At 36.2% G+C, this 245,769-nt stretch overlaps 7 protein-coding genes and 1 long non-coding RNA gene across 15 annotated transcripts; 4 read left to right on the top strand and 4 right to left on the bottom strand.

The window, feature by feature from the left end:
• Window positions 1-9,035: 9,035 nt before the first annotated feature.
• LOC128860080 (phosphatidylinositol 4-phosphate 3-kinase C2 domain-containing subunit beta) lies at window positions 9,036-63,409 on the bottom strand. Of its 4 annotated transcripts, XR_008454216.1 has the most exons (19): window positions 62,738-63,409; window positions 52,804-54,171; window positions 52,689-52,744; window positions 35,898-36,041; window positions 35,190-35,798; window positions 35,022-35,110; window positions 32,850-33,093; window positions 32,321-32,710; window positions 31,043-32,253; window positions 30,585-30,830; window positions 30,233-30,518; window positions 29,941-30,091; window positions 29,482-29,874; window positions 29,209-29,409; window positions 16,493-16,689; window positions 13,581-13,669; window positions 12,840-12,989; window positions 10,353-11,826; window positions 9,036-10,319 (listed from the first exon to the last, which is right to left on the bottom strand). XR_008454216.1 is itself a non-coding variant. In XM_054097327.1 (18 exons), the coding sequence occupies exons 2-18, from the start codon at window positions 54,132-54,134 to the stop codon at window positions 11,647-11,649; spliced, it is 5,967 nt and encodes a 1,988-aa protein (XP_053953302.1). In that variant the 5' UTR covers window positions 54,135-54,171; window positions 62,738-63,409; the 3' UTR covers window positions 9,036-11,646. The 4 variants fall into 4 exon arrangements, 3 of the variants coding, with proteins under 3 accessions (XP_053953302.1, XP_053953303.1, XP_053953305.1); XM_054097327.1 differs by having other exon boundaries at window positions 9,036-11,826; XM_054097328.1 differs by having other exon boundaries at window positions 9,036-11,826; window positions 52,804-54,168.
• On the top strand, window positions 17,127-25,913 carry LOC128860082 (uncharacterized). The gene is made up of 4 exons (XM_054097335.1): window positions 17,127-17,902; window positions 18,010-18,209; window positions 21,982-22,066; window positions 23,245-25,913. The coding sequence occupies exons 1-4, from the start codon at window positions 17,857-17,859 to the stop codon at window positions 25,656-25,658; spliced, it is 2,745 nt and encodes a 914-aa protein (XP_053953310.1). The 5' UTR covers window positions 17,127-17,856; the 3' UTR covers window positions 25,659-25,913.
• Window positions 63,410-66,089: 2,680 nt separating the features above from the next.
• Window positions 66,090-123,792, bottom strand: LOC128860081 (uncharacterized). 4 transcript variants are annotated; one of them, XM_054097331.1, is made up of 7 exons: window positions 123,555-123,792; window positions 122,420-123,452; window positions 75,922-76,851; window positions 70,144-70,373; window positions 69,846-70,082; window positions 69,037-69,777; window positions 66,090-67,741 (listed from the first exon to the last, which is right to left on the bottom strand). In XM_054097331.1, exons 2-7 carry the CDS (start codon window positions 122,691-122,693, stop codon window positions 66,914-66,916), a joined length of 3,240 nt encoding a protein of 1,079 aa, XP_053953306.1. In that variant the 5' UTR covers window positions 122,694-123,452; window positions 123,555-123,792; the 3' UTR covers window positions 66,090-66,913. The 4 variants fall into 4 exon arrangements, with proteins under 4 accessions (XP_053953306.1, XP_053953308.1, XP_053953307.1 ...); XM_054097333.1 differs by having other exon boundaries at window positions 123,587-123,792; XM_054097332.1 differs by having other exon boundaries at window positions 123,591-123,792.
• A 41-nt stretch (window positions 123,793-123,833) lies between these two features.
• LOC128860084 (uncharacterized) lies at window positions 123,834-124,914 on the top strand. The gene is made up of 3 exons (XR_008454217.1): window positions 123,834-123,918; window positions 123,985-124,150; window positions 124,225-124,914. It is a non-coding gene; the product is annotated as an uncharacterized LOC128860084 (long non-coding RNA).
• Window positions 124,915-125,042: 128 nt separating this feature from the next.
• LOC128860083 (NADH dehydrogenase [ubiquinone] 1 alpha subcomplex subunit 9, mitochondrial) lies at window positions 125,043-127,125 on the bottom strand. The gene is made up of 4 exons (XM_054097336.1): window positions 126,960-127,125; window positions 126,394-126,832; window positions 125,956-126,321; window positions 125,043-125,893 (listed from the first exon to the last, which is right to left on the bottom strand). Exons 1-4 carry the CDS (start codon window positions 126,997-126,999, stop codon window positions 125,500-125,502), a joined length of 1,239 nt encoding a protein of 412 aa, XP_053953311.1. The 5' UTR covers window positions 127,000-127,125; the 3' UTR covers window positions 125,043-125,499.
• Window positions 127,126-128,874: 1,749 nt separating this feature from the next.
• Window positions 128,875-146,008, top strand: LOC128860079 (mediator of RNA polymerase II transcription subunit 1-like). 2 transcript variants are annotated; one of them, XM_054097326.1, is made up of 6 exons: window positions 128,875-129,171; window positions 132,134-133,314; window positions 133,461-133,593; window positions 133,660-135,596; window positions 141,523-142,894; window positions 142,960-146,008. In XM_054097326.1, the coding sequence occupies exons 1-6, from the start codon at window positions 129,132-129,134 to the stop codon at window positions 142,962-142,964; spliced, it is 4,668 nt and encodes a 1,555-aa protein (XP_053953301.1). In that variant the 5' UTR covers window positions 128,875-129,131; the 3' UTR covers window positions 142,965-146,008. The 2 variants fall into 2 exon arrangements, with proteins under 2 accessions (XP_053953301.1, XP_053953300.1); XM_054097325.1 differs by having other exon boundaries at window positions 141,523-146,008.
• A 19,152-nt stretch (window positions 146,009-165,160) lies between these two features.
• Window positions 165,161-165,939, top strand: LOC128860076 (uncharacterized). Its single transcript, XM_054097323.1, has 2 exons — window positions 165,161-165,432; window positions 165,504-165,939. The coding sequence occupies exons 1-2, from the start codon at window positions 165,297-165,299 to the stop codon at window positions 165,650-165,652; spliced, it is 285 nt and encodes a 94-aa protein (XP_053953298.1). The 5' UTR covers window positions 165,161-165,296; the 3' UTR covers window positions 165,653-165,939.
• A 3,301-nt stretch (window positions 165,940-169,240) lies between these two features.
• On the bottom strand, window positions 169,241-170,416 carry LOC128860075 (D-3-phosphoglycerate dehydrogenase). Its single transcript, XM_054097322.1, has one exon. The coding sequence runs from the start codon at window positions 170,277-170,279 to the stop codon at window positions 169,281-169,283; it is 999 nt and encodes a 332-aa protein (XP_053953297.1). The 5' UTR covers window positions 170,280-170,416; the 3' UTR covers window positions 169,241-169,280.
• Window positions 170,417-245,769: the final 75,353 nt, after the last annotated feature.

Below are 245,769 nucleotides of genomic sequence, written 5' to 3'. Positions count from 1 at the left end.
AAATTAATCATCCAATTTTGTTTTTGAATAACTTTACTTTGTACTGAATAATAAAAATGATTTTAACTGATGGAAATCTTTATTTTGACTTTTACACGCTCCATTGCTTGTCTGTTTGTATGCTGCAGCTGTCTATTTCACAAGTGTCAAATATGATTGACCTACTTTACAATTTGCAAAAATTATAAACCTTCCGATAGGATGATTAATTTTGTGCCACCTTGTGCTACATTCACTACGTCATCACGCATATGCAACTACTTTTACTGCCGTTCCATTGAGCTCTGGAATATAATTCAGTGCCACTACCCACAGGAGCGCAGTTTAAAGAAATCCACTTGAATTCGATTTTTTAATTATTGTACATTTATTTATTAATTTTTATGTGTGTTAATTAAGAATTATAATAGGACTATGAATAAGTTCGTGCGGTTTTTTTTCGAAATTTGAAACTTTATTGACGTAAAATGGTTACAAATTTAATATTCAAAATATTGTCCATCGCTTACTACTACTTTTTCCCATCTTTCTGGCAATTCACGGATTCCCTTTGTGAAAAATTCGGTCGGTTTTGCCGCAATCCACGAATCGATCCATTTTTTGACTTCATCGTAATTACGGAAGTGCTGGTCAGCCAGGCCATGTTGCATCGATCGGAAGAGATAGTAATCGGATGGCGCAAGGTCTGGACTATACGGCGGGTGGGGTAGGACATCCCATTTGAGCGTTTCTAAGTATGTTTTGACCACTTGTGCAACATGTGGCCGAGCATTGTCATGTTGCAAAATAACTTTGTCGTGTCTATCGGCGTATTGCGGCCGTTTTTCTCGCAGTGCTCGGCTCAAACGCATCAATTGTCGTCGGTAGACATCCCCCGTAATCGTTTCATTCGGTTTCAGTAGCTCATAATACACAACACCCAGCTGGTCCCACCAGATACACAGCATAACCTTCAGGCCATGAATATTCTGCGCCGACGTCGATGTTGAAGCATGGCCAGGGTATCCATACGTTGCCCGACGTTTTGGATTGTCGTAATGGACCCACTTTTCATCGCCAGTCACAATTCGATGCAAAAAACCCTTTCTTTTGTGCCGTTGAAGCAGTTGTTCGCATGCCATAAAACGGCGTTCAACGTCTCTTGGCTTCAATTCATACGGCACCCAATGGCCTACCTTTCGGATCATTCCCATGGCTTTTAAACGTTTGGAAATGGTTGATTGATCAACTCCCAAAGTTTTTGCAACCTCTTCTTGCGTTTGAGCCGGATCTTGATCGAGCAATTCCTCCAATTCGGTATCCATGAACTTTGGCGGCGCACCCTCGCGTTCTTCGTCTTCCAAGCCAAAATCACCACTTTTAAAGCGTGCAAACCACTTCTGGCATGTTCGCTCAGATAGAGCATGCTCACCATAAACTTCCACCAAGATACGATGACTTTCGGCTGCTTTTTTCTTCATATTAAAATAATGAAGAAGAATTCCCCGCAAAAACACATTATTTGGCACGAAATTCGACATTTTCAAGTGTGGTAAAAATATTGTTGTTTACGCTTCAAATAAAAAACTTATACTGACGTTTGTGCCTTACGACAGTAGCTCTCCAATGAATGTGGATCGATGGAATAATAATCAAGTTACGCCATCTGTTGTAAAACCGCACGAACTTATTCATAGTCCTATTATATAAATACTTTAGCGTTGCATAATCAAAATTTCCATCTACGTCTACTCAGAATAAAATAGTTTTAAATCCTATTTTGCTTGCAATATTTGCTTTCCAACATCCACACATAATTTAAAACTACAATAATTACATGAAAATGGTTCTGGCTCATCACACCTTTCGATTTCTTTGAACTTTCTTTTCATTGTATTTTCGATCATTTAAAATTTTAAAAATTCTCCATACTCTCATCACACTCGCCCTTTTTCTTCCTCCATTACCACCGGCTGTTACATTTCTTAGTTATTTATTTGTAAATAGTTTTATTTTGCTGCAGACTTTTACATTACAAATTTATTACAGTTTCTTAGAATATGTTTGTTAGCTTAAAAATAATTTAACTTAAACATCAAATGTGCATCGCGTTGCGAAAAATACATACTCATATATGCGCATGTGTGTGAATGCGTGTGTTTGATTCAAATGTCGAATGCAGGACTTTTTAAAATAACACACCCTTATTAAATTTTTTTTATTTTTTTGATAAATTATGCACAAATACAGCATATAAAGCAATAATTAATATCCTCATACTTTTTAAAATATTCATTTGTTTTCTTCACCGGATTCCAATCGCTTTATTCGCAAACAAAATGAACAAATTCTTTTGAAAAACTTGTCCGCTGAGCCGTCACAATGAAAATACAAATCGGAATGCAGAACTGACTTCATTATATATTTTCTTGAAGTACCAAGTTAGGCTAAGTTGTGCTACTTTGAAAGGCAAATTATTTCTCTATCAGACAGCTTTAATTGAAATGCCTCTTTTTTTTAGAAATTTCGGGGCTCTTATAAAAGTCATACGGTGCTCCTACAGCTACTATTTTTTGTTTACGGTCCATTTTTTCTTCTACATTTTCAACAAAGTAAGCTTTACTAACCGAGCCAATAAATAATTCCTAACTTTAAGGGACCCTTTAAGTCTTTTCATTTCTGGATTGCCTGGCGCAGATAAATTTGCTATTTCGATACTAACACCATTTGCACCTACTGTTTCGCTTTTTGAGAGAATGAGCAATGCTTTTTAGCTTCTCGTAATACCTTCTCTATTAATCCCCTACAGAACAGAACTTTCTCACAGATATGTAAGTCGCTTTGGCTGCGATAGATCGGACTATTCACTGAGCTGGACCACAAGATTGTTCTGCTTTGAAATTCAAGTAATGGTACCACCTCTCATCTCCAGTGGCAATCCGCTGTAGAAAGCTTTTTCTTACTTCTCTGAAACAGCATTTCACAAGCGATTTTTCGATTTTCTCACTGTTTTTCGGTTAATAGCTGTGGAGTCCAATTACCTTTACATAACCAATGAATACTATAGTGCTATTGCTTCTTCTTCTCTTAATTGGCGCTATAACCGCTTACACGATTTTGGCCGAGTTTAGCAAAGCGCGCCAGTCGTTTCTTTCTCGTGCTAACCGGCGCCAGTTGGACACACCAAGTGAAGCCAAGTCCTTCTCCACCTGATCTTTCCAACGCAGAGGAGGCCGCCCTCTTCCTCTGCTACCACCAGCTGGTACCGCATCGAATACTTTCAAAGCCGGAGCGTTTGTATCCATTCGGACGACATGACCCAGCCAACGTAGCCGCTGGATCTTTATTCGCTACGCTATGTCTATGTCGTCGTAAAGCTCATACAGCTCATCGTTCCATCGCCTGCAATATTCGCCGTTGCCAACGTGCAAAGGTCCAAAAATCTTACGCAGAATCTTTCTCTCGAACACTCCAAGCGTCGCTTCATCGGATGTTGTCATTGTCCAAGCTTCTGCGCCATACGTTAGGACGGGCATGATGAGAGTCTTGTAGAGTGATAGTTTTGTTCGTCGAGAGAGGACTTTACTGCTCAGTTGCCTACTTAGTCCAAAGTAGCACTTGTTGGCAAGAGAGATTCTACGTTGGATTTCAAGGCTGACATTGTTATCGGTGTTAATGCTGGTTCCTAAATAGACGAAGTCTTTTACAACCTCGAAATTATAACTGTCTACAGTGACGTGGGTGCCGATACGCGAGTGCGCCGACTGTTTTTTTGAAGACAGGAGGTACTTCGTTTTGTCCTCGTTCACCACCAGACCCATTCGCTTTGCCTCTTTGTTCAGTTTGGAGAAGACAGAACTAACAGCGCGGTTGTTAGGGCCGATGATGTCAATATCATCGGCATACGCCAGCAATTGTACGCTCTTATAAAAAATTGTGCCTGAGCGATTAAGTTCTGCGGCTCGTACGATGCTCTCCAACATCAGGTTAAAGAAGTCACACGACAGTGAGTCACCCTGTCTGAAACCTCGTTTGGTATCAAACGGCTCGGAGAGGTCCTTCCCAATTCTGACGGCGCTGCTGGTGTTGAGCAACGTCATCTTACATAGCCGTATTAGTTTTGCGGGGATACCAAATTCAGACATCGCGGCATACAGGTAACTCCTTTCCGTACTGTCGAATGCAGCTTTGAAGTCGACGAAAAGATGGTGTGTGTCGATTCTCCTTTCATGGGTCTTTTCCAAGATTTGGCGTATTGAGAATATTTGGTCGATGGTAGACTTTCCAGGTCTGAAGCCACACTGATAAGGTCCAATCAGTTGGTTGACGGTGGGCTTCAGCCTTTCACACAATACGCTCGCTAGAACCTTATAGGCGATATTTAGAAGACTAATCCCGCGGTAATTGGCACAAATTGCAGGATCGCCTTTCTTATGGATTGGGCAGAGCACACTTAAATTCCAATCGGCAGGCATGCTTTCATCCGACCATATTTTGCATAGGAGCTGATGCATGCACCTTACCAGCTCCTCGCCGCCATGTTTGAATAGCTCAGCCGGCAGTCCGTCGGCGCCCGCGGCTTTGTTGTTCTTTAGCCGCGTTATCGCTATTCTCACCTCGTCATGATCGGGTAGCGGAACGACAATTCCGTCGTCAACGATTGGGGTATCGGGATCTTCACTTTCTCGGTGACATGCGCAGCTGTCACTGTTTAATAAGTTCGAGAAGTGTTCCCTCCATAATTTAAGATTGCTCTGTACGTCAGTCACCAGTTCGCCGTCTTTGTTCTTACAGGAAAACGCCCCGGTCTTAAAACCTTCTGTAAGCCGCCGAACTTTCTGGTAGAATTTGCGGGCGTTGTTCCTGTTGTCCAGCATCTCAAGCTCTTCGCACTCACGTATTTCGTCCTCTCGTTTCTTCTTTCGGATAATACGTCTCTCTTCCTTTTTCAGCTCTTTGTAGCGATCCCACATGGCTCGCGTTGCGCCCGATCGCAGCGTGGCTCTATAGGCGGCATCCTTTCTTTCTGCGGCAGCGTGACATTCCTCGTCGTACCAACTGTTTTTTCGGGCTCGCCGGAATCCGATTTCTTCTTCGGCGGCGGTACGTAGAGAACGAGAAATGTTGCTCCATTGTTCGTGGATGCCGGTTTGTTGGGCAGTACTCTCTGAGAGCAGGAGTGAGAGTCGAGTGGCGAATCTTCTGGCTGTCTGTTGTGATTGCAGCTTTTCGATGTCGAACATTCTTTGCGTAGGTAGATGTACGTTTTTTGCTGCACAGAGGTGTGTGCGCAGTTTGGCTGCAACAAGGTAGTGATCCGAGTCGATGTTGGGTCCTCGGATCGTACGTACATCTAATACACTAGAAGCGTGTCTTCCATCTATCACAACATGATCGCTCTGGTTTCGTGTTTTTCGATCAGGAGACAGCCAGGTGGCTTGGTGAATCTTCTTATGCTGGAATCTGGTGCTGCAGACTACCATGTTTCGGGCCCCGGCGAAGTCGATCAGCCTCTGTCCGTTACCGGATGTTTCGTTGTGCAGGCTGAATTTTCCGACTGTGGGACCAAAAATTCCCTCCTTGCCCACCCTGGCGTTGAAGTCGCCAAGCACGATTTTTATGTCGTGGCGGGGGCAGCGCTCATAGGAGCGTTCCAGGCGCTCATAGAAAGAATCTTTGGTCGCATCGTCCTTCTCTTCCGTCGGGGCGTGGGCGCAAATTAGCGATATGTTAAAAAATCGCGCTTTGATGCGGATTGTTGCGAGACGCTCGTCCACCGGAGTGAACGACAGTACTTGGCGACGAAGTCTCTCTCCCACAACAAATCCGACACCGAATTTGCGCTCCTTTACATGGCAGCTGTAGTAGACGTCGCAAGGTCCTATGGTTTTCTTACCTTGCCCCGTCCATCGCATCTCTTAGATGGCAGTGATGTCAGCCTTTACTCTCACGAGGACATCAACCAGCTACCTGCTACCTTTCGTAAATACTCCATATAGGTACATACATATCGCTAATTTTCTGGCGGAATGTCATAACTCAAAAATTCGGAAAGAACGGCTTAAAAGTTTTCAGTTTCTCACTAATTAATAGTAAAAACACATTTTCATCTACTGTTAATAGATGTCGCCATAATTTTTTTTTTTTGGTGGAGCTGGTGGCCATTTCTATACAAAATTTATTTGACTAATGACGTTTTTGCAGTAAACGAGCGATATGGCCATAAGTAGCTTTAACCAAGTACGGCTTAATTTTCAGTACATTTAAATTAAGGACACCTTTGTATTTATTCCTACTATGAAATTCTCACACGAAACACGGAATTATTCTGCTATACAAATATTGTAAATATTTCCCTGTTAATTTTTAAATTTTTGGTTTAAAAATTTTATGTTAGTTTTACTTTTTTATTATTTACTTTAATTTTATATGTATTTATTTTATTTTATTCTTATTCTAATTTATTTCATTACTTATTTAGTTTTTTATATTAGTTATTTTATTATGTTTCATTTAAAAAAAATATTTTCATTTCATCTGTTTTGTGATTTACTTAAATCAATTCTATCTTGTTTTTATGTTTTTTTTAAATTTATTTTTTTATTTTTTTTTTTTATTTTTTTTTTATTTATTTTTTTTTTAATTTATTTTTTTTATTTATCTTTTTTTTATTTAATTTTTTTTTTATTTATTTTTCTTTTAATTAATTTTTTATATAATATAATTTAATTTATTTTTCTATAATTTATTGCTTTTTTACAATTTTTTTACTTTTTTAATTCATTTTTATTTTACTTTTTATTCTTTTTCCAATTTATTTTATTTTTTCCTATAATTTATGACGAATTTTGTTTTATTTTCCATTTATTTTTATTTCATCTTAATTCTGTGCGTTCTATTCTCAAATTTTATTTTTTATTTTCTTAACTTCATTTCATTCATTTTTTTAATTCAATTAATTCAACTTATTTTGTTTTGTTTTTTTATATTTGTTTTATGTTTTTAATTAAGGTTTTTTTATAATTTAGTTTATTTTATAATTTCTTAATAATTTCTTTATAATTTTTATTTTAAATTTTGTATTTTATTTTATATTTTTAATTTTTCCATTTCATTTTATTGTTTAGTAATTTTTTAGAATTTTGTTTTTTTATTCATTTTATTTTATATAAATCTATTGTACTATATTTTCTATTAATATTCTTTATTTTTTTAATTCCATTTTAGTTTTTTATTTTACCTAATTCAATTTAATTTTTATTTTTAAATATTTATTTATTTTAATTAATTTTTTCATATTCTAATTTATTTCTTAACTTATTTTCTTTTTTGTTATTTTATTATGTTTTATTAAAAAAAAACTTTATTTTCATTTTTCATTTCATTTCATTTTTTTTAATTCACTTAAATCAATTTTATCTTGTTTTACTTTTTATGCTTGTTTTATGTTTTGTTTTTATAATTTATTTTATTTCTTTTTTATAATTTAATTTAAGTTTTTCTATAACATTTTTTTTTTTAATTTTTTCTAAAGATTTTTTTTAAATTTGTTTTTACAATTTATTTTTTATTATACAATTTATTTTATATTTTCTTTAAATTTGTAGTTTTTTTATTTAATTGTGTGTTTATTCTTAAGTTTTTTATTTTTAACTCATTTCATTTTCATGTTCCACTTAATTCAACTTTATTTTGTTTTGTTTTTTTATATTTGTTTTATGTTTTAAATTAAGATTTTTTTATAATTTAATTTAATTTATTTTATTTTGTTTTAATTTATTTTGTTTTATTTTAAATTTTGTATTTTATTTTATTTTCTTAAATTTTTTTATTTCATTTTATTGTTGAATAATTTATTTAATTTTTTTTAGAATTTATTTTGGTTTTTTATAATTAATTTTATTTTATATTATATTAATTTACTTCGGTTTACTTTCAATTTTTTAATTATGGTAATTATTATTTCTTTACTTAATTTATTTCAGTTATATTTTTTATGTTTACTTTTTTCAAAATTTTTTATATGCAGGTATTTTATTTTCATCTTATTCTACTTTATTTCATTACTTATTTATTTTTCTTTATTTGATTTTAATTTAGTTTGTATCATTTTCGGTTTTAATTTTTAAATTATGTTGTATTATGTTTTTGTTATTTAATTTAATTCTATTCTATTTATTTATTTAATTTTTTTATAATTTACTTTGTTTTATTTTAAATTTTTTATTAATTTTTTTTTAATTTGTTTTGTTTTATTTTACATATATATTCTTAAATTTTTAACTCAATTTCATTTTTTAAATTTATTTTTGTAGGCAGGTATCTCATATTATTCTTATTCTACTTTATTTTTTTTATTATTTATCATTATTTCTTTATTTTATTTTATTTTATTATTATTATTTTATTTTAACTTATTCTATTATATTATATTCTCGTTTATTTAAATTTAATTTTCTATTAATTATATTCAATTTTTTTTAATTATATTTAATTATTATTTTTATTTAATTTTTATTAATTAATATTTAATTTATTAATTTTAGTTTATTAGATTTATTTTAGTTCTTTAGATTTTATTTTATTTTTTATTAAATATCCTTAATTTTTTTAAATTAAATTTTTATTATTATTATTATTTTTATTTAATTTAGTTTATTAATATTTTATTTTTTTGTATTATATGTTAAATTTTATTTTTGATTTTATATATTTTTATCTTATAATTGTTCACTTTATTGTATCCTTTTTTTTTGTTGCCGTATGAAATTATTTTATTTAAAGCTTTTATCGCATTTTTTTTTATTATATTTTTCTTTGCAATTTTTTAATGTTTTTATAGTCGTAGCAGCGTAGAAGACCTTATGACTACCCCAATGCTTTTATGCATAATTGGCATTTTTTGTCTTTACTCCTCACAGTTCGCATTATTCCTTATCCTTCGACTTAAGCTCATTTCAATTTCTTATATTTCAATTTTAAAGGAAATACAAATGCATTAGAGTGCGAATAGGATTGGTTTCGGTATGTCATTTTTGTTTTCGTTTTTGTTATTGTATTGTATTATTTGGTTTTTAATATTTTGATTTTATTTAGTTTTTCGTTTCTACTTTTTACAATATTTTTAAGCTAAAAAAAATGCAATTTGTGTGTATTCAAAAGCAATTATAATAATTATTATAGATTTTCGCTTAGCTTACAAATTAAAATAGATTTCTAACAAATAGCGCAAAAACGCATTTATCGCAAATAAATAATTATCAAAAATATTAACAATACAGAGCATTTTTTTTATCCATACATGAACGTAATAATTAAAAGAACAACAATGATCGGTTAAGTAGGTGAGACAAATTGTGCAACAAAATCATGAAAATAAATTTAAGTGTGAAACAGAAAAACTTCAGAATTATGACAGCACTTAATCCCGAATAAATCTACATAAATACATAAATAAGTTTATAGCATAATTTTTTCGTATACATTTTTAGTTAGCATAAATTTCAAAGATTTCACCGATGACACTGATTACAAAAATATTTCGCGATGCACGAGTCAATGATAGGGCATTTAAGCTTAATTGAGTAATAGACTAAGTGTATTAGCAACAGTGGAATATGGAATGAAATAGTTAGTTAAAAAAAATAAGTAATCAAGTATCCCCATAAATTTGAGTGTATTTTCAAAAATTGTATATAAATTGCAAGAAGATAAAACAGAAATTTGAATACACATATACGTTTCTGTACTGTTTTGGGACTTTGTCAAGGCACATTGAAGAAGTAGTGGCAAATAGAGCAAATTCCGATTGTCAAAATATATAAACAAAGACTGGCAATTTAGAATGATTTAAACTAAGGCGCATTTATTAAAGGTGGTGGCCAAAAACAAAGTTTTGTACGTTTGGTTGTCGCGGCAAAGTATTGGAAAAGTAGAAAAGAAAAAATGTATTCGCCTTGTTTCATTCTGTGCTGGTAGCCACATGGACACAGCGAAAGAAAAAAACAAATCAGCTGATTTACCAACACCACCTTTAATAGATTCGCCTTGATTTAAACCAAATTTAACAATTACGAGACCACATAAATAGAAAAACATGTCAAACCTGCTACTACCAACTCAATGCGCCTTGGGTATAGCACTCAAATTTTAGCAGAAAGTATGACAAGCGAGCGCAAGAATATATTTCAATTAGTGCAACTTTTGGGGCAAACTACTGTGGTATGGGGGTACGGTACACTAGACAGGGCTAGTTTACTGCGGCGGCAGCACTTGGTCGGGAAAACCCCGAGTTATTCTGGTAACGTAGAACCGGCTGCCATGGGAATGGGAGGGGCAAACTCCTTTCGAAACCCGCTTGTATACTATTCAACACAAATTGATGTTTTTTTTAATAAATTTTAAAACTTTCAGAAATTACAACAAGGCAGTTCTACAAGAAAGAACAGAAAAAGGACATAATTTCTTAGGTATTATTTTAGAACGAGTTTAAATCCTTTGAAAAAATATCTTACTGCGTTCCTTTTTTTAATTTCTGTTAAATTGTTAAATGCCCCTTTTCTACCATAAAACACAACATGAAACTAAATTTCTGTTTTAAATTTCAAATGAAAATATTTTGATAATATCTTCTTCAATCTGTTACAAAATAAAGCGTAATTTTTTCTACTATTAATCGGTGATTTCTTGTAAATTTGTTGTTTTTGTATATACTTGCATGCCTGATATACTTTGCGATTTGCAAAACTGGCGTCTGCAATGTGTGCCAACATAAAAATGCAGAAATCAAAATCAAAAGCAACTGTTAATATTTAATAAGCAACAAAAGACTGCTGCCGCAGGTATTTAATAGCACTGAGATGCTGAAATTCGCTCACCAATAGTCGCGCAAGTTGCACAAGTGAAGTGCCTAAAAGTAGGCTGTGTTTGCAGTACGGCAGTTCAAATATGATTTCTATGTTTTTTGTTTTGCAATTCCGTGCAGTAGTTTTTAGGCGCTATATTGAATCATATGGTAAGTTTTTGAAATATATTCAACACTGAAAATTTCAGCATCTCATTGCTGGTGATTAAGATGATGAAGTGGTTTATATCTAATATTTTCCATTTTTTGCTTACGTTTTTAATTTTTTTCATTATTCTTAATTTTTTCTTTTGCTTTTAATGTATATGTATGCATAATTGGAATGTCCATTTCATAAGTGCAATCACGCAGAGAGAAAGTTATAGAACGGGACTACCGCTTAGACATATTATATTTGTGAGTAAAATGGTTTATAAAAATATATGCATCATTGTGAGTCCAGTGCTCTCAGAACTTGGTTCCTGGCCTACTGGCTGTGTCAGCTGCTTGCGGTATACTTTGTATGTAAATGTGGGCATGTTTGCTTGTAAACATTTCTTGTATATTCATGCAATTGTTTAACCCCTTAACGGGCATCCCTGTAGTGGTATCTATTTATGTATGTATGTGCGGAAGAAATACTGTTGCTTTGCAAGTAGTTTTCGTAAACCTCGTTGCGTCGAACCTTTTGTAATTGTTTTTATGGCAAACTAGTTGCCGACTACTTTACGTTCATCGAACCAAGAACAAATGCAAATTTATTTTTCACTTAATATGTGCCATTATTTCTGGTGTGTTTCGAACACAAACTCAATTTATGGTATTCAATTCCGTGGCATGGGTCCAAGTCGAAACCAGTCGATTAGTTCTTTGCGTAAATCATATTTACTCAGATCGATTTGAAAACCGCCCAGCAGTTCATTCTCTTGCAAAGTGTCATGTGACCAGACAGTGACGTGCAATGTACGAATTTGTATATGTTCCATTGGCATGCGATACTCAAGCTAAATGGAGGAGAGGAAAAAAATTATATATTAATATAAATAACAGCAGGAGAAAAAACATACATAATTTTAATTAATTTTATTTTTATGCTTATTTAAAAAAAAATTTTTTTTCAAGTTTATTTTTTTTTTATTATTTATTTCTTGTTTTTAAGTTTACTTAACTTCTTTATAATTTATTTTTGTATGTATATTTTATTTATTCTTATTCTATTTTATTTAATTATTTATTTATTTTATTTCATTTTATTGTGTTTTATTTTGATTTTTTTTTTCCTTTTTTAAATATATTTTATTTTATTTTTTCAGGTTTTTTTTCAAGTTTATTTTTATTTTTTATATTTATTTTTTTTCAGGTTTGTTTTGTTTTTTTTAATTTTTTTTTTTTAATTTTTTTCAAGGTTATTTTTTTTTTTTAAATTTACCTTATTTCTTTACAATTAATTTTTATATGTTTTGTATATCCTTATTCTACTTTATTTAATTATTTATGTATTTTATTTCAGTTTATTTGGTTTTATAGTATTTTGAATTTTTTTATTTTTTCAAATTTATTTTCTTTTTTCATTTTTTTTTTTTAAGATAATGTTATTTTTTTATTTTTATTTTTGAGTTTATTTAATTTTTTTATATTTATTTAATTTTTTTTTTTTGTTATTTTATGTTTATTTTTTTTTTTTTTTTTTTTGTTATTTTTATGTTAATTTTTTTTTCAAGTTTATTTTATTTTTATTTTTATTTTTTTTTCTATTTTGTTTTTAAGTTTATCTTATTTCTTTACAATTAATTTGTATATGTTTTTATTCTACTTTATTTAATTATTTATTTATTTTATTTCAGCTTATTTTATTTTATTTTGAATTTTCTTATTTTTTAACTATGTTTTATTAAAAAGTTTGTATTTTTTCTATATTAATTTTGCACCCCCTTGTACAATACTAAAAAAAATAAAGAGCCAATTATAAATGACAAAATATGTTCTGGAAATTATTATTCATTTAACTTCTTCTTACCGTTTCCATAAAGCTCGGTACACACGTCTTCCGCACCACCTTCGTCTTACGTTTCGTCACTTTGGTTGCGTCCGGTTTGAGGTAGCATTTGACGTAGGTGTTTGGTTCTTGGCCACCTTGCAGCATGGGCAAGCCCTTCGCGTGATGAATCTGTAAGCGAATTTGTGCGGCATTGGTAAATAAGTATTAAAGCTTAAAAAAATTTAAGTTAAGCTAAAAAAATTGTAGTTAAAAAAATACTAAATATATGGTTTTTATTGAAGGCACCAAAGACTGTCCACCAAAAAAAGTTGGTTTTAAAAAGTAAGACACTCAAACTGTGGTTAATTTTGACACAAAAATTAAATACTTCCCTCTTGCGAAAAATTAACATTTTTAAAATATTTAATAAAAAAATGTTAACTCTTGAAAGTATTTGGCCGCCGAACAAGAACTTTGAAGTCACGATGTTCACATTATTTGGCCATTATTATATTTATTATTAGAGCCTCTTTCCACCAAGAATTCAACTACAATTCAAAGCTCTGTTAAGCTTCAGAAACATCAAGCTTTTCCATTGATTTAGCTAAGGATTTTGATCGGTGCTTGTCTGTTAACCTTTCTCGACGACATAACGAGAACAGTCAATAAAGTTAAAAAGTTTTTAAAGTGTAGATAACTTTCAACAGGAAGTTGAGAAAACGTCTATTAGGGTTTTAAAATTTCTAGCTATAATATTTTTTAATTCTTTTATTTACTTACCATCACCGTTAATACACCGCGGCGATATTGTAAAGAGATTTTAATCTGTCCAACTTCGTAGGGATTTTCCCGCGTTGGTTGCTTTACTTCTGGAAATGAAAAACATTAGATGAATTATTACAAGTTAAGAAGATGTTGAGTGATTCATATTCAGAAAACAAAGATCTGTGCAAGATCAGTTGGAGAAGCGAACAGGAATACGATAATTTATGGGGGCCATAGTAGGGATAAAGTCGCTGAGATCGAGCGGAAAAAACTTGCAGCATTACCGGAGCGTATCAACGACTGTCGTGAAAAGTCCTTGTTACTCCCGTATTTCGTGGTACACCATCTAAGCCCAGTAACAAACCAGCACAACTTCCGCAAAGTGCACAGCACCCCCACACATCTTAAGGTTAGACAATTGTGATCAAAACCCAAATCAGCACGTGAGAGGACGGCCCTTGTAGCGCTAGTCTGATGCGACAGCCTACGAAATAACTGAATAACCCACACTTAACAGTAACGTTCAAATATCACTCAAAAGCGTGAATAATTAAACAACGGGTGACGTTGAAATATCCTCTCCACTATTGACTACAATGCATATCGAAATTCCGCCATCCACCAGAGGACGGATTTCATATACTGGTGAATGCTCGATAATGACTTGTGTTCAAAGGTAGACAATTATCTTCCTCACTGCCAGCCAGGAGCCTCACACTCTCTCCTACGAAATCAAGAGTCACCTTATTTCGAAAATGGGCAAGGCAAATCAAATTGGCGCTAGATATACAGGTCGATGTTACACGAATACCGACTGTATTTAGCGGAAATGGTGACAACGCAATGGATACAATCGCAGTCGTAATTAAAGCAATTACTCTAAAGTTCGCAAATCGCTTGAGGTCGGGGCACAGAACCATTGTTGGCGATCGGTCGGTCGGCGGCAGCTTCAATTTAGTGTCCAGAGACTACATAGTCGAATGCAGAGGATGAAACTGCAGGCCACCTGTTTGGACTAAAGGATGGCTTCTGATGTCGCCCGAAGATCACCTCTAGAGCAGTTCCTTTACGCTCCCAGACAAAAAGTATAATAAAATGCTTAGCAAGCAGTTTATATTGGCCCCCAAGCAAAATCCTTTGTAAACTGAGCACATCAGAAGCCATCTTTTTAATATATAAGGCATCGTTCAACTATTCGGACGCCAATCGCTAGATCAGACAAATCATTAACTGAGCAATAATGAAATTCATCGAGACCCAAAAATCTTTTTTAACAACGAATTGTCTAACTACCCGAGCACGTCCAAGGTAAACCTGGTTGTACCAAATCATAGCCGACCTCAAAAAGGCAACGAGTTAGGAGCTGTAGATCTATTTCTATGAACCGCACAGACTAGAAGATGATTGTGGATGAAGCTAACTCACCCTGAGCTGTAATCGCTTCTTGATGATAACGATAAACTCATGCCCTTGGTCGGAGCTGAACATCATCACAGACGAAAAGCTCTAGTTGTCTCAGTTTACATTGGGTTGTTACCGCAGTGGTCTGCAAAGCAAAAATCTGCTGTGAGCTGAGCCAGCGCTTTGACACATCAGAAGCCACCTGTTTGGACCAAAGGACATATTTCAACAATACCGCCGCTAATCGCTAGACCAGACAAGTCATCAACCAAGCAATAACAAAGCTTAGCTTGTTCCATGAACGCTCTTGGTCGGACATCAACCATCATCCATCACAGTCGAAGAGCTCTAGTTGTCTCGTGAAGCCCGCATAACTTTCGCATTTACGTTCCGGATATTGCAGCAGGCCGAAGTCGTGCTTATCCGGTAAACCCCAGCTTACCAAATATATGTCCAACATGTGAAGAAATTTCTGTACTTACAAGACAACTAATTCGAATGTCTACTTAAAACAAATCATCTCATATTCCACCCCATTTGGTACGATCACATTATGAAGACCTGGTAAGTCCGTTAGGACAACAACCAATTTCCAAAGAATGAGGCTGAATCTAAAATAGGTGGATTTATTTATTTAATTGTCGCATACATTCCTTTTTCAAGGCATTCTAGCTTCTTCTTCAATTTAAAGTGTGCCCTTTGATGTTATCCTAAAAAGAAACACAGCGCTAAACTTGTATGCCAGCTTTGAACGACAGATGGCTTTTATGAGACGCTTTTTCACGACAGAAATGAGTTTGTATGTGTGATTAAGCAAAAAAATCCGCCAGTTACAGCGGCAGTGATTACTGTCGACAATTTCGTGAGCTTCGAGTACCAGGTTGCCAGTAAAATATATTTACTCCATAACTGACGACCGCCGTAGCCCAATGGGTTGGTGCGAGACTACCATTCGTGAGCGCGAAGGTTCTAATCCCAGTGCATGAACATCAAATAATAGAAAAAGTTTTTTCTAATAGCGATCGTCCCTCGGCAAGCAAATCGCCGGGTGTATTTCTGCCTTGAAAGAACTCCTGATAAAAACCATTTGCCGTTCGGAGTCGGCTTTTAACTATTGGTCTCTCCATTTGTGGAACAACATCAAGACGCACACTACAAATAGGAGTAGCTCGACTAAACACCTAACAGAAGTTTACGCGCGAATTATTTATTAATTTTTTTATTTTACTAGAAGGCTTATTAAATGAAGCAAATTTATAGAATGCAAACTTAAATGAATTTCTAGTTATTCAAGGTGCATACTCATATATCCAGCCAATCATATTTTATCACAAATATCTAAATATTGGCTTTTCTATCAAAACTTAGTAACAAAAGTTTACGAAAGCGAAAAAAAAACAATCGTGTGAGGGACAGCACAAAGGCCTCGGATAACTAGTCAAAGCAGCAGTTTTTTTATTATTACTACTCCCAGATTTGTATTTTTACCCTTCCGCGTGCTTATCAGAATTTGTACAATAGCTTACCTCGAACTTTCGACACCGTCAACTTAGCCTCCTGCTGATCGCGCAACAAGGGATGGAAAAACGTATACACCAAATCCGAGTGAGCGATCTCATCAGCTGAATTGAAGAGTGAGATAAGAAAGCGTTGAATTTGTGGGAGACGACGCTCTGCGACCGATTTGACGTTGGAACGGCCCACATGCATGCCGCTGGGTAAACTGAAAACGAAAAGAGAAGATAAAACAGAGTCCCATGTAGATAAAAAGCGTAAAGAAATCAATTACCTAACTGGAAGTAAATTTAATAACTGGGCAATAAAGATGGTGGAGCAACACAAAAGTGTGTGCAAATAAAAATGAAAAGAAACAAAAGAAAAAGCAAAACTAATAACAAAAGCAAAATCAATTCAAATTTATCGCGCAAATAAAACTGATAAAAAAAATTGAAGCCGAAAACATTCAATTAACCACATAGAGCGCCAAACCAAGCGACACATCATAAAAGAACGCACCAACAAACAGCAGAGAATTATTAGCGGAGAGCCTAAAAGGTGTAGCCGATAAGCTAAGCTGAGAGTGCGAGTGCGGGTACGGGAAGGTGGTGCAAATAATATGCTGAAGAATTTTTCGACGGCTGATGTTGGTAATACGTAACTGGTATGAGGGCCATAAATGTTAAATTGGCTAAAATACGACGCTAATTTATGGAATTGAAAATGAAATCATTTTCGGAGTAAAAACCGCACAAACAAAGTCAGCGCTTGAGAGCAGAAGAAATGCGAGCGAGAGCATGGAGTAGGGCAGAAAACAAAAGCTAATGTTTTATTAACTGTTTTAATAACAAATGTCGTTGTGGTAAGAGTAAAAACAATAGACACTAAATAGTTGTTGTTGTTGTCAAACAGAAGTTAACAACCAACCAACCAACTCCGAAGCTTTTGTCATTCAATTTCATAAACGCGTCCGATGCAGACACGACCAACCGCAGGTAGTAGCGCAAACGTGAAATAAAAAATATGAAAAAAATAGTAACTAAATAAAAACAAATAAAAAACAAAAAACAAAAGAAATAAGCACTTGAAGCATGAACAAATTATAATTGATTTTTTAGATACCTCGGCGCGGCACGAAAAACGTGAAAAGTGATAAGAAACGTAAACTTCAGTATCAGTTTATTGCTGATATTTTCAATAAATGTGGTATAGAAATAAAAGCAATTGGAAAACACAAATTTACTACATTCGACAACGCAAAATATATCGAAAAAAATACTTAAACGAGTGTCAAAAATGTTCTAAACGAAAATTCAAAAACCAATTTGGATATTTTTTAGTAGCAGAAATATAAAATAAAAATAAAAAATTAATTAATTTTTTGCGAAAAATTATGGCTAAATTGAACAGTGTAGCGGCAGTTGGCGCTGGCGGCACAGGTAGGCTAAAATGTCTACATACGCACAAATGGAACTAATTAATTTCAACTCTTTTCTCCAATCCAACCCACTTTCGCCCACCCACACACACACACACCAACATGCAGGTGACGGCCTCTTTGCCATGCTGGCATCGGTTGGTGTACTGCTTTGCATGATTTCCACGTTGATAGGCATCAAGATTTGGTGGTTTAAGCATCGGCTAACATTCGATCACAACACCACGAACAATGGTGCGGCAGGCCGTGCCACGCCTACAGTACCATTGCGAACGCGCAGCAGTCGGGACAAACGCATGTCACAACAGGTAAAAACGACGATGCTGTGGTTGCCAATAGCCAATAGGAAATGTGCAAAGGCACACTTAGTAGATGGAGCATAAGCGAGCATAAGCCCAAGTGAGTCCTCCGATCTTCATCTGAAACCCCCAGAAGTGAAGAGTAGAATTTCTACGCTGGTGTTTAAGATTAGAGCGTAATTCCCGTGTAGTTTGGCTCAACCACTTTTGCATAATTTTCCTAGGCAGCCTTCCATCTATTTCATATAACTGTTTTCAAGTTATAAGTGTTGCCATTGAGTTGCTATGAAAAGACTACAAAACCCATTGTGGTGAAAAAAATTCTAGTGTTAACAAGTGGTTCCTATTCGCTGCAGCTATTAGAAGAGCATGTACAATAACAAATCCTTGCTTTTTTTACTCGCACTCGTTCGAAGAATTGTCGAAGTGTCAAGTCCTAGAGTATCAAATTTTTTTGGTTTCCGAAAACGCAAAACGCTTTTAAACTACATTTTCGTAGAAAGCAATTTTTCAGACCAATCTGAAATTTTTTTTTCTTTTTTGGTTTGCTTCGCAATAACCACAAAGCCAAGGCGAATCTATTAAAGGTGGTGTTGGTAAATCAGCTGATTTGTTTTTTTTTCTTTCGCCGTGTCCACGTGGCTGTCAGCCCAGAATGAAACAAGGCGAATTCATTATTTGTTTTCTAGTTTCCCAATACTTTGCTTTGACAATCAAACGTACAGAACATTGTTGTAGGTCTAGTGCAACCACCTTTAATGAATGCGCCTGGCACAAAGCCATAAATCCATTTTTTTTCTTCTTCCTCTTTAGAAATCCGAAGTGTTCTGCGAAAACAATTCAACACCTTCTCTCTCAACAACACTCAGAATACGCTCAATATTTTATTGTGCAACATTAGAACTCCCCGCAAATCACAAACTTAACTTTCAACTATTGGATAATGGTCAACTGCAAATACTTATAGATAAAAAGTAAAGTCTGTTTAGTGAAAAATGGTCTCAGCTGTGTTTTTATTTTCGCATTAGGACTTGCGCTATATGGCGCTCAGTAACGGATGTTAAAAAAACTATGAAATAGCGTACATGTTTGCTTATTTTTAACTAAGTTCGGGTATACGCTTTAACAGGATCATCCAGTCGACCCAGTTTAGAGCCACTTTTTCCAGTCTAACCAGCCTTATCCCGTTCATAACACACTGAAAGTTCGCTGTCAAGTCGTCAATCTCTTTTGAGTGAACCCTCCTCTTGGACGGACAAAAGCTGACTGACAGTGACTGCCAGAGCTACCCTCTTGTGAGAGGTTATTTCTAAATATATGTAACCGTACCATAGACGAGGTTACCTTTACTAGGGCTATCCGGTCCACTGGCATCGAAAATTAAAATCTCTAGGAGAGGTAGTTTCTTGTGTTGAGGCTGGATAATAAACCGACTTGCGAGAGTGTAGTCTGAAGACAGGCCTTAAGTGTTAGTCATTGGATATATACGGATAGAAGATGATCTCTATTGACAAAACTGTGACTAACTTAATGGGGTGGGCCTTTAAGCTTTCTAAGGCTATTTTTGTGCTACCATAGCTGAAATTTGTAGTTTTGCCGAAAGCAACATTAGACACTTTACACCTGATCGAAGTATAAACAGAGACTGAAGAACGAGAAAGTCAACGAAATATAAATCCCCGAATATTTTCTGAATAGAAAGTTTACAGAATATGAAATAACCCTTAACCTCAAAGATAATAAAAAACGTGATCGTCATATTAGAATAAGCGCATTTTTCCTTGAGCAGTTGATCAGGTTGTTAGGGGATAAAGGTTTCTTGAGCCAATTATGGTCCACTTTTGGATAGGTAGACCCCGAGTCGGCAGCGCAAACTTTTCCCGGAGAACTTTGACTTATAGTGTAAAGATGAGAAGAAGGTTCCTTGACCTAACTATGGTCCGCTCTGGGATAGGTAGACCCCGAGTCGGCAGCACAAGCTTTTTCCCGAGAACATTGACTTGTAGTGTAAAGAGGGGATGAAGCGTTCTTGAGCCAACTAAGGTCCACTCTTGGATAGGTAGATCCCGAGTCGGCAGCGCAAGCTTTCTTCCCGGGAGCTGTGACTTATAGTGTAAAGAATTGATGGAGGTTTCTTGAGCCAACTATGATCTGCTCTTGGATATGTAGACCCCGAGTCGGCAACGCAAGCTTTTCCCCCGAGAACTTTGACTTGTAGGATGGATTGGGATGATCGAGGGCGCTTCTCTGGCTTACTTAAGTATCGAACATTGTCCAATCAGAACTTTAACATGCATAGTTGTGAAGTTCTTCTAGCCATGGATGGATTAGAGGTGATCGAGGGCGCCTCTCAGGCTTTTTAAGTCGCAACTCTCGTTAATGAGGGATATCTAAACTGAACACTGTCCCATCGGAGAATGGGTAGAGGTTTCCACTTTTCAGCTGGCCTGTTTTCAGACATCTTAGCTCCCACTAATGGAATCCAAAATAAGGGATTTCTTTTTCCCCAAAGTAATACTCGATGACTTAAGGTACTCTACACTCGAAAATATTAGATCAAAAAACAAGAAGAGTTCGCTAAGAACTGGTCTGCGGAGATCTAATTTAAATAGCAAAATTGCGGAAAAGAGAATTTTTTCAAGGACTTTGTTTAGGTAGATTAGATTAGATTTGTGGGGTGTTGGACAAGTCAAAGCACTCAGTCAGGGAGAGCATTGTACTACACCCGGATAGATTACAGTGGAAGTTAGGTAGACTAATTTACATATATCCAAAGTGTATTTATTTAGTGACTAAGTTCGGTTTTCTAGGTTAAGTTCGCGTCACTCTACAAAAAAGCCTATCCAAAAAATTAACAAAAACCAAACGAATTTATTTGTACTGAATATAGAACATTTCCAACAACCCACTTAAACTAATAGGCACTGATTGGCTGCCTAATCATTAGTCGGTAATTTTTTACGATTGCAGAACAGCAATACCCATCATAAAGTTTAGGCCGATAACCGACAACTACAAAACGTAAGAAATCGTAATAAAAATAATCAAATATTCGCATATAAATGGGCAAATAGGTTAGTCAAAAACATTGAGGAAGACAATAACTATGTACATATGTGCCTATGGTATGTGTAGGAGTTTGTAAACGTTATTGCTTTTTCAGTCGTGTGACGCATAACTTCGTGCGTCCATAATCACCTTCAACTTGGTGCCTGCCACATTACAGATAAAGAGAGCAACTAAAGCTAAAACAGACTTTTCTGCATGTTTTCCTTTCTTTTCCCCCTTGGATTAGACGTTACTAAATAGTTATGCCTTTTATTTACTTGTTCTATATTTATAAACTGCCACCGGTGCCGGTCTAAATTGTCTGCAATCCAAACAAACGCGCGATGAGAAATTTGCACTTTGATTTTCCTACCACAGCGAACAACATGATTGCATATGTGCATATATATTGTAGGTACATATATGTTGTAGGTACATATATGTTGTAGTTGCAATTAGACCTGAATAGGCAGGCACACATACACCTATATCCCTGTGCCATTAGATGCACTATCTTGAAAAACAAAGGAAATCTACCCATTTTGTTGATTAGTTTTGCTTATCAGTGGCAGCGGCGCATCGCAAGCTTTTCGCAGTTCTTTTTTCGGTTTCTTCATATACAAACATTGATTTGCATTACTCAGATGTGCGGAATATTTTTTTTCGAAGGCAATTTGTTATTATTCGTTTTTTTTCAATTAATTTTCATACTTTTTCGCTTTTACTTAATTAGATCCGTGAACCCGTTGAGATACATGGCGTTTTCCGGCGGCGACAAGAAAATGACTTGGATATCGTGCCAACAAAGCAATTGCCGCGTAAGTAATTTAATTTTTTTTTATTTGTTGTAATTTTATTTTTTACTCTTTGCTATTGTATTTAATTTTAATTATAATAATTTATTCAATTTTTTTATATTATAAAATTTTTATTTTGTGTTATTTTAGTTCTCTTGATTTTACTTCATTTTAGTTTTTAATTTAGTTTATTTATTTTTTATCTGATTTTATTCTACTTTTTATTTTACTTTGTTTTAGTTTAATTCAATTTAATTTAATTTTAATTATTTTTTTATATTATTACAATTTTTTATATATAGTTATTTTTGTATATTATCATTTTATCTTATATTATTTTTTAATTTATTTTGATTAAAATTAGTTCTATTTTACTTTAAATTTATTTTATTATATTATTTAACTTAATTTATTCAATTTTTTATTTATTTTATTTTATCTCATTTAATTTTATTTTATTTTATCTCATTTTATTTTATATTTTGTCTTACTTTATTTTAATTTTATTTTATTTAAAATTAATTCTATTTTTAATTATTATATGTATTTTTTAGTTAATTTTTTATTTATTAACTTTTTATATTATTACTATTGTTGTATAGCATTATTTTATCACATTTTATTTTTTTTTTTTTAATTTTATTTAATGCAAAATTAGTTCATTTTATTATATTTTTAAGTATAATTTATTTAATATTTTTATTTAATTTTTTACTTTAATTTAATTTAATTTATTTTATTTTTATTTCCATTATTTTATTTTATTTTTTTTTTTTGGAATTATTTTTATCTTATTTTATTTCTTTTACTTTTATTTTATTTGAATTTAATTCTTTTTTAAATTATTTTATTCTTTATATTAAATATTACTTTTTTTGATTATTATTATTGTTGTATTTTAATATTTTATCCTATTTTATTTAATTTAAAATTAATTGCATTTTATTTTATTTTTTAATTATTTTTTTATATTTTTTAATTTCATTTATTTAATTGTTTGTTTATTTTATTTCTTTTAATTTTATTTTATTTTGTTGCATATAATTTCTTGTTATTTCGTTTCATTTTATTTTTCTCTTTTTTTTTGTGTGTTTCCCTCCGTTACTCTCACATTCCACTCACATTCCGCTAACTCACTCTTATATATACATATATATAGTACATATACTTTTATTAAATTTCCTCTCCTCTCTTTCCAGCCGTTCGCATTCGGAAGCTCTCTCAAAGCACGCCCTCTCTTTTCCCGCTTCCACCTCCACGCCGACAAGAAAACGTCCGCAGCGCCCTCTTCGAAAAATTTCAACCGCCAACACGTGAACCACCACGCCCTCCACCCGAATCATCACCACCACTCACACCAGCCATTAGTCTAGTCGAAGAAATGCCTACATTCGATGAGCTCGAACAAAAATATCGACAAATGGAGTTGAAGGAAGAAAAAGCAACCGAATTAAAGGCGGATTCACATGAGAACATACTACGTGTAAAAGAACCACCACCACAGCGTTTAAATCGAAATTCTTATAACGAAAGCAAATTGGTGGGCATGCACAAGTTCGTTAAATCTAGACCACCAGCTACAGAAACAGAGAGCTTCCAACAAAAAATTAATGAACGTCGAGCGACGGGCTATCTGCGACCTAACGAAGGGGATATAAATGCTACATTAGCAGGTTCAGAATCGTCACTGCACGAAGTAAATGTAAAGCGCCCGACAAGCATGGAAGAGTTCGGTGAACGTCGTCCGACCGGTTACATCAAGTACGAGGAAATCGATGTGCATGGTTTGGAAGATTTTCGCGAAAAATGGGAAAGATTGCAAACAAGTTTGGGTGCAGAAAGAACAATAACATATCAAAACAGTGAGCGTATGGAATACGAAAAGTCTCACGGCCACATTTATGACCATATAAATCGAGCGAGTGACCGCGATTCATATAAAGTTGCACCTATAACTGAGCCAACACCTTTAGCAGAAGAGAGTTGCAAACTGGGCAGGGAGGAGCGTCTAAATTGGGGGAAAGATGAAAGTGTGGAAGACAAACGCGGCACACCAGAATCGCTAGGAAGCATCGACTTTACCAGCGACGAAGAGTATGCAGACGAGCTGGATGGTGTTAAACGAAAAAAGATATTCAAATCCACGTCAGTGGCTAACTACAGTTTCAATAGCTATCAAGCAGTGGAAAATGTGCGACCGCAGCCGCTAGAAGAACCGTCGGTTCAACAAGGCACATTAAAGTTTGGAAACACTCTGTTAGAGGAGACAGGAGTGACAAACGATGCCGCAAAAGAAAATCCAATTTTGCGACGACAGGCAGGCCATATGCGCGCAGTACAGCCCGAGCAAGTATGGGATGAGCTGGAGGCTAATATAAAACAGGACGAACATGAAAAACATCTGTGGCTTGAGATTGAAAAGGATCTCGATTTGAATCGAGATCTCGTTAGCAACATTGAGGAGGAATTCGACAAGATACGACACTCATACGAAGAAAATGAGGCAGCCTTCCTGGAGAATAGCGGCGGCTTACGACGTGTGCCCAAGAAGGTGTTGATAACGACACCCGAACCAGATGGTTTTGGCAAAAGCATCGATGAAGATTGGGAGAGCTTTGAGAATTTGGTCGAAGAAAAACCTAAAATATTAACGGAAGCTAGCAAAAACGTTGTACAATTCAATTTATCCGACTTAGAGGATGCGTACGATAAGGAATCGACACTGCGCATAGAGCGTCGACCAACTAGTTTCATACACAATAGAGTTCAGTTTAAACGCGAGCTATCCAATATCGAAGATGCAGATGAACCCACATCGCCGCTCAGCAATGCAAGTTGCATTGAATTAGTGGAAAAGGATCAGGAGTGCTACGCTACACCGACCTACGAGAAAGAGCATCGCCCAACAGGCTATGCGCACCTAGAAATAACCGACTTAGATGACGATTACGTGCGTGAGCATAACAAAAATAATATTTTCGAGCCTGTCGAGGAGCCGCTAACTGTGAAAATTCAGCCACGTGCGCGTCCTAGACCGCGGCAAAAAGTCACATTCGATTTCAGCAATACAGAATACTTCCAAGCGTCCAACGGAGAGGAGGACACCGAGGATGATGAGGAGACAGATGAGCGGGAAGCAGCAGCAGATTTTTCAAAAACTACATGGCCGGATAACGATTTAGCTGAAGAAGATGTTGCGTCTCAGACTATACCTAAGCCAATGCAACGTGTAACTAAAATCCATTATGCAGCTGAGTTGTATAACGACGAAAGCAGCGCTACAGAAGAGCAAATACGCTTAGCACCCTCACCTACGCTCTCGCCTGCGCCAGTGACGCTACTCTTCGGCACACAAACTTCGTCCGACACAGCAGAGGTGAATATGAATAATAGTTGGGCGACGACACCACCAAAATCAATGTCGCCAACACTTCTGAATAAGGATGAACATCCAAAACCGGCTTACCGCAATACAGTCACAAAAACATCGATGGTGAAAAGTTTAACTGTAGTGGAAAATCAGCAGTATACGAGTATGAATAGTTTTAAGCCGCTCGCTACTGCACGTAAACAATACTTTGAAGAGAGTAATTACAATTCAACAGAGGCATGAGGGAAAGCTAATAAAATGAAAGAGTGATACGAGCTAATAAGAGAACAAAAGAGAGCTTTGAAAAAGGATGAAAAGTCTAATCCAAATGGAGGCTAGAAGTAAAGTTGCAAAAGTATTAAATATAGCTCAACCAAAGTTAGTCTTCTTTTAAGTATGATGTGCCAGAAATATACACCTAAAGACATTCAAACATAACAAATAAAATAAAGATTAAATATAGAATAAAAATAAAATTCAAAAAAATACAAGTGAAAACAGTTTCGTTTTGCACACCACAGCCGAGGGTAATATTTTATTCGGTTTTTCGAACTTTACCTAATCTCTTTTTCAACTTTAAATAATCTTTCTTACTTCAGAGTAAAAATAATGCTAATCGTGTATTTAGGCACGCACCCTGTTTTGTTTTTTAAAACCTTTAACTCGGTAAGGGCAGTTGAGTTTACGCAAAAGGAATGAGCCAGATTTATATTCAGCCAAGAACTGTTAATCAAGCAGCCTTTCCCGAATGAGTGTAAGCAATATTTGGCAACGCCAACAGGGCTCACTAAAAGCTTCTAAATATTGCAATAACCAAGGAGCGAAAAGGTACCAGCAATCGTCAAGGTAAATAAGCTGCGAACTTCTTTGAATAGGTGGTCGCTTGCGACCCTCTTTGGAACGGATTGGAGCTAAAGCTTTCAGTTAAAGAAATGAATAAAACGGAGAGTGAGGTACGGTGCACTAGACAGCACGGATTCCGCCGAGTGCACAGTACCACCACGGCACTCACCGCCATGAATACTCAGATTAACCGCGGGCTTAACCGAAACCGCCCCTGCGAGAGGACTGTTCTAGTAGGTTTGGACTTAACTTGGGTGTCGACACTGTCAGCCACTCCACGCTGCTAGATGATATTATACAATTGACCATGCCGTCGGGACTGAAAAGGTGGTCCGCAAACAATTTGAGTGGTCGGCATTCGTCAGTCATCTTTCGAGACGAAAACTCAAAACAGAGGAGGATAAAGCAAGGTCTTCCGCAGGGTGGTGTTCTTTCAGCCATGCTAACTTCTATGTATCGAAGTTCCCCCAAATAGATTTCCAGGTCTCCTAAGCTGGCGATTGTTTGATAATGACGTCGGACAATGACAACGCCAACCGGCTTGTGTTCCCAAGAATCAACAATTTCCCGCCACTAAATCCACGGTGACCTTCTTATCACCTGGACGAAAGAGGTCAAACTATAGCTAAAGGTTAAAGTCGATGACTCACCAATACCGACAGTAAACAACTCCCAATATTGGAGGTCACCATTGATTGTTTACTCTCCTTTTCTGCGCATACAACCACAATTGCTACTTAGGTTCAAAACCGCAACAAGGTCCCCAAATCGCTTGCCGGTAGTACTTGGAACAAAGACAAAGAATTATTGTTCACGACTTTTAAAGCAATTGGCCGGCCGGTTATAAACCACGCTGCGCCTGTCTGGTCGCCTGGAACCAGTGATGCGCAGGGGATAAAGCTACAAACTTGTCGAAATACTGCTATCAGGACAACCATGGGATGTCTGCTGAGTCGCAAGCAGTTTCTTCTTGCGTGCTATCACAGGTGTCACCCCTGCAGACATCTGCTTGAGTCTAAGCCACCTTCCAAGCACGTCAAGACACATCTCTTTAAATACACTGACCAGATCCAGGAGAAACACAATTACAATTATTGGACCAGACCGCATACGGACAAACACTAAACGATCATCTTCGGGACACCCTTGTCACCTTTAAAACTCCCGACCCATGCCGAATGGCGTTATCGGAGTCCAATCACCACCTATTACAGATGAAGAGAGCTCGAGCTGCTTTGCGAGACCCGAGTAACTTTGACCCAATTGCGTACTGGATGATATAGCAGGTTAAACTCCTACTTATTCAGAATCGATTCCGACATACCCAATATATGGTCAGCATGAGAAGGAACACTGCACGACACTGACCACCTATTCACATGTCCTATCAAACCTACTCCCTCAACGCCCCTCTCCTTTTGGACCCAACCTGTCGAAACGGCTCATTTTCTAGGTCTGCAGTTAGATGAGTTAGACGAAGACGATCGGTAACTACATCGCACTGACAGAGTTTAGTAAACTGCTATAGCCACAACAGCAACAACAAGACTCAACAACTTTGGAACGCGGTGAAGCTGATGTTTTCTACAGAGCTCAAAGACGTTTGGATAATTTTATATAGAAAGCTCGAATGAAACATCTCGGATCAGTACAAGCAAGCAAACAAATGAAAGAAACTCGATCAAAAACGGTCTAAGTCGCTAATACATCTTGATCCTTGCTCCAGCAGCTTGTTTATCGGCATAATTAAAGGATTCTATCTGATGGGCTGCAGTGAAGAGAAGTAGGGAAGGTAAAAAGCACGAGCTCGCACTTCAGTGGCAACGCAGCTGGCTAACCAGCTGAACCAGTGGCTCCCACGCCACCTCAACCTAACATAGTCTAGGTGGCCATTCGCGTTCTACGTCGGGGGTATGTCGAGCAAGTATGGGAAATGTTTATGCTGTTACAACAACAACAACGACATAGCCTATTGTTTGAACAGTTAAACACATTTTTTTTTTAATGAAGTCAATGGCAAATCTTTGGAAGCATATCTGCCGCGAAAAAGGCAAAGCAACCACGTCAGTTGTTTCTACTTTACCGAAACAACCTATGTAGATTTATATCGGGCTAGCGTTCTCACTTCAGCAATCCTAGTCGCAGCCTGCATTGTAGAGTATTCTGTCAGCAGTAATTTTTTAGATACCTTATGATCAAAAAGTACCGGGAAGGTGATGTTGACTGTTTTCTTCGATTGCCGAGGCGTAGTGCACCATGAGTACCTTCCATCGGGCCAGACAGTCAGTAAGTAATATTATTTATCCGTTTTAAAGCATTTGAGAGATGCTGTACGTCGCAAACGGCCGGAAAAGTGGGCAAACAATTCTTGGATTTGTGCATTTTGATAACGCGCCATTGGATTATTTTACCAAACACCAAGTAAATACCATCGTGCAAGCACCGTATTCACCTGATATGGCCCTGTGCGACTTCTTTTTGTTTACCAAGTTGAAGTTACCACTTCGTGGAAGGAGATTTCAGTCGATAGGGCAGATCAAAGAAATTGCGGCGGAGGAGCTGAAGGCCATTTCCTCGTCGGTCTACCAGGACTGCATGGACGACTGGGTTAAACGTTGGCAGATGTGTGTTGCTTCAGACGGGTCATATTTTGAAGGAGGTAAAATAAATTTGGCAGAAATTTAACTCTGTTTAGTTTTATTTAAACATTTCCGGTACTTTCTGATCATAGGGTATATTTTTATAGATTTAGTGCTACTTGGTTAATGCCACAATGGTATTTCAACCATTTGACCTACACTTTTATGATAACAAAATAGTATTTCTCGGTCCTACTATCAGCACAGACATGAATCCAAATTGGATATTTCATAAATTCACCGTGAAGGAAACTTTCCTTTTAAACAATAAATAATTTACATACCTTAAACGACTACTTACGACTACTTACCTATGCAATTTCGCCAACGGAAAATGCAAACACAATTTTTGATGGAATTCCGTAAATTCCTTATATGAGCGGAATAAATGCGTTGGATCGGTCTGCCCATGACGCGTCACTTGTAAAATGTATGTATAATACTTTTCCATATCATAATGCTTCTGGCAACGCACTACCATTACACTTTTCAAGCGGCCATCCTGCTGCATGCTGTAAAGCAAGCAAACCAAAAAAACTTTCCGTAAACACTTTGAAACAATCATCCAAAACGCATTTACTTACGTATATTTGCGCGGCACAAAGGACAACAGCTCACCACTGCCCTCATCATTGCTAAAACGCATTTGTGCCAAATTGTGCAAGAAGAAATTGAATTGTGTGAACCAACTCTTCAGCGAGAATTGTATCATCTTGGCAAATGAAGCAGCAGCCTCTGGATTCGATTGCTCTGGCAGCAGAGCGCCACGCACATAAGTCACTGCATCCGCTGTAACGCCCGGTATGCCGGCAGTGGCCATGAGTGCAAGCATATGTAAAATGAGATCACCGTGTTTGCGTATAATATTGAAAGCGCGACAACACAAGTCGACGAAATAATGGAAATCTGTAGAGGGTTTATCGCCGCCATTAATCACATATGCCATATCGGACGTGAGCACGAAGGGTGTGCGATCTCTGTGTGCGGAAGAGTGATGGAGAGTTAAGTATAGAAAAGTAATTAAAAATAAAAAAAAGTGATACCTTTTGAAATTGCCAAACATTTGCGCATCACCAAGAAATTTGCCAAAATCGATATGAAATAGATGACCCGAAGTCTTCAGCATAATATTGTCATTGTGACGATCACAGATGCCGAGTATATAAGTCGCAACGCTGTAGCCGGCGCATGAAACTGTAATTGTAGAATAAGAATTGAGAAAATGGTAGAAAAAAAGTTGTTGTCTTTGTTGAAAACGAGCTTCTTTTTTTTGTGATCTATTAAAATAGCCTAGCACACATACTTTCCTAATTTCATTTCTCCTTCAAAGCTCACCTGTAAAATTCTTCACCGCGCGCTGATACTCCAACTGACTAGGATTCTGTTTGGCCAACCATTCAGCAATCGGACGATCCTTAAAGGATCCCGTCAAGCCATATTCGACTTGTATTTTACGCAACGTCTCCGCATCGGACACCAATTCAATCATGCCCTTCTTAAAGCCGGTAGGTACACAATTAAAGGTAACCATTTTCAGATCCAGACCTTCTGCCAGCCACATTTTGTTCATAACGCGTATGAGTTGAATGGTGAGCATATCCTGTTGCAAATCGTCACCCGACTGCAAGCGAGAAGATTTGTGAGTATTCATTTTTTGTTTTGTTTTTGCTTTTCACTCGATACGTACCTTAAATATCGCCGGCAACACCTCGCCATCTGAACCGATGTAGGAGATTTTTAGTGGCAGCGTATTTGAATTGAAATAACTACAACTGCGCACATTTACGCCGGTCACTTCCAGTTCGAGGCCCAAAGGCAATGATGTGGGTTTATCACCCAACTGCTGATGTACTGTGTCCATGCCGAAGCAGAGAGTTTTCTGGCGCAGCGATTCCTTAGCCTCCTTCACGGACTCCGCTAGCCGAGCAAGACTCTGTGAACAAAAATTTGTTTTTAGATTGCATTTAAATTTTTAAAGAACTCTACTTCGTCCGCCCTCTAGCGCTATATCTCTACTCTACTTTCTCTTTCTACTACATTCGCTCTCTCTCTCTCTATCTCTCTCTCTCACACACTATCTATTTCTTTTTCGTTCGCGTTCTATCATTCACTCTCTCTTTCTCTTTAACTCTCTCCACCTCTTACCTTGCACATCATATTCTGACTGAGAAAACGCGCCAGCAGCCGCTCACCACAGATCGCCAACAGCGCACGTAACATCATCTTGTTGCGCCTATAGTAGCGCGCTTGTGTTATCAGCGACTCATCAATTTCATTTGCTACCGACGAGGCATCAATCGAATTTTGCGGGTCATCGCCAGGTAAACTGTGCACCAGCAGCCAATACATGTGATGCGCAATGCGCGGCGATTCCAAACACTTGCAGAGTAGGAAGCGTGCCATTGCCGATGCTTCGTAGGTGTCATGTTTGAGCGCTTGCAGCAATTGTGGCAGATAATCGACCAGTTGATCATTGGGTAGCTGCGAAATCCACTCGGCCGCCTTCTCGCGCACCTTAGCATCTGGATAACGTGGCAGCAGCAATTCCAGTGCTTGCAACGGTGAAAGCGGCGCCCATGAATGCAGCAGCGAGTGCAGATCCATCAGACTAGCATAGTCCCAGCTGTGCGCCGCGTGTAGCACTTTCGGCAATGCATATGGGAAACTCTGCAAATACAGACGCTTTTCCCAAAATACTTCACGCTTATCCTTTGCACCCGAATAACCCTGCTCAGCGGTATCGAGCAGCTCTTGCTGCAAATTTGTATCCAACGAATTGAAATCGTAACGCGGTGCTTGCGGCGGCTGTTCTAACGGTTCGGGGAACAGTATGCGTCCACCATAAGGTGGCACTTCTATACTTAATACCGGACAGATATCCGGTTGAGGATGACAGCCACGTGCAGGTGCGGGTCCCAAGAACTTGTCTGTCGTTGGCGGCCACATTGAGAGCAAATATGAGCCGCAAATCATTTCGCGCTTCTGATCAAACAACTGTATGGCGCACCAGCCCAATTCGGTGGCCACATGCCGACGTTCACCATTGGCATCTGTATTCTGCTCATTCTCCGCCGTTTGCGTGCCATAGAGCACAAATATCAGACGCGATTCGCGTGGCAGCGTACAAATGGGATTTTTTTCGAATGTAAGCCATGAGGAGAAATTTAGGCGTGGAAACAATCCACCACTCATATCGTTCGAACATTTGGTAACTATTGGATCGGATACAAAGCGTGTGCCATAATTGATTTGCACGCCCAGCGAGTAGTCGTCGTAACGCCAAGTGGGCGGTGGCCGATGCAGGCAATTAATGCTAACAACAATCGGTTTGAGTACACACGAAACCGGTATTGGCGCTGTAAAACGAACATAAAAATGCAAAAATAAAGTAATCTTTGTGCAGTTAATTTGGTGCCTACTCACTTGTCGAATAATCCACTGATTTCACAGAGAATCCCACACGGAATACATTTGAATATAGTTCGATCAACTCCTGCACGGCATCACGCAGCTGACTGCATTTCAATTTTATCTGATCTAGCTTGGATCGTGGCACCATTCGTACTTCTGCATAGTCACCGCGTTCGCTGACTATCTCCGGATTACTTTCCGTGGTGTGTGCGGCATACTTCACTTGACTTTCTTCGCATATGCGCTTGAGATCGGTAATGCAAGCAGAGATTTCAAGCGTATCTATCGAGCCGAGGAGCGCGCAAATGGCTTTAGCCGCCTGTACAACGCCCGAGCATGAAAGTATGGAGCGTGAATTCGGATCGGCAGATTCTAACTTATCAATCTCTGTTTCGAGCGTTTCTGTGGGGGAGCAAAAATTTTAGGTTAGTTTAGTTAAAATGGGTGGTGAGATACGATATGCATATCAGTAATTTTTAATTTCCTCCTGAACATTTATCAAACTTCTGCTTTTCCGGCCAATCCCTATCCTCATACATACCTATTAGTATCATCATATTATCATAGTTAATGGTGGTAGCCATTTCGTTTGGTAGTACATCTTCGGCACGCAACTCGGCGTCACGCATATCATCAGATTGTGTACGTGCAATCACTTGCATACTCTCCTCGGACTTAACGCATAAGCCCAATTGCACATCTTGCTCCAACTTGAGACTGTTATGCACACATTCAAGCTGGCTGAGTTTGGAGGTGGGTGATAGCCATTCAGAGACACCGATGGGCTAGAAAGAGCGAGAAAAATGTTAATACATACATGCTATTTTTATATATAGATAGATATATTTTCTACGAGGTTCGGTCTTTTGTGCCCTCTTCTCATCACATCACCTCATCCACACCCAGTTCTTTTATTAAACTCAATATAGAGCTGGATTGGATTGAGCGTATGTGCCTCTTTTCTGGCGGCAGTTGGTCAAGATATCTCAACCTTCACGGCGGTATAGCGCTACATTTAAGGAGAAGGTGCATTGGAGTCTCCTGAAATTGGTGGCAGAAACGACAGGAATCAGTGGACCATATCCCGATCAAGTGCAGATGACTACGCAGTCTGCAGTGGCTTGTGGGACTGCCCGTGAGCAGTTTCAGTTTATTCTTGGGAAAGGTTATGAGTATTTTAAAACTCTTTTGGTTGTACCCTCCCAATAAGGATTTTGCCTGGTGTTGCCATATAGCCCTAGCTCTCCACTCCTAAGCTTCTCCTAGATGGTGTGTTGTCCCATAGCAAGGACGTACTCGGCTCATATTATTGGCGAGGCCGCAGCCCTTTTCGACAATGCGTCCGCCACTTCGTTCCCAGTTATACTTCTGTGTCCGGGGGCCTAAAATAGCTGGATACGATTGTGCATTCCCAGTAGATTCAGTTTCTCGATACACTCAAGGACCAGTGAGAACTTAATCTCACAGGCTTGCTGGCAATGCGCTCATTCCAAAAATTTTCCATCTAACTTTATCTCTGCACACTTGGCAGATGCTTAGAAAACTAGCCAACGGCACAAAACGCTTGGTTCTGGGGTCATATATTCCAACGGCTATACTTTCTGGAGTCTTGGAGCCATCTGTGTATCTGTGCAGGGTACACTCCTGGAGTTTCTTTTCAAATGCAGATCAACTCCAATTTAACTTATCGTCCAGTTCAATTCTGAACTTCTTTTCGAATTTGATGACTTTAGTGATATCATCTCTTGGTAGCTGGGTAAGTGGAAGATGCAGCCGCTCGACAGATACAGATATTTAGCTTCCTGAGACCCAAGCCCAAAGCATATAACCCATATGTACTCTTACTACTTTTTAAAGCTGGGTTGGGGCGTGACTACCAATCGGTAGTCCCCGGATTCGAAATCTGCTGTGAGCACAAAACACCAAAATGATAGAAAATGTTTTCTAATAGCGGTCGCCCTTCGACAGGCATTGGGAAACCTCTGCAATGAAAAATCTCCTCATAAAACCCATCTGCCCTTCGGAGGTGGCATGAAACTCTAGGTCATCACATCGGGACGCACACCACATATTGTAGGAGAATGTAAATGTCGTCGACGCAGCAGTATTTAGTCGCCCCAAACAGTTCCCGTTGGCAGTCCATTTCCCCATCATTGAAATGGACGGCCCCATAGTTTTATGCTGCCCTCGAACGGCGGATGTTAGGTTAGGTTAGTCAAGTTGCTTGTCTAAGGCAAAACACTCGGTGGCCCTAAGGCACTTTGTTATGCCTGTATTTGATTTCCATCCCATAACTAAGTTGCTTAAATCACTTGGATCTTTTTAAGACGGTAACTAGTCTCTCAGGTGAGACATTTTGCCAAATTTCCCAGGACTTCAAAGAAATAATCGCCAAGATATTTGGCACGGCTTCTTTAAAGTGCAGGACATTCACAGAGGAGGATTTGTACCGACTCAATTTCTGCTTCACCTCCACAGCTCCTGCAGAAGTCATTGTAAGGTACACCCATTTTACCTGCAGATGTTTGTAAGATTTATTTTCGTAGCAGAAATGTAATCGGAGGTTTGTGATTGCCTGCCGAGGTACGAAAAAACTTGCTTCGAATTCGTTACCAACCCAATCAAAATCACGTGCAAACCGATCAGACACAGCCACCGTCCAATTGTCATAATATATACATATTTTTTACCAGTATTTGAATCATCCCCTTACCTTCACAACATAATCATTGGGCGTGCCCTTTATTTGGCCCTCTAGCGAACAAAATGCTTGATCAATGACCAATTCCACAGCCGTATTAACTGAAAGAAGGTTTTGAAGAAATTTTTTAGATATATATATCATAGATATACAACAAAAAAACGAATACTGAGCACTCACTATCACATGTAAACACCACCGGCATGCCGTAACCCTTCACTTGCCCCTGCGTGCGCGCCATCTCCGTATGTGGCATCAATGCCTTCAATGTGGGATGCACCAAAATCTTAATACTCGTCTCTAGCGGATAATGATAATTGAATTCCGAAGCAATGACATGCCCCGGATTGGTTTGTGCGTCATTATACAAATAACGCATACGCAATTCTTTAACCATAAAAAAGAATTCCAACAACTCCGGATCGACGGTGCGTTGCTCGGTAACCACTTCATACAGCCGCGTGCCAAAGGTTTTTCGACGATCCAGCGTTGCACTCGGACGCACGGCTGAGCTAGGAGTGGAATAGAAGCCACCAGCACCAGCGCCGGCACCAACTTGACTGCTACTTTCGAAATTATTATCCTGCTTAAGTGTAGGATAGAGGCCGGACAGAAAAGGTGGCGAACGTGAGCCACTATTGCGTGGTGGCAGCGGCGGTGGGGGCGAACGTGAACCGCTGGGCAATTGATCATCGAGCTGATAGTGCGTTGAGTTGGCAGTGGCGATTGGATCTGTGGCGAGTGCTTCATCGCGGCTGAGATAGTCCGTGCGCCAACCAATAGAGGAGACTGTGGAGGAAAATAAGGTGCGAAATGTATTTATTTTTATTTAAATTAATATGAAAAATATCTCTATTAGTATTATAAACGTTTTTTTTTTTTACTTACCATTTGGACTCACGGCACTTTTTTCCAACTTATTCACAGCCTCGTAAACTGGATCTGAGTACTGCGTGCCACCACCACTGTAGAGATAATCGAATGGGTCATATTCCGCATAGTAAGAGGTGCAATCCGAGCCATCATCGCAACCTGTAAGCAGTGAATGCATCGTTTAATTTTCGCACAAATTCGACACTAACTTGTTTTAGAGGAAATTTTCACTTTCGCAACAAAGAAAAAGAATCAAAACTGCGGCGAATCACATTGGCGTAAATTAATTATAATAAAAAGCCACCAACGGTTTAACAAATCATTTTGTACAACTAGTATTGTTTTTGTAAAGACGAAAAACCAGCTGAGCGTTATAAAAAAAATCAAATATAAAATAGCTTTTGCGCTTGGCCGGGAGACAGCAGCGACAACCACACAGACGGCGACGGCGACGGCGACGACGACGACAATGATGGCAATCACGTCAACGACCGGCCAAAGCCGCTCGAAAACAATAACAAATATGTATTTGAAAATACATATTTTAATAATAGAGTGTAGGAAATGCAACCAAAACGAGCGAATATGCCGCGCCGATAAACAAAACGTGTGAAACTGTTTACAACGCTGCCGCTGACCCATTTTTACATTCACCTAAAATTACAACTACACAACAACAGAACATTTTCACATTTCAGCTGTGCGCAATAACTCGATCGTCATTTGGCGACTGCGAGCGATTCTAAAACCAAATGTGTGACTTCGAAGGAATTTTCACGAAATGACGATTTCGATTGAGTTGCAAAAAAATAGAAGCAATAGAAGTGCCGCTAAAGACGACGATTTTTGGAAGAGAAGTACGCAATTCAAATTACTGAGGCAAGAACAATAAAAAAATACATACATGAAATATTAAAGAATTTAAAAACCTGTATAAAAAGTAAGAAAAAAGAAGCAAAAAGTTCATAGAAGAATCAAGGAATAATAAAAAATCGAATTAAGCAAAAAAACAAAATATGAATAAAATAAATAACAAGGAGATGAAAGAAAAAATAAAAAAACAGAGTTTAATTTAAAATAAAAAAAACAAAAAAATCAACAGGAACTATAGATTACAATAATTATAAAAAAAACTGAAAATGAATAAAACAATTAAAGAAAAGGGAGCAAAGAATATTAAAAAAGCTAGGAAAAAATAAAATATATAACAAATTATATAAAAATAATAATAAATGTATTAAATAAAGAAAAAATTAAATAAACAAGTACGTCGTGCATACGAGGGTTACTCAATAACTACAGGTGTTAGTAAGGAAAACGCTAATTTTTGAATATTTTTACGAAATTTTTCTTGGCACCGACAAAACTAAATTTTAAAATAAACAACACGACATACGAGGGTTGCTCCATACGTACTCGCTTTAGAAATGAAACGCTAATTTTTGAAATTTTTCGGACGAAATTTTCTTTGGCACCGACGAAACAAAATCTTAAAACACACAAAACGGCATACGAGGGTTGATCAATAAGTACCTCGCGTTAGTAATGAAAACGCTAGTTTTTGAAATTTTTCGGACGAAATTTTCTTTGGCACCGACAAAACAAACTCTTAAAATACACAAACGAACACACGAGGGTTGGTCAATAAGTACTCTAATTTGTAGTGAAAACGCTAGTTTTTGCATTTTTTTCACTGTCATTTTCTTTGGCGCTGATACAAAATATATTTATGATGTATTAAAAATTAAATAGATGGTAATTAAAGCTTAAAATATAAGTAAAACTTGAAATTTTTAATACAAAAAACCAAAGAAAGTAGTCATTTAGAATGAATAAAAATAATAATGAAAGAAAAATAAAAGTAATAATGGAAATAATAAAAATAATAATAATGTTGAAAAAAATAAAACCAACAATGAAAACTAAACAAAAAATAATGATTAAAAATAGATAAAAATATATAAAAAATAAAATAAAAAAATGCAAAGGAAAAAAAAAAATGATGAAAAACCATAACGGAAAATAAACAAAAAATGACGATTAAAAATAGATAAATATAATAATAAAGAAAAACTATGTTTTTTTTATTTCAAATTTATATTTGGTTTTTTTTATATTAAATTGTTTTATTTTTTACTTTTATTTTGAATTTATTTAAATTTCATACAATTTCAATTACATTTTTACTAATACTTTAATACTTTATAAATTTATATTTTATTTTTTAAATTTCATAAAAATTTCATTAAAATAAGAAAACAAAAATAAATTGAAAATGAAAACAAAAATTTTAATTTTAAATTTTAAATAAAAGAATATATAAATTTAAAATAAGATACCAAATATAAATTTAAGATACAGAAAATAAAAAAAATAAATTTAAAATAATATAAAAAATATATAAATTTAAAATAAAAAAATACATAAACTTAAAATAAAATAAAAAATATAGAGAATTAAAATAAAAGAATATATAAATTTAAAATAGAAAAATATAAATAAAAAATAAAATAAAAAATATATCAATTAAAAAAAATTAAAAAATTTCAAATAAATTTCAAATAAAAAAAAAACTTATATAAATTTACAATAAAAAATATATAAATTAAAAACAAAATATATAAATTTAAAATAAACAAACATATAAATTAAAATTAAAAATAACAAAACAAACACAAACACAAATTTAAAATAAAACAATATATATATAAATAAATTACAAATTAAGATATAAAAAACAAACTAAAATTTATGAAAAGATGAATATATAAATTAAAGCCGAATTGAAATTATAGAAATAAATAACAAAATAAAAAAATTTTCTACGTAATCCAAATTACGGGCGAAACAAAGAAAATGAAGAAATAAAAATAAATTAAATTAATAAAACTAATATAATTAAAAACACTAAAAAAGAATTACAAAATAATGATAAAAAAATTTAAAATAAATCAAACACTACAGAGAAAAAAAAATAAAGATACGAGTATAAAAAAAAATCTGAAATAAATTGAAAATATAAAAAAAATTCAAATAAATCAAATATAATACAGAAAAGTAAAAAAAAGCAGCCCAAAGTACCACAGCCGATGGAATTGACCACGGCAGTTCTATGCTGATACACCGATCTGTTAGAAAAGTTTTTTTTTTTAGCCAAATGGCGTCATCTATTCTTTAGTTTCTTACAGAATCGGTTCAACAATTAGTTTCGGTTCAGTGCTATCCGAAGATCGATTACGGTAGTTAATGTCATCTCCCCTTAGCAACGTCACCCGTTGTCAAGTATGGGAACTTATTGATCGACCCTTGTAGCACGTATTAGAAAAATCTGAGCGAAATTTATAGCCATTTGCCTCAAAACACCAAAACAAAACCAATAAATCGGGCAGGCGCAAAAAACACTTTTAGTAAAATGTATAGTAAGCCAAATTTTAACTCAAAACGTAATACAGGGTGCTCCAAATGCAAGTATACTTCCAAATCTGCGAATGATTTGGCACTGACAGCTATTTACCTGCTCCAAATTTTCGCTAACATTCAGGAGGATATCTACGGAGAATTTAATTAATCGTTTTTATGATGAGCAACAATAGAAAAGCGGTAGAGTTCCAAAGAATGGCTTGGCATTAGATAACACAATCAATCACAATATCTCAATATTTAAAGCAATAGCCTGATGAGAAATTTGCACAAAGATCTCAGATTTTATCTTTAATGTACATTTACCTCAGCAATTGAAGGCAGTTTGTGTCTTAGAGCAGCTCGAATAGGACGACGAATTTTCTCAATTCTCTAAAAAAAAACAGATTTTTACCTCGAAGGCAACAAATTGATGCTAATTCTGGAGTGGTAACATATTTGGCTATTTTACGCTGATGCTGGTAGAAACATCATTACGGTCAACGACGAGCACTAGAGCCGAAATTATTGACTGTTTGTGTAATGGAATTGAAGTCAACGGCCCAGCCCGTATTTGATTTCATCAGAATGCCACACAGCCCAGGAAGCAAACGATTTTTAGGCGCTAATTTAGTTGCCATTTTATCAGCCGTATTGACGATGTCAACTGACCGCCTGAGAATAGTGATTTCGAAGGCCCATGACTTATTTGTGGGACGTCGTAAAAAATCGAAAGTAATCCAGACACGATACACACTATGCAGACGCATGTCTTCGAAACCAATCATAAGATAGAGCCAGAAACCATCAAGGCAGGGATGGGGGTGTTGAAAATAACGGCCAGATAATCTTTGTTAATTTTACATTAAAATGTATTTTTAAAAATTATCTTAACTTTTCACCACCCTTTATATGCCCATTCAACATACATACAGACACATATAAACTTGTGTAAAACAGCACACACTTGACGCCCGTTAATTATAGCATACCAGTGCTAATCGTATAATCGAACGGTGAGCAAGTTGGTCAGCTGCCCACAAAATGGGCATTGGCTTATGTAGTAGATTATAAAGAGGCCACTAAAATCGCTGACTAAAAGATAATACGCGCAACAAGACAAATTGACAGGAACAACTTGAATGGCATTAAAACGCGACAATTGGCGAAAAGGTGTTGGTGTATTTTTTTTTGTTGTTGTGAAAATAAAATTTAAAAATACGAATATATGGAAGTTCGTACGCTTAAGAGTCAGTCAAAAAACATTGCAAAAGAAATAAGCGACGTATACTTTTAGGCAGAAAGACGAAACTCAAAAAAATTGGTTGACAAAATGTTTTTTAATCATATTTATTTTATTTTAGCAGGTGTGTCGAGAAGGGTCTGATGAATTCTCCCAGCATTTATAAAAAAATTATTAGCACGTACACTTCTTTCAGGTTTTTGGCTGAGTTCCTCCTCCTATTTGTGTCGTGCGTCTTGATGTTGTTCTACTAATGGAGTAATCTACAGTTTTAAGCCGACTCCGAACGGACTGCCGAGGAGCGACCGCTTTGGAAAAATACTTTTTTCTATTATTTGACGTTCATGCACAGAAATTCGAACCTACGTACTCCCGAATGGTAGTCACACACTAACCCATTCGGCTAAGGCGGCTGGCACTTCTACTTAAAGGAAGGCTGCAGATCTGAAATGTCGTGTTTTTCTAGCCGGGGTCTGCACACAGAGGTCATTTACATGACAACAAAACTCAGCAATCGAACTATTAAGATCCCTACAACTTCCAGCGCAACGGTAACTTATGGTGTAGAGCCACAAGATGTTGCAGTATGCTCTGGAAAACGAAAGCAGACCACATTCAGACCCGACAGACACCCGGCATGTCTTAGACAAGCGCATGCACCGAGAGCCAATTAACATCTACCGAAATTAACGCCCAGTGAATACTGCAATCCGGGGCACTCGCGTATCGGTACCCACGTTACTGTTGACAGTTATGATTTCGAGGTTGTAAGAGACTTCGTTTAGCTAGGAACCAGCATTAACACCGACAATAATGTCAGCCTTGAAATCCAACGGAGAATGCCTCTGGCCAACAAGTGCTCCTCTGGACTAAGTAGGCAATTAAGTAGTAAAGTAATCTCTCGACGAACAAAACTAACGCACTACAAGGCACTCATCATGCCCTTCCTAACGTATGCCGCAAAAGCTTGGACGTTGATAACATCCGATGAAGCGACGCTTGGAGTGTTTGAGAGAAAGATTCTGCGCAAGATTTCTGGACCTTTGAACGGCGAATATCGCAGGCAAGGGAACGATGAGCTGTATGAGCTTCACAACGGCATAGACATAGCGCAGCGAAAAAAGATCCAGCGGCTACGATGGCTGGGTAATGTTGTCCGAATGGATATAAACGCTCCGGCTCTGAAAGCATTCGATGCGGTACCAGCTGGTGGTAGCAGAGGAAAAGGAAGGACTTCTCTGCGTTGAAAAGATCAAGTTGGGATGGACTTGGCTTCACTTGGTGTGTCCAACTAGCGCCGGTTAGCACGAGAAAAACGTTTCCACGACAGTCAGTTCTACGTCACCGAAACGTCCCGGATTTATATCCGGCCAAGGATTGTCACTCGGCCAAATCGCGTAAGCGGTTATCGGTCAATTAAGAAGAAGAAAAAGATCAACCTCAACCTGATGCTGTTAAAAATATTTGAAATTAATCGTGTAACAAAGACACACTAGGCCCTGCATCCGGACATACCCAACATATGTTTAGCAAGTTCAAAAAGCTCTACACCTCTCCAACCACCGTTTGGTGGTCCTTACAGCTCTTCTTACAGCCCTTTAAACCAACTCATAGGATACACTTTGCAAGATAAAGTTTTGCTGTTAAGAAGACGGCAAAAGAAAAATAATCGAAAATAAAATAGTTTTCTGGTAATTTTTTGATTAACCACCAAACTTTTTCAGAAAAAGGCAGATACAACCGTATAGAAGAGCAAAAGTTTTTTTTTTATTTTCGAGAACATTTCGGTGACTTCATTGTTTCGCCACCAATACCGCCACAATGTCCTCTTATTGAAGAACGGCGGTGCTGATATGGTGAGTGCTAATGCGACAGGTCAGGTTCCACTTTTATGCTGTGCTTGTGTTCCACTCTGAGAAAGCGGCGGAAAGAAGCAGTAAGGGTTCGCGGCACTACCTGGACTGCAAATAAACCGAACGACGAATCAGGAAACCTCCAATTCTTCTATGTCCATGCCAATGAAACAATTCCTGCTCGACGAACCACCTACATAGTAGTAGACGGAGTTATGAGAACGAATGAATTAGCTGTGCCAGAACTACGTTTGGATTGATCACCAAAAGTGGCTAAGCTTTAGGCATCCGACTGACCCACAGAAAAATGCTGCTGCACCTTCTTAAAATTACTACCATAAGTAGAGATGGTCAAACGTTCAAACGGGCGAGATAGCAGGTAAACTGTCTAGCTTTCGCTGTGCCTTGTACAAATTAAACATAGGACGGCGAGGAATTAAAAGTGATGACAAACAGCGAACTTATTAGTAATCGTTATAGGCTAATTTACAATTTTGAGGTGCTCTGCTAAAGGGTGATCAGACTGGAGGTACTTTTTCCAATAGAATTATTTTGACAGATCACGAGTGATTACTGTCAAACTAAATATATAACTTTTTTCAGTATTCATTGACATTTAATCATGGAAAGACTTACGCCTCAACAACGTTTGCAAATCGTAAAATTGTATTACGAAAATCGATGATCGGTGAAAAGATCAACGCTCGCTCAGGCCAACTTATGACGTACAGCGAAGAGACCCATTTTCGACTTAATGGCTAAGACAATAAGCAAAATTGTCGTATTTGGGCTGAAGAGCAACCCGAAGCCATTCAAGAACAGCCCATACATCCAACAAACGTTTGTTGCGGCCTATGGGCCGAGGCTGGCACCTATGTAACAGTGAATGGCTAACGCTATCGCGCCATGATTAACGACTTTTTGATGCCGGAAATTGAAACCCGTGATCTCCACAACATCTGTTTCCAACAAGATGGCATCACTTGCCACACAGCTCGAGAAACAATGGATTTACTGCGTCGTCGTTTCGAAGAGTAATTTATCTCTCATCACGGACCAGTGAATTGGCGACTAAGATCGTGTGATATCACACACTTGGACTTTTATATGCTTTGTGGATAAACCAGCTTCGATTGAGGCATTGGTAGCCAACATTACTAAAGTTATTCATGAGATACCGACCGAAATCCTCCAGCGACCCATTCAAAATTGGTGTTTACGATTGGACGAATTACGTCGCAGTTGCGGACAACATTTGAAAGGAATTATCTTTAAAAAATAAATGTCACGAATGCCAATCAATTTGAATTTTCGATGTTTTATTGAATTTAAAATCCGATACCTCTAAATTGATCACCCTTTACTTGTGAAGCATTGCAACTTTAATTGCCGTTTAATTGGGACACCCTCTATAGTAATGTACTTTACAACATTCATTCGGCGGTTTATCATTTTCATTATCAGTTGTCGATTGCAGTTGCAAGAAAGGCGATTTCTAGTAAAGCCGAACCCATCATAAATTTTCGATAGGAGGCCGTATACTATGCACAAACCTTAAATCCACATATACGACTACAAAAAGATGTATACACAGACCAGGTTCAATAAATGATAAAAAAAATTAATAAATTATAATGAAGCTTATCACCAAATGGGCAAGTGAAATGAACGAAAAGAAAGGAATAATGTGGAGAAAAAATAAAAAAATTATGTAGTAAAAAATTTATTTCAAAACAATACGAATAATAATCAAAATAAATTTAAAAAAAATCATTAAAACAAAATGCAAATAAAAAAAAGAAAAAAACAAAAACAAAAAACCAATAAAACATGAAAAATGTACCGAATGAGACGCAGCTAAGAGCTATGAAACTTACGAAATATTCTTCTCTTCTACTAAGTTGTATGCACAAAAGTTCTTCAATGGAACCAGTATTGAAAATTTAATTTACATACCTACACGGACACACACACACAGTGTACACAATGTGAAATGAAACAACAATTTTTCGGTATATTTTTTAGTATAATTTCGAACGCTGCGCTCACCTATACCCGCGTACGCTCGCTCTACCACAAACTACAGACTGCACGTGTCAGTAGTGGTTGCAGTGGGGGCGTGTGGATACAGACGTTGCAGCGCTCTAAATTCATGTATTTTTATTAACAAATTCGCATTGAAGAAATTGAAATAATCAATCACATTATTTTTTCATGTGCTAATAAATTACAATATTTTGCAGTTGAAAAAATGTATAATTTTATTTGATAACTTTTTTCTTGGAATCGACTAACAGTACCATTTTTTATTAAATCAACAAAGTTTTTGGTTAAATTTAACTTATTTTGTTCTTGGAAGTATGCAAAAATCAAGCGCAAAGTACAATGTATAGCAATGAATTAAATTCTTTTAATTTTTGGTTTTTTTTTTTGGTTACTTAGCTTTGTGGAAATTTTTGCTTTTTAAATAAAACGCAAAACTTTTATTATGATTTGAATGAGTTGCATATATATAATTGTGGTTTTCATTTCATATTTGTGACGAAGAAAATGATTAATACTTGTATAACTATGTGTAAACAGAGTGTCATGAAATCGTATGCTATGATAGGGGTATTCACGAAAAGCAGCTATATTGCGAGTGTTTTTTAATGTAAAATTAAACAAAATATTTGCAGAGTTGCAAGAAGAAGTGATTGTAGACGAGTATATGAGCGCGGTAATCTTTCATTCGAAAATGTGGATATAATGGTGTATTCCCACCGAGCCAATAGAGTGGGAAAATTGACTGTGAACCATAAAAAATGGTTTAATGGAATGAATTAAATCTGGTTTATTTGTAATAATTTCCATTTACTTTTGAATATACAAAAATATGTTAAAGGTTTTTGTTTGAAAAACATCAGAGAATTAAAGAAACTTGATATGAGTCCCGCAAGCTAAGAAGAAGACTATGTTGAAAAAGAACTAATTTTTTGTTTCTCATTTGAGGGTGGTATTTATCCTGGTAAATCGAAAAATAAAGTATTTTTTATATTTATTTATTTTTTTAATTATTTAATTTTTTTTTTTATTTTACCTTTTTTATTTTTTTTTTTTTATTTTAAGTTTTTGTTATTTTATTTGTCCTTATTTTATTTTTTATTTTCAATTTTTTTTTATTTCATTTTTTATTAGGAATAGGGTCAATTTTTCCAATTTTTTTGTTTCTCACTTTTTTCAATTTTTTTGTTTCTATCATAGAATCGAAAAAAAGTATTTTTTTATATTTATTTACTTTTTTATATTTATTTATTTTTTTATATTTAATTATTTTTTTATATTTATTAATTTTTTTAATTTTTTATTTTTTTTTAATTTCACCTTTTTTTGTTTTATTTTTCTTAATTTTATTTTTATTTTTTTCATTTTTGATTTTATTTCATTTTTTATTAGGAAACTCGTCAATTTGAACTATAATACTAATTCTTTTACTAATAAGAATACCAATTATGAAATAATATCTACACAAATTTATTTAATGGCATTAAATAAATTTGATTTATTAGTAATAATTTCAATTTACTTTTTAACATTTAAAAAACACATTAAAGCTTTTTTTTTGTTTGAAGAACGTCAAAGAATTAAAGAATCTTAATATGAGTGCCTCAAGCTGAGAAAAAGACTATGTTGAGAAATAAATAACATGGTCCTCGTAATTCAAAAAAATCGATTTTATATTATTTTTTTTTTGTCATTTTTTATTTTTATAGTTTTTTTTAATCTTTTTATTATTTAATTTTTTTCATTTTTTTATTATTCTTTTTTTTTATTACTATTATTATTTTATTATTCTTTTTCCCCCATATTTTAATATTATTTTTTTATTTGTAATTTTTTTCATTTTTTATTATTTAATTTTTTTTCATTTTGTTTATTATTCTTTTTTATTATTATTATTTTATTATTATTATTTTAGTATTATTATTTTATTATTATTATTTTATTATTATTATTTTATTATTATTAATTTATTTTATTTTATTTTTTTAATATTTTAATATTATTTGTTTGTTTGTCATTTTTTTCATTTTTTATTATTTCATTTTTTTCATTTTGTTTATTATTCTTTTTTATTATTGTTATTTTACTATAATTATTATTTTATTATAATATTATTATTTTTTTTTTATATTTTAATATTGTTTTTTTGTTTGTTATTTTTTTTCATTTTTTATAATTATTATTGGTTTTTAATTATCATCAGTTATGTAAAGCAATATTTTTGATTCTTTCTGAAAAAAATAAAACTTCTAGGAATGGAGATTTTGAATTCCTCGCCACGAGATATTTTTCAAGCCAAGCATATCACTATAAAAATCACAATATCGATGTAAGTAGGCAGCAAAGGAATTTAACTCTGGAAGGGCGGGATCGCGACCCAATATGTAGTGTCACGCCTGACTTTATTAAAAATACAAAAACGTGATTTAAGAGTCAGTTGGTAGGTAATTAAATGCCATAAAGAATAGGACTTCCTAAATTTGTAAAAACAAAATTTTAAACTTTCGAATTTTTCCTAAATAAGAATATTTCAATTTAAAATAATTCCTTCACTTGCATTCTGGTACTCTACAAATCCTTAAGAATGAAAGAGTGTCTGTATTTGGGACGTGCTTGTAGAATTTTTTATCAGCTCGCGTGCTCTGAAGTCCGCGGCATTTTTTATTTTAGTTACCTAATGCCGGTTCTATCAACTTCTATGGCAAATATCATTAAACATTTATAAATTATAGAACCTCTACATGTATCCATAAACAGATAATGAATTCGCATTCAAAATTTGCGCATGTGTTTAGTTTAATTTAAAAAAGAAACGCGCATTTGAAAGACCCTGTGATATTTTAAATTTTTCGTAACTGATACACCTTTTTTTTTAACTTAATATGAAGTTTGCGCCAATTGAGAAGAATATGAAGTTTTATATGAAATTTTATGTGGAATTTTTTTTTTATTTTAATTCATTCATGCAGTGATTTATTCAAAAAAATATTCTTCCCTGCATTTCTTTTATTTATTATTTTATTTATTTTTATTTAAACGCAAGTGTTAAACGTGAATACCCTTTTCTACGCAAAATAAGCAGCGCTCGAAATGCCAGCATTTCCCACAGATGAAATAATGCAGCACGCCAAAAACAAAGCATCTCTATGCTATTTATTAATAAATATTTGCTTAATTTCATATTGCATCTTTTATGCGCACTGATTCAGTTGCTGAACAATTTTCGACGCTTGAAATGGGAAATTTTAGAAGTTCTGCAGAAATTATTGATTCTTAAAGAATTTCGTGCACACTTTTTTGTTTTTGGCAATCATTTTACATAATAAATACAATATTTCATTTCAATTTTATTTCAATAAATAACTAATTACTCTTAGCTGCATATTTAAAACTTTTTATAAAAATTTACAACACGAAAACCTCTGAGAAGACACAACACAGCCTGTACAGCTCAAATTGAGTTTTCTAGAACTATGTACTCGTATATAGAAGATTCAGTTAAATTAACAGTGCTATTAAATATAACGGGGTTTCCAATAAGGGTGTCGTATCTTTGAACTCTCGCTTCGGCCAGTTTCAAAGTTCTGTTCGTCAGTGTTTTTTTATTTTATTTATTTTTTTTTTTTTTGTATTCATTTTCAGAAAATTTTAAATATTTAAAAATCATCATGGATCTTTAAAAGGGCCAACAGCATTTTTTAAACTCTTAACTTTATTTTGCAAACAAAAATTACGCCCACTCGCTGCATAAGTAAAAGTTTCAAAATGGAAAAAAATATTTTCCTGAATAAGGGGTCACCCCATAAAAAAAAATACGAATGCTAAAATTTTTGGAAAAATGAGTTTACTTTTAAGTAATTATATTTATCTTTGAAAACGAACTCACAAAAAATAATTTGGAATATCATTGTAATCTTACAAAAATTAGGTCCAACAAAGATTTCAAAAGCTTAAAAGTTATATATGAGCTGATGCTATTACAATAAATAATGAATTTTTTGGTGTAAAACATTTTATGTTGATTATCGCCATGAAGATATAACCCTGTTCGGTGACTAGAGAAAAAAAATTCCCTAAATTTGGTATAACGCAAGAAAGAACTTTATAACATTAAGAAGGAGTCGATTTTCCCAAGGTATTAGTTCCCATTTGGCCACGGTCAATTCCAATAATAAAAAAAATGTATATAAGGGGATTACTTTTTATATATTGCGCCTTTGCAACATCATGCGTGATGAGCTGTAATTCGATATTTTGATCGAAAAGTTTGGTATTTTTGGCATAAATTTTCAGTGAGCTTAAAAATTCATCTCGCCCAAAAAATGGAATTAACTCGTGAAAATTTTCATGCGATAATTTATTACGATTTTCGACATTGATTATCGAGATAGAAGTGAATTGATTAACTTGCTTAGCCGCTGTGAAACGCTGGTACAACGAGTTCCAACACTGTTAAACAGTTAAAGAAACTCAGCAGCGAATCTTGCATCTAAGCTGAGCTGAAAACAAATCGATAATCGAAAGTATGGATGTAAAACCTGGTCATGTCGCAACTGTACCACTAGAGAAACTTAACTTGAACAGAAGTGTTCAGGTAATTAAGGAAAATCAATCGCCGCAGATTCGTCGGCGGATCTTCCTTCACCAAGCCAATGCGAACGCTCACGTAAAAGAGTTTTTGAGCATTCAAAAAATCGAATTAATGGTTCTTCTGCCTTGCAACCCTGATTTGGCTCCTACTGATTTCTTTTTGTTCCCGAGCAACAAAAATAAAATGCGAGGTCAACATTTTTCAACGCTAGAAGCTGTTGAAGCATTCAAGCAACTTGTTTTGGTGGTATCCACTCCTGATCGGCAAAAGTGCTTTGAAAATTGTTTTAAATAAATGCCGAAATGTATTGACTTCCAAGAGGAGAATATTTTAAAAATCAATAAAGCCATTTTCATTATTATTTTACTGTTTTAAATGTGGCGATATAAATTTTAAATTATTATTTTTGTTCTGCTTGAATATTTCATAAAAAATGTGCACTCCGCCCGAATGTAGCCTTCTTTTTTTTTATATTTTTTTTTTCAGTTCAAAGATGCGACATATTATTATACTTTTTGCAAAACCCTGTATATTTTATGATAAATATTACAACAGCGACGAAAAACACAAAATCCAGGTGCGAACGAACTGTTGGGTGTCTTTTTATTTTCATTTATTATAGCATTTTGCTGAAATTTAATTTCATTTAATTTTACTCGGTAATATAATTATTTTCAATTAGTTTTGTAAATTTTTCGACTATTTCTGTCTTGCTATTTTCATTATTTAATGTTTTTTGTTTTCTTCTCTTTTTTTGGCTCTTGCACCTTTCAGCTTATATTTACGTGCTTGTTAAACTTCCTCGTTTTCCTTTTATTTGTATTTTGATTATTAACTTTTTTTATATATAATTTTTTCTTATTAGTCGTTTTAAGTATGTGTATGTGTGGTAGTAGAAAAGCGTTTTGCTTGCAACAAAATGTGTTGGTTACTTTTTCCATACTGGAAGATAGAGAAATAAATAAAAAATATACAACAATATTTTAATGAAATCAAAATTCTTTCATTTATACAAAAAGAGCTAAGTAATTTACAGAGACGACTGAAATACATACAAAAATGTTAATACAAATGTGCAGGTGAGTGAATGGAGGAGACGAATTGTGAGGAAATGAGGCATGCAATGAAAAAAGGTAAATGAAATGGAAAGGCTAATACTAAGATAAAAACAAATATATGTCAGAATGCAGCTAGGGAGTAATGGCTATAAATTGTTTCAATAAATTTCGCTAGCAAATTTGGTTATAGGCGTACAACTTCAGGTCAAAGAAGGAGAAATGTGATGGAAGTAAATACTCGAGTAAATTTGAAAAGCATTTTCACTATAAATTTTTGAACGTCAATGGTGAAATGACATGCAAATATATCTTTAAGTTTTTTCTAACATTAAAAAAAAAAAATTAAAAAAATAAAAATAAATAAATAAAAATAAAAAAAGAATTGAAATTAATCACAAATTGTAAGGTATAAGAGAACAGTGCCTTCTCGATAATCGCGACTCTCGATTATAACAAAAACTTTAATTTCGTATACTATGCTAAATTGTGTCATAACAACCTAGAAATTGCGAATTTGTGTTTTTTTAATCCTACAAAAGTGTTACGGCGAAGAGACCGTAGCGGTATGAGTTGGTGCATGACTACCACTCGGTAGTATCCCGGTTCGAAACCCACTGTGGGCACGCATGAAGCACCAAATAATAACGGTCGCTCCTCGGCAAACAATGGCAAGCCGCCGAGTGTATTTCTGCCATAAAAAAAACTTCTTATAAAAAACTATCTGCCATTCGTAGGCCGCATAAATCCTAAGCATGTAACACATGGGCTGAAAAGTGCCGGGCCTAACACATAGATGGCACTAGTTTTATTGCATTCACCTTTTTTTCAGTTAGTACTAACCTTAAAAAGATAGCTGTTAAAATTTCATGATATTCTATTGATTAGTTCGTGAGTTATGGTGCTAAGAGTGACGCTACTTTTGTTTTTTCAAAACAATGAATCAAAAAGAATTTCTTTTTTTAGTTTTACACTGCTTCTTGATGGGGAAAAGTACCGTTCAAGCGAAGCAATGGCTTGAAAAGTGTTATGGGGACTCCATTCTATCAGAAGCAATAATAAAACGATGGTTTGCTAACTTCAAACATGGTCGTAGAGACATAGTGAACGTTCAAAGAGGCCGTAACACCAGCAAATATCGAAAAAATTCACAAAATCGTTGACATCGTAAAGATATCAAAAGGCTTTATATTGCATGAGCATTTGACTATGAGAAAGCCCTGTTCAAAGTGAGTGCCGCGTTTGCTCACTTTCAAAACAACGCACCGTGTCACAAGTCAATTAAAACAATGGCAAAACTACATGAATTGAACTTCGAATTGCTCCCACAACATCCACCGTATTCGCCAAATTTGGCTCCCAGCGACTACTGGCTGCTCGAAGATCTAATAAAACAATGTTCGCCGGGAAGAAATTTCAGTAGAATGAAGAGATTATCGCTGAAACTGAGGTCTATTTTGAGGCAAAAGATAAATCGTTCTACAAAAGTGGCACTGAAATGGAATGATTGCGTTGTTCTTCATGAATAAAGCTAATTTTGGTAAAAAAAATGTGTTTTCTTTGTTAAGCTCGGGACTTTTCAGCCCATGTGTTAGGTACCTCCACTTGTAGAACAACAGCAAGACGCACAACACAAGTTGGAGAAGCTCGGCCAAACATCTAAAGTATTTTGAATCAAGTAGACTAAAACTTAACTGTGATTTTCAGGGATTTTAATGGTATTTGATAGCTTCAATTGCACATCTCCTAAAGAATCAGCTCTTATTAATGAATTTAGGAAACAGATTCATGAAAACTGCATGGAAACCGAGCAAAATAGATATTAAATAGGATTATCTACAAAAGGAAGTGAAAAATTGCATAGAATGAAGCGAAGGGGTGTGACAATATGATTATTTTTATAAGAATTTTGTTTTCTTTTTTTATATGTCGCATACACTTCTCAGATCTTTAACAAAAATTTATTTATAACAACAAAAAACGACATTTTCCCTAGGCCTTTAAAATAGGCATGAAAAGTCAACTTATCATCTTCAAAATCTTTAAAATATTTTCCTCAAATGTCCTTTCTCGAAATAAATATGAATCTGAAGAAGCAAAATTTGCACTAACCCATTAAGCCTTCAAAAATGGGCGAGTCATAAAAAAAAAAGTGCAAACCTCACCATAGCCAATTTTTTGTATGGCATACATTAACATTTCCGCTGAAAACTTTCAGCCTCAACAGGCATTGGTTAACAAAAAATACTTTCTCAAAATATTCGATTGTAAGTTACTAACAAAAAGTTGGACAAAAACAACATAAACAACTTTACGGAGGGAGTTTATTGAAAAACACGCTACTTTCTTGGAATAGAGGATTGCAAGAATCAGCACCAATACAATACTTAAAAAATGTTTTCCAAACTATCATAATAATTTTCAAGCCTTACAATGATGAGCAAATAATTAACGCCAAGCCAAATTGAAATTCATACGCAGGAACGCATTTCAAACAACAACTATTGGAATTTAAATGATCGCCAATTTTTACTAAATCATCATAAATTCAAAGTCAAAGTAGCAGCTAAAGTTTGCACAACTTTGGGGTTTAGACGCAGACAACAGCAATGCAATGCTTACCTGCTTCATCCGCATTGAGCAAAGGATCGAATGCCTCCAGTACACTCACGCGCGAACTGCAAAAAAAGCAAAAAATTAAAGTGTTTTTTTCCAAATACATTTAAAGCCAACATACTCATCCTCCTGACTAAGATCGATCAAGTCGTTGCCAGTGCGTTGCGATTTGCGCACAGGTGGTGTTGGACGACGCGCGCCAGCCGCAGCGGCACCGATGAAACCGCTACTACCACCACCCCCAGCACCTTTGTTATTACTGTCATTCGGTGTTATAGCTGCCGCAGCAGACTGCGACTTGGTCAGCGGCATTGGCGCCGCTGCTATTGAAACATTGCTCCCTGTGGACGATATATGTGGTGATGCTGCTGCTGCCGACGCGGCACCATAATAAGGCGCAACACTTGGTGGCATGCCACCATATTGAAAACCATAATGGGAAACCGTTGATGGAAATTGTGGAGGTATATAAGCGGCCGCTGCAGCAGCTGTCGGTGGTGCGCTCTGTGTATAGTTGCTGGCATGCGTTGGTGCAACAAAGCCACCGCCCACTGACGGTACGAAGCCCATGCGCTGTGCAGGATAAACGACGCCCGGTGGCATTATGGCCGCCATAAGTTGATGCTGTTGCTGATGTTGTTGATAATACTGCTGCTGTTGTTGTTGCTGCTGGAGTGGCATATTGTAAAGTTTTTGCAACTCTTCGCTTGTTAGCGGCACTTTCTGTTGCTGCGCTGTTGGCAACGGCGTAAAAGGCACTAACTGCATACAATTGCCGCCGGCGCCACCAGCTGCACCCGCTGCCGCTGCCGCAGCGTATAAAGCAGTATTGTGTGTGGGCGTGGCCTGCGGAGGCGGTGGACCACGAAAGCCAGCTGCCGCTTGCATCGAAGTCATTGGCGTCGCAGCCACAGGACCGAATGGCACTAGTGCCGTTTGTTGACTCGACGTCTGCAATTTTTGCAAATCTTCTATTAATTTTTCAAAAGTATTGGGTTGTGCCTCTTTTGCTGTGGGGCTTGAAAAGGAAATGAGATCACTTTCGGGCAGCGTGGCCGGTGGTGTTTTGGAACGTTCACGTGACGCCGCCGTCACAGCGGCTACATTCAACGACACATTGTTGTTGGCCTCCGAGTGACGCCGATGCGGTGGCATTGGCGGTTGTGCTGTGGTTTCGCTTGAATTGCCGCGTGATTGCTGGTAACGCGTACGCAACTGGGCATAGAAAGCCACCGCGGATTCGGTCGATTGCTGGCGCTGATTTAGGGAATGTGAATGTTGCAACGATGGTGATTGCGATTGAGCGCGTTCATTGTAATAGTGGGCGGCAGTGCCATACTTCTTGACGCGTCGATAATCATCAAGTGCTTGTTGCTCCAAGCTTAAAGCAGTCGCTTTTGCCAAATCATCTTGGAATTGTTTATCATAATCGATTTCCGATTGATTGGACATTTTTGCTCTCTAATACTCTAAGGCGTGACAATATCTGCTGGAATGAAACAAGAAGCAAGTAAAATGCATTGCAACCGAGCCCAAATAAATGCTAAATATGTATGTACATGTTAATAAAAAGTTTGACCATTTACAAAAGTGGCCCAACAACAGCAAACGCGCGTTTAAGGTAGATTAACTATTTTTTGTCGGATTTTATTTTTTATATTGGGGTTTGTATTTTTTGTACTTTTTTTCTAATTTTTTTTTTTGTAATTTTTTTGTTGTATTTTTTTTTGTTCGTGTTTTATTTTTTTGTATTTTTTCTCTTTTTTGTACTCGCAATTTAATTGCAAATTAATGTCCAATTCAATTCTTTGCAACACTTTTGTTTGCCAAATAATTTCGAATGTACACTTGAACTCGGTGATTCTCGCACTAAACATTCAACGTAGGGAGAGTTCAAATGGGACCCCTCTAAAAGCTAACAGAAACAAAGAGCAGCAAAACCTACGGTCCCATTTAATCAGCACAATGGTTTCTGATAATATTTACTGTTATTTATTGTTGTTTTTATCTAAATGAAACACACAAACACAAATACCTGCGATAATACTCGTGAACTGCATGGCAAAATAAAATATGTTGCAATGCGTTATCTGATAAAAGTGATTAGGCGAACTATGAAATGTTAATTATCATCGTTAGCAGATACCGTCATGAGTGCTGGTGACCAAAAGATAGCAGTTTTCGAGGCTCTGTGCTCAAGTTCATACACAGGGCACAAGCGAAAGTATTCTTTACAGGCTGTTTAGGAAAATAAGTATGTACAATTTGTACCTCTGCAACCAGAATACTTTGTATAGAAAAATTACGTTCATTATTCCTAAATGATAAACAATTTGGAGAAAAATTAGGAAGGAAGCTAAGGCTCCCACCGAATTGTAGTGCTATGCCTGATGATGATGATTTCCCCTTCTCTCAGTCATCTTGTACATGAATCAGTAAAACCATGTAAAGAATGATTTTTATATTTAATGAATACGAAGTTAATATGAAGTTTTTATATTCTTTTCGTATTACGAATGTTGTTTTTCTTAATACTTAAAGTAGGGGAATTTTTTTATTTATTTATGTATGTATTCATTCATTCATCAATTAAAATAAAACTCAAAAAAATTTCAAATACTATTATACCTATATGGTAAACAATATGGTGAAATAACACACGGGCTGAAAAGTCCCGGAACTAACAAAGAAAAAACTTTTTTTTTTGTCCAAAATTTGCTTTATTCATCAACGTAACTTTCATCAAGAACAACGCAATCGATCTAGGGCCACTCTAACATTTCAGTGCCACTTTTGTAGAAAGATTTATCTTTTGCCTCTTCATTGTACTGAAATATCTTACCGGCGAATATTTTTTTCAGGTCTGCGAACAGCCAGTAGTCGGTGGGAGCCAAATCTGGCGAATACGGTCGATTTGGGAGCAATTCGAAGTTCAATTCATGTAGTTTTGCCATTGTTTTAATTGACTTGTAACCCGATGCATTGTCTTGAAAGTGAGCAAACGCGGCACTCACTTTCTCATAGTCAAATGCTCATGCAATATAAAGCCATCCGGTTCTTTTGATATCTTTACGATATGAGTTAACTCACGCAACTTCACTTTCCGATTATTTAAAACGATTTTGTGGATTTTTTCGATGTTTACTGGTGTTACCGTCTCTGTGGACGTCCACTGCGTTGTGCAGCATCAGGGTCTCTACGACCATATTTGAAGTCAGCAAATCATTATTTTGTTGTTGTTTCTGATGGAGCGGAGTCACCAAAACACTTTTCAAGCCATTGCTTCACTCGAACGGTGTTTTTTCGCATCAAGAAGCAGTGTAAAATTAAAATACGAAATTCTTTTTGATCCATTTTTTTGAAAATAACTCACGAACTAATGGCTGGCATATCATGAAATTTGAACAGCTGTCTTTTTAAGGTTAGTACTAACTGAAAAAGTGGTGAATGCAATAATACTAATTCCTTCTATGTGTTAGGTCCGGGACTTTTTAGCCCATGTGTTATATTAGTTACAATTCAAAAAGTGTATCTCCATATTAATTTTTGACATAAAAGTCATATTTTCCTTCATTATTTACAATGTCTCCCCAACGTTTAGGCTAATTTTGAATTCCCTGCTCAAAAAATTGTTTGTCCTTGGAGCCAAAATACGCTTCGATATCCCTTTTTATAATATAGCTTCTTTTGAAGAGTAGTTCTTGTTACTCATATGGGATTGAAGTCCACGAAAATGGTGATAATCACAAGGTGCAATATCCGGGGAGTATGGTGGATGCGGCATTAGCTCCCATCCGAGATCGTTCAGCTTGCCTAATGTTTGAGGTTGCGTTGTTGTGGTGAAACAAAACTTTGCGTCTGTTCACTAAAGACGGCCGATTTTTGTTAAGTGCCTCATTCAGATTTGATAGCTGATGGAAATAATAATCAGCAATTATCGTCTGGTTTGGTTCCAGAAGTTCATAGTAAACAATGCCGGCCATATCCCACCAAATAGACAGGAGAATCTTGCGGTGAAGGCCCTCTCTAGGGGTCGGTTCTGGTGTTTCATCTTTATCTAACCATTGGCGTTTGCGAACAGGATTATCGTAAAGGACCCATTTTTCATCACCAGTAACGATACGGTTCAAAAAAATTTAATTTTCAAGCCGTTGCAGCAGCTTAGAACACACATTCACTGTCTGCTGCAGGTTGGCGACGGAAAATCTATGCGGAACCCATTTTCCCAGCTTTGAAACCTTTCTCAACTGAACCAGGTGCCTGTGAACTGTTCCAAGCGATGAATTTAACCTCTGAGCTATCATATCGACTGTCAAATTTGGCTCAGCTTCCACGAGTTCGAGCAAGGCGTCGGAGTTAAAGACTTCAGAACGACCAGCGCGCGGGGCATCCTCCACGTCGCAGTTACCACTTCGGAATTTTGAAATCCTCTTTTGCGCAGTCCTTACACTCACGGCAGCAGTTGTTGTTTTATAAAAAAAAAATACAAAATATGCCTCTTATATGCGTTCGAAGATTCCATTTTATTTTTTAACAACACGTTCTTCTATCCGCGATTAAAATCACTTGTGGAATGCACAATATATCAAAGAAAATATAAATAGTTCCGTTATATTCAGCGAATAATTTTTTGTATGCAAGAATCGTACAAAAGTGAAATTATGGGTAAAATACGCACGAACTTATGGACTGGCCTGATACTAAAACTTGCAAAAAATCAGAACCGATTAAATTTTGCACTATTTCTAGAAGTTATTTTTAATTTTTTTTCGAATCAATTACTTTTTTACAAGTAACAAATTAATGCAAAGACATAATTTTGATTTTGGATCACTTTTACTTTCAACACAAAGCTATTGTGTTCTATTGTCATACCCATAACTTCCTCTCTATTTTTATGCATCACACGTATAGTATAACTTCGCATAAATTAAAGATAGGCTCAAGACTTCAACACAAGGTGGATTCGCTTAGCAGCTGATTTGTTCAAGGATGATAGCTTACCAGGCTTGCTATTTAGCTATGGTGAAAAATAAAACTGTGAGGGGAACTTTGGCTGCCACGTCACTTGGGGATTCGGCAGCCGAATTCTGCACGATCATTTCACATGTATTCACACACTCGTCCAATCAACCGGATAGCAACAAAGCAGCAGGGGTGAAGGTTGTGTTGATTTGTTTTCACATATCACTAACGCAATCTTATTGGCAGCCGAAATCTGCATGATAATTTCACACATATTCACGCACTCGTTCAATCAGTCGTTGTTCAGACGGCAAAGAAGTGTCATTGGTTGATTTTTTTCGAATATCACCAAACAATCTCAGTTTTTCTGTAAACGCACCTCAAGTGACGTTAGCCTAGTCACTGACTCTGTGAAAAGAAAAAGGCGGCTTGAAACTGAAAGTCTCTCCACTAGCGGAATAACAACAAGACGCACACCACAAATAGGAGGGGAAGCTCGGCCAAACACCCAAAAAAGGATGTTTAGATCTAAAGCCCCTTTTTTATGCCTTTACTGGTCGCGTTTGACAGCTGGGATTTTTTGAAAGGTACATTTGACAGAGCACAGTAATTATTTGACGGCAGTAGGATCATCTTTATTATCTGATAAAATTTTAAACAAAAACTTATCATGTAAAAATAGAATGACTCTGGTTTATATGCCCGCCCAAAGGATACCTTTTCAGTTTTGGCGTTAAAAAAATTTTATGCACATCAACCATAAATATAAACATACATATTTTTAAGTATGTATATGAATAAGTGTTTTAAACTCCACTAAGTAAAACCCAGTAATGTAGCCAATAAAAACTAAAAACATACAATCACTTCAAAAATTACGATTACTTAAATGGGGGCTGGATTCATAAGTCTTTTTTACATTGCATCATATCCTCTGTGTTATATATGCCGTACCAACTGGATAAGCAACGTTGCATTTAAAAAATATTATTATCGCTTTAGCACGCTTTGAAATTGTGGAATAATTCATAAAGCAAGCCTAAGCTGCAAGAGCTGATAAGCCACAAACTGGATAAGTGTCAAAACTAAACGGGTTTCGAAAAACACAACCCGTATACAAGTTGGGCGCTGTGATAAGAGTTTGTAAAAAATAAGAACAAAATTGCGAATATGAAGAATGCAAAATACAAGCGAACGATTTTCGTATACTGAAAAGGTACATTTTAAATACCCAAGGAAAATTTTAGAAGTACACCAGCTTTTAATACTTCCCGGACAAAACTGATGTTACCTGTCATGTCCGATCGACTGTCGCAAACCCTTCTGTCATTAAGCAGAGGGGAGTGCAGACGGCTGGTTGGACTGGTGACGGGCCACTTTCTGTGGGCAAAGCACATGGAAAGGTTGGGCATCTCAGACAGTGTACTCTGCCCAGCTTGTGAAGAGGAGGATGAGACGGCGGACCACTTCCTGTGTGTCTGCCCCGCCTTCGCCCGAATCAGGTTTGAGGTCTTTGGCACTGATGTGTTAAGAAGCGACCATCTTGGCTCCTTGGCACCACAAGATCTACTCAGATTTCTTCGGAGATCGGGTAGATTTAAAGAAAATCAAAAGGGAATCCAAGTGTAGTACAATGGACTCAATTAATGTCTGAGTGCTGCACTTGCTAGTTGTCCCGACAAAAAAAAAAAACAAAAAAAAAAAAAACAAAAAAAAAATACTTCCCGGTATTGGTTGAAACAACTCAGTGATTGAAATCAATACTAGACCCTCAGATCGTTTAAGCTTTCCCTCTCAATCACCAAAATTTCGACACCATTGCAGACGTCGCAAGATACACCGGTCTTCTTATCTTTTCACTCTCAACTCATCTCTTAGGTGATGGTCTTGTCAGCTTAAAATACATATGCATAAGGAATGAAAATATACTTTTTTCGACAGACCTTTTCACTAGTGCTTTTCAATCGTAATACAAATAAATAAATAAATAATTGGTACACTTCTGTTAGGTGTTCGACAGAGCTCCTCCTCCTATTTGTAACGTGCATCTGGATGTTTCTGCATAAATGGAATATTACTATTTACTATATTACCAGTAAAAAAATAATTAAATAAATGGTAGCCGACCACTAAAGGTCAGTTGAAAAAGCTCTTACATATGAAGTTTAGGTTGTCGCGATTAACGAGATGCAACTGTATTTCGTTCTCCTCAATCAATTTCTCTCGATTTCCATTTACTTAAGAATCGAATCCAATTAATGGTATTGAATTGAAAAGAATTAAGTTGAAAGTACTATTCGTCTATTTTTAGGCAAAACAACATTGACGCTAAGCAGACAACGTGCCGTCAGAAAGAATACATCAATGAACGGCAATGGCGCAATGTGGAAAGAAAAGAAATCTAATGAAGCAAAAACATAAAAACATAAAAATACATTTTTATTCACAATGATCAATGTGGTGGTGAAGATGGGTTCATTTGAAGGCCTCGCTTGCATTTGTAAACAAAACAAAGTCAATAAAATACAATAAAAAATTTGCAAAAACAACAAAGGCAAAAAACCGCATATGATTGTTCTTTTCTTTTTTGTTTGTTTTTACTTCCAACAGATTTGTTGAATGAAATACCAACGTTGGATGATACGAATCGTTTTTTATTGGTATTGTTGTTACAGCTGATAACGCGCTGCTGCTACTGCTGTTTCACAATTTACATTAACAAGTTCCCTGTCTCAATACAAAAATGCAAGATTGACCGACAAGTCCAACAGGGTTTTTTGAATAATTTGTTTTTTTGTAGTCATAGGATAGCTTTAGTAATAATAATAATTAACAAAAAAAAAACGGATATAGGGTATTTCTACCTGAAACACATATGGCCCATGAGCGTAGAGGGACATTTTTGCTTCTGCACGTTCATGAAACACATGTGGTTCATATACCCCCTGACGCACATATGGCTCAGGAACGTATCAGTGCTTATCAAGCGCACGTTTACTGAACCATATGTGGCTCAGCGGACAGGAAACGTGTTAACCCTGGAGATTTTGAACACAAAGTCAACGAAAACTTGTCAAAGCATATATGTTTTGCGCGAGCCCATTGACGGGACTAAGATATAAAAACTACATTTTTTTGCTTTTAAATAAATGTGTAATATTTCAGGAATATTGTGGCAAAATTTCAACTTGATCGGAACAAAATAGAAGAAGTTACGAGTATTTGAACATCCATAAAAAAATACTTAAAACAGATACACAAAAAAAATATTCAAGACACTAAAGCCAACAAAATGAGATAATTTTCTCCAGACTTCGTATTTAATAAACTATCCTATATAAAAGCTGGCTATGGACTGTCGCAAAAATATTCGCTCAAATTTCCTCCACCAACCTAAGCATAGATTTTTCTTAGAGTTGTTAAAATGCTTTCATTTTCCATACATTTATTTATTATTATTGTTTATTTTCGGTTTCTAGTAACTTTATTTACTATAGAGTATAAGAACGCCCTTTCAAAAAACAAAAATAATAATAAATAAATAAAATTATATATTCTTATTAAAAACAAATATTTAAATACTTCCGCCAATTGATAACTTCAGTCAATTTATGTTTAAAAAGAAGAGTTTGCTTGGGATGGCTTTTCATTGCTACCACGACAAATTTGCTTATAATATGTAAGTGCATGGATTGAATTTAAAAATTATAACACACAAATGTAGTCACAATATCAGCCTTTTAATTTATAGTACTTTTTATAAATTACCATTCAGAATTAATAGCAATATTTAACGTTAAGAATGCTTAATTTTTGCACTAGCTTGAAAAAATTCCCTATTACAGACGCTTATTTTACTTAAATACAAACACAGAAAGGTAACAATATTCACTTATAAACACTCCTTATTAATTCAAGTTGTGATTTAAAGCTATTTTTTCTCAATAATGCTACGAATTTTATAAAAAATCTATTATTACAACTGTTCTTCTAAACGCTTGTAATACCGTGCAAAATAAATGTGCGAAGGAACGATAGTGAGAAAAGAATAAAGCGAAACCGAAAAACCCCATCAACCAACAATGAGCTTCGATAGAACTTTTGTAGTTTTTAAAAGAGTTAAATTAACCTTTGGCCTTCGATAAATCATTATTTTCAAAAATAGTGAAAATGTGGACTAAAAAATCGTGATATTTCAGGAAATAAAAATTTTATAAATAGTGAAAATTTGGAATAAACTTTTTAATTTTAAATATATATTTTCAGATATACTGAAAATTTGGAATACAAATCGGGCGATTTTTATAAAAATAGTAAATTTTTCGGGGCGGAGCCACGCCTTCTCCCTGTCCTCCTCCGCCCACCACCGCAATATATCGTGGTAGTAATGGAAAGTTTAGCAGTTTGCTGGTCAATGTTAGAAGCTTGATTAAAAATTACCAGGCAAAAAACAGACACATTTCTAATATAGGTCTGCTGCCCACTTAGTTTTGTTCAACTCAAAAACCACGTCCCAAAAGCGTCACATCCAAATTACAGTGCGAAAATTGTAAACCATGCTTAGCAAAATATGCAATAAAAGATAAAAGTAGAGAGCTCAACTGGCATACAATATTTCCAAACCATACCACTGCTTTTGGCAGTTAGAAATGTGTATTAATAGAATAGTAACATACATGTTTATGGTATGTACATATGCAGAAGCGTTAGAGCAAGGCATGTGTCTACCTCTACATACAAGCTAGCTATAGTAATGTTGGCCAACACACCGCATACAACACCTTAGTGGAACTAATTGCGCCTACTTATATCTGCAGTATAGCAACACCAGCTCGGTGGCATGACGATAGGTGCGTGTCACTTTAGACAGACACTCAGCCATTTGCGGTACGGCGTCATCATCACTAGTTCGTATTAAGAAAGTACGATTATAGCACCCGTTTACGACTTTGCATGTCTCCGGTTACCACTTATTTAATAGAAATTGCAAAGGCACCAATGCAAGCATGCAGGTAAGAGCCAACATTGAGCTACACCATTTTACAACTACAAATTTGACAAACTTCTTTGCCGGTTCGACATTAACTTACTTAATTTTTGGGAATGAACACGATTGCGGCTTCGCACATATAGGTATAAGTATGTATATGTACTCGAATATTTTGCAAGAAGATAGTTTATTTTCTCCAGTTGAATTCTCCAGAGCAGCCCTCGTTTGGTATAGATTGTTTTGCGGCACTGCGGTGGCGTATGTTGTTTGGTGCGGACTATAAGCTATTCGACTATTTCTGTTTGGTGTGATGGAATATTGCAGTCTTTTGTTTCACAATCGCTTAGCCAAATATGCAGTATTTAGTTTTCACAGCCCTGAGGGACTACACTTCACGTTTGCTGCTATGGAGATATTTGCCTTTTTGCTGTGCTGTTATATTTTCTTTTTTTCAACTTTTCTTTCGATTATCACCTATTCATGCACTACTAGCTCTGCGTTTCGTTGCTTTGTTAGGCATACCGTGTTTTTGCTTTTTTTTTATTTTTACAATGGGGAAAATGTAAAGATATTGAAGCTTTACTTATGGATAATATTAATTATTTCAAATTTGTCACTACTTCCAAGTTTTTTCGTGTCGTAGAGCACACGGGGGTATGCCCAATTTGGTCACCAAAAAGTGGGGACCATATAAAAATTATAATGAAAAAAATTTCAACAACTATGGGGCAGAGATATAAAATAATCTACTCGCCACCAACTGAAGTTTCCAACTGAATGTAGGGAAATTTTTATGTGCAACTGTCAGAGAAAGAAAATTACACTGACAGCTATCGGCCATTTCATTCCACACTTTTCTTTAAAAAAAAACTTTCTCCTCCTATCAGAGTTGCCAAGCATCTTGCACGTTGACCTAACTGCGTAAATACACCATTCTATTATTATTAGAGAGATGGAAAATAATGAAAAAAACTTGGTTATATTTTTGCGAGCAAAGAAAATTTCATTTGTTTAATTGTGCCAATTGTAATAAAACATTTGGAAATTTCACGACCTCGATTTGGGTATTTCCGACCTCGGTACATAAATGTAACTCACTGGTTGAATGGAATGATGATTTAAAAAAAAACACAAATAGTATGTATTATTTATAATGACTACATAAAAAATAGCAACTACTATCCATTCATTACAAGTGCGAAATATGGTTGTGTTTGAGCCCCATATTATTTTCCACCAAGGCGAATTGAGTACTGTACTTTCTGAGAATTGTACTTTCTCTGTCATTCGTGACTTTGCATATGCAGCCTTGATACTCCATGAAGCTCAGTTGATAATCTGCAGCACTATTGGAAAAGTTATTTTGACAATTTTTAAGAAAATTGACAAGAAAATTTTCAATGAGAATGTAAATAAAAAGCACGGCAACAACAAAGCTCTTAAGGGGTTCCGGTGGTCTAGAGCTCGAAAATTTAGGGTATTTTCAGGAATTTTGTTTATAATAAAAAAAAATTCAAATTGATTTTTAAATTTTTTAAGATGTTTATTTAACTTAAATAAGAAAATGAAAAACAAAAAGAAAAAGTTTTTTAATGTTAACATTTTTAAAAATGGCGCTGAAGTTGACCCTCCCGAAAAATTGGGCCTGGGCGGTGTTGTCCATTTTGGCTCTTCTATTTATCTGAAACACAAAAACCAAAAAAATTATTAATTAGTAGGACTGTAGCTATGTCCCGTACTAGAATAATAAAAAAAAAAAACAGAAAATTTGACACTCTAAAAATAAGGTTTTTTCTCAGTTTTTTTATTTAAAAAAATACGAAATAATTGGAATAATAATATGATTCTAGTATGGGCGAAAGCCATTGATGTTGTGAATAACATATTAAAATTTCAGATGATTCGGTTGAGTAATTTTTTTTTTGACAACTCCAGGCTTAAAAAAGGAATTTTGAAATAATTGACTTTAAAGTTTTGAGAGTGGATATTTTCCATGCCGCCGCGTAACGTATCTGACCCTATCTGCTAAAATGGCTATAGAATCGAAAATTCTTCCTTCTTCCAAAAATTTGACAGTATATTCTACTTTCGAAATATCAAAAAAAAAAAAAACGATTTGTTGAAAATTCTAGACCACCGAGATCCATTAACTTTACATTCAAAATTCCAAATATAAGAAAAGAAGCAAATCATCTGCTCTAGCGAAGTCAAAGCGAATTGAATACTTTTTCTATCATTCTTGTAGCGAAGCCACCTCGTATAAATTCACCTTGTACCGTTTTTGTCCCAAACATGTACATATGTATGTATATTGCATCATGGTCAGAAGGAATGGATTTCTTTTTGAAGTCTAACTCATCTTCAAAGCGCGTTTGCCAACTGGCCAATATCATGATTCCAGTCAAGCTAAAAACAATGCAACTTTTTTGGACTGTAAAAATCAGTTATTCTAAACTTTAACGTGCTTTTCATTCTTCACCTCATTTGCGCAGTGAAATTTTTGGAAATGTGTTTGTTTTGCTGGTTATAATCAACAAATCGTGAATATTTTGTTGATGGAACATCCTATATTGACAAAATTGTCAAAAATTTCGCTTAAATGGCGCAATTATTGACGCTCGAACACACCTCAATACTACGAGAACCGTTCGCGAATCCCTAATAAAAATACGTTCACATATGCAGTGATTAGCAATAAATGTACAAAAATTGATCTACCCGTTTACATATGCAAGATTAGCTGCTAAATTAACAATCAGCTGTCAAGAGGGTTTTGAAAGGTTTTTCTTCAGAGAAATTGTTGGTGGTGGAATATTTTCCATGTGACTGTCAGCGCAGAATGAAACAATGCGAATTCATTATTTGTTTTCTTCTTTGCCAATACTTCGCTTTGACAGTCAAACGTACAGAAAATTGTTGTTGGTCTAGTGCCACCACCTTTAATGAATGCGCCTTGGTTTCTCCTTAAATTTATAATAACAATTATCGATAACACAGGACTGTACACCAACAACTATATTTTCGTTTCTGCGACAGTCGTTTCTACCTTAACGGGACGACCCGGATTTACTATATACCCGGCCAAGGACGGTCACTCCAGCAGCACTCCTCGTACAAGTATAGGGAATGTTTTGCTGCTGCAATAACAACAACAACAACAACAGCAACAAAAAGTATATTTATAATCTGAAATTATTTTATAATATGAGATTATTTTATAAAAAAATGTATAAATTTTAAAATAAATAAAAAATTTTAAAATAATCTCAGATTTCATGAAAGAAATTTTGTATGTATAGGTAATCTTTCCAAAATCGCGTAAGCGTTTATCACGCCAATTAAGAAGTAGAATCTCCCTTTTTAATTACGGATTGGCGGTTAAGCATGAAAAAGTAGATAATCAATTTATGTGTGCGCCTCTTACAATAATTGTATATTTAATCCAAAACGCATTTGATTTCACATAAAACCGGTAACATTTCATTTTATTGAATTTATTTTGATTTTCATTTCAATTTTTTACACAAAGATTGTTGCTGGGCATATATTATATAAGAATTTACATAGTTAATTTGCTCATTTCCTACGATTCTAATCAATAATCATCGAATGCCTTGCATTTCTACTTTTATGGAATTTTCAAAAATGTTTATAATAATTAATAATTAATAATAATAATAATAATAATAACTTGGTGAAACTAAATACTTCATTTATGAATACGATTTTATTTTCTTTCGAAATTTAGTATATAATTGATTACTTAAACGTATGTATGTATTTACGTAACTACATTTTTATGTATATCAATTAAGTAATTAATGCTAACTGGGTGAAATACAATATTTATAAAGGTAAGGAGGGAAGAAAGTGATAACAATTTTGCTTAGCTATTAAGAATCGCAGACCTTTTAAAACTTCCACTATAGTAGCAGTTTTTGTAATAGTTACATCATACTCGTAAACAAATTTATATGTAATAATATTAATAAAAATTGGCAAAACATGCGCTTTACGTATTAAGCATACAATTAGTTAAGTACTATTGAGCCTTTATTGAAAATGCAATGAGCGCTTTAATTATGAAAGGGATTGAATGTGATGCTCTTTCGGTCGGTGGTGGTGGTGGTGTTGGTGAAAATGTTAATTGTGATGCTAAGTGTGCTATGGCTTGACGCAAAAGCGCCAATGTGTTATGTGTAATTTTAATTATAATCTTAATTCTTGCTTTCATCGCTGCTGCTGACTTAGTTATTTTCCTGCATTTATGTCGCCACTATTCGACAGTGGAGTCGGCCGCTCCTGGCGCCGTTTTTGAGATCAATATTTCTGTTTTATCACTTTTATTATCATCAACCGTTCCTTCGACTATACGATCGCCAACCGCATAGTCAGCATCCCTAGCTTTATCACCTACATCCAAAGCGGCCTTCTTTATGATTTCCGTTGACACCGATATCATATCCTTTACTAATTGAGGAACATTCTCATCATCCGACGGACTTGAATTAATATCGCGCTCGAATTCAGTCACTTCATTATCTATGGAAAACTCCTCCAAGTCACAATTGAGCGGGCGCCAATCATTCAACTCCGTCGTATTCAACTGGTTTGGCAAAGGTTCGCCGGTTATATCGCTAAGACGCATGCGCAAGCGTTGAGAGATATCATTCAGTTCCTCTAATTTAGCACTGACGGCTTTATGAATTGCGCTACCAAATCTTTTAACTGGGTCCTCGGTGGCACCGTCCGAAGGGTCTTGTGCGCTTTCATCACCACTATCCGCCGCCTTTAATTGTAATTCACTTTTTTGCATTTGGGTTTGCTGAAATACTAAGTGAGCAAGGTACTTAGCGTACCAGCCATCTATTGGCTTGGCATGCAACTGTAACTGTCCATTTATACGTCCATTAAAATCTATCACATTGAAGATGCCACCAATGTATAGGCCATGCAAAAAAGTGCTCAAGTCTAAGGCGATAAAACCGATGATGGCATCATCAATGGGTTTGGGCACCAAAGTTGTGGTGGAAGTTGAGCTACTGGTAGTGCCAGGCGGTACATTTGCCTTCTTCCAAAGCTTGAGAATGAAATTTTGCTTCGGCTGCAATGAGGTAAAAGAAAGTGTTTCAGTAGAAGATGCAGAAGAATGAGGTAAAATGAGCAAAATAGAATAAAATAAAAGAAAACGAAATAAAAATAGTGTATACTGAAATAGGTATACAAAATTCATTATAAAAACAATATTAATAAAAAAAATATTAATAAAAAAAATATTAATAAAAAAAATATTAATGGAAAAAAATTAATAAAAAACAAATATTAATAAAAATATTAAATAATAAAAAACAATATTAATAAAAAAAATATTAATACAAAAAACAAATTTATAAAAAAAATATATAGGTATATATTAATAAAAAAAAAAATTTATAAAAAAAATTATCAATTATCAATTATCAATTGGCGCGTACACCTTTCGTTGGGTGTTTGGCCAGGCTCTTTCTCCAAATTGTGGGCGCGTCTCGATGCTCTTGCACAAATGGTGTTTTATGCCTCTGAATGGTATATGATTTTATCAGAAGCTTTCTCATGGCAGAAATACACTCGGCGTTTTGCCTTTACCTGCCGATAAGCAATCGCTCTTAGGAAACTACTTTTTTCACCATTTGGTGTTTCATGCTCACTCTGGGTTTCGAACTCGGGCTGGGTTTCGAACTCCAGCATAACCCAATCGGATACGGCGAAATAAAATTTATAATATATAAAATGAAATAAAAATTAAAAAAAAAAAAATAAAATAAAAACAAAAATTGAAATAAAAAAAATTATAATTAAAAAAAAAAAATAAAAAAATAAAAAAAAAATAAATAAAAATTAAAAAAAAAAAATTTTTTTTAATTAAAAAGAAAAATAAATAAAAATCAAAAAATTAAAAAAAATACATAAATAAAAATTAAAAAAACAAAAATAATAAATTAAAAAAATTAAATAAACAATAACAAAAAAAAGTTAAAAATTAAAAAAAATGTTGCACAAGTGGAGGGACCAACAGTTTTAAGCCGACTCTGAACGGCGAACAATTTTTATAAGCTTTGTTATGGCAGAAATACATGCAGAGGTGTGCCACTGCCTGCTGAGGGGCAACCACTATAGAAAAAACCTTTTCATTTTCCTGTTTCATGCACCGAGATTTGAACCTACGCACTCCCGAATGGTAGTCCCGCACCAACTCATTCGGCTACGGCGATCGCAGTTAATTATACCCAATTAGTAATATTTTCGAAACGATAAAATTAGATAAAATAAAAACAATCAAATGGAAATAAAAAGTATAACGAAATTTCAACTTAAATCTATAGAGTGCAACTCAAATTATCGCAAAAACTCTTTTCATACATTTTCCAAATATTCTGCGCCCACTGTGATCAAAAAGCGCTCCGACCAATTCGGATGCGTGGAACGCTCCGCAACCTCTGTGGCGTAGACATTTCCTTCGTGCGACTTATAGGGTCCACCACCGCCCAAACACGCATCCGCTTGAAATGTAACATACGTAGATGGTGCTTCGCCTGGCGGAAAACGTTTCGATGCCGAACGCTTGGCGCTATGCTTTCCACCCTTACCCTTAGCGGCAGGATTCAAAGCCAATGCAGCCGCACACCGAATGAACAGCTCAAATTGGAAGGTGCGTTCTGGCAAACGTATCACGGGTTGAGTAGCCCCACACTCATTTGAATCTCTTGCCGGCGGAGCAGCTGTTGTTGTCGTTGTTGTCGGCTGAGTTGGAGCTGGTGATACTACTGTTCGTGCTGGCAAAGGCGGCGGCTGAACTTTTTGCAATGCCTTCTGCAACATTTCCATCAATTCTACAGTAGGCCGAATACTTTTTGGTTTGACTGTTGGCGGTCGCACAATATTTTCAAGCGGCATGCGAAGATTTGGATAGAGTGGATCGTGTAGAGTGTTCATGGCAACACAATTAAACATGTCGGCATGTAGAGGCCGAAAGCCACGATCCTGTTTAAGATAATTGATCTGGTCTTCGCTACCAATAGCCAACAGACACTTAATTTCACCAATCTTCTCACCACTCTGGCCTATTATCGGTGACCAGGCATCAACGGAGATGACGGGAAGCTAAGGAAGTTAAAAAAAAATATATGATTATTTGTTTATACTCCAAAAAGCAATGCGTTGTTGAATACCTTCTCTGTAACCAATCGGTTTACCATAATTTCATTGCTGAATGCTATATAAAATTGATGCAACGGTAATAGCACCACGCCTACTGGAGCCAGCGGTTCACTCGATTGTAATGGTCCTCGCGGATTTCCATTGCCATCTACGGTTTCTGGACCCAAGGGACGATCCCAAATTTGTAGCTTCAATTGCTTACCTTTAACGCAACTCAGAAACTGCTCATCCCGGACTACGGCAAATTGCTAGAAATAGTTGCGAGAATGTGCTTTAGGATGGAAAATCGAAAAAAAGGTCGAAACTCACCTCTTGATAGTAGAATTGTTGCACGGCCATAGACTTGGCTGTGGCTTGCTCTGCTTTCCAAAAGCGATCGCACACAAGATGATACTCACGATTTGCGCACATTTGCAATTGACGAACCTCACATGCGCACACGAGGCCTGTTAGGAGGCGTACCCTCATCGTTTCCTTATCGAAGATGCTGTCTGTATCTACTTTAGGGGTATTACTATCTTTGGTGTTGGTTTCATTTGCTAGAAATAAGAGAGGATGCGACGTACATTAGATGGAATTGGTGACAGGGAAATGTTATGGGGATTTCGATATAATATATTGGAATATCAAGAGCCAGAAATAATGATCGACTCGGCCGCAGGCGGTATTTTTTTCTTTTTTTGTCGCTTTGAAGCAACCAATGTTCTTAAAGAATGAATTTGAAATCCCAGAAGTTTAACGAGATTTTAGCAGAGGCACGAAAAATACAAAAAATAATTACATTTCAGAAAACAGTGAGCTATTGCGGATATATTTATACTTAAATTGAGTTTCGATCACTAAATATTTACGCGAATATTTCCAAACTTACTACCTTTATTGGTCTGTGCCACTAAGATAGTTCATCCTTTGAAGTACCGAAAAAATTGCAGCTTCAGTAGAAAACAAACGAAAACTATCGATTCCAAGTTATTCATGCCCATGGCAGTTTTACGTTACTCGGGTTTTGCCCTACAAAGGGCTGCCACCCCAGTAAACTAGCCCTGTCTAGTGAACCGTATTCCAAGTCCTTCATAGGAATTGGGAATCCCGCAGACCTCGTGAGCGCATTTGAAGCACCGAAACTTCGCCCCTTTGGGGTCAACATCAGTTATTTTCGTATTATATCCCTGTTGAAGACCTGTTTACCAGCCGGTAACAGAAGTGGAAGAAGAAACTGTCGTATCAGATAATCCGTGGCAGACTTTGAGATGGTCGCGGTGTGTGTGCGTGTGAGTGTGTGAAGAGGACAACCAGCTTAGGCTTCGCCAGAAACACTAATTCGAGAGAGGTTCTACGTTACCGGAACGAACCGGATTTGCTTGCAAAATGCTGCGTCGAAATTTAATTTGTACAAGAACATCTCGTCGCAAGCTGAATAATGCTGGATTAACCGCACGGCATTCTGCTAAAAAACCGATATACACATATACAATTGATTGAAGAAAAATAATTTTTCTAGACAAGTCAAAATTTAACCTTTTAGGTTCAGGAACCCGCTGAACGCTCTGGCGGGTTGTTCGATTTACCGTTAGACAAGGTGATGGTCACATGGTTTGGGGATGTTTCTCCTACTATGGCATTAGGCAACTAACCCTTATACATGGAACAGTTAACACGTTTCTTTTTTCCACTGACTGCTTAACTAAAGTTGGATAACTTCAATTGATTCCAATTGTCCTCATTCCAAAATGGCAATTTGTTTCTTTACATTTATTACCCTTATTAAGCTCACAGTTATGCGAGGAAGTTACCGTTTTTTTTCAATGGAATTTTTTGCGTTCTATTTTATTTATGCGTATTCCAGTTTTGAAGTGGACACAAAAATAGCACATTTTAACTTGTGCAGCGGAGACTAAAACTTTAATATTGTTTCAGCCATTTTTAGTATAATTTTTTGTTTCTTAAATAAAATGTTTAAGTAATTACTAAAAATGGAACGTGGAAAACATTGAACGCCAGAGAAAAGAGCTCTTATATACCGTATGAGTCAAAATGGGAAAAGCTATGCAGAAATAGCTTAAATTATGATATGTTCTCGGAAAGTGGTTTATAATGCTCTTAATTTAGTTAAGAAAGATTCATCCCATTTAAGCAAAAAAACAGAAAGAAACCCAAAGCCGCGAAGAACTGATGTTAATGTGGATGGTGCTATAATACGCAAGAGCAAAGCAGATCCTTTTAAGGCAGTAGTCTGCTTTACAGGCTTCAAAAAATCGATTTTTTTGTTTTGTTTTAAATCTCTTCCAAAACTATCCAAGAATATGTCTTTAAAATTCCAGAGGCCAATTCGACATATTTTCGAAGCTAGAGCAGTTTTGGTGGCCGAGCGTCGAGCAGGTGCGAATACTCAGGCAGACTTTAAAGCGCGTTTTCTCGAGTTTTCATTTTCACAAGTGTTAGAAAACGGTGCCGGCGATAGCAAAAAGAATATATGTCCGATCGAAAAAAACCAAAGTGATCTAGCTTCAGTATTAAATTATCTTCTATTTGAACTAAAAAAGTTGGACAAAAGTATTATTTAAACTACTTGTTTTGCAACTTAAAGTCAATTTTTTTTCTTAAAAAAGTGAATTTTTTTTTCAAACTTCGAAAAAATTTGGAATTTTATAACTTCTTCGGTATTTTTTTAGTTCATAAAGAAAAGAAACTTATAAAAATTAAAAAAAAATTTGGTTCGACTGTTTCAGATGCATCGCACGACCTCCATCACCGGCACCGATTTACAAGTGCAGACTCCAGGCGCTCCAGAAAAATACTTACAACTTTAAAAAATTTCAATATTTTTTAAAAATAAATATTGTTTTTTAAACCTTAAATATAGTACACTATCGTCTTAAAATTCCGTTTACCGCAATCATTTCCTTCCCTTTCAAAAAAAATTGCTAAAAAAACGCTTTTTTTCGGCTTCTAAAGCAGACTACTGCCTTAAGTCGACCCGGCAAATAATACTTGAAATAAACCAAGAATCTGGCCTACAGGTGTCCAGAAAGCTTGTATGAAGGCGACTTAACGAAGCCCAGCTGTTTGGCCGCATAAGCAGCAAAAAAACCACTCCTTTCAAAAAGACATATCAAAAACCGACTTGCCTTTGCAAAATCTATTCAGTTTTGGAAAAACGTACTTTGGACCGGCGAAACTAAAATAAATAGGATGAGACCAGATGGGAAAACTATTGTACGTCGTCCAAAAAATCAAGCGCTAAATCCTAGGTTCACAAAAAAGACGATTAAACACGGCGGCGGAAGCATCATGGTTTGGGGAGCTTTTTCCTGGCATGGTGTTGGGCCGATTGTTCGCGTGGTTGGTAAAATGAATAACTTCAGTATCTGGATATACTCCAGAATAAAATGGAGCCATTTGTGTTTGAGTTTATGCCATTAAATTGGATATTTATGCAGGCCAATGATCCAAAGAATACTGCAAAGACAGTGAAGCAATGGCTCAGAAGAGAATCAATATACTGGTTGGGCCGGCGCAAAGCCCTGATCTCAATCCAATAGAAAATTTGTGGAATGAGGTTGAGGTCAAAATAGCACAACAGAAATTTTAAAAATGTTGATGATTTCTGGGCCGCAGTTGAGGAGGCTTGGTACTCGATTCCAAAGGAAAGATTCAACAAGCTTGTAGAAAGCATGGAGCGATGACCTGAAGAAGTAATCAAAAATGGTGGATATAGTACAAAATACTAATCTGGTAAACCAATATTATTACTTAACTATCTGATTTGTTTACTATTTTTGCTTTTATTTGGAATTTTTTAGGATGTGCTATTTATGTGCTCAGGAGGTTTCGTGAGTTATCAACGTTCTCGTAAAACAAATCAAAACTGAAAATTTTTTTGACCATTTTTTTGTTTTAAAGTGGAAGTAAATAAGTTTTTTTATTTTTTATGTTGCTTTTTCCCAAATAAAAAATAATTATTTAAAAACATATTCAATTATTTGCTTTCAAAGTCTAAATGTGCTATTTATATGATAATGGCTGTATATCCGGCCAAGAACTGGCATTTCAGCAGCATTCCTCAAACATTTATGAGGAATGTTTATGCTGTACTAACAGCAAATTTTTTGTAATGTACATTATGTTGCAGCAACTTTTGAATCCCTAGATAGATAATTCTTTATGAGATTTGCACTTCGACCTTATGGCCTTTTGTGCCCTCTACCTCATCCAGACCCAATTCCTTTATTAAACTCAGCATTGAGCTGGGATGGATTGAGCCTTTGGACTTCCTCTTTAACAGACCTTTATTCGGTTTGGAGCGAATTCGACAGAATCAGCGGTTGAGCTGGCGAAATAGGAGATGTGTTCAAAAAAAAAAACTGAAATTGTGGACGAATGTGTAAAGGCATGTGAAATGATCGTGCGGAATTCGGCAGCCGAAACCCGCCACCATAGTTAAAGAGCAAACAAGGCGAATTTATTACAGCTGGTGGCCCAGTTGATTTTTTCGCCGTAGATATGAATAACGTCAAAATTATTTGTTTTGTTTACATCTGTGTGTTTACTTTAACATTTGTGTACATTGATAATTTATAATTGGTGATTTAAATAATGTCTTAAGTGAAATATTACAAAAAAAGACATGAAAAAGTGTGTTTTGGGCTTAAAAAAAGTTAAGCGGGATAAAAGACCCTTTTGGCGTTCTTGGAGACGAGCATGCTGATTTTGACCTGATGGAATTCAAAAAGCAAAAACAAATTGCACTTGTTTTATCTATATGCGGATGTCATCACCTTTAATAAATTTGCCTCGCAGCAATTCTTGTAAATCTATCATCCCTGATTTAAAGTTTCTCTTCTGTCAAGTTTAGATGGAATACCCTTTACATATGGCTTTAATGCACACTGATTATTAGCACCGGGTACAGAATTGTATATTCTCAAGCTATGACGTCACAGCAAGTTTGGAAGACGCAATTTTATATTATCTCATTCTTGTATTATTAGGCAAAGCTTAGCGCTGAGGCTCTTAAATAGTTTCATAAGCGTACGCCACGCCACTCAACAATTTGCTCAACCTAATGGGCAATCAATTTAGAGCAGAGCGCGTGAATGAGTCCAAAGCACGTGTTGTCAAATTTATTAATTAAACTTTTTCTGAACTTCACATGCGTTAGGCGATTTAAATAAATAAAATGGCAAATAATAGAAGAAATTCCTTCATTTCTTTATCACTCTTCAATTGACGCAAGACCGGCGAATACAAAAAAATAATGTTTTATAATTCTCCTAAGGTATTATACCATCTGTTGGGATTTTCGGTTCAACGGCTATCAAAATTATATGTATAATCATTTTTTAACAAACCCAGAATAGATAAGCCCACGTCAGTCGAGTCTACACTTCAACGATGCCCTCCCCGCCAGTCGGTTTTAGGTTACCGGAGCGACCAGGATTTATATCCGGCCAAAGATTGTCACTTCAGCAGCATTCCCCGTATATGTAAGGGGAATATTTTTGCTGCTACAACAACACCAATAGAAGACCACGCCAGTCGAGTCTACACTTCAACGTTGCCATCACCGCCAGTCGGTTTTAAGTTACCGGAATGACCCGGATTTAAATCTGGACAAGGGATGTCTCTTTAAAGCATAAGAAAGCAGCAATAATAAATAATTAAATACAATAAAAAAAATTTCTTGGTTTTCGTTTTTTTCTTCTTCTTTGTTTTCTACTATATTCAAGATATTTAATGTGTATAAAACAGTTAGCCAATCTAGGAATAGTACAAATAATAATTTGCTTTCTTTAGAAAATTCATCACCATTAGCATAACTAATAATACCAAATTCAAATTCAAATTCTACATCACTTGCAAAATCATGACGATAATGAATTGCAGGAATGGTATTTTTGAATTTTTTAAATAATGTTAAACTACTAGAAAAATGTGGGGTATATACACTCCTTTGAATATACCCATTTTGATGGTCGTTTGATTCACCAACGAGTGGCAGATTCGCGCACACGCGCACACACAGTGTTCTTAGTCATTGAATGTCGGTATCTTTCAAGAACAGCAAACGCTCGAGTTGATATTCACCTTTAGTATTCGAAGAGGTTGATGCGGTTTCAGCTGCCGCAGCTGACGATTGTGACACATTGGTGGTATTTACGTCAGTGCCGGCACCACCACCAGCGGTTTTTGTATTTTCATGTTGCTTATCACCGCCTGGGTGCTGCTTAATTGCTATTGCCTCACAGGTCATGCTTGTAGAGTTGTTGTTGGTGTCAGCTGATGCGCACAAGAGTAGATTAATTTTTAAATAGATATATGCCAATGGTACGCCACGTCTCTGAATGGTTATGCGCTTGCATTGTTCCAACAGTGCCGCATCGTACAGTTCGCGCAATTCGAAAACACCCATGCCAAGCATTTCATTCAAGCAAGTACCCGGTTCGCGCCACCACACTGCAAAGTGTATGCGGCCAAAGTTTGGCATATCTACAATGGTGTTGTTATTGTTGTTGTTGTTGCCATTCATGCAATCAAGTTCATCAATTAATGGCGTCAAGTTGACATCGCGCTGCGCTTCCTGACCGAAACGCGTACACTGAGTTAGACTATGGAACTTCTCCGATTCGAATTGCATAATGTGGAACATTTCGTAGCGCGGCACATGCTTGATCAACTCATGCGATAGCTGACATTCAACGGTGAATATGGGCCGTGTCTCATTCTGCAGCAATTCCATGCGTTTAGTGCCTTCTGGTTCTAGTGTGAGCGCTTCCAATTGCAGTTTTACGCTCTTGATGCGCCTAAATAGCTGCAGCTCTTCGCGCGTGATATTCTCAACTGTTTCTTCTACAGGATCTTCGAATTCTTCCAAAGCAAATTCATCGGTGTAGTCATTTATATCAATTTGCGAATTCAACTCCAGCTCCTGCTCCGATTGCTTTCGTTGCTTTGGTTGCAGCTTTGTCTCACCGGCCAAGTAGGCGACCAGCTTAGCGTCGAGTTTACGCATTGCCTCTGTAAGGAAGAGAAGAAAAAAACGATTAATTAATTTTTTTAATTAAACTTTTTTTTTTGAAAATAATTTTTTTAAGTTATTAAGAAATTTATATATATATATATTAAGAAAAGAATAGCAAATTTATGTATATAAAGTTATTGTCGAGAAAAATTTATTTTCGTACCCATATTAAGTTTTAAAAAATTTGGTTATTTTAGAAGTCACTAGAACCAGCAAAAATTATTTTTTGTTTGATTTTTAGTCAGCAAAGCGTTTGCTTGTAGATTTGTGTGTGTGCGTGTGTGCGCAACTTAGGCGATCACTACGAGTACTGATTTGGCCGCAATCGTTGAATAGAATGAAACATTTTCCGGTCGATCAGGCTATTTAAACCAAATAGTTCTCATTTTGCGAGCGCACTGCTTTTTTCCGCTTTTAGCGTTATCGACAAATAAATTCCAATAGATTTGATTATGAAACGAGAGGTAAGAAAGTGACTCAGAGTGCTAAATAAAATTGAGAGAGAGGGAGAGAGAGCGTGCAATATGCTCCTCAGTGGGACAAAGTGAAGCAAAATATCAAAGAAATAAAAACGAAAATCTTTGATTTCAACTTTTTCAAAATTTTTAATTAAACCTCAATCAGTTATTTGAACTTTTTAAAGCCGAAAAAGTAAAAATTTCCATTACTCTTTTATTAAGGACCAACTTCTCAATATACCTTAAAATGTATGTACACATACATATATAGGGGTTTTCAGTAAGAGCGCTTCAACTTTTGAACTTTTTTGAATAAAACACAAACGGTTTGACTTTTTTAACTAATTTTTTTTTATTATCGAGTTTGAACATATACATTTAATAATGAAATTCGATTTCTTTTGCATGACCACCGCGTGCACGTTTTACGAAGTCCAATCGTTGAACCCAATTTTCGACCACTCTTTTGCATACATCGGCCGAAATTCCAGCAATTTCGCGTTCAATATTGGCTCTGAGCTCACAAATCGTCGCCGGCTTGTTACTGTAGACCAATGACTTCACATAACCCCAGAACGGGACGGCTTGTTAAATGGCCGTAATGCTCTAAAAGTAGCAGCAACAGAACGATTATTTTCATAAAAAATTTGCACGATTTGCAATCGTTGCTCAAGTGTGTAGCGTTCCATGATGAAATGTATACTAATGAAGTTTACAAATGACAAGCGCACCTATTGAATATCCCTATAATAGATTGGGGGAAAAAGAAATCAGACTACTAACATGCCGGTCAACTTCGATTATTTCTGTGATTTTATCGACATTATCAAAATTTCCTTTAACATCGAAATTGCCTGAACGGAATCCACCAAACCAAAGTTGCGAGTAATTAGCTGTCACAATATCGGCACCATAAACACCAATCACAATTCCACTGGTCTGACTTGCATTTTCGCCCTTATCAAAGAAAAACTGTAAAATGTACCGAATTTTCTCTTTGACGACTTTCATTGTTAACCCCCTGTAACTTGTAACTGAATGAAGCTAACAAAAAACAAAAAAAATTTAGTGCGAAATGTCACATTGGAAACGAGCATAAACTTTAAATTGTTTGATCGATACTTTACGAGATATCGATCACTGTAGTAGAGAAAATATTGAAGATCTTTTCTCCCAAACATGTGGGAAAAAAATCAATAATAATTTAGACGGCAAGCAGAAACAATTAAGGTGGCGACAAGCCATGGCGAAATACTTACAAATTAAATGATAATGGACGGCCTTTCGTAGAATACCCAAGCACTTCTTAGCCCGCATCTTTGTAGTTAACCTTCAGCACTTAAGGAACACTTTTTTCGCAGCGGAAATCGACCCAAAGTAGGTACTCTTTATTTCCATTATGCATTAGCAAAAGTAAGTAAAGAGTAAAGCGTAGGAGGAGACGTGAGACAGTCGATTCGGATACAGTTGTTGTAGGCACGCAGTTGCCGGACTCAATGACACGCAGGACTCACTTACAGGCAGTTGTTGGCGAGGAACTATCCAGTGCAAGACTTATGTAACAATGTAGTGATCGGACTCAGAGAAGTTATTGTGAGACGTTTAATTGGAGAAAACGCACCCAAATTTCATAATTTATAAAATATATATGTATATATATATTTTCTCGTAGTTCCTAGGTGGAACATAGGCTCACAAGTGCACCAAAGTTCCAATAAAGCAGTTGTACCCCTTTTAAAGTTTTACAAAAATATAAGAAAAAATTAAACTCTAAGAGGAACAAGATTACCAGAAGCAGTACAAATTTTTGGCATAAACTTACTCTTTAGTTGTCAGCACCTCTAGAAGAGAACTATAGAGGGACGACGATGATGTAATTCAGTTATATGTAAAGCTTTCTTTCGAGTATGTAGAGTTGGTAAAGTAAAGAAATTTCTTGTCAAACTTAATAGCAACATTTTACGTGAACCACAACATTCAATTGAGGCTAAACTTAGTTTCAAAATGTGAAAAACTTACACATAGACATTAGGATCCCGAAATGTGGTGCTCAGGTAAAGAATGCGCTTACGAAAGGGGCGGACAAGAACGTACTAACTTGACATTTCTTCTGTCGGGCGCTTGATTAATTTCTCAACAATAATACCAGTTTTGAGAAGTTTGAAGAAGAATAATGAAACTAGGTTTTATACGGTTGTAAATATAAAAAAGATTGAACTCCAACGTTTCGTTACGGCAGCTGTCATAGTCGAATGAGTTGGTGCGTGACTGCCATTTGGGAGTACGTAGGTTTAAATCCCCGTGCATGAAACACCAAAATGACAGAAAAAGTTTTTTTTTCTATTAGCGGTCGCTCCTCGGCATTTCTGACATGAAAAAGCTCCTCATAGGAAACCATACCCCGTTCGGAGTCGACTTAAAACTGTAGGTCCCCCTTTTTGTGGAACAATAGCAAGACGCTCACCACAAATAGGAGGAGGAGCTCGGCCGAAGCCCAAAAAGGGTGCAATTATTTATGTATTTTTTAAACTAAGTTTTTCAATAACAAAAGTGCCAAGGATGATCGAAAACAAAGTTGGGTCATTCGAAGCAAAATTGTGAGGGTATTATATTATTTGGCTCTTACGTAAAGCAAAATTGTACTCGTTCATTTCACACGCATCCTTATAATCTTCTAATCAATCGTTTTTCAAACGGCAACAAAGTAGCATGATTTTTTTTTTTTGTATATGACCAACACTATCTCAGTTTTTGCTGACCTCTGTCATAAACAAACTAGCGTCATAAAGTCTGTTACGTCAGCAAACCAACTTATTCCTTCAAATTCGCCAAGAGCCTAAGAACGATTTGATGTTGGCTACACCTTTATATTATGTACATTGCGCCAGAAGATCTCTCTTACCGAAACGTTTTGCTTAAAAATAATAAATAATTAATTCAATTTTATTTTTAATTATTTATTTATTATTTTTTATTCTTTGAGTTGCCTTAAAAATTACTACGACCATAAATTGAAAATCCGGTTTTTTAAAACTTTTTTTTTCAGTTCATAATTGTTATCAAAAAGCCCCATTGTTGAAGAGGAAAATAGAGCGCACAGATTATGTCTCTATGTCTCTCTACACATGAGAACAAACAATATACTCAATGAGTATTTGTAAAATTAAACAGAATCGCTGCTGAAATTACTAACCTACACTCTCACGTGTAGTATATTTATTGAAAATTATATAAATTACAAAATAATTTTATAAATGTTTTTATAACTCTTGATAACAGAATTATTTTCTTTTTAATTAAATATAAGGCAAGGAGAGAGACCTAGTACCATAAGTATAGTATTCAATGTGACAAGGGTGCTTGAAGAGGCAATGAACTGTCGTACATACACCAGTATGTACATACATACACACCTATATTTACTAATGCATATTATATACACTACCGCTTTGCTATTTTATGCGACACTGTATTTGGTTCATAAACAGAAAAAAAAATCTTACCCGCCTGCTTGGTCTTCTCAGCTGGGTCGTAGTGGCACGAAAGACTGTAACGAACTTTCGATTTTTTTTGCCTTCATTTTGGAAGGTTGTAGCACACAGCTGACTGCACTAAACATAAAACTGTCATAGAACTTTATTCGAAGCGTAATGTCACCTCTACACAGGTGTAGCCCAATACAATACCAGTATGCACATCGTGGATATGGCTCACTCAAGACGACTAATATACAAAATAGGGGATCGAGTTGATCCTTTCGATCAACTGTGATGTTTTTTATGATTTACATTTAGTACTTCCATTAAATTTTAGTTAAAATTTAGAATTTTATCAAAAAAAATTATTAATATAGGGTGTTTTTTAGAGTTTTGGTTTTAGGTTTGGCAACACTGCTTCTAGTGAAATAGATTAGAATTGCGTTTAACTATGGTAAAAAAGAAATTTGTGAGGATAAATTTAGCTGGCACGTCACTTGGGGATTGGGCAGCCGTATTCTGCACGATCATTTCATATGAATTCACACACTCGGCCAATTCGTCGCTGCTCAGATAGCAACGAAGCAGCACGAGTGAAGGTTGTGTTAATTTGTTTTCGTATATCACTAACACAATCTTATTGCCAGCCGAAATCTACACGATCATTTCACACATATTCACACACTCGGCCAATCAGGCGTTGAACAGACGGCAACGAAGAATCATTGGTTAATTTTTTTCGTATATCACCAATCCAATTTCAGTTTTTTTGTAAACACACCTCAAGTGACGTCAGCCCATCAGTTGAGTCGTATCATCGTATCGCCCAGAGCCGAACAACGGTCTGTTAAAGAGATCACCTTTGAAATCTTTTCACCATGAATTTCAGGAAAAACGTGGACCAACTTACGAAGCTTACCGTGGGTACAATGTGTTTAATGACCAGCATCCTTTCCTTCATACAACATTCAGTTCTACGTTATCGGAATGACCAAGAACTGTCACTCCAGCAGGATTCACCTTACAAATTTGGGGAGTTTTTATGCTGCTACAACAACAGTAACTAGGATCCGTTTTGGCTAATGACTAAATAAACAAGCGACAATTCCATTACTTAGTATGGTTTGCATGCCGGCAGTATCTCTGGTGCATATTCCTATTTTCTTATTCCTCTATTTTATAGAACTGCAGATGAAGCTAGTGTTTACGTCAATGTTGAGCGCTATAGCTACAACAACATTTTTTTGACACTGTTTCATTCTCATTGATGCATTTTTATTTTCTGAACTTAACACCAACTTTTAAAGAATTGTCAAAATTGAAAATTCCAATCGATCGGCGTCTTCGTTCGCCATTGAACCCCCCAAGTTCATTGGTCCCATCATCATGACGGGCAATGGAAGCTAATATAACCCCAAAATATCAAGAGAATATAAAAAAAACTCGCAAGACAGTATAGAACAAAATTAAGTACATTTTCTTATCATCAAACTCCCAGGGAAGAATATGAGTAATTAAATCGGTTTATGTGGAAGCCACAAAACTTATTTGGCAGAACATACATTCATACATACACAATTATGTATAGTACAGTTTTGTCTCCGGGTTGCTTATCGCCTATATAATCGTCTATACAAAAGCGGGATAGGTCTAGTGCACATTTCCCGATTAAGAGTGCACGCTTCCGATTTAGCAACTTTTGCAATTAGCAAATAAAAGCAAGTTAAAATTTTTGAAATTATCATGAATTACTAATAACCTATATTACATAATTAGGGGGTTCACAGGTTATCAAACAAATTATAATAATTTGTAATAGTTTAAAAAAATGTTGTTCCCTTGCACAGAAAAAGGAATTCAAAAAATATGACTCTGAGTGATTCGAGCCCGAAGCATTATATTTGCTGATTTATTTTTACTTTAATTGTGCTTGTGTGCTGTGTAGTGCAATAATGCCTTATGGAGGTATAGGTTTAGGAGCTGATTTCTTACAGCCAAATTAGTGGGTGTTCCCCATTAGGCAAATTGAAATTGTTTAAGACTTTGTTTTATGACTTTCAACTTTATGAGACTATTTGAATCCCCTAATTGACTCATAAAGTTATAAGTCACGAATTGTGACAACAAACGAGTAGGGGCTAAAAAATTATTCGACAATTTGTAAATTTTTTTTCCACTAAATTAATTTGGTTCAAAATTTAAACTTCAGTAAATATATATTTATTTATGTATATACTAACACATGAATAAAAAAATTTCGTTCAATTTAATGCCTTTTTTCACCCATTTTTGAATTGCAATCGGGTAAACGTAATAGACAAATCAGAGTTAACTTCAAAGTGCGACCCCGCACTACTGATAGGGTTAGAATTTAAGAATTATTTTTCGGATTAAATATGCCGCATACATACATACGAATGTTTTATGTATACAGTTGGGAACAGTCTTCCGGTATTATAATTTTTGGCATTGAAAATAGAGATTCGAATTGATAACTGCGAAATGTTTTTAATTATACAGTGACGTTGATCACACAATGGGACCCCGCGATTTGCTTATCTTTGATCCACTATATACTATAAATTCATTTCACTTTAGCTACCTTATTTATGGGACCACAAAACCAATAATGGTGCATACATTATGTCTTCATCCATAGAAATAGAGCGGGGAATTCTACGTTGGTTAAGCAGCAGAAGGAGTGAAAGAGTGCAAGCAGATTTTTCTCCACCTCCATCTGTTTCAAGAACGATTTAACGGGTGTAATATTTGGAAAGACAATCCAGTAAATCTTCTGGTTTAGTATAGCTCAAAGTTGGCTGGTAATGTTGACGGATAAATACGAGGTGTGTTCAAAAAGTATCGCGAATTTTGAATTTTCGCAGGTTACGTATATTTGAATTTAAATTTTTTTGTGGCGCTATGTTGGTACTCATGTCTTTCACTCATGCCGACGAGTTCAGCCATTTTGAATGGTCAGTTAAATGTTGACAGCTGCTTTGCTTGCACGTGTTTCGGCTGGTCTTCGATTTTTACCTATTCATAAAGATGGATTAAGAACATGTGTCAAATTTGACTGTGTCATACGCAGAAGCTACTTTGGACCAAAGCAACGTTTATCGGGGGTAGAAAATGTTCTCAGAACGCCGAGAAGATGTAAACGACGAAAAGCGTGCCAGACGGCCGAGCACTTCAACAACAGATTCAAAAAATTGATGAAGTGAAGAAAATGGTATTGGCCAATCGTCAAATCACCGTTAGAGAAGCTGCTGAGGACCTAGACATATCGATTGGCTCGTGCCATTCGATTTTTTTCAATGATTTGGGCATGAGACGGGTCGCCGCAAAATTCGTACCAAAACTCCTCAATTTCGACCAAAAGCAGCATCGCATGAACATTGCTAATAAGATGTTAGACCCTGTCCGCGACGATCCAAATTTGCTCCAGAGGATTATAACTGGTGACGAATCGTGGGTTTATGGTTATGACGTGGAAATCAAATCTCAATCATCGCAATGGAAGCTGCCGCACGAACCAAAACCGGAAAAAACGCGCCCACTTCGGTCGAATGTAAAAGTTTTGCTTACCGTTTTCTTCGATTGCAGGGGCGTTGTGCACCATGAGTTCTTGTCACAGGGTAAAACGGTCAATAAGGAATATTACATGCAAGTTATGCGCAATTTGCGCGAAGCAATCCGCCAGCAACGCCCGGATTTGCGGAAGAACAAAAATTGGTGCGCGACTTTTTGGTCAAAAACAACACACTAATGATGCCACAGCCACCGTATTCCCCAGATCTGGCCCCCTGACACTTTTTCTTGTTCCCGAAATTGAAGAGGCCGATGAAAGGACGACGAGATAAAGACGGCATCGAAGGAGGAGCTGAATAAGATAAAAAAAAGATTTTTGGAATAGCTGAGTTGGCACAAGTGCATAATAACTCATGGGGATTACTTTGAAGGGGGCAAAATAGATATTAATGAATATATAAATAATTTTTGAAAAAAAAAAACACAAAATTCGCGATACTTTTTGAACACACCTCGTATACTGAGCGGAGCTACCCCCAAAGCTTAAATTTCTTATGGACCACTACCGAGGTAGACCATATTAAAGAAGCTGATGTATACGCCATACCCTTTATGAGGGGTTCTAAGCTCGCTAGCGTTGAGTCCGATATTAGTAGAAAAATGTCTAGACACTACGAAGCATTTGGATGCAAACATCTAACTGAATCTAATAAAAAATATCGTTGTTGCTGTTGTAGTACCGCAAACATTTACCACACATATACGGGGAATTCTGCTGAAGGGACAGTTTCTGTCCGGATATAAATCCAGGTCGTTCCGGTTAAGTAGAACCCACTCTGTGGGTTGCTGTTGTTGTAACAGTTTACCCAACTGCCATGGGTCGTTGTTGTTGTTGTATCAGTATCAGTATACTTAACTCTGTCAGCGCAATTTTGTTGTGGGCCGTTGTTGTGAATAGTAAACTTTTAGTGGGTAGTAAGAACTTACCTTTTGACTACTTGAGTACTTACAAATTCGTAGGTTATTTCTTTTCTCGGTATTTTATGATCTTGGCGTATGAGTTAAGTGCCCTTAGACTCCAAAAGACCATGAGGTCGAAGTATATTTGATCCTTTTATTCCTATATGGAAGATGGAACAAATTGTTTCCACTGATCCCGATTTTGCGCAGTAATTTAATTTCGTTCCATGTCGAGGTGCAAACTTCATAAAGAATCTAATCTAAATCTAAGTCAAGTCTATTCACGCCATTACGGATCGATGGTCCAAAAGCATTTAAATTCATCTTAGGAGTAAGCCTCATCTACCAAAATTATACTCCGCGATGCAGTAATGGGATTAAATGGAGTACAGTGCTCTAGCAACTGAGATAAATGCTGATATAATGCCACTGCAGAAGAGATACGGGACTCGGCCAATATTCGATCAAAATCCCCATCATTGACGAGATGTAGCTGTGTTAGATCAAGAAGCTTTCGTGGACGCCTTTGATCCACCCGTGGCTAGAAAGACCACAGGCAACTACAGGAATCACCCGAATTTCGGTAATACCTCAAATACAGCTAGTTTTATTTAGTTTGAACATCGACCCGCCCATATTGGAAAACCCTCTATTATAGCATCATTACATCTTAATCGTAACTGAATCTTGCTGTGGCACGTGAATCTATTATCATCATGAAAAACAACTGTTTCGTATGAATAAGTTTCAGACTTTGGCCTTATCAGCTTTAGACTCGGCGCGTTACACATTAACATGAATACATAAATGTACATACATAAATATGTAATATTATATTTTAGAAATAGCATAGCTCCATTTGCGGAACGCGTGGCAACAAAGAATGTACAGTTTTTCAAAAACTACATATGAGTTCAAAAGCTTATCAATTGGGAAAGTGCAAATTGGTTTACAGATTCATGATAACGTAATAGATGTGCCTAGTGCGCTAAATATTGTAAGTGCCACATATTTAACCTTAAATTTTAAATGTTACATGGACTCATACTATGCAGTATGTATGTATATACATCCATTATATTGGTCCCTGAAGATTCGAGTGATGACATCAAAAGTCGAATAAAAAAAGCTGTGACGGCATTTGGCTCTCTGCAAGCAATTTGGAACGCAATGTTTGATGCGACGCACAAAACTGCTAATTTTTCACTCCAACGTAAAATTGCCTTTAATTCAACCATTAAATGATTGTAAAACGTGGAATGCGACGTCAGCTGACACAAGCTCATAACAAGTTTTTGTAAACAGATGCCTTCGAAAACGTTTCAAAATATTCTGCCCAAATATTTTCTCGACAATACTATTAGAGATCTGAAAGAGAAAATTGGAATGGATTGGCCATGTTCTACGCAGAGGAAACGATGACTTAATTTACTGGAACCAACAAAGAAGCCGCAGACGTTGAAGGACTGCGAATACCTGGAGTTGACTTCTGAGTCAGAAACCCGCGCCATGCAGCTTAGCTGGAATGAAGTTAAGAGACTGGCACAAAGCAGACCCGAATGGAAGAAATTCGTTGCGGTCCTATGTTCCAAACTGGAACTCTAGGAATTTATGATGATGATGATATACACATAGTAGAAAAAGTCTGCGTCCACCTATGCAAATATTCTTTGCATTAGAAAAAGTTCAAAACAATAAATATTTGAGAAATTTTTTTAATGAGTTTTATTAAGTTCACTTAAACGTAACTATCACACATATTTCGCTACCAATAACAAAATCAAATTTAAAATGAGATCACATAAAATTAAAAAGGCCATTCAAACTAAACGGAAAAAGTTTGCGTTCACTTCAATAATAATAAAATAAAAGGCTTAAGATCATAGAAATGTTTTAAAATTAATAGCTAGTTGGATATCCCCGGCTTTTTATGACTTCTAGGAGGCGTCTTTTCATTGATCCAACTAGGTTGGCTGTTATTTCTGGACTTATGGGTACCCATTCCCCTTTAAGCGCGTTCTTAAGCATTTCCTTGCTAGTTATTGTACGCTCTCGTATTTTTTTTTCTAGAACGTCCCATAAGTGCTCAATGGGGTTAAGGTCAGGTGATTGTGGGGGTGTGCGAAGTTGTTTTGGAACATTATACAACAACCACAACCTAACAATCTCTGCTGTGTGTTTCGGGTCGTTGTCCTGTTGGAAAACAAATCTTTCACCGAGTCCCAGTTTGATTGCACTTTCTCACAAATTCGTTTTTAAAATATCGAGATAATCATGTCTGTTCATTATCGACTCAAAAAACTGCATATTTCCAACGCCCGAACTAGCCATACACCCCCATATCATGGCACCTCCTCCCCCATGCTTTACCGTAGGTACCAGATTTTGCTTTCCAAGTGCCGTTCCGTTTTTCCTCCAAATAATTTTACGATTTTTATCCCGAAAATGCAAAACTTGCCCTCATCTGAAAAAATCACACTGTTCCAAAACTCAGGTGGCTTGTTTACGTATTCCTTGGCGAAAGCCATCCGCTTAAGTCGATTTACTCGCGATATGAAGGGTTTTTTTCGGGCCACTCTGCCGTGAAATCCGATTCTTTTTCGAATTTTTCTTACTGTATCTGGATGTACTTTCTTTTGGTATTTTACTTCTATGTCTTTTGAAATTCGGCTTGCTGTTAGTCGTGGATTAGAATTCACAAGAATAGTTATGTTGCGTTCTTCTCTTTCCGTCAGTTTTTTTGGACGCCCAGAACGAGGCTTAGACTCCAAACAATTCGTTTGCTTGAAGTTGTTTATCACTCTTTGGACCGAGGAGTATTGCCTCCCAGCAATTTTCGCGATTTCCCGATAGCTCATACTATTTTGCCACAAGCTTACAATGATTTTCCTTTCACCAATATCTATTTATTTTCGCCTTTGGTCCATAGTAACAAAAAATGTATTTCTAATATCAATTTTTCCCTCTTTAGATTTGTTCTTAACCGCGTCAACTACATGAATGATTTAAAATTTAATTTAACGTAATTGCCATGCAAATAATCGTCACTATTCGAAATGAACGCACACTTTTTCTGCTTAGCCTATTTAAGTAACTGTACTACAATCCCGTTATCTGAACACGACGCAGCTCAAACTCCAAAAATTTTGTTCATAACCTCTATGAATAATTTTCTTTGAAATAAGTGAAAAGAAATAACTGAGAGTTTTAAGATAAACACGTTAAATTATTTTAATACTTTATAACAGTGGGTGAACGCAGACTTTTTCTACCATGTGTATATACATCATATATATACAACAGCTTACCCCCCATCTACACCTTCTGTGTCTCAACATCTGGCAAATATCTGTTTGGACTTTGTCTCATTTTCCTATGTTTTTCAAAGCAAAGCAGATCCCTGTATTCGAGCATGAAATTGGCGCGGTAAAATGAAAATTGAGTTACCAAAATACGAAATGACAGCTGCTGTTACGCCAGTGTTGGCGAGAAATTCGGCAAAACAGGTATGTCAGTGACAGTGACTTTGTTATTGTTCTTGTTGTAGGAGGATAAACAATTCCCATATACATAATTACGGGAACGCTGCTGGAGTGACAATGCTTGGCCGGATATACATAAATGCGGGTCGATCCGGTAACGTACAACCGACTGCCGTGGGAATGTCGCGCCTCTACGTGCATTTCTGTTTTAACAGAGCACTGTCCATATAAGGTGTAAATGTGCGGTTAGGATATTTCAACAGCTCTTTAAAAACTATGTGGCTGTCAAACTATGACTACCTGGTCTACCCTAGACAACATCTGTGGTAATCTTGTAACACAAAATCAAGATAGGTACGGTATCTATGGCAGCAGTTGCTGAGTTTTATCTGTTCAAAAATTGTTTTTACAGGCAACTTTATTTTTCTATGCTCGCCTACACGCGACTGTGTAAAGTATGAGTGAGCATCAAGGCGAATTGAGTACCATAGGTGGCGCCTTCCCAAAACAGTTACTTTATTTTTTGCGATTTTGACAAAACAAGCAAAAGAAGAAGAAATTACAAGTTTGTGAAAATTCAGTAAATGGCTTGAAAATATTGAGATTTGTGGGATTTAAACCAATGAAAACGAAGTGCCGTGTGCAAAGTTCAGTTTCTTTGGCAAAGAAGTCTGGGTGTATGCGTATAATCTCTTGTGTTTGGTTGTTTCCATTGCTTTCGTCTTCTCTTCTTCTTCACACAAAAGTACTTCCCCTTCCTTTTGTTTGTTTATCCATGGGCTCTTACGACACAGCGAATTCGGAAGGCGTATCCATGTACTCTATCATCTTTGAGTAAGCATAGAAGATCGCATCAAGACGAATCCACACGATTGCGAATTGCTGTTGGAATGTCAAGTGTCTTCCTTCTTTGTTGTCGTCTTATTCGCTTGTTTATATTCTCATTGAAATTTTGACATTACAACAAGAAAACTGCAAAAACAAAGGAATCAAAAATGACGTGTTGCTCTATAGAAATTGTCGTCAAAAAATCACAGCCAGTGCCGAAGGCAATGAAAGAATTTTGAGTATATTAGTAAAAAAGTATAAATGTGTTGCTATTGTCTATGCAAAACAGAGTTCCATGTAAACGCCCAGTAACAATAAAAATCTAGATTTGTATTGCCCGTCTGTACTTTCTGCCCGTATACTTCCAGTTCCTGGAAATTTTTCAGTTATATTTTCAATGTAGCGCCGCAAAAACGCATAAGAAATGCATTTAACATAACAAAAACGAGCGCTGCCCAAATAGCAGCTAATGCCATAGCTGCGGAGCAACAACGGTAGCTGAAGCACACATTAATAATTTAGCTCGAAGTGCTTCGGCCGACTCCAAGTTTTTTGTTACTATTCCAACGATGATGAAAAGTATTCAGAAGGTGTGCCCAACATCAGACTGTTAACCGGCTCACAGCGAATTTGAAGGAATCAGCTGATTTTCTGACGTAACAAAAGATGTGACAGCGGTTTGTTTACGGTTTTAAAACTAAGATTGTGTTGGTGATATAAGAAAAAAGTGAACGCAGCACTTGCCTTTGTTACTTCGTTGTCGTCTGAACAACGACTGATTGGAAGAACGTGGAAAAAGGTGTGAAATGAACGGGCCCAATCTGGCTGACAAAACCCCTGTAACATAACTGCCAAAGTTCCTCTCACAATTTTGCTTCGGATGGACACACCTTGTAATCTTCTATCATCCTTGGCCACGAAGCAGTTGATGCAAACACTGCTACAAAAAATTATCTCTTCATGAATTATGAAATGTGGTCGACGTAATTGATAAGCTTTTGAACTCATCCGTATTTTATAAGAAATTCTACATTCTTGATTAATCTAACATTTGTTGCCATGCTAACGTTCATACGAGGGTGAGTTAAAGAGTTTCCGGTTATATAAAGTAAAAAACATTATTTGGTACTAGTGAGACTTTAGGCTCATTTGACCGTTTTTTTACTAACGATTTTTGTGTTTTTTTGCATATTTACAATAAAAAGGTTGACACTTCCGTAATTTTGTGTCCAAATTTCAAGCAAATCAGAGGCAGTTATAGAACTTTGACTGAGAGAATTTAGCCAGGGCAGTTTGGAACTAGTGAGGCTTTAGGCTCATTGCACCAATTTTTTTTAATGATTTTTGTGTTTTTTTTTTCATATTTAAAAAGGTTAAAGCTTCCACGTTGTTCTTCTTGTAATGCTCAATTGACCGGAACAACGACGAGTTCAGATATAAATATTTATAATTTTACCACACAACTTCCACGTTGTATACTCAGTGTGAATAGTTTGCTGAGCACTTCTTCCAGTATGGGCGGCTAGTACTGAACCCTGTTCTTCAAAACGGCCGATCAAACTCTTAAGCACGATGAAAAAAAATTTGCGATAATTTGACCTCATAACAATTAATCGATGCGAAGAATAGAAAAAACGATAATTTCAAAGCGTGTTCTTGTATTTATTATACATCAGCTGCCTAGTTCGCAAGTGTCAACAATTTTTAACGTACAACGCTATTTTCAAAAATTTTAAATCTTTCCATATGGTGATTAATTTTGCGCCCTTTTACTTAGGGACTAACACTAAGTTTTGAAATTTTAATCTAGCATTCCTTAGTCAGCATTTACTCGGTAGATGCTTTCATTCATTTTGCTTGCTCTAGGATATTAATTGTAATATATTTTTCCGGCAATTGTCCCTTCAACTAACAGAAGCGCGCAACCAACTCATACCGATTTGTCACCACGGCAATAAATCGTTGAATCGCAAATTTGTGGCCGTCTACTATTTTTGCCTATTTCTCATGTTTTTCATTGTGCGAATTTTCACATTTATACCTGCACATATATGTACATACATATGAATGTATGATATGTAGGTACATAGTTACATACTAAATAAACTATAGCTGAGAAAAACTATACTCATCCAATTAAAAAAGGTAAAAGAATTCAACTAAAATTAGATTGACAAATAATTAATATTGCACTTTTGTATGCCTGTACAATACACACACACAAAACATACACATATCCATAGATATGTGTAGATGTAAATAAAGTTTGTATTTCATGTGTATGCCCCTATCCCCAGCAGATGCTCGACACGGATGCCAAAAATCAAGGTCTCGTACATAATTTATTCAATGTCAACGATGATAGCCGACTCATACATACATAGATATAATATAATACAAAAACAAAGAATACATGCATTACACGCCTAGAAACATCAAATCATAACATATGAATAATGGAGGATTTGCACATTGAAACTACCACAAAGAGATAACTCGAGCAATGTCGAACAGACGCCACAAAAACAAATTGAGATGCATTAGGAACCCTGTAGGAAAAGCCTGAACTAATATGTTTTCATCAACTACGAACCATTTCAGTACTCGTATTGAGATTAACGACAAGTGTTCTTATAATATGTTCACATATGCATTAATCACCTATAACTAATCTACCCGTTCACATATGGCAGATTACCTGCAAAATCTACAATCAGCTGTCAATACTGCTTTGAGAGGTTTTTCTTCATAGAAATTATTTTGGTGGAATATTTCGGTGTTTTTGGTTTCTTTAATTGTTATTAATGATATGAAGAAAATACAAGGAGAAGGAATATCTAATTTAACTGCGCAATTAATTGGCTGCTAATAACAAACAGTTGGAGGAAATCCGTATGCGACGTTTACTGAGGTTGCAAAAAATTATGACACCAATACGCATAGGAAATTCTATATTACATTTTATAATGAGTAAAAGGAGGACACACGCTTTTTTCTGTAAAATGAATCCCTAATTAATAATATTTAACAAACATTTTATTAGAATTATGTTTAAAGACCTGTTTTCTCTGCCGGCATCCAATCATTTAGTTTTTATTTTGATGGTTCTCCTTACATTCGTAATAATAATTATCGATAACGCAGAAAACACAGGGTTGTATGTCAATAAGTATCGTTATTATCTGGGATTATTTTATAATCTCAGATTTGGGGAAATTTTGTATGGCAAATCGCGCTTTTTATTCACGGACTTTCAAATACATAAAACCTTTAAAATTGAACACCCCATAAAATTTAACAAAATAAATGTATATAAAATGTTCATATTTTCATTGTTTATCTTGAGAGTTGGCTAATTTTTCGATTTTAAAAATTGATAGATTTTTGATTTTCGTTCATACCTATTCCTACAGCAAAGGCAACCGTAAGAAAATTACAATTATGAAATTTTTCTCTTGAAATAGCTTTTTTTGTAAGTACAAAGTACTACGAAAACAAATTGGCACACTCTGTCACTTATTTTTTTTTTTGTATTTTTATTTATGGTAATAATTTGTTCACATGGGATTCATGACACGAACCACACACCACACCTTAAAGTTTTAATGAAATTTAAAATGTCAAAAGTGAAAAAATTAGCAACTGGCTAAATTCGGCTGCCTTGTCAGAACTTTACCCACACGAATTCACACAAGGATGATAGATTTCAAGATTTGCTTGATAGCTATGGTGAAAAAGAAAATTTAGGACAACTTTGGCTGCCACGTCATTCGAGATATGTTCGACAAAATTTAGCTTCCGTTAGTTATATACGAAAACATAATTCGGCAAACAAATAATGCTCATGCCATAAGATTCGTATATCACTAGCACAAGCTAAATTTTGTTGAACACATCCCAAGTGACGTCAGCCGATTCTGTCAAATTCGCTCAGCGCCGAATAACGGTATAGAGCACCTCTAAAAATATTTTCACCATGGTTGGCCTAAGCTATGTAAAATGATGTCAGGTGTGGTTAAAAACGAAATTGAGCGAGTACACTTCGGCTTCCACGTCGCTGGGTTCTCGGCAGCAGAATTTTGCTACTCAAGGAGTCTTACGGGCACCAATCTCTGTCCAGTGGCCAGGTAAAACGGTGGCACAAGTCGTTTAAGGAAGGCCGGGAGGACGTCGAAGACGAACAGCGCTCTGGACTCTCAAGGCAGCGTCCACAATGAGTTTGTACCTCCAGGAAGCACTGTAAACGCGGCATTTTACAAAGAAGTGCTCCATCGGCTGAAAAACCGCGACGCCCGGGTTCGGCCCGACCTCGTCAACAATTGGACCCTTCATCACGACAATGCGCCGGCGCACACCGCCTTCCTCTGCACCTCTGCATTGGCTAAGATGGGGGTTCCGGTGCTTCCCCACCCTCCTTGCAGCCCAGACCTGTCCCCTCCGGACTACTTCTTGGTTTCGCGCCTCAAAGGCGTTTCGACTCCATCGAGGCGATCCAAAAAACTGTGACAGCTGAATTGAACGCGATTCCGGCGGATGAGTTTAAAAAATGTTTCCTGCAGTGGAAGGACCGCTACCAACAGTGTATTGCCGCTCAAGGTTCTATTTTGAAGTATATTAGTTGTATAAGCCAAAAGGTTTAGTAAAACTGCTTAAAAAAATAAAAAATAGTTTAAAAAAACTAAAAAACACGCTTTTATTGCTAATCGTCATAGTCAACTAGCTCAGAACAAAATTATAACAAAAATTAAGATACAAATATAATAATTCAAATTAGAGTTAAAAGCGTGGGATGCATTTTGCTTCACTTTCATAACCTTCTGTACATAGGTAGTTGCCAATAGAATAATTTTAATATTTACTATATCAAGCATCCCACGCTTTTAACTCTAATTTGAATTACTCTATTTGTATCTTAATTTTTGTTATAATTCTGTTCTGAGGTAGTTGACTATGACTGATCGTTCGATTTGCTATTACTTCATTATAGGTCTCTTTGTCATTAAAATTTATTTTCTACTTTTTACTTCGATTAGCAATAAAAGCGTGTTTTTTAGTTTTTTTAAACTATTTTTTATTTTCTACTTTTTAGTTCGATTAGCAAAAAAGCGTGTTTTTTAGTTTCTTTAAACTATTTTTTGTTTATTATGAATGAAAATTATTGTTATCATTGCAGTCAGTGAATAAATGATTCGATATATTCGTGTTATATTTAATTCCTTTCTTATCGACTGTGAGTCTAAAGCTATGCAGTTATCGGCCGTGATAAAGAAGTAATCGGGATGAAGAACTTATTTCGTGGAGGGAGCCTGAGAAACTGATTTACAAGAATAAAAAAAGATTTTTCATTTTACAACCAAATTCACCTTACTTTTTGCCCACAGGTAAAAAAAAAGAAAATATTAATCCTGGCAATCTTAATAAGGATAATGGAAAACTTTTATCAAATTATTGCATTGTCATCGGTCCTTGATAGGTGTGCAAAATTTCAAGTCGATCAGATTCTTAGAAGCCAGTGAAAATTAAGCTCAAAGATTCCGTTACATACATACATACATACATACAACCCGACCTAATAAAAGTGTGTTAAAAATAAGGCTCATTACTTTTCAATCAAACTCTGTAGCCAACACAATCTCAGTTTTTTTCACAAACTCACCGCTGTCATAACCCAGGTCACGTCAACCAATCCGCTGATTCTTTCAAATTTGCTTTTCTTTTCCTTACATTTTATTAGCACAATTTTTTTGTTGCTCATGTATACATATATAATATGTACAGTGGCACAGTAAAGTCTACATACCCCATTGAAAAGCGAGGTTTGGAGATTTCTGTGAACGTTGTAGCATTAGAATATATTCCAAACAAATCCAATCTAACAACAAACAATAAATTTTAACAAAAAAATTTTAATCCAAAAATATTTATTAACAAAAACAAACAAAATTCATTTTCCAAACACAGAAATGTCTGCATATTTTGTAAAAAGAATGCGTTTCACTTAAAAGGAAATAAAAAGACAACAGAATTAATACTTGGTGGGTCCGCCACGACTTTCTAGAACAGCATTTAATCTATTTTGCATGGAATTTACCAATACTTGTGTGTAATTATTCGAAATTAAATTCCACTCTTCAAGTAAAGCATTTTTGAGGTCCTGTTTATTTTTAATTGTCCTTTTCCTAATGCGACGATCCAATTCATCCCATAAATTCTCTATGGGGTTCAAATCCGGTGACTGGGGTGGGGAATGAAGTTGATGGGGCACATTATATAGTAGTCATTCTTTGACAACACCAGCGGTATGTTTTGGGTCGTTATCTTGCTGAAAGTACCAACCCGCCATAAGACCCAGTTTACTCGCGGATTGCTTCAAATTATCTTTGAGAATGTCCAAATATACCATGCGATCCATATTAATATCAATAAATAAATAAATATCAATTATCCACCCCAGCCGCTGACATGCAGCCCCAAACCATTATGTAGCCACCACCGTGCTTCACCGTAGGAAGCAAGTTTTTGGGCAATAATTCATTATTTCGACACCATACTTTTTGTTTGCCATCATAGCCAAACAAGTTGAACTTGCTTTCGTCACTAAATAAAACATTAGCCCAAAAATCTTCGTATGCATCAATATATTTCTTAGCAAATTCGACACGTTTCTCCATATTTATTTTGCTGATGAATGGCCTTTTCGAGGCACACGGTTGTGGATTCCATTGCTTCTCAATAAATGTCTCACCGTTTCTGGATGCACTGAAGCAATATCCTGATTTTTCAGGGTTTTTGCAATTTCTATTGCTGTTATTCTTGGATTTTCTTGCACGTCTAACAATATTTTTCGCTTAGCACGAGTCAGTTTAGGTGGGCGACCACTTCTTGGTTGTTTTGTGATTATATTTCCGAATAATTGTTTGAATGCTTGATTTTGGATGTCCGACCAGTTCTCCAATCTCTCTTAAAGATTTTTTTCCTTATAATATTTCACAATTAGCTCACGTACTTTAACACAGATTTCTTTACCCATTTTGGTTAAATTAACACAGCTACAATATTAATATCGAAGAACTAAACTTCTTTCTAACTAACGGTATCTAGTAAAGACGCCTGAAGTGATTGGTAGCACTGTTTGAGTACAGAACTGCATTTTGTGTACTCCACTAGAAAGCCGTATGCAGACTTTTCTGTGTTTGGAAAATGAATTTTGTTTGTTTTTGTTAATAAATATTTTTGGATTACAAATTTTTTGTTAAAATTTATTGTTTGTTGTTAGATTGGATTTGTTTGGAATATATTCTAATGGTACAATGTTCACAGAAATCTCCAAACCTCGCTTTTCAATGGGGTATGTAGACTTTACTGTGCCACTGTATGTATTTTATTTTACACTGCGGTATTGTTGATTGTAACAGTTACATATTTATTAGATAAGTATTTCAATAAAATGGGGAATCACATCAAAGTCGTAGAAATTTCCGCTTATTGCAGACTGAATTTGATTTTCATAGTTTCTGTAGAAAGCAGATGTATTTATAAGATTTTTGCGTCAACAGCGAAATTCACCATGGCGCACGCAATATGGCGGATAAAAACCCTCATCCTTTTTTGAGGGGAAATTTTTAGTAAATGACATATTTTTTTAATACTTGGTTTGTTGAAATTTTTAGGGTTCCTGCACTCAAATCTGTCTTCGTATATAGACCGAGTGGACAACTTGAGTAATTTTTTTGGGTTTTTTATTTCTTGTTTTTTCTTTATTTTTAATATTTTTTTGGACATTTTTCCCTAGATTTCTAAGACTTAGTGAGTGCTCATCATCTTACCGTTCCTCGGTGTCATGTGAGTCATAATAATTGCTGTCAATGTAGGGTATTTAAATAAGCAAACATACAAACATTCACATTTACATACATACATGTGTAAATAAATATTTAAACCCTGCTCAAACCATATTTTGATATTTATTTCTCTTTACTTGTGTTACACAAACCGCCACAAACATTTGTTTTGTTTTTGTATCCTATGGGACAATAAAGCAACAAAAAGCACACACAAATATTTGCTTTGGCAGTTTTATTATACAGGGTGGCTGATGAAAGCCGCTACCAAAAAAAAATTGAATAACTTTTTTTCTTTTTAAGTTATCTGTTCCATTTTTGTTTTAATTTGCAGATTGATCTTTAAAATTTATTAAAATGGATAACTGGGACACGCAAACAAGAATTTGGATAGTCCGCCGCTAGTCCGCTGGAGTCCGTAGTTTTGGTACAGAGAGAGTACAGGCGGATGTTTGGCGGCGATCCCCCGAGCAGATGGACCATAATGAGACTGGTGAATAATTTTGCTGAGCAAGGAACAGTCGCAAGAAGGCCTTATCATCGAAACCCACCAGTTCGGACGGAGGAAACGATCGCTGCTGTAGCTGCAGCTATACAAAGCAATCCAAGGGTTTCAACAAGAAGCTTATCTGCTCAACTTGGTGTCAGCCGACAGTCTTTGCAAACAATAATGCACAAAGATTTAGACTTATTTCCCTACAAAATTCAAATGGTTAACAAACTGAATGCAACAGACTTGCCGATTCGCTTGGAATTTTGCCAGAAGATCCTGCAAATGGTGGAAGAAGACCAAAACATGTTAAACTGCCTTTTCATGTCTGATGAGGCCCATTTCGATTTAAACGGCAATGTGAACAAACAAAATTGTCGAATATGGAGTACTTCTATCCCACAGATACTCCACGAGACGGAATTGCATCCTCTTCGCGTGACAGTGTGGTGTGCGGTTTCTTCACGCTGTATTGTCGGGCCTTATTTTTTTGAAGAAAATGGTCACACCGTTACGGTTACTGGAGACCGTTATTTGAAAATGCTGAAAGAATTTTTCTATCCAGAACTACGCCGAAAGAGAATTCCTTTCAACTCTGTGTGGTTTCAACAAGATGGGGCAACGTCTCACATAGCCCAGACTGATATGACAGAGTTGCGACGAAAATTTCCCAATAAACTGATTTCAAGAAACTCCGAATTTCGTTGGCCCCCCAGGTCGCCTGACCTTACTGCACCTGACTTTTTCTTGTGGGGTTTATGTAAACAAGAAGTTTATAAATCAAAGCCAACAAATTTGGATGAACTAAAACAATCCATTCGGGCAACAATTGCGGCTATTCCTGTCGCAACTCTCAAAGCAGCAATGAACAACTTTTTACTAAGATGCCGCACTTGTGTCAACGAGCATGGGGGGCATTTAAATTCAATTATTTTTAAAACTAGTTAAGCTACATTTAATAAAATTTAATGACCTTCAACGTGAAAAAAAAAATAAATGAATTCCATACACTAAAAAAAAAGTTATTTGAGTTTCTTAATGTAGCAAAATTCATCAGCCACCCTGTATTTGTGCATATGTAATCGTATTGAGTAGGCAAACAAACGCCGCAATGGAAATTTTTAAATTTTTTTCTAAGTGTGAACTATCAAAGCCGAAGGTAAAGAAATAAAACAAAACAAAAACCGTATACCCAATATGAGAGAATACGAAAGTAAAAGGAATAAAGATAAGAAGCAACGCCTAGGCTAAGAAGGTTAAGAAATAGAGTGGGAAAAACCGCATAGATGTTTTATGCTAGAAATAAATTTGGGTACGACTTTTGGCTCATTTTTTTTTAAATACAACTACGGCCAACTAATTGTCAACGACGTTTAAGTAATATTTTACGAATAATTATCACTCCACTTCCAATTAATTTTGTTTTAAATTAAAAACAATTCCGTCAGTTTGACAGAATCAGCTGATTTGTTGACATAATAATTGCTTGGCAGATTTGACATTTTGTGAAAACAACCAAACACAACCAACAAAAAAAATAATAATAACAATGCTAAATCAAAATATGTTTATAGGCTAAGTAGAATTTAATTAATATTTACCAACTGGTTAATATTAACAACGGAAATATAATAGTTATTGTTAAAACAAGTTTCTATACAACTGCGTTGCTGATTAGTTGACCAAAACTGTACATACATATTTGTTCTTGTAAGCCACACACATAAACATAAAACATAGCAGCATACAAACATGTTTTTGGTGAGCAACAATTTGTACATATTCGCACAATAGTTTTTAGTATCTTTTGTTTTGTATTCTACTGAATAATGATGAATAAATTTTTAAATTATTTTATGAATTATTTAAATAGTTTAGCAGATGGGTGATCACGAACTTGATGTGTCGACGATTGTATTTAATTAGCTTAAGAATTTCTACCTAAAACAAATAGAAAATATAGCACGGGAAATATATTGCAAAATGTACATATACACACACATATACATATATACGTGCATACAGTTGCGAACATTCAAATTCGGACGAGTAGATACTTAAAAATAATGAGAAAATCGGGGTACTTATGAAGAAAATTGGTTCATTAGTTATGTAAATGAATAATTTGAGGGAAATTCATACAACAAAATGGATTTTGAGCTGGTGAACTCATTAGGGGAACATTCATAGAAAACTCTGTTCACAATCGAGATGTCGTTCTAAACCCCATCAGACCTGAATTATTGTTAACGGATAATAAAATTATTTTTTAATTATTAGTAAGAAGGACATGATAAAAACAAATGTGTGAAAAATCATACATATTTACATATTAAGTTTTATGAATTTTCCGGCATGTGCACAATTATGCACATTAGGTCCCAAGTGTTGACAAAGTAATATAAAAATATTATAAGGCTTTAAACATTATGTGCATAATTCTGCACATGAGGTCCGAAGGGGTTAAGAAGACCCTTCAGAGAAATGTAATAGAAAAATGGTTAAGACCGGAGGTGCAGCATGGTTTGAACTGATTTTCTTACCAAAAAATTGTTATTTTTTTAATACTTCTAATACTTTTCTTTATACCCTTAGTTAAAGTGCACTTTTTTGATGGAAATTCCTTGAGTATTGGGCAAGGCGTAAAAATCTGTGCATATTTCTAATTATATTACATTTTTCGTATTATACAAATTAAATTACATTTTTCATCGCAAGTCATTTCACAAGTGCCTAATTATAAATATATCCCAGAGTAAACATAATACGAGTGAGCAATTCACTGACAATGTCACATATCTTATGTCATAAGCCTTGCGTTGTTATCGATAGGGGAAATATCCGACCAGCGTAAACTGTTATGCTCTCTGATATCTCTCCTAATATCGCGCGGTAAAACAGTTAACAACATCCAAACCGAATCTATACACCATCTTTAGAGCAACAACGGCATTTTCATATAGTAGTTGTATTTTGTTTGTGCAATTTAGTGTTTTGAATGTCAAATTTCATTGAGAATGTAAACAAACAAGTAAAGCAACAACAAAGAAGCAGGTCACTTTGGCAATCGAAATACAAAATCGCAAAATCAGCTGCTCTAGTATCTCCACCTTGAATGAACTCGCCTTGCTGTACTTACAATGAAAGGGTACGCTGACTGCTATAGGGACTGCTGAGAGCAATCTGTATGGACGACCACAGAGAGCGACGTTCCCACGACAGTTCAGCAGCATTCCCCATACATGTATGGGGAAAGTTTACATTGCTAAAACAACGACAACCAGGGGAGCGAAGTGAGTAGGTGGTGGATCATCACTGTTCTTATCGAAACTAATTAGAATTAAGTTGCAATAGATTAATAAAAGCCTACTAATAGATTCTCATTTAACTGATTGTATAATTAAATAAATTAAATTAAATTTATTATTTAACGTGCACTCGCATTTGACTGACTTACTGCACAAATATATATGTAGATATGAATGTGTGTAAGTACTATTTGTATATGTAACTTTTAAATCGAATGTCACTCTATAGGGCAGCTGGTCTCGCAATTTAAAACAAACAATCAGATTATTTACAATATTAATGCACACGAATGCATATGTATGTATGTGTGCAGCTCAATTCATGCAGACTGCATAAGAATGTAGGAATGTGTTACATGACGCACAAAAAACAAATCCAATTAATGATAAAATTCGAGCTATATGTATGTATGTATGGACATATGTATGCATACATATATGTTTGTATAGCAATAAATTTATAAATCGGAGCGAACGAATGTTAGAAGGGAACGGCAAAAAATGTTTTCCCAGAGAAAAAGGGTATGGTATAAAAGTAATAGATAATAAAATTTATATTATTAGCATTAACATTAAACGCCTCCTACGACAGGTGTGAATTGCGTGCAGTTCTCTTGCGCATAAGATTCAATGTGATTATCACGGGTACTTGTCGGATGGCCAAAAAAGGCCATTTCCCCAATGAAAGCCACACCATGCTAGTTGCCCGTAGGTTGTTGTTGTTGTTAAGCTCGCTTAAAAAATACCATCGCGATCAACTGACGATGAGTCACAAAACAAAAATATGTTCAAATAATTACGTTTTTCTGTTTAAGACATAGTTTTGCTCTGCTAAATTTTGTTTGGGAAAAGTAGAGCGAAACGTGTTAATTGTCTGCCACTTAACGTCATTTGTAGTTCACAAATTGTTCGTTGTTTTTGCTGTTGTTTTCATAGCATATTATATTGCCCACAACTATTTGAGAATGCTGTTGGGGTGGCTTACTTTGGTTGGTTATCAACCCGTTTGCCCCCTTCAACAACTCTCCAACATTACTTACATTGTCATCCGTTGTAAATGCAGCTTACGGTCCAAAACAAAAAAGGAATCTCATTCGAAATATTTTGTCATAGCTGGGCATGTTTCTTATTTGACATATGCCCCATACAACGGAAATGTGGCGTTCAGAACAGCATTTAAAATAAATACAGTGGCTCACAGCTTATTTCGTGTGCCCGTTTATCAAAATAAAAAAGTTTAATATTTTTGTATAAACTTTATTTAGAAAAAAAACTTAAACGTACATTCAGAGATAAATTATTTCTTGTTACAAACATACATAAATAAACTTAAATTATTTCTTCTTAAGTAATATATTTACAGCAAAATCAAAATTATAAGTAAATCCACGTCACACCTTATTTCGTGTGCTTAACCAAACTAGAAAAAACATGATTTTTTTTTAATTTATTATGTTTTTACTAATCTAATATTTTGTAGGGTAGCCTTTTTGTTTTAATACAGCTTTTAACCGGGATTGCATGGAGCTAACAAGTTTTCCAGTGTATTCAGGAGATATTTTCTCCCACTCCTCTTGCAATGCTGTTTTTAGAACTTGTTTGTTGCTTATGTTATGTTTTCTAATTTTTTGATCCAGAATATTCCTTAAATTCTCAATTACATTGAGATCAGGTGATTGTGCTGGCGTTTTTACCACATGAGGGCAATTCCATATAAGCCACCGGTGCACTAATTCCGACTTATGCTTCGGATCATTGTCCTGATAGAACCTGAACCTGTCCCGAATGCCTAATTTTTCAGCACTTTGTAGTAAATTATTTTTTAATAAATTCAAATAAACTGTTTTATCCATAATTTCGTCGATAAAAACCAAGTTTCCGACACCAGCAGTTGACATGCAGCCCCAAACCACTACATGGCCCCACCGTGTTTTACTGTATCACGCAGATTCTTCGGGTACAGCTCCGCGTTGGGCTTACGCCAAACGAAAGACTTTCCATCGGAACCAAAGAGGTTGAATTTGCTTTCGTCGGCGAAAATAACGTCATTCCAAAATGTTTGGTCTTTATTAACATGGTTTTCGGCAAACTCCACCCTTAATCTTCTGTTACGCTCATTAACAAACGGTTTGTTTCGAGCTGCACGACCATGGAAATCAGCTTTGCCCAGAATTCTTCTTATTGTTTCAGGATTACATGACTTATCAAATACTTTTTCAACCTCTTTTGTCAAAGCTGGCGCACTAATTCGTGGGTCTTTTTTAATTTTTCTTAATATCCACCTTTCATCAGCTTCTGTAAAAATTTCGTTTGGAGCTTGGCGGCCTTTGTCAACCACTCTTTTTTCACGAGAAAAGCGTTGAATAATGTACTGTACTGTGGAAGTACTTAAATTTACAATTTCAGCAATTTTTTTCTGAAATCTTGTAACACAAAATCAAGATAGGTACGGTATCTATGGCAGCAGTTGCTGAGTTTTATCTGTTCAAAAATTGTTTTTACAGGCAACTTTATTTTTCTATGCTCGCCTACACGCGACTGTGTAAAGTATGAGTGAGCATCAAGGCGAATTGAGTACCATAGGTGGCGCCTTCCCAAAACAGTTACTTTATTTTTTGCGATTTTGACAAAACAAGCAAAAGAAGAAGAAATTACAAGTTTGTGAAAATTCAGTAAATGGCTTGAAAATATTGAGATTTGTGGGATTTAAACCAATGAAAACGAAGTGCCGTGTGCAAAGTTCAGTTTCTTTGGCAAAGAAGTCTGGGTGTATGCGTATAATCTCTTGTGTTTGGTTGTTTCCATTGCTTTCGTCTTCTCTTCTTCTTCACACAAAAGTACTTCCCCTTCCTTTTGTTTGTTTATCCATGGGCTCTTACGACACAGCGAATTCGGAAGGCGTATCCATGTACTCTATCATCTTTGAGTAAGCATAGAAGATCGCATCAAGACGAATCCACACGATTGCGAATTGCTGTTGGAATGTCAAGTGTCTTCCTTCTTTGTTGTCGTCTTATTCGCTTGTTTATATTCTCATTGAAATTTTGACATTACAACAAGAAAACTGCAAAAACAAAGGAATCAAAAATGACGTGTTGCTCTATAGAAACTGTCGTCAAAAAATCACAGCCAGTGCCGAAGGCAATGAAAGAATTTTGAGTATATTAGTAAAAAAGTATAAATGTGTTGCTATTGTCTATGCAAAACAGAGTTCCATGTAAACGCCCAGTAACAATAAAAATCTAGATTTGTATTGCCCGTCTGTACTTTCTGCCCGTATACTTCCAGTTCCTGGAAATTTTTCAGTTATATTTTCAATGTAGCGCCGCAAAAACGCATAAGAAATGCATTTAACATAACAAAAACGAGCGCTGCCCAAATAGCAGCTAATGCCATAGCTGCGGAGCAACAACGGTAGCTGAAGCACACATTAATAATTTAGCTCGAAGTGCTTCGGCCGACTCCAAGTTTTTTGTTACTATTCCAACGATGATGAAAAGTATTCAGAAGGTGTGCCCAACATCAGACTGTTAACCGGCTCACAGCGAATTTGAAGGAATCAGCTGATTTTCTGACGTAACAAAAGATGTGACAGCGGTTTGTTTACGGTTTTAAAACTAAGATTGTGTTGGTGATATAAGAAAAAAGTGAACGCAGCACTTGCCTTTGTTACTTCGTTGTCGTCTGAACAACGACTGATTGGAAGAACGTGGAAAAAGGTGTGAAATGAACGGGCCCAATCTGGCTGACAAAACCCCTGTAACATAACTGCCAAAGTTCCTCTCACAATTTTGCTTCGGATGGACACACCTTGTAATCTTCTATCATCCTTGGCCACGAAGCAGTTGATGCAAACACTGCTACAAAAAATTATCTCTTCATGAATTATGAAATGTGGTCGACGTAATTGATAAGCTTTTGAACTCATCCGTATTTTATAAGAAATTCTACATTCTTGATTAATCTAACATTTGTTGCCATGCTAACGTTCATACGAGGGTGAGTTAAAGAGTTTCCGGTTATATAAAGTAAAAAACATTATTTGGTACTAGTGAGACTTTAGGCTCATTTGACCGTTTTTTTACTAACGATTTTTGTGTTTTTTTGCATATTTACAATAAAAAGGTTGACACTTCCGTAATTTTGTGTCCAAATTTCAAGCAAATCAGAGGCAGTTATAGAACTTTGACTGAGAGAATTTAGCCAGGGCAGTTTGGAACTAGTGAGGCTTTAGGCTCATTGCACCAATTTTTTTTAATGATTTTTGTGTTTTTTTTTTCATATTTAAAAAGGTTAAAGCTTCCACGTTGTTCTTCTTGTAATGCTCAATTGACCGGAACAACGACGAGTTCAGATATAAATATTTATAATTTTACCACACAACTTCCACGTTGTATACTCAGTGTGAATAGTTTGCTGAGCACTTCTTCCAGTATGGGCGGCTAGTACTGAACCCTGTTCTTCAAAACGGCCGATCAAACTCTTAAGCACGATGAAAAAAAATTTGCGATAATTTGACCTCATAACAATTAATCGATGCGAAGAATAGAAAAAACGATAATTTCAAAGCGTGTTCTTGTATTTATTATACATCAGCTGCCTAGTTCGCAAGTGTCAACAATTTTTAACGTACAACGCTATTTTCAAAAATTTTAAATCTTTCCATATGGTGATTAATTTTGCGCCCTTTTACTTAGGGACTAACACTAAGTTTTGAAATTTTAATCTAGCATTCCTTAGTCAGCATTTACTCGGTAGATGCTTTCATTCATTTTGCTTGCTCTAGGATATTAATTGTAATATATTTTTCCGGCAATTGTCCCTTCAACTAACAGAAGCGCGCAACCAACTCATACCGATTTGTCACCACGGCAATAAATCGTTGAATCGCAAATTTGTGGCCGTCTACTATTTTTGCCTATTTCTCATGTTTTTCATTGTGCGAATTTTCACATTTATACCTGCACATATATGTACATACATATGAATGTATGATATGTAGGTACATAGTTACATACTAAATAAACTATAGCTGAGAAAAACTATACTCATCCAATTAAAAAAGGTAAAAGAATTCAACTAAAATTAGATTGACAAATAATTAATATTGCACTTTTGTATGCCTGTACAATACACACACACAAAACATACACATATCCATAGATATGTGTAGATGTAAATAAAGTTTGTATTTCATGTGTATGCCCCTATCCCCAGCAGATGCTCGACACGGATGCCAAAAATCAAGGTCTCGTACATAATTTATTCAATGTCAACGATGATAGCCGACTCATACATACATAGATATAATATAATACAAAAACAAAGAATACATGCATTACACGCCTAGAAACATCAAATCATAACATATGAATAATGGAGGATTTGCACATTGAAACTACCACAAAGAGATAACTCGAGCAATGTCGAACAGACGCCACAAAAACAAATTGAGATGCATTAGGAACCCTGTAGGAAAAGCCTGAACTAATATGTTTTCATCAACTACGAACCATTTCAGTACTCGTATTGAGATTAACGACAAGTGTTCTTATAATATGTTCACATATGCATTAATCACCTATAACTAATCTACCCGTTCACATATGGCAGATTACCTGCAAAATCTACAATCAGCTGTCAATACTGCTTTGAGAGGTTTTTCTTCATAGAAATTATTTTGGTGGAATATTTCGGTGTTTTTGGTTTCTTTAATTGTTATTAATGATATGAAGAAAATACAAGGAGAAGGAATATCTAATTTAACTGCGCAATTAATTGGCTGCTAATAACAAACAGTTGGAGGAAATCCGTATGCGACGTTTACTGAGGTTGCAAAAAATTATGACACCAATACGCATAGGAAATTCTATATTACATTTTATAATGAGTAAAAGGAGGACACACGCTTTTTTCTGTAAAATGAATCCCTAATTAATAATATTTAACAAACATTTTATTAGAATTATGTTTAAAGACCTGTTTTCTCTGCCGGCATCCAATCATTTAGTTTTTATTTTGATGGTTCTCCTTACATTCGTAATAATAATTATCGATAACGCAGAAAACACAGGGTTGTATGTCAATAAGTATCGTTATTATCTGGGATTATTTTATAATCTCAGATTTGGGGAAATTTTGTATGGCAAATCGCGCTTTTTATTCACGGACTTTCAAATACATAAAACCTTTAAAATTGAACACCCCATAAAATTTAACAAAATAAATGTATATAAAATGTTCATATTTTCATTGTTTATCTTGAGAGTTGGCTAATTTTTCGATTTTAAAAATTGATAGATTTTTGATTTTCGTTCATACCTATTCCTACAGCAAAGGCAACCGTAAGAAAATTACAATTATGAAATTTTTCTCTTGAAATAGCTTTTTTTGTAAGTACAAAGTACTACGAAAACAAATTGGCACACTCTGTCACTTATTTTTTTTTTTGTATTTTTATTTATGGTAATAATTTGTTCACATGGGATTCATGACACGAACCACACACCACACCTTAAAGTTTTAATGAAATTTAAAATGTCAAAAGTGAAAAAATTAGCAACTGGCTAAATTCGGCTGCCTTGTCAGAACTTTACCCACACGAATTCACACAAGGATGATAGATTTCAAGATTTGCTTGATAGCTATGGTGAAAAAGAAAATTTAGGACAACTTTGGCTGCCACGTCATTCGAGATATGTTCGACAAAATTTAGCTTCCGTTAGTTATATACGAAAACATAATTCGGCAAACAAATAATGCTCATGCCATAAGATTCGTATATCACTAGCACAAGCTAAATTTTGTTGAACACATCCCAAGTGACGTCAGCCGATTCTGTCAAATTCGCTCAGCGCCGAATAACGGTATAGAGCACCTCTAAAAATATTTTCACCATGGTTGGCCTAAGCTATGTAAAATGATGTCAGGTGTGGTTAAAAACGAAATTGAGCGAGTACACTTCGGCTTCCACGTCGCTGGGTTCTCGGCAGCAGAATTTTGCTACTCAAGGAGTCTTACGGGCACCAATCTCTGTCCAGTGGCCAGGTAAAACGGTGGCACAAGTCGTTTAAGGAAGGCCGGGAGGACGTCGAAGACGAACAGCGCTCTGGACTCTCAAGGCAGCGTCCACAATGAGTTTGTACCTCCAGGAAGCACTGTAAACGCGGCATTTTACAAAGAAGTGCTCCATCGGCTGAAAAACCGCGACGCCCGGGTTCGGCCCGACCTCGTCAACAATTGGACCCTTCATCACGACAATGCGCCGGCGCACACCGCCTTCCTCTGCACCTCTGCATTGGCTAAGATGGGGGTTCCGGTGCTTCCCCACCCTCCTTGCAGCCCAGACCTGTCCCCTCCGGACTACTTCTTGGTTTCGCGCCTCAAAGGCGTTTCGACTCCATCGAGGCGATCCAAAAAACTGTGACAGCTGAATTGAACGCGATTCCGGCGGATGAGTTTAAAAAATGTTTCCTGCAGTGGAAGGACCGCTACCAACAGTGTATTGCCGCTCAAGGTTCTATTTTGAAGTATATTAGTTGTATAAGCCAAAAGGTTTAGTAAAACTGCTTAAAAAAATAAAAAATAGTTTAAAAAAACTAAAAAACACGCTTTTATTGCTAATCGTCATAGTCAACTAGCTCAGAACAAAATTATAACAAAAATTAAGATACAAATATAATAATTCAAATTAGAGTTAAAAGCGTGGGATGCATTTTGCTTCACTTTCATAACCTTCTGTACATAGGTAGTTGCCAATAGAATAATTTTAATATTTACTATATCAAGCATCCCACGCTTTTAACTCTAATTTGAATTACTCTATTTGTATCTTAATTTTTGTTATAATTCTGTTCTGAGGTAGTTGACTATGACTGATCGTTCGATTTGCTATTACTTCATTATAGGTCTCTTTGTCATTAAAATTTATTTTCTACTTTTTACTTCGATTAGCAATAAAAGCGTGTTTTTTAGTTTTTTTAAACTATTTTTTATTTTCTACTTTTTAGTTCGATTAGCAAAAAAGCGTGTTTTTTAGTTTCTTTAAACTATTTTTTGTTTATTATGAATGAAAATTATTGTTATCATTGCAGTCAGTGAATAAATGATTCGATATATTCGTGTTATATTTAATTCCTTTCTTATCGACTGTGAGTCTAAAGCTATGCAGTTATCGGCCGTGATAAAGAAGTAATCGGGATGAAGAACTTATTTCGTGGAGGGAGCCTGAGAAACTGATTTACAAGAATAAAAAAAGATTTTTCATTTTACAACCAAATTCACCTTACTTTTTGCCCACAGGTAAAAAAAAAGAAAATATTAATCCTGGCAATCTTAATAAGGATAATGGAAAACTTTTATCAAATTATTGCATTGTCATCGGTCCTTGATAGGTGTGCAAAATTTCAAGTCGATCAGATTCTTAGAAGCCAGTGAAAATTAAGCTCAAAGATTCCGTTACATACATACATACATACATACAACCCGACCTAATAAAAGTGTGTTAAAAATAAGGCTCATTACTTTTCAATCAAACTCTGTAGCCAACACAATCTCAGTTTTTTTCACAAACTCACCGCTGTCATAACCCAGGTCACGTCAACCAATCCGCTGATTCTTTCAAATTTGCTTTTCTTTTCCTTACATTTTATTAGCACAATTTTTTTGTTGCTCATGTATACATATATAATATGTACAGTGGCACAGTAAAGTCTACATACCCCATTGAAAAGCGAGGTTTGGAGATTTCTGTGAACGTTGTAGCATTAGAATATATTCCAAACAAATCCAATCTAACAACAAACAATAAATTTTAACAAAAAAATTTTAATCCAAAAATATTTATTAACAAAAACAAACAAAATTCATTTTCCAAACACAGAAATGTCTGCATATTTTGTAAAAAGAATGCGTTTCACTTAAAAGGAAATAAAAAGACAACAGAATTAATACTTGGTGGGTCCGCCACGACTTTCTAGAACAGCATTTAATCTATTTTGCATGGAATTTACCAATACTTGTGTGTAATTATTCGAAATTAAATTCCACTCTTCAAGTAAAGCATTTTTGAGGTCCTGTTTATTTTTAATTGTCCTTTTCCTAATGCGACGATCCAATTCATCCCATAAATTCTCTATGGGGTTCAAATCCGGTGACTGGGGTGGGGAATGAAGTTGATGGGGCACATTATATAGTAGTCATTCTTTGACAACACCAGCGGTATGTTTTGGGTCGTTATCTTGCTGAAAGTACCAACCCGCCATAAGACCCAGTTTACTCGCGGATTGCTTCAAATTATCTTTGAGAATGTCCAAATATACCATGCGATCCATATTAATATCAATAAATAAATAAATATCAATTATCCACCCCAGCCGCTGACATGCAGCCCCAAACCATTATGTAGCCACCACCGTGCTTCACCGTAGGAAGCAAGTTTTTGGGCAATAATTCATTATTTCGACACCATACTTTTTGTTTGCCATCATAGCCAAACAAGTTGAACTTGCTTTCGTCACTAAATAAAACATTAGCCCAAAAATCTTCGTATGCATCAATATATTTCTTAGCAAATTCGACACGTTTCTCCATATTTATTTTGCTGATGAATGGCCTTTTCGAGGCACACGGTTGTGGATTCCATTGCTTCTCAATAAATGTCTCACCGTTTCTGGATGCACTGAAGCAATATCCTGATTTTTCAGGGTTTTTGCAATTTCTATTGCTGTTATTCTTGGATTTTCTTGCACGTCTAACAATATTTTTCGCTTAGCACGAGTCAGTTTAGGTGGGCGACCACTTCTTGGTTGTTTTGTGATTATATTTCCGAATAATTGTTTGAATGCTTGATTTTGGATGTCCGACCAGTTCTCCAATCTCTCTTAAAGATTTTTTTCCTTATAATATTTCACAATTAGCTCACGTACTTTAACACAGATTTCTTTACCCATTTTGGTTAAATTAACACAGCTACAATATTAATATCGAAGAACTAAACTTCTTTCTAACTAACGGTATCTAGTAAAGACGCCTGAAGTGATTGGTAGCACTGTTTGAGTACAGAACTGCATTTTGTGTACTCCACTAGAAAGCCGTATGCAGACTTTTCTGTGTTTGGAAAATGAATTTTGTTTGTTTTTGTTAATAAATATTTTTGGATTACAAATTTTTTGTTAAAATTTATTGTTTGTTGTTAGATTGGATTTGTTTGGAATATATTCTAATGGTACAATGTTCACAGAAATCTCCAAACCTCGCTTTTCAATGGGGTATGTAGACTTTACTGTGCCACTGTATGTATTTTATTTTACACTGCGGTATTGTTGATTGTAACAGTTACATATTTATTAGATAAGTATTTCAATAAAATGGGGAATCACATCAAAGTCGTAGAAATTTCCGCTTATTGCAGACTGAATTTGATTTTCATAGTTTCTGTAGAAAGCAGATGTATTTATAAGATTTTTGCGTCAACAGCGAAATTCACCATGGCGCACGCAATATGGCGGATAAAAACCCTCATCCTTTTTTGAGGGGAAATTTTTAGTAAATGACATATTTTTTTAATACTTGGTTTGTTGAAATTTTTAGGGTTCCTGCACTCAAATCTGTCTTCGTATATAGACCGAGTGGACAACTTGAGTAATTTTTTTGGGTTTTTTATTTCTTGTTTTTTCTTTATTTTTAATATTTTTTTGGACATTTTTCCCTAGATTTCTAAGACTTAGTGAGTGCTCATCATCTTACCGTTCCTCGGTGTCATGTGAGTCATAATAATTGCTGTCAATGTAGGGTATTTAAATAAGCAAACATACAAACATTCACATTTACATACATACATGTGTAAATAAATATTTAAACCCTGCTCAAACCATATTTTGATATTTATTTCTCTTTACTTGTGTTACACAAACCGCCACAAACATTTGTTTTGTTTTTGTATCCTATGGGACAATAAAGCAACAAAAAGCACACACAAATATTTGCTTTGGCAGTTTTATTATACAGGGTGGCTGATGAAAGCCGCTACCAAAAAAAAATTGAATAACTTTTTTTCTTTTTAAGTTATCTGTTCCATTTTTGTTTTAATTTGCAGATTGATCTTTAAAATTTATTAAAATGGATAACTGGGACACGCAAACAAGAATTTGGATAGTCCGCCGCTAGTCCGCTGGAGTCCGTAGTTTTGGTACAGAGAGAGTACAGGCGGATGTTTGGCGGCGATCCCCCGAGCAGATGGACCATAATGAGACTGGTGAATAATTTTGCTGAGCAAGGAACAGTCGCAAGAAGGCCTTATCATCGAAACCCACCAGTTCGGACGGAGGAAACGATCGCTGCTGTAGCTGCAGCTATACAAAGCAATCCAAGGGTTTCAACAAGAAGCTTATCTGCTCAACTTGGTGTCAGCCGACAGTCTTTGCAAACAATAATGCACAAAGATTTAGACTTATTTCCCTACAAAATTCAAATGGTTAACAAACTGAATGCAACAGACTTGCCGATTCGCTTGGAATTTTGCCAGAAGATCCTGCAAATGGTGGAAGAAGACCAAAACATGTTAAACTGCCTTTTCATGTCTGATGAGGCCCATTTCGATTTAAACGGCAATGTGAACAAACAAAATTGTCGAATATGGAGTACTTCTATCCCACAGATACTCCACGAGACGGAATTGCATCCTCTTCGCGTGACAGTGTGGTGTGCGGTTTCTTCACGCTGTATTGTCGGGCCTTATTTTTTTGAAGAAAATGGTCACACCGTTACGGTTACTGGAGACCGTTATTTGAAAATGCTGAAAGAATTTTTCTATCCAGAACTACGCCGAAAGAGAATTCCTTTCAACTCTGTGTGGTTTCAACAAGATGGGGCAACGTCTCACATAGCCCAGACTGATATGACAGAGTTGCGACGAAAATTTCCCAATAAACTGATTTCAAGAAACTCCGAATTTCGTTGGCCCCCCAGGTCGCCTGACCTTACTGCACCTGACTTTTTCTTGTGGGGTTTATGTAAACAAGAAGTTTATAAATCAAAGCCAACAAATTTGGATGAACTAAAACAATCCATTCGGGCAACAATTGCGGCTATTCCTGTCGCAACTCTCAAAGCAGCAATGAACAACTTTTTACTAAGATGCCGCACTTGTGTCAACGAGCATGGGGGGCATTTAAATTCAATTATTTTTAAAACTAGTTAAGCTACATTTAATAAAATTTAATGACCTTCAACGTGAAAAAAAAAATAAATGAATTCCATACACTAAAAAAAAAGTTATTTGAGTTTCTTAATGTAGCAAAATTCATCAGCCACCCTGTATTTGTGCATATGTAATCGTATTGAGTAGGCAAACAAACGCCGCAATGGAAATTTTTAAATTTTTTTCTAAGTGTGAACTATCAAAGCCGAAGGTAAAGAAATAAAACAAAACAAAAACCGTATACCCAATATGAGAGAATACGAAAGTAAAAGGAATAAAGATAAGAAGCAACGCCTAGGCTAAGAAGGTTAAGAAATAGAGTGGGAAAAACCGCATAGATGTTTTATGCTAGAAATAAATTTGGGTACGACTTTTGGCTCATTTTTTTTTAAATACAACTACGGCCAACTAATTGTCAACGACGTTTAAGTAATATTTTACGAATAATTATCACTCCACTTCCAATTAATTTTGTTTTAAATTAAAAACAATTCCGTCAGTTTGACAGAATCAGCTGATTTGTTGACATAATAATTGCTTGGCAGATTTGACATTTTGTGAAAACAACCAAACACAACCAACAAAAAAAATAATAATAACAATGCTAAATCAAAATATGTTTATAGGCTAAGTAGAATTTAATTAATATTTACCAACTGGTTAATATTAACAACGGAAATATAATAGTTATTGTTAAAACAAGTTTCTATACAACTGCGTTGCTGATTAGTTGACCAAAACTGTACATACATATTTGTTCTTGTAAGCCACACACATAAACATAAAACATAGCAGCATACAAACATGTTTTTGGTGAGCAACAATTTGTACATATTCGCACAATAGTTTTTAGTATCTTTTGTTTTGTATTCTACTGAATAATGATGAATAAATTTTTAAATTATTTTATGAATTATTTAAATAGTTTAGCAGATGGGTGATCACGAACTTGATGTGTCGACGATTGTATTTAATTAGCTTAAGAATTTCTACCTAAAACAAATAGAAAATATAGCACGGGAAATATATTGCAAAATGTACATATACACACACATATACATATATACGTGCATACAGTTGCGAACATTCAAATTCGGACGAGTAGATACTTAAAAATAATGAGAAAATCGGGGTACTTATGAAGAAAATTGGTTCATTAGTTATGTAAATGAATAATTTGAGGGAAATTCATACAACAAAATGGATTTTGAGCTGGTGAACTCATTAGGGGAACATTCATAGAAAACTCTGTTCACAATCGAGATGTCGTTCTAAACCCCATCAGACCTGAATTATTGTTAACGGATAATAAAATTATTTTTTAATTATTAGTAAGAAGGACATGATAAAAACAAATGTGTGAAAAATCATACATATTTACATATTAAGTTTTATGAATTTTCCGGCATGTGCACAATTATGCACATTAGGTCCCAAGTGTTGACAAAGTAATATAAAAATATTATAAGGCTTTAAACATTATGTGCATAATTCTGCACATGAGGTCCGAAGGGGTTAAGAAGACCCTTCAGAGAAATGTAATAGAAAAATGGTTAAGACCGGAGGTGCAGCATGGTTTGAACTGATTTTCTTACCAAAAAATTGTTATTTTTTTAATACTTCTAATACTTTTCTTTATACCCTTAGTTAAAGTGCACTTTTTTGATGGAAATTCCTTGAGTATTGGGCAAGGCGTAAAAATCTGTGCATATTTCTAATTATATTACATTTTTCGTATTATACAAATTAAATTACATTTTTCATCGCAAGTCATTTCACAAGTGCCTAATTATAAATATATCCCAGAGTAAACATAATACGAGTGAGCAATTCACTGACAATGTCACATATCTTATGTCATAAGCCTTGCGTTGTTATCGATAGGGGAAATATCCGACCAGCGTAAACTGTTATGCTCTCTGATATCTCTCCTAATATCGCGCGGTAAAACAGTTAACAACATCCAAACCGAATCTATACACCATCTTTAGAGCAACAACGGCATTTTCATATAGTAGTTGTATTTTGTTTGTGCAATTTAGTGTTTTGAATGTCAAATTTCATTGAGAATGTAAACAAACAAGTAAAGCAACAACAAAGAAGCAGGTCACTTTGGCAATCGAAATACAAAATCGCAAAATCAGCTGCTCTAGTATCTCCACCTTGAATGAACTCGCCTTGCTGTACTTACAATGAAAGGGTACGCTGACTGCTATAGGGACTGCTGAGAGCAATCTGTATGGACGACCACAGAGAGCGACGTTCCCACGACAGTTCAGCAGCATTCCCCATACATGTATGGGGAAAGTTTACATTGCTAAAACAACGACAACCAGGGGAGCGAAGTGAGTAGGTGGTGGATCATCACTGTTCTTATCGAAACTAATTAGAATTAAGTTGCAATAGATTAATAAAAGCCTACTAATAGATTCTCATTTAACTGATTGTATAATTAAATAAATTAAATTAAATTTATTATTTAACGTGCACTCGCATTTGACTGACTTACTGCACAAATATATATGTAGATATGAATGTGTGTAAGTACTATTTGTATATGTAACTTTTAAATCGAATGTCACTCTATAGGGCAGCTGGTCTCGCAATTTAAAACAAACAATCAGATTATTTACAATATTAATGCACACGAATGCATATGTATGTATGTGTGCAGCCCAATTCATGCAGACTGCATAAGAATGTAGGAATGTGTTACATGACGCACAAAAAACAAATCCAATTAATGATAAAATTCGAGCTATATGTATGTATGTATGGACATATGTATGCATACATATATGTTTGTATAGCAATAAATTTATAAATCGGAGCGAACGAATGTTAGAAGGGAACGGCAAAAAATGTTTTCCCAGAGAAAAAGGGTATGGTATAAAAGTAATAGATAATAAAATTTATATTATTAGCATTAACATTAAACGCCTCCTACGACAGGTGTGAATTGCGTGCAGTTCTCTTGCGCATAAGATTCAATGTGATTATCACGGGTACTTGTCGGATGGCCAAAAAAGGCCATTTCCCCAATGAAAGCCACACCATGCTAGTTGCCCGTAGGTTGTTGTTGTTGTTAAGCTCGCTTAAAAAATACCATCGCGATCAACTGACGATGAGTCACAAAACAAAAATATGTTCAAATAATTACGTTTTTCTGTTTAAGACATAGTTTTGCTCTGCTAAATTTTGTTTGGGAAAAGTAGAGCGAAACGTGTTAATTGTCTGCCACTTAACGTCATTTGTAGTTCACAAATTGTTCGTTGTTTTTGCTGTTGTTTTCATAGCATATTATATTGCCCACAACTATTTGAGAATGCTGTTGGGGTGGCTTACTTTGGTTGGTTATCAACCCGTTTGCCCCCTTCAACAACTCTCCAACATTACTTACATTGTCATCCGTTGTAAATGCAGCTTACGGTCCAAAACAAAAAAGGAATCTCATTCGAAATATTTTGTCATAGCTGGGCATGTTTCTTATTTGACATATGCCCCATACAACGGAAATGTGGCGTTCAGAACAGCATTTAAAATAAATACAGTGGCTCACAGCTCACACGAAATGCCCGTTTATCAAAATAAAAAAGTTTAATATTTTTGTATAAACTTTATTTAGAAAAAAAACTTAAACGTACATTCAAAGATAAATTATTTCTTGTTACAAACATACATAAATAAACTTAAATTATTTCTTCTTAAGTAATATATTTACAGCAAAATCAAAATTATAAGTAAATCCACGTCACACCTTATTTCGTGTGCTTAACCAAACTAGAAAAAACATGATTTTTTTTTAATTTATTATGTTTTTACTAATCTAATATTTTGTAGGGTAGCCTTTTTGTTTTAATACAGCTTTTAACCGGGATTGCATGGAGCTAACAAGTTTTCCAGTGTATTCAGGAGATATTTTCTCCCACTCCTCTTGCAATGCTGTTTTTAGAACTTGTTTGTTGCTTATGTTATGTTTTCTAATTTTTTGATCCAGAATATTCCTTAAATTCTCAATTACATTGAGATCAGGTGATTGTGCTGGCGTTTTTACCACATGAGGGCAATTCCATATAAGCCACCGGTGCACTAATTCCGACTTATGCTTCGGATCATTGTCCTGATAGAACCTGAACCTGTCCCGAATGCCTAATTTTTCAGCACTTTGTAGTAAATTATTTTTTAATAAATTCAAATAAACTGTTTTATCCATAATTTCGTCGATAAAAACCAAGTTTCCGACACCAGCTGTTGACATGCAGTCCCAAACCACTACATGGCCCCACCGTGTTTTACTGTATCACGCAGATTTTTCGGGTCCAGCTCCGCGTTGGGCTTACGCCAAACGAAAGACTTTCCATCGGAACCAAAGAGGTTGAATTTGCTTTCGTCGGCGAAAATAACGTCATTCCAAAATGTTTGGTCTTTATTAACATGGTTTTCGGCAAACTCCACCCTTAATCTTCTGTTACGCTCATTAACAAACGGTTTGTTTCGAGCTGCACGACCATGGAAATCAGCTTTGCCCAGAATTCTTCTTATTGTTTCAGGATTACATGACTTATCAAATACTTTTTCAACCTCTTTTGTCAAAGCTGGCGCACTAATTCGTGGGTCTTTTTTAATTTTTCTTAATATCCACCTTTCATCAGCTTCTGTAAAAATTTCGTTTGGAGCTTGGCGGCCTTTGTCAACCACTCTTTTTTCACGAGAAAAGCGTTGAATAATGTACTGTACTGTGGAAGTACTTAAATTTACAATTTCAGCAATTTTTTTCTGCGACTTTCCATTTTTGTAATGCGTAATCACTAATTCGCGCCTTTCAATCGACGTACGACGACCCATCACGGTATTTTTAAATTAAGCTGGACAACCGACTATTTTCAATGTGTAAACTAAATAAGGATATAATCTAATATATATTAGTATGCAAAACAAATTTCCTATAATTGCTAACCGGTTTACTGGCGCCGATAACGGTAAAAGTGAACACACGAAATAAGCTGTGACGTCAATTTACCTAGTATTCTGTTTTTGTTGTAAATAATCTACTAAAGCAGAAAAAATTTGAATGCATTTATACATGTTTGTAATTAGAAATAATTTATCTTTGATTGTGCATTTAAATTTTTTTTTAAGTAAATCAAATAAAAATAATTTTACAATTCTTTAGTTTAACATACAGCCACACGAAATAAGCTGTGAGCCACTGTAGCTAACTGTTAGATGTCTGCACGCGCCAGAAAGGTATGCAAAATTTTGGGGTTTCTCTTTGGTTGACTATTTTAAAAGAAAAGAACCAATTCTATTAAGAGTACATACATAAATTCGTGTATGTATATGTAAATGCGTAACAACAAAATAAAATAGAAAATAAATCAATATAAAAACAAAATAAAGAAAAGAAAAAAGGCAAAACAATTTTAAAACTTAAAATAGATTCATTCCGTTTATGATATAAAAATAAAAAAAGTTCTAATACAATAATAATAAGCGAAAATAAAAAATGCTTTAAAATTTATAACAGATATAGTTTATGATATAGAAATAAAAAACAAAGCAAAAATACTTGGTGAAAACACTTTAATAATACTTAATAATTTATTGCTTATATTCACTAATAAATGCATACGTATTTGTAGGAAAATAATTCATTAAATAATATGTATACACGAAAATGTTTGTATATGCACGAAAAAGTTGGAGAGAAACACAAAACACGAAGAGGTGACGTCGAAAATGTAGGACGCTTTCATTCCCAGAACTAAATCTCTTCTTCTGTTTTATTATCTGCTGTTTGCTGCGTATTCCCACACATGAATATCTACGATATACATACATATGGACATATGTATGTACATATGTATATGTTTGTATGTATGCCCCAAGAATGATAGAAAGAAGATTGCGCCCATCAGAGCGTACGTGACGTCACGTTTGCTGAGTTGTGCAGTATTGCCAACCATTTGCTCTTCGCAATAAATTTAGTGCTTTTTTCTACCGAAAATGCGAAAATTTTGAAGTTTCGTGTTTGTTTCTTTTTTTTAATTTAAAGCTACCGAAACTTTAAATTAAAAAACAAACTATATTATTAAACAAAAAAAAGGTTAAAAAAGGTCACTCTGAGAAGATTTTAGTTCTAATGAAAATAAGTTGCTTCTTATAAAATTTGATATTTTGAAAGTGTGAATTAAATTTTTTGCTCCTTTTAAGGTTATGCAAGAATATTAAAAGTCCCTCTCTCAACTCTTTTTAAGATTGAAAACCTTTTTACACAGTTTCTTCCGACCATCAATCCTTAGTGGACATAGGGCATCAAGAGGTTTATTCATTGTAAAAATAAGCCGCAAAATACCAGAAAGTACTAAAGAAACCATACTGACATTTTTACAAAAAGAGTACCTTATCTAGTTACATAACCTCAAATTTAGCAAATACGTCGTTCCCTTAACAAAAGAGTCTCGCTTAACAAAAAAAACTCATAAATTAAATTGTACATAAGCATAACACATTTATTTAAAAAAAACGCACATTTTAAAGACAATTTGTCACGCATACAAAGTTCTATAAGTGATTCAATAAAAATTTGTTGGGTTATTTTCTTTGAATGGGCATTTTAGTGCGTTTTTATATCCAAAGCTAGGCAACACGGCAGTAGCGAGAGAGAGATTTGACTGCCGAAAGCAGAAGAACACCAACAACACCTGCAATCGCGAGCAATGCCACCAGATGTTAAAAAAAGTAAAGCTAAATAAAACTGAGTGAATTATTTAAATAATTATTAAAAAATGTATATTTTACAAAATTATAAACATGACATTTTAATTAGAACAGCTAGAAAAATGTCATGAAGAAAGAACTAAACCTCCGAGACTAAATAACAAAAAAAATTCTAAATCAAGTTACGAAAATGGTAATCTGGCCATACTGGAGCTAAAATCACGTAACTAGTTGTCAAATTCGCTGAGCGCAAAGTAACGGGACCACGATAGGCGCCATCTCATTATTCTCTCCATCGTGTGTATGCCCTATGGTAAATTGAATAGTCCCAGGCAATATTAGAATTAGGTTGCCGCCTTAGGTTCAACTCGGTATTTTATTATTTTTATTAATTCCGCAACAACCACATTCCCATACAGTTAGAATTTTGAAAAAATCAATTTTTTTATATTTTTTTTCTTAATGTGCATATGTATATATATTTAAGAATACACACAGAAAATTTAATATCGTTTCGGTGAATATTCTCGAAGTTACACGAAAATTTGAAAAGGAGTTTCAGAGTGCTTGAAAGTACAAGGCTAACTTTAAACGCGTTTTTCTCTAAATGGAGTTTTTAAAGTCGATGGATTTTTAAAAACGGCTAAATCGATTAGCTTAAATTTTAACAGGAGCTGCTAAAATATATTTTGTGGTAATTTATCGACGATTTTTGCTCACCGATAAATATATATATTTTTTTATTTAAGGCCGAAATTTTGGTCAAAACTCGACTTTTAGAAACCGCCATTTTGTCAAGAAAAAAAAATTATTTTGCTTATTCCTTCGATTAATTACTAGATTTAACATTAGTGTGTTTGGTTTTTTAACTTCAGAGGATTCAGTTCAGAGATATAGTGGTCACCCCAAAACGTCTTTTTTGAGAGGAGCTCCCGGTGATCAGCTGTACTAATACTAAGTCTTACAAATTTTTAGATCAATAAATTTAAAAGTCTTCTCAGAAAAAATTCTGGAAAATTCGCTTTTTTTCGGCCTTCTAACTGTATTAAGGGGTTATATACGGGTTGCCGATGTCAGCCTCTTATTCTTGGAGACGCCTATATAAACTTAATCTAAACTTGAGAGGCACCAGTCGTTCCAATAATCGGCAAGTCAACGCCATTGGAACGACAAGCATTTATTTATTTTCGACTTATCAGTATATCTCAATTTATACATAAGAAAAGCTGTCAAAACAACAACAACAAAAAGCGATATTCGTCCATGACTTTCAGCTTAAAACTGTTAATTCCTACACCATTGAAAAAAGCGAGGAAATTATAACTAAAATAACTAGTTTAGAACCAGCCTTTCTCTCAGACTGTTCCAATTTAGACTCTCGCGCGCACATGCAGTTACGTATACATATTTATACACAAGCATTTTATATGCGATTCTCTGATTGCATAATGGTTGAAGCGCGCCCAAGTAATGCCGGTAAGCGCACGCAAACAAAAAGCAATAAGAAAAATTATACAAATGTGCTGTATAATATATGATACAAGCAAGTTTTGAATGCATAACACTGGTGATACACACACGCATATACATACATACACAAATGAAAAAGCGAAAAATAAAAACAAAATATTTATAAAACGAAAGGCCATTGTCGCTTTCGTTCAGCAACGTTTTTCAATATCTTCCATACATTCATAAATATGTACGTACATGCCCTTGATCCTCACTTTTCGCTTATTTTTTTTTCTACGGATTTTTTACGCGCCTATTTTGTAACACTTCCCCTATTACCTTTTTTATGCGATGTCACATTTTGTGCACCGTTTTTTCCTGAGAATCACTATTATTATTTTTTTTACACAGTTGGGCAAACTAGTCAATAACACAATTTTGATCGATCTGATTCAGTATATCGCATCGTAAATCTATACCACTTTTGCACTATTTTCCCTAGAATTTGGAAATAAATAGTCCTGCCTAAAAAATTTACTTTGTTTGGTAATAAAATATCTCGAAATGTGAGGGCCTACTTTTGCTAACGTTCCCGGCTAAGAGCTATCACTCCAGCAGTATTTAAGATGCTGTTCAAAAAGTGAAATCATTTGTTTATCCTTTTCAGACAGTGATGAATCGAATGTGCGAGTATGTTAGGAAGTCGATATTTTGGCTAGTTCCACACATTAATTGTGCTGATCATTGTATCATACTTATGTACCTGATACATTTGACTCAAATTTAGTACGTCAATTTATGCTTTGGTGTTTTACTCACCTTTGGCCTCCTCGTTTGCACGCGCAGCCGCTGCCACTGCCACCGCAGCTGCTGCAACTGCAGTTCCTGTTGATACCACTTGATGTTTCGGTGACATTTGCAATGGCGTTGGCATACCCGAAGATGATGACGACGACGACGGCGACAAGGACATCGCATGCTGATCTTTCAGCTGTTGCAACGTTGTCAACTGCTGCTGCCCCAAATTGCTTGCGGTGTGCGTAGTATGCTGCAGCACCTTGGGCGCTGCGGTGGAACAAGCTGCAAATAGCATTCTGAAGCGTAGCTGGATTTCACCTGTCTTCAGCTGCTGCCGCTGCTGTAACTGTAACGACTCCTTCGACTGTACACCTTTGACGCCGCCGTTGCGGTAGAGCGCATAAATTTCTGGTATATGCTGAAAAAGGCAACCACTATTGTAGTTGCTGGTGTATTTGCACTATAAAAGTACGCCCGGCAAACTTTTGTGGGCAGTGCTCAAACACGAATTCCCTACAGACGTTTCGCGTACCTAGTCGTGGTAAAATGTTACAACACCAAATATTTTGGCAATTCGCGTTGGATGCACAAACAATTTCGATGGGCTCACAAGAGTGCAGATGATAATCTAAGAATAGCGCAAGACTAGTGCGCACAATGCAGCGTAATTGCCTACTTGTTGGTGTTGTTGAGTTAGCTAGTGCAATTGCTTCTATTTGCTGCAATACTCTCGAAGGAATAATGATATTGTAGTTTTTGTTGTTTTTTCACAATCCCAATTCAATGTACACTGGTGGCAGTACCGTAGATATCACTCTACCAATTAAATTTCGCCGTTTGCTTCCTGTGGGCTCTAACTGTGCTTGGGAGTTTTTACACTCTTCCTTGCTTCCCTAGTTTTCGTGCAATTTCGATTTTTCCTCGACGCTTCGGTATTGATAATTTTTGCGTGCACTTAAAGCTCGCACATGGGTGTGACGACACTTTTAGTAGTATTGAAAAAACTTAAACAACACTCTTCAAACTAGAAAACGCTCTGGACGCAACCGTTTACCTATTACATACGGTGATAGAACAAAATCAGATGCTTTCTTAATCTAAACGTTGTATTTTAAATTATATTTTTTCGCGTTGCGCGCATAACACACACACGTACCACAAAAAAATAAATATATAATAATTTCGCACCCACTTTCACAGAATTTTCACAAGCCAACGAAATTACACTATACACCGGTGATTTTCACAATATACATATACGGATTTTTTCTTGCAATTATAACTTCCAGAAATTTCACAAGACAGACGGCTGCGAACCGAATCTCGATGTATACAAATTCCAAACGACACGAAAGGCTCACGATGAAGGAAAACCGTTGCCGTTTCCTCGTCTTTTTCCGGGTTCTACCCGCAGAAGTTTTTATCGGCGAGAGTTGCCACACACACACATGTATAAATAAACGCAATTTTTTAATAATTACAACCGGCTTTTAAACCTGTTTTCACTTGATATATCTGTTGTAAGTCAAATAGATTTCAACTTTGCTGTTGATCATACACAAGCATCGATAACTTTATCAAACTAGGAAATCATTTGATCAGCTGCTCAGGTGTGCTAATTGGGTTCTATGTACCGGTAATATGGCAACTTCTGATTGGAAATGACAGCTGAGGGCTGGTTTCTGTTGGCAGTGTTCACGGCAATATGACTATATATCGATATTAAGACAAAATCAACCCAAAGGCATTTCTGTAGGTGTTTTCAAAACTACGTTTTGTATTTCATGTTTATATTGTAGCTTTTCATTTAATTTCATTTATTGAAGCCAATGATTGCAAAAACCATGCAGACTGGAATACAAAAGATTAATTAAGTTCTAAAAAGTAGACACTAACTAAAAAAAAAATCAGAAACAATGGATAAGTTTCTAGACGCAAGCAATAATCTGAACTTCGAAAAATCTGGACCGAGTTTATTAAATAAATAGTTATATTCGTTTAAGGCCCTAAAAACAATGGCGAAATTATAATAATGAACCGTTTGTAAGTAAGTAGAGAACAAATGTTTATAAGCCTCTAAACTTTAAAAGTAGAACGCAAATGTTTAGACAAAAAATATTGTTTGCTTATAAAGCGGTTAATGTAGAATTTTTCATTCATAAAATCATTGCTGTAGAAACAGAAATAAATCTTGTTGGAAAAGCGAAAAAGACGTTTTGAATGAATACTTATGAATACCGAAATCTCTTGAATGAGCATAATGTTCAGGCCAGCCAAGCACCAGCTGTGCCGATCGATAGAGTTTTAATAATAATCGGTTTAAATTGAAAGCTGGTGCGCGGAACAAGATGAATTAACCTATCTTTTCTTTTAAATTTAATGTATGTTCGCAAACCCTAATTTATTTTATTTAGTTCTTATACTATAACTAAAAATTTTTAATTAAGTATTTCATACTTCATTATCATAAAAAAATAGGTTCCACACATATTGAACGGAAAAAAATTTCGTTTAAATAAGTGTTTATAAAAGGCTTTATTTTAAACATTTATTAGAAGTTTGTATTTATATGCAAATATAATCAAGAAGGCATTCCGATAATATTACGCTTACTTTTAAGCGATTTATAAACAAAAAATTAGTGTTTAGTAAGCTACAGGTTTATTAAAGTTTACTTGCTTGTTAAAATTTGTTTAACAATGCATTGTAATGAAAAGCATTCAAAATAATAAGATAAAATACGAGTATCTGTTAAGAAAAAAAAAATAAATCGGAAATTTGTGAGTATATATTGAAAAAAAAAACACATTTTTTAACATACGGCACTCAGACCCATGCCATTTATATTCTATATTTTACTTGTTGTTCAAAATTTCATCAATTTCAAAAACGAATTCACTCATAGACGACCATAATTCACTAGATGTTACTCCATACCACAAAGAACGCACAACAAGTACAACGAATAACAATTCGCGTATTTGTAAATGTTTCTTCCTTAAACTGCTGCTTGGCCACCAACGCCACCAACTTGTATGAGATACTTTTTTTCTATTATTTGCATAGCTGTTGTTATTAGCGTTGTTGCCATTGCCGTATTTTTATGCAAACATACGTAATTCATCACGATGAGCTATTGGTTTTGGTGGTGAAGGCTCCTCCCATTCTCCCACTTCAGCATCATAATATTGCGCGGCGCGGTATGGCCGTAATTCCCATGGTACTTGATCTTCCATGGCGGTCAGTTGCACACCTAAATCTTCCAGACATGGTATGTCAGCACGCACAACATCAGTTACGCATTCGCGTTCGATGCGCTCCATGTGCAGCTCGCCGATAGGTTGCCCTGGACAGATAAGTTCTGTGAATTTGGCTTTCATAAGGAAAGTGGGGTCCCAACGCATGTCATAGCGGCGATAACCCCACCACTTTTCGTCCTTGCGCATCACGCGATGGAACCAATCAACCAATTCACTCAATTGATAGCGTTTGGGTCTGTAAGATGGTCGGCATGTAAAAAGAGTACAAATGTTATGTATATATAATATATGGCTTACCCCACAGCCTGGTATACTTGACCGGCGGTGTCAGGATCTTTAGCGCAATTAACGATAGCTTGCGCTACATCAGAAACGTAAACCGGTTGCTTAACAGTGCGTTCACCGGCAAACCAGAGTGGCATGGCACGGAATTGACGACGCCAAATGTGAGCGTAGTAACGAAGGAAACGATCTTCGGAGCCGTAGATATCCGCAGGTCTGATAATTGTCGCCTCAGGAAATTCATCGCGTACCGCACATTCACCATGGTATTTGCTCTTCAAAAAATTGCTGCCACCTTCGAGAACAAAGCTCATCGGCTCAGGACTAGCATTCAATGCAGACAAGTGAATCAAACGCTCAACGCCAGCTTCTTTGCTAATCCTGTAACGTTAATATAAAATATATATATTCATGCATTTAAAAATCTAGATTTAGTTTTTATTTTTTGTATACCTAGCAATGCGTCGGGCACCATCCACATGTACATCGTTGAACTTAAAATTTTTCGTCTCGAATTCGCGGCCAATTAAATTGATGACCACATTCGAATATTTTACGGCATCACGTATGGCTCTTTCATCTCTTAAATCGAAAAATTGGAACAGCACTTGTCCTAAATCGCCGCATACCTTTAGACGAATCGCCTCGCCAGAGTCACCGCGATAGGGGAATATCATTTGAGTACCAGTTTTTCCCAACTTATTGCAAACGTAGCGTCCTACGAAGCCTGTACAACCGAATACAGTTGCCACAATTCCATTGAAACTGCTGCGACCGCCGGTACCACGGCGCATAGTGCTGACATTGGTTGTCTTCAATGGACGAGGCGCATCGGTAGAGCTCGAAGCATGGCGCACGCAAAATACACTCAATGCAGCACAGCCTTGTTGTTCTATAATATTTAAAAGAGGAGGTGGGATAATAGTAAATCATTTGACACATTTCTGACCCAAGTGCAAGTTACATAATTTATAAGTACTCCTGTCGAAAACGTTTCCACTACTGTTTGTTACACTTACTTGTTAATTGGCCATTGCGCAGCAAAATTAACGAGGCCATTATTTAGTTACTTCGGAATGAGATCCCCTAAATCTGACAATGTTTTAATAGCTCTTCCAAGGAATCGCAATCGGTCGTATCTAAAAAATTACACTTCCCAAGATGCAAAAAACAACAAAAACACGTCCGTCAATTGGAAATGTCAAGATTTGACGTTTTACTTTCAGCACAGGAACGGGTGAAAAGAAACGATAGATCGCAAAGTGATGGATTTGGATTTCGAGGAGATTTTATAAAAACAAAATTTTTAATTAAAAATTTAAAATATAGTACTATATGTATGCGGAAAAAAAATGTTTGTCAAATAAACTTGTGAGTAAGTAGATATTGAGTTAAAAATGAATGATACAAAACTTGTTATATATTCGTACTGTATAAGCAGTATTCAATTATTAAAGGCTTGCCCACTTGGGACATTAGAATTCTGACACTCCCTTAAAGTATGTTCCCATATGCAGTCATTAGAAATAATTCTACAAAAATTAATTATTTAATTATTTATTAATTAATAAGATGCAAAATGAAATTTGAAAGGTTTTTCTTCCGAGAAATTATTTTGGGGGAATATTTCGGTGTTTTTGGTTTCTTTAATTATTATTAATGATATGAACAAAATACAAGGAGAAGGAATAGCTAATTTAATTGCGCAATTGGCTGCTAATAATAAACAATTGGAGGAAATCCGTATGCGACGTTTACTGAGGTTGCAAAAAACTATGGCAGCAATACGCATTCGAAATTCGATATTACATTTTATAGTAAGCAATAAGAGGACAAAGACTGACATCACTGTCATCCAAGAAACATCAAAAAAAAATCTTAATGAAATGGATCTGTATAAACAATTCTAATAAAATATTTGTTAAATATTTGAATCATAGATTCATTTTACCGAAAAAAAGAGGTTGTCTGTAAAATCGGTTTACTGACGATAGTTTAACGTGATAACGTCATAAGAAAATACTGATGGAATGGTTGCATTTTTCAAAAGAAAATTTTAATTTTATTTTTTTGATAGAATATCTATGGATATAGAGAAGGAGGTAAATGGAATCGTAATCGAATTGATCAAGTTACATTTACACAAATGTGGAAAATTACGAACCATTTATCAAATTCATGAAAGATAAGTTCGATTTCGATTGTGCACCAGACGTTAATAAGTCAACAACAATAAGAGGCACCATCATCGATTTGACTTTTTCAAGACACATTACACTCGAAACTCCTTTTCATTTCCTACTTTTCCTATCATCGTCATATTCTCAACAGAGAAATGGTTCATTGCCATGCGCACAGGAAGAAAGCATATGCAAATACAAATATGTGAATTTATATACATATGCGCATATACATACATATATATGCTCACTCAAGTAGGAGAGAGCCAGATGTCGAACGTTGCCGAACGCGGGGGCCGTTGTGTCTCTTTGCCGTTCGTTCCGCACTCTCGCTTGCAGTTCAAGCAAGATAACGCATGAGCAAGGCAACGCCGCATTAGCAAGATAACGCCGCATTTTTGTGTGCGTGAGCCGGCTACATCGAATTATAAAACTCCTAAACGTTTTGACCTCTTATTACTTATTATAAAACGTAATATAGAATTTTCCATGCATTCCACCAAAATAATTTCTATGAAGAAAAACCTTTCACAACAGTATTCACAGCTGATTGTCAATTTTGCAGGTAATCTGCCATTTGTGAACGGGTAGATTAATTTTGTGGTAGTCATAACATAAGTTGTCAGATATTAAGTCACATTTGGTAGAAGGTGTAGACGTGATGTGAAAATGTTTGTATTGTCAATGTGTTATTATAGATATCGAAATTAGTGATATCGATTACAAGTTACTAATGTCTTATAAAACTCGATAAAAGATTTGCATATTTATTAAAGTGCAAGCCAGATGCAAAGAAAAAATGGTGTTCATGTTGAGGAAAAGTTTAGTTTTTCTTTCATAAAATAAAAAAAAGATACTTAATGTGTACAATTGTATATGCTAGGCGCGTTATGGATTCCTAAACAGTAAACTTTGAGTAAAAGAATAGTAAAGAAACGTGCACAATTTACATTGACATCCTGCTGCTTCAAGAAGTCCCAAACGCTATTCTTACCGGTTCTGGCAAATAAAATGAATCCGACTATTGGAAAGTCAGCAGCTGCAGCAACGAGTGAGTGTAATACTTTTAATGATATGGTACTAATATTCATTTAATTGTTATGGATTTTTTTATGCTTTGTAAAGATATATGTGTGTTATGTAGATATATAAATCGCAAAAAATATTTAACCAAAAATATTGGCAACTACACGAACTATAATCGCTGGGTCTAAATCACGATACTTTAATTTTTAAATGGCTTGAACTTCAATGTGAATATTGTGGCTGTGGAGATATAGTTACACCACAAGTACAATGAAAATCAGAATCCGAGGTGGAAGTCGATTGCGGCAAAAATTCAGAAGATTTGATGGTTAACTTGGCAGTCATACTACCACTATTTGGGGGTTTAGACTGGTGTAGCGCACATATTGGCATGAACTAGGTTTCGGGTTCCCCTTACATGTATGGGGAATGTTTTGCTGTTACAACAACAACAAAGACAACTAGGTTTCCACGACTGTCGCACCAGCAATATTTCCCAAACATTTATGGAGAATCAACATGAACCAGACAAAAGACCGGAGCAGCCAATAACGCAGCTGCATATCGAGATAATACCAATGTGAACTAGGTCTCAGTTTGAAAAAAGTGATTTCGCGAAAAATATGTGTAAAAATTTTCAAGCAATTACCATCGGCTCCGTAGCGCAACAGAAAATCGCCAACTGAACCATTTAAAAAAATTTTTCGACCTTGAGATCAATTGAATATTGGTTTAAAAACCTTAACAGTTATTTAAGGGGTTATACGCAGTTATGAAGCAAATAAAAGACGGGTTGTCAAGGATTTATCCTGAAGGAACTTCAGAATATTTTAATTTGAAAATTTTTGGCGGTTATAAAAGCATCCTTCAAGAACGTAACAAAATTTTTTATTTATGAAAATGTTGATTATAGAGCGCGCTGCAGGCGATTTCTGGAACCTCCTTTAAAAAAAGACGATTTACGGTGTACATCGTAACTCAGGATTGGATTATCTGAAATCAAAAAACCAAACAAATTTTGTTAATATATTAGATTATCTAGTTATTAATCGTTCGGCTAATCAAAATAGTGAATTTTCACAAAATGGCAGCTTTTAAAAGAAATGATTTCGATTTTTACGTTAAAATTTGGCCGTAAATTGATTATAAAATGGAAAATAAGTATCAGATTTACAAAAGGAACGATTAATTACTAGAAAATGTATCTTTAAAGATTGAGTTAAAACGGTTGACCGATCAAACAAGCCGTTTTCGAGATATCGTGTACACCGACTTGAAAAATGCCGTTTTGAAAAAAACACGTTTAAAGTTTCAATACCTACCTTAAAACGTGCCGAGGCATCTCTACATATTTAGGTATAACACCGAAAGTATTGCTTAGATCTACTTCAAATTTCGTGCGTATACTTTTGAATATATGTACATTACAAAAATGTAATAAAAAAAATCGATTTTTTTGAAAGTCATAACTGCGTATAACCCCTTAAGAAAAAAAGGGGTTGTCTGTAAAGTCGGTTTACTGACGATAGTTTAACGTGACAACGTCATAAGAAAATATTGATGGAATGGTTGCAATTTTCAAAACAAAATTTTAGTTTTATTTGTTTGATAGATATTTTGTATGGATATAGAGGAGGAGGTAAATGGAATTGCAATGGAATAGGTCAAGTTACATTTACACAAACGTGAAAAATGACGAAACATTTATCAAATTCATGAAAGATATGTTCAATTTCGATTGTACACCAGACGTTAATAAGTCAACAACACTTAGAGGCATCATCGATTTGACTTTCTCAAGACACATTACACTTGAAACACTCCCTTTCATTTCCTATTTTTCCTATCATCGTTTATTCTCAACCAAGGCGAATTTATTACAGGTGACAGCAAACACATATAAGTAAAACCCTACATGTATTTGTTGTTGCGTTTGGTGCTAGCATCATGTCAAAATCAGCAAGCAAATTTAAACATACGAATGTAAACATACCAATACATACAAGCAAAGCATATTATTTTGACGTAAGCCATACCTACGGCGAAAAATTCAGCTGGGTGAATGCTGTCACCTTATTAAATCCACCTTGTTCTCAACAGAGAGTTGGTTCATTACCATGCACACAGGAAGAAGACATATGCAAATACAAGTATGTGAATTTATATACAAAGGCGCATATACATACATATATATGCTCACTCAAGTAGGACAGAGCCATGTCGAACGTTGCCGAACGCGGGGGCCGATTGTGCTTTTTGTCATTCGTTCCGCGCTCTCGCTTGCAGTTCAAGCACATTAGCTTACATTTGCTTGCGTACGGAATAGATTCGTATATTTGATATGCCCATATGACTTGACGCATCTTTACATATAGATTTGTTCTTTTTGAAAATTGCGCGAAATTGTATATGTACATATATGCATGTTTATATACATATATTAGTATACAACATATCTTATAAGGTATGTGGTAAATATTACCATACATTTTTTCCTTCATATATAATAAAAAAATTAATAATAATAACATTAAAACAACAGGTATTATTAACAAACTTGGTTTTATTTTAAATTCTTCAAGTAAATCAAATTAATAATAATCAATAAGAAGGCATATGCAAATACAAATACGTGAATTTATCACTTAAGTAGGAGAGAGCAAGATGTCGAACGTTGCCGTTCGTTTGCTTTGTCGTTCGTTCCGCGCTTTCGCTTGCAGTTCATTCAAGGTAACGACAATGAGCAAGGTAACGGCAAATAAGCAAGGTAACGACAAATGAGCAAGGTAACGACAAATGAGCAAGGTAACGACACATTTTTTCGTGCGTGCAGCCGGCTAAATCGTATTATAAGACGTTATCACGTCAAAAATTTTCCTTTTCATACATTTTTATTTTATTTAAGCATTAGTCTTTTAAGATTTTTTTTTTCCTAAATCTACAATATTTATATGTAATTATGTGTCTTGAATGTCTTTATTTTCCAGCAACTACCGCAGCTCAGTTGCTCAGTTGTGCACCCAGTGCAGCCGAGAAAAATAAGCAATGGCAGCGGGAATTACTTATGGAGCGAATTCGGTCTCGCGGAAACCAACACAAAACCTTTGCTGAACTTTCAAAAGCTATGCGTATGTCTATGCTGGAAAAACGTTACGCACTTGATGCGGTAGAAAAGGCCAATTTACAAAAATGTCTCGACAGCATGCAGCACTGCATAAAGGTAACATCGAGGCAAGGCTTAGTCGAACGTCTGGAGAGTTTATCACGACAGCTGGGACTAAAGTTCATGGAAGATACATCGGGCTTATTTATTTCGACTGATATGTTCTTTTTGGAAATTATTTTGGATGCGAATGGCGCACTCACCGATGTGAAAGTGCATCATGAGTGTAAAATTGAGCAGCAATCCTGCAGTGAATTGGTGAATTGTTTGAATAATGGAGATTTCGCTGATTTCACTGTGCAACTAGAAGGACTCTCCTCCATCTATCAATTGAATGCAGAACCCAAAGTTAAAACAAAAGCCTTTGTTGCATTGCAAGCAATGGAAACAGATCTGTACAATCTTTTTCAAATTCAAAATTTCACCAAAGATACCCAACAACTGGTTAAAGTATCATCGGTGGGTTTGGTATTGAAACGACGTGGGGGCCATCCTATGAAGCTGATCTATTTCGTTCCGCCTTATGACCTTTTATCGCTCGAGTCCAAATCGTTGCAACCGCTCACTACAGATTTGATTACGAGCAAAGATATCGGATTTAGTGTGACAGTAAATTTGGAGGCTTCGTCGGCCAACAAGTTGCAAATCCTCCCCATTGTGAGCGTAACTAATGATCCTCAAACTGGTCTGGATATGCCCATATATGCGCCGTTGAATCAACAAAACTCGATGCTCTTACCAGCGACATTTGTGCTACGATTAAACAAACCGCTGCCCGTGTGCCATGCCTCTTTAAGGGCACTCGGCGTACCATTGGGTGTCGCGTCGGACAGCGCAAGTGGCATTGAATCGCTAGACAAAAAGGAACTTGTTACCTCATCAATTATGGATCTGGTAGTTCAAACGGCCTCAGATCAGCAGCTGAAGAACTCGCAGAAGGGATTGTTTGTGAATTTGCCTGATCAGACGCAATGCTATTTCTTTACCGAAAACAAACACTTGCAGGTAGGCAATGAATTAAAACAAAATTTTTGGAGTATCAGAATACGCCGCTAAGTATATTTGAAATTGGAAATTGCGTGAATGTTTTTTAAGTTTATTTTAATTAATTAATATGTAAAAATTTAACTAATTACAACATCTTTTCGCAGGCCACCCTAATCTCTTCCATTCCTTTTACGGAGCCCATTCAAGTACCAAAAATATTAAACTTTCTCAAAAGACAAGCACTTTTCTATTCATTGTTGGCTAGTTGTGTGCGTACACAGTCAAAAATGGGCAATGGTGAGTGTTGCAGGGTCTATTAATAGAAAAAGTAATGGAATAACGTTTTGTTTTCTTGCTTTTCAGACATGGAATCGACCACCATACTCGAGGTGAACGCTATTTCCTTTAAGCAGATTAGCGTTTCACTTCAACACCCCTACGAGGAATCAATGGCTACTGTGGAGTTCGACTTGCGCGATGGCAATGTAAAATGTACAATCTACTCGCTCACGAATAACTACGATTTGCTTTCTTTGAAACTCACAAAAATAGTTGAAACGTGCTTATCCATACCTGTGACCATACGTGCCTTACTCAAGTTGTGGGATCAGGAAAGGTTGAAAATGTTCCAACGCAGCATTGGTGGTGGCGTTGGCGGTGGCATGGGTGGTTTGGGTAGCACGGGCGCCTGCAGTGGCACCGGCTCAGGTGGCTATGTAAATTTTAATATGGGAGTTGGTCCAAATGATTCGGGTGGTGGTACTGGCGTACGAGGCGGCAGTGCCGTAAAAATGGAACCAAACACACGACAGCTGCAGCAAATGCCTTCTATGGTTTCTGCATCGGCCACGTTAGGTGGTGGTGGTAGTTCAGCTTGTAGTGGTGCTGCCGGCCTGTCAGGGTTTCTTCAATATAAACCAGAAATGAAGCAAGAGGATTTTCATGACAGCCCAAAGAGTCAAATGCAAAATAGTTTGACGCTGCATTCTGCTGAGAGCAGCTCTTTGGGCGGCTTACACCACCTTCAACAAACGCAGCAGCAACAGCCGTCACAACAACAACAACCAACACTAATTGATCAACTAGCTACCGGCAAGCAATCGGAAATAGAAATAGCAGATAAGTACAAGAACATTTGGATGGATAAAACGACCAATTTGAAGAACTGTGTCAGCATAACACCCATTTCGCCGGACAGCAACAGCAGGGGCGCTTCGCAGCAGCAAGGTGTTGATGTGAAACGCGCCGTCGGCATTGAAATTATACCGTTGACTTCGCAATGTGGTGCTGCAAATGGCGGCAATGGCAGTGGTGGCGCTGCAGCAATTACAACCGGCGTCGGTGTTCCGCAACCCGGCATCAACACGTCGTCCACGATCACTATAACACCCATAAATGCTGTCGGTGGCAGCAATAACGCTGGCAAAGATAAGAAGTCAAGCAACAGTAACCCAGTCGTAGGCGGCAATATTCTATCCACTAACACGGGCATGTCGTCTGGCGCCAACAAACGCCAATTGGATGGACCATCTCCCACGGACGGGCAAAAAGAGAAGAAACGCAAAAAGAAGCGGGACGATTCGCCAATGGGTCCACCAGAAAAAGTTTACTCTCGTCAAAATTCACCCGCCGCCACAAGTGAAGCGGCCGCTACAGTGGTGGCACGCAAATTTTCTTCGCCATCCTCCTCACCCAAAGGTGGCAGCAGTGGTGGCATGTTGAACAGTGGCAGCTCAGCTGCAACACTTGCCGCTGCTGGCAATGCTGCTTTACTATCGACACGTCCCAGCCCGAAACATTCGCCCGTCTATAGTAGTCCGAAGCACACAAACACCGCATCGAATAGTCCGAAATCACCCTTCGGCACACACTCGCCGAAGCATGGCTCTTCGGGCAAACCGAGTATGTCCACACTAAAAAGTGCCACTGCAACCAGTCTCAGTCCGAAAGGTGATAAAAGCGGTTGTGGCAGCGGCAGTGGCTTAGTTGGCTCTACAGGAGGCCTTTCAGCGGCGGCAGCTGCAGGTGTGGCGGCCGCAAATGCTGTGAAATCTGCAATGGGAGTGGGCGGCGTGGGTGTTGTTGGCATGCAACAAATGAAGACAATGAATCACTTAGCTGCACCGACGACGATGAATACAACTGCCGGTGGCTACGGTGGAGTGTCGAATATGGGCAATATAAGTGGTGGCGGTGGTGGCGTAGGACAGTTGATGAGCGGCAATGGAGCAGGCACTGGCATGGATATGAATGCGGCAGCGTCACAAGCGGCAGCTATGCGCAAAGTAGTTGGCGGCGCGGTAAGTTCATACAACTTTTCAGTAGACACGACATGCAAGTACACAGCCTTTAAATAGTTCCTTAGCAGATAAGTTTAGTTCGTATGCTAATTTGCTGCATGCAGTGAAGTGCTTTTTCGAAAGGTGTAACAAGTTGTTGAAACCTGCGTGATTGGGTAATGAAATAGACAATACAAGTCGTTTTTGTAAAAGTAACTCTTCGAAGTAACTAATTCTAAAGACTCGATATACTTTTGTTGCAAATAAGTATTTTATTAAAATAACTATTACGAAAAGACGAAACTGTTAAAGCCTCAAATCTTAAAGGATTTTAGTGAGTTAATATAAACTATGAATTGACGATATGTGTCGCGTGAAGCGCTTGGTTTTCAGACAAGGCTGATGTATTCTCCCAACCGTAGATTTCAATACAAGAAAATGGATATTCAGATTCTCATTAGGTTTTTCTTGCCTTTGTTTCGTTGTCTGGAATAATGATGCTCGTAAGCCGTAAACCTGAACAAAAAAGCGCACAGAAACATAGTTCTAGTCCTTTTCTATTATTATTAATTATAAATTGTATTAAAAAATTATAAAGCATACAAATTATTATAAAAAAATACCGACCCGGTTTTACCAATATTCAATAATTCCACATATAAAATGTAAAAAGTCTTGTGTTTCTATCGATTTTCCTTTTGAGAATAGTTATATTTCTATGTTACGCCATCCAGCGGCTATTTATGAGAAAAGTAAATGCCAACAACTTGTTTCTTATACCCAAAAACATTCGTATTCACTTTTTTTATGAAAAATGTAACGAAATATTTCAAAACAAATCTGAGATTCAAACCCTTGTCTCGCGTATGAGAAATTTATTATTAAATTTTTTTTATTATTATTATTTTTTTTTGTACTATTTTTTTATTATTCTTGTGTTTTATTTATTTCTATTGATTTTACATTTCTTTGTAATTTTTTATTTTATTATTTTTATTTTTTTATTTATTTTATTATTATTATTTTAATTTTTTATATTTCTTTTTATTATTTTAGTATTATTATTATTTTTTAAATTTTTTTATATATATTTTTTTTATTATTTTGTTTTATTATTAGTATTAACAATCCTTTGTTGTTTGCGGATGAGAATTTTATTATTAAATTTTTTTTGATTTTTTTTATCATTATTTTCTTATTATTATTTTCTTATTATTTTTATTTTATTATTATTATGTCTTACTTATATATTTTCTTATTTATTTCTATTGTTTTTACATTTCTTTTTGTTTATTCTATTTTTTATTGTTTTTTTTTAATATTATTATTATTTTTTTTTTATATTTTTATTATTTTAATTTTTTTATATATTTGTTTTCATAATTTTTTATTATTACTGGTATTAACAATACTTTTTTTCCGGATGAGAAATTTATTATTCAAAATTTCTTTATTTTTTGATAATTTTTTGATTATTATTTGTTTATTATTTGTGTATTATTATTTTTATTTTTTTTTTGGTGCAATTTTTTGTTATTTTTTATTTATATTTTATTATTATTATTTTTCTTTATTTATATCTTTTTTATTTCTATTGTTTTTACATTTCTGTTTAATTTTTATTTTATTATTATTATTTTTTTTAATTTTCATTATTTTGTTTTTAGTTTTTTTATTATTTTTCATTATTCTTTTGTTTTATTATTAGTATTAACAATACTGTTTTTTTTTGCGGATGAGAAATTTTTTTTATTATTATTTTCTTATTATTTGTATTTATATTTTATTTTTATTACTTCTTATTTGTCTATTTTCTATTTGTTTCTATTGTTTTTACATTTATTTTTAATTTTTAATTTTATTATTTTTTAAAATTTTTATTATTAGTTTATTATTGTTTGTTTTTATTATTATTTTTTTATTGTTTTTTTATTATTACTATTATTTCAGTATTTTATATTTCTTTTTATTAGTTTATTATTATTATTTCTTTTTTTATTTTTTTATACAATATATATTTTTTCATTCCTTTTAATTATTATTTTGTTTTATTATAAGTATTAACAATACGTTTTTTTATGGTTATTTGCGGCTGAGGGGTTTAAAATGCCTAATGCATCGTCAAAGCTGCCGTCACAGCAATTATATGTCCGGGGACTAAAAAACTCCCACTCGTTTGGAACCGTCGCCCTCCCTGAAACCGCTTTCGTATTACTCCAAAGTGGCGTTCCATCTTCCTCATTACAAAGAACCATATCCCTATGTGTCTGCGTCCAGGTCCCGGAGAATTCTTTCCGCGAAACCACTAATTAACAATACTTTACATTCCATACAATGCATTGCATTATTTATCTTATTCCTAATGAATTTTAACATTCTTTTTTATCTTGTCTCGTTTTTTGTTTCCATTGGTAATGCATTATTCAATTTCAGACCAATACAAGAAATCGAATTGTATGCTCTATTACATAATTCCCTGTCTATACCTAATTCTAGAATCATCACTAATTCTTAGGTCATATTTTAGAAAGAACTATTTGAAACTTGACAACACAGGGAGTCGAATTCCATTCTAGAACTATGCTCCTATGTGTGAACTTTTTTATTATTATCAGGAGAGAACTTCTGAACCTTTGTTAGTTACATATTTTAGTCCTTATTGAGACGTGAAATTCTTTGAGCAGCTCTGATAGTTTCTTCAGTTTTAGTTACTGTATGCATATGTATGTATGTACCGTTTTTAAAATATTGGTTTATAGTAGAGTTGGAAACAATTTTCTTGTTCAAATTCTATTACTCGATTTTTACAAATATAGAAAGGGGAAAAATGTGGCTTAGCCTTAAAAAGAACGCGGTATATACATACATATTATAGATTATAATAGACTTTTAAAAGATACAGACATTTGTACTCTGGTTAAAAAAAAAAATAATAGTAATAAAGAAAATAATATTCTAACACTTGTAGTTTGTCTTTCTTTTCTATTTTGCGTATATTTGAAAGCTTTTTAATTTTATTTTATCAATTTTGCTTTTGCGATTTATTTTATTTTATGTAAGAGTTATTTTCACAGGTGAAGTGCATGCTGGTTCATAAATATGTAGTAAAAAAGCTGATATTCAGCAAAATGTGCAGAAAAAAATTTTAAAAAGAAATATAATTAGAAGGTAGAAGAACCTAAAATCAATTAATTATTAATAAAAAGTGTTATTATTAGAATGTAAAAAATATAAATAAAAAAGAACTAAAAAATGAAAATAATAATAAAAAAAAAATATTAATATTAATAAAAAAAATAACGTCACGTAAAAAAATAATTTAAATTAGAAAATAAATAAAAAATTTAACTAATATTAATAAAAATAAAATAAAAATGACCACATAAAAAAATGTAAATATGGTTGAAATGTAGAAAAAAATTAAAAAGTAAACATAAAAAAACTAAAAAGTAAAATTAATAATGCAATAAAAAAAAAAATAAAAAAAATAATACTAATAAAAAAAATTAAGAACAAAATAAAATAAAATATTTTTTTTATTACAATGTACAATAGAAGAAGAATTAGAATGTAGAAAAAAAAAATAAACTTAAAAAATAAATATAAAAATGAATTAAAAAATAAAACTGATAATAAAATAAAAAAGATAAAAATACAAATAAAATAAATATGACCACACAAAAAAGAAATAAAAAATAAATAAATTTTTTTTATTAGAATAAAGTAAAAATAAAATTAATAAAGTATAAAAAATAAAAATTAAGTAAAATTACTATGTAGAATAGAAAAAGAAGAAAAAGAGTTAAAAATATAAAAAAAATTTAACAAATAATATTAAAAAAAATTATTTTTTTTTTGGTTCTTTGCGGGGGAAGGGTTTAAAATGCCTAATGTATCACCACAGTTGCCGTCGCAGCAATGGTATGTCCGGAAACTAAAACACTCCCTCTCGTTTGGAAACGTCGCCCACCCTGGAACCGCTTTCGCATCATTTCAGAGTGGCGCTTCGTCTCTCTCATTGCAGGATGATAATTAAAATTAATAAAAGTATTATAATAAAAAATTTAAAATCAAAAATAAAAATCAGAAGACAAAAAATATAGGTAAAAATACTTAAAAAAATATAAAAAAAATTAATAAAAAAATATAAAAAAATTAATAAAAAAATATAAAAAATAAATAAAAAGACTTAAAAATATATAAAAAATAAGTACAAAAACTTAAAAAATAAATAAAAAGACATAAAAAAATATTAAAAAATAAATAATTTATGTCTTTCTATTTATTTTTGAATATTTTATTTATGTCTTTTTATTTATTTTTTAATATTTTATTTACGTCTTTTTGTTTCTTTTTTATATTTTTTTATTTATTTTTTATAAAAATAAAAAAACATATAAAAAACATATAAAAGAGAAATAAAGAAAATAAATGTACAAGATAAAATAGAAAGTTGAAGTATATTAAAAACAAAAGTATATGAAAAACAAATCAAAAAAGATAAATATTTAATAAAAGAAAAAAAGATAACTATATAAAATATTATTAATGAGATCACACAAAGAAATAAAAAAAACATGTATAATTAAAAAAAAAAAAATCATGTTTATGTATAATTTATAAAACAAACAATTTTTTATCATATAATTACATCCGATAAATAATCAAAAAAGGTAATAAAAAAATGGAAAATAATAATAAAAAAAATATTAAAAGTAAGATAAAATTATTAAAAAAGAGAAAAAAAATGAAAAAAGTAAAGAGAAAAAAAATGAAAAATTAAAAATAAAGACAAAAAAATTAAAAAAAAAAAATAGATAAAAAGACAAAAAATAAAATAAAAAGACAAAAAAATATATAAAAAAATAATTAAAAAAATAAATAAAAAAATAAATAAAAAAATAAATAAAGACATAAAAAAAATAAAAAAAAATAAAGTAAAAATGAATAAAGTGAAAGAAAAATAATAAAAAGATAAAAAAATAAATAAAAAAAAATTAAATTAAAAATAAAAAGACAAAATAAAAAAATCAAAAAAAATTAAAAAGCAATAAACAAAATAAAAATAATGGTGCAACATAAAATAAAATAAACAGTTTGAGTATATGAAACTTAAAAGAAAATGGTAATAATAATAAAAATGGTGAATAATGATATAAAAAGATCAAAATTCACAAAAAGTAAAAAGAATATTAAAAATAAGATCAAACTTAAAAAAAAGAGATCAAAAAATTAAAAAAGTAAAAAAAAAAAAATAAAAAGAGAAAAAAAATTGGGAAAATATAAATTAAAAAGATAAAAAAAAAAATTAAATTAAAAATAAAAAGACAAAAGAAAAAATAAAGAAACATCAAAAAAATTAAAAAGCAATAAACAAAATAAAAATAATGGTGCAACATAAAATAAAATAAACAGTTTGAGTATATGAAACTTAAAAAAATTTTCAAAAACAAAGCATTACCAGTCAAAAAAAAAAAAGATTCACCTTTTTTGGTTTAAGAAATTCGTATTGCATATCGTTAGTAGTTTTTTTTATAATTTTTTTTTAATATTTTGCTTTTAAAATGGTATATTCGAAAATAGTTATAAGCTACGCAGCAAAATAAAGTAAAAACTTATTACATACACAAAATGCATCCATATAGGAAAAATATAGCAAAAATAATAGTTTAATAATAAAATATTAACTAACTTTTACTAACCATTGTTACTTTCCTCTTTCTCTCCCCATCTTTTTTTTTTAATTTTTTGCTATTTTCCGCAATTTTTAATTTTTTCTTTCGGTAATTGTTTCCTGATCTTCTTTTGTCTTTCATACATTAACAAACACACACACGCACACACACCCAAATATCCATCACACCTCGTCTCGTTATAATTCTTTCTTTTAACGCTTCCGGCGTTTAATTGTCCACACACTTTCTATGATACGAAATTATTTTGTCAGGTTAGTTCGATGGCGTCAACGATGTCAGTCGCACCAACAACAGCAACAGCAACTCTAGCGTATCCGGCAGCGCTACCGCTGCTGCCGCCGCAACGCTCGCCGCCGGCCATTGGCAGCAGTGAGTCGCAACGGGGTGAAGAATGTGCCGAGTCTATAGACCAGCAATCCAGCTCTTCCGAATATATGGTGAAGTCAAGTCAAGAGGGTCTAAAGCTGACTATCAACAAGACAAGCAGTGGTGGCAAATGTAGCGTCAGCAGCAGCAGCAGCAGTGGTGAAGGTGGTGGCAGTGGTACTGCAGTCAGCACTTGTACGTCTGCTACAATAGCAACAACGAAGGGTGGTGCCAAGTCAAGTGGCGCTGCAAGTGCGAATTCAACGAGTAAGCGACAACATACTGGTCTCAAGCCAGGCGTCAATAGCGGACCAGCCTCAAAAAAATTGTCGCTAGCAAAGTCATCAAACAAGAAAAGTGCCACGTCGAAACATCCATTCCAGAAATCCAATTCTTCGGGTAGCCTATCAACAAAAGTGGCAGGCTCTAGCACTTCTGCGCCTGCTGCTAGCGGTGGTTTGACTAAGAGTTATAGCACAAATTCCTTTGGTGACTTGATCGCCGGCACTGGCTCACTGCGCAAATCATCAAAAAAATCATCTAGCTCCAACAGCGGTGGCACATCTTCCATCACATCAACACCAACACAACCTGCCACACGTATGGACCACCAAGCGGATATGTTGAAAATATTACAGTATGCTTCACCCACAATGGCGGCCAATATGGAGGGTTTTATGAAGGGCCTCAATAGCAAATTTCAAATACCAAAACTATCGCAACGCGCCACGAATACAACTTCAGCCACCAATTGCACACAATCGGCACCCACAACGCACACTGTACAACAACAAACACTAACGTCAGCGTTGGGCGTTGCAAGCGATAGTAGTAGCGGTAGTGGTGTGACCGGGTCAAAAGTGAATAACCATACCAATGAAGCCTTAAAACAGCAACAAGCGCAAAATCAGCTTACAAAGTCAGCCTCCTCGAATGTGCGCTCGTCGCCACTGTACCCCGAAATGTCGGGTGACACATCATCGCCACCAATCGGTTTCCAACACACTTCCACGTCAATGCAATTAAATGCAAATTACCATTTGCAACAAACATCGGAAGGCGTACAAATGCAACAGCAAAATATAAATCACCGTCAGCAGCAGCAGCAACAACAACAACAACATACTTATAATGCAAACGCCCAACCACAGGCATCGATGACCGTTGAATATCACCAAACAAGTCAAGTTGCCGCCGATGAGTCAACATTTATGCCAAGCGTTGCTGCTGCGCCCGCGTCATCGGCTGGACTCGCCGGTAAATGACATTTATTATTTGGTTTCTCTTTTATTTTCTTAATTATGGTATATTTTTAATGTTAGGCTGAAGGACTTTGCTTGTCAGTTGCGAGCATACACTTTGGTACCGTTAGGCTTAGGGAGATCACTTAAAAATTATGTACTTAAAATTCATCAACTCCTGTAAACTAATTGCGCAACATAATAAGCAATATGTTATTAATTTCTGTAAAAAAACAAATATTTTTGCTAATCTTTTCGAATATAAGCCATAAAAATATAGAGCTCGCGTACGCGGAATTATTAAGTGCATTAACCCTTTTGCATCACCGCTCGAAATGCGCGAAGTTCTCAAAATACCTTCTAATGAAAAAAAAACTGTTCCAGGATTACCAAAATTATTTATTTTCCTCAAACTTTAACAAACAAAAAAAATTGTATTGGGGATTATTCCGTTCTTGGTGATAAGAGAGAGTTTTTGTTCGCGCATTTTTCCGTCGAATAATGCAAAAGGGTTAAATGTAAATATGCGCCTGAAAATATGCAACGACCATAACATTCTTAAAAAAGAAAAGCAAACATTTTATTTTCTAGAAAATACAATTAATTTAATCGAATTACTGTACATGGCTCTATGTTCCAAATGCCTAATACATCATCAAAGCTGCCATCGTAGCAGTGGTATGTCAGGAACTAAAAAAACATTCCCATGGTAGCCGGTTCTACGTTACCGGAATGACTCGAGTTGCTCTCGACCAAGGGCTGCCGCCCCAGTAAGTTAGCCCTATCTAGTGTACCGTACCCCCAGGAATTAAAAAGTTCGTACTCGTTTGGAACCGTCACCCCCACCTGGAACCGCTTTCGCAGCATTTCAGAGTGGCCCTTCACTTTTCTCATGGCAAGATCTATGAGATCCAACTGGAAAAAGTTAAACACCTGCGCTATCAGTAGACAAACGTGGCCCGAATGGCGCGTGGGTCGCACCAAGGGTCTACTCAAATTAAGTAGGAAAGACTTAAGAATCATAGAAGGTGCCCTATCTGGGTACTGTCAAATAGGAATAATAGGAAGGCTTGCCAGGAGGTAAGCGGCGCCATCCGCTGAAGCTGTTAGGATATAGAAGAGGAAGATACAGTTGAACAGCTTCTATGCGGATGCATGGCTCTGTGTAGAAGCTGGTTCAGACGGCTCGGTCTCGCTTTTCTGGACAACATTGCGGATGTTGCGAATATCAAGCTAGCTAGTATAGCCAGCTTTTTAAAGGTCATACACCATGGTTTAAAGAGGACCAAGTATAGTAAGGATAGGATAGTTTCTGTGGTATCACATGGGGCCTCTAACTGTCGTATGTGCGTCGTAGCACAGCCACTTCAACTAACCCTAACTTAAGACCTATGCTTGTGTGCTTGCTTTGGAAAAGGTGTCATCTTCGGCTGCATATGCATGTAAGGTGTTCGCTTTGCCCTATTTTAAACAGGTATTTCTGAAAATACCCGTGCCCCGAAACCATTTGTGTTGTATGAGAATTTACTTCACCGAAGTTCCTACTGTACCATGTCCCGAAATATTTTATTAGCCTAGTCATACATCCGCCACGTGTTTTGTCTCTCTAGCGATCTTGCCATAGCTTTATCGTTTCGTCCTTTATTTCGCGCGAGCTGCAAGCTTGTCAACTCCTTCTTCCATCCTCTCGTTAATGCCCACAACTTTTTCCTTTCGAAGGCTAGTAAGTCAATCGGTATTGAACCGCTTATCACATCAGCAGCTGTCCCTGATACTGTGCGGTAGGCAGACGCATCTCTCAGAGCTGCTGTTCGCTGTACCGATGCTAGGAGTTTTCCCTGGTGATTCACCTCAGTTCAGCTCCGTATAAGAAAGTGTAGAGCGTCGTTTCCACCACAACCAGTTTTACGTAACGGGAACGACCTGTAGTTTCAGCAACATTCCCCGCGTGTGTATGGGGAATGTTTACGCTGCTAGAACACCAACAACAACAGAACGTAGTTCGTTCCCTATGTTTGCTCTTAGCGGCTTTCTCGGCTGCGTGTTTTATTTGTCCACAGAAACTTAATCTTGGGTTCAATCCTATGCCTAAGTATGTCATTTAAATCCTTTTTGGTGGTTAGCTTACAAGTTATTTGTAGCTAAAATAGTCTCATTTTGCAAGTATTTTCCCAACTCCATCTCGCTTTCGCAATTATACCAGCCGTATTTCAACTGATTACCGACAAAAAAAAAATTATAATAATAAAATCGCTTAATTTATATATCTACTTGTCTCTGCAAATATGTATGAATTTCAAAACCCCTTTGCTGGCTCCACAAGATTAGTCTCTCAAGTAGTATCTTTGCTGCCACTTACCTAGCCACATGCGAGTTTAAGGCTCAGCTCTTTATTTGAAATTCTTATTTAACGTATATGAAGATGTTTCTTATGGATTTTACTTATCAGGTACCCACTGAATCTGGCTCCGATTATTTCAGGCGTGGTGCATATTTGCACCTTCTATGTCTTACATTTGGCAGTTCACATTCTGTGTATTGTAGTAATTGCATATGAATCGTGAGCAATCGTGTGAATTCTAACAGAAGTGGTGCTAAAATCACAGTTACTAATGTTGCTTGAGGGAAACATAAGTTGCATGCCTGAAAGTATGCAATATACTTAGTCTTGCCATAAATTCTGTGACAACTTTTAGAATGCGTGCGGCGAGAATAAATTTAAGCAATTTGAACGAACAATTTTGTTGGTATGCATTAACAACTCATTAATTATACTCAGTTTCGTGGCAAAGTTCGCTTTTAAACCATGGATTGAGGGGTGAGCTAAGGAAAATCGCATTGGATTATACAGTTTGTAGTCAGAATTGGACAACATGGCCTGTCGACGAATGCCTCACAGAAATGTGCACGAGCTGATGGGCCTTATCGTTTGAAGGCTTCTGTAAAAGCAAATGATGATTGTTTCGCAAGAAAATTTAAATATTTTTTACTTAATGGGCTATATACAGTTAGAAGGCCGAGAAAAGCCGAGTTTTTTCAGAATTTTTTCTGAGAAAACTTAAACTTATTGATCTAAAAATTTTTACACATACAGTCGAACTTCCATATAGTGAATTCGCACGGGACCTGAAAATCACTTCACTATATAATATAGAAACTTCATTATAAAGAAATATTGAATTTTTATGTAATTTTATTTAAAATAATCTGTGAGTTTGGTTTGAATTACAGTCTTCCATTTTTCATTTTCAATAAAAGCTTCCAAATCATGTAGAGAGTTGAAAACATTAAGCGGCACGTCACTCCTCATTTCCACAAAGGTTCTAATTACGCTAATGGATGAAGCAGCTTGTATCAACGTAGGTAATGCCTCCTCAGTTTCTGCCAATTCTTCAACGGTCAAATCGTGTTGATCGTTATTTGAAATAATATTTACATATTAAATTTTTGTTTGACTATAAAAATATAAATGCTTACCAGGTTCAGCTGGAACTCCGCGACTTTCAAAAATGCTGTTGAGAATATCTTCTTCGGATGGGTTGTCCCAAGTCTGCACATCATTATCAACATTTACGTAGTCATCAAACGATGCTTCGATATTTGCTACTTTTTTAAATGAAGACTGTCAAGCAGCCAAATCCGATATTGAAAGAAGATCCTCTTCATGCCAATGCTCAAATGGAATCTGCATAGCATCTTTTGAAAATCCAGCCTTTTTAAAACAGTTGGCAATTGTTTCTGGTTTAACATAGACATTCCATACATTGCTAAGATTTCGAACTGCTTGCAGCAAGTCTATGGCCATAACAGAATTTTCCTCATCCACTTGAGTCAATATATTCGTTAAAATTCGTTTTCTATAATGTTGTTTCATGTTGTAGATAATGCCTTGGTCCATTGGTTGCAGTAACGAAGTCATGTTGGGAGGAAAATAAGCGAGATGAATGTTTCTCAACTTGTCTCTTACATCTTTAAGGTGGACAGTGCAGTTATCAACAAAAAACAACACCTTTCTGTTTTGATCACAAAATTTTTTGTCGAGTTTTACAATCCATTTCGTAAAAATCTCACTGGTCATCCATGCTTTTTTGTTAAACTCATAATCGACACCTAAAGATTTTATTCCCTTGAAGCACCTCGGATTTTTGGCCTTTCCGATTACCAGCAATTTTAGCTTTTCTGATCCAGTCATATTGCTTCCCACCAGGACAGTTATTCTCTCCTTGCTTTGCTTCCCACCAAAGGATTTTTCATTTTTGAATGCCAGTGTTTTAGTTGGCAAGCATTTGAAAAACAAAGCAGTCTCGTCGGGATTAAAAATGTCGTTAATGTTGTAATTTTCATTTAATTTCGGTAAGACGTTCGTTACCCATTCATCACGGTTTTCTATGTTGTCGTCAGCACTTTCCCCACATAATGTCTTTTGAATAACGCCTTGCCGACTTTTGAACTTGTCTAACCAACCTGTACTTGCCTCATATTGCTTCGTCAATATCCTCAAAATGACAAGGTCGAAGTCTTTTGCGTTTGGTATTTACTGCCAAATCCTCCGCATTTTTTAAAATCACTTCCCTATTTTTTAAAATATTTGATAAAGTGCTGGGAAGAACTCCGAATTCATTGGCAATACCTTTTTTTTTTCTTTCCTTCATTAACTTTGTTAATCATTAATAACTTTTTTTCAAGCGAAATGCTGCTTCGATGCGTCATTTTAACTTCAATCACTGAATAAAACTGTAATAGCTCAGCTTTTTCTGTTTTAATTTTGGGATTCCCCTCATTACAGTTTGTCCACATCTAACTGTAATTTTTTGCAACAGAAAACTTTTGAAAAAATTCACAATATAGAGACAAAAACTTAGGACGCTTGAATTTCCAGCTGTAAAATTTGTTCATTATATAGAAAACTTCACTATATAGAAATTCATTATAAGGAGACAAAAATACACCGAAAGTAGAACGAAAAAGCAGTGTCTTCGAAACCAGTTCATTATAAGGAGAGCTTCATTATATGGAAGTTCACTGTAGAGAAGTTCGACTGTATTATGTTATCTTTTAGCTGTATTTTAAGACTCAGTATTAGTAAAAATATTTATTTGGAACAAAAAAAAATAAATATAATAATAATCGATTTTTTCCCAAAATTTCGGTCTTAAAGCACCTTTCTGGCCTAGAGATGTGCAAATTGAAGGCGGTGATATTTGAAAAAAATATTTCTAAAAATCTGATCGACTTGAAATTTTCCACACCTATCAAGGACCGATGACAATGCAATAATTTGATAAAAGTTTTCCATTATCCTTATTAGGATTGCCAGGATTAATATTTTCTTTTTTTACCTGTGGGCAAAAAGTAAGGTGAATTTGGTTGTAAAATGAAAAATCTTTATTTATTCTTGTAAATAAATTTCATCCCCTTCAAAATAATCCCCTCTCGATAAAATACACCTATGCCAACGATTTTTCCAATCCCCGAAACATGCCAAATAGTCCATTTCCGGTATAGCCATCAGCACCTTCTTCGATTCAGCTTCTATCTCCTCAATCGACTCGAAACGCGTTCCCCGGAGTGGCCTCTTGAGTTTAGGGAATAGCCAGAAGTCACACGGAGCCAAATCAGGCGAATACGGTGGTGGCGGAACGATATCCGTGGATTTTTTGGCGAAATGGTCACGAAGAAGGAGTGCAGTATGAGACGGTGCATTATCGTGATGCAAAAACCAAGAGTTGTTGGGCCATAATTCTGGTCTTTTTAGATGAATTGCTTCACGTAAACGACGTATAACGCTTACACAATATTCCTTATTAACAGTTTGGCCAGGTGGAAGGAATCCATAGTACACCACACCACGAAAATCGAAAAAAAACTGGCCAATGGAGTGGGGTAGCCGTTTCTCAGGCTCCCTCGACGAAATAAATATAATACAAATCATTATATAAATGATGAAATTCACCAAATTCATTCCTTTTTAGTGTAATTGGATGTTTTCCAAACTCTTTTGTGTTAATAATTGCATTAATCACACTAGGAGAAGCAAAATACTCTTCATCAGATGAATCCATTACCGTGTACAGCAATTTTATAAACACAAATGAACAACAAAATTAAATGACATAAGAGCAAAACACATGGAATAAACAGAATTTCAGCGCTGATTCTCGCATTCACTGTGTTATATACAAATTTTCTTCTCGCATGAAAATAAGCGTCAATAAGCTCGGCTCGGCTCCGCTCGGCATCAGCGTTCACTCTGGTCGCACTCTAATGCATCATCAAAGCTGCCATCGTAGCAGCGTAGTAGCGTATGTCAGGAACTAAAAAAACCATTCCCATGGTAGCCGGTTCTACGTTACCGGAATGACTCGAGTTGTTCCCGACCAAGGGCTGCTGCCCCAGTAAGTTAGCCCTGTCTAGTGTACCGTACCCCCAGGAATTAAAAAGTTTGTACTCGTTTGGAACCGTCACCCCCACCTGGAACCGCTGTCGCAGCATTTTAGAGTGGCCCTTAACCTTTCTCATGGCAAGAGCTATGAGATCCAATTGGATAAAGTTAAACACCTGCGCTATCAGTAGACAAACGTGGCCCGAATGGCGCATGGGTCGCAACAAGGGTCTACTCAAATTCAGTAGGAAGGATTTAAGAATCAAAGAAGGTGCCCTATCTGGGTACTGTCCAATAGGAATAATAGGAAGGCTTGCCAGGACGTTAGCGGCACCATCCGCTGAAGCTGTTAGGATATAGAAGAGGAAGATGCAGTTGAACAGCTTCTATGCGGATGCATGGCTCTGTGTAGAAGCCGGTTCAGACTGTTCGGTCTCGCTTTTCTGGACAACATTGCGGATGTTGCGAATATCAAGCTAGCTAGTATAGCCAGCTTTTTAAAGGTTGTTGTTGTTTGTTGTTTTAACATCATAGTTAGCCCTGTCAGTGTAAGTATATCATCGGTCGTCTTCGTCTAGCTCATCTAAAGGTAGGCCCAGGAAACATGCTGTTTCGACAGGTTGGGTCCAGAGGGAGAGGGGGTTAGATGAGTCGGTTTGAGGGGGCATGTGAAGAGGTGGTTAGTGTCGTGCGGGGTACCTTCACATGCCGGACATGTGTTTGGTACGTCAGGGTCAATTCTGGATAAGTAGGAGTTTAACCTGCTACAATATCCAGAACGTAATTGTGCCAATGTTACACGAGACTCGCGGGGAAGCTGGAGCTCTTCATCTGCGATAGGTGGTGGTTGGACTCCGATTACGGCATTCACGGGACGGGAGTTCATGAAGGTGGTAACGGTCTCCCGGTGAATGTCGTTTATTGACTGTCTAAATACTGTCCGGTCCAGTAGGTTTCGGTCAGTTTTGTCCTGGAGTTCGTCAGCGTAGTCAAGGAGGTGTCTCCTGACGTGCCTGGGAGGCGGCTCAGGCTCAAGCAGGTGTCTGCAGGCGTGAAACCTGCGGTAACAGCCCAGCAGGAACTGCTTGCTGAGCAATTTGTTGTGCTCCGCAACTGGGAGCATTTGTGCCTCATTGTGTAGATGTTGGATGGGTGACACCAGGAGGCACCCGGTCGCTGTCCGAATGGCGGTATTTTGACATGTCTGAAGCTTTGTCCACTGCGAATCACTAGTTCCAGGCGACCAGACAGGCGCAGCATAGTTTAGAACCGGCCGGCCAATTGCCTTAAATGTCGAAAGCAACAGTTCTTTGTCTTTGCCCCAAGTGCTGCCGGCCAGCGATTTGAGGACCTTGTTGCGATTTTGGACTTTTGTGGCAATTGCGGTTGTATGCGCAGAGAAGGAGAGCAAGCTGTCAAAGGTTACACTCAAAATTTTGGGGTTATTTACAGTCGGAATTGGTGTGTCGTCGACTTTTACCTTAAGGGACAGCTTGACCTCCTTTGTCCAGGTGGTGAAAAGGGTCGCCGTGGACTTGGTGGGGGAAAGTTGGAGATTCCTCGCAGTGAAAAAGCGAGAAAGGTTGGTGAGGTAGTTGTTCACTTTGGAACACAGGCCATCGATGTCATTGCTCGACGCCATTATCGTGCAGTCGTCAGCGTATGAGATCAGGGAAACTCCCGCTGGTGGTTGGGGGAGCTTCGAGATGTAGAAGTTAAAAAGCAAGGGTGAAAGGACACCACCCTGCGGTACGCCTTACTTAATCTTCCTCTGCTTTGATATTTGATCTCGAAAAATCACTGACGGGTGCCGACCGCTCAGGTAGTTCGCGGACCACCTCTTCAGCCCTGGCGGGAGTGCCGACTGATAAATATCATCTAGTAGCGTGGAATGGCTGACTGTATCGAAAGCCTTCTTTAGGTCCAACGCTACTAGGACAGTCCTCTCGCAGGGGCGGTTTTGGTTAAGCCCGCGATTTATCTGGACGTTTATGGCGGTGAGTGCAGTGGTGGTGCTGTGCACTCGTCGGAATCCGTGCTGATGTGGGGCTGGGGCCAGGTGTGTCGTGTAGAGTGGGAGTAGGAGGGCTTCAAGTGTCTTCACTACTGGGGAAAGGAGAGTTATCGGCCGATAAGACTCCCCTTGGTTGGCGGGTTTCCCAGGTTTCAGTAGTGGGACCACTCTCCCTGCTTTCCACTTGTCAGGGATGATGAGAGTGGCCAGGGACAAATTGAAGACCCTTGTGAGGTATCCTACTCCCAGGGGTCCCAGGTGCTTCAGAATCAGCGCGTTTAATCCGTCAGGGCCAATGGCTTTCGATGATTTCGACTTGTTGATGGCCCCCTGAACCTCATCACCGGAGAAAGTAAGTGGCGCACTGTCGTTCGTCAGTTTGTGCAGCCTTCTGGTAACACGATGTTTGGTTCTGTCGTCCGGAGGATGCAGTATGAACAGCCGGCTAAAATAGCTCGCGCATCTCTTCGGGTCCGACGAAGTACAACCGTTGAAGGTGATAGCCACCTTATCGTTGTGCTTCGTCGGGTTCGACAGGGACCTAACGGTGGACCAGAGCTTACTCACCCCGGAGGTGAGGTTACAAGTCTTCAGGTGCTCAACCCATTTAGTCCGCTTATGTTGATTTACCAGTTGCCGGATCTCCAAATTGAGATCCCTTATGCGGGGATCCCCGGGATCGGCCTGGCGTAGGTGGTCAAACTCGTTCGCTAAACTGGCTGCTTCTGCTGGGAAATGAGGACGAATGTCCTTATAACGTCCAGCTGGGATGAAGCGAGCCGCAGCAGCTGTGAGTACCTTGCGGAATGCGCGTTCGCCTACGCGCACATCAGTGGGGATGGGAAGAGCGGCGAAGGTGTCCTCGGTGAATTCCGTGAAGCCGGCCCAATTAGCTTTTTTAAAGTTAAAATAGGACCGGTGGTTCGCGGAAACGAAGTCGGCAGGTCTCTCAATCGAGACGATAATGGGCAAGTGGTCTGATGCAAGCGATAGCATAGGTCGCCACGTTATGCTATTTTTCAGACCCGCGCTAGCTATTGTTAGGTCAGGCGAGCTGCTACAATTGCCCACTACCCTGGTGGGGGCGTCGTCGTTCACAGTTCTGAATGTCTAGTCGTCTATCTGCTCTGCCAATTGCTGTCCCCTACGATCATTTGGCAGGCTTGAATGCCAAAGATCGTGATGCGCATTAAAGTCACCTACAACCAATCGGTTTTCACCTCTGATGAGCGCACCTATATCAGGGTGATATCCTGCCGGGCAGCAGGTGACAGGGGGTATGTATACGTTAAATATTTCGAGCTCGGAATCGCCTGACCGGACAGCTATGCCTTGACATTCTAAGGTGCTGTCCCTGGGGTCGATTCCTTCATCGATGAGACGATACTGCACTGTGTGGTGGACTATAAACGCTAGGCCACCACCGTTGTCTCGCTCGCGATCGCGTCTGTGCACGTTATAGCCATCCCTGGTGATCAGAGATGACCTAGCGTGCAACTTTGTTTCTTGGACCGCAGCTATTTTAATACTGTGCCGGCTCATAAAGTCAACTATCTCGTCGACCTTACTCGTAAGTCCGTTGCAGTTAAACTGGAGAAGTTTGAAGCTTCTCGGTGAGGTCTGTGTAATCCGGGGGGTGAGGGACGCGTGAGGTTGTCTACGTTGGACCTGCTGCGCAATCCACTGTGGTTGTTGCGGCCTGATGGTGGTGGGCGGCCGCGCCTCCGGGGGCGGTAGTGGGTGCAGAGCTCTGCAGCAGGGGGCAACGTAGGCAGTTGTCCACTCATGGGTGGTGCGCAGGCCGGAACATCTCCGAAAATGGCACCAGCCATTGCAGGAATTGCATTGGACTGATACCAGGTTCCGAGGTATTACGGTCTGACACACGGAACAGACTGTACGGGGGACCAGGAGCTGCTGGTTTGTTCCCGCACTGGGGTTGGAGCAGGAAGGGATGGGAGGGGTTGAAGGGGAGTTGTGTTGCTCCGATAGGCTCCTCACCGTGGAGGTGTGGGTTGTGGTGGCGGTTGGTAGTGCCGGCCTATCAGGGGGTGTAGTAGCCGTGGAGGCATCTGAGGCTTGTTGGCGGGAGCAACACGTGGCCACATACCGTGTGGACCACTCCCTGTGCGACTTAAGGCCTGAACAGGTCTTAAGGTGGCTCCACCCGTTGCACTTATTGCACCTAACCGAGGTGGAGTTCGGGTGAAGCCGTTTGTGGCAGACGCAGCAGTAGAATACTTCTGGCCCAGGGTTGGATTCGACTCCAGCCCTGAGGAGAAGTATTTGGAGCAGGATTGCTGCGAGAGTTTGCTCCTGTGACGTTAGGGGTGGGGTGATATACGATACACTAGACAAGGCTAGTGTACTGGGGCGGCAGCCCTTGATCGGGAAAAACCGGAGCCATTTCGGTAACGTAGAACCGGCTCCCACCGGCTTTTTAAAGGTCATACACCGTGGTTTAAAGAGGACCAAGTATAGTAAGGATAGGATAGTTTCTGTGGTATCACATGGGGCCTCTAACTGTCGTATGTGCGTCGTAGCACAGCCACTTCAACTAACCCTAACTTAATATCTATGCTTGTGTGCTTGCATTGGAAAAGGTGCCATCTTCGGCTGCATATGCATGTAAGGTGTTCGCTTTGCCCTATTTTAAACAGGTATTTCTGAAAATACCCGTGCCCCGAAACCATTTGTGTTGTATAAGAATTTACTTCGCCAAAGTTCCTACTGTACCATGTCCCGAAATATTTTATTAGCCTAGTCATACATCCGCCACGTGTTTTGTCTCTCTAGCGATCTTGCCATAGCTTTATCGTTTCGTCCTTTATTTCGCGCGAGCTGCAAGCTTGTCAACTCCTTCTTCCCACCACAACTAGTGTTACGTAACGGGAACGACCTGTAGTTTCAGCAACATTCCCCGCGTGTGTATGGGGAATGTTTACGCTGCTAGAACACCAACAACAACAGAACGTAGTTCGTTCCCTATGTTTGCTCTTAGCGGCTTTCTCGGCTGCGTGTTTTATTTGTCCACAGAAACTTAATCTTGGGTTCAATCCTATGCCTAAGTATGTCATTTAAATCCTTTTTGGTGGTTAGCTTACAAGTTATTTGTAGCTAAAATAGTCTCATTTTGCAAGTATTTTCCCAACTCCATCTCGCTTTCGCAATTATACTCGCCGTATTTCAACTGATTACCGACAAAAAAAAAATTATAATAATAAAATCACTTGATTTATATATCTACTTGTCTCTGCAAATATGTATGAATTTCAAAACCCCTTTGCTGGCTCCACAAGATTAGTCTCTCAAGTAGTATCTTTGCTGCCACTTACCCAGCCACATGCGAGTTTAAGGCTCAGCTCTTTATTTGAAATTCTTATTTAACGTATATGAAGATGTTTCTTATGGATTTTACTTATCAGGTAACCACTGAATCTGGCTCCGATTATTTCAGGCGTGGTGCATATTTGCACCTTCTATGTCTTACATTTGGCAGTTCACATTCTGTGTATTGTAGTAATTGCATATGAATCGTGAGCAATCGTGTGAATTCTAACAGAAGTGGTGCTAAAATCACAGTTACTAATGTTGCTTGAGGGAAACAAAAGTTGCATGCCTGAAAGTATGCAATATACTTAGTCCTGCCATAAATTCTGTGACAACTTTTAGAATGCGTGCGGCGAGAATAAATTTAAGCAATTTGAACGAACAATTTTGTTGGTATGCATTAACAACTCATTAATTATGCTCAGTTTCGTGGCAAATTTCGCTTTTAAACCATGGATTGAGGGGTGAGCTAAGGAAAATCGCACTGGATTATACAGTTTGTGGTCAGAATTGGACAACATGGCCTGTCGACGAAGGCCTCACAGAAATTTTGCAAGCCTCAAACAATCTTTGGTGCGAGCAGCGACGTCAATATCAATGAACACGAGCTGATGGGCCTTATCGTTTGAAGGCTTGTGTAAAAGCAAATGATGATTGTTTCGCAGGAAAATTTAAGTTTTTTTCCTTAAGGGGTTATACACAGTTAGAAGGTCGAGAAAAGGCGAATTTTCCGGAATTTTTTCTGAGAAAACTTAAACTTATTGATCTAAAAATTTTTACACATATTATGTTAACTGTAGTCTTAGTATTAGTAAAAATATTTATCTGGAACAAAAAAAAAAAATAAATGTAATAATAATCGATTTTTTCCCAAAATTTCGGTCTTAAAGCACCTTTCTGGCCTAGAGACGTGCAAATTGAAGGCGTTGATAATTGAAGAAATACAATCGGTATCAATAAAAAAATATATATATTTTTCCAATGACAATAAAAAAAATTGCTTCCCCTGACGTAACAGAAGCCACTGGCGTAACTGATTGGGCTGCTCAGATACGTCTAAAAAAAAAATTCTTTCGATTATTCATCAGGAGATATGTATTTCGCTATGGTGGGTAGCAGATTTACAAAAAAAAAACTTTTTTCTAGATATTTTATGTTTATTGGAAAAACAAAAGAAAAATAATTTTCTTTTCATGTTCTCGCTCTTAAAAAAATAGAAAAATTGATTATAAAATTATAATTCTGTTACCCCCGAGAGCCACAACTCCGGATTTACATATGGAGACATCTGGAAGGGAGACACTGGAAATTCTCTTTTCATGTCTAATTCGCGGTCACACGGGCAAAATTGTTTTCGGCAACATTTTGACGTTTAATACTTTAGCATCGTCTGGTTCGGATATATTCTGGAACCCGCTTACATGTAAAGCAGAGAGCGTTCGACAACAGCTTCTTAAATATTTCAATGAGAAATCCAAAATGGTTAAATAGTAAATAATTTCCAATTTTTTTTTAATTTACATATACCATATATATAAATTTGTGTACTTAATAAAAAGATTAAATTAAAAATACTTCATATATAAATAATTAATTTAAAATTAAGTTGAGTATCTAGAAATGCGGGGAAAATTAGATTTCAACATAAACATGTCCCATAACTATTTTAAATTATGCCTACTTTACTAGCAAAAATAATCGTGCACTTCCCAAGCAGCGTTCGAATGTTTGCCATCGTTGTTATCTTCCGTTTGATTGAAAACCAACACATAACTCAGAACTTTCTCCCACAAAAGAAGAAACCAAATGAAGCAACTGTCAAAAATTGCTTTAAGATTGGAAATACGAATAAGAAAGGCAAAGCGTGTCGCCAGTATAGGAGACAAATTCCCTTTTCTCTTCCGCGGCCGTCCTTCTCCCCCGAACAAAATGTTTCCCTTCCAAATGTTTCCGTGTGTAAATGGGCACAAAGTCTACTTAATAACAAATTAAAAATTCAAATCAATCGGCTCAGTACGTTTTGAGAAATTACCAACGCCAACTCGGAAAAAACAGTTTCGAGAAAAAACACGGTTAACGCGGTCTCGTTTTAAAGGACTGTAACGTCTAAACTACAACGAATTTCAATATAAAAATTTGAAAGTATATTTTTGAAAGTATGAACTACACTGTGGAACAAATTCCGGTTAGCAAAAATTAGGTCCAGTCTGAGAGTGGCGGGTGAAAATAGAGGCGAAATTAGAAGACCCGTATCGCGCCGTTTTTTTATGTTAGTTCGAATTTTTTTTTAATCGGCCTTCGAAGTTTGCAGTCAAATGCCGATTTTCAGTATATTGTTTCATAAGTACCACAAAAATTTTCGAAATCAATTTTTCAAAAATTGTAATTGTTGCACAGGTCTCTAGAAATAATTTGGCTTTTACAGATTGAAAAAATATCAGTTAGTCGACGAGTTATAGCCAAAAAACCATATAAACAATTTTGCTCCGATTTCGAACTTCGAAGGCCGATTAAAAAAAAATTCGAACTAATATAAAAAAACGGCGCGATACGGGTCTTCTATTTTTGCCTCTATTTTCACCCGCCACTCTCAGAATGGACCTAATTTTTGCTAACCTGAATTTGTTCCACAGTGCTATCCTAACATGAAAAAAAGGCAAGTTTTTCGAAATTCTAGACCAAAAAGGTGCCTTAAATTATTTATAAAAAAATATTAATTTTCGATTTATTACTAAAAAATATATTTGAGAAGCTCGTGTTTAAATTTGAGACCAATCGGTTTAGCCGTTATCGAGTAGTAGTCGGTGACCAAGACTTTGAAAACACCATTTTGAGAAAAACGAGTACTCTGAAACGCCTTTTCAAATTTGCGTGTAACTTCGAAAATATTCACCTGAACGATATTAAATTTTCTGTGTGTATTAAATATATGTACTTTAAGAAAAAAAATAAAAAATTAAAAAAATCGATTTTTTGAAAATTCTAACTGTATATAACCACTTAATATTTGTATGATTAAATAAAACTAATTTCATTATCTTGTAACAGAACTTATGGCAGGTCTAAGTATATAGCGCGACTTGATCGTGTGCTTGATACAACAAAAGCTCATTACTCATCTCTTTAGTTTGCTTAATTTTTCAAATTGATTTGGCAAACTACATCTACATGCGTAATACTCACGATTTTGAATTAATTACGCCTACAAAGTATAGTCTTACTAATGACTTCGATTTAGTATTTTTTTTTTTTTTGTTATCGTTTGCAGTCAAATGCCGATTTTCAGTATATTGTTTCATAAGTACCACAAAAATTTTCGAAATCAATTTTTCAAAAATTGTAATTGTTGCACAGGTCTCTAGAAATAATTTGGCTTTTACAGATTGAAAAAATATCAGTTAGTCGACGAGTTATAGCCAAAAAACCATATAAACAATTTTGCTCCGATTTCGAACTTCGAAGGCCGATTAAAAAAAAATTCGAACTAATATAAAAAAACGGCGCGATACGGGTCTTCTATTTTTGCCTCTATTTTCACCCGCCACTCTCAGAATGGACCTAATTTTTGCTAACCTGAATTTGTTCCACAGTGCTATCCTAACATGAAAAAAAGGCAAGTTTTTCGAAATTCTAGACCAAAAAGGTGCCTTAAATTATTTATAAAAAAATATTAATTTTCGATTTATTACTAAAAAATATATTTGAGAAGCTCGTGTTTAAATTTGAGACCAATCGGTTTAGCCGTTATCGAGTAGTAGTCGGTGACCAAGACTTTGAAAACACCATTTTGAGAAAAACGAGTACTCTGAAACGCCTTTTCAAATTTGCGTGTAACTTCGAAAATATTCACCTGAACGATATTAAATTTTCTGTGTGTATTAAATATATGTACTTTAAGAAAAAAAATAAAAAATTAAAAAAATCGATTTTTTGAAAATTCTAACTGTATATAACCACTTAATATTTGTATGATTAAATAAAACTAATTTCATTATCTTGTAACAGAACTTATGGCAGGTCTAAGTATATAGCGCGACTTGATCGTGTGCTTGATACAACAAAAGCTCATTACTCATCTCTTTAGTTTGCTTAATTTTTCAAATTGATTTGGCAAACTACATCTACATGCGTAATACTCACGATTTTGAATTAATTACGCCTACAAAGTATAGTCTTACTAATGACTTCGATTTAGTATTTTTTTTTTTTTGTTATCGTAGTATGACATCTGCGCTCTCACCTGCATCTGAGCAATTATATTTTGTCTCGGCCACAACTGTGATGGTTGGGGGACGTTTGGTAAACAAATTTTATGTGTACACTTCGTGCACTCCCAGCCCATCCATCCCATTTGAAGATTGACCAGGTGTCTGCTACATTAGGTGTGTTCGTATATGGTTTAATAGTGAAACCATTTGAAAGGCAGAACCATTATTATCATTGATTTTGCCTTGTTTAATTTGAATGTATTTGGTATGGATAACTTACATAGGTCTGGCCAAATGTATCACAATTAAAGTCTCTTAAATAATCAATCGGAATAGGAGTTGTCTGATATAGATATCAGAAGAGCACTGCTTTACTTATAATTATTAATGCTTGAAGTGATATATTGAATCTAGTTCGATGATAAATATCGACTATTTTATAAAAAAATTTATTTCCGATATACATACATATAAGTACATCGATATATTATATAAGGTAGGGTTCGCTCAGTAATCATTACAACATTTCGATATGTTTTAACCGAATTACATGAACCGGAATCTCATTCCGTTTTTTTTGGCACTAAAGCTCTCTGCTACTGTCTGCTCCGTGGAAACTATTTTGGCCAAATGTAGGTAGGCAGATAGTGAAATGGTTTAAGTACCAGTACGTGACTCCTCAGGTAGCACTAAAGCGCCGTTTTGTTATCATTATGAGACCTCCAACAGGCAGATATCTATAGCCAACCAGATTAGCTGATGTAATGTAGAAGATCCTGAGATTTAGGTTGGCACACTGCCCCAGGCTGTCGAAGCAAGGATCACCCAGTGTCCTTAATCGTCTAGCTGGCAAACACGAACATTTACAGGGAAAGTGCTCAGCACTTTCCTTCTCTGAAAGGTTCCCACAGCTTCTGCAATGGGGGTTAAATGGTAAACCTAGCATTTCCGCATGTTTGCCGATCGTCCAATGACTGTTAAACACAACCACGAGTTTGGAAATTGAATGGCGCTGGGTTCCGAAAACATTCTGAGTCCTCCGTCTATTATACTGAGGCCCAGGGGTTGCACCATGGAATCGTCAGAGCCTTGATCGCGGCCTGGCCAACGGAAAAAATGTTAATATCTGCCTAGCTCCCTCAGTATTTTACTATACTAGCAGTATTCGAAATTAGATAAATTGGCTGATTTAGCGGAACCTGCTGCTCCGACTCCCGATTCCATCTTCGAGCCGTGAGTGTATACAGAGGTACCAGTTTCGCTGCAGATTTTCCCCTCGTTCCAATCCTGCCTAGTTGGAAAGATTGCCCTGGCGCGACCCTCAAACTCCAGCTTGCGGATAGAGAGATCTATTCGAAGTTCAGAGAAATTCGGTGTTAACTAGCCAAAAATGCTACCAGGCCTTCCTCAGCGATGGAATGTAACGTAAAAATCGATGGAAAGTAAGTGCAAAACGATACTTAGGGCAGCACTTGGGCAGGTTTTACATGCTTCGGTGATGCTGCCATTGCATGCAGTTCGTTGTATCCTCCCCAGTTGTGGGTGTAAAAGTAGGCCAAATGTAAATAAATTAAAAACACTAAATTGTTAATTTATTGGAATGTGGAAATACATTTTCAAAAGTAAAAGTGCGCCCAAAAATATGCAATGTCTGGAACACTCCAATATGCTATATATTTTATATTATATTTTTAGGCGCACTATTTACTCTGATTTTTGGTGCTGGAAATTTTGCGAAAAGGATTTTTAGAATCATGTTTAAAATTTGATGCATCACATTGTTATTTGGTTACACGAAGAACTTGGCTCATTACACATACATAGGTACATACAAAGATATGCATATTAATTTGAAAATTTAAGTTTAAAAATTTTAATTAAGCGTAAGAGAGAAAATTGCTGCCCAAGACTCGAGAACAAAAAAAGAAAAAAAGAAATAAATAAAAAAATAAAATAAATAAAAAAGAAAATAAATAAATAAAAAAATAAATTTAAAAAAAAAAAATAAAAAAAAATTTAAAAAAGAAATAAATAAATGAAAACACAATAAATTAAGGGCGAAAAAATAAAAAAAAATATGCTACCACATATGGGACATGATAGTTAAATGACAATTTTATGAACCATTAGAACTAAATCGGCTGGGCTAAAAAATTTTAGTACAAAAATTAATTAAAGTATTTTTATAATTTACATACAAATATGCACATGCACGCCTATGTATTATAAACTAATTGTAAACCATAATTTGTATCTCGAATTTTCTGAAAAACAAAAAACGAAATAACAATTGAAATGATATTCGTTACATTGCAGGCAAAAGAAAAATGATTGTTGAAAAGTTAGTTAAGTTCAAAAGCAAATCTTAATGGAAATAATTGTAATTAAATACATTGAAAAACTTTTTAAGCAGCAAGCTGTGCTTTTTAATGGCGGCTGGGAACTTCTATGATGCTGGCGCACACGTTTCAACAGCCAAGTAAGTACGTGTTATAAAAAAAAGATGTACATAAGTAAGTTTTTAGTACAAAGGAAAAGCAAAAACTTAATTTTATCGTTTAATCTATATACGGTAGCTGACAAAAAAAAGGAGCCCATTTAAGTGTAATGACTTGAAGTCGATGCAATATTGGTAAATCAAATTGTTTTGTATCGGGTGTTTTTTGAGTTGTATGAAAACTATCGATATCGATAAATATGGTTTGACAGCTGAGAATAGCAAATTGTGTGAACATTTCTGTTCAGTAAGGTTTGCTAAGCATCCTGATTCGTTTAAGGAGACCTGGTGGTCTAGAAATTTCAAAAAATCGATTTTTTGATTTTTCGATATTTCGAAAGTGTAGTATCTTAAGAATATACTATGAAATTTTCATGCGGAAATTCCCTATATTTTAGCGTCTACAGCCCATTAACTAGGTAGAGAGCGGTCCGCACGCTCCTGTACCTCTAACTTAAAACTCATTTATCTCGAAACAACTTTTTTCAGCCTGGAGTTATCAAAAGAACAAAAAAACTATTCAACCGAACCGTCGGAAATTTTAATGTATTGTTCACCACACCAATGGATTTCGCCCGTACTAAATTATATTATTATTTCAATTATTTAGTTTTTTTTTTATTAAAAAACTGAAAAACAAGACGATTTTTAGAGTGTCAAATTCAAAACCGCGCATTTTGTCAATTTTTTATTGTTTTTTTTTTTTTTTTTTATTCTAGTACGGGACATAGCTACAGTTATAATGATTAATAATTTTTTAAGTTTTTGTGTTTCAGATAAATAGAAGAGCCAAAATGGGCAACACCGTTCAGGTCCAATTTTTCGGGAGAGTCAACTTCAGCGCCATTTTGAAAATTATTAAAATTTAAAAAAAAAATCATTTTTGTATGTAAAAGAAGTTAAATAAAAAGCTTAAGAAATTTAAATACCATTTTTCATTTTTTTTATTGCAAAACAAAATTCCAGAAAATACCCTAAATGTTTCAGTTCTAGACCACCGGGACCTCTTAAGACCAGAATAACGCTTTTAAATGTGAAAATTTATTTAAAAAAAAAAAAAAAAATCTGTTTGTGCAGTTCATAGAGTACTGTCCGCAGCTTCCGTCTTTATTTCCTTCGAAATGAGGAAGAAGCTGCCGTTACGGTGAATGGCGAGCGCTATCGAGTTCTGCTGGCTGCATTTTTCCAAAAATTAATCAGCTACACATCGATGACATTCGGTTCAAAGACATTTATTTCAAAGACACTTGTCATACAACGCGCTTAACCCTTTTGCATCACCGATGACTCAAAATACTTTGCGTCGGCAATACTTTTACTGTGAATGTAAAATTTAAAAAAATTACTGTAATGAAAAATAATGTTTAGCATTACAAAAATTAATTATTTTCCTCAAATTTTAAGAAAAAAAAAATATTTATTGCGGACTATTCCTTTCTTGGTGATAAGAAAGTGTTTTTGTTCGCGGATTATGAAAAAGGGTTAGTCGATTTATTGCCATATTCAGCCGACCATTGACGCCATGCGAAAAGTAGTTAAAAATTGGACTGTAGTCGGAAATTTTGGAATAAAAATTTGAAAAAGTAGTCAAAAATTGAACTGATAGACTGGCCCGTGTCATTGGTAGCGACGACAGACAAATGCCGAATACCACATTAAAAAACAAAAAAAAAAAAAAACGAAAAAAAGTAATCGAATAAAAAATATATATAATATAATAGTAAAAAAATAATAATAAAAACATATAATAATAAAAAATATAAAATAAAAAAAAATTAAATAAAACAAAAATTAATAAAAAAAAATATAAAATAAAAAAAATGTAATAATAAAAAATATAATAAAAAAAAAAAAATAATAATAAAAAAAATATAAAATAAAAAAAATGTAATAAAACAAAAATTAATAAAAAAAAAAAAATAATAATAATAAAAAAATATATATCTCTTTTGTATTATAATTTAAAGTTTTTCAAGCTCTTAAAAAAACACCCTATTCAAGTAAGTATTAATTCTGATAAGTACATTATTGAGCTACATTAAACGCTTCCTCATATTTTCTAGATGATGACTGTAAATATAAAGAAATGTGTGGAAAATACAAATTTGACTGATAAGGTCATACTTTTGGCTCTGTTCCCCCAAAACTTCTGTCAGCGATTTAGACCATCCTTAAGGACAATAAACGGGTAGCGTTCAGGATCGGTTCAAGTCAATTTAAATAATTGAATGAACTCGGAATCAGTATGCGAATTCCTCCTAGAAGCCGGACTAGCAGTCCATCGTCCAGCCAAAAAGCCACTTTCGTCAGTTAAAATGCAGCAACAACATTCTTAATGGGCTAAACAGCACGTAACATGGACCAAAGAGGATTGGAGAAAAGTAAAATTTTTGGACGAATACAAAGTTAACCTTTTGGCGTCGCAGCTCGAAGTAATATTGTTTCAGACTCTCCAAATTTCTGTGAGGTCACCGACAGGCCATGCTCTCCAATTCTGACTACAAACTGTAGTCCAATGGATTCAGATCTTTAGACGGACAATCTTCTGCAGTTATGAACCCAGGAGAATTGTTTTTTAACCCCGGGCCTTAATCCCTTTTTCGCAGAAATGAAGAGATGTAACGCCTTTACAATACACTCCGCACGCAACCATTATGGAGGCTGGATGGTGGCCATACTAAGCCCTTGGAACAGCATTTTTGTATTTAGTTTATTGCGTCGTTTAGCTTATTAAAAACTTCTTCGGCAGGAAAAATTTTGTCATCTGTGAAGAGCATATTTTCATGGCCCTTGACCGCGTGTCACCGAAGAAGCTGCTTGCATCTGTCGAGTCTAACTTTTCTCAAGTGCGTTGTCAAAAGATAACCAGTTGAGCGACGGAAGGCTTTTGTGTGGAGAGCATCTCTACTTAGTCTTGACATGGATTTGGTCGATACGTTCATTTCCCTGGACATGATTTTCTGCTTTCTAAGTGGATTTCTGCGTATTCTTTCACGAACGGTTTTTATGGCTGCACTGGTTTGAATCACGCGAGGACGACCGTTCTTTGAGGTCTGGCATTTTTTCGTCCTGTTTGAGGATCCACTTCAAAAGGTTATATCCATAAAACGATAGACAATTCAATTTTAGGAAGTTACCTGGAAGCTCAAGTCATTAGCTTAAATCGAAAAAGTCTGGCTGGGTTAATTTTGAAATGTCAGTAAAACGACGGAATGACGGAAAGTTCTTGTTTTGTTATGAATGCGCGACAAACTTTTTTTTTTATTTTTTTATTTTTATTTTTTTTATTTTATCTATGCATTTCTCATTCATTCCATTATTCTATTCTCTTTCCCTTGGCTGTTCTAATTTAAGAAATGTTGTTGCTCGAATGCTATCAACTTGAATGGATTCGCCTTGGTTGTCTCTTTCCTTTCCCTTTGCCATTCACCACGCTAAATATTCAATATTTGGGTATGCATTAATGCTTAGTCGAAGACCTGTAGTCCGCTCAAATAATAGCAATTTTATCTGGTGGCATAGCCGTTGAGCTAATATTATTATTCGGGAAGATATGTTTTTTTATATTTCTATCTTTTTTTTTGTTGTCCAAATCCCCATTTACATATTGTCAGCTGAGGCTGAATTTCGATAACATTTTTTCTGGATTTCCATATATTCGGCGAGCATGAAATGCTGCATGACGAATTTGCAAACCTATTTTAACAGTTGCATAGAATTACTAATTTTGATAGCTGCTGAAACAAACAACTGGAAAAATGATCACTGCTAACTGATCACCTTTTATATACATACATACATATGTACACAATATATGTATGTACCTGCCATGTTTAGCACAGTAGGAGGGGCTCTCCACTCAAATAGCGCGTGTCAAAAATTTTATAAACGAATTTTTTTTACGAATCCTAATTTTATTAACGAATCCTAAGGCAACTTGGAAATCAGAAACAGACACAAAATTAATTGCAAAAACTAAATAAAATAATGGGCTACTCAGCAATAGCAGCACTTTACCTTATTCGAGTGCGAAAAAAATATCCCGAACTCGATGATGAAATTAAAGAAATCTTAGCCGAGCACACATCATGCGAAACAAGTATAAGCCTCAGACAATTTGTAGGTATGTATAGTTTTTGCGACCACTCCGAATACAATTTTTGCAGTAAATGTGTCATGTGTCACTTATTGCAGACAAGTATAAAAGCCGAACAGGCAAAACTTTTCCACTACATATGTGCGCCATAAGAGCAACAGAATTCCTCGTGAGCGTACCATTTACTGTGGCATATCGTAAATCTGGAATGCCGCACTTTTTTAGATTGCCCAACAAGGACGTCTAGTGGTGGAACACAGCCTAATTGTAGCGATATTTGAAAGTTTTCAATGCGCACACATCCATACATACAAATATATAAGTAAATGTATACCTGGTCTTATATCTTACAGCCGAAGCAACAGCATTGGAGGAGAAGATATAAAGAATATGTAGGAGATAACTATAGACCCACCCACGCCCACTCATATTTATTTATATTTATATACACATATACATAGGTACCTATAATTCGTTCACCTGTAATAAAAGGACGAGAATAAAAAAAAAACAATGTTTTATTGCCATATTTAAAACCATTTGTACAGATATTTCAACAATAGATTTAATTTTTTTTAAGCGCGTTGTCAAAAGAATTCGCAGAAATCCCCTTAGCAAGCAGAAAATCAAGTCCAGGGAAATGAGTGTATCCATATTAATATAATATTAATAATAAGTAGAGATGATCTGAAAAGAAGTGGTCGTCCTCGCGTGATTAGAGCCAGTGCAGCCATAAAAACCGTTTGAGAAAGAATTCGCAATTCCTTAAAAAGCAGAAAATCATGTCCAAGACTAATTACAGATGATCCATAAAAACCTTCCGTCGCTCAACAGCGCGCTTAAAAAAATTAGACTCGACAGATGCAAGCAGCTTCTTCGGTGGTACGCGGTCAATTGCCATGAAAATATTCTTTTCACTGATGAGAAAATTTTCACTCTTGGAAGAAGTTTTTAATAAGCAAAATGACAAAATCTATTCTAAAACTTCTAAGGATGCAAAAACTGTTTATCCTGGGAACGTTAAATCTGCATTCTGCAGCTCCGTTCTGCGGAACATCAAACTTGAAAGGCTTGAGGCACTAGTAGCTCAGCGCCTCGTTTTAATTTTCGGGAGAAACCATGTATTCGGTGTTGAAGATTTCAGCAAGTTCCTTGTTCTTCGTTTAGGGAGTGTTGGCGACTTAAATGCCAGTGTGTATACGACATTTTTGGCAAGGCAACCAGAAAGTTCTGCTTCAACGACGGAGCCTCGGCTAACGTAGTGAGATTGAACAACCTCGCAGAGTTTGGAACGCGGTGGTCTAGTACCAGGTGCTTGTACTTAAAAAACGAAGAACCAAATCGCTCACTTAGTCGTAGACGGACGGTCCGCTTTCAGTGTTTTAGACGGGTTCGTAAGATTCGAGGATCGCATCCAAAAAATGAGATGTACGTTACGATCAAAAAAATGAGATGTACGTTACGAATATGTACGTTAAGAAATATAGCGCTGCTTACAGGGTCAAGGAAAGATCAGGATTAATGCGGACTATATTCGAATAATATCATGAGCTGAAAAGCTTTTTCCGGGAAAAGAAAAGAGTGAAAAAAGGCGAGAGTGCAAAGAGTTGGAGCTGCTAGTTAGTAAGAAAAACATCCTATAATTCTACTAGGGGTTTCTGTGGCCTATGCTAGGCTTCAAGACTGGGATTTCTGACAGAGTAAGAACGATGACTTTCAGAGCATATTCAAATCATGGTGGAACCGTTTTTTTCCGTGATTAATGGTTTTGAAGAACAGAAAATCCCACGCGTGAATCACGAAATAGAAATAGAAGAAAGAATGTACAAGATTGCGTCAACTCCCGCGGAATAGGATTGCGATAAAATTCGGTCGATATTGTCGAGATGGTTTGTGCGCGGCTACCCTTCGGCTGCTTCCGGGTTTAATGCTCGTTGTGGATAAGTTACTAAATTACCAAAATAAGCTACCAAATTACCAAATTATAGAAGAAGTTTTTCCTAATAGAGATCGGACTTAAACTTATTTCAGCCATAAAAAAGCTTATCACAAAACCCATCGACCGATTTTATGAGCTCTATTGTGAGAACGTCAAGTTGGAACGTCGAATATACGTATTCCAAATATTCTGTCAAGAATATTGTGCGCAAGACTAAAGTTCTCTATTAATGAATTGATCGTAGATTATTGGGCTTTTGTAAATGCACCACCGGCCAGCTCATTCACCCGTTAGCAAAACTTAGACCCGTAGAGAGTGGATATTTCCCTTAAATATTTATCTGGAATGGAGTATTGCAGAATTTGGCGCGATAAATAGAAAAAACACAACTTTTTTGCATCTCATTTTACTATTCAGTTATTTTCTTAAGCTATTGAATTTCAACCGACTTTACCATTAACAATTAGAAGGAACTACACTGCCAGATGTTGATATGGGCTTTTTTATTCTACACAAAACATATTTGTACATACATAGACTTATTAATAAAAAAAAAAAATAAAAATAAACAATTAGTTTACGCTTATTACTTATTGGGAGGTGGAGCTTTCTAATACAAAATGAAATTTCAGCTATTACAATTATTAAGATAAAAGGTGTCTCCCCCTGTTTGTATGAACAGAGGTAAGTATGTAATGCATTCGTATCTATAAAAAGGTATATTGAAATGTTGATTAGAGATTATCAACTAAAAATAACAGGACGACGAGACAAATTAATTGCGTCACAAATAATATAATATTATGCACAGAAATTTGTTTCTTGTTTGTTTCTTCTTCTTCTTATACATTAGGGTGGGCATAATTTATATAGGCTGTCAAAAAAACTACTTTCATAGTTAAAACTACAAAATGCGACGAAGATGACATTAACCATTTTAAATAAAATTTCAAATTTTGCGTCGAAATTAAAGCGTACAAGAAGACACATGACCAAAAACCAAAATGCTTTCCCACGACAGTCCGTTCTACGTTACCGAAAGGAACCGGATTTATATCCAAGCAAGGACTATCACTCCAGCAGCATTAAAATAGTCCCCTCGAACCAATAAGCTAGACCAGAAACTGTCGATTAGATAAGATTTAAATACCTCACTTTGTATACTCTGGCGTTTTGTGGATGTAAGATCCCGCCAAACCCTTCCTAAATTTCAAAAAAAAAGAAGATCAAAGCAAATGTCAAGTATTTCAAGGTAACGGGTAAAAACTAAAATTCAATAGATACATACGGCTACGGTGATGGTTATGGCGCTATGGTGCGGCAGGTAAAAACGTTTACAGTGATGCCCATATGGTTACGGTTATGGCTACGGTACAGCACCACTAATTGCAGCTTAAGTAAATTAGTTGGCCGCCACAGTTCTTGGAACGTGATTTAAGAGTCTCTGTTATGCATAAAAATGACATTTACCGAAAGCAATGCACTTGTCCTGAAAGATTCGCTCTTCTTTTCTTCAAGCAGCCTGATTTTTCGTGTGAGAATACATTGATTAGCTTAGAAAGGCGAATTCCACTGAGTGTTTTATTTTCCTTCAATCTTCCTTCCTATCTGCGAAACTTTAACAGCTTTCTATTCCCCTTAAAATGTTGCTATTGATCTTAGATGCTAGGTATGTTGACGTATGTACATAAATTAGCAACCGAGGAACAAACACACCTTCGTTCAGTCGCTGAGTCTCAGTACAAATTTGTCAATATTTTTTCTATTAATTCATTGCAATCTGCACTTTTCGCCTCATCAACAACCTACAAAGCTTCAAAATATAGTAAATAGACACGTTGCCTGTATTTTTGCATATTTATGTGTGTATAAGTGCACAATAAACAAACAAAGAAAGCAATGCATAAATAAATTTATTCAAAACAAATTTCTATTATTAAGCTTTTAGTACATCTTTATTAATTACCCCCGGATAGGTTGTATACTTTTGTGACTTTCCAGTCAAGGCAATGAATTGCTCAGCCACTTCAACAGCTACACGCACCTGTGCTTCGGCAGTGCTGGCACCCAAATGTGGCGTGGCCACTACTTTCGGATGTGCTATCAACGCTTTGGTCACCTCCGACTTTGGCGGCTCTTCGGGGTACACGTCAAAGGCGGCGCCAGCACAAATGCCACTCTCCAACGCATCGATAACAGCTTGTTCGTCAATAATGCCGCCACGAGCCACATTCACCACCTTAACACCGCGCTTACACTTCGCCAAAGTTTGGGTTGAAATTAAATTCCTAGTTTGTGGTATGAGCGGTGTATGAACGGTAATATAATCGGCTAGTGGCCAAATACTATCCAAATCCATTTTTTCAATGCCGGCCGCACGTGCTTCCTCTTCTGTTGTGATAGGATCGTAACCGATCGTACGCATACCCCATGTCTTCATACGTATTGCCACTTCTCGTCCAATACGTCCCAAACCGATAATTGCAAGCGTCTTGCCATACAATTCAAATCCACTGTACAACTTACGATCCCAACGTCCCTCCTTCAAACTTTGCGCTGCTGGCACAATTGGTCGTGCCAAAGTTCCAATTAAGAGACAAGTCAATTCACATGCTGAAATTGAATTTCCGCCTGGTGTATTCAATACAACAACACCATGTTGTGTAGCGGCAGTCACATCAATATTGTCGACACCAGCGCCAGCTCGTCCCACAACCTTTAGTTGGCCGCCCTCTGCGCCCGCTTTGATAACCTCCGCAGTTATTTTTGTGTCTGAGCGTACGATAACAGCATTGTAATCTTTAACCACACGACATAGTTCGTTGACGGGCAGTTTTAATTTTGTATCCACATTAATGCCATTGCTTTGTAATAGTTCGACGCAAGCTTTGTCAACCGCATCACAAATCAATACATTTTTGATGGCAATAGACATTCTGAACGAACTGAAATAACCTCTGCAACTATTTTGTAAAAAAGCGATTGATAAGATTGTTTTTGCAAATGATTCGTACGAAATTCGTATGGGAGCTTCCGTTTCACTCTGAGCGCGGCTTATAACTGAAAGCCTATGTTAAGTTACATTGCGCTTATAAGGCAATGTAAAAAAAAAAAATAAAAAAAGACGATGTTAAAGAGTATAAAATATATTCGAGTTACAGGCGATCTACACAAGATATTGCTTGTGGTATAACAGCGCTGTTAAGAGAGATATTATTCATTTATTCATACAAAATTTAGTCTTTGAAAATACAGGTGTCTACGGATTATAGGCAAATAAAAACTAAAAAAAAAATTACAAATTACAAAAACTTAGGAAAATAAAAGTGGTTGGCGTGGTTGATGCCCTATATCCCACGAGTGATTAAGTAGGCTCAAAAAAATTCAAAGATCGCAAAGCAAATTTAAGAAGACCCGAACCCGCTTGATACGATTAATGGGATTACTGTTATATGGGCTTCAAACGAACGTAAATTGGAACGTACGAAAGAGGTGTAAAACAGTTTAAAGGCATACGGATCAGAGCACTGTGCACAGTTCCGCCTAACAAAGCCTAATGTTGAATAAGATTTCCACACAATTTGGTCAATATGACTTTGAAATGTGAAATTCGATGAAGAAATAATGACAAGAACTTTTGTTTGATCAACAGTTTCTAAAAATATATTTTACTAGCTTTAACCCGTGGCCTGTATGGAAAGTGGAAAAGTATTTTTATTAATGTTCTATCTCAAACCGTTTTTGAACTTTGCATTTGGGTCATAGTTGAACAGCTTATGCGGATTATGAAGTCTAGAGTGTGCTATAAATAGTGGGAAATAGGAAAAACTAAGATTTTTTGGATTAAATTTAAGCAAATATTCGATTATTAGTGACGAATGAGAGTGGTGGCGCGGCCTGGGGGCTATGGGAAGGGAGTTCCATCATAAAAACGTGCCTATAACCTTCATTGGGTAAAAATATGAATATATACAAATTTTTACGTCATTTGGCGTTGTCGTTTCGTAGTGATGCGCGGACAACGTAAAGACATTCACCTTTATAGTATAGATATAGGTACTGTACCGAGTCAACAAAACATGAATTTTTGCAAAAGTGATTTTGAAGCATTTCTTAATATTTAAAGAAAGGTGATTCTTAGTACACCAGAGATGAAAATTATCAATATCAAAACCCCAATAGAGTTTATGTATGTCATTCGGATTTTTTATGAAAGAAAACATTTTAAATCATCTGCCTATAGCACAAAAATTAGCGGAAAAACAACCTTCTACATCGTTAATCAACCCAACATATAGTGAAGGGCCTAAGATACTTCCCTGAGGAGCCGCGGAAGAACCTAAAAAAGGTTGAAAGAAACCCGAATGAAATCCAAAGCAAGCTAATTTATTATTGTACTTAAAACAGTATAAATGTTTCGTGGAGCCAGCAGGCGATATGCAATAAAAAGAAAGTATAGGGCACGAATCGAACACAAGAGATGTAGTGAGCGAATATCGTTACTGCTCTACAACATAAACAGGAAATTTATGTATTCACCTGTTAACTGAGCGCACAAATGCACACTCACACACTCATCTACACAAGTGTAGGCTGGTCGTCGCTAAAGCGCGGCATACACGAATAACTTTGTTTCAAGCTTAAAGCTGCAATTAGTGGAGCCGCAGTCATAACGCCATAGCCGCAACATTAGAGCATTTGACGATCAGTCATGCCGTAACTACAATATAAACAGCTGATATTGGAACAGAACTTATGACAATATTTGCATTTTGCCATAAGAACACTGATAATTTTGCACTATGTCAATTAATTTTTCGTCTTTCATTTTTTGTCGTAAAGTAAAGAGCTTGAAACCACTAGAGGGCGCATCCCCATGTGGCGGATAGGGGGATGCCTTCCAGAAATTGGTGCTAGGGGTGAAATAAAATCGCCCCCGTGGACTAAAAAGAAAATGTCGATTAGATAAGATTTTAGTACCCAACTTTGTATACTCTGGCGTTTTGTGGATGTAAAATCCCGCCAAACACTAAACCTAAATTTCAAGAAAAAAGCAGAGGATCAAAACAAATGAGAAAAACCAAAATTCAATAGATACATATGGCTACACTTAAGGCTATGACGCTATGATACGGCACGATACGGTTACAGTGATGTTTGGTTAGCGCAGCTGGTTGCTATATTTGCGGTTATGGCTAAGTTAAGTTAAGAAGTTAATACATTTTTTGCATTATGAGGCATGTTGAAAACCTTTGCATGGACATGTTAGAAACAATTGTTGTAACATCAGTTATTTTGTGGATGCAGAAGAGTACATATGGCATCAATCGTACAAACACAATATTGGATGTAGAGTCCCTCGTCAATTATAATTAATGAGTGTTTGGAGGAGGAATATATTGATCCAAAAAGAAACAGAATATTGTCCTAAGATTTTTACTTGGAAATAAATGAATTTCCGCATATTCATTTAAATTAAAGTCAATCAAAACAATGACAAAGCTACATGAATTAAACTTGGAATGGCTCCCACATGCCAGATTTGGCTCCCAGCTGTACGCAGACCTAAAAAAATGCTCGCCGGTAAGAAATTTCGCTCGAATGAAGAGGTTATCGCTGAAGCTGAGGTCTATTTTGAGGCAAAAGATAAATCGTTCTACAAAAGTGGTATTGAAATGTGAGAGCGGCGCTGGAATGATTGCGCTGTTGATGTTGATGGAAATTACGTTGATGAATAAAGTTAATTTTGAACAAAAAAAAGTTTTTTCTTTGTTAGTCTCGGGACTTTTCAGCCCATGTGTTGAAAAAGGTCGAGCCAAGGAGCACCAGGAGATTTGGTGGCTCCTAAAACACTCAGGCTAAAGAGCCCATTGTATATGCCCATGTGTTAGTTCGCGTTTTCTTTCAAAATGATGCGTGAAACAATGGTCCTCGTGTATGCAATGCTTAAATCACGAAATTACAAACGGGCAACCCAAATCTAAATTTTTATTGTTATTTCAGGTTTACACGGAAGTTTACATTTAACATTTTTTGACTAATGCGCTCAAAATTCTCCCATTGTATCTTTCTGTCTTTGTAACTCTTGTAACTGCCTATCCATTTTCTTTTTTGACTGCTAATACATATCTTCAACTACCTTCAGTGCACTTGTCTCGTGTGAAACCAAGGTCATGGTTTCGCTCGCCGATAATTCAATGGTTTCAAACCTTTTTCTCATTTTTGTCATTTTTCATTTTATCAGGCAGGCAATTTGTTCCGTATGGCCAGACCTTGTAATCTATCATCCTTGTGTATAGGTACATATATCAGTCATGTCCAAAGCATACACAGGGCCGGACCCTCGAACTGTAACCAACTTCAGACCACTCGCTCAGCTGATGCACGGCCACACAATGGCTTTCAAATTCACCAGACGCGAATCCGATGGGTTATTCTCTTTGGACCATTTTGAAGAGCAAGGTCCGAACTAAAAGATTCAACAGTTTCGAGGCTCTGAAAAAAGCCATAGCCAGCGAGTGTCTCGAGAGTCTCGGGCAAAAGTAAATTGATTCTTAATTTTGTATTATTTCATACATTTTTTACTTTGAATTGAATATAAGTAATTTTCCAAACTAAATTTACACATCGAGTGTTTGTACTTCAAAAACTAATGCTAGCAAAAGGAATTCGTGAAAGGTTAAATGTGAAAATTTCAATGAACTTCTAAACAAGTTAATACAGCAACATGCGGGACACTTTGATATTCCAACAGCAAATCGCAATCGTGTGGATTCGCCTTGATTGCTAGCCTATGCTCACTCATATTTTACACAGTTGCGTATAGGCGAGCAAAGGAAAATAAAGTTGCATGCAACAACAATTTTTGAAAAGTTTGTTTTTGAGTTACAAAATAACTATAGATGCTCTTTGGGTTTGAGCAGGTAGTTCACCCTACATTCACCCTATCGAACAGACGCATAGAAAATAAAAATAATGAAAGAAAGACAATGATTAACAGAGGAAGGAGAAAAGAAAGAGATATCCATTGCCGCTTGCCAAAATAGAAATAGATCTAATCTGACTACGACTACAAATCCATCTATTCATCGCGTAGCCCTTTTGTCGCCGAAGTAATTATCTGCGTCCTCGTCACTATTAATAGGGCCCGAGCCATTCGTTAAGATCGAGGATGTCAGGAGGTAGCTGAACCAAGTTATGTTAATTTTGGCTTGAGAACCATGGAGCTCGCCAAACACAAGGCCGAGGAAATCCTGATGAAACGAGGCCAGCATGCAACTAGGCGACGCATCCCTAAAGACTCAAAAAGCGGTGAAATACTTGGGCACTCCACTAGATTGCAGGATTACGTTCTGGGCCCAGATACAGCACACGGCTACTAAAACAGCGAAGATCACAGGAATGCTCAGCAGATTAATGGCGATCAACGGTTAACCAACCCAGAGTAAAAGAAAGTTGTTCACGGCCACCACAAACGCAATACTCCGGTACGGCAGCGAAATATGGGGAGATGCCCTAAATTGCAAAACCAAGCGCAAAGCACTGGAGGCTGTACAACGAACAGCGGCACTCAGAGTTGCTTCCGCTTACTGCATTGTCTCAGCTGCAACAGTTTTTCTGTTCAGCGGGGAGATTCATATCAATCTCATGGTCCGAGAGCGAGTGGATGCGTGGGACGGACTCTGGGGGAAAATACACCACAACTAATGCCGCGGAACGGAGATACCAAACCATGCAGCGGTGGCAAGGTCGATGGGACACTGAATCGAGTGGCTGATGGACGGTGAAGCTCATTCCTTCAATAAGTAAACGGGTTCAGAGGAACTTTGGGGAAGTCACCTATTTCATGACTCAGTTCCTCTTGGGCCACAGATACTTTTGGAAATATCTATACCGCATGGGTAAGTTAAGTGATCCCAGGTGGATATACTGCGAAGCATCGAGCGATGACGCCGAACACACGTTCTTTAATTGCAACAGATGGCTCGTGGAATGAGATGCCCTGAGGGAGCAGATTGGCGACATCGCACCGACCAATGTGATCGGCAAAATGCTTGAACGCGAGGATAACTGGAATGCGATTAAAAGATACGTTGAAGGCGTATTGCGGAGAAAACAGATAGACCTCGACGCAGTACAACAAAGCGCAGCCTCACAGGCAAAGACATAAGAAGACGAACCTCTAGCATGAAAGCTGGCCACAAGCATGGCGGACCCAGACGGGGGTGACTAGAATTGGTGCAATTCATGGACGTTGCAAGTTATATTGGATAAAATTTTACTTGTCAGAATTTGCAAGTGAAAAAAACAGCTGATCGCAAAGTATAAATAAACGCGAATTAAAATTTGCAATTGAGTAAAAGTTCTAAACTTAAACGAAAATTGTGAGTAAAATGGAGTATGTAATACTTTAGGTAAATTTTATAAAGTTTATTTGAAGTCATCTAATAAATGGGAATCGACCAATCATATATGTAGAGGTATACTCTTCTGAACTACAGCCTCCAGTCATAGTTGCTGCGGATACATCTGATTAAACTGCAATCCACGGCGAAGTTTCCAGCGGAAATGAAGCGAGAGGTCCTATATGCCATGACAAACACATCGGCAAAAGTTATAAATAATAAAATCAAAAATTACGAAAAATCATTTAACATGAAAAATTAATTAAAAAAAAAATTACCGTAACTAAACATTTTTTTAATTCAATTACAAAATTAAACTATATGTACTATAATTATAGTATAGTATATATATAGCAGTGTAGTGAGTAATACTTAGTCTTTCATTTAATTTTCATAGCACATACATACTATATACATGTATACTATACTATCTATGCACATACATATGTAGTTATATTCACTTTTTTAAGGAAATCGACCAGCAACTTTAAAAGATCATCTTTCTCTCTTTCGCGTCAACAATTTAATTGTTGTTAATTCAATTTGTTACTGGCTTAGTGTTCATATATCTTTTTTAATATTCTTCTCTTTGAGAGCGAATTCTCGTAACTTCAGTTACTAGAAATTTACTGGATAATTTTTACATGAACAGACATACTATCAATAAATATTGAGCCTGTAGCAGCCATCCATCCATTAAAATCCATCAATGTGGATCGCGATCCAAATATCACAAAATAGTATACATATCGCACCCTAAATACAAAAGGGTCACAACTCAAAATGTACTTCTGCTCAAATATGAACGAGACGTTATCAATAAAACGGTCCGCGGATGACATATGGCAAAAATAAATTTTTTGTTTTTTGGTAGGACTGTTATAAGCTTACATGGCAAATTTCAGCGTGATATGTCACATAGTTTGTTTTCTGTGCTACTGTAAACAAGTCAAGCTCGAGTGTGGAAAATTTTGAGTTGTGCCCCTTTTGTATTTAGGGTGCGATATGTAATGTATAATATTATATGTAAGTATATTGAACGTCTGATATGCGCCTAACAGGTTTATGGTGGTGAGATCAAGGCGCTCAGTCAGCAAAATTCTACAAAACAACAATGAGCAGCCACAAATGCTAAGTAAGCTTGGCACAAATATAATATTGCGATTCTCACCAGAAATTATGTAAATAACTGCTACGCGAAAAAGCCAAAGAAAAAAATTAGTAAAATAATATATATGTATGTATTTTGTATTGCTTACAAAGCGGTGTGCGAAAGCGGTAGCCTTAAGAGTGAGAAGGGAAATTTAGCTTTGCCATATGAGCATGTCAAGAATGATAGAAACATTATTCTCTCCATCATGTGAGCATACGCGTGCGAAACTGAGAACTTAAGAGTGAGATGAGAAATTAAACTTTGTTATATGCGCCTAGTGGGCGTGCGAGTGATATCGTATAAGTACCTATATACGAGTATGCGTGTAGATTTTTTGATTGGTGGAGAAAGGCGACCGAGAAATGCGAAAAGCTCATCATAAGTGGCCTATTTTTGCAGATTGAAGTTTAAAGCTAGCAGGTCAAACATTTTTTTTTGGAATTCGGGCAAACAGAAACTTTTATTTTTATTTCTAATTTTAGTCATAGATATATAATATTTATCTTCCGCGTAAAAAGTGTTATAAGTTGATTTCCGAAAGAAAAATTTCTGTGAGTTTTCTATAGTACATGTACAATTTCACGAGCATCATTTTTGTGGAGCATTTTAGTCCCCTATCTTCCTTTTTTCGGGTCAATTCGTAGTCCTTTTTAAAGAAAGCCTGAACGTCTTTTTAAATGCAACATTTGAGCATTGAAATGTTCTACGAAAATTTTTGTTAAAAAATTTTAGTGGGGGTTATTGAAAACACGAAATCCGTCGATGAATGCGTGTATATGTGTGCAACTGGCAGGAATACTATAGTGCATACAAACACTGTGTATGTATATACATATATACATAAATAATGTCTACCTATAAAATGATGTACATATCACTAATTTGTTGCATGACAGTTTTAATAAAATAATATAAAAAAGTAAATAATATTTATCTATACACTAAATCTAGAAATGACCAACAGCGCTGTGTTTATGCTAAGTAAACAAATTATTTTTCAGTACGCCTTTACTTTTACTCTCGGTGTACTGTAATTTTACTCACGCTCTCGTAGGACCAAATTGACACTCTACAAAACGTTCGGCATTCCCCTCCTGCTATGTGGCGCTGAGGCATGGACGATGTCAACAGCTGATGCGAAAGTTTTGAGAGTCTTCGGGAGAAAAATTTACCGTAAGATTTTAGTGAGTTAGTGAGAAGTAATGGTACGGTAGAACAGCGAGCTGTATGAGCTGTATAGAGATACGGCCATAGTTAAGCGTGTACAAATACAGCGGCTACGCTGCCTTGGCCATGTCTCCCGTGTGAATGAAGACGCGCTAGTAAGCCGCTAGTCCACAAAGGAAGACGAGGAAGACCGCATCTCCGTTGGAAGCACCAACTGCTGCAGAACCTGTCAACATTCAAGGTTTCTAACTGGCATCGGCGAGCCGGACAGAAACAGCTGGCGCGCTATTTGGATTCGGTCAAAAGCGACACACGATTGTGGCGCCACATACAGTCCAATTCACTTGATTAAAGGCAAACACTTTTATGGAATAAAATGGTAATTAAAGCAACGGTGTTTGATCTAGTAATACGAGGGTCTCTGATAATTCAAGGGAGGACTGTACTTTGTTGCTCGAAAATAAAAATTCCTTAAAATATTATTCCAGGTAAAGGTATTTCGCATATTTCTAAGCAACTTAAAAACAAGAAATAATTTAATAGACAGGACATTTTTTTAATATTAATTCATATATAAAAATTTTTAAAATTTCATATACAGCTATGGTCAGACATTTAGCGCACTTTATATTATACTGATAAATAATGCAGTTACTTCTAAGAGAGTGCAAATTTTCCTAATTTTGTTTTCAGCATGATAAGAGTTATTTATGGGTCTCATGAAATGCCCAAAAAATAACCGTTATAACTCTTTCGTATTTGTTATTGCTTATTTTTTCTTGAGTTCTGTCTCAATTACGTTGGATAACTATTTAGCGCATTTACACGTGTTTTTCTCTTACATGCGATCGGTTCGGCAAATAACTATTTTTTGTGGTGAATATTTAATTAATAACGTCTATTATTTAAATTTTTGCTAAAATGGCTAGAGGAAAGTGTTGTTCAGTTGAACAAAGAAAAATAATATGGAATTTTTACCAAATGGGGACCAATCAAGTGAAGATTTCCAGAATAGTGCATTGTTCAAGAAAAATGGTATACAATGTCATCAGAGATGTCAAGTCGGATGCTAATTTATTAAAAGAAAAAAAAAATTCGTAAAGCTCCGCCACGTAAAAGTTCCCCCCGTGAGGATGAAATAATTGTAAGGAAAAGTCGATCGGATCCTTTTATGTCTTCACGAACGATAGCGGCTGAAGTAAGGGCAGAATTAGGCTTAGTTGTGTCCAGTAAGCTCGTGCGAAGGCGTCTGAATGAAAATAAAATATTTGGTCGCATAAGCAGAAAAAAACCGCTCCTATCAAAAAAGAATATTAAAGCGCGTTTATCATTCGCGCGTAGGCACCTTTTCGAAAAGACAGAGTTTTGGAAACGAGTACTTTTTACGGATGAAACTAAAATAAACCGCATCGGTCCTGATGGAAAAACGTATGTACATCGTGAAAAAAATCAGGAAACCAATCCACGGTACACAAAAAAGACGGTGAAGCATGGCGGTGGGAATTTAAAAGTTTGGGGGTCTTTTTCGTGGCGCGGGGTTGGGCCGCTGGTCAAGATAGAAGGAAATATGGATAAGCATATGTATCTGAATATACTTAGAAATAATATGGAGCCATATTCTTTCGAGTTTATGCCAGTAAATTGGATATTTATGCACGACAACGATCCCAAACATACTGCGGGAGTGGTCAAAAACTGGCTTTCGCAGGAAAATATTACCCAGCTCGATTGGCCAGCACAAAGTCCGGATTTAAATCCAATCGAAAACTTGTGGAATGATGTGAAGATGATGGTTGGACAAACAAAATTTAAAAATATCGATGCACTTTGGGAAGGTGTACAGGAAGCATGGAACTCTATTCCTTTGGACAAGTGCCAAAAGTTAATAGAGAGTTTACCACGCAGGTGTGAAGCAGTTATACAGAATAACGGCTATTCTACCAAATATTGATATGGGAAATAATAATAGTCAACAATCTTTTCTAAATTCTTACAAATATTTCATATTTTTTACAGAAATCAAAACTGCGCTAAGTCTTTGTCCAAATCCCACTATGACCAAATAAGAATTACTTCTATTTTATCATATTTTTACTAGGGAAAACTGTCTACTTTAAGTTATTTTGCCTTATAATAAAGTGTTAAATATATTCAGTTAAAAAAACTGGATTTAATTTGGTTTCATATCATTTAATCGAGCATTATATTGAACTCTTTTTAAGTGCGCTAAACGTTTGACCATAGCTGTATTTCATACCTCAACAAAATTTTGTAACTGGAAAATTTAAATTTATGAAAATCTCAATGTTTTTAGTCAAAGTCTTTAGAAAATTTCTAAGTATGCAATTTTATAGCCCATTTAATTTTAGTATAAAAAAAGCAAGTTTCAGTTGACCTTAAAGTTCCGTTGATTTTTGATAATTTTTTTTTCGTTTGAGTGCTTTGCATTATCTTGCTATAGAAGAAAACTATGATTTTTTTTTGACCGCCGGCGTATATTACATGTATTTGTACAAGGTGGCGCAAAATTAATCACCCTATGAAAAGATTTATAATTTTTGCAAATGGTGTCGTATATAGTATGACACTTGTGATCTAGACAGCTGCACTATTCAAACAGACAAGCAATGGAGCGCGTGAAGGTCCAAATAAAAATTTCTATCACTCAAATCTTTTTTTTTATTTAGTAAAAAAGTTATTAAAAAAATGGGTGATTAATTTGCGCCACCTGTATCTTATAAACTATACTACTAAAAATTTATTAAAAATGTTTTTTTCTAGAAATATAATGAAAAAAATTTGATGATTAATTTTGCGCCACCTGTATGTATTTGATAAATATCTTAAAAACTATACTAATAAAAATTTATAAAAAATATTTTTTTCTAGACATATGAAAAAAAAAATGGATGATTAATTTTGCGCCACCTGTATATATTTGATAAGTATCTTAAAAACTATACTAATAGAATTTTATAAAAAATGTTTTTTTTCTAGAAATATGAAAAAAAAAATTGGATGATTAATTTTGCGCCACCTGTATATATTTGATAAGTATCTTATAAACGATACTAATAAAAATTTATAAAAAATATTTGTTTCTAGAAATATGAATATACATATTTTGAAATATATGTTGTCATGACTAACGCAAGCTATAAAAATAAGGAACTCCATCTGCATTGCGAAATGTTGCAATGTTCGGTATCGTCAGTAAGAATTGCCTGGCTCTTGGAATGCACATGCTCGGTGGGAACGTGTCTTCCGTATTGATTCTGTATAGGTCTGAAAATAATATTGCAAAATAATTTAGTGATATAATTGAAAGTCATCAACACCTTTTGTTTCAACCGTTGGCAAGTAAAAATACTTTTATAGTTTCGGTAGCTTTTTAATAATTTAAAAATTTGCATTTTGGCAACAATTTAATTGAAATTTTTCTAAATACAAACCTTTAAGATCTCCCAAACAAATAGCATCCTCGGGTGTCTTCCTCTCTGCTAAGATTTTGATGAGATCTCCATCAATTCCACGATATTTTGAGCGAACTCTAGTAAAATATCTCTCCGCGTTGTCTAAGGGACACATTTTAAAGCAAAAACAAAAAAAAAAATAATAATAAAGAGTATCGTTTCGAAAATAGAAGTTGAAAAATCGTTTTATGTGTACGAAATAAATAAGAAAATTGTTTTAATCTCAACGACTACTGGTGAGCGAGTAACTTTTCAATTGCCAGTGTACAAGGCAAGAATGTTCGAAACAAGACAAGAATGCTAGAAACAAGACTGTGTTCATCAGAGAGCGCGTGACGTCACGCTAGTCTAGTCGTGCAGGGTTGCCAACCATTTGCTCTTCGCAATAAATTCAGAGCTTTCAATATGCGTAAATTTTTGTGTTTGTTGTTTGCTTCTTTTTTCAATTTGAAGCTATCAAAATTGTAAGTTAAAGCTCAAATTTTGTATAATTAAAAAGGGCTAAAAAATGCCACTCTTGTATTTAAAGCTTACGCTGTGAAAATTTCAAAGCTATTGAAAATTTGTTTGTTCTTATAAAATTTGATGTTTTGAAAGCGCAAATCTCAATTATTTGTTTCTTTTGAGGTTATGTAAGAATATTGGGTCTTCTTTTCTCAACTCTTCTTAACATTTAAAACCTTTTGATAATTTTTAAAAAGCCTTTGAATTTGCCGAATACGAATTATGGGATTAGGAGTAGTCAGAATTTTAAAAATATTGAATTTCGTTTGCATTTTATTAAAGTATATCCTTAAAGTATATCTTACAATTATTGTGTGAAAATTTGAAGTGAATCCGATAAATACTTTTGGAGTTATTCAACAATTAACAAAGGGCGCTCGGGCACTCCGGACTTTGAATGCGTTTTTCTTAAATATATGGTTTTTGAACTGGTGATCACTGAAACTTATAAACCGCTGAAATCTATCAATAAAATTTATACTGTTTTTGAAAAGCATAAAAACCCGTGCCTGATCGAAGGATTTTTTTTTCAAAATTTCGATTTTTTTTAAACAATTGTGGGTTTTTTTTTTCTCGAAAATCTGAAAAATATTTCCTGAGGCCACTATGTTGTTAATTTTGAAAAAAAGCTTCAATCAGGCACAAGATTATTTGTTAATAAAACTAATTTCTCTTGTCCGATTGATTTTAGATGAATCTCCAAGGACTTGTGATGATCACTGCTAGGGACTTCTGGAGAAACGGGCTCCACACAAACAGCGGTAACTTTTACAATTAATATTTTTTTTGTTGAAATTTTGCTAAAGTCAAGTTGAAATATGATGTATTAATGCATGTTTTTATTTTTGTAAAATAATGTGACTGACTAGCAAAAAAGAATATTTCAAAATCATCATTTTTTCGGGCCTCTGAATATCCTTAACACCTTAAAGCAATAGGGCGGTATTCATAGTAAAAATAAAGAACAAAAAAATCAGTTAATACTGAAGAAACCATAATAACCTTTTTGAAAAAGAAGTACCTTATCTTGTTACATAACCACAAATATTGCAAAAAAAAAAAAAATGTCGGTCTTTTTTTTAAGAAATTCTCTTAACATAAGTTTTAAATACAAGCATGGATTTTTAAAACTCTGTTTTTTCAATACTACTCTGTTGTATTTTTTTTCAAATACACTCTATTGTACTTAACCATAACAAATTTATTTAAAAAACGCACACAAGAACGAACAAAATTTATATGAGTAATAAATAATAAGGTCTCAGTAGTCTAGCGCAAGTGCACTAGCCCGCCGTCCCAGAGGTTGTGGGTTCGAATCCCACGTAGAGCACACTCCTCGCACTTTTCCAAATTTACCTACTTTCCCTGTTTCTAACAAACAAAGCAAACAAAAAAAATCTCATTCCTCAAACCCAAAAACTGATCCTTTCCATTCTTACTCCCGCTTAATAGTCAGCGCATTATTTGCATTGTGGCTGCTAAAACAAGCAAAAACAAACAGTTACATACTGCATCAGTGGCGCCATGAAGAGGAAGCGGGCCACAGCGGTAATAGCGCTGATGCACCAAATTTAGCAAAGTCCTCAACCATCTGTGCGATACTTCTGGAAGAAAAATATGAAACACAGATGGCGCTCCAAGCAGTAAGAAGGCGTTGTTCCTAAGCAACGACAGGTGGGCATTTCCACCACTTAGGACTGGTGGGCTAATCACCTACCCTGTCAGAAATCAAAATAGATTAAAGAAACCAACGCAAGACTGAGACTTGTCGAGGCACTATGCTCCCGAGACGAATGAACAAGGAAAAAAAAAATAAATAATAAAAACATTTTTTTTTACTTTGATATCCTTTTATTATCCCTTTAAAAACGTGCTGGGGCAATTATGAGATTACTTTCACGTAAACAACCTTTGGCAAACTCTAGTTTTACACCAGTTCCTGAAAGTCAATAAAATGTTGTCGGTCTATGTAATCATTACCTTATGTTTTTTGAAGCATAACTGAAATGATTTACATCTAAATGCCATGCGTACTCACTTACATACATATTTCAAAATTTGGCAATGCTGAACCAGAGTATCGAATAGAAATTTGCTTTTCTAAAAATTTCGTACATTTCAATGGATTGAAAAAAAAAAATAAACCTCTTAGGTCGATGCACGAGTCATTTTTCGCCTCTAAAAACTTGTGTGCACAGTCTATATTTGTTTTTTAATGAATTATGTACATGACGCACATTAAGGTTTTGCTTTGATGTTTGCTTTCGTCAAACTTATTTTCATATTCGTACACGCGCCTGTGGTTACAAATGGATAATAAAGCAAAAAGTAAAATAATTATGCAAAATTTGGTACTAAACACCACAAAATGCTTCGAGGCATGTTTGTTAAGTAAACGATTTAAATATTTGAAGGAGTAAGCATAGCGTTAAACCTTTTACCGCTTGAGTTTGACTATTAAACATCTATACCCTCCAAATTTTTCTTTTGCTCATTAAACGCCAGTAATTAATTAATTAATTACATATACCAGTGTGCAAAAGTGCACAAGGGCATTGTAACTTTTTTCTCAAAACGGTTCGTTGTACATGCTCTTCTTCTTTTTCTTGACTGGCGTGATAACCGCTTACCCGATTTCGGCCGAGTTTAACAAAGCGCGCCAGTCGTTTCTTTCTCGATCGGCCCCAGTTGGACATACCAAGTGAAGCCAAGTCCTTCTCCATCTGATCGTTCCTCTTCCTTTACTACCTCCACCTGGTACCGCATCGAATATTTTCAGAGCCGAATCGTTTGTATCCATTCGGACGACATGACCCAGCCAACGTAGCCTCTGGATCTTTATTCGCTGCTCTATGTCCATACCGTCGTAAAGCTCATACAGCTCATCGTTCCATCGCCTACGATACTCACCGTCTCCAACGTGCAAAGGTTCAAATATCTTCCCCAGAATCTTTCTCTCAAACACTCCAAAGAACGCCTCATTGAATTTTGTCATCGTCCGCGCAGAAGCTTGCTTACAGACAGGACAGGACTAATGAGAGCCTTATAGGGTATTGGTTTTGTTCGTCGAGAGAGGACTTTTCTACTCAATTGTCTACTTAGTTCAAAGTAGCAATTGTTGACAAAAGAGATTCTACTATAAATTGCAAGGTTAAAATTATTATCGGTGTTAATGCTGGTTCCTAGATAAACGAAGTTACTTGCAACGTCGAAATCATAGCTGTTAACAGTGACGTGGACGCCGATACGCGGGTGCGCCGACTTTTTGTTTGATGACAAGAGGTAATTCGTTTTGTCCCAGTTCACCACCAGACCCATTCGCTTTGCTTTCGGAATGATGTCAATATTCATAAATCGTACAGTCTTATAAAAAATTGTACCTAAACGATTAAGTTTTGCGGCTTGAACGATCTTTTCCAGCATCAGGTTAAAGAAGTCACACGACAGTCAGCTACCCTGTCTGAACCCTCCCTTTGCATCGAACGGCTCGAAAAGATTTGACGTATTGTGAATATTTTGTCGATGGTGGATTTTCCCAGATCGCCGTCTTCGTTCCTACAGGCTAACGCCCCGGTCTTAAAACTTTCGGTAAGCTGCTGAATTTTCTGGTAGAAATTTCGAGCGTTGTTCCTATTGGCCAGCATCTCAAGCTCCTCGCACTCACGTACTTCGGCTTCTCATTTCTTTCTTCTGGTAATACGCATGCCTTCCTTTTTCAGCTCCCGTTAGCGATCCCATATGGCTCGTGCTGCGACCGATTGCAGTGGCTCTATAGGCAGGATCTTTTCTTTCTGCGGCAGCATGACATTTCTCGTCATACCAAGGGTTTTTCCGGGCTCGAAAACGTGCTAGAAATTGACTTTGTGTGCATTTTGACTATAAATATCAATTCCAGCATATTTGGATGACTACCAGAAGTGGATAGATTGATGCTCTTTAGACGACCACTGCTTAAAAAGACCAATCTGCAGCGGTATCAAATCATTTAAAGTGCAAAATTAAAATTCCATACGCACTTTTATTAAAATTTCATTTGGAGCTGCCAATTTGTGTCCAGAGAAATTCGTTTAATATGCTGCAGTGTATTCGAACAGACAAAAGGCAGATAAAGTTTTCAGAAATAATCCTAGTCTACTCTGTTACACTCGCCACATAGTCCACAATTATTTTTCAATAATACATATTTTCAATTTACAGACATGTCAGTCTTTTATTTGTAGTGTCGATTCCCGATTGTCTATGCTTTCAAAGATATCAAATTAAAATATTGTGCATGTGTTTGTGCTGCCATTCATAGCAGCTGTGAAATTTCCCATAAGTAGTTCGTTGAGATTTTCATTCACTCACCTTTTCTTCTTTAGGAAGATAAAATCGAAATAAAAATGGAATTGACTAGAAGTGAAAAAACTGTCTAACAACAATTGAAATCAACAAATTTCGGTAAGTAAAACGCAAAAATACACGTGCAAAAATTCATAAACTGCCCTGCCCTTGGCCAACCCTTTTCATCAGTGCGCCTAAAAGAGTCCCACAGCTTGGTTGGGACAAATTGACACTCGTAATGGAGACATCTTTCGCCTACATCCATACACCCATGCGCATGTATGCACACTTATTTATATGTATGTACATACATATTGTGCTTGTGCATCTAAAAGTATTTACTTACTACTTTGATCAAAAAGTTCCCGATACATATTCAGAAATTTCAAAATACCAGTTTATTCCTCAAAAGTACTCCACATCAACTGCAACGCACTTATGCCGGCGTTTGATCTAGCTCTTGAAATATTTTTGGAACTCTATTTTCGGTATAGCCAAAAGAGTCGTCTTCGATTTTTTCATTACTTCCTTTCGACGTTCCCCGTAGTGGTTAACTCGATCAAAGAGAAAAAAACCTCAAAGTGTCATATCAGGTGATTTAGATCAATGTTGGATTGTATTCGTTTCGTTCTTTGGTCAAAAATTCAGGGGAAGTGTCAGTGACGGTGCGTAATCATTATGCAAAATCCACCAGTTATGTTCCCCCAAATCATTTCTTTTTGGCAAATTCCTTTACGTATAAGTCCCATAACGCCCGAATAATAGCTTTTATTAGCTGCTGACCTTCTGGCAAAAATTTATAATATGGTTGTAGTCTATAAAAACCAGGAACATTGCTTTCTTTTTTGACTGCAAATGACGTGGCTTTTTTGGTCTTGGATTGTTCGGAGCTCTCCACTCGCTCACCTACGCGCTTGAGTGGGATTGCGGGTCGTACTCACCACAACCAACATCTCGTCTCCACTAATGATGCATTTGAGTAATTTTGGGTCTAATTCAACCTTGGAAATCATGTCTTTGTTAATATCAACGTGGCCTCGTTTTTGCATGAAATTCAGGTACTTTGAGACCATTTCAGGTTTCTAAGGTTTTTGTTCCATTGAATCCATTTTTACGGCAAAATTTAATACAAAGTCGTTGTTGCAAATTCCAATCCATTTTTAAAACTATAAAACATCGAAAAAACGGACAGAGGTAGACTTACGTGAGTCGACGTAGTTTTTACAAATGTAAAGCAATGGCCATGGGATCTTGGTAGGAATGTTAGTCACTGATGTGGCAGCCTAACAAAAAACAAAAAAAAAACAAAAAAAGAAAATAGACCTCAAACCAGTTGACATAGAGCGTCACGGCTCTTCGGGGAACTTTTTGATCAAGGTGGTATACATACAAATGTACTTGCACTCGTATGTGTGTGGGCACATATTGTGCGTCCAGGTTGGCACGTGTCACAAAAACAAAAATACACTTGCTCGCAATTAGATATATTTTTTTGCATAGCTGAGTCGACTGGTGGTAAACTATTTTAAATATTTTTAATTACTTAAACTAGTAATTGGATACCTTTAACCTTTGCACGAGCGGACTAATATATTGGTGTTCATGGTTTGTTTATTAGTTTATGGCAACACCAAATGACTTCATTTACACTACTTTAAGTTGTCATTGTAATAGAAAAAAATAGAAAAATTAAAAGGGTGTTTAAATCCTTACACGAAAGTAAGCAAAGATAAATTTTCAATTTTTTCTACCCAATGCAATTCAATTTCAATTTTTTCTACCCACCTACTTCTATGGTATCCACTGACAAATATCAGGAGTTACCCTCACAAAATGGAAAAACTGAAACAAACTGGAATCGCATGGTGAAAAGATTTGTCGAGGTGTACTACCTAGCAGACCGTTATTCGGCTCAGAGCGAATTTGACAGATATGCCGACGTCATTCGGTTTGTGTGTTACTAAGCTAAAGCTAAATTTTGTGAAACATAAAACGAATGACGTGGAATCCAAAGTTCCCCTCAACATTTTTTTGCACCATACCTACCGGAGAAACCTCGTATCTATCATCCTTGCCGGAATCATTTAATTTATTGTGTGGTGACAGTTCTACAGAAGTAAAGATGTGGGGTGTAGGAAATTTGGTGTAGGAAATTTCCCACACCGCACAATGGGGATTTTTCGACAAATTTTGTTCATAAATTCTAGAGAAGGTAATTATTGACCTATTTTTATAATTTTTATCTTAAAATGCTCGTCAATGATTTTGAAAGAGATTTTCTAGGCCAGAATTAAATTTTTTTTGTTTTATTACATCAAAACACGCCTTTGAATAGGGGTACCTTTGTGAAAAATTCGGGAAAACTAAAAAAAAGATGTATGGATTTAAATTCGGTCGCACTTAAACTTAAAAACTAATTTTTTTCTCGGCAAAATCTAGAATATTCACCGGAAAATTGATTGCCAGTGAATTCGTTGCCAGTTTGTCTTTGTGTGGTCAAATTGAGGGTCAGTTGAAGGTCAAACATAGACCTTTCGCCGGCTGCTTGCAACTTCATGCATTGATACGTTCTTTGGTGCAGTTTTCTGTGAAAATCAATTCCAAACTTCTTTGTTCTTCGCGTTTGTTTTTCGAAATAACCAGTGAGTCCATGTAACTTCACAAATTACGACACATATTTCCGAAAATAAGGTTAATTTATTGATTTTCCAATAATATCTGTATACTTCTGATTAAACAACTTAAGTCCACTTAGTATTTTTTCTCTTAGATGCCAAATTCCTTGTTTTTCTCGAAATATCTAATCAATTAATCATTAATAGCTGCAATATCTTAATAAAAGTTCAATAAAACACTAAATTTTTCTATGATAAATAAGAATTTATTGAACTCTTAAGTCTAACCTCAAAACCTTAAGCTGTTTTAGCAAAATTCCACAGATATATTTAGTATTCTGCAAACAGTTTTAGAACTATTTTCGAAAAACTTATCTAAACATATTTATGGCGAAAGTTCTCGTTTACTTAGGTTTTAATAAAATCTCTTCACTTAACTTTTTGGTTAATTAAAGTTTTTGTAATAAAAACAGGGTGCCATCGAGTTCAAAATTAAGCCCGATAGTAGTTTTGCAAATTCTTGCGCTTGTTAAAATTGTATTTAATTTTTTTAAATGATAAATGAAAAAGTTATATTCGAAATTTGGTGGCAACCCTACTCAAAAATATTTCTATATAAGATCTGTAAAATACATCTCATTTGATAACCATACTGCTAGTTTTATTTACTCTTTATATTTTTTAAAATACCAGACATCCTTATATGTATGTATAATTCCAGTGATGCCACCTAGTTAGATAACTTTTAACTACTAACTTTTAACTACTAAAATTCAGGTAATTCATTACAGTTGATTCTGAGAAAATAATGGATATAGATGCAACTATATACAGGGTCTTTCAAGTATGCGTTTTTTCTTTAGCAGTATTCTTCTTCTTCACCAGCTATCAAAGTTAGTTGACAATTTTTTCTTACAAATGTTAAATAGAAATCTACACGTCTGTACGTTTTACCAAAATAAGTTAAATTTTGCGCAAGAACCGCACAAAAACAATTAAAATCTTATGGAAAATTAAACATATGTGTAAATTACATTTTGCTAAACTCTCAATTTGCTCCACCATTCAGCAGAAACCTACATAAAAATGTTAATCGAAACATTTGAGCATTAGAAAATTCACGGCAATATATTGAGGTGCTTTTATATTTATTCTCATACTCGTACTACTGTTTGGTGCACCCTGTGGTTTGTCAATGCTATTTCTGCTAATTTCTTCCAGGGATTGGAGAAGCCAAATATAAGCTTTGGATAAGTAATACAAACTTTGAAAGATAACAATTGACGTAAATATGGCGCGGTGGAACATCGACTATATCTAAAAGGCAACGAAAACTTCACTGTAAAAATTATAAATCTTACAAAATAATAATCTTACATAATCCTCTACTATGTATATATGCTTGTATGTTAAAAACGGTTAAATATAAAATATGTGTTTTTAATTTAACAATTAACTCGAACTTGAAGGACCCTGTACAAGAATTGCTCTTTTAAAGTTCATATGTACTTGTAATAAGATTAATAACTTTTAACAGTTTCGCTTACCACCCACGCAACGAATAAAATGTGTACTTTTATTTTCTCTTATAGTAACGGAGTAACCCAATTTCACAGTTCGAGCGGTATTGCACTCATTCGTTGTTTTAATAGCATATAAATGCATCCCATGTAAACACTTCTCTCTCGTGAGAATAATTTTATGTTACGTATACGCACTACAGCTGAGTACTTCGAAAAATGTTATGTTACCCGTACCCGTATGTTATAATACAATTATTCTTCTAAAGTGGCATAGCTGTTACGCAGAAATGTACGTTTTGAATGTAACTTTATATGATACTATTTTATCTGTTAAATCACTCTGTTAAGCAGTTAAAGGACGCCAATGATGTGCGGAAGATCTGTTAACTCCTTTAGTACGCTAAATATTTGTTAAGGCTTAAGGTTTTTCGGTCATATTTTTGGCTACTTAGAAAAAATATTTAAGGAATCGTAAAGAAAATTCAGTAATGTAAGCATTTGAAGAATTGCCTGCTATTTTGTTGCTGTTATTTATCTCATACACCCACTCATTGTCTATTGAATGCTGCTTTGCACCTCAACATATGCATTAGTGCATAGCAAATAATCCGCCATTAGCTAGTCAACTTTATCAATACATGTCACGCTGCCTTTATTTTTGTTAAAAATGCATTCGTATGTATTTTCAAAAATACGTACGCACGCACACATATACGGATTTATGAGTACATGGAAGTAAGCAAATATTTACGCGCGCATCACAAACTTGCAGCAAATCAATGCAGTGCCAGCAAAATGCATTAGCATTCAAATCAATTCAACGGTGCTGCGAAGCTGGTGTTGATATTTTGGCAAGGGGGCGTCTAGATTGTGTTGACATAGTTGTCAGATTGAAATGAGTGGTTTTTAGTGTGAATGCGTGTGTGTCTATGTGTGTGTGTTTTTGCTGGGGGTGGTGTTTAGCTGTTGTGCGAGCTGAAATTTGATGCGTTTATGGTGAAAGTAATAACTGTTAGTAGATGTGTATGTATTTTAATATAAAATTTTTGAATATTTTGCATTTTATGCACACATACTTATCTGCACTTTTGTTTGTGTGACCTATTTTTTGGGAAAAATACAATTTTTTTAATATCATGACTTGATAAAATGATAAAATATGCGTAGTTTGGCGTGTCACACAATTTTGATTTATCAGATTCGTTGAATTCGGTCTTTTAATATGGATTTTTATGGGCTTATGCCACTGTTATAATAAAATTGTAAATCATGGGGCATAGGAAGCACCTGAGCGACTGATCTTTTATTGTTTAAATTATTTGAACTTTAAATAAAATAAGGCAGTACGGGCGTTATATTAAAAACAGGTAGTAATTCTATGCGAAAGTATTTTTGTATTGAACTTAAATGGTAATGCAAAACAGGAATATTGATGGCACAAATTTTTTTTATTATAATCTGGTAGCTAATTAATTTCGTGGCATTTATTTTTTTAATAACATTTCCAGCATATGTCTGCTGTGGCTACGAGTCCGTTTGACTAACTTTTGACTACTTTTTTCAATAAAATGGCCGTATGGCGTCAATGGTGGCTTGAATATTTACTTCGTGGAGGGCTGCTGGTTCCTCGGCATAAACCAATGATTTAACATAGCCCCACAAAAATTAGTCCAGAGGCGTTGATTTGGACGAACGAGAGGGCCAGTGAATGGGCCCATTTCTGAAAAGAAGGTAGGTAAGTTAGGTGGCCAGAGCACCACGGGTGTAAGTAGCACTAGAGTGCCGTTTTGATACCGTTATGTAGACCACTATCTGAAAAAAACGTAAAAGTAGAAAAACTATCTACAGCCGTCTAGTTCTGCTGATGTTGAGGAGGAGAGAAACGGGATCTTGGCTGGAGAACTCACTCAGACTATCCCTGAAAGGCATACTAAGGAACTTCAAGCGCCTAGCCGCCGGAACTATACATTTGCTAAGAAAGTGTCCATAGAAATAACTCTTTCTCTACCGGATCCCCACAGCTTCTGCAATGGGAGTTGTACGGAAGTCCAAGCTTCTCTGGTTCTGTCGATCCCTTTTTAGCGTACTCGTCGGCAACTTCATAGTGAAACTATGCTCCAGCTGTCCTCGGCTTCGACCATTTTGCTGATTATGTTGCTCGGCGCGATATCGCCAATCTGCTTCCTCAGAGTATCTCTTTTCGCGCGCCACTTGTCATAACTAAACAACGTCAGCAGTCAGGGCTGCCCAGTAAATGCACTGAGTTAAGAAGTAATTCACTTCCTCGAAGTTCCTTTGGACCCATTTGCCTATTGTTGGAATGCGTTTCGCCGTCCATCTGTCACTCGGTTCAGTGTCCCATCGGCTTTGCCCCCGTAACATAGTGATGACGTGTTTCTTCTTGGAGTCCCACGCATCCATTCGGTCCCAGGCCATGAGGTCGACGGGTATCACCCCGATGATCACAACGACTGCAGCACCAGAAATAGTGCGGCAGGCTGAGGCAACTCTGAGTGCTGATGTTCATTGCACACCCTCCAGGGCTTTGCCCTTGGCTTTGTAGTTTAGCGCATCTCAACATACTTCGCTGCCTTGCTGGAGAGTCGAGCTTTCTCACCGACAGTCCTGGCTTAGCCACCATTTGTGTCGGTCACTGCCATACGACCAATGACTGTTTTCACTTTATGTTGATGGAAGGAAGCTACTTATCAGTATCATTTAGCAATCAGTCGATTTGGTTGATATTCATAACTCAAGATTCGATCCGTAAATTTGATATTTAAATACTTTTTAATACACATTTTTAACAACTCATATTTTTTTGGTCAATTAAATTCGATGGTTTTGCAGTTGCGGAATGCTTTCATTCCATACTGGCTTCGTTAAGGGAACATTTTCTTATAGTGAGGTTAAAGCGAGCCTAAATTAATGGATGTCTGCATTCTTTTGTGCAAAAACAAAACAAAAAAGTTAATAAAAAATTAAGTGATTAAAATTTGTTTTAAAAAAGAAAACAACAAAAAACAGATATTAAAGGAAATCACATTTTCGGGGTTTTAATTGAAATTCTGTTATTTATTGTTGAAATTTATAAAAAGTGCTTTTTCTATAATTTTTTTAACCATCCTCGGTAAACGAGTGGATGTAAATGCAGGCAAAATGAAATGACAAAACAACTACATCGCCCATAATTTATTTCCACTCTGTCTTTTTTTCGGAAATTTTCCATTATGAAATCTTCTCACTTCAAAAGGCATATAATAAAAAAAAATCCATTTCAATTCCCGCACACATTTATCTTACCCACTTCAACCGCAGCTTAACTCATTTTAATTAAATTAAAGTAAAACAAATAACCACAGTCATGGAATGCGAGTATGCGGAGGAGACTGTGAGAGTTCCAAGGAAAAGTACTTAACTCAACCGCGAAAAATGCCTGCAAATATCCGCTAAAACAAACTCAAACCAACGACTGTTACTTGGTGTTTGACTTTGCACAAATACACAAATAAAGTGTAGGAGTTAAATAATATTAAAAAAGTATTATGTACTTACACAATTAAAATTAAATTACATACACACCACAATCACCACCGCAAAGAAGCGACGCACAGTGAGGCCGATTCATACAGTTCGATAAACAAATGTCTGTAAATGTTACTCTGAAAGCTCCTCACAGCCTCTGCAATGAGGGTTAAATGGCTACGAGTTTGCCAATTGAATAACGTGGAGGCCCTAGGACTTTCTTAGTCCTCCGTCTATCGTATTGAGGCCAAAGGGTTTTGGAATAAGCCCTTGAAGAAATGGAGCTCCATCTTATCTGCGCTTTCGTGAGAAATAGCAATAGTCTTCTTCATCTTCTTCAACAACTGTCAGGAGGATGTCGATGGCCGGGTAGGAGATCTCTCAGGCCAATACACTCCCCTTCCTGGCAAGCTCATCAGCAATTTAATTTCCCTCTGTGTTCCTATGTCCTGGAACCCAGATCAGAGAAATGTTATCTGCTCACCCATGATATTTGATCTCCTCCTTCGATCTGCACCATGGCATCGTCAGCGTCTTAATCGCGGCTTGACTATCGGAAAAAATGTTAATACCTTCTTCGTTCCCCCATTTTCTAAGCATTTTGCATGTCTGCAGGATCTCAAAGACTTGTGCCTGAAAAACACTAGCAGTATTCGGAAATTTTAAGTAAATAGATAAATTGGCTGATTTAGAGAAGACCCCGAATTCATCTTGGAACCGTCAGTGAAGACAGAAGTAGCAGCTTCGGTAAAGATTTTCCACTCGTTCCAATCTTGGCTACTTGGAAAGATTGCCCTAGCACGACCCTTAAACTCCACTTTGTGAAAATCAATTTTTATCAATTCCATTTCCTTCGCTTCCCACTGGCTTCTTAGTTAATTTTTTAGAGTATGGGACTACAAGAAGGCCAGATGTTTCTTCATATATCAGTCCATTGACTGATTTAAAAAAAAATTTAATTTTAAAATCAATCGGGTACTTTTTCCGCATTTGCAATTTTCCCCCGGGGCCCGGAATTTTCCCCCGGGGTCCGGATATGCTCTCTACGGCCCTGCATACATGTATATATACTAATTTAAAGAACACTCCTAAGTTATCCGGAAAATATACGGTTTTAAAATTTTAATTTAAAAAAATTTGTTTCCTTTGAATTTTCATAAGGGAAACCTTTATGTGCTGAAGCACATAATTCTACTGAAGCAATTGAATTTTTCTTACAAAAAAAATAATAATAAAAACACTTACAGTAATAATACAAATTAAAAAAAACACTTTTTCACACTCGCTTGCATGATAATCACTCACTTCACCTCCAGTTCGAAAGCAAACAAAAAAAAGGAAAAGATAAACATGGAAATATAGATACAATATGTTGCTGCTGATACAGTTAAACTTCGGAGTTTGAAATGTAGTTCTATTCACAGGAAATACGATGAGTACTCAATTAGTAATAGTTATTAAAGATCTTTGCTAAGTTAGTCGAAGATTGTGGTACACCAATGCAGACCAAAAGTATGGACTAATTGTGAGACGACTGTATTGTTACTGGGGTCCCTTGCTGAAAACGGATGAGACTCTTGTCTCTATTGAATTTCACCACCCGGCCATAGTGGAGTAAACACAGAAGGTGAAAACTTTATTTTCTTATTCCTCACCATATTTGCAGCTTCTCTACCATCTCTTCAAAAAAGCCACTTGCCGATCGGAGACGGCTTACAATTGTAGGTCCCTCCATTTCTGAAACATGAAGAAGCAAGCCACAAATAGGAGAAGTAGCTCGGCCAAACACCTAAAAGAAGTGTACGCGCGTATTATTGTTATTATTATTTTTTAATTTTAACTTGGCAACTTGGCCAACTGGTTGTATTTTACAAATAGTAGTTTGTTCAAATATTTACTTGAGCAAGCAAATATTTTTAAGAAAAATATATTCTAAAGCCGATTTTTTTTATGGAGTTGTGACCTGAATTTTATTAACTCATCATAAATTCAACTCATCATAAATTACATTTCAATAGAAATAAATATCAAATGAAAAGTGTTCAAATAAGCTATAATAAAAAAAATGTTTGTTTGGCGTTGCCACATGATTTTAAAAGAGGAAACCAAAAAATGAATCCAAATAAAAACCAGGGAATACTGGAATGGCATTCCAAAAAGTTCCTGCACCTTAATACCAACAGAGCTAAATCTGTTTTAACCCGAGATAAAATCGAAATCAGATTACTCTCGATACAAAAAACAGAGAAATTCCTCTGACTTTAGTTCAATATTAAATTCGTGTTGATAAATATCAATATACATATATATATTAATATATATATATATATTAATGTATCTATATATATTAATATATATATATATATATATAATTGGCGCGTACACCCTTTGGACGAGCTCCTCCTCCTATTTGTGGCGTGCGTCTTGATGTTGTTCCACAAATGGAGGGACCTACAGTTTTAAGCCGACTCCGAACGGCAAATATTTTTATGAGGAGCTTTTTCATGGCACAAGTACACTCGGAGTTTTGCCATTGCCTGCCGAGGGGCGACCGCTACTAGAAAAAACTTTTTCTTTAATTTGGTACTCCACTGAGATTTGAACCTACGTTCTCTCTGATTTCCGAATAGTAGTCACGCCCTAACCCATTCGGCGGTCGCCCATCGTGACCAAATATAATATATTAGAAAGCTTAAAAAAAGAACAAATCTCTACGGTTTCAGTTTAAGCCGCTTTGTTTTCAAATAAAATAATAAATATTATAATAATAATGATAATTAAACCGTCAGCAATGACAACAGCACCTTATTCTTCTTGCGCTATAAACCGAATCAATCTTTATTTCTACAAAATGGCCTATCGTACCAAACGCTACCATCAACGAGTCTTAAGGTCTAATTACAACGAATGCTTAGCGAGTAAGTCTTAAGGTCTAATTACAACGAAAGCTTACTAAATAAGTCTTAAGGGCTAACTACGTAAGTATAAGCACTTGCCTACAATTACTGTTTACAATATTTTTAGAGAAAAATAAAATGTATTATTTCTAACTTTCATCGAAATGACGGCGAGCTTATGTTATTTCACATTTCGCTGTAGCTTCAACTCTTCAATGTCATATGTATATGTAAACGTATGTGAACTTGTGGGTGTGCTATAATAATTTTGAAGCGCGAACTCCCTAGGGGGAATTTGTCATACGCACCATTTGTTTTTAGGCTATGAGAAAACTACAATAAAATAACAATAAATGTATTTTTGTTGCTAATGGTGTCAATGGAAATGCTGCTGAGGTTATATATATTCACATACATATGCAGTTATGTTTTTACATATATTTGTAAGAGCGCATAGAATTGTTAGCCACTATAAACACTGGCAAGCCATAAAAATGATTCTAAAGTAAATAAATAAATGCTGAAAAACTGTGATAATATGCAATAGGGAAAAATAAACTAAAATATGTTTTGTGAGGAAAGGATTTTTTGCAAATTAAAAAGCAATAAAAATTCTATAAATTCTGAATGCAGCCATAAATTTTAAATTTTTAGGTGTGGATAGAGTAAACAGCATTTAAATGTATTGGATGTGTTTTTATGAGTGGCGACAAATCGTGTCACAATAGCTTAATAGCTGTAAAATGACTTTTTTTCTTTCTCTTGATTAGCTTCTAGAGGACTTTGAATACTTTTTCACTTTTGGAAATATGTGGCAATTGGAAATACGTGAATTCAAATACATCTCCATTTCTCTTTCATTGGGTTGGCAACTAAGTAATTGCGGATTTCACTTATAAATGGCGTCAGTTGAATTTTTAGGTTTTCAGACATAGTGCAAATGTAACACATTTTGTTATTTGATAGTTGGCAATTCAGCTGTCAATCAGCAAAACAAGTTTTTTGATCGGTTGCGTAGTTTTCGTTTGGCGTTCGTTGAAAAATGGAAAATCAAAAGAAACATTTGCCTCATATTTTGCTGTTTTATTTCCGTGACGAAGCCTTAAAAGAACGGCAGTGTCAACATTGTCAAATTTCGTTCTGGTGATTTTTCACTCAAAGATGAAAAACCCTCTCTGTTTCTGGCGATGAAGAATGGGTTGTTTACAACAATATCAAGCGGAAAAGATCGTGGAACAGGCCAGGTGAACCAACTCAAACAACATCAAAAGCTGATATTCATCAAAAGAAGGTTTTGTTATCAGTTTGGCGGGATTTCAAAGGAATTGTCTACTTTGAACTCTTACCACCCAATCAATTCTGCTCTCTACATTGAACAACTAATGAAATTAAAGAATGCAGTTGAAGAAAAGCGGCCCGAATTGACAAATCGAAAAGGTATTGTATTCCATCATGACAATGCAAGGCCACATACATCATTGGCCACTCGGCGAAAAGCATTGGAGCTTGGTTGGGATGTTTTGCCACATCCACCATATGGTCTTGACCTTGCACCATCTGATTACTTTTTGTTTCGATCTTTATAAAATTCCTCGAATGGTAAAAATTTCAATAATGATAATGATCTCAAATCGTACCTGATTCAGTTCTCTGCTAATAAAAACCAGAAGTTTTATGAACGTGGGATTATGATGCTGCCTGAAAGATGGCAAAAGGTCATTGATCAAAATAGGCAATACCTTACAGAATAAAGATATTTAGTTCCATGAACAAATTGTATTTGATTTTCTAAAAAAATTACCGCAATTACTTAGTTGCCAACCCAATAGAATGCAATTTTTTTCTAGCTACCGCATTGAGTGTTTCCAAAGATATAAATAGCAGGAGATTATTCTTTCGTATACCTATCTAAATAGCGAAAATTTTAAAGTCCAATCTTGTGCTAAACGCTGTTGATTCCAAAGATCATAGATCTGCATGTTGACAGCAGATCCATGTACACTAAGAATAGCAAAGAGCAACACGAGATTCGATATAGGCTTGACTAGTACAACAAATGCTCTCTTAATACCAGATACGAAACAAGTTCAGTTGGGACGATCCACAAACTTACACAACGTAATGCCTGATACATCACCTGTTTATGATTCTTATTAGATTCTTCTCGTTTGAACTCATCCTCAAATATATGCACATCATTCTTCCATTTTTCTCTAGAATTTGCTCTTGAAAAGTAGCTTTTCCAAGAGAACATCACGGATTTATTAAGTACATCTTAGAACGTTTCCCTCAGTCATGACTGAGATTCTGAGTCAACTCTGACAAAACAGAGCTGGTGTTATTTACCAGAAAATATAAACCTCCCCACTTTAGACGTCCCAAATTAAACAATCACGTTCTTCCGATTTCATCGGAAGTTAGGTAGACAATCTCTCCATCCATAAACTGGAGTTTGAGGGTCGCGCTAGCGTAATCTTTCCAAATAGGCAGGATTTGATCAAGGGGAAAGTCTGCCCCGAAGCTTGCACCTCTGTCTTCATTGATCAAACTAGTAAACTTCTGTAAGGAGGAGAAGAAATCTCTTGGACATATGCACATAGAGGGAAATTAAATTGCTGATGACCTTGCAAAGAAGGGCACCTGTTACCCGGTCATCGGCATCTCCCTGATTGTTGTTAAAGAAGACTGTTGTTATTTCTCACGAAAGCGCAGGTAAGATCCATTTATTCAAGTGCTAAATCGAAAACTCTTTGGCCCCAGTACAATAGACGGAGGGCTCGGAAAGTCCTGGGGACTCCAAGCCATTAAATTTCCAAACTCATAGCTGTGTTTACCGCTAGGTTTGCCACTTAACCCCCATTGTAGAAGCTGTGGGGACCTTTCAGAGATAGAGATTGTTGAGCATTCCCCTGTAAATGTCCGGGTTTGGCAGCTAGACGATTAAAGTTACTGGGAGCTCCATTCTTCGATAGCCTGGGGCAGTGTGCCAACCCATCAATCTTCTCCATTCCATCAACAGCTCTGGCTGGTTGTAGTATCTTACTGTTGGAGGTCTCGTAATGGTATCAAAACGGCGTTTTAGTGCTACTAGGGGAGCGCCACAGTGCTTTTTCAACCATTTCACCTACTTACATAGATATTTTACATCACCTTTAATTATTGCTTCATGAGTTTTGTAACAGAATGAACTATAGTTTCATACAAAAATTATTAAAATTGAATGAGAAAGAAATAAATTGATCCAACAAGTCAATAAGTCCCTGCGCTAGAGATATTTTAGGCAGTGCAAGTATTAGTGGCAGTTCAGAACTGCACAGCAACTAGCGCTTCATGTCAATAGTTATTAAAATATTATCTCTAATTTAAGATAACTGAAAAACTAAAATAATTTTGCTGCTTTGAACGCACTGCGTGAATTTAATGACTTGCCTAACTTTTGATTTTATGATGATTTACTTTTTCTTCAAATGCACAATGGCCGTACTACCCACAGCAGTTACGGCGAATTTGACTCTCGTTGCTCACATCACTCGAAAATCTCCTAATAGCAGAGATGCAATTCAATTTCCGCTTCTGATGGCAGTTAAGTGGGAAACACTTAACTGCAAGCAAGAGATTATTTCCTCTTTGTAGAAAACTGCAAACGATATGGTATTTAAAAAGCATTTCCAAAATCTGCATCCAATTTCTTTTGCGAAAGAATGTTCACAAAACAAGTGAAAGAAATGAGTTCGGTGCTACAGTCTGTGTCAGAAGAAAAGAACCGGTTTTTTTCTAGTAACTTCAATATATAAAGGGTGGGTAAATTTCAAGGGCCGATGTTGAATGTGAACCACACCTAAACGTCAAGTTTTTTCTACATTTCATTTGATATTTTTCAATTTCAGACTAACTTAATTTGAACCATAAAAAGATACACAATCGAGCAACGCGTTAAAGTTATTCAGGCTTATTATGAAAACGGACGCTCAAATCAAAATGTATATCGCACACTCGTGATTTTTTCGGTAATTTAATCGTCCAAATGTACGTACAATCGGAAAAATTGTGCAACCGTTTGAGCAAACCGGGTCTGTAGGAGATGTGAAAACACCAGAGCATGCTCGTACAGCAGAAAATATTGCTGCTGTTCGCGATAGTGTGGTTGAAGAGCCGTCCACCTCAACTCGTCGTCGTGCCCAACAATTGCACCTCTCACACTCGTCGTTGATGAACATTATGCATAAAGACTTACAAGGTGCAATTGACTCAAGAACTAAAGCCTCTTGACCATTTCAAGCGTCGTGGCAGAATGGTGCCAGGAAATGGCAACTGTGAATGACCAATTTTCGAAGAAAATCATCTTCAGTGATAAGGCACATTTTCACCTCAGTGGATTCGTCAATAAGCAGAATTGCCGCGTTTGGGCGAATGATAATCCAAGAGTGATTACCGAAAAACCAATGCACCCACAAAGAGTGACTGTTTGGTGCGGTTTATGGGCCGGCGGCATCATTAGGCCTTTTTTTTTTTAAAATGAGGCCGGTCAGGCAGTTACTGTGAATAGTGTTCGCTATCGTGAGATGATAACGAACTTTGGATGTGGACGATATGTGGTTTCAACAGAACGGTGCCACTTATCACACAGACGAGACAATGGCTCTTTTGAGCGAAAAATTTGATGACCGAATAATCTCACGTCAAGGCGATGTCAATTGGCCGCCAATATCATGTGATTTCACACCGTTGGACTTCTTGCTTTGGGGTTATTTGAAAGAAAAGGTATACGTCGATAAGCCAGCAACAATTCAAGAGCTAAAGGATGAGATAATTCGGCCCATTAACGGCATAGAACCTCAATTATGCCTCAGTGTCATCGAAAATTTGGACCATCGGATGGAGGTGTGTAGCCGAGGCCGCGGCGGTTATTTGGCTGACATATTTGAGCTATACCAATATTATCATAATAAAGAGAAATGATCATAATTTCCTAAAAAAATTGCGTTTTGTTCAAAATCAATACCGGCCCTTAAAACTTAACCACCCTTTATTTCGTTCTGCTTTTTGCTGCATAATAGTCCCACTCAAAGGCTACGACGCCAGTGCTAACTCCGGTTAGTGTCGTTCGAAACTTTCTCGTAAACGCAACCAAATTAAAATGAGTTAGAAAGCGCCGAAGTTATCTTACGCCGCGGCTGCAAAAGTAATTAAAAAATCAAAAGAGTTTGTTGTGATGTGGAATTAGTGGTATAAAGTGTAAACAAATATTGATGACAACAAAACAAGAAAATGGTATCATAGTATTGGACTGGCCTTCCCAGTCCCCAGACGCCAACCCCATTAAAAATGTGTGGTGAATTATGAAAACGCATCTAGCCAGGAGGCCAGTCCATGATTTAAAGCAACACGTGGGTCAAGTTCGCAAAATCTAGTCCTGATTGTCGACGAGCTACGCCGAAACGCTGGTTCACAGCATGAAGAGTAATTGCGACTCGTGGTTTTGTTATGCAAAAAAAATCTAAATATATATCTTTTATACTTCATGAATAATAGTGGCCCTTTTTTTCTGACAGAGACTGTATTTTACTTATTGTACATCTGGAAGTGTGGAAATGATGGTATTGTTGCTTCATTTGCATTTGTTTTACTCAGTTTTCGTGCCTCTTCAACTAAGCGATAATAAAATCCGAAGCAGATTAAATTAAAATTTTACTAGCAGTGCATTTGATCTCGTAATATCTTTGTAACTGGAAGGAGTCAATGGATTTTATATCAATGCGCTCAGTTTTTTACGAACTCATCAGTTTAATTGACAAAAATATTCCCAATAAAAGTCTTATAGAAATCAAGCGTTAAGGCAAAGTAGAAGGAGAAGAGTAGTGAGCAACACAATAACAAATCAGCGGATATAGATATCTCAAAGCATACAGTCTTCATCTTTTTTGCACTGGTTTATCCCAGGTAAGTGGAGTTTGACACCCAGCGAATAACAATTTTTGAAAAAATGTTTCTTTTGTTTACAAAATTTTAGTAATGATATGAAAAAATTGTTGAATTTCATTAATGCGGAATGATAGTAAGCACTTCAATGTTTTATAGCAAAAAACAGGATTCCAATTGGTTGAGTTATTTTTTATTTATGCAATTTTGAAAATTAGTTTTATGATTTTCTAACACATTTTGGCTTTTAGACACTCCTCGTTTGAAAGTTTCTGCAAAAAGCTTATGGAAAAACCTTCTAAGCTAGACCAGCTTCAAAATACTACAAGTTCTGTGCAAATTGGGGCGTTATATGCATATTTATAAGATTACACGATTATTTATGAATTTTGAACCTATGATTATAGTAATCAAACTGACTATGAAATAAAGAACACAACTTAAATTCATACAACAAACTTTTTCAATAATTCAGTTTAGGTGCTAATGAAACTGTTGAAATAATTTGTATATTTTAGTTACATGGCAACTTTATTTCATTCTCTTTAGACCTTCTGTCCTTCAGTCTTTTCTCACTCTTATGCATGCAAGTAGGCTTTGCATATCAGTTTTGCTTGTGCCGTTACAAATAAAATACCGAATTGTTCTTTCACACGAAATCACGCGTTTTATTCAAAAGGTTATGGGCCCAGATCCCACAGGTTGCGCGAATTGCTAAATATCAATAATTGGTTCATATTAATAGTTAACAAAAAAGAAAACGTATTATTTTATTATAATGTCTTCGGAAAGTGACATCAAAATTGAAAAACTGCAAGATAGCTCACAGTGGCTGACATGGAAGTTTCAAATGGTACAAATTTTGGAAGCTGGTGACATGTATGGTGTGGTCAACGGAGAAGAGCTATTGCCCAGGACAGGTGAGCAAGAACAAAAGAATTGGCGTAAAATTGATGCTAGAGCTCGCCGGACAATAAGTAAAGCATTGGGATAACAACCGCTTATGCAGACTCTTAACTGTGTTTGTGCGAAGAGTATGTGGGATACACTCAAAAGTGTATACGAGTAAACATCAACAGCGAGTGTTTTGTTTTTGCTGCAGAAGTATTACAGTTATGCAAAAGATACAGAAGATGATATTGCGACTTTTCTGTCAAAGTTAATGGAAATTGTACAGCATCTTCGTGATCAGGGCGAAACCATATCAGACTCGATGATTATGACAAAAATTTTAATTTCGTTGCCGGCAGAATACAATCATTTCCATAGTGCTTGGGAATCGGTGCGTTCATCTGTAACAAAGTAAAAGCAGCAGAACAACAACAAAAGGCGCATGTTTTAAATGTGGTTCTAAAGAACATTTTAAACGGGACTGTCTGCAAATGGCAAAATCCGCAAAGAATGAGACTCTACGTAAAAATGTCGAAGCGCTTGTGTGTGGAGAAAGTGTACCGGGTAAGCAAGACAGCTGGGTACTTGATTCGGGTGCAACCGATCACATGAGCAAGCGGCGAGATTGGTTCACTACGTTTGAACAGTACAATGATATTGTCAAGGTTGGCGATGGGCGTGCTATTAAATCAGCAGGAAAAGGTGACATCAATGTTTTAGTTAATGACGGTCAAGAATGGGTGCAGAAAGTTTTGACAAATGTGCTTTACGTGCCGGACATTACATATAATTTGTTTTCACAAACAAAGGCGCTAGATCGTGGTTTTCATTTTCGATCGGATAGCGGTAACTGCAAATTCGTTAGAAAAGACGGAAATACTGTTGCAGTGGGAGTTCGTCATGGAAAATTGTTTCAAATGCTGATCAAGGTACCGGAAATAAGCATGGTAAATATTTCGGTAAGTGAGAAGTTAGCTTTGCGTACGTGGCATATTCGACTGGGTCATCAGAATTCGACACATGTTAGGCAGTTCCTCAAGAGCTCCAATGTAGATTTCATTGAAGAGGCATTTACGTGTGAAGGGTGCATACTGGGCAAGCAACGTAGAGGCAGCTTTAAATCGCGTGAAGTGAAGTCGAAAGACTGTGGAGAACTCTGTTTTGCGGATGTATGCGGTCCAATGCAAGAAAAATCGGTCGGAGGGGCTAGATATTTTCTACTTATTAAAGATGACTATTCACATCTACGTTTCGTGTATTTCATGAAAGAAAAATCAGAAGTACCTGGTGCTATCAAAAGTTTTTTGATGCAAGCTGAGAAAATGGATCAAAAAATGATCAAGCGAATGCGGACAGACAATGGGCTTGAGTTTGTCAATAATGAGTTGACTAAGATTTTTAATCAGTTTGGAGTTAAACATGAACTCACAGTACCGTACACACCGCAGCAGAATGGTGGTGCAGAGAGAGAAATGTGAACAGTGATGGAACTAGCACGGACCATGCTTTACGCAAAAGAAATGCAGCTTAAATTTTGGGCGGAAGCAGTCAATACGGCGGTATACGTTTTGAATCGTACGGGAACCAGTACGGTGGCACAGAAACCGCCATATGAATTATGGTATGGGCAGCCTGCAAAATTTAATCATTTGCGAAGTTTTGGTGAAGAAGTTTACGTCCATTTACCTAAGGAAAAGCGGCGCAAGTTGGATACAAAATCGTGGAAGGGAATTTTCATCGGGTATGCTGACAATCACAAAGCTATTAGAGTTTGGAACCCAAAACATCAAAAAGTTGAAATTTCATGTGATGTGCAATTCCTTCCGGAAACAGTGACTTTTAAATTGCAAACAGATAAAATGCAAGAAGAACGCTTTGAAAACTTGCATGACGCTGAGAAGTGTCAAGAAGAAGACACACAAGATAACGACGTTGAGTTTGTTGACAACGATGATGCGGTAAATGTAAGCAACGAGAATAACAACGATAGAAGTTGTATAGCTAGTCGTCTACGCAGCAGAACAACTGCACAACATACGGCGGCTATTATGATATGTCAGGAGCCTAAATCATTTGCGGAGGCTATGCAGTCTAACGAACGCGAAAAATGGCAGCAAGCTATGGATGATGAATTTGACTCATTGATCGAAAATGGAGCGTGGACACTGGTTGAAAAAACTTCAAATCAGAAAATCATTGACAACAAGTGGGTTTATAAACTCAAACAAGATACTGAAGGGAAAGTTGAACGCTACAAAGCACGTTTGGTTACACGGGGTTTTACTCAAGAGTATGGCGTTGACTACGAAGAAACTTTTAGTCCAGTGGCAAGATTTACTTCAATTCGATGCATTTTGGCTATGGCAGCAGTTCGTAAAATGCATCTTATGCAGTTTGACGTAAAGACGGCATTTTTGTATGGCGACCTAAGCGAAAACGTTTTTATGCAACAGCCGAAAGGGTATGACGACGGAAGTGGCCGTGTATGCAAACTGGCAAAAAGTTTATACGGACTTACGCTGCTGGAATAAAACATTTACAGATTTTCTTCAACATTTTGGGCTCAAGATGTCAAATTACGATCCATGTGTTTTCTCACGTAATACTGAAGCTGAAGATGGGTGTTTGATTTTGGTAATCTATGTTGATGATGGTCTAGTTGCAGCAACAAATAGCGAGCTCATTACGGAGCTCATGAAGCATCTACAGGAAGAATTTAAAGTAAAATTCTTCGGGGCAAAGTTCTTTTTAGGGCTTGAAATTCACCGCGACGCTGATGGTTCAATTTTCATCGGTCAAAATGCTTATGCCAACAAGGTAATTGCAAGGTTTAATATGCAAGATTCTTCTTTTGCAGTCACACCTGCTGTCAGTTCCACCAATTTGAGCGATTTTGACAATGATGGTGATCTGATAAAGTTTCCCTATAGAGAGGCAGTCGGGAGTCTTATGTATCTGGCGGTGGATACAAGGCCGGATATAGCCTTTGCTGTGTCAAACGTGAGTCGGTATATTGAAAAGCCGACGGCAGCGCACGTTAAAGCAGTGAAACGTATACTGAAGTACCTCAATGGAACGATGAACATGGGTATATTTTATAAAAGTAGCAGCGATCTTGAATTACGTGGTTATAGCGATGCAGACTACGCGGGTGATATTCAAACGCGAAGGTCAACATCAGGTTTTGTATTCATGGTCGGCGATAGCATAGTGAGTTGGTGCTCAGAACGGCAGAAGTGCGTATCTTTATCGACTACAGAGGCCGAGTACATTGCTGCTTCTGGTGCAGTAAAAGAGCTGGTGTGGCTCAAGCGTTTTTGGTTTGGTCTTGGTGGTCCAGACTTCACGATGTTTTGTGTTGACAACCAAAGCGCCATTCGACTCATAAAGAATCCGGAGTTTCACAAAAGAACAAAACATATTGATGTGCGTTACCACTACATACGCGATAAGTATGAGGAGCAAGTTTTTGCACTACAATATGTTGCGTCAACTGATCAACTGGCGGACGGCCTAACAAAGGCGCTTCAAAAAGATAAATTTATTAATTTTAGGGAACAATTAGGTTTGAGATTCATGTAAGAAATCAAGTTTTGTATATCTGAAAGTTTGTTTTGTTTTAATTATAAATATGAAATGTAACTAAAAAGTGGGAGTGTGGAAATAATTTGTATATTTTAGTTACATGGCAACTTTATTTCATTCTCTTTAGACCTTCTGTCCTTCAGTCTTTTCTCACTCTTATGCATGCAAGTAGGCTTTGCATATCAGTCTTGCTTGTGCCGTTACAAATAAAATACCGAATTGTTCTTTCACACGAAATCACGCGTTTTATTCAAAAGAAACAGTTAGCGCCCCATATCTATGTAAGAAGGTAGCTACTTTCAGAAAACTATGATAAGGTACAAGGTGGCGTAAAACTAATTAAAATTTTTGTTTTTGAATAAAATGTTTACTAAACAAGCAACATGATTTTGAGTGAAGGAAATCTTTATCGCAGATGGTTTTTTTACTACAAAGAATCCTCGAGTACTTTACTGGCTGAACCATCTAGGTTAGGTTGGAATGGTTGCCCAAGGAATGAACACACTTGGACAAAGATAAACGGATTCGTCCTTTGTGGTACCATTATGAAGGAGGTGAGGTGAAAGAGAAAAAAACCCGTCGGTTTGAAAGGAGAGGGCGCGGTGAGGTGGTGGTGGGATGCTTAGGAGGATGGGTTTAGAGTGTGTGGATTATGAACGATGACTGTGCTGTGTTTGCGTCAACCGCTTTGTGCTGCTGATGAATTTCAGATTTTTAATGTCAACGTCAGCTATATAAGCAGGCGTAGCAAAGAAGTAAGTAAGTCAAGATGCCTGGATCTAAACTCCACGAGAGCAGGGCAGCTAAGGAGAAGTTGCTGAGATAATTCCACCTCATCCTCCATATATCCAACGCAAAAAGGACTCGAGGTAAGCCCAAGTCTCAAAACATGCATTCTTCGCGCATAGTGTCTTGTGAGAAATCCCACGAGATTCGAGAACTGATATTTTGTCAACCTTAGAAGCTCGCCCGAGCGTTCTCTATCCACACGTAGCCAGAAGGATTTCGGGGGAATCCCACATATCCCTTGTCTGGCTAGCTCATCCGCCTCACAGTTTGCCGCAATGTCACTGTGACCAGGACTGCACTGTCCCTGACCCAAGGGTCTTTTATTGCCGCTTGGCTATCGGAGTAAATATTTACTTTCTTGACTGCTAGTACGCATGTGAGCAGCCAATTAGCTCGTTGATTGTGGCTACCTCTGCCTGGTACACACTGCAGTGGCCCGGTAACGTGTATTTGAGTCTGATGGGGAGCTCCTCGCAAAAAACTCCTCCGCCAACCTTTCCTTCCAATTTCGATCCATCCATGAACAAGTTCACCAGGCCCTGTCCCCAAGTATAGCCCCCCGCCCACTCTTCCCTGTGAGTGGAGAAAGTTCCCGTACCCAGGGTGCGCCACGCGGAGGCGATTTGTCTTACACCCCGAACCAGCTGAATCATCTAAGTGATGTAAGTATTGGGCGCTACACTGCGGGACCACTTCCACCCGAACTTCGCCTTCAGCCTCTTCCTTATTTTGCTATTTTCAAAAACTTTTCAAGCTGAGATTTCCTATCACTGGCCGGTCATTGAAAAATGAACCAGATTTTCTTATATGAAAGCATCTGCTTCCAGACGAAGGAACGATGAGCTGTATGAGCTTTACGACGACATAGACATAGCGCAGCGAATAAAGATCCAGCGGCTACGTTGGCTGGGTCATGTCGTCCGAATGGATATATACGCTCCGGCACTGAAAGTATTCGATGCGGTACCAGCTGGTGGTATTAGAGGAAGAGGAAGGCCTCTTCTGCGTTGGAAAGATCAGGTGGAGAAGGACTTGGCTTCACTTGGTGTGTCCAATTGGCGCCGGTTAGCACGAGAAAGAAACGACTGGTGCGCTTAGTTAAACTCGGCCAAAATCGCGTAAGCGGTTATCGCGCCAATTAAGAAGAAGATAATGATACCAAAGTTTTTCGTAAGCAATATAATTATACAATTTTTTGTTTTTACTTAATAACTTAAGTGATTCTTTTCTATAAATGAAACCCCCATTTAATTGGAAATTTTACACGCCTCTCTCAATTTTCACAAATCAATCGCCATGTTGTGTTTGGTGTCAAATAAATAGCTTCAGCAAAAATGTCAGCTGAGTGGCATTAAGTGATTTGGGCAATTTATTTTGTCTACTACGACGTGTATAAGAGCAAATGAATGCAATCAGCCGTCTTGTTATGTTCTTTCCATTTAATTTCGCAACTAACTCATTGTGCGTATACTTAGCCCATTAATACTTAAGTGTTACCCATTTGCAATGATTACATCAATACCTTCCAATAAATTGAATAAATCTTCCAGATAATAGCTTAATTTGGGCTCAATATTGGAGTGGAGTCTTATGAAAATTTATATAAAAATATACATACGTGTCGCAGGAATAGATGATGGATGCAGTGACATATATATGTATATATATATATAACTGGACTGTACCCCCTTTTTTGGTGTTTGGCCGAGCTCCTCCACCTATTTGTGCCGTGCGTCTTCATGTTGTTCCACAAATGAAGGGACTTGTAGTTTCAAGTCGACTCCGAAAGGCAGATTTTTTTTATGATCTTTTGGTGAGTGAGGTCAAAACAAAGTACCTGCTGCCAACATACAAGGAGTCTTCGTGACTTGGGCAATATATCAGTGTTGACAACCAACAATTTGAAGTTCTGAAGGGCTTTGTCTATCTTGAGAACAGTATATTAACTAAGGGTAACTCTTGTCAACAGGTGTTACCTTGAGCTCAGTAGGCAATTGAGAAGTAGAGCGCTCTCTTGAAGGACCAAAGACGACTCAACAAGGCCAATTTACGACACGGTACCCAAAAAAGGAATATGAAGAAGACCACATTTCCGTTGGAGGGACCAAGTGCTGCATAATCTGTCATCTCCTGAGATTTCTAATAGCGTGCGCTTGATAGAAATAGCTGGCGTGTTATTTTGGATTCGGCCGAAACCGACATACTGCTGTGCTGCCACATAAGTAAGTAAGTGATGTGCGTATACGTAAATATTTTTAAATAAAAATGAACTGAATTAAATGCCTCGTTGGTTATTTTTTCCCCAGCTATTAGTTCAAATTATCGGTAATTTATCTGTATGAAAAACTCTCGATAACTACAAACATATCGATTACTATCGATGGCGCACAATATCGATTTTGGAGTGAAGATCAGACCGAAGAATTGTAAGAGCTACCAATTCATCCACAAAAGGTCACAGTTTGGTGCGGTTTATGGGCTGGAGGTATCATTGGACCGTACTTCTTCAAAGATGCTGCGAATCGTAACGTAACTGTGAATGGTGAGCGCTACCGTGAAATGATATCCAATTTTTTTTGCTTAAAATGCAAGAGCTTGACTTGCATGACATATGGTTTCAGCAAGACGGTGCCACATGCCACACAGCACGCGTAACAATGGACTTGTTGTAAGGAGAGTTCGGTGAACATTTCATTTCATGTTCGGGACCTGACAATTGGCCACGCAGATCGTGTGATATAACGCCTTCAGATAATTTTTTGTGGGGCTATGTTAAAGCTCATGTCTATTCAGACAAGCCTGCTTCAATTAACGTATTGAAATACAACATTAAAGCATTTATATGTGAGATACTGGCCGAAACATTGGAAAGAGTATGCCAAAATTGGACTAAGCGGATGGACCATTTGAAGCGCAGTCGCGGTCAACATTTGCATGATATAATCTTCAAACATTAAATTATATGGACTGTACTATCGATTTAATCAAAAATTTCATGCATTTTTCTGAATTTTACGTGTATTGTTTTGAAAATTTTTTGAAATCACCCTTTATAATAGTAAGCCAAATTAATATTTTATATTTTGATATTTTTAACTTGCCTGACAAAGAAGACGAAGAATTCCTGATAGTAGCCTGACAAACTGACAAAAATCCAATGAATAGCAAAATCTTGGTCCTTGCAGTCCAACACAGCTTATCAATTATCTATGATCATAATCCCTTTGCCCTTGCGGAATTTTCTCTGCTTCTTGACAGAAATAAATATCATACTATAGCTGACGTCCTATGGTGATACGTTGTTCTACATTCTTGTAATAAATGCAATTAAGAGCGACACGCTGAAGGGCACATGGCCTGAGACAAGAGCAAAAGCAAACGTTAGGCAAAAGTGCACACAGTAATGCTGCTAAAATACCAAAGATTGTAAGCAAACAAGACTGGGTCAATACAAAGAAGAGATAAGCATGACGATGGTCACAGAACATGGAATTGTGGTGAATTCGTGGGGAGAACATACCCAATAAGAAATGTGAGCATAACTAAATGCCAACATTTTTGGTAAAGCTACAAATGTTGTTGCTGTAATTTACTTTTGCGGCCAAACTTTCTTGAAAATCAGCCAACAAACTACCCAATCCACTTACAACACTCACGCCGATGGATAAGCCAACCAACCGACTATTATATTATAGAGGACAACAATTTTTACTCCCTTCCACATTGTATGTCCCAAACATCACCGAATCCCTATAGGTAGTCGATTCAGTTTTTCAGGTACAAGAAAATATGTACAATTTTTTCTCAGAGAGTCAGAGTCGGAAGCTTAAAAAATTTCACAAAACTCCCTCAGAACCAACATCTCATTTCGACAACCGAGGTGATGGGAGGTCTTAATTGCCACTGAAATCTCTAGCACCTATAGGTTCCCTTTTGTCAAGATAAAATATCGAATTTTGTAAGAAAAGAAGGGAGTTTTAAAATGCGTGAATTTGTCAGAAATAGAACAGAGGGCTATCAGTGAATTTCAGATAGAACTGATCATCTCACGTTACGGCGTTTTTGACGCGCTAGTAAATCTAGGCCCGAAAAATCGCACAAAATGGATAATCTCTTCACTATCAACCAGCGGACAACAGCGACAGGCTCAATCCTAGAGAATGCTTATTAGTGATGAATGTTTTTAGTGACCCGTAATAGTTATTATAATTCTAAAAATGTTTATTCTTGCACAATTTCGCCGATCTGTCGTCATCGAGGCCACTGTACCTGCTGTAGGCGAACGGGCTGATGCGTAACTATCAACTGGTAGTGCTCGGGTTCGAAACACCAAATGTTATCCGTCGCCCGCGACAAGCAACGGCAAACCTTTGATTTTATTTTTACCATTTGTTTGAGAAAAAAGTGAGTTGAAGTTGCTCACCACCTTAAACGTCCCGGGAGTCTACACACAAGCATATGCAGACGACGCTGCTTGTTTGGTAACAGGCCTTTCGCTTATGAACATCTGCAGGAAAGTGCAGAAAACTCTGGATATGATTGATATTTGGTGCTGTGCGAATGGGCTACGGGCAAATCCCACCAAGACTGGCATTGTCCTCTTCACCAGAAGGAGGAAGCTTGATGGACTCGTTCTGCCTAAGCTATCCAAGGAAATTAAATATCTTGGAGTAACCATAGATAGTAAACTCCTCTGGAAATCACAAGTTGAAACAAAGACATCCAAAGCACTGACAGCCTTCTGGCAGTACAAGAGTGATTTTGGGAAAACTTGGGGTCTTTCTCCTAGCAAGGTCCTATGGATCTACACGGCTATGATAAGACCTATTATCACCTATGTATCAGTGAACTGCATAAGGAGGACCTTATCGAGACTACAACGCACTGTGTCCATCTGTTGCGTCGGAGCTTTTCCGACTAATTCAGGCCCGGCATTAGATGCTCTGATTAGTCTACCCCCATTTGATGTTTTCATCCAAGGAGAAGCTTTGAAGGCCATCTGCAAGTTGCAACACAATGGGAATTGGTACAGCCCCTGTCCGGCATTGGACAACAGAGTAGGCATGGACTTCGATCCAACGATCCTCGCCATGCCCCTTGACTCCATGCCATCCAGAGCCGTGCTTGACAAGAGATACAGTGTGGTGCTGCCAGAGGCTCAACTGTGGTCAAACTCAGAAAATGAGCCATGTAAACTCTGTTTTCGCATTTTCACGGATGGGTCCAGGACCGAGCACAGCTCCGGCTCTGGTATCTACGTGGAATGCAGTGGGAGAAAACTGCATTTGTTCTTGGAATGCATGCATATGTGTTTCAAGCGAAGGTGTATGCTGTTCAAGAAGCGATGAATTTTGTTGTGGAAAACACAAGGAGAGGCATATCTATATGTGTCTGTCCATGAGCTTGGCAGGGTGAGAGGCTCTAGATGGACAAAATTGATGTTACTTGTCATGTCCGACTGACTGTCACAGTTTCTCCTGTCACTAAGCAGAGGGACTGTAGGAGGCTGGTTAGACTGATGACGGGCTTTTTCTATGGGCAAAGCACAAAAGAGTTACACCAGTTTTATGAGGTATGACCGTACTCGCTAGCGGCGTCTCGTGCTTGATAACTTTTTTGTTATTTTCACATGCAAATTTTTCGTCAAGTAAGCAGATGGCAAAAATAGCGAGCAGAGAAGTGGTAAAACGAAAGCGCCGAATAGTTACAGACGCGAAAGGTACAGCATTCCAAAAAGAAAACTTCATGCTGTTCAATTAACAGCCCTCAGTAGATTTACTACGGTGGTACTTCGCCCATAGCATCCGTTAGCCAGACCACTTAAAATTAAATAAAAATAAATATTTCGCAAGAGAATCACTTTATGTCTTACCAGGCCAATGCTTCATTGATCCCCCTGTTGTGCAACAACATACATAATTTTAAGATGGAAACTCCGCTCAACACTATGTGGCTATTAAATGTTTTATATCATTTGCGAATGGCATCACACAAATGGTCGAAGTTCAAATTATGTTGACTGCTTTTCGCACAGTAACCCCAAGGCGGCGATTTTGACTGCTTGAGTTATTAAGATCCTTGATAGTTGGCAGTGCTGCAGTTCAGTTTGTGCTGCTCTATGCTATAAAACTGTCAATTAAAATCACTTTTTATTACAAATGTACAATATGCCTTAAAGTAGTAGAGCGTAATTACTCTTGCGCAGTTAGTGAATTTTATGGTTATTTTTTTAAATTTATTTATGACATAATTTTATGGGATTTTTTCGCTTTAGCCACTGATTAGGTTGTTTATTTTTTTTAATCAGCTAAGAGGACTTGAATTAATTTGTTAAACTTATTTGTAATTTGGAAGAAAAAAAAAACACAAAAAACAACAAGGAAAAATACTGGCATGCAATGGAAGTTTTGTTAAGAGGATTTTTAAGGAATATTTTTCAACTTAAAATAAACAAATTGTTGTAACTAACAATTTTTTGCTTTGTCAAATTGCAAATTGTCTTATATTTATATCTTTATTATTTTTGTACATTCTATGAAAAACGCATCACTGAGTTCGAAAGTGTACATTGCAAATTCGATATTTTTACATACCATTTGGTATATTTTTCAAAGAATTGGTGGCGAGGTATTTAGGCTGTCGGAGAATAGTTTCAAAATAAAATTCAGATCGAATTACGATAAATTAGTAAAATCCTAGTATTAACTTTAGTGGAACTGACTTTAGAAATTTCTTTGTATGATAAAAGACCTCAATGTTTACCGCTGTCTTTGCTGCTTTTCTTCAGCACTTCAATAGAATGAATTTTATTTGCAAAAAGAGGAAAATAATTGCATAGCAAATTTCTCGCAGTCGTTGCTGAGGGTTGTATTCGTTACTTTTCTATGACGGACTCAGTGATAAGACTGACTGGTTATGAATAATTTTGAATATCTCAGGTGCGCCTAATGAAGACAATCTGGTTGGTCTGATTTTATATGGCCTTCTCCAGCATAATCGCCCTTCTATAACCAATACCACAAGAAATAGTCAAAGGAGTCTAATGATACGTTCCTAGGCGCCTACTCTATAGAACACTATTCGCGCAGAATGCGCTCACATTTCTTGCTCTTTGCGTACCGTCGCCAAAGAAGTTGATTAAAATACAGCATCCCTTCGAGCCCAAAAAATAATTGATAGTTCAAATCATAGCTAGAGAAATATGCCACTTACGAACCCCGATGTAACTGTTTACAAATAAATTTTGTACTCTGGAGACACTGGAGATTTTAGATTTAGCAACTGGGGCAGAGAATTGAACTTTCCGCTCGAGTAACTTTCGATTTGATATGCTTTCGTTGCGTTAAGCTGGCGCTCACATGTCTTCGAACGTAAATTCTAAGAATGCACTGGTATGCAGATGGCTCAGACAAAGTTGAAGGCATAGGTGCTAGAATATATGGACCGAAAACAAAGCGGTCTGTGTCGACGAGTAGTTTTTCCAGCATCTTCCAGGTCGATGTGAATGCCATTCGCCTATGTGCAGAGATCAACTTAGATGGAAACCGCCGGAATGAGTGAATTGTCATTCTGAGCGACAATCAGGCGGCACCCCAAGGCATTGTCATCCTTTGAGGGGAAGTCCTCATTAATTCTTGAGTGCATTGAGAAACTAAATTTACTAGGAATGCATAATGGCATACGGCTCATGTGAATTCCAGGGCGACATAATGGTATAATTGGGAATGAAATAGCGATTGCGTCTTTGTTACAATAGGATTCAAGCTCTTCTTTGCCATGGGGCAACACACCATCAAGGAGGAGCTTAGAAGCACTGAGAAGAGTTAAGACTGTGCAAGGCGAAGTTCTTAAGAGGTTCAGGTAACTCATAACCCTCCCTAAAGCCAAAAATAGTAAGCTCACGGTTATTCGCACAGGTCACTGCAGCTTGCGCAGTCAATTGCACAAGCTTGGGAAATGGCCCATTGACTCCTGTCGCTTTGACGACCAATCCCCGGAAACCCCAATACATATTCTCCTCGAATGTGATGCTATAGATGCTCGGAAGTATGCGGCCACAAGAAAGGCTCATACAGACCTCTTTGTCTGCTGGACACACCAATTCGGCTTCCGGGAAACTAGATCTACGGTCGATGCAAAAAAAACGGTGGTGGAAATAGCACACAGGGCCATAAGTGCGGGAAGATCCGCAAGAAAGTTCTGCGCTGTGATCACTTTAGATGTTAAAAATGCTTTTAACTCGGCAAACTGGCCTAGCATCATTAAGGCCCTCAAAGGTTTCAACGTACCAGCCTACCCGGTCTACATTATTTGTAGTTATCTGAGTGAACGCATTCTGCGATGTGATACTGAAAATGATCAAAAAACGGATAAGGTCTCCGGTGGTGTACCACAAGGATCAGTGCTGGGCCAACTTTGTGGAGCATCATGTACGATGCAGTTCTGAAGGTGAAGCTTCCGCCAAATGCCGAAATTGGGAGATACAACGATGATATTGCCTTTGCGGTAGTTGATAGGAATCTTGACCATTTGAAGGAAAAGTGCAACGATGGCTTAACGAGACTAAGTTAGATTTAGCCAGTCACAAAACCGAAGTAGTTCTAATAAGTGCTGGAGGGTGAAAGACCTTTGAGCTGAACATAGGTACTCACTGTATAATCTCGAAAAAGGCGATAAAATATCTTGGTTAAGGAGAAAACATGGAGACACCGACTATCACCTCTCGCAGTTGCTCAGCGGACATGGCTGTTTTTAGGAATACCTGCACCGTTTTAAACTGACAGACAGTCCTTTCAGTCCAAACTGCCCGAAAATGCAGAACACGTCATGTTTTATTGCGACCACTTCAGCCGTAAGTCGGAGGTAGCAAAAACTTTTGCAGGTAAGACCATGACGCGACTTCGCCATATTGATTGTAATTGGGACTATTGAAGTTAACCCGTTCAGCATCGGGATTACAACTTTCTCCTGGGAAATAAATCCGACGATATCTAAGCTCTAAGGTCGATGCGGCAATGTTGGTATGCCATTTTTGCGTCAAACGACTTTGCGCAATGAACGAGAAATGGTCCGGGGCGTGATTATAGTACCAGTTTCAGCCGTGATCTAAGTGAAGACACGAAAAATACGAATGGCCTCTTTGTTGGCACTCATATTTTCCGTGTCTGACAAGACACTTATGCTTAGGCACTGGTCAGACGTGATCAGTGCGCGTGGGCGATTGACATTTGCGAAGATAGCAGAGGTGACTGGAGCTCCTTTGAGCAGTCTCAGTACTGGGAAGATTTTACCAATTATTTATTTACTTATTTTTTCAGTATTTAACATTTCTAAAAATCGACTAATGCCTAATTCGGTAAATAATTTAATAAAAATAAACAAAGAAATTTTTTTAGGAAATTCGAACTTATTTTCTGTTGATCATCTGGTCACACTGCTCTCCAGTTCATACACGAAAGTTGAGTTGCTGGTTCACTTGACTCACTGCGTGCATCGTCCACTTATTTCTCAATATAAATTCAGTTTTGTTTACACATCACACGAAATTTTTGCAAGTGAATACATACACACATACATACATGCGTACATGCATACTCCTTCAATTGCATTTAATTGAATTAATCGCTTGCTGCACATAAAGAAAACGAAAAAAAAATTGAATAAAATTCAAACAATCTTTTATACATTAAATTGAATTGGAAGCAATAAATATAAAATTGGAAAAAAGCAAGTGTAATAGCGCACAAATTCGCTGCATTGACTAAATCCAGGTAACTACATCTGTGGATTAGCGTTTAATGAAATTACAATTTGCACCGATAATCTCCTTTAGAGCCAACGTTATTGCCAACAGATTGAACGGATATGAAAATCGCTAGCAATATTGCAATCTTACCAACAACAACAACAACAACCGAAAGATAACGGTTGCTGCCTTACAAGCAAGCTATTATTTTATCGTTGTTCTGGGAGTCTTCCTCGCTGTTGTTTTTGCCTTTGTTGGCATTATTGTGGCGTCAACTAACTAGGATGAATGCGCGAAAAGCGGATAAAGAAAAAATTGTAGTGGCGTGTATTAATAGCAGCCATCGCAATTATGGACGTGAACAGTAAAAGCTGATAGAGCAGCAGTGGCGCTGCAGGAAATATCGCTGATTTCGAATTGGTATTATCCGGGTGGTCTTTTATATATTCCTTTCTTGGGTTGCCTTTCGACGAACAAAACTAACACTTTATAAGACTGTCATCATGCCCGTCCTGTCGTATAGCGCAGAAGCTTGGACGATGACAACATCCGATGGGGCGTCCCTTGGAGTATTTGAGAGAAAACTTGTGCGAAAGATTTTTGGACCTTTGCACATTAGTATAGGCGAGTATCGAACGTCGATGGAACAATGAGTTGTAGGAGCTTTACGACGACATAGACATAGTGCGGCGAATAAAGTTCCAGCGGCTCCGTTGACTGGGTCCTGTCGTCCGAATGGATAGAAACACTCTGGCTCTGAAAGCATTCGATGCGGTATCAGCTGTTCACAATAGAGGAAAAGGAAGGTCTCCTCTGCTTTGCAAAGATCAGGTGAAGAAGGACGTGGCTTCAGTTGGAGTGTTCAACTGACGCCATTTAGTACGAGAACGAAACGACTGGCGCGCTTTGTCAAACTTGACCAAAATCGCTTAAGCGGTTATCGTGCCAATCAAGAAGAAGATGCCACATGAAATGAAAAATGAGTTTGGAGAAATATAAGCAGAGAAGGAAGTCAATGTAAACCAATTAAAGTTCAGGCACCACAAAATCACTCATATGCCATTAATTCGCCTTTAGCCATGGGAATAATTTAAATCGGGAGTGATTGAATCCACACGAACACATCAACTTAGTGAAATAAATTAAGATACAGCTCCTTTGTTAGCTCGAATACTACAGTAAAGAATTGTGGCCTGACATAATTTAACTGTTTTTCAGACTACCTCATTAAGGTGAAAATACCAGAGTAGCCAAAATTGTGACTGACGAAGTGCCGCATTTTGAGTCAAGTCTCTGAAGAGAATTTGCGAGATAACTCCGACAGTTAAGAACCTCACCCCAAGACAGTCTTTTGAAGTGCAAAACAAAACGTGGCACTATGTGACATTTAAGAATTTAAGATACTGGCATGACCTTTACTGAAACTCCGCTAAACCCAAGCATTGCCACTCCAGCAGTATTTCCCAAAAGTCTATGAAATATGTTATGCTGTTACAACAACCATAATTAAGTCTACTATTAATCCTATACGCCGCCGTAGCCGAATGGGTTGGTGCGTGATTACCATTCGGAACTCACAGAGAGATTGTTGGTTCGAATCTCGGTGAAAGCAAAATTAATAAAACCATTTTTCTAATAGCGGTCGCCCCTCGGCAGGCAATGGCAAACCTCCGAGTGTATTTCTGCCATGAAAAAGCTCCTCATAAAAATATCTGCCGTTCGGAGTCGGCTTGAAACTGTAGGTCCCTCCATTTGTGGAACAACATCAAGACGCACACCACAAATAGGAGGAGGAGCTCGGCCAAACACCTAACAGAAGTGTACGCGCCAATTATTTATTTTTATTATTAATCCTATACGTCTGATAGTAGACCTCCTGGGCATATTCCTGCATCTACATTGTATTTGATAGCAAAGTACACACGCTTTCGGTCCACTTGCAACTGGTGACAATGTAGTCACTTCCAAACTAGTTTGCAGGTTTTCTCTGCCAGGAAGCTATACGTTGACACGCACTCACTCACCCACTCACTCACACATTCACTTATAAATTTATACATAAAATACAATAAGATCGCAAGGTAAGTAAAAGACTCAATAAACTGCGCTTGATTGAGTGAACGCATTAAAATTTTTCCATTTATTTGTGGTAAGAATAGAAAGCAAAATATCAGCAAAGTGAGTAAGCTGGAATAGTAAATAAAAACAAATAAAATAAAGAATATTACAATACAAATATCAAGGGGTCTCGTTGACAATAAATCGCAAGCCAATGCATTGCAAATGATTTTATTTTCTAGCAGATTAACTTAGTTTTTCCGCTCAATTAGTTGGCAGATCTGGTAGTTAACAACGAAGGTATGCAAATATAGACGTGATTGTATGTTTGGGAAACGCATAGTTAAATTTTGTAAGCGGAACGATTGTGAGGGTTGCACTGTCCTATTAAAACAATAAAATATAAATATATATAAGCCGATAGCCCTGGTAGCTAGAGCTTTTATGTATATATATTAGATTAATCTTTAATTTGAATTATATTTTAGTAAATAATTATAATAAATATGTATAAATTAAATTTTTTATTCGAATCGAAGTTCCCACAGGCGATTTGCTTCCAAAACAAAACAAAAATACAGCCTTAATAGTAATTAAGTTTATAGCTTTGCAACTGATTTGATTGCAGAAACGAAAGGTAGTTCAATCGAAGAAGAAGGATTTCCCTTAAACAGCACGAGTTTGGGCACTTATTCTTCTCCTAGAGCAGCGTTCACCTCGTTAATTAGCAGCCACATCTTTTATGCCACAATTTACATGTTCTTTAGTGGTTCGACTATATGAAATTAGGTAGCAGCAATTGCTAAAATAAATCGCTAATACTTTGTTTTTTCTCTGATAATGAAAATCTTTAAAATGATGTTCGAATAAATAATCTGAAATTTTGTACTTACGATTTTTTTTTTCCAATATATATGTACATATTTATTCTATGTATACTGCCAGGATGACTTTTTCCCTCGCTTCCTTTTGGTTGAAACAAATTGTGGCCCTGCATTAAAAACCACAAAAGTTTGCTTGTTAATAAAGTAAAAGTATTAGTCAAAGAAATTCTTCATTTATTTTTTGTGTTTTATTGCAAAAAAGTTGTTTTAATACTCATCTAACGCTACCCAACATACCCTGGTGCATTAGAATGGTGAAAAAAAACAAATTTTTTCCTGATGCCCTTTGCCAAATTTGTTCTGTGGTAAAAAAAAATGAGAACTCTTTTTCAAAACTGACAAAAAAAGAAACAAATTAATAAGAGAATATATATATATTTTCAAAAAAAAAAAAAATAATTTTAATATTAATTTTTTACCAGAAATATTATAATTTATATTAAATTTGTTCCATGTTAAAAAAATTAAAAAGTTTTTTTCATAATTGACTAAAAAAGAGAAAAAAGTTAAATTAAAGAATATATATTTATTGAAAAAAAATTTTAATATTAACTTTTTACAAAAACAAAAAACAAATTATATTAAATTTGTACTATGATTAAAAAAATAAGAAATGGTTTTCAAAACTGATAAAAATAAAAATGTTAGGTAAAGAAATATAATTTTTTTTGTTTTCAATAAATATATTAAACATTAAAAGAGAGAAAAATGTTTCGCTATAAAAATCTTTATATCAAAATTTTCAAAAGTGAATAAATCTAAAAATAAACAAAAAAAATTATTTTAATGAAAGAAATGTTTTTCAAAACTGACAAAAAAAAAAGAAAAAAAGAAATATATTAAAAAAAAATTTTTTAATATTAATTTTTAACAAAAAAAATTAGAAATGCTTTTTAAAACTGAAAAAAATTGAAATTTTAGGTGAAGATTTATAATTTTTTCCCGGAAAATTTTTTTTTAATAAATATATTAAAAAAAATAATAAAAAAATGCTAAAAGGAGGGCAAAATCCTTCTGTTTAAAAAAAATGTATACCAAAATTTTCAACAATGAATTAGTCGAAAAATTATAAAATTTTTAAAACGTTTTTCCAGTTTACTTCTTATTATATTCAAAGCCTTACGAATAAACAAATTTTGTTAAGAATTTACGATAAATACTTGGATTATTTTACCGGCAATCGCTCACCTATTTTTTATTTAATATTTACACGTGGCACCAACGCTTTGAAAATTACAATGGGAAAATTCACTTTCACATAAATTTGGTGTGGAATATTTACAGATCGACATTACTTAATTTCTTTTTATAATTTTCCTATACAAACGTCGAAAAATATAGCATAGGCATTATTAAAAAGCCAACAAATTTTCAAAAAATTATTTGTGAAAAATAAAACAAAAATATTAAAAAAAATTTTTTTAATTATTGTAAGGGAGAATGGGGAGTTTTGAGACGGGTTTTGTTTTTGGACCCGTATTACTCAAAATCTTAATATTCTGCATATGTCAACGATGGAATCTTTAGTCAATGAATATTGGAAGCTATTGGTATGACCTATTTAACAAAACTACAATTTTCCTTAAAATTAAAATTGTATATAATCATATAAAATATAATACAAAATACAAAAATGTGGGGAGTTGTGAGACACCATGGCTTAAATCAATAAAAATTACTTATTTTAGTTGTTAGTTCTTTATTAAGATGAAAAATAAAAAAGAAAAGACAACTGTTATAAAAAAGTGTATAAAAAATGCAATGCCATCAATCTGATGATTCGCAGTGAGAACATGTATAATAACCAGTTCGTAAATTGGCACACTTTAGGTGCACAGCTCGATCGCATACATTGCAATGAATGGAGTTGTTTCTGCTTAAGGGGTAGTATGGTTAATTCGGTGTAAAACAAGCATATTTTTCGAAATTTTTTTTGTCGACACAGTTGATTTATTCAAAATTTTAAAATTACTTCATTATAAAGTCATATTTAAAGAATATTGTGTGAAATTTTCATTGATTTTTATGAAGAAATGAGTTGGTGGCAGCGAATCTTCGCGGACGTCTCTTAAAAAAGTTTTATTGCGGTGTCCCTCAGAACTCATTACTGGATCAACTAAAATCAAAAAACCAAATTGATTTCATCAGCTAATAAAGTTTCGCAGGTAACAACGTCCAATTTTTTTTTTTTTTGTTTTTTTTTAATTTTTTAAAGCGCTTTGAAGTCAACAAAAACTTGAAAACTTTGTTGTTTTAAAATATGACAAAATTTAAAAAAAAAAAAACTCGACGTCATTACCTCGTGAATAAAGTAAAGAAACAAAAAAACCAAATTTGAAAAGAATCGGTGCAGTAGATATGAATCTACAGTGGACACCGACCGTAAAAAAGGCAAGTGTGAGAAAAACGCGTTTAAAGATTTGTGTAGATTTTTACAGCGTGAAATCCGGTTGGAGAGGTAGATACTTAATCCTTTGTGTCTTTGTCAATTTTACTCTAATGCACTTCAAACTTTCACACAATAATCTTAAGATGTTATAGAATAATTAAAAAAAAAAAAAAAAAAAAAAAAAAAAAAAAATTACCATACTACCCCCTTAACTTAAAACAATAAAAACTCAAATTTAACCAAAAATTTCATGATATATATACAAACAATGCATGAATATTGCGAGGTACTTATGAAAGATGCGTTAAAGCGTCGAAAAAACCGGTGTCTCACAACTCCCCACATTTGTTGTCTTACAACTCCCCAAATCGTTTTTTTTTATAAATGGCCGCGTAGTCATAAACACATCGAACGTTCATGCCCAAGTGAATGTGTAAATTCAAAGCTAATAGAACAATTAATAATTTGTATATATTGACATTTGCAATTTGCTATAACAACTGATCGAATGTATCGCAAAACAAATGATGAAAAAAACTTACCGAGACATTCCAAAACACAGTAACTGGAGAGACGCGTCGAATGCGTGTAAATATGACCAATGCTAGCTGAAAAGTGAGATCGCATCAAGAACACTTGTTGACACTTAAAATCGAATGTAAACAAATGAATAATGCCGAAAGGTAACAATGTCTCACAACTCCCTATGTCTCACAACTCCCCATTCTCCCCTACTTATTTATAAACATAAAAAAAAAATTTTAATAATAAAAATATAAAAAACATAATAAATTAATAAGAAAAAAAAGTTATGAAAATATGTGTGTTTCATTACAACAAAAAAAATTATTAAATTAAATTTAATTAATTTAAACAATTTTTTAAAGAAGAAGAAGAAATATTAAACAAAAAATTTAGATTAAAAAAAAATAATATTTTTTAGCATAACAAAAAATTTATTATTACAGGATTTTAAAAATTTTTTTGTGAATTGTTTTAAAAATGTATTGTTAATATATATATTTACTATTTTGTAACCTTATTTATCTTATCTAGAAAGTTGTAGTTTTTTCAGGCTGGTTCATAAAGGGTGTTGAGTTTAGAGGTATCGGATTTTAAATTGAAATAAAACAACGAAAATTTAAATTGATTGTGTAATTTTTATTTTTGTTTTTGTATAGAACCAATCATGACATTTATTTTTTAAAGATAATCTCTTTGAAATGTTGGTCGCGACTGTGCCGTGATTCGGTCATCCGTAAACACCAATTTTGAATGGCTCGCTGGAGAACTTCAGTCGGTATCTCATGAATAACTGTAGTAATGTTGGCTTCCAATGCCTCAATCAAAGTTGGCTTATCCAAAAAGCATTTTCACTTTACATGACCCAACAAATAAAAGTCCAAATGTGTGATATCAAACAATCTTAGTGGCCAATTCACTGATCCGAGGCGAGAGATAAATTGCTCATCGAAACGACAACGCAGTAAATCCATGGCCGTCTTTCGGTATGGCAAGTAGCGTCATCATGTTAGAACCAAATGTTGTGGAGATCACGGGCTTCAATTTCTGGCATCCGGTATCAAAAAATCGTTTTTGACGCGATAGCATTCGCTATTCACTGGCCATTACACTGGCGCCAGCCTCGTATTTGAAGAAATATTGGCCGATGACTCCTCCAGCCTATAGGCCGCTTCAAACGATGGTTTTCAATGGATGTAATGTCTGTCCTTGAATGGATTCGGGTTGCTCTTCAACCCAAATACGGCAATATTGCTTATTGACGTAGCAATTAAGTCAAAAATGGGTCTCATTGCTGAACACCATAAGTTGGTCTGAGCGCGCGATGAACAATTTTTACAAAGCATCAAATTTTGTAATTTATTTTGTTTGCACGATTTGTGAAGTTTGTTGAGGCGAAATACCGAAAAATTTAATTCAAATTTCAATGAATACTGAAAAAAAATTATGTATTTAGTTGGCCAATAGTCACGCGTATCTGTCAAAAAAACCCATAATCCAATTATAGTTTATTAAAAACTTTATCTCTGTCCCTATGATGACGAATTTCACCAGTCTGTATACAATTAAATTTTTCGCTGCTAAATATTTCATTACGCCGGAATTTTGGCAAGGACACATTCTAAATAAATATGCTTTTCTGCTCTTATGGCTTTATTGCATTTTAGTTTTGACTATTTGCAGAGTCGCGCCTGTTTGCTTTGTGTGGTACGTAATTTACGAAATTTGATATCAGCTTTAATTTTATTTTGGCGAAATGCCAGCACGTCCACGACTGCACAAATTATTCAACAAGCTTGTTGTTGTTTTAACAGCTGTATTTTTTTGGAGTTGTATGGCGCCAAAAGGGCGTACACGCAGCACAAAAAAGAATTCAAGCAAAAATTGTTATGAAAATAAATAAAATAAATAAAATAACAACAGCAAAAGCAAAAAGATAAAAAAAATACGGTGGCAACAAATTTGGAAGAAATTGTTGGACATGATAACAGCGACCGAACACCGTGCGACAGCCAATTTCACATACAAAATAGCAATAGACGCGCAAAACGAGGGGCTGAATATAGTAAAACTGCATTTTTAGTTTTTCTATCTGATGATAGAGATTTTTCAACAGGACTTTGAATCTAAAGGATATCATTTATTAAAAAAAATATTTAAAAAGTTACTTGAAAAATGTCAGTGCATTGAAGTATTACGAGTACGAAACGGGTATCAAATAAAAGTGCAAGTTCTCTGTAATTCAAAAAAGTAAAATTTTTTGTTGCACAAATACTAATAGGTGTTGCAAATGAGCAAAACTTTAGTATAAAAAATTCATAATATACAATTTTCTTTAAATTTGTATGAACAATTTCTATAGTTCGAGCTTCTCTTCACTGAAGTGACCAATTGAAATTACAATCATACTTATCAATAATAAGCTAAAGTGCGCTTTGCATAATTTCAGAAGTTACATCCAACAACATAAATACGCTGTAAATCAACTGCTGCTAACTTCCACTACTCGCCAACTTTTGACATCGACTTCTTGGCGCCTCCCAACACTGGGCTTGGCAAACTTCGTCATCACTTGGAAATTAACTTACTTGTCAGGCAGTGCAGATGAACAGCAGAGCTGCCCACTTGTTGGTAACTTGTTGTGAAGTGCCTCCATCCAGCACTGAGTCGCTCTCGAGTGTCATTCAATCATTCATCGCAATTGCCTTGCAACCGAACCCGCCTGCAGTTGCATGCCTTAAAGCGCATAATCAACCTGCGCCCATACGTACGCATACACTTCAGAAACTTTCTATCCTTTCCGCCTTTGAGTAGCTGCTATTAGAGGCAATTGTTTGCTTAGCATGGCTAGTTGGTTAGTAACAGTTGCTACAGCTGCCCACTGCAGTCGTTGTTAATGGGCGTGTTTGTTGGGTGGTCGCTAATTTTATTGCTGTTCGCAACTACCCCTACTGCTGTGATAATATCCCCGAAACACTCCTGTTGATTGTGCGAATTTTATGGAAATTAACTTTTTGCAGCTCAACTTAGCTTAGCGAAAGTTTTGGTTTTCGCAACAGCACCAGCAACAGCTGCAGGCTTTCAGTCACAAGTCCAATTACTTTGCAGGTGCATTGCACAGGTTGTCAAGACCACCAAAACGATATAATAAAATAGAAAATTAAGTGTTGTTTTGCAGCTGTCATGAGACTAAAATTATTGCATGTGCGTGTGGATCAAGAAGCTCAAGAGATTTAGAATGGATGACTCTTCATTCCTAACGTTCAAAGATTATAACAAAAAAAAAACAAATTTTTTGCACGAGGGTGGGTTTATAAATTATTTCAAATTAAAACAGGTGACGTTTTTGTGCCAAATAAAGCATTTTGCTTATCGAGAAACATCTGTGAAAAGAATGCCACTCAGCTTTCTGCCGGTTCTATCAAGTAGTGGGGTTTTTTTTGTGACAGTCATTTGAAACAGAGGTGCATTTCAGCTTGCCCCTTGCGCCTGAAATGCTTTGTGTGGTGCCAGTCGAAAATCTCATACCAATCTGTGCAGTGGTATGAGATTTTCCAGAAGGATAATTGCCAGCGAGTGTACACTGCGTGCATCAAATTTGGCTCAAATAGCACAATGAGTTGAATCGTAAAAGCCACTACTTCAGAGGAAATTTTTGAATGAAAATTGGAAGAATGATAAAATTTCAAAATAATAAGAGTATTTCCGGGAAGCAATTTAGCCAGCTAAAATGATGAGAGAGAAGCTTTCCAACAACATATTGCTTTAAAAAATTTCCCTGTTTGGGCAACCTTATTTTTCAATTCAGAGTAAAATTACCCATTACAATTACTGATTCTGGTAGCTCAGTGAAATCACAAATGAAATAGTTCTGCATTTGTAGTTCGCCTATTGACCAGCTTACTTTCACTAGTCTCTCTAGGCCAGTTTTGTACCATCAAGAAAATTTAGCAAATTTTTGTGATGTTTAGATAATCTGTTGGCGTCGCTAAAGTTATGTGTGGCCTGATGCTAAATGATTAATAAGTATTTAGTAGAGGCCAGAATTGAGTGATATGCTCAGATTACAAGAACATAATTGCTGGAACTACGGCTTTGTTGTTACATTGCTTACTGCATTAGGCCCTTAAAATGTAAACTTTTTTTAGATTAAGAGTTTCCTTTGGATATTGTAAAATTTTAGCTGCAAACTACAGCTGTGAGCTAGATCGCTGCAGTATACAAACAGACAAGCATTGGGACACCTAAATAAGAATCTCCATCCCTCAAAATCATTTTATTTATTTATTTATTTGTTTATCAAACACACAACGAGAAGTCATTTTACAGTGTCCCTCCATTTGTGGAACAATATTAAGACGCACACCACAAATAGGAGGAGGAGCTTGGCTAAACATCCAAAAAGGGTGAAAGCTCCAATTATCGGAGTTAGCAGGGATTCAGTACAGAATATAAAGTATGCTAAAATTGATAAGGTATAGAAATAGCACAGAAGAGATAGGGTAAAAAGAAATATATGCGTACATGTTAGCAATTATTGGCAACAAAGTAATGTAGCAGTTCATTTCTACGGCGCGGTATGCTTCTGATTATTTTGATTTTTAGTGGTAGGAGGTTAAAAAGACGGTCAGCTAGGACAAAGAACTGACGTTCTGTTACTAGGCAACTGTATTTCATACTAAGTAAGTTAAGAGATCGAGACGATTTAGGATCAGGTATGATTTTTTTAAACTTAATGCTGGCGTTGGAAAGTTGAATAATTTTTTAAGTTTCAAGTCAAGTAGTCCGTGATCAAAAGTGTCGAAAGCTTGAACGTTGTCGTCAATGTTAAGTCTGATATCATCTGAAATCAGCGCAGTAATGTAACTCCTTTTTGATGGCAAACCAGATTGGTACGGACTCTCCAAAGTGTTGCGCCTCAGGGAAGAGTTTATCTGATTTGTTCCAGCACAAGTTTATTTAGTAAAAATTTATTCAAAAACAAATTGGATGACTAATTTTGCGCCACCTTGTATAATGACTATTGATTTTTCGCATAGAAACCCGATTTATTATTTGGAATTGAAAAACCTAGCAGAAAAGGGAGAAGATACCGTATCTCTTTACTTTTCAAATAGAGTCGAAGGGCATTACATACCTGAAAATCTTGTTTCTCTTTATCGGCGAGGGTACATTGTAGTCCTTAATGGTCCTTGGTTTATATTTCCGTAATTGGTTTAGGTAATATATTATTTATATCAGAACTTTATATATATTAATGCGATTTGGCCAAGTAGTTTCAGAAATTAATGGTTTTAAATAAGCATAAAAAAATGTTCTTTATATGTATGCGTGTGTAGTAGGGTGACCCAAAAAAATGGATTTTTTTTCTTTAATTGGAAATTTTTTTAAGGTAGATATAAGCTCTCACCACTTAAAAAAAATTTAAAATTATTTTATACACACCTTCAAGCCCTCGGAAATTAAAAAAAATGTTTAAAATTAAAAAAAACAATGTTTCTCGATCTGCTTTATTTTTGGCCTATTAAATACATTTTTTTTTGTCTTAGAAAATGATTTCTAGTTCTTTTCAGGATCTCTATAATATAACATGTATATTTACAAGTAAATCCGGCCACACCTCGCTGTCCACTCTCGTGTGGCTAATAGGTGTGTGTTTGAAGCCTTGCCTTAATCGGATTATAAATACGCTTTTTAGAGATATATCGACCAAAGCGTCCCCTATTTGGAATTTGTGCGATTTTCTTCTAATTGACTTAAAGACAAACTTTACCTGCAAGTTTCAAATCAATCGGCTGACTACTTTTTCAGTTCACACACATACGCGGAAAGACGGATGAATTTGTATATGTGTATACATAGGTAAGTTGAGGGATAAACCTTCTTCGCAGGTTTGGTACAGAGTCCTGAAACACAATATTTTTAACCAGACTGTAGTATTTCTCTTCACAAAGGTTTCGTTAATAATACTCAATTTATTTATTATAAACTTTTGGCATAGCGCCGCAAAAACCACATAAAATGTAAAAATGTGGAAAACTCATTAAAAAGTATTCATATTTGCTTTTAGTCTTTTCCCCTAGACTTTGAGTTGTATTTTCACGTAGTCTTTAAAACAGAATACAAAGTAGCAAATATTTAATACCACTGTGATTGCTTAGGACAAACAAAGTAATTAAACAATAGAAAGTGGGAGTTTAAAATTTAAAACTTTTTTTTAACCACCCCAATGTACGAAACATATGCATATTTAAACCACTGCAGTTATTCAGGACAACATAATTAAATAATAGTGACACAGCTAGTCTCACAGCTTAACATATACATTTTTTTTTGGACCAGCCCAATGTACAAAACAAACTTCTTAACACGATTGGGATTCCTCAGGACAATTAACGTAATTAATAATAGCGAGAGAGAGCTAAAACACTTAAACTTTTTTTGGTCCACCCTAACGTACAGATTTGAAAAACAGATATGGATTTAATATCACTTTGATCACTCAATGAAAACAGCATAATTAAATATTAGGAACTGGGAGCTTAACATTTACAACTTTTTTTTTGACCACCCTCATGTACACACCATATGCATATTTAAACCACTGTGACTATTCAAGACAACATAACTAAATATGAGAGAATAAGAGCTTAACATTTAACATTTTTTTGGACCACCCTAATGTACAGATTTGAAGAAAACTACTTAATACGACTGTGATTGCTCAGGACAATTAACGTAATTAAGAAGAGTGAGAGATAGCTTAAATTTAATCCTTTTTTTGGCCCACCCTAATGTACAGATTTGAAAAAATAAAAAATATTTAATACCACTGTTATTGCTCAGGGAAAACAAGTAACATATAAAAGCTAATTAAAAAACTTGCGCAGCGAAACACGAAAATTTAAGCAGAGAAAAGGGAAAAAAACACAAAAGATTAAGAGCGAAAAAGCGCAAGGAAATTTATTTTTTTGCTATTTCTTCGTCAATTATTTCCACTTTTGCAGCATTTACTGCTCTATGACTACGTATATTGTGATTTTGTTGTTGTAATTTTTTTTTTGTTTTTGTTTATGTCTTGCGTAAAAGTTGTCTATCAAGCAATACACTGAACTTTCACTTATGTCAGCGCCGGTTTTTATTGGCACAACGGCCAGTTATAAATCTTTGGCGGCAATAGATTGTTGATTGTTCGCAATATCTTACTCATACGGATGCATACGCATGCACCAACACAAAAGCAGTTTGCACTTGTATTCCTCAGTTGGGCGCATCCATCAGTGGTTGCATTCAAGCAAATGATTTAAAAAGCGCCGTGTCCCATGAAACATGAAAATTATTAATGCAATCAAGAAATGAGAAAAGAAGCAGTAAATACCATCCATGCATACGTACATATCTACAGACATTCTTTTATGTAGAATAGAGTAGTAAATCTGCGTGAAATCACGCTGCTGCTTCACAAATGCTTGCGCCATTGCAGCGCTGCAACATCAATTTACACTACACCAGCAAATGAAGCATTAAGTATCCTTCCGGGAATTTCCTTCAACCCGTACGCAATTTCTCCGCAGCGTTGGCTGTCAGAGTGTGTGGCGCTTGTCAGCCGAAAGTAATTAAATCTCAACCGTTGGCGTCGCTGCAGTGCGGCGAAAAGCCAATTACTTTGCCGATGGGTTTTTGTTCTGGCGGTGACAGCGTGGATATATTACAGCGCGCATACTCGTAAAAGCTAAAATTAAAATGGTTTTAAAGTGTAAATTTAAGCATCAGTGTAACTGGATTTTATATTTTTTTTAATTTATTTTAAATTACGTATACTTATAGTAAAATGTTGTGATTGTAGTTCATTAAATTTAAGTAAATTAAATTAATGCCTGAGTTTTATTGTCAGTAATGAAAGAAAAAGCCAATTATAAACTTATTTTGTATATAATATAAGAAAATTGAGAAAATATGTTATGGTAGTTAAATTAAGCTAAAGCCATTCGCTCTAACGGTTCACTAGGAGTAGTGTTGGAAGAGTGTAATGATCGGCTCCCATGCTCGTTTCAGCGGCTCTGCTTTGCACTCACACAAAAGCGTTTGAACTTTTATTAAATGGATATTTATGGAAAGTTTCAGGCTAGACGCAATTCAAGCCTTGGAAATTCCTTTAGTTTTGGACATGAAAAAATTCTAGACGACTTTTTAAAGAACTTTTGACTGAACCTTTGATTGCATCTGAAAAGCAGGAATGCCTTCTCCAGCGGCTTCTTAGCCGATTACACCAGTCGTCATGATTTTTTATTAAATGCCCAATTTTGGATACTTTTATGTTACTAATAGAGGAGCAAATATAGGATAAGAGGTGTTATTTTGATATTCAAAGAAAAATCCTATTTTTTAATATAAATGATCGGATGTTTATTTCATTATAAAGAGGAAGGTATGTCGTTAATAGTGGAAAATAACATCAGACAAATGACCATCCCGACCACGCTTAGAAGAAAAAAAAAACAAATTCAGGTGATTTACCGATACCACCTTTAAGATATTCGCCTTGAGAAAATAAATATAAAAAAAAATTTGTTTGATTAAAGTTGCCCTATGATCAAAACGTACCGGGAATGTTTAATTTAAACGAACCGCGTACGTGGAAACCGGTCCATATGTTTTTCTTATGTTGATAGGACTGTAAAACACACATCTGTCTCTTTTTAGCGCCATCGGATCATTAGTGTCTGCCTGGCGTTTGTTTACACCAGTCAACTTTTTTCAATTCGTCGTATTTTACCAAGGATAATTTTGTTGAACAAAGAGTTTGTTTGAAATTTTGTGTTGTGAACGATTCGATGATGTTTTGGGTATGAGACGCCTTACAGACAGGCTCGTTCCGAACAACCTGAATTTAGTGCAAAAACAGCACCGGAAGATAGTTGCTGAGGAGATGATTTCTGAAGCCCAAAGTGATCCAACCTTCATGAAAAGGATAATTACTGACGATGAGACATGGGTCTATGAATTTTACATGGAAACCAAACAACAATCGTCTGAGTGGTGCTTCGAAGACGAGCCGAAACCAAAAAAATCGCGCCAAAGCCGCTCAAAAGTGAAGGTGATGTTGAGTGTTTTCGTCGATTGCCAAGGCGAGACAAGGGCCAGAAAGACAATAAAGAATATTTATTATCTATCCGTTTTGAAGCGTTTGAGAGATGCTGTACGTCGCAAACGGCCGGAAATGTGGGCAAACAATTCTTAGATTTTGAATTTTAATAACGCGCTATTGGAATTTGACCAAACACCAAGTAAATACCATCGTCATATTTTGACGGGACATATTGTGAAGGAGATAAAAAAAATTTGCATGAAATCGAACTCTGTTTTGTTTTATTTAAACATTCCCGGTATTTTTTGGTCATAGGGCGAGCGTTCATGAAAATGCCCAAAATTAATATTCTAATTTTTGTTTATCAAAAAAAAAAAAAAATTGTTTTTGAGTGATGAAAATGTTTATTTGGTCCTTTACAAGTTTTTCTGTCGTTAATGTTGATACACATTTCGCCCATTATATCGCATTTTCATGACTTCCGTAAGATTTTTGGCGATAACTATTCGCATTTCTCTTGTTGATTAGTCCAATAACCGCTTACACACTCGACTGATGGTCAGCAGGCATTAATTGATGCACTGTTTGCACTTTGTACGGGAACTGGTGTAAGTCTTTCTAAAATTCGTTTTAGGTTCCGCCTAGTGATGCCCAATTTCATATCCCGCCACCTGGTTGATGCTTCTTTGTTCTCAGCGGCATCGACAGACGCAGTCATGGTATTCTCGGTCGAACGACCAGTCCGGTGGCGATCTTGCCCTGCAAGGTCTTGTGTGGTTCACATGTCGGGGCGACTCATCGAGTTTTTATGATTTTAGCGACATGTTCGATGGTTGGCGTCTCAGATTTCAACGAAATAATTGAAACCACCATTTTGCTGTTGCATTCTATACTGTATAGGAGTTTTTGGTCAAAAAGAGCACAACTTTTCTTGGCCGTCTGTTCTAGGTTTTCAGTTAGGTGGTAGTGGCACTGAAGCATTTAAAGAGAATTCTTCTTTTTAAATCCTTCTTGCAGCGTATCACAACTGACTCTAACAAATAAAAAGAGGTTGTCTGTAAAGTCGGTTTACTGACGATAGTTTAACGTGATAACGTCATAAGAAAATACTGATTGAATGGTTGCATTTTCAAAAGAAAATTTTAATTTTATTTGTTTGATAGATATTTTGTATGGATATAGCGAATGAGTTAACATTAACATAACATAATATACTTTAACATAACATAACATAACATAACATAACATAACATAACATAACATAACACAACACAACACAACACAACACAACACAACATAACATAACATAACATAACATAACATAACATAACATAACATAACATAACATAACATAACATAACATAACATAACATAACATAACATAACATAACATAACATAACATCACATAACATAACATAACATAACATAACATAACATAACATAACATAACATAACATAACATAACATAACATAACATAACATAACATAACATAACATAACATAACATAACATAACATAACATAACATAACATAACATAACATAACATAACATAACATAACATAACATAACATAACATAACATAACATAACATAACATAACATAACATAACATAACATAACATAACATAACATAACATAACATAACATAACATAACATAACATAACATAACATAACATAACATAACATAACATAACATAACATAACATAACATAACATAACATAACATAACATAACGTAACATAACGTAACATAACGTAACATAACGTAACATAACATAACATAACATAACATAACATAACATTACATCACATTACATAACATAACATAACATAACAAATTACCCCGTATTAAAGCACTTATCAACAGCTTTCATTTGATACCCATATTGTACATACACAACCAAAGGTTACCCGGGTCCACGTTTTGACCTATATCTCGAGACCCCAGTCTCGGAGCGGCATGAAAAATACTCTGTACTAAAGCATTCACCAACAGCTTCAATTTGATATCCATATTGTACAAACACATTCTAGGGTCCACGTTTTGGTCTCTATCTCGAGACCCTAGTCACGGAGCAGCATGAAAAATACTCTGGACTAAAGCATTCACCAACAGCTTCCATTTGATACCCATATTGTACATACACATCCGAAGGTTACCCGGGTCCACGTTTTGACCTATATCTCGAGCCCTATTTCCAAAATAAAATATAATCCATGTTACTCGTGGATGATGTAGCTTTCGAATGGTGAAAGAATTTTTAAAATCGGTCCAGTAGTTTTGAGCCTATTCATTACAAACAAACAAAGTTTTCCTCTTTATAATATTAGTACAGACAACATATCTTATAAGGTATATGGTAAATATTACCATACATTTTTTCCTTCATATATAATAAAAAAATTAATAATTATAACATTAAAACAACAGGTATTTGTTTGTTAATCTTGGTTTTATTTTAAATTCTTCAAGTGAATCAAATTAATAATAATCAATAAGAAGGCATATGCAAATACAAATACGTGAATTTATATATGTACATTTGCGCATATACATACATACATATATACGCTCACTTAAGTAGGAGAGAGCAAGATGTCGAACGCTGCCGTTCGTTTGCTTTGTTTGCTTTGTCGTTCGTTCCGCCCTTTCGCTTGCAGTTCATTCAATGCAATGAGCAAGGTAACGGCAATGAGCAAGGTAACACTAATATGAGCAAGGTAACACTAATGAGCAAGGTAACACTAATATGAGCAAGGTAACACTAATGAGCAAGGTAACTACATATGAGCAAGGTAACGAGACATTTTTTCGTGCGTGCAGCCTGTTAAATCGAATTATAAGACGTTATCACGTCAAAAACTCAATTTGAAGAACTTTTTTGGCCCGTTGCGAAGTATACCTCGTGGGATATGGGCCATTGCATGCATCTAGCCAAAAATGGTCAGAATATTTTACTTCTTCTAATATATTTCTCTTCAGGGAGAATCGCGTACTTTTGAGACACGAGTTTTTTGGTAACGATTTTTTCCAAAAAGGGGGTATTTTTAAAAGTATTTGGTACTATATTTTCAAACTACTGAGACTCTCAGAATTTGAATTTGGAAAGTGAACCACTCAATAAGGAATCAATTGCGCATTACTGACTTCAAAATAGGGTATCATCGTAAACCCACGCATCTCGTTTGAACACTCATTTATTACTGACTTCTTTAGAGTACTGTAAGTGAGCATTGAAGGCAAATAAAATACTCATTCATCACTCGACATTGAGTGCCATGAATTCATGCTGAGTAAAATTTTTAATTTAACGTCTGGTACTGAGGAATTTTGAGTACCTTTCAGAACATTTCAGTACTCAGTGTCGATACCTTTAAAAATTGTTTACTGCTGATTCATTTCAGAATCGTGGAACCACCTTTTTAAATATCGAAGCTGAACCATATAATTTTTTGATCGAAAAGCCCGATCACACACTGTGGATTTTGAATTTACACTAGAAGGCTCTATCTGCGCGTGCAACTTACACCTTCCGATACTAGCACAAAGTATTTCATCGAAAGGTATTCATGTGGGTAGTAGTAGACTCAATGCTATTTTGTTGCTATCCACGTGCTGCTTGTCTAAGTCTCCCTGCATTGCGAAAGCACGTAAGCCTTTTGTGCTTCGCAATCTTCCTACCATCTATGCATGGATGTGCGCTACTTCCTCCAATATTAAGAAGTCTAAAGATAAGAGGAAATCGATTGCTATGGAGCTTAACCGAACACAGTGGTTTAAATGTCGACTATGAAAAGGTAGAAATTTGTAGAAGTTGAACTAGCGCTCTGCGAAATTCAGTGAAATACTTAGTCTGCCTCATATACTTAAATATGCATACGTTCATAATGTGAATATTGCCAACTTTGTGGCGCCACTCAAACAATATTTTAAATTCCACATACAATTAAGACTAGTAAGAGCTTGCAATGGATAATCAGATTTAATGGGCTGCAAAAAGAAGCCCATGCCGAAATTTCACACAAAATGGTGCACACAAATTTACAGGATTATACAGAATCTGCATGCAATACAATTGACCTTGGAAGATTGATATGTTCGCTTACGAGCATACAAACACACAAACCAGCGCATAATATACCAGCAATTATAATATCGCACCACTGCATATGCTCACCAACATACTAAGTACTACTATATATACTCGTATGCGTATACATTCTGTCAAAAAAATATCGGGAATTGTTCATTAAAAAAGCGCGCGTTACACATACACATGTCTAAATTATTTTCGCTGGAAAGTTGGTACAACTGTCCTCTATAGTGTCGCAGAGTTTGAGCGCGATCTTTCAATTAGCTTGTTTCTGGTACTTTATTATATCAGTCTACCGCAGATGCGCTCTGCCATTTTCACGATGGATAAAAATATCGAACAAAGAAATTGTCTTCAATTTTGTGTTTTGAACGGGATTTCGTGTGCCGTATCGTTGAAAATATTGCAGAAAACCTATGGCGAGTGTGCTTTATCAAAAATTCGGGTCTAGGAGTGGTATTATATAAAGCTTTTGCAGAGGGCCAAGAATTCGTAGAAGAGTTGCCCCGATCTGGTCGCCCAACAACGTCTTCAGCGGATGAAAACGTCGATAAAATCAAATATATGGTGCTGGAAAACCATCATTTAAGTTTGAGGGAGATAGCTTGTGACCTTAGCGTGTCTCACGAAATAATTTGCAACATTTGACACCATTAATTGGGCATGAGACGCGTGGCTGCTCGACTCGTTCCAAATTCATCGGAAGAAGGTGGCTGAGGACATGCTTGAGCTAGTGAATTTGGGCCCAACGTTTATCCAGCGCATCATAACAGGTGACGTTGGTATATGAGTTTGACATGCAAACCGGTCAACAGGCGGCTGAATGGCGCTATCCACATGAGCCGAAACCCAAAAAACCACGTAAAAATTGGTCAATAGTGAAATCATGCTACTCGTTTTCTTTGATTATTATGGTGTAGTGTACTCAGAATTCGTTCCAAGTGGTTCTATGGTAAATAAAGAATATTATTTGGAAGTTATGCGACGTTTGAGAGAGAATGTGCGTAGGAAACAGCCCAATTTGTGGAAAGAAATCTCATAGATCTTGCACCATGATAATGCACCGTCTCACAAGCCTCGTGTTGCGAATACTTTTTTGACCAAAAACCCGACAAATATCATCGAACAACCACCTTATTAACCGGATTTAGCCCCCTGTCACTTTTTCCTTTTCCCAAAACTTAAATGCCATTGGAGATATCGCTGAAGGAGCTGAAGAAGATCTCTTCAAACGCTTTTAAAAGGTGTTCTGATGACTGGACTAATCGTTGGCATTTGTGTAATGCTTCGAATGGAGCTCATTTTGAAGGCGACAAAATAAATTTTGATGATTAAACAATTATTTTGCGTTTTATTGAAAAATTCCCGGTACTTTTTTGACAGAATGTATAAGTTTTTCATTACATTTACCACGCACACACACGTTTAACGGTCTACCTTAAACCGATGTGTTAAGCCAACCAATTGCGTAGATGAAGCTGTGGCTCATTAGATGCAATTGCCAAGTTGTAAATTTGCTTGCCAATGAGTTTGTTGCAAGAGTGTGTGGCATATAAGTTATTATTGGGCGCATGGCTTGCGTTTACCTACGCGAGTGTATATGTATGTATATGAGCATTCAAAAGCAATATCCTGCAGAGAATTTGACTGGTATTAAATTGGTTGGCTACTAGTACATTTGTAACCATTCTCAGTTTGTGTTCTCACTTTATCACTTTCTAGCTAGTTGGGACTAGAATTAATATAGATAGAGTAACTTATTGGCATATCAGCTTGGAGCGTCTTGTTTCAACTTTTGGGAGAAGCAATACATTTTTTTTTTGTCGAAACAGCACGATTCCTAGGCTTACCGTTAAATAAGAGTGACAATAAAGGCCTGCCACAAAAGTGGTCACACGCACCTAGCAGGGCATGGTAAACTGCCACAACAATAACAACGGCCACTCCTTCCAAAAGCAGACGTCACTCCACACAACATGAAAAGTGAAGTAGCCCAAAATTGGCAGTAATTGTACGAGTTATGAAAACAAAAATGTGTTTCAGTGTTTCATGTTTTCGCTGTAGGGTTTTGCCGGCAACGTTGCGTGACTGCGCCGGTTGCGGTTCGGCGCAGCGTGTGAAGCACACATCTAGTGTGAAATGCAATCCCGCGTTAATTTAATTATGTTTGCGTAAGTCAGTTGCTGTCTATGTAGTATTTCAATATTTTTGTTTGCCTGCGAGTATTAAGCTCTGGAGTATGTGCAGATCACTTTCAGGTGCACAAATATATCTAGTGCTTAAATTTACTGATATTACGTATTTTCGCCTCAAATGATAGGCTCTTACAGAAGGGAGTTTAGTTGCTTCAAGTATACACTGAAGTTTAGAGTATTCTTAGTTTGCGCAAACTTTGGGGAAATTTTGCACGGACTACAGACTAGATTGATGAGTTAAAATGAAAAGTCTTGCCATGATAAGGACCCACAATTAGCTCAGTATTAGGTTCAAGACATGACCTGAGAGAATCATCCAATTTGATATCATATTCGAGCTCCTGTCTCACCCATAGCCTTGGATTGGATTGATTTTCTTTCCAGCTGCTCGCCGCTATATTTAAGTGAAAGTTTAGCAGTTACATTGATGTTAGTGCTCACGGGATTTCGATTCCAAAAGTGAATGGTCTATGAGCTTAAATATAAAATCACTACTTCTTATACATTACGACACTGATGGAACTCAACCTTGAACGTGAACCCTTTCAGATGCTTCAATTGAACTTTACTGGCGACTTCGCTGTCTTTCGGGAGGAAAGCTATAAGTAATATATGACGAGAGGGGGAAAGAGAAGCGAGAATTTGCTCTGATAGCTCCGCACTTATCAAGACATGAATAGCCATACAGGTAAACCCGAAGATTGTTTGCGAGACTATCTGCAGATCGGATAAGCTCGAAAGATGTAGCCTGTGGGGTACGTATATGGTCATACCAACATTATGATTACTGGCACACGTCCGACACGTGCCAGTAGTGTAACATTTAATTAAAACATTTGATTCAGAACAGGGACGACCAAGCCGTATAGTATGGAAAAATATGATTTAAAAACCATTATTGGACGCATCCTTTCATCATTATTCTCAAAATAGGTACACTCAGCATTAGGGTATTCTTTTTTTACGAGGAGGATGCATCGAAAGCCTTTATTCCATCAGTGTGGGACATTAATCCGAACTAAACCTTCTAGCGTCATGGTACCGATTCCCTCCCGGTACTCCCGCTAAGTAAATTGTTTGGAGCCGGTTGAGCACTGGGTTGCTCTCCACACGCATTAGGGTTAAATAATCGGGCTTGTGTGACAATAGTCTGAAAGATGAAGAAATTGAACACCATAACATATGTGAATGTTTAGATAATGGAAGGATAAGCATCTGTGCTACAGCAGAAGGAAGACATTCAGGGCCTTTGATATCATTCATCTTAATCGGGTGAACTTTTTTATTATAGCTTCACGAATGCGACTCTCTGCTAAGCCGGTCGTCGGAGCCTTTGGTTCATGACTGATCAATATTAGTCTCCAGTTTTTACGCATTCTCGTCACTCCGTAGCGTCGTTCAATAAGTGGAAGATAAGTGGAAGTATTTGCGTTCTCTAGCTCCCTCTAAATAGCCGCGCTCTCGCTCTTGTCTTTTTAAAAAGGTGTTCAAAAGACTATGAAGGATGCGATGTATAGACAAGGCAGCAAAAACGAGCAAAAAGTCTAATGGACTTAGCTCCGGCAAACCTTACAATTGTTGATGATTTTCAAGCAAAGCACTGGCCTCAAAGTGCATCAATTCTAGATATTTTAAAGAATGCAGGAGGTTGCTCCCGCTTATTCCTGGCTTCTCTGAAGTGAAGGGAAATGAAAGAGCAGATGAGTGTGTAGGGAAAGGCTCTGAGCTTTGTGCTTCAGAGAGGGGTATAGGACATAAACATTCATCTATTGACTTGAGCGTAAACGCGGATACCAATAGAAGGTGGTATCTTACTACTACCTGAAGGGTCTCCAAACTGAATCTTAAAAGGACATTGTGTCTGCTAGGATTCAACAGATCAACCAGCAACGTCCTCACAGGGGTTTTAAAGGGTTATTGCCCTATTAGCACCCTAGCCAGTAGAATGGGTGTACCTCACAATGACTTTAGCAGAAGCTGTGGAGGTGAAGAAGAAATTGAGTCAGTACAACATCTCCGCTGTGAATGTCCTGCACTTCAAAGATGCCGTGCCAAATCTTGGCGATTATTTCTTCGAAGGCCTGCGAACTTTGCAAAATGCCTAACTGGTGGGACTAATTACCTTCTTAAAAATATCTGTGTGATTTAAGGAACTTAGTTAGGGGATCGAAATCAAGTGCAGGTATCGCAATAGGTCTTAGGGCCGACGCCGACAAAATTCCGCATTCCGCTTTGATTTAGAACCAGCAAAGAACGAGAAGAAAAGGCAAACCACTGGTGACTTGATAAACGACTATTCGCAATGAAACGGGAAAATCTTTTAATGAACTGAGACCTATGGCTAGAAATAGAAATGTTTGGAAAGCTTTTGTTGAATCCTTAAGCTCCTAAAGGAGTATGGAATAATTAATAATAATTCAATCTTGCAAAATTTCAACTGAGTACTCAAAGAACTTTGGAAATTCATCTATACGAGTCCAGTATTTTTAACCTGAATTGGGTTCATGCCATCAGTGACTGACTTGGATAATTTTGCGCAATGCTACTACCATAAAACGTTGGGGAGACTGCAAGGTTCATACATTAAGGAAAGGCCTAACGTACTGTCGCCAGACCAGTATGCTTACACAAAGGCAAAATCTACTGAAACAGCAAATCTACAAGAAACGATACACTTTGTTGTGGAAAACAGATCGAGAGGTAGATCTATAGACAGCCCCTCAACCACATCAGGGGTAGTCGAGCCCTGTAAATGCAGGCTGAAATATGTCGGTAGACATAATAGCCTGATGCTAACATAGATCCCGGGACACGTGGATATCGTGGGTGACGAGACCTCTGGCTCCTTAGCTGGGATGGGCTCTGAGGCTAACTTCCTTGGCTCGGAGCTTGTTCGGTTAGCAAATGGGATATTACAACCCACAAGCGAGCTTGGCAGGCTGCAGATGAACTAAACTGTCATGTCCGACCGACTGTCTACTCAGATTTTCTTGGGAGGTTGGGTAGATTTAAAGAATGGGTAGATTAAAAGGGAGTCCGAGTGCAGTACAATGGACTTAATAGTGTCTGAGTGCTTTACTTGCGTGTCTGAGTGCTTGTAGATAGTAAATAGTCATGGGGATTTAATGTGCAAGAAAAAGCAAAGAAAGCTCCTAATATCTATACGCATGCAGAAAAATGCTCTGTAAGACTTGGATACCAGGTTACAAGGGTATATTGGGACATGAAAGAAGTGAATAGCTTGACAAGGCAGGCTCCCGCTTGACCAGGATGAGTATGTCGAACATATCCCTCACTCCTAGTTTTGAAGACGAAACTAGACGAGGATCTAACTCTGGAAGCACATTCTACACAGCCTCCCACGCGACACGTGCAATTTATACGAAGAAGAAAAGTCACTGCCTTGCTCTAAGCAGAACTCGTTACAACTGCCTGAGATCGATATACATACTTTGCATCTCTGAAGGACATCACTGACTAAAGATTTAACTGTTTATTAAAACTTACCAGGACATGTATCATGAACTATGTTTATCACGATTCCAACAACACTGGTAAAACTACGAGCCCTTGTGATCTATGTGTGTAACCTAACCTAACCTATTACCCTAAAAGCGCTGTTCGGTTACCACAACCATATTCACTTCCCTCACAGACTTTTCAAAAGAAAGGTTAAAACAATCCCTTCTTGAGGGGGTTAAAAGGTTCAAATATTTTACAAAAATACTCGCCTTAAAGTTTTGCTATATTCGCTCGGATATGTATTTTAAATATTTTTTTAGTTTTTCTCCTCAAACTACAAGGACAACAGTTTCGAATGGGATGGTGAATAAGTTTGGAAGTTTTCAATTAAATGAAATTTTTCTCTGTGCAACCAAGCGTATACCGCACGCTTATCGCTACTTCCTTTTTCTATGCAAATTTCGATACAGGTTTGAGTTTGGTCGCTACTTATTGCTTATTTTTCCAATATAGGTACTTATATTTCATCTTCATATGGCATGCGCTTTTGATCCGTATTCAATATAAATTTGTACTTGATTGTCTGAATGTTCTCGTTGCCAAGCAAAACAGTATATGTATACAGATGTAAACATATATAGCTTTTATTTGCACTTCATATGCTGCCCCACTTCCAGCATGTGCGATAAGTGCGCTCCATTTTTCATTTACCTGTCAATAAGGGCCACCAATGTGGTGTTGTTAGTATTGACAATTATTTAACGCAATAAATTTTCCAATTCTATTGCTTTTTATATGCATATGTGTGCATATATGTATGTCTTTTGTGATTACTATAACGGTTTGTTCTTGCTCCATTACTGACTGCAATTGCTTTGCCACAATCGACTATTGTCTGACTTGGTGTAAATATGTACATGGCTGCTTGACTGCATTTTGCATTACATTCTACTGATGTGTAGAATAAGTATGAAATCGTTGAAATACACACACAATTACATTTTATATCAAAATATATTTACAAATAAATTCCTTTCTTTTTCTTCCCACACTCTGTTATTTCTGTGGTGATGTGATTACATTTTTTGCGTTTTTATAAATGCTCGTGGTTACATTCCTTTTGATATACTGTATGTGTATGGATATTTATGGAAATTATGCAGAAAGGAAGATAGACTTTATGTAAAAAATAAATGACTTCTTGTCAACATTCTTCTCAGGTCTCACAATTGACAAATGTGATAAGATGCGGCTAAATTAAAAAGTGGACAATTTTTCAGTTCTAATGGAATCGTTTATGAGTTGCGAATGTTTTGGAATAAGCCGGCTGACATGTAATTTTGTGCTCTTTTTGACTAAACGAAATACCATCACGGATATTCTTTTGAAAGAGGTAATCTTGAGAACTGTTAAACGGACTTAGATGCATTTTCTGTAATATGATATAAGTCTAGAAGTAATATTTTTCCTATTCCACACAGACTCTACTGAGAGAGGAGTGTGTGACAGATAAGCCAAGTATGGGTACAAGCTACCTACTGAGAAACTACCTATTTCAACAAACGAATACTTCGGTATGACAGTGATAAAGTCCAAAAACATATAAAGTCACAGGAGGAGTACCACAAGGATCGGTTTGGGGACCAACTCTTGGGAATGATATTACGACGGGTTCTGAAATTAAAACTTCCGAAAAAAACAACAACTGTAGGGTATGCGGACGATATTGAGTTAGTTGTAGTCGACAAGCGACTTGGTCATCTAGAAGCAAAACGCAATGATGCGGCAGCGAGAGTACAGTGTTGGCTCAGCAATGCAGGTCTTTAGCTGGCAGCCCAAAAAAGGGAGGCTGGGCTGTGCAGTGCACGAAAGAAAAAGGTGATTGTGAAACTATCAGTTGGTGGTCACGAGATACTGGCAAAGGCGCCAAGAAAATACCTAGGAGTCATGATGGACACGAGATTGCGCTTTAAGCAACATCCAGCAGCAGTCAGTAACAAAGCAGCGGCTGTAATGGGCGCTCTCACAAAAATACTACCCAATATAGGTGGCCCGCAAAGAGAATGGAGGCGATTGTTAGCAATAGTCGTGTACTCAATCGTGCTCTACGGGCCGCTGGTATGGGCAAAAGTCAGGAATATCCACATGCGTGAAGTGATGCGCACACACAGCCGGAGCGCATTATCGGCATTATGCGCACATAGGTATAAGTACAACTGTATCAAACGATGTGTTGTAGCCGGAAAATTACCAGTTAATATTCACGCAAGTGAGCTTCGCCGCCTCTATATTGAGCAAGGAGCAAAACCAACGGCAACAGAAGAAGTCAGAGAGAATGATAAATGTACGAATGACAAAGAAGAGGTGATACTGAATATTACTTTACGCAGATACTCTTCGGGCACGGCTGTATTATGGAATATCTTCACCGCTTTCAGCTGGGAAATAGCGCAATTTGCCCAAGATGTCCTAATGCAATCGAAACACGTGATCGCCTCGCACGAGAACGTGCTTCCATACTTCAAAGAGTTTTGGGTCGCTCTCCTAATCCTATTAACCTCATACGGTATATGTGCTCATCCAGTGCTAAGTGGGTGGCGGTTTGAGCGTTTACTGGAATACGTCTTGAATTCATTGAATGAGAGCGCAAGATCCAGCAGCAACAGCTACAGTTGCAAGTACGACATGGAGACGAACTGTTTTTGGACAGGACGACGACAAACGTGGACATTTGCCTCAATCACTCACAATAACATCAGGCAGAAAACAAAACGATAGGTCGTAAATACTGCGCTATCACAAATTTTCCAATATTCAATTTCTTCCAGAACCACTTGAGATAACAGTGGGAGGAGTGGATACTATGGCTGGCGTAAGATCACCAAATGCCTGCTAGAGAGGCACCTGGTTGTGTCAGTATACATAAACGCCGCTCCACCCTGATGACACACCTTGAAAAAGAAAGTATGGATAAAGAGACGAAGACACATATGTATACAGAGCGACCATTGAAGTTTTCATCGTATTTCAAAACTTTTAATTTAATTCAATAAAATGGACATAAATAAATAATTCATAAATAAAGGACAAGGTGGCGTTAAATTGATCATCAAATGTGGTTTTATAATGCATCTATCAAAGTTTGGAAGTTTGCACGGTGACAATATCCGATGAGACGTTCCTTGGAGTATTTGAGAGAAAGATTCTTCCTAAGATTT

Source organism: Anastrepha ludens, chromosome 4 (assembly GCF_028408465.1).
Source record: "Anastrepha ludens isolate Willacy chromosome 4, idAnaLude1.1, whole genome shotgun sequence".
Classification (NCBI taxonomy): domain Eukaryota; kingdom Metazoa; phylum Arthropoda; class Insecta; order Diptera; family Tephritidae; genus Anastrepha; species Anastrepha ludens.
The sequence above is the reverse complement of the archived record's forward strand: the minus strand, read 5'-3'. Positions and strand labels throughout refer to the sequence as shown.

What these genes read in the sequence shown, in the direction of transcription:
- LOC128860075 (XM_054097322.1), bottom strand. Translation starts at nt 170,279, where the DNA reads ATGTCTATTGCCATCAAAAATGTATTGATTTGTGATGCGGTTGACAAA.
- LOC128860079 (XM_054097325.1), top strand. Translation starts at nt 129,132, where the DNA reads ATGAATCCGACTATTGGAAAGTCAGCAGCTGCAGCAACGA. An exon ending in CCGAAAACAAACACTTGCAG is followed by an intron (nt 133,315 to 133,460) that starts GTAGGCAATGAA and finishes ATCTTTTCGCAG; the next exon opens with GCCACCCTAATCTCTTCCAT. An exon ending in GCAAAGTAGTTGGCGGCGCG is followed by an intron (nt 135,597 to 141,522) that starts GTAAGTTCATAC and finishes TTATTTTGTCAG; the next exon opens with GTTAGTTCGATGGCGTCAAC.
- LOC128860076 (XM_054097323.1), top strand. Translation starts at nt 165,297, where the DNA reads ATGGGCTACTCAGCAATAGCAGCACTTTACCTTATTCGAGTGCGAAAA. An exon ending in AAGCCTCAGACAATTTGTAG is followed by an intron (nt 165,433 to 165,503) that starts GTATGTATAGTT and finishes CACTTATTGCAG; the next exon opens with ACAAGTATAAAAGCCGAACA.
- LOC128860083 (XM_054097336.1), bottom strand. Translation starts at nt 126,999, where the DNA reads ATGGCCTCGTTAATTTTGCTGCGCAATGGCCAATTAACAA. An exon ending in GGTGCCCGACGCATTGCTAG is followed by an intron (nt 126,322 to 126,393) that starts GTATACAAAAAA and finishes TTAACGTTACAG; the next exon opens with GATTAGCAAAGAAGCTGGCG. An exon ending in CAAGTATACCAGGCTGTGGG is followed by an intron (nt 125,894 to 125,955) that starts GTAAGCCATATA and finishes ACCATCTTACAG; the next exon opens with ACCCAAACGCTATCAATTGA.
- LOC128860080 (XM_054097327.1), bottom strand. Translation starts at nt 54,134, where the DNA reads ATGTCCAATCAATCGGAAATCGATTATGATAAACAATTCCAAGATGAT. An exon ending in GCGGTGTATTAACGGTGATG is followed by an intron (nt 12,990 to 13,580) that starts GTAAGTAAATAA and finishes ATTCGCTTACAG; the next exon opens with ATTCATCACGCGAAGGGCTT. An exon ending in TACCGAGCTTTATGGAAACG is followed by an intron (nt 11,827 to 12,839) that starts GTAAGAAGAAGT and finishes TCCTCCATTTAG; the next exon opens with CTTGAGTATCGCATGCCAAT.
- LOC128860081 (XM_054097331.1), bottom strand. Translation starts at nt 122,693, where the DNA reads ATGCTATTTGCAGCTTGTTCCACCGCAGCGCCCAAGGTGCTGCAGCAT. An exon ending in ACCGATTGGTTACAGAGAAG is followed by an intron (nt 69,778 to 69,845) that starts GTATTCAACAAC and finishes TAACTTCCTTAG; the next exon opens with CTTCCCGTCATCTCCGTTGA. An exon ending in GCGCAGAATATTTGGAAAAT is followed by an intron (nt 67,742 to 69,036) that starts GTATGAAAAGAG and finishes ACCTCATTGCAG; the next exon opens with CCGAAGCAAAATTTCATTCT.
- LOC128860082 (XM_054097335.1), top strand. Translation starts at nt 17,857, where the DNA reads ATGGCTAAATTGAACAGTGTAGCGGCAGTTGGCGCTGGCGGCACAG. An exon ending in AGTTGGCGCTGGCGGCACAG is followed by an intron (nt 17,903 to 18,009) that starts GTAGGCTAAAAT and finishes ACCAACATGCAG; the next exon opens with GTGACGGCCTCTTTGCCATG. An exon ending in GCCAACAAAGCAATTGCCGC is followed by an intron (nt 22,067 to 23,244) that starts GTAAGTAATTTA and finishes CTCTCTTTCCAG; the next exon opens with CCGTTCGCATTCGGAAGCTC.